The following is a 251776-nucleotide window of genomic DNA, read 5'->3' as shown; positions in this document are numbered from 1 at the left end:
AATTGTGGTCGTAATATAGATGCAAAATAAGGCCGATAAATGGTTGTATGAACCTAGACTTGAATTTTTTTTTACTTTGCTAAAGACATTGAGTCGTATCTTCATCGATCATGTTGGGAAAAAGCCTGTCGTTAAGAATCGTGGCTCCATTACAGAGCTGATCCACACTAAGTTGTATTTAACACTCATACATAGGCCCCTATTCATCAAGCAGATGACGCCAATTTTCAGGTTTTGCAATTTTGGGGGATTTTACGATGGCTCCTCCAACTTTTGGAAAAGTGGGTAGAGCTTTGCAAAAAGGGACGTAGCCATGTGCAGCCCATCTGAGTCAGCAAAAAGTACCCACGTCCCTGACTGGAGTACACTTCTTATACTGGTGCACACCAGCTGAACCTTGTAATTTGGCGCATCTTACTCATGCACGCTGTTCCTAAATCTGGCATGTAAAACTGTCAGGACTCTGAACATTTTTTATTACCTTTTGTGCATTACTGCCCTTTTCCAAAATGGTGTCTTTGGTCTCATGTGCACTGTGTCTTCCTGCTATAAAACTCCACCCCAGCCTTCAGTCTGTGCTAGAGTATTCTGCCTTGCATCCAGCTCCTGGCCTCTGGTGACTCCCTGGCTATATACCTGCTCCTGTGAACCTGTGGGGTTATCCTGCTACTCTGCTCTGAGTTCCTGCTGCATACACCAGTTCCAGTAATCCTCCTTCATCTGCTGCTCGTGTTTACTTCCATCTGCATTTGCTGGACATATAAGCTGTTTCTGCTCTGCAAGAACCTGAGACTATTACCCAGGCCTCCCTGGTTGAGCTAAGATATTATTTGAACTGCCTTATAAGCATATCTATCTGTGTTTTGGACTAAGTAAGGACTTATTCGTGTCAAGTGTCCTCAAGAATAATTGTGCTTCATAGACTTTCTGCGTGATTGCATTTTCCTCTGAATTTTCCTATAGACTGCTAAGCTGCTTTTTATATTTACACCAAGTGTTGTGGACTTGAGTTTCTCTCTGCACCTGTTTGAATCACCATGTGATAATATAGACTTTACCACTTATAAAACTGTGTCCTGTAGTTGTCCTGTTCCACGCAAAGAGTCTCCTGAGTTATCCTCTATAATTATTAAAGGATACTCTAGCCTAAAAAAAAAAAAAAAAGACTGCTGGAACAATGACTGCAGAAAGCAGACTAGAGCAGGTGTTTTCCATAATTAGATCACTGCAGAAAGATGTGGAAGGTCTGCAAAAGAAGTTTGGAAGTTTGAACTCAACAAGTGTTTGGACAGACTTTGCTGGACTTAAGCACCCGCATGGCAGCCCAGGAAAACAAACTTGCTGGCATAGAGTCCCAGAATGGAAGGGCTTTTCAGGACATAAGCACGCAAATAGCTGCACAAGCGACTTTTCCCTCTGGGCAACCGCCACCAGCAAGCCCACCTAAGTTGCCCCCATTCAGATTTAATGGTGATCGCGACAAATTTCGTGGCTTTGTGAATCAATGTATGCTATATTTTTTTGTGCATGCTGACCGTTTTCCTAATGATAGGTCTAAAGTATTGTGTGTAATAATGCTACTGACCTCACGAGCGCTTGCCTGGGCGAATCCGATGATTGAGTCTCATGAACCACGGTTAAATAACTTGGATGATTTGTTGGCCGCAATGGCATTAATGTTTGATGATCCTAATCGCCGTTCAACCGCTGAATCTGCTTTATTGTCTTTACGCCAGGCTAAACGTTCTGTTATTGAGTATGCTACTGAATTCAGGAGATTAGCGGTAGATACCAATTGGGACAGTTATGCACAATTGCCTATTTTTAAAAGGGGTCTGTCTAGTATTGTAAAAGATGAACTAGCCCGCTCTGAGTCACCACAAGAGCTAGAGACATTTATACAGCATTGTGTGCGCATTGACATTCGCCTTACTGAGCGTAGGCAGGAGAAGTTTGCTGCATATAACCGTATTTCTAACTTTTCCCTTCCGTCCAAAGAGTCTGCAGGTAAAACATCTCGGGAGGTGGAGGAGGTGCCCATGCAAATTGATTCCGTTCAGAGGCGCGAGATCAATGAGCGCTGGGAGCATCGCCTTCGTGAAAGTCTATGTTTCTACTGCGGCCAGTCTGACCACTTCTTTATCAATTGTCCTAAGTGTCCTAGACGGCCTAACAAGGTGCTAGCAGCAGTAGGGGAGTATGACAACTGTGATGATGAATCTGACATCTCTGAATGTAGCCTGCCTTTAAACGCTGTATTCCGTTCACTATGACTTCACCCCCAAGGAGCTTAAGGAAAAAAACTCTCACTGTTCTCTCCCTATTAAGATCCTGTGTTCAGGACAGTGGATTTCCAGTGCAGCTATGATTGACTCTGGTGCAGGTGGCAATTTCATGGATGTCGCATTTGCCAAGGAACATGGTATTGAAATTCAGCGAAGAGCCTCTCCAATTACCATGGAAACAGTGGATGGGTCACCTTTAATCTCTGGGCCTGTGGATCAGGAGACCGTACCCCTTGAAATTTTGTTGGAGCCTAATCATCAGGAGCAATTTTCTTTCTTGCTAATTTCTTCTCCTCATTTTCCTGTGATTTTAGGCATTCCTTGGTTGCGTTCTCAAAACCCAATTATCAACTGGGAGACTGTTATGATCTGGTGGTACCTGTACTGACCGCAGACCCTGAACTTAACACCGCAACTAGAAGTAGCCGTGGAATGTACCTTTCACTCCCTAGACATCTCGACACAGCCGGAGGACTAATTACCCCTAGAGATAGAAAAGGGAAAACTATCTTGCCTCAGAGAAAATCCCCAAAGGATAGACAGCCCCCCACAAATATTGACTGTGAGAGGAGAGGGAAAAAACATACACAGACTGAAATCAGAATTTAGCAAAGGAGGCCACTTCTAGCTAAATAGAAAGGATAGGACAGAGTACTATGCCGTCAGTATTAAAACACTAGAAAATATCCACCACAGAAAATACAAAAATCTCCACAGCTAACTAAAGATATGGAGGGTATATCTGCATCTCCAGAGATACCAGCTTGGCTAAACAAATCCTTATTCAGACCAAGCTGGACAAGACAAAAACATGGAAAAGAACTGAACAATAAGGCCCACAGCATGTGGACAGCAAAAATCAAGGCCAGAACTTATCTTTGTTGAAATGAACAGCAAAGCAGGAGAGACCAGGCAGAGATGTGAATCCTCCAGGAACAATGGACAACTGGCACTGACTAAAGGGTCAAGCAAGACTAAATAGCCCAGTCAGAATTGCAAAAAGTGGACACACCTGATGAATGCTGCGATCCAGAGACAGCAGCGCTACAACTTATAACCACCGGAGGGAGCCCAAGAGCAGAATTCACAACAGGAGACCAAGGAGATTATCTTTCCAACAAGGAGCAACCACATGTACAGCTATTTTCTTTACCTCCAGCAAATAAAGAGTTCTCTGACATCTGTGACAAGAAGAATGCAGATCAGCTTCCTCCACACAGGCATTATGACTGTCCTATTGAGTTGCTTTCTGGGGCAGCTATTCCTTTTGGTAACGTATACCCTTTGGCGGCACCTGAGCTTCAAGCCTTAAAGGAGTATATTGATGAAAATCTGGCCAAAGGCTTCATACGTCCATCTTCCTCACCAGCAGGGGCACCTATCTTTTTTGTAAAGAAGAAGGATGGGACCCTGAGACCCTGTGTTGACTATCGGGAACTCAATAAGGTAACCTTACAAAACCGTTACCCTTTGCCTCTGATTCCTGAATTACTGGAAAGAGTCCGTCATGCTAAGGTGTTCTCTAAACTGGATCTTTGTGGGGCTTATAATTTGGTGCGTATTCATCCAGGGGATGAGTGGAAGACAGCATTCAGATGCCGGTATGGACACTTTGAATCTCTTGTGATGCCCTTCGGGCTTTGTAACGCCCCTGCAACGTTTCAACACCTTGCTAATTACATTTTCAGAGATTTGTTGGACCAGTTTGTAGTGATCTATTTGGACGATATACTAATCTTTTCTGACTCTCTACAGGAACATGAAGAACATGTCAAAACTGTTTTAAGACGTCTGAAAGAGAACCATCTGTATATTAAGCCAGAGAAATGCGAGTTCCATCATTCTGAGATACAGTTCTTAGGTTATATCATCTCTCCCCAGGTGCTGAACATGGAATCTGGTAAGATTCAGGCTATCCTTGACTGGCCGGTACCCAAGAACGTTAAGGAGGTCCAACGTTTTATTGGTTTTGCAAATTTCTACAGACGCTTCATTCGAAATGTTTCTGATATTGTCCGTCCCATTACTTCCTTGACAAAGAAGAAAAAGCCCTTTAAGTGGTCATCACAGGCTCAAGAAGCTTTTGATCGGCTTAAGATCTGTTTCACATCAGCACCGCTGTTGATACACCCAGATCCAACACTTTCTTTCATTGTGGAGGTGGACGCTTCTGATAATGCTTTGGGGGCTATTCTCTCCCAAAGAACTGGAGAGAAGGGTCTGCTATAGCCTTGTGCTTTCTTTTCTCGTAGACTAACCTCAGCAGAGAAGAATTACGACGTGGGAGACAAGGAATTGCTGGCTATTATTGCGGCTTTCAAAGAATGGAGTCATCATCTGCAAGGAGCTGCACAACAGATCATAGTGCTAACCATCGCAATTTAGAGTTCCTTAGATCCGCTAGATGTCTTTCTCCTCGTCAGGCTCATTGGAACTTATTTTTAAATCAATTTAACCTTGTTATCTCGTACCGTCCAGGTTCTCGTAATGGGAAGGCTGATGCTTTATCCTGAATCCATGCTGCGGATTCCGTACCTGGAGCCCCGTCCAAGACCATTCTATCTGATGCCAATTTCATCGGAGTTATCCACGATCAGGACTTGTGGAAGGAGTGCAGGGAGGCCTATGACGGTGATGTATTTCTGGCCAACCCACCTGTGGATATTAATCTTGTCTTTAAGGGTGGCATGTGGTTCAGAGATCGACGTATCTACGTCCCTGAGGTCGTCCGTCTGCAGATCCTCAAGTTGGTACATGACTCCAAGTTGGCTGGTCACAGGGGGGTACAGAAGACACAAGAGTTCCTGAGCCGATTCTTCTAGTGGCCATCTTGCCTGAAGGATACCAAGGACTATGTTCTCTCTTGCGAGGTATGTGCTCGTTACAAGACTCCTCATGTGGCACCTACAGGTCTTCTACAACCATTACCTGTTCCGTCCCGCCCTTGAGGGTCTATATCAATGGACTTTATTGTGGAGCTGCCTACATTGGGGGGCATGAATACAATCATGGTGGTAGTTCACCGCCTGACTAAAGCTGCTCATTTTGTTCCGTGCACCGGCCTCCCCTCAGCTAAAGATACAGTGAACTTGGTTATACAGAATGTCTTTCGGTTGCATGGGGTTCCGGATGAGATCATCTCTGACCGTGGAGTGCAGTTCACTTCAAGATTCTGGAAGGGGTTTTGCTCTGCACTCAATATTAATGTCTGTCTCTCTTCCGCTTACCATCCCCAGACAAATGGTCAGACTGAGCGTACCAACCAGACGCTGGAACAATATCTAAGATGCTATGTCAGCCATCTCCAGGATGATTGGTTGGAGTTGCTGCCGTTAGCCGAATTTTCATATAACAATTCTCAGAGCGCCTCCACTAAATTTACACCTTTCTTTGCCAATCTGGGTTATCATCCGTGTATCTTACCTAGGTCTCCAATTAATTCTCCGGTTTCGGCAGTGGAGGAAAGGCTGACTGCGATGAGGCAAAATCTGGAGGTTCTGAAGGAATCCCTGACCACAGCTCAAGAACGTTATAAGAGATCGGCTGATAGATTCCATAAACCTGCACCCATGTTCAAGGTAGGAGATTCCGTGTGGTTAGCAACTAAGAATCTGAAGTTAAACGTTCCTTCACAAAAACTTGGACAGAAATTCATTGGCCCTTTCAAGATCAACGGTATTGTGAGCTCTATGGCCTGCCGGCTGAAGCTACCTAGGACAATGAAGGTACAACCAGTTTTTCATGTATCTTTACTAAAGCCTGTATCTCCTAATACCTTCCAGGGATGTGTTGTGCCACCTCCGCAGCCTGTGGTGATTGATGCGCAAGAACAATTTGTGGTGGAGGAAATTGTTGATTCCAGGATTCGCAGGAATTGGCTCCAATATCTGATAAGATGGCAGGGATATCCCCCTGAGGAAGACTCTTGGGAACCTGTGGAAAACATCAATGCCCAACAGAAGATTTCTCGTTTTCATCAGAGATTCCCTGAGAAACCAGGTCCAGGATCGTCCTGAGGCCGCTTCTAAGGAGGGAGTAATGTCTGGACTCTGCACATTTTTTATTACCTTTTGTGCATTACTGCCCTTTTCCAAGATGGCGTCTTTGGTCTCATGTGCACTGTGTCTTCCTGCTATAAAACTCCACCCCAGCCTTCAGTCTGTGCTAGAGTATTCTGCCTTGCATCCAGCTCCTGACCTCTGGTGACTCCCTGGCTATATACCTGCTCCTGTGAACCTGTGGGGTTATCCTGCTACTCTGCTCTGAGTTCCTGCTGCATACACCAGTTCCAGTAATCCTCCTTCATCTGCTGCTCGTGTTTACTTCCATCTGCATTTGCTGGACATGTAAGCTGTTTCTGCTCTGCAAGAACCTGAGACTATTACCCAGGCCTCCCTGGTTGAGCTAAGATATTATTTGAACTGCCTTATAAGCATATCTGTCTGTGTTGTGGACTAAGCAAGGACTTATTCGTGTCAAGTGTCCTCAAGAATAATTGTGCTTCATAGACTTTCTGCGTGATTGCATTTTCCTCTGAAGTTTCCTATAGACTGCTGAGCTGCATTTAATATTTACTCCAAGTGTTGTGGACTTGAGTTTCTCTCTGAACCTGTTTGAATCACCGTGTGATAATATAGACTTTACCACTTATAAAACTGTGTCCTGTAGTTGTCCTGTTCCACGCAAAGAGTCTCCTGAGTTATCCCCTATAATTATTACAAAAACATTAGTCTTGAAAGCGTTGGATTTTTCCCAGTAACGGCACCACTCTGCATCATGGCCTCTATCTGGTTTATGTGAGTGTCACCGTCTCTAGAATCATCGCATTGTAACACTTCATCTTAGAAATAAAATCCCAAGGAGCCAGAGAACCTCAAGATCGCCAGTAGACTAGAAATGTTTTCAAATATTATAATGGCGGCACTTTTCAATTGCTAATGGACGAGCTCCAAAAACCATTCAGTCTTCAGTCAAAGCGTTCATTGTTCTTGGTCCAGAAATATTTTCTTGGGAAATATGTAAAGGTCACGCAAAACTATTCACTGTTTTGTAAGCTGTTAAGTTTGTGTAGTAATTGATTTTTTTTTTTTTTGTCATGGGGTAAATTCCAGACATTACAAATCTTCCAATGTACACAACGCCCAGTATCTCCATGCAATCGCCAGCAATACGTTTCTCTTGCCGATCTGTCCTCAGATAATTCCTCTAGATGTATTGATTTAATAAGAGCAGCTCCTAGCAGTGAGAGTCTCCTTAGTGGGTAACTACAAGATATTTTCCTTTTATTTTCATTGGAATTGGTAAAAGTTAACACCAACTAAAAGAAAAATGGTGCCGGATGTAGAAAACAGAAATCCAGGAACCAAGGCACCACAAATCTTTCTTTAGATCACTTCATTATTGTACACAAAATTCTACATGAGATGTTTCGGCCACACAGGGGCTTTCTCAAGCCATAAAAGTAAGAAGTGTGCATGTGGATGTAGAAAATGACAGGCAAAGATAAATGGCTCTCACTGGGAGAAGAGATTTAAGGGTTCTTCCCAAGCCAGAAAATTACGGATAGAGGATAACTTAGTGATTGCTGAGAATCCGACCACTCGGACCCTCAGTGATCTCTTCTTGAATGGAGCAGAGGTGCTCATGCTTAACTTCCACTCCATTCATTGTTGATTGAAATGCTAGAGAAAGCTCAGCTACAAGTGTTTCTCACTAAATTAGAATCTCATCAAAAAGTTTATTTATTTCTTCTCTTCAATCCAAAAAGTGTAACTCGTCTATTACGGTATATAGAGTCATTACAAACGGAGTGATCTATTTCAAGTGTTTATTTCTGTTAATGTTGATGATTATGGCTTACAGACAATGAAAACCCAAAAGTCATTATCTCAGTAAATTAGAATACTATATAACACCAGCTTGAAAAATTATTTTAAAATCTGAAATGTTGGCCTACTGAAATGTATGTTCAGTAAATGCACTCAATACTTGGTAGGGGCTCCTTTTGCATCAATTACTGCATCAATGCGGCGTGGCCTGGAGGCGATCAGCCTGTGGCACTGCTGAGGGGTTATGGAAGCCCAGGTTGCTTTGATAGCAGCCTTCAGCTCGTCTGCATTGTTGGGTCTGGTGCCTCATCTTCCTCTTGACAATACCCCATAGATTCTCTATGGAGTTAAGGTCAGGCGCGTTTGCTGTCAATCATGCACAGTGATACTGTTGTTTGTAAACCAGGTATCGGTACTTTTGGCAGTGGGGACAGGGGCCAAATCCTGCTGGAGAATTAAATTTCCATCTCCAAGAAGCTTGTTGGCAGAGGGAAGCATGAAGTGCTCTAAAATTTCCTGGTAGACGGCTGCACTGACTTTGGTCTTGATAAAACACAGTGGACCTACACCAGCAGATGACATGGCTCCCCAAACCATCACTGATTGTGGAAACTTCACACTAGACCTCCAGCAGCTTGGATTGTGGCCTCTCCACTCTTCCTACAGACTCTGGGACCTTGATTTCTAAATGAAATGCAAAATTTACTTTCATCTGAAAACAACACCTTGGACCACTGAGCAACAGTCCAGTTCTTTTCCTCCTTGGCCCAGGTAAGACGCTTCTGGTGTTGTCTATTGCTTACGAGTGGCTTGACACAAGGAATGCGACACTTGTAGCCCATGTCCTGGATACGTCTGTATGTGGTGGCTCTTGAAGCAATGACTCCAGCAGCAGTCCACTCCTTGTGAATCTCCCCCAAATTTTTGAATGGCCTTTTCTTAGCAATCCTTTCAAGGCTGCAATTATCCCGGTTGCTTGTGCACCTTTTTCTACCACACTTTTTCTTTCCACTCATCTTTCCAATAATATGCTTGGATACAGTACTCTAAACAGCCAGCTTCTTTAGCAATGACCTTTTGTGGCTTACCCTCCTTGTGGAGTGTGTCAATTACTGCCTTCTGGACATCTGTCAAGTCAGCAGTCTTCCCCATGATTGTGGAGCTACTGAAACAGACTAAGGGACTTTTTAAACGCTTAGGAAGCCTTTGCAGGTGTTTTTTGTTAATTATTCTAATTTACTGAGCTAAAGACTTTTGGGTTTTCATTGGCTGTAAGCAATAATCATCAGCATTAACAGAAATAAACACATGAAATAGATCACTCTGTTTGTAATGACTCTATATGAGTTTCACTTTTTGTATTGAAGAACTGAAGTAAATTAACTTTTTGATAATATTCCAATTTAGTGAGAAGCCTTTGCATTTCCGGCAGTCTCGTAGACAGTAATTGAGCAAAGGTCAATCATACACACCTCTGCTCCATTCAAAACGGGCTGTAGATCTAGAGCACTCATTGTTCTCTAGATCGCAGGGGATCTGAGCGTTCTGGCCCCATGTGATCAGTAAGTTATCCCCTGTCTTATGGACAATGACCATCAACATCAGATCAGTGGAGGTCGCCCCACCGATCCACTCTATGAAGTGGTCACTGAGCTCTGTAAAGTGAGAGCTGCGCCCCGTTTGTTGTTTACCAGGCATGGCTCTCTCCATGGAAATACAATTACATATCCTGGCTTTTTATATCAAGTCAGGACGGGCGTGGGGACTTAGTGACTCTTGACCAGAACGGTAGAACCCAATTGACTCGAGGTATAATTGGCACATAGTGCACACGATTTTGTCTATGTAACGTGGGGTAATCGGTTTGTAGTTGTATACTGGTGGAAATCTTACATAAACTAACGTTTTGTGGAAAAAGTTAGTGGTTTTAACTCATCAGTTTGAGATCAAAAAGGTTAAATAACTAGGAGTGGATGTGACATTGAGGTTCCACGAAAGTGAGTTGAGTGATGGGTGTTTGGGCTTGCATGTCACACAGTGGGAGCACTGACTATAAGGCCCGAGTTAGCTCAGAGTGTGTACCGCACGGGAATATGAACCGAGTCATGTCCGTGAATAGTCGGACCCCGATTCTTCTCTGTCCCCTTTCACTTTGAGGTCGTCTGACACAAGTTGGGGTTTTAATACTAGCGGATAGGACCTTCCTGATTAGGGTACACCTTGTCGCGGTGGGATGACTTTTACACGTGTTTTTAATCACAGCGTTTGCTAAGCCCCCTACGTTATTTACATGCACACTAATTATTTACTGCAGGGTATTTGCTCCTTTTGTTTCTAGCTTAGATTTTGTCTGTTAAATAGCCACAGTGTGAACGCTCTCTTACGCTGCACGTATACCAACTTGGGCTCCGACTCATTTCTTTGGTTTCGCTGCTTGTTATTATCTGATGTCACGTCAACAGCGCTGCAGCCAATCAGTGAGCTCTGCCTGAGTTGGTGGGAAGAGCCGCTGAGCTCAGTGATCGGCTGCAGCGTTGTCGTTGTGATGTCAGACAGCTGTATAGCTCGGACTGAACTGTGCGCGACTGCTGCATAGCGGTGCGATCATTGTCCGTGTTATATGGCTGTTTGACTGAGCCCTATCAGGCACTGGGAATCGGCGCTGGACCCGGGGAGGAGGGTAAAGCACCATAATGGCTTTAGATTTTTTAACAAACTGCAGTCGCATAACTTGAAAAACCAGCGGAGCAGACGCCAGAAGCGATGTTGCTGTGACAAATTAAATTGCCCATAGCAACCAGATTTTATTCTCCCTAGCAACGATAAATGCTGTTGTGTATGGCTCCGGTTATCTTTTTATAAATCGCCCTCATTTATGTGTGAACATACACGAGGAAAGCAGGGTGAAGACAAGCAGGGAGCTGTAATGCCAGCCATTGCTGCAGTCCCCCTGCTTTACCACAGAGAGCTGTATAAGGAGGTGTATGTGACGTGTTTATAGCTTTATTACAGGAGTGCTTGTGTCTACGGCAGTGCTGGGCCGGGCCCCTCACACCCATCTCCTCACACCCATCTCCTCACACCCATCTCCTCACACCGGGCTCCTCACACCGGGCCCTTCACACCGGGCCCCTCACACCCATCTCCTCACACCGGGCTCCTCACACCCATCTCCTCACACCGGGCCCCTCACTCCGGGCCCTTCACACCGGGCCCCTCACACCCATCTCCTCACACCGGGCCCCTCACACCCATCTCCTCACACCGGGCTCCTCACACCGTGACCGGGCCCCTCACACCGGGCTCCTCACACCGGGCCCCTCACACCCATCTCCTCACACCGGGCTCCTCACACCGGGCCCCTCACACCCATCTCCTCACACCGGGCTCCTCACACCGGGCCCCTCACACCCATCTCCTCACACCGGGCTCCTCACACCGGGCCCCTCACACCCATCTCCTCACACCCGGCTCCTCACACCGGGCCCCTCACACCCATCTCCTCACACCCGGCTCCTCACACCGGGCCCCTCACACCCATCTCCTCACACCGGGCCCCTCACACCCATCTCCTCACACCGGGCCCCTCACACCCATCTCCTCACACCGGGCCCCTCACACCCATCTCCTCACACCGGGCCCCTCACACCCATCTCCTCACAGCTACTTGTTGTTATTGTTGTTATTTTGCTCTAATGCCGCTGTGATGACGTCACCCTTCAGCCGCTTAAGACGCGGCTTCCTATTGGCCGCCAGCAGCGCGCAGCTCACCCAATCCCATGGCTCGCCGGCCCCGGGTGCAGGGTGACGTCACGCAGTTCCCGTCTGCTTTATTTTGCTTCTTCGGTCTCCGGAGCCGCCATTACAGGAAGAAAAGAACCGGACCCAGTCGAGCTGGAGAACTCCGGAGCGGGACAGAGCTGGGGGGACCGGACAAGCGGAAACCAGGGGGAGTCCGGTCCCGGGGGAGATGAACGGGAGGAGGAAGCCGGCAACGGGATAAAGCCAGGTGAGCGCCCGATGCTGCCCAATCTGCTGCCCGCACTTCATTAGTCACTTCCAGACACCGGAATCGTCTTCTGTGTCGCCGGCGGCGGTTGTGGAGGCCACAGCCGCACTGCGCATGTCAGTGATTAGCGTGTGAGCTCTTCGGCCCAGCGCCTGTGGTGAGGTAGCTCCTCCCGGCAGCTGGGGGCGCTATAGCCCAGATTGTGTGGTCTTTCCCCTTTACAGTAATCCTCACAATGGTGGCACATAGAAGTCCTTGACTTGTCCTCTCCCGTCCTGGGAGTGTTGTATTCAGCCCCTTCTCTGTATTTGGGTGACCCCCATTATAGCAGCCATTACCTCACCTCCCCAGACTTGCAGGCTTACCCTTGGTCCTGTCCCTTTAAATAAGGATGGCTATAAGAGGGTTAATCTGAGCCCTCCCCTCTTTTGAACTTGTAGTGGGTTCCTGGCCCCCAACTGAAAAGGACATTTGTGAGGAGTCGCTTCCCCAGCCAATGGGAATGGAGGACTACGACACAATGATGCTGATTGGCTGAGAGCTGTTGAGTGACAGGTTGTGGCTCCGCCTCTTGATGTCACCCTCCTAGTGTCCGTTTCAGTTGGATGTCAGGCGTTGTGTGTGACTGGTCCTGTGAGCTGTATAGTGGCAGTAGTAACACTCGTTTGTGGCGCCTGTCACACTGCGGATCAGATAAATGCTTGGCGGCTGCTGTGTGTCACGTATACGCGAGGGGGCGGCTGCCGTGTCACGTATACGCGAGGGGGCGGCTGCCGTGTCACGTATACGCGAGGGGGCGGCTGCCGTGTCACGTATACGCGAGGGGGCGGCTGCCGTGTCACGTATACGCGAGGGGGCGGCTGCCGTGTCACGTATACGCGAGGGGGCGGCTGCCGTGTCACGTATACGCGAGGGGGCGGCTGCCGTGTCACGTATACGCGAGGGGGCGGCTGCCGTGTCACGTATACGCGAGGGGGCGGCTGCCGTGTCACGTATACGCGAGGGGGCGGCTGCCGTGTCACGTATACGCGAGGGGGCGGCGCTGCCGTGTCACGTATACGCGAGGGGGCGGCGCTGCCGCGTGTCACGTATACGCGGGGGGGGCTGCCGCGTGTCAGGCGGGGGCGGCTGCCGTAACCGTATCTGGGTGCCATTAACCTGACATTAGTGTCATTGGCAGCGGCTGAGGTCTTGGCCTGCAGTTTGGTATGAGGGCAGCACGATTAACATGCTGGGCACAGACGAGTTATGTGTGAAGTCCACCACTGTGGTAAGAGATGAGGTCTGTGACCACTGACACCAATCACTGTGTTCAACAGTGTTGTCTGGTAGGACCACCAAAGTAACTGTTGGGGGATTCATTGGATGAGTAATTATTTATTGGGCTATGAAATGGGGTAGACCCGCCTGGAAAAAAAAAAAGTTGTTGTTTTTTTTTTATTTTTTTTAAGGCGCATATCTGATTAGAAAAAAAACCCTGCCCTTCCACTGCAGATTGCTTTAAAAACAAAACAAAACCATGCTACTTACCCTCCCTGGGTTCCGGGCTCTGAAGCTGTTACCGATTTCTGTTATTATCTGTGGTGCCGAGGCACGGCACTGCAACCAATCGCTGAGCTCAGCGACTTTGCCCTAGTTGATGGCATGAGCTACTGAGCTGAATGATTGGCTGTAGCTCTGTCTTCGTGGCATTAGGGCTGCTGACATTAACAGACACTAGGAGTGGCGGCGGAGACTCCCTGCTGGACCCAGTGAGGGTGAGTATAGTTCAACTGGGGGACTTCTTTTTTTTTTTTTTTTTTTTTTTTTTTTTTTTTTTTTTTAAGCTGGCTAGCCATACACATTGCATAGCCGTTGGCTGACGGCTATCTCTTGGTTAGACCGAGCATTCCTGTGTTTGCCATGAGAGGGGCGCAGCCAGATGGGACGAGCATTCCTAGTTTGTGGTTTTGGGGATTCGGAAGAGAGATCTCAGACGAACAATAGCTTGTCTTTTCCAAACTAAAGGATCGGACTACGGAATTCCAACAAAAGATCCTTTTGTCCTTTAAGATAATTTGTTGGGATTCCGCCTCACACATCAGATGGTCAGCCGATCCTGCTGAAATTGGAGGGTTCTGCCAACTTTTCTCTAAGGTGTATGGCGGCTTTTAGAACAGTTTGTGTTAGAAATGACAGGGTGTGCCTTAAATGTGTGATGCATCACCTTTCTCGACAACATGTTGTTCCACCAGGAATGGAGAGCAAATGCGTGGTTCTCTAATTTTACTTGAATGGGTCTTTAAAACAACTGCCTATCCCTGATCTTGAGGTGGATGTTGGTCCGACATCAGTCAGGTGTTAATGGCATCTCCTATGGGGGTAGGTAGCGCATGCTAGAAAACTGGTGCAGCGCAAGAAAAGCTTTGGAGAAGAAAAATGGGACGTTGCAGACCTCTTATAGCAAATGTTGTCAGATGCTAACAAACTTGTATGAGCTGCGTCCCCTTATCTGTGGTGTAAGTCACTTATTATATTTATGGGGATGTGTCCATAGTGGTAAAAGCTGTAATTTTGGCAATAAGAGCCGACGGCTCCGTCTAAGTGTTCGTAGTGAAGTAACGTTTCCCTCGGTCAGCGCTTTATTGCCGGACACATGAAGGTTATGGCCGCTTTTGTGCCCCTTTATGAGGGTGTTAGCTTTGCTGACTAGTGAGATTCTTCTGCTTCATGCTCCTGTTTACTCCCTGTATGAGACGAGCGCTCGGCAATCCTCGGCATATGATGCAACCCAGGCTAAATAACAGCCAGCGTTCCCTCCGATAACACGGAAACACGGGAGGGTGAAGCAGAAGTTCCTCCTGGGGCAGATCTGCGGAATAGTCTCTTCCACCTAGGATAAAACGTATATTGTTTGGTATGGAGGAATGACGTGTAACCCTAGAGTACAATGCCGGGACACGGGAGCTGGCGCTCGGCTGTCACCGTGCCCTGTGTTGACAGCCCCGTGTACATGGGGGGATGGGGACGTTGTCAACAGTGTTTTCTGCAGTTTCCACCCAGTCTGACCATTGTACAAGTGAATGAGAGAATTAGCAGCACATTGTGTGACCCCTGCATCCGCCTCTGTTATGCCGTCCGATAATGGCCGGTAACACGCCACCTTTCTTGCGCCCGCGGAGGATGGAGCGCCGCTTTGTGATTATTTGGCTTTTTATACTCTCGACTCTGGTCCTGCTGAAGTTCCTGATGGCCCTGTTTTTGCAGCAGCGTCTGTTATGATTGTAGGGTGACTGTCTTGTGACTCAACCGTTACTGCAGTCGGATATTTGCATTGTGCCGTGGGCTCATTCTGGTGCATACGTTATTGGAGGTGACACACTACGATGCGGGGACGTGGCGGCTGATGCCTGTCTGACTATGTCTTTAGTAGGTGTCCTCATCAGTGCTTGTATATGACTCTTCGCCTGACACTTCTCCTCCTGGAAATCTTGGAAACCTGGGTGCCAACCATGATGCAGGTGGTAGTATCGTTGTCTTAAGCCGCGTCTTCTCTCCGGAGAGCCGCAGGTACAGACACCTGGCTGCAGCGGGGATCATACAGCGGCGTGGTGTTTCTACATGCCCCCACAGAGTCGGGATAGCTTCACGCTGTGTCTCCGCCTCTGTGGCTCCAAAATAAGGAATTCACCCTTATTCCAATCAGATCTAGAGCATGCGGATTCGGACACGGATGGTGCCTGGCTTCAAAGACCTGCACTGCTGGAGAATAATCTCAGCGCAAAGTTGCATGTTTGCTAATTGAAACGTATGGCTCCCAAAATTACTGAGCGAGCGGGTGCCTGAAATATTCCAACGCGATCCGGATTAATGGAGAGGGCCACAAACGCACTGCCTCGTCTCCGCTGGCTGTGAAAGGGGTCCCAGCCCCGACGTTGGTGTGAGATCCTCCGCTGGTGCCCACATCGATCTGTCATTAATGGATTATCCTATTGTGGATGCGTCATAAGTGTTCCAGATGATGACAACCCTTTAATTGCTTGGAAGGTGCGCTACGTTGTTACTATGGTTACCATCTCTCCTATAAAGACTTTAGACACTTCTTTTAGTACATCTGTAACACAGGTGTAATATACTCCAACACTATGGAAATGGCTCTTGTAAATTAGCCTGAGAAGATAAAGGATCAAAATCCATAAAAAAAAGAACTTGTAGAAGTGCAAAGGTTCTTTTGATATCAGCCACCTGTTTATCAAGAGGTCAGGTATGTTGGAGGGAAGTGAACGCTTTTGTGGAGACACTGTCCATCTAATGTATAGGAAGGGGAGAGAAGGATCGGACATGTTACATTTCAATATGCCCTATCCTCAGTTTTTATAAAGGTGTCTGGCATTAGCTTATTCCCCTTTCCCTGTATGTTTATGGGGTTATACAGAGGAATGGTGGCAGCTAGAGGAAACCATCAGCTGGATCCTCAGTGTCTCGGCGGCTGCTCTGTCCCAGTACACATCCACGCCTGGTGGTAGAGTCTTATGTCCACTGGGAACTAATGAATTGGACATTTCCACATGCCCAGTCCGTCTTCCCCTTTTATCAGTGTGCAGCACTTTGGGAGGGGTATTTGATGTTCCTCTCTTGAGCCTCCGCGTCCATGGCGGTCAGCGCCTTCATTCATTAGAGTTGCTGTTTACATGGCTATTCCTGGCAGCAGAGCTCAGGCGTGTTAGTTGACATCTTTAGAGTTGGTGAGCGCATTTCCAGCTCTCCCTTCCCTCGGCTGCGGCAGGGTGTGGATTCACATCGCCCTGCAACATGGTGGCTGAATTCCACCGAGCACGGCCGTCCCTTCACACTTCTATTGCTGTCTGTGGAATGTCTTCTGCGTGCTTCTAAACTGCAGATTCCTCCCTTGGACGTCCTTCAGTCCTGTACACATTCTTGTGTTATGGGAGGAAGTGATCTCGGCCGGATCTGGTGCCAAACGTCTCCTAAATGTTTTCCTTCCAGGTTTGGTTGTAATCTGTACATATGTAAATAAACACGGGGCCATGTGTGACTGTGTAGTGGTGGTGCGGCCATTGGGCCCCGCGTGTGACTGTGTAGTGGCGGTGCGCCCACTGGGCCCCACGTGTGACTGTAGTGGCGGTGCGGCCACTGGGCCCCGCGTGTGACTGGGCCCCGCGTGTGACTGTGTAGTGGCGGAGCGCCCACTGGGCCCCGCGTGTGACTGTGTAGTGGCGGTGCGGCCACTGGGCTTCGCACGTGACTGCATAGTGGCAGCGCGGCCACTGGGCCCCTCGTATGACTGTGTAGTGGCGGCGTGGGCACTGGGCCCTGAGTGTGACTGTGTAGTGGCAGCGTGGGCACTGGGCCCTGTGTTTACAGATCAGTATAGTGGAAGAAAATCATAGAAGAAGAAGAAAAAAAAAAAAAAAAAAGTAAAGTTTTGCAAATACCAAGGCAAAATACACGTGTGAAAGTGTTCTAAGGCCATATGGTGCCATGTGATATTTCCTGGTTAACGCATTTTATTTTCCTCTTATTTTTCATCCTGCAATCTGTCTACTTACAGAAAAGTTCCACATATCTCCCAAAGTATGATGTGCAGAAGTTTGGTGCATTTCTATGGAAGCTTTAGGCTTTGTTTAACCCTATAGGCTCTGTGCACTATACCTGTTGATCTCGCATGCATCCTGGGAAGTGCGAAGTGGAAGTGAACAGTGCGTTGCCTTTTTTTTTTCCCCCTGGCCCTTGATGGTACACTGGTGGCCATAGGTCAGCAGACTCTTAACATCAGAAAGAGCCATGTATTCTGGATCTGTCTATTGTAGACCATGCCTCTGCCCAATTTTGTTTCTTGAGACTATCCCCCACAGAATTTTGGGGGAACCTTCCCCTGTGCTAGATCAACTGCAAAATTTTCTGCTGCGGATTTCGCTTCTGAAATGTTGAGCGCCTTTTTCTTTGCCTGATATCAGCAGGAAGCTTTGACTTGCTGCGGTTTTAATATCTGCAGAACTGCAGATTATTGTTCATGAAATCCCATGTGCCACTGTAATGCAAAAATCTTCTGTGGGACCTTGCCCTTAAGTGAACACTGGGGAGAAAAATACTTGCCTATGCTGATATGAACAGTCTCCTTCCTGCTTAGGCTACTTTCACACTAGCGTTGTTGGCTGTACGTCGCAATGCGTCGTTTAGGAGAAAAAACGCATCCTGCAAAGTTGTCCGCAGGATGCGTTTTTTTTTCCCCATAGACTAACATTGGCGACGCATTGCGACGGATGGCCACACGTCGCAACCGTCGTGCGACGGTTGCGTCGTGTTTTGGCGGACCGTCGGCACAAAAAAAGTTACATGTAACTCATTTTTGCGCGTCGTGTCCGCCATTTTCGACCGTGCATGCGCGGCCGAAACTCCGCCCCCTCCTCCCCGGACCTTACAATGGGGCAGCAGAAGCGTTGTGAGACTGCTTCCGCTGTCCACGTCGGGCATTATTTTCACAACGCACGTCGGCCCGACGCATAGCGACAGCCCCGTGCCAATGCTAGTGGGAAAGCAGCCTTATGGGTTTTCCACCAATTGTACAAACTGGGCTTTAGTCACACTCCCCAGGTCCAGCACAGAGTCTACACATATTGCCTGGTCAGGTTGACAGCGATGCCACCAATAGTTGAGCTCAGCAGCTCTGTCCGAATTGGTGGCACAAGCCGCTCGGATCGCTGCTTATTATTGATGTCACATCGACAGCGCTGCACCCGGACATCGAGAGCAACAACAGAGACGCTGTTCTGGACCTGGGGAGGGTGAATAAAGGCCTATTTGTTTTTCATATAAGGGGTTTTCTTAAACCAGAAAACTTCAGAAACAGAGCACAAACAAATATGGCACTCATCAGTCCAAAATTGCTTTATTAAGTGCAAACACAAGACAAAGGAAACGTGGAGTAAACAGTCTTGGATTGGTGCGTTCCATATTTGTATTTTGCGTCTGAAGAAACTACCTGTCGCTATATATTATTTTTTTTTACATAACGTTCAGCATTTGGTCAGTATTTTACATCGGTATTTGTAGCCAAAACCAGGAGTGGGTGAAAGATGCAGAAGTGGTGATGTGTTTCTATTATACTTTTCCTCTGATTGTCCCACTCCTGGTTTTAGCTTACGAATACTGATGTAAAATACTGACTGAATACTGATCATGTGAACATAGCCTTATATTGAGCACCGACTAATACCACGTTATCGCAAACCATTCTGACTGCCATTGATGTCCCCATTAAGCTAGCGCCGACTACTCTTCCATATGGGATAAATAATCCCTCTGACCCCAGTTTGGGTTTGTATGATAAAATAAGCAGCGGACAACCACATTAATGCTATTATTTCTGCCATGTTTGTGCCCTTTCCTTTACTAATCTGTAATTGAGCAATATAAGATGGAGAATTAAACCTGAGAATTTTTTAATGATGGCTTCTATAAATGAAAACGATGACTACAGCTGAATGAATGTAGCACGCTGCAATTTTAAAGGAATCTGGGTTGGATCATAAGTCGTTTATATCCGTCTGGGATGCCATCTGTCTGTCTTCCTGGTCCATAGGGATAATATTGGGTTTATTGCCCTCTACGTGCGTTTTTGGTGTGAAGACGATGCTTATTTCATGGATGTGTGGGTAGAGACTTGGCAACCTTGGTATGGGGGGAACTTGTGCCCATCCTACGTGAGGTCGGAACAGACTGCTATTGTCTTTAGACACCGTCCGTCCAGTCTGTGGTCACTTACTGGTGACGCCGCACCTTGCCGCCATGTGCAGGATTATTAGTAGTGTTGCCCTATATGAGCCTCGTATACATGCTGCTGGCAGTGCTTTTCCTCTGCCCTCCTTGCGTTGAAGCGTTGGGGGCAGGGATTGCAGACATTACATAATCTCACATGATGGAGCCTGGGAGCTGAAATACGTTGTATTTTATGGATGATTTCTCTGATTAGGATCCACCGCGCGCGGCATAGATGACTGACGCATTAATCTGCTCATGAGGCGTCAGAGGAAATCCTTTATCCTGCAAGGCTTATACCCAGCCATCCAATGCACAGCCGGAGGCTTTGATGAATCCCCCCCCCCCCCCCCAAGACTCTTGACAATAAAATGCACTTTGGATGACTTTGAGACCTTAAGATTGGGATTGCGTCCGTCCGTCTGTCTGTCCCCTCCGCACATGTGATCACCAGGTGACAACTGCGGGGAGATGTCTGCCGCCAGCGCAGGAGTTCTGAGAAAAGAACTTGATCTTGGAATGACTGGTCACTGTCGGCTTGTGTTTCACCCATCCGGAGCCACTTTCTCATCCGTGCCCGTTACTGAGCTTTAATTATTTAGCACATGCCACTGTATCCCTTGTTCTGTATTCTACGTCCAGAAAGGAGATAAACATGGAAGTGTTAAAATATATATATATATATATATATATATATATATATATATATATATATATATATATATATATATATATATATATATATATTTTTTATAAACAACAAATTTACCTCCTTGAAATTTCTGCAAGAAATCTTGTGTGTACATATACCTCTGTCCTAGGCTGGCTGGATGCATTTCTGATGTCTGTTCGACGTCCGATATGATTTTGTCTGACTAATGGGGGGTCTAGATAAAGGCGTGTAGCCAGGTACCTACCGCCTGGATATCGCTGGCGTCTCATTTTGGATTTTTTCTGCTCTGCCATTAAATGGGGTCTCCATCTTATTAAATTAAAGACATTTAACTACAATCTTTGTAAGTTATTCAACCTACTGCAATCCAAGAAACTCTATTCCAGGTCTTTTTTGGGTTTGTGTGACACGAGACAGTTTCCTGTGTCATCAGTGATGTGGTGACTGCTCCTATCAATAACTGAGCCAGCCCCCTTCTGTCTATACATCGGCTGTGACTGGGAAGGGGGCTAGCTTGGCTTTGGAAATGAGTAGACTGCCAGTCCTCTTCACACCCTGCTTCGGTCCTGCGGGGAACTGTGACCAGGGCGTATAGCTGAAGATCAGGGGTAACTTTCAGAACTGAAGGAAATGACAAAGTTAATAACTTACTATTTTATAGACAGTTTTTACTATTATTCTTTTAGCTGGAAAACCAATTTATTATGTGTGTGTAAAATGTGTACACACACACACACACACACACACACACACACACACACACACACACACACACACACACACACACACACACACACACACACACACACACACACACACACACACACACCTTCCTCCTCTGAGCTGCGTAGAGGTGACTGCAGCCGATCTCCTTGATGCCAGCTGTCCACAGATGATCTGCCGGGCACGGCCGTCGTAGCTCGCTCGCGTTGGTTGACCGGACTCCTGCAGTGGTTTACAGTTCTGTGTATTACGAGAAGATGATGCGTTTCCTTACTACGTTCTCCATTTCTTGGTTTCCCTGTGAAGGTGATTAAAGGGAACCAGTCCGCAGGGTTTACCCCTGTATTCATATTGTTGCAATTGTCTTTTTTACAGTAATTCCTCTATTCTCTCAATAGTACCTTTTTTTTTTGCTGCATATTATAATTAGCTGGACGAGTACAAGAGGCGTGCATTTGTTTAAGCCAATTCTGGTGATATCGCAGCCACAGAGAAGTGATTGACGTCCCAATTCCTCTGCACCTCCTCGCTGTGCCGGGGCAGCTTGCTGGGAATTGCTGTCAGACCTGTGAAGTAAGAGCGATGTGGCACATGCATGGAATTTGTGGTGAAGGGAGGAGCGGGTCATGAGTCCGTCATCGCAGCAACTGCTGATTGTTCTAAGGACCACATGAACAGGTGTTCCCCATGGAACAGCACTCTTATTTAAAGGGTCTGTTTTCAGAAGCGTTCCACTCCTCTCCCTCTTGACCTCCTGCTTTCCAGGGTGCAGTGCACTCCTGAAGATTGAGAGTCCGGTCTAGCAGTTTTGTTGAGCTGCCAGAGGGAGCGTTACCTCTGCAACATGGGAATCAGCGCTTCTGCTCCTGGGGGTGACTGGACATTGGCTTCAGCGGTCTCACAGCATTCAGGGGCTGCAGATCGGGTGCAGGTCCTCAGTACTCCATTAGAGCGGACTTCTGATGTGGCACAGTAGTAAAGGCTACAGCTAGTTAATGGCCATTGATTGGCTGCAGCGTTCCCGTTATCCAACAGTGTCACATCTCTCCTGCCAAGAATGACATCGCTGGAATGGCGCCGGTGTGGGAAGGGAGTATCCACTGCTTCTATTTTCTATGGGCCCTGAATTGATTAAGCAGGGAATATCTTTCCTCCCCCCCCTTTGTGCTAAATGCTTATTTTTCTTGCATCAAAGCCATAAGCCTCAGTGAATTTACTTCTGAACGACACTAATAGACCTTTGGGGAGGATGCGAGATGCGAGTGCAGGTCTATGTACCCTATAAGCTTTGTGTCAGACACATATAAACCGTTGCAGTGGACCCAAGAGAGCATGGGGGTCTCTTTGTCCCCGTTTGATTACTTTTGTGCCCAATGTAGTAATTTGTGCTCCTTGTCATTTCTGTAGCGGGATGAAGCAAGTGAATGACCTACACAAAATATTCTGAGCCCGCGTACCCGGATTATGATGGTGACGTCTGTACAGTGGGGCTTTCCGCCTCTCCCTTCCAGATCGTCTCCATTACATTGAACCTAATACAAAGCCCATTATCTGCGGGAGCGTTTTTAATGGGCGACTATATTTGGCTGCAGTCTGGTCTGATGCATCATTGTGTGACTTTACTGGATTGTTTTATTAATGATATCGGCTCTTTGGCAGGAACAGTTTTCCTAACATGGCAAATAAGGAAGTTGTGTAATTGGATTTTACACGCACAAAACTTTTGCTTTTAAGAGTTGGATAAACATTGACAACGGGAACTACGATTACAGGAGAAAACCCACACTGCTTATTGCATAAAAGCAGAGCGCTGTAATTTCCATTAACGTTTATTATTCGCTTCTAGGTGGTAATCCTGAGCTTACGATTTAACCCTGCTTATAGGAAGGAAGAGGAGAAACAGTGGGGCATGGACATCATGGCGTCCATCCTGAGCTTATGATTTAACCCTGCTTATAGGAAGGAAGACGAGAAACCGTGGGGCATGGACATCAAGGCATCCAACCTGAGCTTATGATTTAACCCTGCCTATAGGAAGGAAGACGAGGAACAGTGGGGCATGGACATCATGGCGTCCGTCCTGAGCTTATGATTTAACCCTGCTTATAGGAAGGAAGATGAGGAACAGTGGGGCATGGACATCATGGCGTCCATCCTGAGCTTATGATTTAACCCTGCTTATAGGAAGGAAGACGAGAAACCGTGGGGCATGGACATCAAGGCATCCAACCTGAGCTTATGATTTAACCCTGCCTATAGGAAGGAAGACGAGGAACAGTGGGGCATGGACATCATGGCGTCCGTCCTGAGCTTATGATTTAACCCTGCTTATAGGAAGGAAGATGAGGAACAGTGGGGCATGGACATCATGGCGTCCAACCTGAGCTTATGATTTAACCCTGCTTATAGGAAGGAAGACGAGGAACAGTGGGGCATGGACATCATGGCGTCCATCCTGAGCTTATGATTTAACCCTGCCTATAGGAAGGAAGACTGGGAACAGTGGGGCATGGACATCATGGCGTCCATCACTTTTGTCATTTAGTATGATAGTAAGCAGAGCAATAAATGTTAGTGTAACCCTTCCACGTGCACGGATGGTTTATTTTTATTTTATACTCAGCATTTGACAGAATGGACATGGGACCGTCTGCAGCGCTGCGGGGATAAGAGGCTTTGCCGCATGTGAGGAGCCGTGGGTGGTGAGCACAGATGAGCCAGAACTGTGGCCGCGCTCCCTTTCCAAATCAGCGTCGCTCCACTTGCAGCACACTGGAGATGGCGCTTATTCTGAGGACGCTGCACTGATTATATAACAGTGATGTGATCCTATGTAACCCCTGCTGTCCCATCACAGAGCAGTAAAATCAAAATGTGACCCCAAACTGTATACCCCCTTAGTGGCACCAATATGTCTTACTGACCTGAGGTATGAGAATAGCCTCCCCCGCACAGTGTGGAGGTTCTCTCTTTTTAACCCCATTGGCACTGTGTAGTCCGAATGGTTGCCATTGCAATTCACAGCCAAGTAATGGCCTCTGCCGGGTATAGGGGCCTGTTCAGATGTCGGCAACATTTAGGTGGTAAAAATAAAATGTTCCATTCTTCTGAAGGGTTAATAAACTACGGTACCTGACAGCAGTTTTTTATGTATTGAGGGGCGCTGTTTTTTTACAATGGTATCACCTTTTACAATATATAGTTTCCCCCAAAGTCACTTCAAGACTAAATAGGATTGTGTAAAATAAATAAATAAAAATAAATTGCTGTTTTAAAAGAACATTTTGCCGATGGCGCTGATGTAAAGCCGACATAAGTGAAATGTTATTTATTAGCTCGATGTGGTGTAATGATCTCAAGTAAGGGGATAATCGTTCCAAGTTTGAAAATTGGTACGTTAATTAAAAAAAAAAAAAAAAAATTGTCAAATTTCTGATTTCATTTTTATAAATAAATGTAAAGTGTTTTGACCTAAGTTTACCATTGTCACAAAGTGTAATGTATGACAAAGAAAAAAGCCATCTTTGAGTCACTGGGATACGTCGAAGCGCTCCAGAGCTATTGCCGCATAAAGTGACACTGGTCGGAGACGAATAATTTGGCTTGGTCATTATGGACATACGGTTACGTGGTGTACAATGTCCTCCCCTATTGCCCTCTGCACTGTAAATTAAAGGGGTTGTCCAGGGAAGAGAAATTCAGAAGGGAATGTCCAGGATGTTTTTTGGCCATATATGCCTGCCTATGTTTTCTGTCCAGTGGAGTACTACAACTCCGTTACTTCACTGGAGCTGAGCTGCAATACCAGGCTCTATCAATGCACAGGGGTGGCGCTATGTCCTTTGTGTGTGTGTGTTTTTTTTTTTGTTGTGTTTTTTTAAATAATAATTTTGGTGCCTTTAGTTTTGAGAAGCCCCAAAGTGTTGTATGGTGTTTGTTTGTTTTTGTTTTTTCTTCCCTCTCTGCACTTTTAATCCTCCTTTTGAACCACGGGAGCAAAATGAACATAAGTGGACAATCTCCTCCAAGAGAAGCCAGCCCCCATTTTTGTCTGATTTTACAATTTTGGAGACCACTCCACCACTCAAGATTTTTTTTCTTCTGCTATTATGAAAGCCAGCTGTCACTTAGACCCCCAGGGACTTATCCTAATGATGGAGCGCTGATCTATGTCCCCCAAATTGTCATGCCTTCCAGTTCCATCATGATGTCATCACACGTAGCCATAGCAACCGTCGGTGACTGATGCGTCTCAGCAGTCCTACATGTGGGAGCTAGAGCCGCTCGCTCGGAGACTCGTTTCTGGGGCCGGGAGCTGTCACTGTCTGGATGCATAAAACAGAGATGTTTGGCCTTAAAAGAAAAACCAGATCCCCAGGCGCTGCATGGATAAGTGCAAGAACCATCTTAAAAGCGGAGGTTTTATAGTGCAGACCTAAATAGGAAGGGGGCGAGCGGGCGTCTCTTCGTCGTGGATACTGGTTGCATCAGGTTTTAGTCATCGCAGTCCCGATGTCTCCATACTGAGGGGAATGATCTGTGTGAAAGGTCGGAATTCTCCAAAAATTGGAATGTGCTGCAAGATTAGTGCTGTTTACATGAATACTTTTCTTGGAGGGAGCACCCCATTATCTATCTAGCTCTATCTCCATTTATTCAGTGGTAAGGCACATGCCGGACCACCGGTTCATTCAATCAGGGACTGTGCACCCCTTTTCTGGTGATCTGTGGCCCCTCAGTGATTTTGCATTCATCACCTCTCCTGTGGATGGGTAGAAACTTATTTTTAGTTTTCAAAGTCCTTTATAAAGATTACTAGGCGATCAACTGAGTAACCTGGATTGGCTTCAGAAACCTCGAGGAAGCCGTTGTCAAACCAGATGCTTCACCCGGAGTGGGTGCCGGAGCGAGGGGCACGCTGCTTAGTGGAAGGGGCTCCCGAGTCTGTCCACTGTAGTGGAGGAAGCCGCCTGCAGAATGAACAGGTCTCCTCCTCTTTTAAACGTTTCAACAGTTTCCGAACCCTGAAGAGGTTAAAAGAATGAGCAAAAGACAGAACCTGTGCACAGCAGGGTCCTTTTCACATTGTTGTGCACCAAAGTCATTTTTGACAGCACCAAAAGCAGATTCTGGGAGGAATCCATGTGAAGATGTCATGTGCACATACTCTCAATAGGGCAAGCGACAAATGGCCCGTACCCTTCCGCAGGAGAGAGTGCTAAGTTTCCAGCCACACAACGCACTGATATAACTGGTCCATGTGCAGGGTAGATGGTGGGACTTCATAGCAGACACTTTCGCCCTGATTTCATGATAGCGTTTATTATTAATAGAAATATTATTATTGTCTGCTTTGCACCATAGTCATCTTTCCATTTATGCTTATTTAACGTTTTGGGTTCTTGTACACCGTATTTTTATTTGTCTATATTTTATCCAGATATTTTTGCGTCATTGATCATTTGCAGCTTTTCAAAAAGTCATGTACTCCAGTCCCCCTCCATCTAGAAAGATTTAAGGTATACCTGAAACTTTGGTGCAACTCTGCGACACTTTCTTTTTTTTCTGTAATGTGACATTTAGCACTTGAAAGTTGCTAAACAAGTTGGTTTTGTTGGCTTTGTGTTTTTTGTTTTGTTTTGCAAAATGTATTTTCTGTCCCTTCCCTCCTTGGAGACTACTTGGCCCTGGTTACGATGACTCCATGGCTTCGGGGTAAAAGTGATCCCTGTTATTTGTGTACAGTCTCTATAGCTTCATCTGTGTGCAGTGTATATATGTACATTAGGTAACGCTCAGCTGAACCTGCTGGCGATCCTTTGCATATAGAGGCCCTCCCCTGACAGACAGAACCCTCAGGCATGTAATTTTTCTATATATCTATCTATCTCTAGCGCCATCTTTTTCTGCAGTGTGACAGTATGGATCCTTAAAGTAACGGTTGTTTTATTTTCTTTACTATCTATCTATCTATCTATCTATCTATCTATCTATCTATCTATCTATCTATCTATCTATATTCCATATGAAATGAGAAATTTTGCAATATATCCTTATTGGAAAAATCAATTTCTTTCTCCTACTGGACTAAGAAATCATTCTCCATATTCTGAATTTGCAGGTAAAACTTGTCTTTCCCATAATGGAGATAGATGATAGTTGGTGCTCATAAAGTTCTATGGAGAACGGTAACTCGTTTCATGAGAACTTGCAGCAGAATGTCTGTGTCGGCCTCTAGTTCCTTCCTTCACCATTGAATATTAAAAGCACCAACTTCCATCTCCTATCTCGGTAATGGAGAAATCTGTGTCCACGGAGGAGAAGATCACTCCAGAAAGAGAAGGAAGCAGATTTTTCTAAGATGTTACAAAGTTTATTTTAACTTATAATATTGATTTATGAAATAAGTTGCCATTATTTTCATAGTATTACTGTACTATCCCAAAAGGACCAAATTTAAGGAAACCAAATCTCAGCATGTTTTTAGGGTGTGAAAGGAAGCGGTAATGGTGGTCAGGTGTTGGTCTCTGCCGCCCCTTCGTGCTGCAGGGTGACCGGGTTAACCCCCGTGGTGCTGTGTATAGGAGCGCTAGTAACACCAGTGTGTTACGTTTTCCAATTCATAGTTTTCTTGTTGCTACTAAGGTTTGTTTCCTTTTCCCGCTTTGTGCGAGGAAAGTATTCCTGCTGATTTCCCGTCTCTATTTAGAGATCAGGGATTGAGATCGCTGCTCCGTCGCTCAGCACAAGCCGCCGCCGAGGTCTGGCAACCAGGATGTAGGGGGCCATAAGCCGAGCAGGGCGTATCTTGGGAAAGAAGGGCAAAGAATTTTCATGTGTGTGTGTGTGTGTAGGAGACAAGGCAGGATATTCTTAGGGCCTTGTCTGCCCGTCCCTACACATCCCTCCATGTATTCTGACTGCTGATCCATGTGTGACGCTTCCACGGCTCATATGAGGCTGTCGGTGCGAGTCACGAGACCTGCGGTCAGGATGCGGATGAGCAAATATGGCTGCCATACGGTCATGTCAACTTTCCGAAAGAGAGGCGTGCGCTTTTTGTTCCAGTCTGTGCAACAGTTGCAAAAATGTGTACAATATTCTTGTTATAAAGTATACATGGGACTTTATCTTAGATGTGATATACCTCGCTGACTGCACCACTGCTATATACAGACATGTCCACACTTGGCCACCCCCTTATATAAATGATCAGGAATATTCTTGATGTCAGGTAATGTTAATCATCTACAGCGATGCGCCCGATTCTTCAATTGCCCCATTGCGAGCATTAACTGTGAAGAACCCCGAACCTCGGCACCTGCGCTCCTTACATGGCAGGAGTGGGTAATATCGCCTTTTGTTTGCCAAAATATTATTTGTTGCTCCTTGGTGACTTTGATTTAATTTTTTTGTTTTTTTTTTTAAATGCCTGCACCTCTCAAACTAGTTCTGCTCACTAAAAAGAACATTTCAGCTTCTTTAAAAATGGTAACCTCCTCTTGGAATATCCCTCATAATCCTGTGCACTCAGTAAATGGAGCTGAGCTGTAATACCAGACATGACCTATGGACAAGAGTGGCACTGTGGAGATTATAAGGAAAGGATAGTCCTGCTGTTGTCTGGCAGGCTGGTACTGAGGCATCATGGTAACGGTAGCACATATAGATATATATAATTTTATGTTTACACGGCATTTGATCACAAGCAGCCAGGACCGTGGGTTGCAGGGTAGTAAGCTAAAATGCTACATTTAATAGACCAGCAAGTGAGGGAGACTTGATCAAAAGTTGTTTATGCTAGAAGTCCATATTGACATAGAGGAGCTGATACTGACAACAGTGGATTACTATTCATCCAGCTGTCCTAGTGGTCGCCTGCAGGAGTAATGTTGCAAGGTCCAGCTTCTCTAGTGGTCACCTACAGGGGGAATGTTACATGGTCCAGCTTCTTTAGTGGTCATGTGCAGGGGGGATGTTACATGGTCCAGTTTCTCTAGTGGTCGCCTGTAGGGGGATGTTACATGGTCCAGCTTCTCTAGTGGACGCCTGTAGGGGGGATGTTACATGGTCCAGCTTCTCTAGTGGTCATCTGCAGGGGGGATGTTACATGGTCCAGCTTCTCTAGTGGTCGCCTGTAGTGGGGATGTTACATGGTCCAGCTTCTCTAGTGGTCATCTGCAGGGGGGATGTTACATGGTCCAGCTTCTCTAGTGGACGCCTGTAGGGGGAATGTTACATGGTCCAGCTTCTCTAGTGGTCATCTGCAGGGGGGATGTTACATGGTCCAGCTTCTCTAGTGGTCGCCAGCAGGGGGAATGTGACATCCCAGGCTTTCACATGAATGGCTCCTTATAAAGTGACTGTCAGGTCTAGCATGTAGCGGGGGTCCTAAACATTGGCACACCCCCTGATAGTGTAGAAGTACAGGTGTTATTAGGCTTGGTGACTAATCCCTTTAAATAAATCTACTTCCACCCTGGGGAATAAATAGGATCGGGGCTAACCTGTGGTGAACTTCCCTTATATAACAGGTCATGGTGCTGTTTGCTGGGGCTGCTGTGTGCTGGCACATGACTCCTCGCTGTATATCTGAGCTCTGGAATTTGTGTTCTGCTTCAGCTCCCAAACAATGTAACCCGAGTAGCAGAAGCTTTATAGGAGCCTGGCTTGGCCAGCGGCAGCCGCAGGGTGCGCCCTTCCTTCTCAGGCCTCTGTAACAACATAAGGAGCTGTGCACAGTCTGCCCGCAGTGTGATCATTCTGTATGTGGTCACAGGACCGGTCCGATGTCTGCTGATCCCCCACTAATCTGACGTTCTGCAGTCAGATGCTGCCCCTCCGCTGCTTACTGGGACTGTGCAGACAGAGCGAGGATATTGGGGATTCAGAAGGAATCGCATTGTTTGCATGAAGTTAAAGGGGTTAATCCAATGACATGTACGTGGTAAATGTTTGATCAATGGAGGTCCGACCTTCGGGACACGCACCATTAATGAGACCAGAGGTCCTGAGTCCCCAGCATGTATCTATGATCACTTCTACACTGTGTTCCAAATTATTATGCACATAGAGTTTAGGAGTGATAAGGTTAGAATTTGTTTGTTTGTCATTTAAACTCATTGATGGTGATGTGTGTCAGGGCTCTTTATATCACTGAAAGCAATTGCAGATACCTGTGCACATTATTTTGGCAGGTGTGTCCAAATAAAGGCAAGACTACTTAAGAAGGCTGTTCCACATTATTAAGCAGCCTACATTTTTTGCCAAAATGGGAAAGAAAAAGGATGTGTCGGCTGCTGAGAAGCAACGGATTGTGGAGTATTTAGGTCAAGGCATGACTACAATCAACATTGCCAAGACACTTCATCGTGATCATCGCACAATCAAGAAGTATGTAGCTGATTCCCAGCACACACGTGTGCGTGCTGATAAGGAAAAATTAAGGACTCTTTCCAACAGGCAATTGCGTAAGGTTAAAAGAGCAGCTGCAAAAATGCCTGGTCATAGCAGCAGACAAGTTTTTGAAGCTGCTGGTGCCTCCAACGTCCCCAGAACAACAAGATGCAGGGTCCTTCAGAAGTTTGCAGCTGTGCGTAAGCCATCCTGTCGACCACCTCTATCCACTGCAACAAGCAGAAACGGCTCCAGTGGGCCAAACGATACATGAAGACTGACTTCCAAACTGTTTTGTTCACCGATGAGTGCTGTGCAATTCTCGATGGTCCAGATGGATGGAGTGGAGGATGGCTGGTTGATGGACACCCTATGAAATCACGGCTAAGGCACCAACAAGGAGGAGGTGGAGTAATGTTTTGGGCTGGAATCATGGGGAGAGAGATTGTCGGCCCCTTTATGATCCCTGAAGGGGTAAAGATGAACTCTATAATCTATGAGGAGTTTCTAAAACAACACTTCCTGCCATGGTTCAAGAGGAAGAACCATGCTTTCCACAGCAAGATCATTTTCATGCATGATAATGCACCGTCTCATGCTGCAAAAAACACATCTGCATTTCTGGCTGCAATGGGCATAAAAGAGGACAAACTTATGGTGTGGCCACCATCTTCCCCTGACCTCAACCCCATTGAGAACCTCTGGAGCATCATCAAAAGGAGTGTCTATGATGGCGGGAGGCAGTTCACATCTAAGCAACAGCTCTGGGAGGGTATTCTGTCCACATGCAAAACAATTGAAGCAGAAACCATCCAAAAACTGACACATTCAATGGACGAGAGAGTTCAGAAGCTTCTTTTGAACAAGGGGTCCTATGTGCAAATGTAACATCACCTAGAATAAAGTTTTCACTTGAAAACTGTTTGATTTCATTTTGTAATAAGCTGATAATGCTTATAACTTCACAATTGACCATTGTTTTGTTCAAAATAAAAAAAAAAGGTTGAAAACTCTGCTGTGCATAATAATTTGGAACATGCATTTTGAGTGTTTATTTTTTTAAAAAAAGATACTGTTTTCATAGGCAGTTTTTTCCAAAACATTGCAATTATACTAGAATAGTAGATGACTGGAAAATAACACTGACTGCAATTCAGATAGGTCATTTAGAGAAAATATGAGGAAATATTATTTGCATAATAATTTGGAACACCGTGTATAGGGCTAATGTAGGTTCCTGCTCTCCCATAGAAATGAATAGAGTGGTGGTCACAGATGCTCATTAAAACTTCATTCAAACAAGACCGCCGTTCTCGTGATTGGTGGCGGTCTGAGGGTGAGGGGGTTGGCGGGCACCGAATTTTGTGCCATTCAGACATTTGTGCCTCCGATCACTTCCTGCTGTATAAGAAAATCTCAAACAAGAGTGGAAATAATAATAATCTTTATTTTTTATATAGCGCCAACATATTCCGCAGCACTTTGCAGTTTGCACACATTATCATCGCTGTCCCCGATGGACGTCTCGGCCTGTTGGCTTCCCCTGTAAATATTCTCTGCTGCTTACACCACTATATATGGTGTAATGGAGGCCGCAGATCAGCTACTTAATGCAGGGAAGGAGGAGGCGAAAACCATGTAAAATCTGTGAGCCTGGCCGGAAACACTGGGATACTGAAGCAAGCGTGCCAGCGGTAATAGCGTGGTGGTTTCCCCCCCCCCCATAGGCATCACGAAGCCAGCTTTGTAATGAAACCTAATATATGTTATGGCATATGTTTTCTTTTAGCATTTAACGGCAATGAACTCCTCTTGCATTTTTAATTCATCCGTTGCAAAATTAAAGGGGTTGCCCACTGCATAAAATCTGGCTCATGGGGTTCTTTTAAAATAGAAAAAACACCCAGATACTTTCTTCCCTTAGTTTTCCAGTGGGTGATTCGGAAGGAAAGGTCTCCCTTCTGGCTCAGACTGAAGGCTATTGCTGCAGACTGGAGAATCGGGGGACACGGGCAGAGGAGCGGCGGGCTCTTGGTAGCTGAGTATCTGTTCTCCACTTTAATTTTTTTTTAAACCAGAATGGGCACACTTGTTTGTTTTAATGTGGTGGACGACGGCTCATTTTTTAGGCGATAAAAATGTCATACCATTTTACCGATGTACAGACTGTGCAACTCCTGTAGGTGACGGATTATCCTGCTGCATGTGACGTAGACCTGACAGCACCTGGATGTGTCGGCTCACTCACTACCCTCCCAGCTACTGCGCAGCCCAGAGAGATTGCAGGGGGATGGCAGACAGCAGATCAGTGTGAAGAGGACAATGGGGTGCAGCCAATGCCTCAGGGAGGGCAGATCGCACACTAAGGCCCTGATTCAACAAAAACAATTACACCAGAATTGCAAAATGTTTGCGTAATGCAGAGGTGCTCAAAAATGTAGCAACTTTTGGCAGTTTCATCCTGCTTCATCAAAATGGGCAAAACAGGGGTGTGATGCCACAGCTCCTTGCGGCAGAAATCTTACTCCAGTCCCTGAATTCAATAAATCGTATGTGCGTGGGTTTTCATATTCACTTTCGTTCACAATAATTGTGCTGCAGTGTAAGACTATGTTCACACATGGCTTTTTTTGCAGCTTTATTTTTCCTGTGGAAAAGAAGCTGTGATTTCTCATATCTCATAGCTTTTGCTATAGTACTGTAGTCTTGTGCGCACACAGCCCCCCAACCCCCGGCTGAGTTTGAGCACTGCAGTATTTCATTTTTCAGCGTTTTTTCACTCTGTGCAGAGTAACTGCAGCATTACATGTGTGCTGTGTTTTTAGTGAATAAATGTAACTTTTTATTCACATGTACTGTAGACAAATCACACATAATCTGCCTGCAAAACCCCCCCAAAAAACGCAGCCCAACCCCCACCACTGCTATTTTGGCTGTTAACACGTGTTTTTTTTTGTGCAAATTTTCAGCTGTGTTCTATGATACCAGCAAAGTCTGAAATATCAGAAATCTCATGCACACTTGGGTTTTTGTCTTCAGTATTTTGTGTAATACCTTTTTTTAGTTTTGCAGAATACAGCATGTCACTTCTTCCTTCAGCTTATTTTTTTTCTGCGTTTTCACCTATTGAAAGCAATGGGTGGTGCAAAAAACACTGCAAAAATCAGGTGTCAGTCTTTGGTACCCCCCCAAAAAATGCATGTTTTTTGCCGTGATATGACAGCAAATATGCAGATGATCTCTTACTGTGTGTATGTATAAACAGCTCTGGAAAAAATTAAGAGACCACTGCAAAATGTTCAGTTTGTCTAATTTTTTCCCTTTATAGGTATATTTTTGTGTAAAAAGTTAATTGTTCTTTTATTCTATAAACTACTGACATGTCTCCGAAGTTCCAAGCCAATACATTTTGTATTTATTTTCTGAAAATGAGAAATTGTCAAAATAACAAAAAAAAATGCATTTCTTGGAGACTTCAAATAATGCTAAAAAAAAAAAAAAAAAAAAAAGTTCATAATCATTTAGAAACCATGATTTTTAATCACCGCGGTCATGCATCTTGGCATGCTTTCCCCCAGTCTTTCACACTGCTTTTGGGTGACCTTATGCCCCTCCTGGTACAATAATGTAAGCAGTTCTTCTTTGTTTGATGGCTTGTGACTTTCCATCTTCCTCTTGATTACATTCCAGAGGTTTTCAATGGGGTTCAGGTCTGGAGATTGGTCTGACCATGACAGGGATGTGATGTGGTGGTCCTTCATACACACCTTGATTGACCTAGCTGTGTGGCATGGCGCATTGTCCTGCTGGAAAAACCAGTCCCCAGAGTAGGGGAACATTGCCTGAGCAGAAGGCATCAACTGTTTTTCTAGGATAACCTTGTATGCGGCTTGATTCATACATCCTTCACAAAGAACAACCTGCCCAATTCCAGCCTTACTGAAGCATCTCTAGATCATTACCGATCCTCCACCAATTTTCACAGTGCATAACACTGTGGCTTGTACGCCTCTCCAGGACTCCGTCTAACCATTAGATGACCAGGTGTTGGGCAAAGCTGAAAATTAGACTCATCAGAGAAGATTACCTTACTCCAGTCCTCTATGGTCCAAGCCTTATGGTCTTTGGCAAACTTCAGCCTGGCTCTCCTTTGCTTCTCATTGATGAAAGGCTTTTTTTCTAGCTTTACATGACTGGAGTCCTACCTCTAGGAGCCCGTTATGAACTGTTCTTGCCATGCACTTCACCCCAGCTGCCATTTGCCATTCCTTCTGTAGGTCACTTGATGTCATCCTGCTGTTACTGAGTGACATTTGAATAAGATGACGGTCAGTGGAGAGTCGTTTTCGCCCTCTGCCGGTCTGTAGCTTTGTTGTCCCTAATGTCTGCTCCTTGACCTCGTTGTAATGGACTGACGTCTTAGAAATTTTAAGGATGGAGGCAACATGACGCTCACTGTGTCCCTCTGCTAGTAAAGCCAGAATTGAGCCCTTCTTTTTTTTTTCACTCAAGACTTTTTTTCTTTTCAACTCCTTTGGCGTGGTTAAAAGTTATTTCTTCATTCCTTTTTACTTTTGGGATATTACTAGCACTTGTTTAGCCATCCAGATTGTCCTATTGCAAGAGGATTGTGAACAACACAGCAGGGTTTTTTTATACTTTCCTTCGTTAAATAAGATTTGGTTCAGGTGATCACCTAATCAGAAGCACATTAAGTAGAATGAGGTGTACTCTGGGTGGAATTCAGCTGACACTGGAATGGAATGGCTGTCGGACATGTAGAGAAGCTGATTTTTATAAAACTGTGCTGTGGTCTCTTAATTTTTGACAGAGCTGGATTATATATATATATATTTATTTATTTTTTCTTTAAAGGGGTATTCCCATCCCCAAGATGCTATCCCAATATGTAGTAGGTGTAGTAATGAAAAAACTAATACTATATTTATGATTGGAGGTATTTGCTAAAATTATTACACCTGCTACATACTGGGATAGAATCTTGGAGATGGGAATACCCCATTTAACTCGATAACATATGTACAAAATATAAATAAATAAAAAATGTCTCAGTCTCGGCATCTATAATGTTTAAAGGGAACTTGTCGTGTTGAAAATGTTGTTTGATCTGTATGCTGGAAGTTATATATTGATGCACATTTTTGTTTCCATAAGTCTTTTTTTTTTTTTTTTTTTTTTTTTTTTATTCATTGAAATCCCTTGTGTTTCTATGAATGAGTCTGTGAATGGGCGGTGATATGCAGAAATTGACAGTTTTCCCTGTATGACTGCATTCAGACTGTCATTCAGTATTAGGACCGCCCACTGGACTCTTATTTTATTCATTGAATTCCCTGGTGTTTATATAAAAGTCCAGTGTGAGGTCCTTTTAGTGATTGACAGTCTGCATGCATTCATACAGGGAAGATTGTCAGTCACTATTGGGACCGCCCACTGGACTCGTATACAGTCTGCATGCAGTCATACAGGGAAGATGGTCAGTGACTAGTGGGACCGCCCACTGGACTCGTATACAGTCTGCATGCAGTCATACAGGGAAGAGAGTCCCACTGGACTTGTATACAGTCTGCATGCAGTCACACAGGGAAGAGAGTCGTACTAGTGGGACCGCCCACTGGACTCGTATACAGTCTGCATGCAGTCACACAGGGAAGAGAGTCACACTAGTGGGACCGCCCACTGGACTTGTATACAGTATGCATGCAGTCACACAGGGAAGATGGTCAGTGACTAGTGGGACCGCCCACTGGACTCGTATACAGTCTGCATGCAGTCACACAGGGAAGAGGGTCAGTCACTAGTGGGACCGCCCACTGGACTCGTATACAGTCTGCATGCAGTCACACAGGGAAGAGGCTCAGTCACTAGTGGGACCACCCACTGGACTCGTATACAGTCTGCATGCAGTCACACAGGGAAGAGGGTCAGTCACTAGTGGGACCGCCCACTGGACTTGTATACGAACATCAGGGATTTTAATGAATACAATACAAGTTGTAGTGAATCTTTTCCAGGCCTCTGCTTCCATCTGCTCCGCTTTTCCTCTGCCGTGCTCTTCCCAGATCAGGCTGCATGTATGTGACAGGTTCCCTTTAAGGAAACTAGTGAACTATGGCTGTTGCCTCCAGTCTTGACTTCTATTCTTGTTCTCCTCATGTAATTGGACTGTTGTTTTTTTTTTATTCTCACCGCTCCTGTTTTACTGGAGGGTGCGGATTACGGCACGGACGCCTGTGTACAAGTACACGGTGACATACTACATCAGAATCCAATAATCTGTTCTCTGCCTGTCACTCTCGGCCTATTTCTGGCCAAAAATAAATCTTGAGCAGTGAGTTTTTCCACGGCTGGAGATTCCTTTGCTCTGGTTTACGATAATCCTACAGCTGGGGGCTGATGGTGATCATGTGCGGGTAGTGATGTGGAGGGAGGGTCTCAGGCTGCTCTGACCCATGCCCCCTTTTATGTCACAGTGAACGTTCCCCCTGGAGGACACTTGTAGTATTGCACCTCTCGTGTTCAGCTATGTAATACATGAATATGCAGAGTCCGCCAGAGCCGGTGGGATGTCACCTCTGTAGTTCATGCAGTGGGTGGGGGTCCTAATAATGACATTTCTCCAATTACTGGGGGTGGGCAGGGGGGATCCATATTACCCAAGTGATGATTTAAGATTATAAAAAGAATTCTCTTGAGTCCTCCTGTCTGTGCCCCCTCTGCCCTGTGCCCCAGTTGGCCGCCTAGATATTTATGTGCGCGGACTTTGTTCCATTCGCTGCCGGCGGAGCTGCGATCTGTGATGTTTGGGCTCGGTGCGGCCTCACAAACACGTTATTTAGTCTATTGTTCCGGAGTTTGGAATAGTTGTGGGAAATGCTTCTAAATAAAGTAAAGCTGGGCAGAGAAGGAATTCAAGAGTCTGAGATGGGAGTTCAGTATTTTTCGCTTTCTTTGTTTTCCAGCTGGAGGTGTAAAATGCATTAGAAATCAGATGTGCGTCATGCTGTGTCCATGGTCTTTATAGTCCTCTTCCTCTTGGTTTTTCAGGCCTGCAGTCGCTTGGTTTCAGAAGCGACAAATCCGTAATGTGTCCAGAGCAGTTGTCAGTTCTTGCCTGGCTTTATAAAGGGCATCGGTGCTAGGGGAGGGAAGAAAACGGGTAAGGATGCCGAAAAGCCTTCCATGGAAGTCGGTCTAAGACTGCATTCACTTGTTGCTCCATTGCTTCCTCCCCTGCCCAGGAGCTGTGCTATGATCAGACCATGTCACTGTACGGTCAGACACGGCCATTACACAGTACACAGCAGGGGCACATTTATAAGATTATCTCAGCACAGGAACATTTTATTTAAACACATCCAATTGTGGAAATCATTATTCCAATATCTAGTGCTTAAAATGAACTTAGTTCACAGTAAAATCTCTTTAATTTACAGGGTTTTTTTTTTAGTAATAAGGAATGAGAGAGCGCTCCCTGAGTATGTTGGGGGACACTTGCTTGGCAACGGGATTAAAGCACACAGGCACGGTTTCTCACATAAACAGTCTATTCCGGTTTATTTAGACTCCTAAACCGCTTAACGTAAAGTCCATTACATCACATTTTATACGACTTCAAGTCAGTCACAACATGCCGGACTTCTCACTTCGTTTAGTTACCATGGGTGACCACACAGTTCATAGACATCCATGGAACATCATAGGCACTAACAGTCTGTTCCACTGGCAGATACTTGTTTGCCCATAACCCCCTTTATCTGGAGTTACCTTACAGGAGCTGCTGCTCCACATGCTGACTCCTGTCAGCCCCCTCTCCTGGGGAAAGCTGCCTTACTGGGATCACCATCCTTGTGACCAGGGCACTCCCGACAGTCCAGACCTGCAGAAGGAATGGTAGCTTCCCCAACGCAATGCCGTCACTGACTCTGCACATACGGCCTCTCCGTGTGCTATTCAGGAAGTCCACTCCTTGGACCTTCCAACACACAGGCCTTCTGGTCCATGGCCTCACCATGTGCTTTCCAGGAATCCGATCCTACTCCCAGAATCTTCCAACACGGGCCATCCAGGACCATACACTCTGAACATGTGACCCAAACCATGGTCACATGTACCTGTAACCACCCCCATAGGTGGGAGGTGTGTGTGGTTAGTCACGCCCAGCTCTCCAACTAACCCTGTAAGCCCCCCTGATAACTAAACAAACACTTGTGGAACTACAAGTCCCAGAACAACATTTTGGGCTTACAGCGCAGAGGACAACCTCTGTCTCTGCGACACATATCAGCCATTCACAATGACGCCAGTCACTGTCTCACAGGAATTATACATGAAGGATCTGGGGTCTTTAGTACTTTTTTCATTTACCATAGAGTCCAACACCCCACTGAAGACCATGGATAGATTGGAGACGGACTCCTGAGCTCTAATCTGTGCCGTAATTGTAGAACAGGGGTGGGGAATCTTTTTTTCTGCGAAGGGCTATTTGGATATTTATACCATCCTTCGGGGGCCGAACAAACTCCTCCCACAATGTACATCCTGACTCTGGCACTGGTGTCAGGACGTAATCTTTCATTGCATGCCCTTCAGTGTTCAGTAGTGAATACTGTGTGTGTCTGTGTGTGCTAACAGAGCAAGAAGGAATTAATGAGCTTGTAGCAATCAAAATACACATCCCTGCCCAAGAATGAGGTCCCTGAGAATCCGCCCGGGGGCCTGATAAAAGGTCATCGAGGGCCGTAAATAGCCCTGAGGCCTGAGGTTCCTCACCCCTGTTGTAGATACTTGAAGAAATCAGAGTTACACAGATTAAAGGTCTGTTATTAAATACTCAAATGTGCAGAAATAACCCTGTAAGTATCTCAATCCCTTGCCTTTCATTCCCCCAAACCTTACAATTCCCTCCGACGGGTTATTCCAGATGGGGGTGTGCTTGGAATTTGCTCCCACTTATCTCATGCCCACCAGATTTAAGGACAAGATTTGAAGTCTGGAAACATCTGGGCCGGTACCTAAGGCTCCATGAATCTAGTAATTTTACCAAATTTCCTCCCTACCCAAGAAATGTTAGCACTGTACTAACCCCCCTCTAAAGCCCACTGTCATGGGGTTATCGTGACCGTGTGGAGCCAGAAGACCGCAGCGTCCGATTGCCCCTACTCTGGCGCTGAGAAGAATTATTCCCTGTTCCGCCAGGAGGAATAATCGTGGAAACATCTGTGCTCACAGCTGAGCTCGGTTAGCCACTCCTTTCCCCTTTATAATCTGGGCTCTGATGCAGATCCTTGTCAGAGCTAGCCTTTGCTGCATGGCCAAGGGAGGGAGAGGAGTTCTTATGAGAAGGAAAGTTGGAGGAGTTATTAGTGACTGTTGCTTGGTTTGTATGTGTGGTAATTCCCTATCCTTCTCTATTTTGGTTTATTCCCCTACCTCCACACCCCTGTGCATTCCTCTGTTATGTGAGTGGATATTTTGTATGCCCGGAGTATTGTTAACCCTTGTTTTGTGTTGCCTTGTTTGTCGGGATGTTGTACTACGGTGCACGGTAGCACCCCTCTTCCCTCGGTAGGGGAAGAGAACAGAAGGAAGGCTAACTCAGGAGATGAGGCAAGGGCGGAGGCCCCGGCATCTTCACCTTCAGAAGTATCCTGGGGAATAGGGTGAGCTACGGCGCCCCCTAGTGTTTGGAACAAGGAAGGGAATTTCCCCTCCATGCTTCAACTTTATTTCTGGATCTAGTTACCAATGGACAAGTTTAGGGGGGATATAATCTTTGGTCTCTTAGAATGTGTGTGTATTATATGTATATTTGCTGCGATATGTAGAATTGTTGACAAATCATGGCAAAAACAATGCATTTTTTTTTCATGCAATGGCAAAATATAGCCGCCTCCCCCTCTTCCTCCAACATCCAAACGAGTCGGATTTGAAGAAAAATATTTATTTTTTTTTTTTTGTTTTCTGTTTGTGCGACCAAAGTAACCAAACTGTTTATTTCGATTTTCTCCCTTTTTCTCCTGTTACTAACTCTCTTTGCCTTTCTCTCTTTCAGCTTCCTGACAGACACCATTGTCCAACCCTGGGAGTGTCACCATGACGGAGCATGGCATAAAGTGGGCTTGCGAATATTGTACCTACGAGAATTGGCCGTCTGCTATCAAGTGCACAATGTGTCGCGCCCAGAGACCCAGTGGTGCTATCATCACAGAAGAACCATTCAAAAGTAGCGCCCCTAATGTGGGTACTATAGAAAGGAGCGGGGGAAGTCCACTGATTTGCCCTGACTCCAGCGCCAGACCACGTGTGAAAACCTCATTTAGCATGGAGAACAGCAGTAAGTGGTCCTGCCACTTGTGCACCTACCTGAACTGGCCCAGGGCCATCCGATGCACGCAGTGTCTGTCCCAGCGCAGGACACGTAGCCCGACAGAATCTCCACAATCCTCAGGATCAGGCTTGCGATCCGTTCCCGGCCCCATTGACCCGTGTGAGGAATATAATGACCGCAATAAACTGAACATTAAAGGTCAGCACTGGACTTGTTCTGCTTGTACGTACGAGAACGGTGCCAAGGCCAAAAAGTGTGTTGTATGCGACCATCCTTCCCCCAACAACATAGACTCCATAGAGCTAGCAGACACGGACGAGGCTTCCTCTCTTATTAATGAGCAAGACCGGGCTCGCTGGAGAAGCGGCTGCAGCAGCGGCAACGGCCAGCGTCGCTCACCACCCATGTCCAAGAGGGATTCCGAGATGGATTTCCAAAGGATCGAGCTAGCTGGGGCGGTGGGCAGCAAGGATGAGCTGGAACTGGATCTCAAGAAGTTGAAGCAAATTAAAAACCGAATGAGGAAGACGGACTGGCTGTTCTTGAATGCATGTGTGGGTAAGTGAAGATGGTGGGATTTCACAGTAAACTGTGAACCATATCATTGACTCATGCCTAGAAAGGGTTACAGAGTACCCCATGGTTCTGCTTTTTTAACATAAGCCCCTTAAGGAATGCCTGTCTAATAGGTGGCCTTTTCTACAGTTCCGGGTCTTTATAGCCCTTTAGTGGTATCTCTTGCCCCCTCTATATAGAGACAGCCTAGCTCCTGCTCTGACAGTGTCCAATAGTGGGACCTCTGAGTCCACCTCCAACGTCAAGTGACATGATTCAAGAGTACTCCCCGTTTTTGATCCGGGAACTGGGAGGAAATGCTTGTCTGGCTGCAGCTCCCTACGGCAATACTGGCTTTATGCAACATGTGCCGAGAGCAGGACTGAGGGGCAATCGTTCGATTTCTTTTTTCCAGGGGCCTCAGTGTTATGGTTGATATTGCATTATAATCTCTATATACGGGGAGTGCCGCCTGTCTCTGCTGTACATGCAGTGTTCTATATACGGTGAGTGCCGCCTGTCTCTGCTGTACGTGCAGTGTTCTATATAAGGGGAGTGCCGCCTGTCTGTGCTGTACGTGCAGTGGTCTATATACGGGGAGTACCGCCTGTCTGCTGTACGTTCAGTGGTCTATATACGGGGAGTGCCGCCTGTCTCTGCTGTACGTGCAGTGTTCTATATACGGGGGGCGCCGCCTGTCTCTGCTGTACGTGCAGTGTTCTATATACGGGGAGTGCCGCCTGTCTCTGCTGTACGTGCAGTGTTCTATATACCGGGAGTGCTGCCTGTCTCTGCTGTACGTGCAGTGTTCTATATACGGGGAGTGCCGCCTGTCGCTGCTGTAGTGCAGTGATCTATATACAGGGGGGCGCCGCCTGTCTGTGCTGTACGTGCAGTGTTCTATATACGGGGAGTGCCGCCTGTCGCTGCTGTACGTGCAGTGTTCTATATACGGGGGGGCGCCGCCTGTCTGTGCTGTACGTGCAGTGTTCTATATACAGGGAGTACCTCCTGTCTGTGCTGTATGTGTAGTGTTCTATATACGGGGAGTGCCGCCTGTCTCTGCTGTACGTGCAGTGTTCTATATACAGGGAGTACCTCCTGTCTGTGCTGTATGTGTAGTGTTCTATATACGGGGAGTGCCGCCTGTCTCTGCTGTACGTGCAGTGGTCTATATACAGGGAGTACCTCCTGTCTGTGCTGTATGTGTAGTGTTCTATATACGGGGAGTGCCGCCTGTCTCTGCTGTACGTGCAGTGGTCTATATACGGGGAGTGCCGCCTGTCTGTGCTGTATGTGTAGTGTTCTATATACGGGGAGTGCCGCCTGTCTCTGCTGTACGTGCAGTGGTCTATATACGGGGAGTGCCGCCTGTCTCTGCTGTACGTGCAGTGTTCTATATACGGGGAGTGCCGCCTGTCTGTGCTGTATGTGCAGTGTTCTATATACGGGGAGCGCCGCCTGTCTCTGCTGTACGTGCAGTGGTCTATATACGGGCAGTGCTTCCTGTCTCTGCTGTACGTGCAGTGGTCTATATACGGGGAGTGCCGCCTGTCTCTGCTGTACGTGCAGTGTTCTATATACGGGGAGTGCCGCCTGTCGCTGCTGTAGTGCAGTGATCTATATACGGGGGGGCGCCGCCTGTCTGTGCTGTACGTGCAGTGTTCTATATACGGGGAGTGCCGCCTGTCGCTGCTGTAGTGCAGTGGTGTATATATATGGGGAGTGCCACCTGTCTCTGCTGTACGTGCAGTGTTCTATATACGGGGAGTGCCGCCTGTCTCTGCTGTACGTGCAGTGGGCTATATACGGGGAGTGCCGCCTGTCGCTGCTGTAGTGCAGTGGTGTGTATATATATATATGGGGAGTGCCACCTGTCTCTGCTGTACGTGCAGTGTTCTATATACGGGGAGTGCCGCCTGCCTCTGCTGTACGTGCAGTGGGCTATATACGGGAAGTGCTGCCTGTCTCTGCTGTACGTGCAGTGTTCTATATACGGGGAGTGCCGCCTGTCTCTGCTGTACGTGCAGTGGGCTATATACGGGGAGTGCCGCCTGTCGCTGCTGTAGTGCAGTGGTGTATATATATGGGGAGTGCCACCTGTCTCTGCTGTACGTGCAGTGTTCTATATACGGGGGGCACCGCCTGTGTCTGCTGTACGTGCAGTGTTCTATGTACGGGGAATGCCGCCTGTCTTTGCTGTACATGCAGTGGTATATAGTCGGGGGCGCCGCCTGTCTCTGCTGTACGTGCAGTGATCTACACTACAGACCAAAAGTTTGGACACATCTTCTCATTTAAATATTTTTCTGTATTTTCAGGACTATGAAAATTGTACATTCACACTGAAGGCATCAAAACTATGAATTAACACATGTGGAATTATATACTTAACAAAAAAGTGTGAAACCACTGAAAAAATGTTGTATATTCTAGGTTCTTCAAAGTAGCCACCTTTTGCTTTGATGACTGCGTTGCACACTCTTGGCATTCCCTTGATGAGCTTCAAGAGGTAGTCACCAGGAATGGTTTTCACTTCACAGGTGTGCCCTGTCAGGTTTAATAAATGGGATTTCTTGCCTTATAAATGGGGTTGGGATCATCAGTTGTGTTGTGCAGAAGTCTGGTGGATACACAGCTGATAGTCCTACTGAATAGACTGTTAGCTGCTTTTTTCTTGCCATAATACAAATTCTAAGTAAAGAAAAACGAGTGGTCATCATTACTTTAAGAAATGAAGATCGGTCAGTCCGAAAAATTGGGAAAACGTTGAAAGTGTCCCCAAGTGCAGTGGCAAAAACCATCAAGCGCTACAAAGAAACTGGCTCACATGAGGACCGCCCCAGGAAAGGAAGACCAAGAGTCACCTCTGCTTCTGAGGATAAGTTTATCCGAGTCACCAGCCTCAGAAATCGCAGGTTAACAGCAGCTCTGAGAGACCAGGTCAATGCCACACAGAGTTCTAGCAGCAGACACATCTCTACAACAACTGTTTAGAGGAGACTTTGTGCAGCAGGCCTTCATGGTAAAATAGCTGCTAGGAAACCACTGCTAAGGACAGGCAACAAGCAGAAGAGACTTCTTTGGGCTAAAGAACACAAGGATTGGACATTAGACCAGTGGAAATCTGTGCTTTGGTCTGATGAGTCCAAATTTGAGATCTTTGGTTCCAACCACCGTGTCCTGGTGCGACGCAGAAAAGGTGAACAGATGGACTCTACATGCCTGGTTCCCACCGTGAAGCATGGAGGAGGTGTGATGGTGTGGGGGTGCTTTGCTGGTGACACTGTTGGGGATTTATTCAAAATTGAAGGCATACTGAACCAGCATGGCTACCACAGCATCTTGCAGCGGCATGCTATTCCATCCGGTTTGTGCTTAGTTGGACCATCATTTATTTTTCTGGATAATGACCCCAAACACACCTCCAGGCTGTGTAAGGGCTATTTGACCAAGACGGAGAGTGATGGGGTGCTACGCCAGATGACCTGGCCTCCACAGTCACCAGACCTGAACCCAATCGAGATGGTTTGGGGTTAGCTGGACCGCAGAGTGAAGGCAAAAGGGCCAACAAGTGCTAAGCATCTCTGGGAACTCCTTCAAGATTGTTGAAAGACGATTCCCCGTGACTACCTCTTGAAGCTCATCAAGAGAATGCCAAGAGTGTGCAAAGAAGTCATCAAAGCAAAAGGTGGCTACTTTGAAGAACCTAGAATATAAGGCCATGTTCACACTCTGCGGCGTGCTCTGCAGGTTTATCCCGCAGCGGAATTGATAAATCTGCAGGGCAAAACCGCTGCGGTTATCCCTGCAGATTTATCGCGGTTTGTTCCGCGGTTTCCGCTGCGGGATTACTCCTATACTATTGATGCTGCATATGTAGCAATATGCAGCATCAATAGTAATGATAAAAATAATAAAAATTAGTTATACTCACCCTCCGATGTCCGGATCTCCTCGGCGCTGCACGCGGTGCTCCGATTCCAAAGATGCTGTGCCGAGAAGGACCTTCGTGACACGGTCATGTGACCGCGGCGTCATCACGGTCATGTGACCGCGACGTCACCACAGGTTCTGTTCGCACAGCAAACCTGAGACCGGCCGGCTGCGTGAAGCGCTGAGAGGTGAGTATAGCATTATTTTTTATTTTAATTCTTTTTTTTTTTTACACTATTTTTATGGTTCCCAGGGCCTGGAGGAGAGTCTCCTCTCCTCCACCCCGGGTACCACCTGCACATTATCTGCTTACTTCCCGCAACGTGGGCACAGCCCCATGCGGGAAGTAAGCGGAACAATGCATTTCTATGGGTGCAGAATCGCTGCGATTCTGCACAAAGAAGTGACATGCTGCGGGTTTTAAACCGCTGCGTTTCTGCGCGGTTTTTCCCGCAGCATGTGCACAGCGGTTTGCGGTTTCCATAGGGTTTACATGTTAATGTAAACGCTATGGAAACTGCTGCGGACCCGCAGCATCAAATTCGCCGCGGATCCGCGGTAAAAACCGCTAAGTGTGAACATGGCCTAAGACATAACAAAAAAGTGTGAAACAACTGAAATTAAGTATATAATTTCACATGTGTTAATTCATAGTTTTGATGCCTTCAGTGTGAATGTACAATTTTCATAGTCCTGAAAATACAGAAAAATCTATAAATGAGAAGGTGTGTCCAAACTTTTGGTCTGTAATGTATATACGGTGAGTGCCGCCTGTCTCTGCTGTACATGCAGTGGTTTATATATGTGGGGAGTGCCGCCTGTCTCTGCTGTACGTGCAGTGGGCTATATACGGGGAGTGCCGCCTGTCGCTGCTGTACATGCAGTGGTTTATATATGTGGGGAGTGCCGCCTGTCTCTGCTATACGTGCAGTGTTCTATATACGGGGAGTGCCGCCTGTCTCTGCTGTACATGCAGTGGTTTATATATGTGGGGAGTGCCGCCTGTGTCTGCTGTACGTGCAGTGTTCTATATACGGGGGGCGCCGCCTGTCTCTGCTGTACGTGCAGTGTTCTATATACGGGGGGCGCCGCCTGTCTCTGCTGTACGTGCAGTGTTCTATATACGGGGGGCGCCGCCTGTCTGTGCTGTACGTGCAGTGTTCTATATATGGGGAGTGCCGCCTGTCTCTGCTGTACGTGCAGTGTTCTATATATGGGGAGTGCCGCCTGTCTCTGCTGTACGTGCAGTGTTCTATATACGGGGAGTGCCGCCTGTCTCTGCTGTACGTGCAGTGTTCTATATACGGGGGGCGCCGCCTGCCTCTGCTGTATGTGCAGTGTTCTATATACGGGGGGCGCCGCCTGTCTCTGCTGTACGTGCAGTGTTCTATATACGGGGAGTGCCGCCTGTCTCTGCTGTACGTGCAGTGTTCTATATACGGGGGGCGCCGCCTGTCTGTGCTGTACGTGCAGTGTTCTATATATGGGGAGTGCCGCCTGTCTCTGCTGTACGTGCAGTGTTCTATATACGGGGGGCGCCGCCTGTCTCTGCTGTACGTGCAGTGTTCTATATATGGGGAGTGCCGCCTGTCTCTGCTGTACGTGCAGTGTTCTATATACGGGGAGTGCCGCCTGTCTCTGCTGTACGTGCAGTGTTCTATATATGGGGAGTGCCGCCTGTCTCTGCTGTACGTGCAGTGTTCTATATACGGGGAGTGCCGCCTGTCTCTGCTGTACGTGCAGTGGTGTATATACAGTATGCGGGGGGCACCGCCTGTCTCTGCTGTACGTGCGGTGACTGTATCCTCAGGGTTAACGCTCCCGGGTGTCTCTTACCTGACTGCTATGAGTGCAGGCAGATGTCGCTGAGTGTTTGGGCTTCGTGGAGTCGCTGGGATTCCTATACATAGTGCGGAGGAGTCGCGGCTCGGCCCGGGGCTGCGCTTTCCCCTGATCCGCCATCGGAGTGTGGAGGTTTTCTCCTACTTTTTCTGTCCGTTACCTGTGTCCAGTTGTCTTCTCCTTTTGTAGTCGTTGACACTCGTTAAGGCTACGTTCACATTTGCGTTGTGCGCCGCAGCGTCGGCGCCGCAGCGCACAACGCAAACAAAAACGCAGCAAAACGCATGCACAACGCTGCGTTTTGCGCCGCATGCGTCATTTTTTTCATTGAATTTGGACGCAGCAAAAATGCAACTTGCTGCGTCCTCTGCGCCCCGACGCGGGCGCCGCAGCGACGCATGCGGCGCAAAACGCAAGTGCGCCGCATGTCCATGCGCCCCCATGTTAAATATAGGGGCGCATGACGCATGCGGCGCCGCTGCGGCGCCCGACGCTGCGGCGCTGGCCGCAAATGTGAACGTAGCCTAAATTATCACTTATTGTCACTTATCCTGTATCTGTACTGGTGATATTATACATTTTCTCAGTTTATATGTAAAGTGTAATGTGTGAGCGTGACGTCTCTGTGCACGGATTCTTTTTATGTCAGGTGTCAGTGTGGGATGCAGGGAGAAGAGCGAAGGTGCAGTACCAGTCCGAGAGGCACATAGATTTTTAGGATTCTGCTGCACCCTGGAGCCCATAATAAGGGGTATTACCCCCAGTACTGGACATCCCCTTTAACACGATGTGCCATCAGTTATTGGATGGCACGGTCCCAGCAAATAGATACTGCGGGGATGAGTGATTCCCATAGTAATGGACATCGTAGCTTTATGGTGAGAATGTGGCCTGTACGGTAAAACAGGATTTTAGAGACCATATAATGGGGAGGGTCACGGGCCGTATGTACAGGGCACAATAGTGTGACTTTAGTGCCGCAGTCATACATCTGCGATTACTGCCTGCATGGTCTCCTCACCCCAGCTGGACAGCCGGATATATACGCCTATGTGCACATGATGCATTTTTGCAACTGTTTTTCCATGCGGAAATGGTCAAACGCTATGGATTCCTTATGCCAGCTAGTTCAGTAATAATCCTGAAGTGTTGTGCACATGATCAGTAATTTTCCTTTTAGTATTTTCAGTGCTTTTTTTTTTTTTTTTTTTTTCTGCAGCATGGTAAACTTTGTGCAGATTTTTAGCTTTTTTTTCACCAATTTATGGCGATTGGCTCCTTCTCAGAATATTACCATCAGCCCTAGCTGTAGGCTTTCCCTCTGCTGGCTATGAAAATTACATGAGAGCCCATGCAATTTTTATAATTTATTTTTTTTTTTGTAAAAGTTAACAGTTGCTGTATGGTTACAGCCTTTGTAGGTTCATTCTGTTAACGCTCCTACATAGGCTGGTGACAATGTGTGCGTGTGTTTATTCAACTCCTTACTTACCGGCTTAGTAATGAGGGTGTCTGGCTGACACCTCTTCATTACTAAACCCAGAGCTTTGGTGTCAGCGACAGCTGCCGATCTCAAGCCCGAATCCCATTACCCTGATGCCACTGCATCAGAAAGAAAAGTAAGGTGTTGAACGAAGAAATTACATCACAAAACATATATTTTTTTAAAATATCTTTAATTGTCTAAAAAAAAAAAAAACATACGTTGCTATTCAAAAAACGTGGCAAAACGTGCTTTTTTTGTTGGTGTTTTTCCTGCCAAGAGATGCAGAAGCCTTGCATAAATTTCTGCAAGCAAATGCTCACTGCCATTAACGAGGTTCTCATGGAGATGGTGGCAGTGATGTGGCCGGTTACAGGGGTTTGGAGTCTGGACTTTGGGTTTATTGCTGCCCCAATAGTCTGCACTGAACTTTGGCTTCAGGGAGTTCCTCTGCTTTATCTTTGTCTGCCACTTATGACGCATTGCACTACTACTATTTAAAAGGATGATCGCGTGAGTCCTCCTCGGGTATGGAAGGTGGAGGGGGCTCAAAATTAAAGAGCTTAGTAAAAGCTCTGTGTCGATAGTCTGTGTTCATTGGATTTCCATTTACTTTTCAACTGGCACATTTTTTACACTCGCCATGCGTAATGTTACAACCTTGGCTTGCTATACACTGTATATACAGATTGCACAACCTCCTCTACCACCTCGGAGCGTTTGTGCCCACAAAAGTCCAAATTCCCCTGCGGGAGCTCACAGTCACAGGTGGAATACCCCTTTTTTTTTTTTTTTTTTCTTTCCTCATTTGTGTTTAAAAAATAATAATAGTAATAATAATAATAAAAATAATAATAAAGCACCATATCTGTAAAATCCCAAAATATTTAAAATATTTTTCTCATTTAAAACTACCTGAATTGCTGGGTTTGGTCACCTTGTCTCTCCCTAAGAAATGCATTAAAGAGATTGAAAAGTATGTATGTACACCCCATTGTACCAAAGAAACTGCAGCTCCCCCACGTATTGAACACGCTTACTGAAATGTATTTACTACTTCGTACGAAAGCCTTTGTTGGTGATGACAAGTTCAAGATGCGTCCTGTATGGAGAAACTAGTCGCAGGCATTGCTGAGGTGTGATTTTTGGTCCATTCTTCCACACAAACACTTAAAATCCTGAAGGTCGCGTGGGCTCCTTCTATGGACTTAGTCCTAAATAATGCCATTTAAAAAAGAAAAATTGCCGGATGGAATAAATTGCTTTCTTTTGGTTTATGTAATGACTAGATGGTGGCCCAATTCTAACGCATCGGGAATTCTAGAATATGTATGTATGTATGTATATAGCAGCCACATAGTATATAGCACAGGCCATGTAGTATTTAGCAGACAAATACTACGTGGCCTGTGCTATATACTATGTGGCTGCTATATACATACATACTATACATACATACATACTGTAGAATACCCGATGCGTTAATACAGGCCACATAGTATATAACACAGCCCAAGCCGTATATAACACAGCCCAAGCCGTATATAACACAGCCCACGCAGTATATAACACAGGCGACGTAGTATATAACAGGCCAAACAGTATATAACACTGCCCACGTAATATATAGCACAGCCCAAACAGTATATAGCACAGCCCACGTAGTATATAAGGCTAGTGTCACATTGCATTGGGGCAGTCTGTTTAGCGCATAGCGCTACAGACTGCGCTAACGCAATGTCCCAAAAGGGATCGTGTTAGCCGATCCCGCTAGTGAGGAACGGACCGCGAACGCTGCAAGCAGGGTTCGTGGTCCGTCACTCAAATGACGGCACATCGCTAGCGCACGCCCAATGTGGGCGTGCGCTAGCGATGCGTTCACCATTACAGGCAATGGCGGCGTTAACGAACTACGTTACACCACGTTATGCCGCGGTGTAACCTAGTCCGTTAAACGCGGTCTCAGAACGCAATGTGACCCTAGGTTGTCACTGGCCACGTAATATATAGTACAGCCCACGCAGTATATAACACTGGTCACATAGTATATAGCAGCCACGCGGTATATAGCACAGCCCACGTAGTATATAGCAGTGTGGGCACCATATCCCTGTTAAAAAAAATATATATATATATATATATATATATATATATATATATATATATATATATATAATAAAAAAGTTATATACTCACCCGCCGGGATCCAGTGAAGCTGTGCCGAGACGCGCGCGGCTGCCGCCATCTTCCGTTCCCAGAATGCATTGCGAAATTACCCAGATGACTTAGCGGTCTCACGAAACCGCTAAGTCTTCTGGGTAATTCCGCAATGCATCTCTGGGAACGGAAGATGGCGGAAGCCACGCGCGTCTCGGCGGCCTACGGAAGGTGAGAATAGCAGGTTTTTAGTTTTTTAGTTATTTTTAACATTACATCTTTTTACTATTGATGCCGCATAGGCAGCATCAATAGTAAAAAGTTGGGGACACAGGGTTAATAGCAGCGTTAACGGAGTGTGTTACCCGCGGCATAACGCGGTCCATTACCGCTGGCATTAACCCTGTGTGAGCGGTGACTGGAGGGGAGTATGGAGCGGGCGCCGAGCACTGACTGCAGGGGAGTAGGGAGGGACTAATCGGACTGTGGCCATCGCTGATTGGTCGCGGCAGCCAGGACAGGCAGCTGGAGAGACCAATCAGCGACGCGGGATTTCCGGGACAGACAGACAGACGGAAGTACCCCTTAGACAATTATATAGTAGATTTGTATTTTTTTTTTTTTTTTTCTATGTGGCTCATATAAATGTTGTATGTTCTCTTTCAGGTGTTGTGGAAGGCGACCTGTCGGCTGTGGAGGCGTACAAGACGTCGGGAGGAGACATCGCTCGGCAGCTCTCTGCCGATGAAGTCCGTCTCTTGAACCGCCCGTCGGCCTTTGATGTGGGTTACACTCTGGTGCACCTATCTATTCGCTTCCAGAGGCAGGACATGCTGGCCATACTTCTAACAGAAGTGAGCAGCTCTTCTCGTCAGGATTGGCGCTCTGTTCCTTCCTGTACATGATGTCAGATCTGTGATCTCGCTCCGATGATTTGCATTTCTTGTTGTGAGACCTCGAGTGAACGGCAGAATATCCGCATGACGCTCAGACTGTAGTGCAGTGGAATAATCCTAGGGAATACTGTATTAATAAGAGTAATAATATTTATAATAATTATTATTATTATTTCATGGCTCTTTTCAGGCTGATGCTTTTCTCATTGATGAGTTGTTCTAGGTTTCTCATACGATCTGACTCCTGTGGGGCTTCTATGATTCCAGGTGTCTCAGCATGCAGCCAAATGTATCCCCGCCATGGTGTGTCCTGAGCTCACCGAGCAAATCCGGAGGGAAATCGCAGCTTCCATGCATCAGCGGAAAGGAGACTTCGCTTGCTACTTCCTAACAGACCTCGTAACTTTCACTTTACCCGCAGGTAGTACCTTCCGCTCATCTCGTATAGTGCCAACAAATTCTGTAGTGCAGTACGTAGACGGCTTCCATCATTCCAGGTCACTTATGAAGCTAAATTCAAACCTAGCATGTCTGGTGTGGATATTTCCACTGCGAATCTGCGCAGGTTTGGTGAAAAGCCTTTTTTTTTTCTTCCCTTGTACCAGACCAAGGAAAAAGTGGCAGAATGCCAGAGTTTGATCTGATATTCGGGTCACACTTAGCCATGCATATTGATGAGTTTGTGGAAAATATACGCCTGCACTCGGATGGTGTTTGACTGCAGTCCCATTTCCACTGACTGACAGAATGGAGAAGATGAATTTTTTTTTTTCTCCATCTTCTCCTCATCCGTGAGAATCTGATTACACTGGGAGTGACTGGTCTCCTCTCATAGAACAGCTGGTGTGGCACACATGAAGAACTTCTAGATGCCAGAACTAGAGCATCGCAGCTCGTTCTCAGATATTTGTCACCTATCGTTAGCTTTTTCTTATTTCTGCAGTGATAGTCTTCTGGTCTTATTGTTACTGGCTGAGTGTTTGCTCTCACTTCTGTCTGCAGATATAGAGGATCTTCCTCCTTCTGTTCAGGAGAAGCTGTTTGATGAAGTTCTGGACCGGGATGTTCAGAAAGGTAATTTTTCTGCTGATTTGTACAAACCTTCCCGCTGTCATCCATCATGAATTCACCCTCTGCATCCTGTATTCCAGAACTCGAGGAAGAATCTCCCATTATTAACTGGTCACTTGAGCTGGGGACCCGTCTGGACAGCAGACTTTATGCACTTTGGAACCGCACTGCAGGCGATTGCCTGCTGGACTCCGTACTACAAGCAACCTGGGGCATCTACGACAAGGACTCGGTGCTAAGGAAGGCCCTGCATGACAGCCTCCACGACTGCTCCCACTGGTGAGGGCGCTGGGGACCCGTTGCAGCTCCTATTTGTTGCTGCTCGCTTTAAAGTCCTCCTGTTAATTGCACTGCATGGTGTTTTGTTTCCTCTCTCAAATTTGATCTCAGAATTCTTCTTTTTAGGTTGATGATTTTCATGCGTTTCTTTTTTTTTTATTAACAATAATGGCTTTTATTTTTTTTTCTCTGTTTACTCATCGTCCCTTTTGTGTATTTAGGTTTTACAGCCGTTGGAAGGAGTGGGAGTCTTGGTACTCGCAGAGCTTTGGACTACACTTCTCTCTAAGAGAGGAACAATGGCAGGAAGACTGGGCGTTTATCCTTTCACTAGCTAGCCAGGTAAGCGGTAGGAATCACTGGTGGGATGTATGTAATGGGCACAGAAATCTCACATTATCCAATGAGTGAGACTTTAATTCACACGTTCAGCATGTATCTCTGCTCACATAACCCTGACATGTGCAGAAGAGCGTTCACACCTTTACAACACCAAATACTGGGTTATATAATAATATGGCTGCCTGTACGGGATTCCACAGAAAATCTTTGGTTTGTGTTTTAATATGTGCAGTGCAACATAAACCACATGAATCTGCACTCACAGTCCCTTACTCTCCTCTCTGGCTATATAGGCACGGTCTCTATAAACCACATGGATCGCCACTTGCAATCCCTTACTCGCTCTCGCCTCTGTCTATATAGGATCGGTCTCTATAAACCACATGGATCGCCACTTGCAATCCCTTACTCGCTCTCGCCTCTGTCTATATAGGCTCGGTCTCTATAAACCATATGGATCTCCACTGGCAGTCCCTTACTCACTCTCCTCTGAGTCTATATAGACACCGTCTCTATAACCCACATGGATCTGCACTCACAATCCCTTGCTCACTCTCACCTCTGTCTATATAGGCACGGTCTCTGTTACCATATGGATCTATACTCGCAGTCCCTTACTCACTCTCTTCTGAGTCTATATAGGCTCGATCTCTAAACCATATGGATCTCCACTCGCAGTCCCTTAGGCTAGGTTCACGTTGCGCTAGGGCAATCCGTTTAGCGCATACGCTAGCGGATTGCGCTAACGCAATGTCCCAAAAGGGATCGCGTTTGGCAATCCCGCTAGCGCAGATGCCCGATCTGCGCTAGCGAGGAACGGACCTCGGATGCTGCAAGCAGCGTTCGAGGTCTGTTCGAAAATAACGGGACATCGCTAGCGCGTGCCAAAAATGGCATGCGTCAGCGAGCCGTTAGCACATTGCGGTCAATGGGTGCGCTAACGGACCCGTTACATAGCGTTAATTGCGACAATTGCGCCATGTAACGGAGTCCGCTAGCGGACACCCATTAACGCAATGTGAACCTAGCCTTACTCTTGCCTGTGGCTATATAGGCACGGTCTCTATAAATCACATGGATCTCCACTGCCATCCCTTACTCACTCTCGCCTCTGGCTATATGGACACCGTCTGTATTGGGCCAATTTCACATGTCTGCCAATCGGCGTACAGACCGGCTGTAGCTCTCCTGATATTTACATTCTTCTTTGTATATATTTTATGCATCGTATAAGGCAGTTTATTGACAGTTTTTTTTTCTCCTTTTTTTTTTTTTCTTTTAGCCAGGGGCCAGCCTGGAGCAAACGCACATCTTTGTTCTTGCGCATATTCTCAGAAGACCAATCATAGTATATGGAGTGAAATATTACAAGAGCTTCCGTGGGGAGACGTTGGGATACACTCGTTTTCAAGGTATAACTAATGTCGGCTGCATCACATCAGTAAGATACAGACATGTAGGTACATGAGCCGGCTGCACACGGACTGAGCAGAGCATGGCTTACGTTTGCGTTTTGCCTTAGTTATAGTACTCTACTTGTGCTGCGGCTGATGAATTAAGTCTTCGTGGTCATGTGGCCAGCAGGCTTTGTTTTTTTCCCCCCTACACATACTATAGAGACAAAGCCGTCAGTCTGTGTCAGGTGGGCAGAGAACCAATAGCTCATAAAATAGAGCGGACTCCATAGTATGCGGACATTATGTATTTTAGACCTTTAATATATTAAGTATAGAAAGTGTTAAATACTTATAGATGCAACTGCTTTCTCTGACATTGTGTCGCCATCATGGGTGTCCTGCTACGACCCAACACAAAAACCCACGTTTACTGTAACTGCTGCTTCCCCAGTCCCTGAAGTTCGGGACCTCCGGAGAGAGGACGCGGCTCCTGCATTGTTCTTCTTTCTCCAGTCACTTATTAGGATCAATCCAGTGATAACAACAATGTAAATTAAAGCATGAAAATGTGAAAAGTACCCAAAAGTCCAATAACCGCTTGCCATGCTATGGCTTTCTTTTCCTCTTTTGTCAGGAGTGTACTTGCCACTTTTGTGGGAGCAGAGTTTTTGCTGGAAAAGCCCAATTGCTTTGGGCTACACGAGGGGACACTTCTCAGCTCTGGTAGCGATGGAGAACGATGGCTATGACAATCGAGGGGCCGGTGCAAATCTAAACACAGACGACGACGTAACGGTTACATTTCTGCCACTTGTGGACAGTGAACGGAAGCTCCTGCACATTCACTTCCTGTCGGCGCAAGAGGTAAGCGGAGGCGCGGGCCGTGCTGTTCTGCCTCTGTAAACTGTGCGCTGATTACATGGGGATCGGGAGGGTGGCTTTGATTATCCAGGGGTGGGGGAGTGGCACTGATTACATGGGAATGGGGGTAGCGCTGATTACAAGGGGATGGGGGCGGGGCGCTGATTACACGGGGATGGGGGCGGGGCGCTGATTACACGGGGATGGGGGCGGGGCGCTGATTACACAGGGATGGGGGCGGGGCGCTGATTACACAGGGATGGGGGTGGATCTGATTACATGGGGATGGGGGCGGGGTGCTGATTACACAGGGATGGGTGTGGGGCTCTGATTACACGGGGATGGTGCTGATTACACGGGGATGGTGCTGATTACACTGGGATGGAGGGGGTGGCGCTGATTAGACGGGGATGGGGGCGGGGCGCTGATTACACGTGGTTGGGGGTGGATCTGATTACATGGGGATGGGGGCGGGGTGCTGATTACACGGGGATGGAGGGGGTGGCGCTGATTACATGGGGGTGGGGCTCTGATTCCCCTCGGATGGTGCTGATTACACGGGGATGGGGGCGGGGCGCTGATTACACGGGGATGGGGGCGGGCTCTAATTACACGGGGATGTTGCTGATTACACGGGGATGGAGGGGGTTGCGCTGATTACACGGGGATGGGGGCGGGGTGCTGATTACACGGGGATGGATGGGGTGGTGCTGATTACACAGGGATGGGGGCGGGGCTCTGATTCCCCTCGGATGGTGCTGATTACACGGGGATGGGGCGGGGCGCTGATTACACGGGGATGGGGGCGGGGCTCTAATTACACGGGGATGTTGCTGACTACACAGGGATGGAGGGGGTGGCGCTGATTACACGGGGATGTTGCTGATTACACAGGGATGGAGGGGGTGGCGCTGATTACATGGGGATGGGGGTGGCGCTGATTACATGGGGATGGGGGCGGGGCCCTGATTACATGGGGATGGGGAGGGGCCCTGATTACATGGGGATGGGGAGGGGTGCTGATTACATGGGGGGATGGGGGCAGGGCGCTGATTATGGAGGGAGGGGCCCTGATTACACGGGGAGAGGGGGATGGGGGAGGGGTGCTGATTACACGGGGATGGGTGTGGTGCTGATTACACAGAGAGAGAGGGATGGGGTGGCGCTGATTACACGGGGGTGAGGCGCTGATTGAGCCCAGAAGCGACCCGAGGGTTCTTTGTAATTCCTGCATCTTCATTGCTTTATTATAAAAATGTTAATCCTTCTATACTCAGAACTTCCCGTGTAATATCAGTGGATGCAGTTTAGGTTACAATGCGTCGGACACGTCTGAATTCTGTCTTTTTGTGGAGGAATTGAATAGAAGCCCCAGTAAATGCTGAACCATTATTTTCCTGTTCCTGACTTGTATATATTTCTCTGCCCTTGTTCCCCTCGTTGACCCCAGCTCCTGTCAGCCCCGTTGGTGGGGGGTACATGTGGATTGGGTATGCCCGCTATGTTCCTTTCTGCATTTTTATGTTATACATAAATGCTTTTTGTCTCTTCAGCTCGGGAACGAGGACCAGCAGGAAAAGCTCCTGCGAGAATGGTTGGACTGTTGTGTGACTGAAGGCGGCGTGTTGGTGGCCATGCAGAAAAGCTCACGCCGTCGTAACCACCCACTAGTGACGCAGATGGTGGAAAAATGGCTAGATGGTTACCGTCAGATCCGCCCATGCACGGCCCTGTCTGACGGCGAGGAGGATGAAGACGACGAGGACGAGTGAGACGTAGGCTCCAGTGTTGAAGGCTTTAATGTCTGAACCGCACGTGATGTGGATCATGACTGGGACCTGAGGTAATGGGACCCTGCCTCAACCACTTGAGGCCGGACACAGGGAGGAATGCTCGAGCCCACCTAATCCCGAGGACATGGCACCTGTAGAAGACGACCTCCTTGGCATTGAGACTGGACACTGTTTTTCATTTTGCCTCTCCCTCTGGGTTGTAAATCTTGGCGTATAATGCATGTGTTGTGCAATGGTGGGGGGAGAGTAATTCGAAGGTGAAAAAAAAAAATATCCCGTGGTCAACCCATAAGTATAGTGGGCTGGTCACTTTTTTGCTTTCCCCTAGTTCCTGACTTTTTTTTTTTTTTTTTTAATTAGCAAAAGCTTCTGTTTCCCTCCTCACTTATTTTAATTTTGTCCCTCACTTGATTTTAACCCTGGCATTACTAGACAGGCCGAGCTTTGTATATTGCACAGTTACAGACAAATGGCTTGTGTCTGTCTTCAGCAATAAAGGGGTTAATCATTTACTTTTTAAGCTTCTGTACACACACGGTAAGAACACAGAATCGAGACCTCTGCCTTCCTGCACAAGGCTGATGCACAGGGACGCTCTCAGATGTCAGACACCAGCCGTATGGATTTTATTTTCCTTAAACTTTTTTTTTAGTGGTATTGAAGTAGTTAAGGATTGACTGGAGAAAAGTTGATGATTTTTTTTTGTTTGTTTGTTTTTTCTTTCCCCTTTTAAGTCGGCGTTTTGCTTCATATTTCCTCTGTCACCCAACTTATTTTTTTTGTCCTTTAATATATTTATTTGTCCCGCGTCACTCGTTGCCCCCGCTCACATGCAGGAATTAGGCTCTAAAGCGATTGTGTGCAGTTTTCCAGCTTGGACTTTATTGCGAATGTGGCACAAATACATCGTCTTGCTGTGAATATCTCGCACTGATTTCTGTGTCACTTTGTCCCTTTATTTGAGCTGCGAGGACATAACTTTGGATAAAAGCCACATGTCACTAGGGAAGGGGTCCTACTCGTCTATTGCATTACCAAGATGGCATAGCTTACTAAATATCTGCATGCGAGTCAATGACCACATCCTACAGGGCCCATCAACCAGCTCGTTCATGTCCCCCATCCTGCAGTAGACCCTGGAGAAAGGCCCCAAGACACGTTCCTCCTGACTTGAGAGCATCTGAAAGTTTCTATGAACGAAAACTAAACTTAATCAATATTTTCGTTAATCAAGAAGAGTTTGTCCTCGTTAGGCCTCATTTTACCTTGTGTTCTTGTCTTGTTTCTCCATGAATACCACTGACACATTAGGACCACTTTTTTTTATGGCAATGAAAAACCAAATGCTGAAACTAAGGTCCAGCAAAATTGATTTAAAAAAAATTCTCTATTATCAGAGGCTGTAGTAGAGAGATATACTCCAAAAACAAAACTTGTATTGCATATGAAACTCAACGAGGCAAAGGAGTAGGCAATAAAAAAAAAAATGCACAGATGTTATTGGATTATATAAAAAAAAAAAAAAGTGAGAAACCTAAAATTTCATGCAGGCATCCATGGAACATGTCCAGACTAGAGTTGTTCCAAATTATTATGCAAATTGGATTTAAGTGTCAATGATGTACAGTAATTTTTTTGGTTTTTCAAATAAATCCATGGATGGTTTGTGTATCGGGATCACAGATATCAATGTCAAACACCTTGATAATTAGTTTGCCAAGTAAGCCCAATTAAAGGAAAACTAAGGCTGAGGTCACACTTGTGAGTAACTCGCGCATCAATACTTGGCAATGCTGCCGGCACTTGGGACCGGAGTATGTGGCTGCATAGAAATAGTGCCGGTATTGATGCGAGAGACTTGCGCAAGTTTCTCACCTCACACTCGCAAGTGTTACCCTGGCCTAAGAAGGATGTTCCACATTATTAATCAACCTCCAGGTTTCAAGCAATTATATGAAAGAAAAAGGATCTCTGTTGTCAAAAACTGCATTATCTTGGACGAGGTATGAAAAGATTTAGATATTTCACAAACACTCAAATGTGATCATCATAGGGTGAAGAGATTTGTGACCAATACAGAGTACAGGTAGGTTAGTGCAGATAAAGGCATAATGAGGAAGGTTTCTTCTAGACAAATTCACCAGATTAAAAGAGCAGCAAACAGGTGGATGAAGCTGCTGGTGCCTGTAGGATCCTCTAGGTCTAGGGGCTTGCAGTTGTGCATAAACCTACTATTTAGCCACCTCTAAGCAGTGCTCACAAGTAAAAGTGTTTGCAGTGGGCCCAGACATACATGAAGACTTATTTTTAGAACAGTCTTGTTTACTGATGAGGAATGGATGGTCCAGACTGATGGAGCGGTGGATGGTCTTCATGTTGCAACAAGGCTGTGGCAGTCATGTTTAAGGCTGGAATCATGTGGCGAGAGCTGGTGGTCCTTAAAGGTGTGACATTGACCTCTGCAAAGTAAATAGAGTTTCTGACTACTTTCTTCCATACTACAAAGAATCCTTATAAGACTGACACTGGATTCTTAATTATTACACAAAGGCTATTTTTCTCAAATGGTTGATGCAAATGAGTCCGTATAATTTAAGTCGACTATTAAAGGATAAATCTCCCTATTCGTTTTGAAAAGAAAAGTTAATAAAGCTGAAAATGCACCAATGTTCCAAATTGTTATGTATAACAGATTTCACAAACATTTGATATATTATAAAGAAGCAAAAATGGTCATTTGTGTTTGCAGCATTAAGAGGTCACATTTACTGAAAGCATCATACCAGGTCTATTTCCGTGTTAACAGAGGACCTTTTCGTCGATATCCTCTCAATTCTTGTGTCCATTGAACTTGAGTTTTAGGGGTTTCTGCCTTCTTTAGAAATGTCACTCGCCTCCCAGAGCTGCTGTTCTGATGTGAGCGGCCTTCCACTTGAGGGTACAAAGGTTCTCAATTGGGGTTGAGGTCACACAATGAGTTTCTCTCCTTTTTATGCCAATAATTGTTATTCTTTACCGCAAGAGATGGGGCATTGTCCTCATGAAGATGATTTTGCTAGGGATTATTCAGCAATGAGAACAAGTCTACAGTTATTATAGTCCCAAGTCATCATTTGCCCCTTTTTTTTTGGTCTGAGTATTCACTGCAGTTTATTGCACCAAATTTATGAAAATGGAATACATGGTTCATGGATTTTGCATGCAGTTACTGACTGAGGATGGGAGGGGAACAATTTTTGCATTGGGCAAAAAGTTACATCTTTTTAAATATCACTCCAAGGGTGTACCGATTTGCACCACATTTTGCAGATTTTTTTAAAAATAGTTGCAGTGTATGAATCAGGTGAAAAGATCTGGACTTCCTAAACTGTGCCCACAATAACAAACAGAAAAGAAAGTGAATAAACAGGAAAAAAAACAAAAACAGGTGAAGATACAAAAAAACAAAAACAAAAACACCTTGACAAGACAGGCACAAATGCAATAAGAAAACATGGCCTAAGTGTGACCGCAGCCTTCCGAGTGGTGACCATGCAACGTGCACACGCTCGAGATTCCCAACATGCGTGATCCCATACATGAAGTCACGTGCTGATTAGATGCATTTCGCTTCTCTCAGTTCTTATTGAGAGACTTGTCAGGACATGACCACGAATATGGAAATGGTGTTCATGAGGTCATGTGACCGCTGGCTCGCACCACGGACATTGTATGTATTGCATGCAGTCATGATTGCAGGAGTTCAGACAGACTTATAGGGTCATGCAGAAAAGTCTGCGGTCACTCTTGCAGAGAACAGAAGGGGTTAATCACCCGATCAACTCCAGCTGGTGGCTAGAGCGCACACACACCCACACCCCTTAGTCTACTTTGGTTGCCCCTTCCTCAGAGGGAGAGGCTCCCGCTGCAGGTGGGGGAGAGGGAGAAGCTCCCGCTGCAGGCAGCTGTCTTACAACCATACAGGACAGGGACGATAATGGCTGATCTGTTGAGAAATATTAAGAAGCCTTCCCAAAAAGGAGAAAACTTTTTGCATTTTCAATGTTTTTTCCTGTGTGTAGTGTTCAGTTTTATTTGGAGACTATATAATTTTTTTTTTTGCTGTTCCTATAAAATAGAAGTTGGTTTCCTGTTCAACATAATGTTCGACAACTTTTTTTAGCGCAGTAGAAAATCCTCTAACACCCTTCTCCCACTTGCTTGGAGTTTTACTTCTAGAATTACCTTCGTTGCATAAAGGGGGCCATGAGCAAGAATAATCCGACCCGTACCAACCAAAATAGGGACAGACCCTAACATTTTTCCACTATGTTGCTACTTTTTCCAAGAGATGGGCAAGAACAATACTAAATCACTCATTTCATACAAGCTGCACCGCTGCCATACATCCACACCTGTAGACCCACCACTGCCATACCTACACAGCCCTACCTGTAGACCCACCACTGCCATACAGCCCTACCTGTAGACCCACCACTGCCATACCTACAGAGACAGGAGAACTGCTGCTGCCATACAGCCACACCTGTAGACCCACCACTGCCATACCTACACACCACAGACAGGAGAACCGCCACTGCCATACAGCACTACCTGTAGACCCGCCACTGCCATACAGCCCTACCTGTAGACCCACCACTGCCATACCTACAGAGACAGGAGAACCGCTGCTGCCATACAGCCCCACCTGTAGACCCCCCACTGCCATACCTACACACCACAGAGACAGGAGAACCGCTGCTGCCATACATCCACACCTGTAGATCCACCACTGCCATACCTACACATCACAGACAGGAGAACCGCCACTGCCATACAGCCCTACCTGTAGACCCACCACTGCCATACAGCCCTACCTGTAGACCCACCACTGCCATACCTACAAACCACAGAGACAGGAGAACCGCTGCTGCCATACATCCACACCTGTAGACCCACCACTGCCATAGGCTACGTTCACATTTGCGTTGTGCGCCGCAGCGTCGGTGACACAACGCACAACGCAAATGTGAACGCATGCACAACGCAGCGTTTTGTGACGCATGCGTCCTTTTTTTGCTTGATTTTGGACGCACAAAAAATGCAACTTGCTGCGTCCTGTGCGCCCTGACGCGTGCGTCACAAAACGCAAATGCAACGCATGTCCATGCGCCCCCATGTTAAATATAGGGGTGCATGCAGCGGCACCCGACGCTGCGTCGCACAACGCTAATGTGAACGTAGCCATACCTACACACCACAGAGACAGAAGAACCGTTGCTGCTATGTAGACCCACCACTGCCATACCTACACACCACAGAGACGGGAGAACCGCCACTGCCATATATCCACACCTGTATACCCACCACTGCCATACTTACAGACCAAAGACAGAACTGCCGCTGCGATACAGCGACCCCTTATATACCCACCACTGCTATACCTACACACCACAGACAGGAGAACTGCTGCTGCCATACAGCCCTACCTGTAGACCCACCACTGCCACGACCATAGAGACAGAACTGCTGCCATACAGTGACACCTGGCGGGTCCACTGCCATACCTACACACCACAGAGACAGGAGACCCCACATAGGAGAACCACTGGAACAACCACACATCTGATAAAACTTTATTTCACGTCATGGTGGTCGGGCTCGTCCTTCCGTCCCCTGAATTTAGTCCATTTTGAACTGAAAACCCAGAACACGCAGAGCATGAGAAGTGACATACTAGAGTTCCTGCTACCACAACCTAAAGGCGACATGGAAATAGAAAGAAAATAGTGGAATTCAGAATAACAAAATACAGATATTTTATGTGTAGACAATAGACTTAAGATTTCCTGAGCCAGTGGAGCGTAAGGACAAACGAGAGACAAACGTCACACTAATCCATCCCGGTGTCTGTCCGGCCGTGGAGACGGTCCTGTATAAAAGCCTCCATCCCTCCACAGGTTGCGCTGACGGTAGGTTATGGGTTGTGGTTCACATTACTTTGTTGCTTGGTAAGATGGGCGATGTGCTCGCTCCTGGACCCGGCAGTGTGACTACTTCCTGGTATGTCGTCGTGCCGGCTGCTGGTTCATTACCTTGTGACCATGTTGTTGGCTGCACCATTGTCCCGACTCACAACCTGGTCTGAAGCCATTTTGGATAGTCTGTGGCCAGAGCCGCTTCCTAGTGCTAAATGCAGTTCAGCCCCAGTCTGAGGCAGCTGGACGGTGTGGGCACGGAGGGATGAGGAGGGGACGGGATCCCTGGTCACGAGGTATTCCTTCTGACTGCAGGAGGGCTGGCTGGAGCAGAGAAAGGTCCTGGATAAAGAAAGAAGAAGGAAAAACATCCTTTTAGACAAAATTATGCCCACAGGAGATTTAGGATGAATTCATACACTGAGGACGGAGATCAGCGCAGCACTTACACACTAGACAGCTGCAGCGGTGGTCGGTTTCCTAGGCAACGAGCTGAAAACTTTAATCTCTCAAGAGTGGATGCAAGTTTTAATAAGCAATAAATTGCAAAAAGTGCTTGTTTTAGGAGCGCTATCCAACATATATATCCAGATGGGAAGAACGCTTTAGAATTAGAAATATTTGTAGGCTGGGTCTGCAAGTGGGAGGACAGCCCACAGCCGCTGTAGGGTCGGGTTATTAAGGCTAGATTCACACTTTTTTTTTCACAGATTTTAAAGCTCTACACCATCTATGCCTCTCAATCCTTTATTTCCATGAACACATGGCGGTAACGGTAGGGCGACACGACTGCACCATCACCAAAGTTATTTTATGATTTTACATGATTTTTATGAATCAGATTTTTATTCCCAATAGGCTTTGACTAATGAAAATCTTTAACAACCCTAAGAAAAAAAGGAAACTCACTCTGAAGAACACAGGTGACTGTATATTCACTTACCTCTGTGTGTATGTGACTGCGGTGACTAAACCTGCAGTAACACAAATGACCACATGGGGTCAGCAAAGTCTTAATAAATGGGATGATTGACATGGCTGTGGATATACAGGGAGGACATGGGGCAGTTACATCACATCATACAATCATTCTACAGCTTTTTTTTCCCCCAGACATCCAAGAACTAAAAAATTCAGGAGTAATGCATTAAAATCCCTGTCCTCCATGACATCACTTGCTGTCCCAGAGGACACAGGCTGGGTCTGGGTCTCCATGGACCGGCAGCTGTACATAATGCACCAGGCAGTGCTTCCATATTGGTTTTGTACAGAACTACTCCTGCCTTTTGGGAGAGAGGGCGAGGGGTTGTATTAATAGTGAGTAACCAGAGCGCTATTCAGCATTCTGGGGTTTTTCAGCAAATAGGTCTTGCATGAAGGAAAGAAAAACATGGCGTGCAGTGCTTCGTGCAGGAGAACCGGATGATGGATGAATGTTACCTACAGGAACACACTGTGCCACTATACAAATTGGAGGGGGAACAGTATGAAGGTCTATTATGTTAACTTTGCCCCCTTTATTTTCTAGTTAAAAAGGTTTATTCCCATCCCTATATGTAGTAGGTGTAATAATAATGGCAAATACCTCCAATTAGAAATTTAGTATAGTTCTTCTGATAAGCTATGTCGCTTACCCAAAGTGCAGGGCATTGCAGTAGCTTAGGCATCTATGGTTACGATCATTCAGTGACAGGTATCTATGGTTACGGCCTCTAACAACAGTCACTGAATGATCGTAACCATGGATACCAAAGTTCCTGCAATGCCCTGCACATGGAGTAATTGACTTAGCGAATCAGAACAACTATACTACATTTCTAATTGGATGTTTTTGCTATTATAATTATACCTACTACATATTGGGATAGGAATACCCCTTTAATAATTATAGCCTAACAAATGCTCTATGGGCACAGACACAAGCCGATCTTGTGGAAAGGCTTCACTGAAGAAAGATGTTACAGCCAGTGACCGTTAATCTAATGCCATATGAAAGAGGAAAGTGCAAGACTCAGTAAAAGGAGTAAAAAAAAATTATATATATTTTATTGGATATTTAATTTAAAAAACAAATTGTACCATACATAAAATGTGAGACACAAGATGGTCAGGAATGATGAGCAATAATTATATGATAAATAAGATATTTACACGGCATGATACAGACATTTGATTATACATTGTAAAATCTATTCTAAGTATACAGTTTCAATAACTGCATGTAATAAAGTACATGCACTGGTATAATAAGGTGTGCAAAATTGTGTCACAATATTGCCAACAGATACCACTACATGTAAGTAGCGTAAAACATATAGGGCTCAGTAAATTAGAATGGAGTGGAGAAAATATATATGTAATAAGTAGAAAATGTAAACGTGCACAGTGGCGTAAAGAGGACTCGCCAGTCAAGAAAAGAACTGCACCCGACGCGCGTCATCAAGGTGCTCGGAAGCGAAAAGCGCGTCGGGTGCAGTTCTTTTCTTGACTGGCGAGTCCTCTTTACGCAACTGTGCATGTTAATACTTTCAGCTTAGTAAATTAGAATGTAGCGTATCTCAGAGTGGAGAAAGTAGATATGTAATGAGCCCAATAGGTTTTACGATACTTATATGTAGTGGTATCTGTCTCCAATATTATGACTACACTTTGCACACCTTACCAAATCTTATTTACCATGTAGTTATTGCTCATCAGTCCTGACCATCTTGTGTCTTATATTTTATTGGATATTTTATAAAAAAAAAAAAAAAAAAAAAAAAAATTGTAGATAAAACATGTGCTTGTTGGCCTGTTACCCTATGCTCGCCATACATAAAGAGGTTTATGGAAAAAAAAAGAAAACATGAGAGGGACAAGTATGGAGCACGGAGAGATTCTCGGGGGAAATGACAAGGGAACCGTTTATTGCCAGGAAGTATTGTACGCATGTCCTGTTCTAATTCGTGGGACCCTTGCACAGACACCGGGTGCTCCACCCCTGCACAGACACCGGGTGCTCCACCCCTGCACAGACACCGGGTGCTCCACCCCTGCACAGACACCGGGTGCTCCACCCCTGCACAGACACCGGGTGCTCCACCCCTGCACAGACACCGGGTGCTCCACCCCTGCACAGACACCGGGTGCGCCATCCCTGCAGTATCAGTGCCGGACCAGGGATTCATATAAGGCAGTGCTCACTCTGTGCAAGCGAGTGCTGTCAATCAAGCCAAGGGGGCAGGAGGCTAATTGATGGGGCAGAAAAAGTATAAGTGTCCATTGTGTGAGAAGCACAAATTAGCTTGTGCGGAGAAGAGCGACCAGGCTTATGAAGAGAATGGGCAGATGGCAGCACCAAGATCTGTGATCGAACGTGGTCTACGGGCCTCTGCCATGATATTGTGGTGGTAAATTCATGGAGGGTCCAGATGCGGTTCTTGAAAAGTACATTAAAGGTTATGGGTATGAATCCGTGCGGTGGGTCTGGACCCGGTAAGGAGATATGTCCCCTAATATGGGGCAATCAGCATCTGCCTCATGGGGAGTTTGCCTTTATTCGGACTCCCATGACAGCACTACGAGAGGGGATCCGCCCTTAAGGAACAGGAAACCTACGGATACAAAAAGGGCGGCACCTCTCCTATGCATCAGTTGGTTTCCTGTTCCTAAAGGGACTGGATCCTACAAAAGAAGTTTTGGATTTCCAGGCCGGCCGGCCCCATTCAGGTAGCGAGGGGGTCTCCTACCTCGGCCGGTGCGGGGTACCTTAAGCGGTCACGGTGGTCCCGGCGGGGCTGCACGGCTGTGACTGAATCAGCATGGAGCAAGTCGCCAGGCGTGTCCTGTCTCCGGAGCATGGTAAGTATGATTGATCCCCTCCCTCGAGTGCTGTGGGGGCTCCGTCGGGGCGGCGCCACCCGGAGTCCTGCTGGCGATGTCTCGGTGTCCCACGCTGTCTGCAGCGCTGACAGGAAGCGCTGTGGACCGGGGGTGATGTCGGGGGCGGAGCCGGCGATGACTTCCGGGTCGCGGAGCTTCTGCGCATGCGCAGGAGCTCCAAGATGGCGGCGCCCACCGGAAAATGTGCGCTGATCACCCTCAGATGTCGGGCGATCCCCTGCAGCTGCGGAGGAGGGTGGATATCCAAGGGAGCGCTGTGCTATATTCGCTGACCGAAGGAGGGGCTATATAACCAGCTTCAGGTGCACGTTCCTTGCTTCTGGTCTCCATACTTGTAAGAATGGAGACTGACCAGGATCAGCAGCCTCTGCTGCTGGATGAAGCACCCCAGAAGCCTATACAGAAGGAGCGTGAGAAAAGGAGCGATGGATCTGGCCGCAGAAGCTCCTCCAGACAGGGGTCCGAAGCGTCAGCCAAGAAAAATCCCCCTCGTACTTCGGTAGCTTTCTGGGTATGGGCATCCACTGGTAAGTGATCTTCGAGAATGTTCACTCAGTGACTAGTCTCCCCTCGTGTTTGTTTTCACAGGGGAAGAAAAGCGCCAGTAAAGCAAAGCATAGGGAATGTGCCATCTGCGGGGTTCCCTTGCCCGACTCATACCCTAAAAAGCTATGTGACCCCTGTATCCAGCAGACGGTGAGGTCTGGGAGAGGGGGAGGGGGTTTTGGCATTAGATCTATGGACTAGTCTGCCTTACTTGCCCCCTCAGTTAGCGGAAGAATCCTCCTCTATTACGGCCAGTTTGAAGGAAATGGTTAGGATGGAAGTTAAGCAGTCCATCAAGAGCCTTTCACAGACAGGAGGCTCTAAGCAGAAAACGCAGTGGACATCCGATTCATCTGTGGATAAGGACAAGAGCGAAGAATCAGACGATTCAGCGGCATCATCCTCCTCGGAAGAAGAAGATGCTGCTCGTTTTTGTTTACCCTTAGAGAGAATAGACAGATTAATAAAGGCAGTCAGAGGCACAATGGGTATAACAGAACCCAAGCCTCAACTATCTAAAGATGTTCAGTGGGTTCGCCGTAACCCGACAGAAAACAAAAAACAGGATCAATGACTAACAGTTCCGGTGGGAGGGAGACTTTTGCATTTCTCGGCAGAATGGTCAAAAATCACAAACAGCGTTTGGATACAAGACACGGTTTCCCATGGTCTCAAACTTGAATTTACTCATACTCCACGGGATAAATTCAAGTTAACACCCTGGCGCTCATCTCCCACTGAACAATTTGCCTTAGAAGAGGAAGTGAGGACTCTGCTCTAAAAACGTTCTGGTAGAAGTGCCGTATACTCAGGCAGGGAAAGGGTTTTACTCTCCCCTATTCCTGATCCAGAAACCAGATAAGACTTATAAAACTATTATAAATCTTAAGGGTCTCAATAAATTTTTGGTCAAACATACGTTCAAAATGGAGTCCATCAATTCGACAATTAAAATGCTTTTCAACAATTGTTTTATGGTAGTAGTGGATTTGAAAGATGCCTACTATCATGTACCCATTCATGCAGATTTCCAACAATACCTGAGGGTAGCAGTGTTAATGGGGGGAAAGATTCAACATTTCCAGTTCAGAGCACTCCCCTTCGGGATAACTTCGGCTCCCAGAGTGTTCACTAAAATAATCGCTGAAGTCATGGCGCATTTTAAGGGAATCAAATATCCTTATAATCCCCTACTTGGAGGATTTCCTCATTGTAGGGAATTCGGTAGACCATTGTCTGTCCCAATGGGAGACTACTAGAGCTAAACTAGAACACCTGGGTTGGATCATAAACTTTGAAAAATCTAAGTTACAGCCCCTAAATATTCAAAAATTCCTGGGATTAATGTTGAATTCAGTAACACAACAGTGTCTTCTCCCTATTGAGAAAATAGAACTGATTCAGAGTTATGTATTAAAAGCAATTAATACGCCCTCCATGACACTTTGGCAAGCAATGTCCCTGCTTGGGTCACTTACATCTTGCATTCCAGCAGTTAAATGGGCTCAATTTCACACCAGATCCCTACAAAAAGAGGTCTTGTTCCAGGACAGGGCCTTAGGAGGCGCATTAAATGGGAAATTAACGTTGGGGTCAATAACATTGGATTCCCTTAGATGGTGGTTAGATAAACGAAATTTATCAACAGGGGTTCCCTGGATAGTAGACGTCACCCAGGTGATAACCACAGATGCCAGCTCTTCGGGGTGGGGAGCTTATATGGGGGACATGGTGGTTCAGGGACAATGGGAGCCCTTTACAACGTTCTCATTTAATCAAAGGGAGTTGTTGGCGGTTGAATTGGCTGTTAAAAAATTCCTCATATCTGCAGGGCCAGCAAGTCAGAATTCTGTCGGACAACAGAGTTGCAGTCGCCTATATAAACCAGCAAGGGTAACACGTTCCGAGACATTAATGCAGATCACGGATCGCTTGTTCCAGGTGGCAGAGCTCAATTTTCAATCTTTGACAGCTCTCCACATCAAAGGAAAAGAGAATATAACAGCAGATTTCCTAAGCCGAAACGTATTAAGGCAAGGAGAGTGGTCTCTCAACCAGGACATTTTCAACCATATCGTCCACAGATGGGGTCAGCCAGTGGTGGATCTGTTCGCCACCAGAAGCAACAGAAAAGTAAAAGTTTTCTGCTCTCTAAATCCCAGGGAGAATCCCCTGGCGGTGGACGCGTTTCTAATAAAATGGGATTTTCCGCTTGCTTATGCCTTCCCACCGCTGAACCTGATACCTCTAGTTGTGAGGTAAATCAGGGAAGATCGAGCAAAAATCATCCTTATTGCCCCCTTTTGGCCCAGAAGAACCTGGTTTGCCTGGCTCAGGACAATGTCTGTATAGGATCCCTGGGTACTGCCAGAAATCCCGAACTTGCTTTCTCAGGGACCAATCTCCCATCCACAAGTGGCAGCGCTCCATTTAACGGCGTGGAGTTTGAACGGTCACTGTTGGTAGATAAAGGCTTCTCTCCGAACTTAGTAGAAACACTCCTAAAGAGTAGGAAACAAATAACTACAAAAATCTACTCTAGGACTTGGTGGAAGTTTTTGACCTGTTCAAAATTTAATATCCATGAAGGGGTACCAATACAACAAATCTTAGAGTTTCTGCAGAAGGGGTTGGAGCTAAAACTCTCTGCTAGTACCCTTAGAGTACAGGTCTCAGCTCTGGGTGCCCTGTTTTCCTGTAATATAGCTAACAACTATTGGGTAGCGAGATTTATGAAGGCGGTCTGTAGAACTAGACCGGTATATAAAGACAGAACGGTTCCGTGGGATCTAAATTTAGTTCTGTCCTCTAATGAAACACCCCTTTGAACCTCTGCAAGATGCTTCGATCAAGATGTTGACACTTAAGACAGCCTTCTTGATTGTCATAACCTCAGCCCGCAGGATAGGGGATATCCAGGCACTTTCCAGACTTCCCCCATACACAGAAATCTTATCAGACAGGGTAGTCCTTAGGCCAGACCCAGCATATCTGCCGAAGGTAGCGACACGGTTTCATAGATCGCAGGAGATAGTTTTACCATCTTTTATTCCTAATCCCTCTAATCCTAAAGAGCAGGAGCTTCATACGTTAGACGTTGGGAGATCTCTTCTACAGTATATTTCATTCACCGATAATTGGAAGAAAGATGAGGCACTGCTTCTTTCCTTCCAAGGTCCAAAGAAAGGATGTAGAGTATCAAAATATTTACTGGCTAAATGGATTAGGGAAACTCTCTCTCTGGCTTATACAGCGGGTGGGGGGCCAGCTCCGCAGAATCTAAAGGCACATTCCACCCGGGCCAGGGCATCATCCTGGGCAGAAAGATCTGGAGTATCAGTGGAACAAATATGTAAGGCGGCCACTTGGTCATCCCCTTCCACGTTCTTTAAGCACTATCGGTTGGATTTGGGGTCCTCCTCTGATCTCACCTTCGGGTTAACGGTGCTGCAGGCTATAGTCCCTCCCTAAGGTAGCTTACATCTCTGTAATTCTCTCGTAGTGCTGTCATGGGAGTCCGAATAAAGCATTAAGCTACTTACGGGTAGCGGCATTTTTTGGAGGCCCATGACAGCTCCCTTAGTTCCCTCCCTATTCACGTGGGGGTTGCACTTCCTAAATATGTATATAGTGTGATATGTAGATCTCACGTATGGTGTCTAGTTACAATTTAATAGTATATTTTCGTTTTCAAAATGTATATAATGTATGTTTGTATGCCACTAACCGCGGTAGTCCTCTCGGCTCTGAAATACAACTGATGCATAGGAGAGGTGCCGCCTTTTTGTATCTGTAGGTTTCCTGTTCCTTAAGGGCGGATCCTCTCTCGTAGTGCTGTCATGGGCCTCCGAAAAATGCCGCTACTCGTAAGTAGCTTAATGCTTTCTCTAGATTAAATACTTAAAAGTATAGGATGGACATCCATGTCTCACAATGGCGCTGACCCCTATATAAAGTGACTACACATTGCGGCATGCGAGGTACTTACATACTGGGAGCCGTGGTCAACGCTTCTCTCCCTGGAGAGGCTGCACGCACACGGATCTAAGGAAAGAGAGACAGGACGCTGGTCACAGCAATCACTGATTATTACAGACATATATTTTTTAAATTCTGATATAATATTTCAATTCTAAAACCAATATAATTCTCCATTTTGCAGAATAATTCTACTTCCCACCTGTAGGGGGCGCCATTCAGATCCACGTTGGTCCCGGTTTGCTCTATTGTAGGCCACTGTGTTGTCGTCATCGCTAAAAATTCTTTGTTCACGCAGTTTCGGAGACTATCTGGGATGCGACCTTTTGGAGAAACAGAATCGGATCTTACAGAGAGATCGCGTCATTCACACTAACTGTACATTTTAGGAGCCTGGAAAAGAAAACAGTCCCCTACCAGTAAAGCAGGAATGGCTGAAAAGGAGTGGGGGGGGGGGGGAAACATTAAAACCTCCCATGGCCTCTTATGTTCTACTGCCACATGTCCTACCTATAGGCAATACTGGTGATGACTGCTAGTGCTCCGGGATGGGTCCGAGCACAATTTATATTAGCACTCTTGATGATCGAGCACTAAAATGCTTGTGTGCGCGCTGCTCGAAACTACCAATTCCTAATGCTCGAATGCTAGTTTTGAGTAATGACTACAATGGGAGTCAATGGTAAGGCATTTTTCCAGCAGACCCTACAAAGAGGTCTGGGGGGCAGTGAAAATGATCAACTGGATGGGAAAAGTGCTGAATGGAAGGAGAGCAGGATGGGGAATACCCCTGGAAGCATCTATGACTCCCAGATCGCTGCCGAGAACAATGGTGCCACACTTTTACTCCACTTTTAAGGACTGACTTTCCAAACTGCCGAGAAATTGCATTTTACAGGGGGAAAAAAAAAACGTTAAACAATCTTTCCCGTATAATGACTTGTATATAAGGCAACATTTTAAAAGTATTATTTTTTAAATAACTGAAGTAAACCAAAATTAAAATTTTTAGTAAAAAAAATAAAAATAAAATTGTACATTTCAGTATATCTAAGGAAGCAAGAGGAACTCAGGTACACCCTAGACAAAGGAGTGCCTCATACACATTCTAGTCACATTGTCATGCAGTGGTACTCCTAGACTCAAAGGCTACATACTAAGTGCAAAGCCTACCAAAAATGACAAGCAGGGTCATCCATACACCCTTGAAGGCACCAACTATAGTGCGTCATTCATATATTAAGAAAGCGTACACCAACGAAATTCCACACAAAGCAGGTTCTACAGCATATAATGACAATAGTAAATATTTTGACCAGAAATATTTTGTGAACTGTCCCAGGCCAAGCGGGTTTTGAAAATTTTAAAACACACAGCATGTTAAACTGTATGGATATGAATCATTGAATGCATAAAAAAAAGTTTTGGAAGGTTTGAGAGTTTAATAAAGCTGCGAAATGTAACAAGAACCATGCTACAGTGTATGATCAATCACCGAATCCATAAACATTTTTTCAATTTGGGGGGGAGGGGGGAGTGTATGTTTATATAAACCAAAATGCAATAGAAAGCACGCAAAACTGTATGGATGAGTAATTGAATCCAGACAAATTTCTCACCGCTTTTTTGTAGCGTTCTATAGACCACCGAAATGTACCCAAGAATACACAATGTATGGATGAGCAGTAGGATAGCGAAAAAAATGTGACAATTTGTTTTGAAGGTTATACATCACCGAAATCTACCCAAGAACATGGATGAGCAATATACCGTAATACCAAAACATTTTAACCAATTTTCTTGAAGGTTATATACACCGAAATGTACCCAAGAACATGCTATACTGTGTGGAAGAGCAATATAACTGTACTCCCACCATAAAAGAGCAATATAATAACTCCCACCATAGTGCAAAGCCAGGAAAACATAAGGTGGCTCATCCATAGACCCTTGAAGGTAACAACTGCAGGGCCTCTGTGAAATATTGAGCATTAAAAACACTTCATGTAACGCTGTCATCTGGGTTTGGAAAAGTGGGGCTAATCCAGGCTTTGTTCATGTTTATCAAAGTGAACCTGTCCGCACTTTCTGTTGACAACCGAAAGTGTCTGTCTGTTATGGCGCTCCCGGCAGCACTAAAAACCTGCTCGGACAAGACGACTATGGCAGGGCAGTACAACACCTCCAAGGCATAGAGGAACAGCTCTTGCCAGGTGTCCAGCGTTGATAATCAATAGTTGGTCGCAGTGTAATTAGGGAGTACACTGGTTTGCGGGGTGGGAAAGCATTTTCCATCAAGCACCGCCCAATGCTCGATGAACAAGCACATCTGAGCACCGTGATACTCGAGTGACAACAGTATCACCGAGCACGTTTGCTCATCCCCAATTAGCGCATATGGATTGGAGCCATAATCCCGTCTATTCCCAGCACCCACACTGCACAGCTCCTTTTACACAATTACTAAGGTTTCTCCTGCCATTGATTTGTTGAAATGAACTTTAGTTTGCACTTTAATCCCAAGCTTTTGAAACTTTTGCATTTTGCCACTTCCCAAAAGAAGCATGCACCTCACCTGTGACCGCTCTGCGCATCTCAGTGGCTGCAGCTTCTCTCATCTCCAGGGACGCCTGCTCGCTGTACCATGCTGTGTGTGGGGTGCAGATCAGATTGGGGACATCCTTTAGAGGACCCTGAGCATATCTGTAAAATGTAAAAAAAAAAAAAAAGCATTTTGTGAACACTTCTCAATACGGTTACCTAGTCCATTTAAAGATTAAAAAAAGTGGTTGCCCACAACATTAGTGGGGTCCTAAATTGATAAAACTGCAGTAGTGGACAACCCCTTTAATGCGAGATCAGTCGAGTGTCAGTGGGCGAGGTGGTCACAGTGGCTGGGCACACGCGGATCAGACCTTGAGGGAAATTTCTCTGTGACCCCTATAGACGTCTAGGATACACTTTTGATCCATCCTAAGGACATACACAATATATATGCAGCGCCCCAGAGTCCTGGTCGTTGCAGTAACGTCGCTCTGCCACTAAGGGGAGTGATGTTACGTCTGATTGCACTAAAGGAGTTCACCTGACCAGGTAACACACACTACACTTCACACTCCGGCCACCAGGGGGGGTGGTTCTATCTAGTAGGCCACTCCTCACACTGGTAAAACTGGGGGTTGGACAGGAAGGGAGTGAGAACTAACTGGGGAGAGCCAGAGAGAGGACCTGTCAGGGATGGGATCCTGGCAGACTCCTAGCAGCAGCACAAACCAGTGAGCAACGGGAATACAGAAAAGAGGCAATAGGACCAGAAGGAGTCATGCTGTAAGATCGAGGCAACATCCTTCTGAGGTGCAAGCAGTCGGTGGCCGGAACGCCGAGCAAGTAATAGACTCTAAGCATTACTGCAAACCACGGCCGGACAGCCAATTATAGGTTGGCTGTCTCACCCAAATCACCTAAGCAGACAACGGAGGCAGCTGTGGGAGAGGGGCGACTCTAGGGTCCCGGAAGAACTCCAGGCCTACCCCGTCATACGGGTGCGTCCTACCATATCACCTGGGGGACGGAGAGAACGATTATCGGAGACAGACAGAACCAGTTGTGAGGACTATCCCGGGAGCTCAGCAGGGAAGGACTACAACACATAGCGCTAGAAGGTAGACACCGATTCCCACCTGTTAAGGAAACTCCTGATGTGCCTTCGGACCGGCCGGTCTCAGGCAGCCCTGTTAACAGCGCTCTGGACTGAGGACCCTGAAACCTTCAGTAAAGAGGTAAAGAGACTACACCCCTGTGTCCTTGTGATTGATTGCGTCCTGCACCACACACCGAACTGTCATCCCTTTATTTGGGCGCCCCCTCAGCAGGGTCACGGATCGGGCCTAGCCACCGTGACAACCCCAGAGCAGAGACTCAGAGGCCCGGCTCCGGGTACCCCTCGGCCCTGCGGCGGTGGGGGCGCTGCAAAACTTGGCGTCACGAACAGGATCTACTTAAGCCTGAAGAATTAGGTCATGTGTGCCTTGGAACTGTGATTTACTGTGCTTGGACTGTGCTTTATTGCAAGAACTGTGTGTTGCCAATTGCCGCCAAGAGTTCCCGCCACGATTCGCATTGCCGTGCACGGAGGGAGGAGCCTTAGCTTCGTGGGCGGAACCGGCCCAAAGAAGCGCGGAACGAGAAAGCGCGGTAACGTGCCAATCCCGGAAGAGGAACTCCGACCTCTAGCAGGTTAGTGGAGGAGGGGCCAGCCATGTCAGAGTCGGGAGGAGGAGGCTGCAGCCGGGGACGCAGGGGCACCTCCGGGCCCCGCAGCGGGCGACGCCGCGGCCCTAGTACAACCACCGGTTGCCGCAGAACCCGCTGCCCCCCTCAGCCAGTCGGACGCTGCCGCTAACACAAAAGCTATAATGCCCTTCTCTATGCCGTACCTGCCCGGAGCGGCCTGGCTCCCACGATACTCTGGGGAGTCGCATACATTCACTGACTTTAAAGAAGGGATCTGCAGCCTGCTCGAGTTCTATCCCTTGACAGAGCCTCAGAAGGTCCATATGATAATCGGCCAACTCTTTGGGGCGGCTCTGAGAGAAGTGAAGTCCTGGCCCGCCGCGGATAAGGGAACGGCACAGCAGATTTTTACCAAGCTTAAAGCCACCTTCGATACCCGTACTGCTACAGAAATTAAACTGACTTTCTATGGATGCAAACAGAGACCGCAGGATAGCTTACGGGACTATGCCCTTAATCTCCAGGAGGCGCTGCGGGCCATTAAGCAGAGTGACCCCGGCAGTATGCAAGATGAGGATAAACTTCTGAAAAAGCGGTTCATTGAGGGGCTCCTGTGCAATCACCAAAGGAGCCAATTACACTTCCTGGCTATGCAGAATCCAGACTTGACTTTTGCGCAATTCAAAGATAAAGCTATCCAGGCATTGCAGGAGCGACAGCCCAGCCACGCAATACCACCCAGGCGCCCCGCTCTCACATACCACCAGGAGGTGGCGTCAGATGCTCCAGTTGCCGCCGAGGCCGACGCCCAGAGCCTAGAGGACGACTCCCCCGCAGGACTTCGCCTCCAAATGCAGGAGCTGACCAAGAGCGTTGCTTCCCTGACCCGGACGGTACAGTCCCTACAGGAGGCCCCCAAGGAGAAGATCCAGCTGGCCTCCAGACAAGAGGATGTCCCTTGGATGCGACAGAGGAGGACTCCGCCGACCCGAGGCCGGAACGACGATCGCTTCCATCAGGACGGACGACCCATTTGCCGCCGCTGCCATCAGGTGGGCCACCTTGCCAGGTACTGTCCTTTAAACGAGCAACCCCTGGGGCAAAGGGCCAACCCCCAGGAGTAGGACGGTCAGGCCCGTAGCATTGGAGAGCCAAATACGTTGGAGGGCGACCAGTTCTTCCTGTAGTGGTTGACGGTATCCCCCTGAACGCTTTGCTGGACACCGGTTCTCAGGTGACGACTATGCCTTACGTGCTCTATAAACGGTATTGGGAGGACACCGATATTACTCGTGGCCCTGATGACGATTTCACCATAATAGCCAGTAATGGTCAGCCGTTGCCACAGGTGGGGTATAAAGAGGCCACCATCAAGGTGGGGTGGGTGGAATTGAAAGCCCAAGGGATTGTGATTGTTGATATTGACCGCCGAGAATGTAATCCCATGATGACTATCGGTACTAATGTTATAGAAAATTGTCTTGCAGAAGTCATTGTTTTGTTGCAACAGGTAGCAGAAACCGCTGGTCACAGTGAACAACGCGCCCTGCATAAAGAAATCAGAGCTCTGATGCAGAGACAGCAGGTAGAGCTGACTGGTGGTGAGATTGGCCGTGTCACTGTGAGTGATTCAAACCCCATCGCGATACCCCCTAGGAGTGAGATGTTAATATGGTGTCGGGCAGCCATAGGCCTCAGGGGTAAGGACTACCAGGCCTTAGTGGAACCCGTATATTCAGACAATAGGCCTACTGTTCTGACCGCCCGGGGGGTGGTTGATGTCCGCCAGGGGAGGGTGCCCGTACGTGTCCTCAATTGTGGGGAGGAAGAGGTTCACCTCACCAAGTATACCACGCTCGCCAAACTGTTCACTGTCAATAATAGCGTGATACAGACACCTGAACCCTTGGTCCCGTCAAACGTGGCGGAGGACAACGGTTCTGCAGAGCACTCGAAAGACTGGTGTCGGGAATTGCATGTGGGCACTGACTCTACCCCATCCCATCAAAAACAGGGGGCCTACAGGGTGGTTCACGAGTACGAGCAGGTATTCAGCAAACACCCCTCAGATTTTGGGCAGGTGAAAGGGATCCAACATCATATCCCCACGGGAGATCACCGACCCATAAAAGAGAGATATCGCCCTGTACCCCCAGCTCATTATCAGTGTGCCAAGGACATGTTGCGGGAAATGAAGGAGGCTGGGGTGGTGAGAGACAGCTGTAGCCCCTGGGCAGCTCCCTTAGTCCTTGTTAAAAAGAAAGATGGTACAATGAGGATGTGTGTTGATTACAGGCAGTTGAACCGCATTACACATAAGGACGCATACCCACTGCCCAGGATAGAGGAGTCTCTGGCTGCCTTAAAATCTGCTAACTACTTCTCTACCTTAGGTCTCACCAGTGGGTACTGGCAGGTTCCTGTGGCGGAGGCGGACAAAGAGAAGACGGCCTTCACGACACCAATGGGTCTCTGCGAATTCAACTACATGCCCTTCGGATTGTGCAATGCTCCAGGGACGTTCCAGAGGATGATGGAGTGCTGCCTGGGGCACAAGAACTTTGAAACCGTACTGCTGTATTTGGATGATGTCATCGTCTTCTCTAAGACCTACGAAGACCATCTGAAGCACCTGGCTGAGGTGTTTGAAGCCCTGTCCAACTTTGGCTTAAAGGTGAAACCGTCCAAATGCCATCTGCTGAAACCAAAAGTGCAGTACCTGGGCCATGTGGTGAGCGCCGAGGGAGTGGCCCCAGACCCGGACAAGATCACGGTGATCCAGGACTGGCCAAAGCCCAGCAACCTTCACGAAGTCCGGCAGTTCCTCGGGCTGGTAGGCTATTACCGGAGGTTCATCAAGGACTTCACCAAGAAGGCTGTGCCCATGCAAAACCTGTTGGTGGGCCAACCAAAGAAGACCAAGGGGAGGAACACCCCGTTTGATTGGAACAAGGAGCTAGAGGAATCCTTCACTTGCTTAAAGTCGGCACTGATGGGAGAAGAGGTACTGGCCTACCCCGAATACGATCAACCGTTCGTGCTGTACACGGATGCCAGCAATGTAGGACTGGGAGCCGTGCTGTCCCAGGTCCAGAAAGGCAAAGAGAGGGTAATCGCTTACGCCAGCAGGAAACTTCGTCCCACGGAAAGGAATCCTGACAATTACAGCTCCTTTAAGCTTGAATTCCTTGCCATCGTCTGGGCAGTGACAGAGAGGTTCAAACACTACCTGGCCTCCGCGAAATTCACCGTCTTCACGGATAACAATCCGCTAACGCATCTAGATACCGCCAAACTCGGGGCCTTGGAGCAGCGGTGGATGGCCCGGCTGTCCAACTACGATTTCACCATCAAGTACCGGGCAGGACACAAGAATGCCAATGCCGATGCCTTGTCCCGAATGTCCAATTTGCCAGAAACGGGAGAAGACCCGGAGGCCCTTGAAGAGGTGGAGCTGCCTGCATTCCATCGCCCCAAAGCCACTCAGAACTCTCATCATGTGAAGAACAGGCACAAGAACCAACCGGATGCCACGCTGAATCCCCTGCCCCATCACGGATGGGCGGAAACCCAGGATGGTGACCCCGCGGTCCGTCGGGTGAAAGAGCTCTTGACGCAGGCAGGGTTGCATCCCGGCCCAGATGATCCACAGGAAACCCAACAGTTGTGGAAGGGGAGAAGCAAACTGTTTATCCATGATGGCAAGCTGTGCAGGAGGAGCATCGACCCACGCACTCATGAATTGGTGCGGCAGATAGTGGTGCCAAGGCGAGATGCGCCCATGGTTCTGGGAGCCTACCACGATGGAGCCGGACACTTCGGATGGAGGAAGCTAGAGAAGCTACTCCGAGGGAGGTTCTATTGGGTTGGCATGAAGAGAGCCATTGAGAAGTGGTGTCAGGAGTGCGGTCCATGTAGCCTACGCAGGAAGGACCGTGGCAGCCAACGGGCTCCCCTGCGGCCTATCATCACCAAACGGCCGCTCGAACTGGTCGCGCTGGATCATGTGAAGCTGACACCTAGCCAGTCAGGCTATACCTACGCTCTTACCATTGTAGACCACTACTCCAGATTTTTGGTGGTTGTACCTGTCAAGGATCTAACGGCCAGGACTGCCGCCAAGGCCTTCCAGCAGTACTTTTGTAGGCCCCACGGCTACCCGGAGAAGGTGCTGACCGATCAGGGACCGGCATTCGAAGCAGAAGTGTTCCAAGAGTTCTGCCAACTGTACGGGTGTAAGAAGATTAGAACTACTCCGTACCATCCTCAAACCAATGGGATGTGCGAAAAGATGAACCAAGTGGTGATCGACTTATTGAAGACCTTGCCCGTAGAGGAACGGAACCTGTGGCCGACAAAGCTGCCTGACTTGGTGGATATGTACAATCACATCCCAGTAAATTCTACCAACTGTACTCCAGCGTACCTGATGCGAGGAAGGTCTAGCCAGTTACCCGTTGATCTGGACATGGGGGTCCTAGTCCCCGAAGATACCTCGCCGGATGCAGATTGGGACGCAGAAAGGCAGCGAAGGTACCGCAGAGTACAGGAGTGCGTGGAAAGAAGTCTCGCCCAGGCTAGGCAAAAACAAGAAAGGGACTATAACCAGCACGCTCCCGCAATTCCCCTGGCACCTGGTGAGCAAGTACTCAAACGAAAGAGGAGACTACACAAGCTCGATGACCAATGGGAAGCGGAACCGTATACCATCCTGCCATCCGATTTCGACAACACGAAGGTCTGTCTCATCAGCAAGGACGGAGGGGAGACCTCGACAGCGATATCCAGGGATCACCTTAAGGTCTGCCCCGATAAGTTGAGAGAGAGGGACCCGGTCCCAGGAGTCTCCCCGCCTGTGGAAAAGGAGAAGATGATCCACACCGTCCTTGGAGACTTTCCCCAGTCCTGGACTCAGATAAACCAGGCCATCGTGGTCCCTGTTCTAACATTCCACCAGCCGGACCCACCAGAAACAATGGTGGTACCAGATCACCCGGCCCCGCAACCTCAACAAGCCCTATCTGAAGATACCGTGCCGACCGTTGAACTGGCAAATCCTCCCTCTGCTATCGGCGAGCCTGCCGTACCCACTGTTGCTGGCAGCCGCAGCCCTGAGAGCTTCAGCCTGCCAGTGCTACCCAGATTCACTAGAAGTGTAGCTAGCAGGCAGTACACTACACCAGGGGTAGCAAGTATAGTGGGCCCTGTTAGGCCGGTAGCAACCCCTGTGCTGCGAAGGTCCACACGCAGCACTCAGAATCAAACTGCCCTCCGCTACAAAACTTAGAGGTGTTAATGAGGGCTGTTATTTAGTTGAAAATGTTTGTGTATATATCTTCTGTTACCGATTTTAAAAATGGACAACGGAGTAATGGACAGTGAATTGCTCCAAAACTTCTAAATGGGGACCCCTTTGTTTACCCGGGGTCCCCGCTGTTTCAACCACTGAACTGAGAGTCATAAACTGTGCATGACCTAACCTTTGCAACGTTCAAGAGTCCTCACCTCCCATAAAGGGAAGCACTGTTAAATTTGACTGTTTATGATATTCCAAATTGTTGTGCGTTTCCTGTTAACATGCATTGTTGTTCTTGTTTTTTTCCCAGTCCGGGAGTACTGGATTTAACCGGGGGGGGGAGTGCAGCGCCCCAGAGTCCTGGTCGTTGCAGCAACGTCGCTCTGCCACCAAGGGGAGTGATGTTACGTCTGATTGCACTAAAGGAGTTCACCTGATCAGGTAACACACACTACACTTCACACTCCGGCCACCAGGGGGGGTGGTTCTATCTAGTAGGCCACTCCTCACACTCTGGTAAAACTGGGGGTTGGACAGGAAGGGAGTGAGAACTAACTGGGGAGAGCTAGAGAGAGGACCTGTCAGGGATGGGATCCTGGCAGACTCCTAGCAGCAGCACAAACCAGTGAGCAACGGGAATACAGAAAAGAGGCAATAGGACCAGAAAGAGTCGTGTTGTAAGATCGAGGCAACATCCTTCTGAGGTGCAAGCAGTCGGTGGCCGGAACGCCGAGCAAGTAATAGACTCTAAGCATTACTGCAAACCACGGCCGGACAGCCAATTATAGGTTGGCTGTCTCACCCAAATCACCTAAGCAGACAACGGAGGCAGTTGTGGGAGAGGGGCGACTCTAGGGTCCCGGAAGAACTCCAGGCCTACCCCGTCATACGGGTGCGTCCTACCATATCACCTGGGGGACGGAGAGAACGATTATCGGAGACAGACAGAACCAGTTGTGAGGACTATCCCGGGAGCTCAGCCTTGAAGGACTACAACACACAGGCGCTAGAAGGTAGACACCGATTCCCACCTGTTAAGGAAACTCCTGATGTGCCTTCGGACCGGCCGGTCTCAGGCAGCCCTGTTAACAGCGCTCTGGACTGAGGACCCTGAAACCTTCAGTAAAGAGGTAAAGAGACTGCACCCCTGTGTCCTTGTGATTGATTGCGTCCTGCACCACACACCGAACTGTCATCCCTTTATTTGGGCGCCCCCTCAGCAGGGTCACGGATCGGGCCTAGCCACCGTGACAACCCCAGAGCAGAGACTCAGAGGCCCGGCTCCGGGTACCCCTCGGCCCTGCGGCGGTGGGGGCGCTGCATATACACGTTCATCCAGTAATACTCACATGAAAGGTTCAGTCTCGTGAACATCTAGAGCTGCTCCTCTGATTCTGCCTTCCTTCAGTGCCTGAGCCAAAGCCTTTTCATCTACCAACCCTCCACGAGCCGTATTCACCAGGAAAGCACCCTGCCTCATCTGCAGACAAAGTGCAGCGGTTTAACGCTCAATTACAGCTTTAATATAAATCACATGGAAATAGGATAAAAGTTAAGTCACGGATATTCCCTGGTCACCATTCTATCCTTTATCCCAATGAATAAATTAATGCAATATTAGCGAGGCGAGTCTCCATCCTTTATTGGGTGCGCCATTTATTATAGTAGAGTTGAATGGGACTTTATAGACAGAAAAAAAACAAAAAACAAACACGGTCTCCATGAAATGATGAGAGTTGCAGCCACATCCCCTCCCACACCCAAACAGCTTAGCTTACTTTCCAGCTTTACCGTATAGACTGGGTCAGAATCAGCAGAGGATGGCAAGTCTACTCAAGTGCCAAAGGACTAAAAAAGACTAGATGTCACACCATACACAAAAATAAGGCTCTTCATGCTTCTCCTCTACCACTTTTGAGTCTTTGGGGAGAGAAGCTGTACTGTAGACTAAACTGTTGACAACAGTCCAAACGATACACAGCACTCACATCGTCTTAAAATAATTTCATTATAGATCCAGCAGTATAAAAAGGCACACAAAAAAAAAACAAAAAACACAAAAAGTGGTTGAACACAACAATATAAAAGGCAGAAAGTAAATATCCACTATCAAGGCTTGACAGAGAACCGTGTAGGTCTGAAACATGTTGCCTGGGAGCATAGAAAATATTTATTTTCTGTTTTTTTAAATTTTTGTGCGATTGTGTTCAACCATTTTTTGTGCCTTTTTATACTGCTGGAACAATAAAGAAATTCAGTATTTTTACTGTTTGGACTGTTGCATTACTGGAGTATTGTGCCCTTTTCATAAACTGTCCATAATCTCTCATTCATTTAATCTGCACACACAATAGAGGAAAGCAACACGCGTCTCTAATATCGCAGCCCCATAAAGTAATTTTAAAAAAGGATACGAGTAGAATTCGCTCTAGGTATAAATGTTAATTCTGGTCTCGAGTCCCCTTACATTTTTCACTACTATGATGCAAAATGTCACAGGAAGGAGGAGAAGTGCCCGCGCTGTTCTTTTCCATTGTGCAATGATTTTTGATACAGAGATTGGAGGAAATCTACGGGGACCGGCATTTCCTTCACCAGTATACAGAGCAACATTCACAAGCCTTGCTACATGTCTGGCCATCTATGCACTATAGAGTCAACATGTATGCAAGGTTCTAATTTAAAGCGAGTGAGCACAAAATGACTGTTCAAACCTAACACATGCACCCTTGTAGTGGCCACGCAGTTCACACCTACTAGTTTTCCCAATTCTCTCTACCCACCTGTTCCTTGATTGACAGCTCTGACACTACAGGAAACGGAGGATGACAGAAAAAAAAGAAAGTAAGTGGGAAGGTGCACTGAACTGCTCAGCCACACCTAGGGTGCACCGAGCACCTGTGCTTGGTTTGGACAGTCATTTTGTACTGACAAGAGTAACTTTAGGCAGCTAGGGAAATAGAAATAGGGGAAAGTAGCAGCTCCACTCGTTCCTTCCTGCGCAGTGGAGGATTATTCCAATGTTTTTGTGCAGATTGTGTAATGGAAATGTGTATGTAACCCCGTGTATAAAAGGGATGAAATGACTAAATCTGCAATGTCGAGGCCAATTACCTGTTTGATTGTGAAGTCGTTAATGAGGTGGTGGTTGTGTTCGTTCAGGTTACAGTGCAGAGACACGCAGTCGCTTTGGTAAAGCAAGTCCTGCAGTGTGTACACCCTCTGCACCCCCAGCGAGCGCTCCGTCCCGTCCTGCAGGTATGGGTCATAAAAGAGAACATTGAAGCCAAACACCTTGGCCCTGACGGCCACTGCCTGTCCTACACGACCTGTGAGAGAAAAACATCACCGGGAGAAGAGGTGTCAGCTGAACCAAACTCATCACATACAGCAGTCCCGTGCAAATGGCCGTACAATAACCACACACGTAATCGCCGAGCGCAGGAGAAACCCAACATGGCCGGGTAACAGATCAGACATCATTTAGGCCCCTATAGAGTGCAGAACTGAACCTCGCAAATTATTCGCAATGCCCAAGGGCAGCCCAATCTGGCGGCGACTCTTAGCTACATGTCAAGTGAGCGCTCCAGCTACATCGGTTTAGCCAATTAAATGCAGTGAGCGCTAAGATGATGGTAATCTGTGGAGTACTGGGGATTAGAGATTACGGATAGAAAGACAGATTGTGGCAGCTTACATCCACCAGTGCTAAGGAAATATCAAGATCTAGAATAAATAGTAGAGTACACAAAGCTTAGAACAAATGTAAACCCAATGTCTTACCAGCAGCAGAATAGGCAACAAGGAAAAGAAAGGAGAATCCCACAGGACACTAAAGTATAACGTCACCCCTTCACTTCCCTACCGTGAATATTACAGTGCACGGTGGGGTTCTCAGAGGGAAAATTAAGCTGAATGGCCATCAAGTAACATTAGTGTGTCTGGCTAAAAACCACTTTCCTGGTGATCGCCAAGGATAAGTCAGTCCCTGGGTGATCAGCTCATCTTTTACAAAAAGGTGGTAGTGCTCCCCTTAAAAAAAAAAAAAAATATATATATATATATATATATATATATATATATATATATATATATATATATATATATATATATATATATATATATATATATATATATATATATATATATATATATATATATATATATATATATACACATACATACATACACTCACTGGCCACTTTATTAGGTACACCTGTCCAACTTCTTGTTAACACTTAATTTCTAATCAGCCAATCACATGGCGGCAACTCAGTGCATTTAGGCATGTAGACATGGTCAAGACAATCTCCTGCAGTTCAAACCGAGCATCAGTATGGGGAAGAAAGGTGATTTGAGTGCCTTTGAACGTGGCATGGTTGTTGGTGCCAGAAGGGCTGGTCTGAGTATTTCAGAAACTGCTGATCTACTGGGATTTTCACGCACAACCATCTCTAGGGTTTACAGAGAATGGTCCGAAAAAGAAAAAAAATCCAGTGAGCGGCAGTTCTGTGGGCGGAAATGCCTTGTTGATGCCAGAGGTCAGAGGAGAATGGGCAGACTGGTTCGAGCTGATAGAAAGGCAACAGTGACTCAAATCGCCACCCGTTACAACCAAGGTAGGCCTAAGAGCATCTCTGAACGCACAGTGCGTCGAACTTTGAGGCAGATGGGCTACAGCAGCAGAAGACCACACCGGGTACCACTCCTTTCAGCTAAGAACAGGAAACTGAGGCTACAATTTGTACAAGCTCATCGAAATTGGACAGTAGAAGATTGGAAAAACGTTGCTTGGTCTGATGAGTCTCGATTTCTGCTGCGACATTCGGATGGTAGGGTCAGAATTTGGCGTAAACAACATGAAAGCATGGATCCATCCTGCCTTGTATGGAGCATCTTTGGGATGTGCAGCCGACAAATCTGCGGCAACTGTGTGATGCCATCATGTCAATATGGACCAAAATCTCTGAGGAATGCTTCCAGCACCTTGTTGAATCTATGCCACGAAGAATTGAGGCAGTTCTGAAGGCAAAAGGGGGTCCAACCCGTTACTAGCATGGTGTACCTAATAAAGTGGCCGGTGAGTATATATATATATATATACATACATACACGCACTATATATATATATATATTTTTTTTTTTTTCCTTCTTTGAAGGATTGTAATGGGAGCACTACCACTTTTGTTTTTTAAGAAGATGAGCTGATCACCCAGGGACTTACTTATCCTTGGCGATCATCAGGAAAGTGATATAGATATATATAGATATATATCACACCACCAGGGATGATGGTACATTTACACCCTGGATTACCAGGGATTTTGGAATTATCTTTTTTTCCTAGCATAAATTGAGGCTTTACAAATGCCTTCTTTATTATCCGACTTGTCTGGATACTGCATGACAATTTCTCTAGTCATTAATGCTAATTATTTGGGCAATATTTAGCCAATATAGTTACTTGGAAACCAGGGCAGTAGTCTCACTAACTGCCCCATTCTCTGGCTACAAAAGCCAAGGGGAAACATTGCCAGATTGTAAATCAATCAATATATCTATCTGCATCAGTAAGGCCATTCAGACAAATGTATAACTTACCAAATCCTATCAAACCCAGCGTCTCTCCCCGAACACGAGCGGCCCCAGATGCCACCTCTCGGATCTGCTCCACGCTGTGCACCCTCGTCCCCTCTCGCAGTGCTTGATACAGCCATGTGTTCCTCCGATATAGGTTCAGTATATGGCAGATTGAAGAATCCGCCGTCTCCTCCACAGCTGCTGAAGGGATATTACACACGGCCACCCCTGAAATACAGACCGGGTCAGCAGGGGGGGCACAACGCCGTACACAAAGCACATGATGGAAAAGACTAGAACAGTCATTAAGATCCAGCATCAAAAGGAAACTGATAAAATGTGTACTAATTGTCACAAAACATAATTCAGTGCCCCCTGCAAAGCAGAAAGAGTGGATATTTTTGAGCTACCAGCAAAGGAGAGGTGACATCAGAAAATGACATTTCAGTAAATGCAGGTTTGGTATTTTACCATACAGGTTATAATATATTATGAGATTATATATATACTAGATGGCAGCCCGATTCTAAAGAATCGGGAGTCTAGAATCCATATATACTTTATTTATTCAAATGTAAGAATAATTTGGTGGGCGGGGACCCTCAGCCTCCGATTTGGTTGGCGGGGCCCCATGGCCTCCGATTTGGTGGGCGGGGACCCCCGGCCTCCGATTTGGTGGGCGGGGCCCCTCGGCCTCCGATTTGGTGGGCGGGGCCCCTCGGCCTCCGATTTGGTGGGCGGGGACCCTCGGCCTCCGATTTGGTCGGCGGGGCCCCTCGGCCTCCTATTTGGTCGGCGGGGCCCCTCGGCCTCCTATTTGGTCGGCGGGGCCCCTCGGCCTCCGATTTGGTGGGCGGGGACCCTCGGCCTCCGATTTGGTGGGCGGGGACCCTCGGCCTCCGATTTGGTGGGCGGGGACCCTCGGCCTCCGATTTGGTGGGCGGGGCCCCTCGGCCTCCGATTTGGTGGGCGGGGACCCTCGGCCTCCGATTTGGTGGGCGGGGACCCTCGGCCTCCGATTTGGTGGGCGGGGACCCTCGGCCTCCGATTTGGTGGGCGGGGACCCTCGGCCTCCGATTTGGTGGGCGGGGACCCTCGGCCTCCGATTTGGTGGGCGGGGCCCCTCGGCCTCCGATGTGGTGGTCGGGGCCCCTCGGCCTCCGCTTTGGTGGGCGGGGCCGCTCGGCCTTCGATTTGGTGGGCAGGGCTCCTCGGCCTCCGATTTGGTTGGCGGGGCCCCTCGGCCTCCGATTTGGTTGGCGGGGCCTCTCGGCCTCTGATTTGGTGTGTGCTCTGCCTGGGGCCACTGTGCTCTGCCTGGGGCCCCATATGCTGCCTGGGGCCCCTGTGCTCTGCCTGGGGCCCCATATGCTGCCTGGGGCCCCTGTGCTCTGCCTGGGACCCCATATGCTGCCTGGGGCCCCTGTGCTCTGCCTGGGGCCCCTGTGCTCTGCCTGGGGCCCCATGTTCTGCCTGGGGCCCCTGTGCTCTGCCTGGGGCCACTGTGCTCTGCCTGGGGCCCCATGTTCTGCCTGGGGCCACTGTGCTCTGCCTGGGGCCCCATAAGCTGCCTGGGGCCCCTGTGCTCTGCCTGGTACCACTGTGCTCTGCCTGGGGCCCCATATGCTGCCTGGGGCCCCTGTGCTCTGCCTGGGGCCACTGTGCTCTGCCTGGGGCCCCATATGCTGCCTGGGGCCACTGTGCTCTGCCTGGGGCCCCATATGCTGCCTGGGGCCCCTGTGCTCTGCCTGGGGCCCCATATGCTGCCTGGGGCCCCTGTGCTCTGCCTGGGGCCCCTGTGCTCTGCCTGGGGCCCCATGTTCTGCCTGGGGCCCCTGTGCTCTGCCTGGGGCCACTGTGCTCTGCCTGGGGCCCCATATGCTGCCTGGGGCCCCTGTGCTCTGCCTGGGGCCCCATATGCTGCCTGGGGCCCCTGTGCTCTGCCTGGGGCCCCTGTGCTCTGCCTGGGGCCCCTGTGCTCTGCCTGGGGCCCCATATGCTGCCTGGGGCCCCTGTGCTCTGCCTGGGGCCCCTGTGCTCTGCCTGGGGCCCCATGTTCTGCCTGGGGCCCCTGTGCTCTGCCTGGGGCCACTGTGCTCTGCCTGGGGCCCCATATGCTGCCTGGGGCCCCTGTGCTCTGCCTGGGTGTAGGACACTGGTGACGTCACTTATCTCCGGACATTAGCTCCGGACATTAGCTCCGGACATTAGCTCCGGACAAAGCCACGGAAGTTGGCACAAATTGCAGGAAGTAGTATTCTAGGCAATTATATATTAGATATATATATATATATATATATATATATATATATATATATATATATATATATATATATATATATATATATATATATATATATATATATATATATATATATATATATATATATATATATATCTATATCTATATCTCTGAATGAATGTGTGTGTGTACGTATGCGTGTATGTCCGGGATTGTCATCTGAACCGTCGCAGCTACAGCCACAAAATTTTGCAGTCACACGTCTGGACCCCGAGAGCGTCATAGGCTATGTTGTGAGGTGAAATTTTAACCCCGCGCTTTCCAATTCACCAAACAATTTTGCCCCTATCTACATAATGGGGAAAAAGTGAAAGGAAAAGTGTTGGAGGCAAATTAACAGCTGCCAGATGTGAACAAGGGGGACTTAAAGAATGACAGCGATGGCGCCAAAGAGTATATACTGTACAGTTGCTAAGGTGGGGCCCCGACATGGGATAATCACCACACCACATCGGGGATATGAACACACACACAAAATGCGCCACACACTACCACATGCTTGAACACATATACCACCCTCAGCGCACATTTCACCACACATACACCAACCTCGCCACATAAGAGTCGAAACACAAAAGTCACCGCTCAAAACTCGCCAAGCGCAAAACTCTCCACATGCAAAACTCACCACACGTGCAAAACTCACCTCATGGAAAACTCGCCACACGCAAAACTTGCACACGCGGAAAAATTGCCACATGCACAAAAGTTGCAACACATGCAAAAGTTGCCTCACACAAAACTTGCACATACTCAAAAGGCACCACACATAAAACTCGCCACGCGCAAAACTCGCCATGCGCAAAACTTGCTGCACACAACTTGCTACACTAACCTGTCACATGCAACTCGACACACAAAAAGTTGCTACACGCATGTCGCCACACAAAACTCATCTCACAAAAGTCGCTACATGCATGTCGCCACACGCAACTCAACACACACAACTTCACACACGAAACTCGCCCTAAAACACACACAAGTCTGGTATTATCCTTCAAAAATAAAAATCTGTTTAATAAGCAGACAAACTACAAGAGCAACAAATGTACCATATAGGAATCCGGCAGCTGTCAGTCACATGACCAGTCTATTATGTGTATGTGTGAGCTAATATATACTGCCAGGGGGTGGGCTTACTGTTGGCTGGGGATTTATCAGGCTGCCAATTTAGCTTACAAATACTGAGGTAAAAATACTGACCAAATAACGTGTGAACGAGGTCTAATACAGGAGGAGATGACATACAGATATATACTATACTAGACTGTGGCCCGATTCTAATGCATCGGGTATTCTAGAATATGCATGTCCCGGTAGTATATGGACAATGATGATTCCACAATTCGCGGCAGACTGTGCCCGTCGCTGATTGGTCGAGGCAACCTTTATGACATCATCGTCGCCATGGCAACCATTATGACATCATCGTCGCCATGCTGTGCCCGTCGCTGATTGGTCGAGGCCTGGCCTTTATGACATCATCGTCGCCATGCTGTGCCCGTCGCGGGATTTCCAGGACAGACAGACAGACGGAAAAACCCTTAGACAATTATATATATAGATACAGGAGGAGATGACACACAGGTATATACTATTTACAGGGGAGATGACACACAGGTATATACTATATGCAGGAGGAGATGACACACAGATATACTATATGCAGGAGGAGATGACACACAGATATACTATATACAGGAGAGATGACACAGGTATATACTATATAGAGGAGGAGATGACATACAGGTATATACTACATACAGCAGGAGATGACATACAGGTATATACTATATACAGAAGGAGATGACACACAGGTATATACTATATACAGAAGGAGATGACACACAGGTATATACTATATACAGGAGCAGATTACCTACAGGTATATACTATATACAGGAGGAGATTACATACAGGTATATACTATATACTATATATAGGAGGAGATGACATACAGGTATATACTATATATAGGAGGAGATGACATACAGGTATATACTATATACAGGGGAGATGACATACAGGTATATACTATATATAGGAGGAGATGACATACAGGTATATACTATATACAGGGGAGATGACACACAGCAGGTATATACTATATACAGGAGATGACATACAGGTGTATACTATATATAAGGGAGATGACAAACATGTATATACTGAGGTGAAAATGAGAGGTGTGAGGTGAAAATGAAAAGGTGTGAGTGCAAAATGAGAGGAGTGAGGGAAAATAGTGGAGTGATCGGAAAATGACAGATGTGAGGTCGAAATGACAAGTGTTAGGGGGGAATGAGAGGAGTGAGGGGGAAAATGAGAGATGTGAGGGGGAAAATGAAAGATGTGATGGGGAAAATGAGAGGCGTGATGGGAAAATAAGAGAAGTGAGGTGCTATAACTAACCACAGATATTTACTATGCCCAGGCAACGCCGGGCTCTTCAGCTAGCTTAGATTTACAATCTCCATGCTTTTCTCATGGTCAACTTTATGTGGCCTGTTCAAGAGTTGGAACAGCCAAAAATCTGTTTGTCTTTGCACCTGAAGGAAAAACTAAGAATGTCGTTTATCAAAAGGCTCTCGAATAAGTAGTAGAAGATTACTTCACATTACTTGGCCAATTTAGTTAAATCTGTGTGGAATATCTCTGGTGTTGAAATATATGTTGTAAAATGCTTCTATTAGCTTAATTTTTGCCTTTTAATAATTACATTTCTATCTATTTGTTTTGTGGTTTTTTTGTGCAGAATAAATTTTTGTTAACCCATTCTATTTTGCTAACAGCAGTTATTACCCCGGGCGAAGCCGGGTAGTACAGCTAGTGTGTGTGTATGTATGTATGTATGTATGTATGTATGTATGTATGTATGTATGTATGTATGTATGTATGTATGTATGTATGTATGTATGTATGTATGTATACATACACACACACACGTGTATATATATGTGCGTGTGTGTATATATGTGCGTGTGTGTATATATGTGCGTGTGTGTATATATGTGCGAGCGAGCGAATAGTGTGTCCTCTTATGCTCAGCAGCTGCTATAGACATAAGCAGCTGCACCCTTCTAGGCACAGGTCAATGACTGATATGTGCAGGGAGGGAAAGCACATATTGTCAAAGGAAAAAAGGTTTTGGTGCCGCGTTTGCCAGTTATAAAAAGATTAATCTGTAAGAGAAACAAAATAATAATCTTATAAGATACCCAAAATAAATGATGTTACAAAGCGAACTCTTCAAGAGACATTATAGACATATAATTATAATAAATGTATTATCTAATACTAGCTGAAGAGCCCGGCGTTGCCCGAGCATAGTAACTGTGATTAGTTATAGCACACCTGTCATTTTCCCCTCAGTATATACCTGTGTGTCATCTCCTCCTGCATATAGTATATACCTGTGTCATCTGCTCCTGTATATAGTATATACCTGTATGTCATCTCCCCCTGTATATATTGTTAGTATATACCTGTAAGTCATCTCCCCTGTATATAGTATATACCTGTGTGTCATCTCCCCGTATATAGTATATATGCGTGTCATCTCCCCGTATATAGTATATATGCGTGTCATCGCTCATGTATATAGTATATACCTGTATGTCATCTCCCCCTGTATATATTGTTAGTATATACCTGTAAGTCATCTCCCCTGTATATAGTATATACCTGTGTGTCATCTCCCCGTATATAGTATATATGCGTGTCATCGCTCATGTATATAGTATATACCTGTGTGTCATCTCCCCTGTATATAGTATATATGTGTGTCATCGCTCCTGTATATAGTATACACCTGTATGTCATCTCCTCCTGTATACAGTATATACCAGTATGTCATCTCCCCCTGTATATAGTATATACCTGTGTGTCATCTCCTCCTGTATATAGTATATACCTGTGTGTCATCTGCTCCTGTATATAGTATATACATGTGTGTCATCTGCTCCTGTATATAGTATATACCTGTATGTCATCTCCCCTGTATTAGACCTCGTTCACACGTTATTTGGTCAGTATTTTTACTTCAGTATTTGTAAGCTAAAACTTGGGAGTAAAACAATCAGAGGAAAAGTTTATTAGAAACCTGTCACCACTTCTGTATTTTTCTCCCACTCGTGGTTTTGGCTTATAAATACGGAGGTAAAATACTGACCAAATACTGAATGTAGCCTTATACACAGCCTCCACCTGCAGCGCTTCACTTCTTTATACACAGCCTCATACTGCAGCAGCACCTCACTTCTCTCATTTTACCCCCACATCTCTATCTATGAGGCTCCTCTCTTTCCCTTGACGTCATGCCTCACAGGAGCAACTCCATTCTAGACACGATGGAGCAAGATATGGCCCGTGCCTGCTATGTGGAATGGGCGTGGCTCGAATAATATATATATATTTTTATTAGTAAAAAGGAACAGCATAAATCCTTTACTTATCTTCGGGTGCAAAGCCCTCCAACAGCCTGTCCACTTTAGTCCACATAATTCAATAAAAGCAGGCAGCTATATAATTGTCTAAGGGTCACTTTCGTCTGTCCTTCTGTCCCGGAAATCCCGCGTCACTGATTGGTCACGGCCAATCAGCGACGGGCACAGTCCGGCCGAGAATTAGTCCCTCCCTACTCCCCAGCCGTCAGCGCTCACACAGGGTTAATAGCAGCGTTAACGGACCGCGTGTGTGACCAACTTTTTACTATTGATGCTGCCTATGCAGCATCAATAGTAAAGAGATCTAATGTTAAAATAATAAAAAAAACAAAAAATAGTTATATACTACTTGGCTGTGCTATATACTACGTGGCTGGCCACGAACTATCAGCGACAGGCGCACTCTGGCCGCGAATTGGCGCGGGATTTGAACCACGCTTCGCTAATTGGTCGCGCCCGGCCGGCTGAATCCTGTGTATTCAATGTATTATTCTAAAATCTTCATAAATAAACTACATACATATTCTAGAATACCCGATGCATTAGAATCGGGCTACCATCTAGTAAATCTACTATATAATTGTCTAAGGGTCACTTCCGTCTGTCTGTCTGTCACAGATATTCATTGGTCGCAGCCTCTGTCTGTCATGGAATCCAAGTCGCTGATTGGTCTCGCCAGCTGCCTGTCATGGCTGCCATGACCAATCAGCGACGGCCACAGTCCAATTAGTCCCTCCCTACTCTCCTGCAGTCAGTGCCCGGCGCCCGCTCCATACTCCCCGCAGTCACCGCTCACACAGGGTTAATGCCCGCGGTAACGGACCGCGTTATGCCACGGGTAACTTACTCAGTTACCCCCGCTATTAACCCTGTGTGACCAAGTTTTTTACTATTGATGCTGCCTATGCAGCGTCAATAGTAAAAAACATCTAATGTTAAAAATAATTAAAAAAAAAAAAATAAATCATGATATACTCACCTTCCACAGCCTTTCCTGCTCCTCGCGACGCTCCGGTGACCGCTCCATGCAAGCGGCAGGTTCCGGTGGCAAGGATGGTATGCGAGAAGGACCTGCCATGACGTCACGGTCATGTGACCGCGACGTCACCACATGTCCTGCGCGCCTGCGCGAGAAGGACCTGCCATGACGTCATGGTCATGTGACCGCGACGTCATCACACCCTGGGACCAGAAGCTGCCGCCTGCACCACACACAGGCGACAGAACTACAAGGGGCCCTCGGAAGGTGAGTATATGTTTATTTTTTAAACCTGTGACATACGTGGCTGGGCAATTTACTACGTGGCTCTGGGCAATATACTACGTGGCTCTGGGCAATATACTACGTGGGCTGTGCAATATACTACGTGGGCTGTGCAATATACTACGTGGCTGTGCAATATACTACGTGGGCTGTGCAATATACTACGTGGGCTGTGCAATATACTACGTGGGCTGTGCAATATACTACGTGGACATGCATATTCTAGAATACCTGATGCGTTCGAATCGGGCCACCATCTAGTTATATATACACATATACACACACACACCCCCCTTTACATATATAGATGTATACATGCACACGTTTCTTCACATACCTAGTTATACCATGCCTAAAGAGATCCAAGACATCTTCAAACCTCGCATTGTAACATCATTTATAGTGATAAACGAGTGTACTCGCTTGGGTATTCCTGAGCACGCTCGGGTGACCTCCGAGTACTTGTTAGTGTTCAGAGATTAAGCTTTCATCGCCTCAGCTGAATGATTTACAGCTACTAGCCAGCCTGAGTACATGTGGGGATTCCCTAGCAACCAGGCAACCCCCACATGTACTCAGGCTGGGCAGTAGATGTAAATCATTCAGCTGCAGGCGATGAACACTTAATCACCGAATGCTAACGAATACTCGGAGGTCACCCGAGCGTGCTCGGGAGAACCAGAGCAACGAGTACACTCGCTCATCACTAATCATTTATTCTATTTTTGTTAGCCAATAAAAGGTATCAAGAGGTAACTATAAAGATCATCATTATTTTGTTTCCCCCCCCCTCCCCCAAGAGCAATTATTATTAACTACTGTATCTTGTGTTGTTATCTATTATATACAGAGGCATTATCAATCATTTTACAGGAGGGGGAGGAGGTGAGCTGTGACATTTATTGTGAATGGTGGATCCTGTGTTATCTACTGTATATAGAGGTGTTATCAGTCATCGTACAGGAGGAGGAGGTGAGCTGTGACATCACCTATTGTGAATGGTGGATCCTGTGTTATCTACTATATGTAAAAGTGTTATCAGTCATTGTACTGGAGGAGGAGGTGAGCTTTAACATCACCTATTGGGAAGGGTGGATCATGTGTTATCTACTGTATATAGAGGTGTCATCAACAGTGTTGCCAACCGCCCAGAAATTCCTGGGTAGTCCATAAAATTATGTTTGATGCATTTGTGATTTATTTTTTTAAGCTGGAGAAACTTTAAAGTTTTTTTTTTATATGACTGCAATTACTAGTAGTAAATGCAGCTGGTGTCTTCATGTCAAAATTATGGTCTGTATACATAGATCAGTTATAATCACAGTGATATTTTATGGTTTTACAATGTGTCCTTAAATATTGACTGATTATTAGCTGTCCAGAAAAAAAGTTAGCAAAAACAATGTTGATTACCTATCATTTACATGAAGGGGAGGAGGTGAGCTGTGACATCCTATTGTGAATAGTGGATCCTGTGCTATCTATTGTATATAGAGGAGTTCTTAATCATTGTATATGAGGAGGAGGAGGTGAGCTGGGTGATCCGCCATACAGTTCAGGAGATATGGGCTTTTTATTTACTGCAAATTTCTATGGTCATTGCCAAGGGGGTGTGGCTCAGATTCTCTGTATCTGTGCTGGTCTACATTATTATTACCAGTTGGTAAAGAAAAAAAAAGTAGCACTAAGGCCGGTTTCACATTAGCGTTTGCAGCAGCTGCGGAGGGCTGCAGACTTTCTCCGTGAAGCCCCGCCCTCGGCTGCTAGCTCCGCCTATTTCTGCATGCGGCCAGCATGCGGCCTGTGTATTTATCTTTAACATTAGGTACGCAGGTCGTGCCGCAGTATGCGGATGCTTCCGCATGCGTCGTTTTGACGATGCGGTGACCAGCGTAGAACGCAGCTTGTAGCAATTTTTTTTTTCCGCATCGTCAAAACGACGCATGCGGAAGCATCCGCATACTGCGGCACGACCTGCGTACCTAATGTTAAAAATAAGTACTCAGGCCGCATGCAGAAATAGGCGGCGCTAGCGGCGGAGGTGCGGCCGAGAGCGGGGCTTCACGGAGGAAGTCCGCAGCTGCTACAAACGCTAGTGTGAAAGTAGCCTAAATACAAAGGCTCACATCTCTTGAACTGACAGATTAAAAAAAAAGACGGAAAACTGAATACTCAGGGGAGCAGAATGGTTGAAATCTGCAGCAAAAACAAAAAAATTAACATGCTGCAAATCTAAATACGCAAGGTAAAAATAAGCAACGTGCATGAGACGTCAGGAGTTTAATTCACTTTGCTGGAACTTGGAAATCCTGTAGGTTGTGACAAAACTGGGCATTAAAAAAAAAAAAAAGAAAAAAAAAGCAGCGTCAAGATCGCAATGTGTGCACAGACCCATACATATAAAGACTGCAGGGTAATTCATAGTGGGTTTATCTAAGGCTATAACTTGTGACAAGATATAAAATGCTGATCTGACAGTTAATATTTTTTTAAAAGGAGTTAGATCCAGGTATGGGATGGCCCCTGATATTTGATACTTTAGCAGGCAGAAAAGGGGTTGGGTGGGGTGGGGGTGAAAGACTTAACGGCTTGCTGTACAGTATTATCCAACACACCATAGACTATACTACCATTATATAGTGCCCAGATTAAAGCTACATAAATACAAAACATATAAAACTATACAATAACAAGAAGCACAACAACAAGAAAAAGAACAAGAACAGCAACAAGAAAAAGAACAACAACAACAACAACAAGAACAACAACAACAAGAAGAAGAACAACAAGAAGAAGAACAACAAGAAGAAGAACAACAAGAAGAAGAACAACAAGAAAAAGAACAACAACAAAAATAATAATAAAAAGAAGAAAATTAGATAAATAAACCTAAACCAAGAGTACATTACTGTCCAGGGGGTCTCATGTCCTGCACATGTATTTACAGGTTGGTGTCTAACCCGACCCCTGGTCTTCGAACATTGCTTTATATTGACCGATATGGACAATGTAACAGGAGAGGGTATAAACTTACACCACCATTACTAAACAGCCCCCAGGACAATCTCTCCCCATCATGCATCAGTAATATTATATTCTTTAACATCCCGTGTTGCTTTGAAGCAGAACAGTGTCCAAAGGAAAACACTGCCAATTAAAATATCATAAAAGTAAAGTACTTACTGCTAAATTATTAACAATGTGTTAACCCAGCCAGAAGCACCAAGGTGAATCGTTAATGGTTCCAAATCCGAGAGGATTCTGAATACCAGGAGGATCATCGGGAAGGTGCAGGTTGTGCAATTATTCATGGAAGGATTATATATGTGCTGCAGGTTACACTAATACTTCACCGGTGAGAAAATTCTATAGAAGGCGGCTATGAAATATTCAGCATGTAGCCAATACATTCCTGCGTCCATCATCATCTACATAAAGACTATGAAGAAGAATCCGGAGTGACCAGTGCCAGAAAAAGGGATCTGTACAGTGAGGAAGCGGAGACAGTGCTCACATTCCGGCACCGCAACATTCTGCAAACTGCGAGAGCGAAATCTAGGGATAAGTCACACGGGACGGAATTGCTGAAGATTTTAAATTTGCAGGTTTGCATTGCTAAAATCTGTCAATATTTATAGTTTCATGGAAATAGAGGCGATGTCTACCCACGTGCCACATGTTTTCAAATCTACTGTGCGTCAATCGATTTCTATTGCAAATTGTCACCATAGATTTTAGAATGAAATGCAGATTTTGCAAACGCTCCTTTACAGGAAAGGCAAATCGAGAGATGGAGGCGAGTCACGCAGTCGCTGTTTAGTACCTACCCAGCTCTCCAGCTGCTTTGATGTCAATGTTGTCATATCCGCTGCCTATCCGCACTATGACACGAAGGGACTTAAACTTCTCCAGGTCTTCACGTGTCAGTGTGATCGTGTGATACATCATGGCACCCACCGCTTCATTCAATACCTACAACACAGGCATTTCCAGGAGTATGAGCAACATTCATTTTTTCTATGGTATCTTCATAGTGCTAACATATACCACAGCACTGTACATACAGTGCCGTGCAAAAGTATTCAGCTCCCTGGAACTTTTCAACCTTTTCCCACATATCATGCTTCAAACATAAAGATACCAAATGTAAATTTTTGGTGAAGAATCAACAACAAGTGGAGCACAATTGTGAAGTTGAACGAAATTTATTGGTTATTTTTAATTTTTGTGGAAATTCAAACACTAAAAAAAAAAAAAAAATATGCAACGGATTTATCACTGCTGCCCTTATTAAGGACTGTGATCAGAGAAACAGAAGTACAGCAAGACTTCACCCTTGTGTAAATGTAGAAGCATTGCAAGAAATGTAATCTGCATGATGATCATCATTAGAGACCAATAAGGAATGTAGACAGTCGATAACCGAGAAATGGCTCATAAAAACAGGTATACTTCTATAGTTTATAGTTATGGGTGAAAAATATTAACCAAAATGTCGAAAACTGTTGCCCGAGGTATAACACATCCTAGTCCCTCAAAGTCCCTTCTAAGCCCCTTGACTGCAGGATTGGATCATCTCAATATCATGCACAAGAAAAATTTATGGAACCACTGGTTTCATGATTATTTCACTGGAGCCAGGAGATTTTCGCACACTCTTCCAAAAGTCTGGGAAGTCTCCCCTTTTTCAGGAGCTTCAGAGACGTTCCGAGAAATTTGGCAAGTATGGCAAACATTAATTCTTAATCATTATGCATCATCATAAAGGGAAGATGTTGCTGGAGGCCGACTTTATCCACCAAGTACAAGGAATGAGCCCAGTCTGTATCTGGTGATGTACATGTAGAAAACCCATTACATCGCAACCCTAGGAAGACAGACAACACTGCAATTCATCCCACTACTCACATCCCAAGAATGGATTTCTCTTACCTTTTCATGGATCTCCTGTGTAGACTGGGCATCACAGAATGCCACAGTCGCCAAGTCTTTCAGGATTGGCATCTCCACTGTGCAGTCCCTTCCATCCAACAGAGCTATTAGCGGGCGAGGGTGCATTGGACCATTGACCGTCTGGGGCCTTATACCAGTCATACCTGGAAATTGTCAGACAGAACAGGAAGCTCAGAAGGACTTCATCATACGGTACATTCCAGCAAATGAAGAAGGGACTGGAGGAAATCCCACGGAAAATGGGGAGAATACACAAACTATGGTGGAGCGGATCGTTATATGGTCATCCATTGATCTGACCTCATGTAATACTACTTTCCCAGCAATGAATATACTTGGGATTAGGAAATAGGAGAAAACTACTATGGCTATACAGAGTTGTAAGGAGTGCAAAAAAGAAAGCGTTAGAAAACTAAAGCAAGAGGGTAGCGACAATGCAGAGGAAAAAATAAATAAAAACAAATCAAGGCAGCAAAAATTGAGACAGAAACTCTGTCAAAGAATGTATTAAAAAAAAAAAAAATCCAAAAATATTCTACAATAACAATGAGACAAATTATATAGCGTTGACTCTTCAAAAACAATCTGGGAGAAATGGTGGAAGAGCATGAAGGAAAGTCTAATGTACTAAGCTCCTTCACTACAGTATTTACACAATAAAATCCCATAACAGATGACATGATCAGAGATACCATAAGATCCCCATTAAAAATGTCACCTGCTTAACCCAGAAGGAAGGACGGCGGAGCCTCAAAATCTAATAGTAGACAATTCACCAGGCTTAGATGGCATATACCACCGAGTACTGCAGGAATGAAGTACCATTGTAGACATTATTTCTAATATTCAAGGATCCCAAAATAACAGGGTCTCTACCACAGGACTGGCACATAGCAAAAGTGGCGACTATATTCAAGATCGGTCCTATCAAAACTAATCCAATCAGTTTCTATGAGGAGGCAAGTTCCAGACCGGACCACGGTAAGGCCGTAGACGTTGTCTTTCTGTACTTTTCGAAGGTGTTTTGACTAAGTGCCACAACAGGTTGGTACATAAAATGAGATTAATGGGACTAGTGGAAAGTATGTAACTGGGTTAACAACTGACTCAGTGATAGGAAACAGATAATGGTTATTAATGCAACACATTTGCATTGGGTCACCGCTAACAGCGAGGTACATAGAGGTCAGTATTGGGTCCTCTTTTTTTCAAAATTTGCAGCTACTAAACTTTGCATGGTACTCAACACACAGGAAGAGGATCATTATTACAAAAGGGATTGATGAAAGCTGGAGGCTTGGGATGATAAATGGCAATTGAAGTTTAATGTTGATAAATGTAATGTCATTGCATGTGGGCCGTGGAAACAATGTGCTGTACTAAATGGTAAAACACTGGGTCACTGAAAAAAAAGACTTGGATGTGTGGACACAGCAATACAACTATTGTGACCAGCGTCAGGCAGCTGCTACCAAGGCAAGTAAAATCATGGGATGCATTAATGGAGGCACCGTAGGGATCCCTATGTGGGGCCCGTTATACCATAGGGAGCCCTTAAGTGGGGCCCGTTATACCGTAGTGAGCCCGTTATACTGTAGGGAGCCCTATGTGGGCCCATTTATACCGTAGGGAGCCCTATGTGGGGGCCGTTATACTGTAAGGAGTGCTATGTGGGGCCTGTAATACCATAGGGAGCTTTACGTGGGGCCAGTTATACCATAGGGAGCTCTATGTGGGGCCAGTTATACCATAGGGAGCCCTATGTGGGCCCATTTATACCGTAGGGAGCCCTATGTGGGGCCCGTTATACTGTAAGAAGCGCTATAGGGGGCCTGTTGTACCATAGGGAGCCCTACATGGGGCCCGTTATACCATAGAGAGCTCTATGTGGGGCCCGTTATACCATAGGGAGCCCTATGTGGGGCACGTTATACCGTAGGGCGCCCTATGTGGGGCACGTTATACCGTAGGGAGCCCTATGTGGGGCCCGTTATACCGTAGGGAGCCCTATGTGGGGCACGTTATACCGTAGGGAGCCCTATGTGGGGAGCACTTTGTGTCCATTATACTGTATGAAGTGCTGTGTGGGGATTACAGTTGCACAATCATACTGTGATGGGGTCACCATTCAGTGGAGGAATTCACTGTGGGGGTCTCATACTGTGTTTGGAGGCACTTTTGTTTGCATCATACTTTATTATTCAAGGTTTTTTTTTTATCTTTTGTAAGTACATATTTAAATTAGGCCATTGGGCCATATGCTTTTTACTGCTCTTATATATAAAAAAAAATTGGAATATTATAATATGTTAAGATCTATTAATTAAAACTTACTTTGTTTGCAGGACAAGCGCTTTAAGTTTGATTCCATATGAAAAAGTTCTCAGTTGTAGACATATTTTTTAATAAATATTAATATTAAGGTTGGCACGCGACTTTGGCCAAGCTTTTAGTTTTGGCCCCCTGTGTATTGGAGTTTGAGATTCCCTGCTCTGGAGGAAAGAAGGTTCACTCATAATGACAGACGGCGATTCTTTACAGTAAGAGCAGTGAGGCTATGAAGCTCTCTGCCAAATGATGATGTAATGGTTGATTCACTACAAACAGTTCAAGAAGGACCTGGATGTCTTCGTAAGATTTAAAATTTTCAACAAAACAAATTATGGATACTAAATTCTGTAATTGGACGTTGATCTAGGGAACTGCCACATCTGGAGTCGAGAAGAAATTTTAATGAAGATATGGTTGGCATGCCAATCTTCTTGTGTAGGATATGGGAACCACAAGTCATCAGGCGCACACAGGCAGGAAAGTCTGTGACCAGATGGTGGCGCCACACAGAATGTTATGGAGGGCCGCTGGTTGTGCACCTTGGTCTAGATTGGTGTTTCGCCAACTCCAGTCCTCAGGGCCACCAGCAGGTCATGTTTTCAGGATTTCCTTAGTATACTGCACATGAGACAGAACTGGTGGAAATTTCTGATGCCTCAATAGTAATTCCATCACCTGTGTAACACTAAGGAAATCCTCAAAACACGAGCTGTGGGGGCCCGTGAGGACTGGAGTTTGGAAACCGCTCATCTAGATCAACATGTTAGCCGGTCAGTTGAACTATATGGACTTTGGACAAGGTTTCATCGTGTGAGGTTGAAAGAAATCCAAAGTATAGACACAGGAGAGGACATCCATAGAGAGACGCTCTTTGCGACCATTCTTTACTCAGCTTAAGAAATGTGGATCCAGAACAGGAGACCCCTTCTAGTAACTCGAAATTCCCTATTGGGGTATAGCAGTATTGGATTTTTAGAACAGATGACCTCTTATTAAAGTAGTGTATTAGCTTCTGCTCCAAAGTAGACAGACCGAGATAGAAGACCACTATACGGAGCACTCTTTATGCCATTTCTTCATTTTTAGGTTTTCATTTCTTGTTCTCAGAAGTCAGTCCATTCCATCTACAGTAATACCCCAAAATAGCAGCTAATCTCACCAATTGTCACACTTCCGATCTCCACCATTCTCCATTCTGCTGACTGCGATTATCTCATCAACACCTTCACGAGCTATAAATTCCCACACGACGAGACGTTATTATTAACAGCGAGTGTGACATCACTAAATCTGCATACAACTCCCAGCAGTCGGACAATTGGCACCAGCCTACTGCCATCCACACCACCAAGGTACACCGGCCCCAGAAGATAAATATGGAGGTTACTGCTGAGGTGCACATCTGGGAGCTCAGCGACCTTCTACTAGACTTGGATGAACCATCAGTCATTGAAATTGTGAGATTGGGGTCTAGAGGGGTAAAGTTTCTCCATGTGAGAGTGAGGAGACTTATAAGCCATGCATGCTCCTCTGGGAAATTAAATAGGAAAACTGTCTCTTCAGAGAGGAAAAACATGGAGAGATTAAAATCAAAGACTACAAATTAGTATATAAAAAAAAAAAAAAATAGCTCCCGAGTAATGCCACTTTATCAGAACTGTGCCCAAAACCAGAGTAAAAACGCTCCTGGGTGGGGATGTGCTGCAGGGTGAACGGATCCAGATGGATATGGCGAGACTGCAGCGGCACCGTGATGTCCTGAAGTTGTAGATGTCCATGAAAAGTGACAGTGCTCATCTCTGCCATGAATTATTGGCCAAACAGATTTACGTTGCCTCGATCCAGCATCCATCCGGTCTGTGCCTCAGTGTCATCCAGTCCAGGGCAGTCTACGTTTTTGCAGCCGACATGCAGGATGCCTCCAGCGTTTATTGGGCCTCGTAAAGGCATTACAAGAGTTGCCCTGAACTGTAAGAGGCACCCAGTATGCCAGCCACAGAAGAGAAGACTGTCCTTGCCCAGCTACCACCAAGAATGAGATGTCGGAGCAGGCCAGCGCACATGCTTTGGCTTAAAAGGGGTATTCCCATCTCCTATCCCAATATGTTGTAGGTGTAATTACAATAGCAGCAAATACTTCCACTTAGAAATTTAGTATAGTTCTTCTGATTCACTATGCCGCTTACCCCATGTGCAGGGCATTGCAGCAGGTTAGGTATCCATGGTTACGACCACTCATATGGAGAGTTACTAGATAGCTAGCTGTTGTAACCATGGATACCCAAGCTAAAAAAATGCCCAGCATATGAGGAAAGACATAGCGAATCAGAAGAACTATACTACATTTTTAATTGGAGGTATTTGCTAATATTACACATTGATATATGATCTTGGAGATGGGAATAATCCATTAAGTCTACTACTTGAATACTAGAAAGAATCTGGTACTCTTAGGATAAAAAATGGTATTTGTGTCATCCAATCCACGGTGTAAAATGTGACGTTTAAGTCATCCAGACCTTCATCAGACGTACACGGATATTGGATAGGACAAAGGTGGTAGAAGAGAACATGTAAAGAGCGGCTGGAATAAATACGACTTTCTTCTAAGAGTGACAAGTTCTTTTAGTATAGAGTCTTAAGTGGTCAGACTGTATCTGAGCACCAGAAAATAACATCTCCGTATTTCCTAACTTACAGCTCTACCATATGTTTCACAATTGCCTTAAAGGGAGTGTTCAGTATCATAAGAAAATTCTGTAGTCACTATGACTGCAGATTGACGATTACCCACATGTAAGCGATTTAATTACCAACTAATCTCAGCAAGCTTCTCATAGTGATATCAGACTTTTGTGAGATCGGACAACCCCTTTAAAATGTAATACTACTTATATGAAGTTGCCCGCAACGATTGCTAGACATTAGGAACCAGGCGGGTGCAAACCGCAAATCCAAAAGGAGTGAAAATTGCATCAAATTGCCCAAGTGGTCACCAAATACTGCATTTATTAAAATCATTAAAGCAAAAGAAGGACAATGGAACCAGAAATGTCAGCTCTTATAAAAGGCTTATTTAGGTTTACAGCAGATTAAAAAAAAAAAAAAAAAAGCTTCCCCTTTTCAGGTCTATCATCTATTTTTCAGTCTGAAAAGCAGATGTAAAGCATGCCCCTCACCCTGGAGGACCCAGTGCGTCCATGTATTATACAGACCGTCCCCTGCTTTGTATGTGAACAGTGTAATATTTAATTTCACCTGTGGTGGCGCTGCAGGTAAACTGAACACTTCCTGTGGATAACTCTTAACAGTTAATTAACAATCCGCGAGTTTCATTTCACATTCCCTTACCCTTTATTTAAAGAGGTATTCCTATCTCCAAGATCTTATCCCAATATGTAGTAGGTGAAATAATAATATTAGCAAATACCTCCAATTAGAAATGTAGTATAGTTCTTCTGATTAGCCATGTCACTTACCCCATGTGAAGGGCATTGCAGTAGCTTAGGTATCTATGGTTACAGCCAGTAACTGTCACTATATACGAGTGTCTGTCACCATGGATAAACGGCACAGAGAATCAGGAGAACTAAACTACATTGCAGGTATTTGCTATTATTATACCTTCTACATATTGGGATAGGATCTTGGGAGATGGGAATATTCCTTAAAATCCTAAAATGACTAATGCTGGATTTTCCTTCTTTTCCCCCAAGAGTCTGAGTTACTACGTCCCGCAATAGAAAATAAAACATGTATAGGTTTTTATGGCATATAATATTATTTAAAGGCCTTCTGCTCGATCTCGAGCCATGGCGACTTGATGGATGAACGCTCTGTAGGAAGATCGATCTTGTGGAGGCCTAGATAAGATATGATATAAAGAACGCCTTTTTGTTTTCTCAGATTGTATTTATATTGGAAATCTTGGACATTCACCCTCAGATATATGACGTCAACTCAACATTGTTACCTACGGCCCAAGAGCCAAAAGGACAACCGCCACAGTGGAGAGACCACCCCAAAACTGCAACAATGCCAAGTCTGTAGGCCCCAACATGACACAATCCCTCCATACTTTCTTGAAAACAGGTCTGCTCGTCAAACATTGCCGCTATATGGGTTTGTGCTCCAAAGTAAACCATTGGGAAAATGTATCTGGTGCTGCCTTAGACCCTTCTTGCATATAGGCCTACAATGGTGGATAACAGTGGGTCCCTCCCCCACGTCAGCAGGCCTCAACCTCAGCTGGTGCACAGGACCCTGCAACCCAATGTATCCTACAAATCACATTCAAACTTGGGTCTACTCCAACAATCCTACTCTTTCCAGTCGTGTCCACCCTGATCGAAGAGATGGCGCACACCCTCCATATACATTTTACTACCCACTGCAATGGAAATGATCAGTGGCATGCATAACAGCAAAGAAAAGAGGAAAAAAGCCAGGATTGGGACACTTGATGGTTTAGGACCTTACATCTTTAGTCCCGGAACAAGAGGACCAAGACAACTTTCTCTCGTAGACCTTCGTAACTCTTGTACAGCGATTTAACTATGGCAGTCTCCCACTCTTGCACCCCACGAGGAAATAATCACTCAGTAAATTTTAGAAATTTTTTTTTTTTTTTTTTTTTAAACATTCAAGTGTGAAAATGACCCCTCTAGCAGATTTGAAACTGTCTCCCAAGTCCTATCAAGCAAAGTTGACTACCCTATTAAACGAGTCTGGCAACATGGATAAAAGCCAAGCCAGAAACTCGTCTACAGATTATTTCAGGGTGTTTGCCCCTCATCAGGGTAGTGCGGAGTCTGTTTAGCCGACATCCGAGTTATTTTTTCACCACGTACATGAAATTTTAATTTCCAAGTTGGGAAGTTTTTGCAGCAAATCTGCCACGCGTGAAGAGTGGCACTATAGAACTATAAAAATACAATTTTAGATACTACTAAAAAAAGTCACATAAAAGTATATCAAATTAGTTGGAAAGCATAAAAAAAATAAAATAAAATAGACTTACCGATATCTATTATACACACACAAACTAGACATAAGTGGTGGCCTCAATCACTTCAATTCACATTACTAAAATTGGACACAGGCTACATTTTAGAATGAAATAAATTAGAATTACTTGGCTCTGGAGACGCCATGGTGGAGACAATGACGGGTGGTCCAGTCCGTCGGGTTACTTTTTGGTAAGGTGAGTGGAGAGAGGGCTGACTGGCTATATTATGCGGTGCCAAGCTCATTGAGGTCTCCAGATGGATCCCCTGTTTGCGTAGTAGTTGTGGGCTGCAGTGTGGGCTGTGCACCGGAGAGACTGGTGGGAGGCGCTCTCTCTTCATCAGCTCCATGGGTACAGTGTAGCTTGTAGGGTAAGCCGTCTTTGGCCCAGTGTTGACATTGGTGTGCACAACAGTCATAGGAATGCCAGACTGGGATGGGTAGGCAGAGGCAGGTCGAGGCTGCGCAGGAACAGAGTATGCTGCAGTTTGCATGAACTGTGGATTTTGGACACCCATTCCACAAGTTGGGTAGCTGGCAGTTTCCAACAGGTGCTGGGATGGGGCACTAGATGGCCGCCGGTTCAGTTCAGCCATTCGTGGAGAAACTGGTTGCAAAGACAAGGAATGAGGTGGATTAGTAGCTCCGTCCATCATAGGACTGTTAAGAGGCTGCGCATTGAAATCGGTGCGCATCAGATCCCCGCGATGACTGAAGCTGTTGGAGCGAGCCCGGGATCTCATCGAGTTGCTCTTCTGTTGATCTTGTCTCAGCATCTGTAGATCTGTCCGGTAACTCTTGATGAGACCTGAAAGCAGTCTCGCCTGGCCAAGATTAGCAGCTACCGATTTAATGTCGTGTTCTTCCATGACAGCCAATGAACTGGGCGTGTCGAATCCTTGCTGCATTAATGCGCTAATTGTACCTTCAGAGAGGCCTTCGTTTCTCAGGACCGCGAGGAACTCCATGTCCACAGATCTCTTCAGTTCGGATCCAGAGAGAGACATAGGAATCCCGGTATGAGACGGAGTTATGGAGTTATCATAGGTGTCATAAGCCATCTTCGCACCGACGTTCTCCCTCACTGAACCATGATAACCACGGTTTGCTGAAATGGGTGAAGTCCCCAGTGTGCCATCCATAGCAGCCGCATCATTGGGCTCCACCACAAGGCAGGTAGGAGCCGTCTGCCTCCCTGTCGAGGGATCAATGGATCTTTCCATCATCTCATTATACAGCGGTCTATTGGGAAACGTGGATGCCTCGGAGCCGTACCTGGGGTTAGGCGTTTCTATGGTGTACCTGGCAGGGGAAGAATCACGACTCCTTGAACGCTGTCCATCACCGATGACTCTCCCTGCAGGATCTCTATACACGCGACCCACATCCTGCGGATGATAGGGACGTACAGGTGTCTGATCCCAGACTGTCCGGCCGGCGGGGGGCCCATACGCGTGTCCTACACGGTTGAGCATTGGTTCTCTATAATAACGCGGATCCTCCAGGGATCTTCCCGACAGAGAAGGCTCATTATAATAATCGTGAGTGTGCAAAGATCCACGCCCAGACATTGCCACCTGTCTCTCGTAAGGATAGCTGAAGTCTGGAACAGAGTTATTCCTCCCTGGTCTGCGATCTTGACGCACTAAGTGACCTTGCTGACCTCGGATATATGCGTCTGGGTAGGAACAGACGTCCGCCTTTATCTCCGAGCTGCCTGGCACGATAATATCGCGGGATCTGCCGCTTGGCAGCTTGTAAAAAGCTTCCTCTCCGTTGTAGGTCAGAGAATTGTTTATGCCGGCAGCTCGGTGGTATCCTGATGAGATGATGTCTCCCTCCCAGATGCCTTCATGCCAACCTGCAGCATCCCAGCTACGAGAACGGCTGATGTTCGTATGCTTGCTTGGAACCGGCATTGGAAGAAAAAAAAAAAAAACCTCTCCGCTTAGATACTGTGCTAGAGGAGGAGGCAAGGAATCGTCTCGGTTATAATCTTCTGTTACACGTATTAAAAAACACAAGAAAAAAAAAACGCACACAATAAAACAGACGTAGCTGCACCTGAGCTCTCCGGAGGCACAAACAGAAACAGGCGGCTTGTGTTACAAAAGTATCGGCTGAATTATTAATCCCAGGTAATAGAAGACGACACCGTACAACACCCCGCGGATTGTGGTTTCAGCAGGCTTCAGGCACAGACTGGGTGCTCGCTACTAATCCTCCCGGCTTTGCCTGGATGTGGAGGGGACATTTTATTTGTATGGATAACTGTGCGCAGATTAGAAAACCTGTAAAGCCCTAATCCTGCGTGACACAGAGTGGGCCCAGAAGAGACCCTCCCAGCGACACCGCAGACAGCCGAGCTCAGACACCCCGAGTGCCGCGTCGCTCACGTCTCATTCTCAAAAAATAGAATTGGGATGGAGGAAAAAAAAAATAAAAAATGAAGCGTCTCCTTTTTTGCAATACAATGGTGGGCAGCTTTCCGCTCTGAGATTTGGGGATTGAGGATTAACGCGTCATTGACAAGTTGAGTAAAATCTGCAGCAGAGGAGGTGCGGAGCTAAGGAAGGCAAAATATCCTCTACCTTCATTCTTCTGATCTGATTATCAGTTCCTCATTTTTCTTTGAAAAGACCACTCCTGTACATTACCACAATTCAATGCAAATTTTGATGGTTTACGTATAATTTGTAAAAATTGGAGCAGAAGTTTAAAAAAAAATAAAAATTGTAATGTATGAGCACACAGATCGGCTTTTCCAACCAACCGGTATATCCATTAAATTTCAGAGATAAAAATCCACACAATTCAGTGATAAATTTTTCCATTTTGCTACAGAATTTCTACAAAAATTTGCAGCATTTCTGATGTCCAACGCTCACATATCCAAAAAGTAAAATATAGACATTTCAGCCTGTTTGTAGATCCATCACTGTTTTACTCAGTGACCCTTTCACACAACAATCTGCTCTAAACTTGAAATACATAAAGTTGCACTCTGTAGCACTATAGCACATGAAATCTGAATTACATTACTGATCCAGAAAATAGGAAAAATTGAGGATACTTACTGCAAAAATTGGACAATTCATGTATACCCAGCAGCCGTGATAAGGAGATTCTCTTTGCTGGGAACCTGCCTAATGTGAAGATATATACATATATATGGGTACATAGCGCATAAATTGGCCAATTCAGCAGGATCCTATCTACCCATATAAATGTAGGCTTCAACCTAGAAGAGGATTCACATTAGGATAGGTTCCTAGCAAAGAGAATTGCCTCATCGCGGCTGCTGGGTATACGTGAATTGCCCAATTTATGTGCCAAGTGTTATGCTGCTACTTGTGCACACCAGTTTTCTGTTTGGAAGAGACGGTCAGTCTTTGGTTATTTGCTCTAAACCACAATCTGCTAATCTGATAACGGAGTGGGGAGAATGACCTGCCATACTGTGCTTTACAATAACCCCTGCTTACAGTAGGACGGCACATTCGCACGACTATGCGCTTGTAGGAGGCTCCATTAAAAATGGATCCTCTAATGCATTTCCCCAGACTGATTCACCAAAACGCGTTAGAATAGGACATGAACGGACACACAGATCAGTTAAGAAAAACGGGTGGGCGAATAGTTTCATTACATTTTATGGGCTCATGCGGTCAGTTTTTAAATGCTTGCAGTCGCCTTTACGCTTACAAATGCTACAGCATCTAGCAACCCGGAAACCACCTTTGGCCCTAACAAAATATGCGGCGATGAATAAGGAGCATGCATCACATTTCCTGCATCGTTCCCTCTGGGCATTTAGTGTTTCGCAGGCTGAAGGAAACCCAACCTGGAAGACACCTAAAGTCCTAAATCCATTTACACTTAACTGCATCCTTAGCGTAATGAATTTCCTGATCCTGCTTGTCACTACTCGAACCAGCGGCTTATTCCTGCCCATCACACTAACTCACACTGACCTTAATCCCTGCAGGATCACGCCGTAATTCCTAAATCTATATGCAGAGGACAAATACACAGCACACAGACATGAGGCCGTAATTTCTGCCATACAGAAAGTTCCTCTGCGCCTGGCGAAAACACTTGGCGCTGCAGAGACAAGAGAACTCCCCTATGTGTTAGACGATGCACCCTGGCCCCGACGTCCGTGCTGCACAGAACTTTAATATGATGATGGGGGGAGGGAGCAGATGGTCTCTCATTAGCTCGCCATATTGGGATTAGGCGGGCATTAACCCATTCACTGCCGTTTAACTTTTCCCAAATGGGTCACGGCAAATGCCCGTTATGTAAGAAACTCATGTGGAGACAGAGCTCCTTCATCAATGACCAACGGATTACAAATATTGCAAGTTGTATCTCCGCCTACATGGCGTCAGAAGGAAGGGAGCGGAACATTCTAGAAAGCTTGTGTGTTGGGTACATTTTATATTCAATTTATTTATTTTTTTTTAAACATTGAAGTCCAATACTGCCTATGCTCCGCAAGATACTCACCTTTTTAGCAGCCTAAACACTTATCTTCATGAAAGAGAAATATTTATAGGATTTGTTTTCCTTGTTAGAAGGAAGTGAAAAATAGATCTATATTTCTAAAAGGAATTTTCTGCTTTGGTCAATCCATACGTAATAGAAAAGTCCCATAGCTTATCATAAAGTGCCCTCTTGTTGGGACCCCCAGAGATCAGCTCTAATCTTTGCATAAACTTGGCAGTACGCGTTTACATTTCCTACAGTGCCACCACAGGAGAAATGAAGTATTACACAATCCCCCATTGGTTGTCTGTACAGCCAAGGCAGGATAAGTCCTCCATAGGGGTAAGGGAAGACATTCTTTGTAACCATTTAGGATATGAAGACCCCAAACAAGGAGAGGTCGTTCCAGGCCTATAAAGCGAGAGGACCCTTGGAGAAAATGCCAATTAGAGGGGTAGTCCCAATAAACAAACAGTTGGGACCTCCAGAGCATGTACAGTAAGTGCCACCTCTACAGCCTTATTGAGGTGTATAGGATACTTGGTCAAACAGTCGCCTTGGATATGTTCGGGCGAGGTTTGGACCACCCATTCAGACCAGGAGCGCGATCAAGTCATCACAGCGCTAAAGACCTAAGTTGTTTATCAAGGTCATGCACCAGCCACAGATGGAGGCGGGGAAACAAGAAACAGCTGGTTAAGAGACCAGGTAGGGTGGATCCATAAAGAGTGACTGGGGCAAGAATATCAGGTTATGCTGGATGTGGCAGGGGGCACTGTGGCTACCACTCTTGTAGAGGTAGGAGGCAGTGCCAGCACTGTGGCTACCTCTGTTGTGTAGTGGGTGGCAGGGCGCACGGAAGTGTGGAGGGAGTGGCGGTGGCACTGCGGCTGCCACTGTTGTGAAGAGAAGGGGCAGTACTGTGGCTGCCACTGTTGTGGAGGGACAGGGACAGCCACTGTTGTGGAGGGAAGGGGCAGTGGTGGGACTGCGGCTGCCACTGTTGGGAAGGGAAGGGGCAATGGCCATAAAGCGGCTGGCAGTGTTGTGGAGGGAAGGGGCAGTGGCGGTACTGTGGCTGCCACTGTTGTGAAGGGAAGGGGCAGTGGCAGTACTGTGGCTGCCACTGTTGTGAAGGGAAGGGGCAATGGCAGTACTGTGTCTGCCACTGTTGTGAAGGGGCAATGGCGGTACTGCGGTTGCCACTCTGTTGTGGAGGGAAGGGGCAGTGGTAGTACTGCAGCTGCCACTGTTATGGAGGGAAGGGGCAGAGGCGGTACTGTGGCTGCCACTGTTGTGAAAGGAAGGGGCAGTGGTGGTACTGTGGCTGCCACTGTTGTGGACGGAAGGGGCAGTGGCGGTACTGTGGCTGCCACGGTTGTGGAGGGAAGGGGCAGTGGTGGCACTGTGGCTGCCACTGTTGTGGAGGGAAGGGGCAGTGGCGGTACTGTGGCTGCCACTGTTGTGAAGGGAAGGGGCAGTGGCGGTACTGTGGCTGCCACTGTTGTGAAGGGAAGGGGCAATGGCAGTACTGTGGCTGCCACTGTTGTGAAGGGGCAATGGCGGTACTGCGGTTGCCACTCTGTTGTGGTGGGAAGGGGCAGTGGTAGTACTGCAGCTGCCACTGTTATGGAGGGAAGGGGCAGAGGCGGTACTGTGGCTGCCACTGTTGTGAAAGGAAGGGGCAGTGGTGGTACTGTGGATGCCACTGTTGTGGACGGAAGGGGCAGTGGCGGTACTGTGGCTGCCACAGTTGTGGAGGGAAGGGGCAGTGGTGGCACTGTGGCTGCCACTGTTGTGGAGGGAAGGGGCAGTGGCGGTACTGTGGCTGCCACTGTTGTGAAGGGAAGGGGCAGTGGCGGTACTGTGGCTGCCACTGTTGTGAAGGGAAGGGGCAATGGCAGTACTGTGGCTGCCACTGTTGTGAAGGGGCAATGGCGGTACTGCGGTTGCCACTCTGTTGTGGTGGGAAGGGGCAGTGGTAGTACTGCAGCTGCCACTGTTATGGTGGGAAGGGGCAGAGGCGGTACTGTGGCTGCCACTGTTGTGAAAGGAAGGGGCAGTGGTGGTACTGTGGATGCCACTGTTGTGGACGGAAGGGGCAGTGGCGGTACTGTGGCTGCCACAGTTGTGGAGGGAAGGGGCAGTGGTGGCACTGTGGCTGCCACTGTTGTGGAGGGAAGGGGCAGTGGCGGTACTGTGGCTGCCACTGTTGTGGAGGGAGGGGATGGTGGCGGTACAGTGGCTGCTACTGTTGCGGAAGGAGAGGCGGAACTGTTTCTGCCACTTACTATGGTGAAAAAGCATTTCTCAGCAAAAGAAGACAATTTCAATTAGAATCGTAGATGTAAAATAATGAATATTCAGAGGTATCGCTCGCTGCTTCAGGTCTTCTTTCAATCTGTCTGAAGACTGGCGGACTGTGTCACTGTTAAATAAAGTATCTATTTCTGCAGAAATGTAATCGCTCCCTGCGAACGTTCACGTCAGCACCGTTTCCAAAGCAGAGGCGTCTTCAAATACAGCGAAGAACAAACTGAAGGATCGGGGTACAAAAGCGAACAAAGCACCACAGAAGGGCACCGATCTCATAACAGCAGGTTAGAGGGCACCAGGATCTGTTACTGATCACCAGGGGCCCATAAATAAATTACAGGAAGATGATGAATGCAGCGGCGATAGTGTTTCAAAATGACTCGACAACAAAGTAACCAGGAACATCATGAAACACGGGTCTGGGCTACAAGAAATGTGCAATCCAATGCAAGTCACTAGTAGTGATGTTTTACGGCGGACACGTCTTTGGCTTACTGGAGGTGTTTGGTAACGATCATGTAGTTTGCTACGTTTCCCCATAAGTGATTATCAGGCCCAATTTATGGATACATTGCCTTGACATAATTACACAGCCTTGTACCTCGAAGCAAATTTTGTGCCAAACTTCATAAAGCTAATCTGTAGACGTAAATGTCTGTATTTATGGCCAACCGCTATTAATCGAGGCTTCTCCAAGTATCAGGACATCTCCTTCTCAGCCCAGAGTGGAGGAAACACAAAAGAAGGCAGACAAAAGGGTCAGGTCATAAGCAACTTTTCCAGCCTTGCAGATGTCTAGTATGGGGGGGCACTGTGACCGTCCCTGCTATGGGGGCATGAGGCACGATAACGATTTCTACCATAATGAACGCTCATTGTTTTTTTTGGGTGTTTTTTTTCAGCATTCAAGTCTGAGAAACAAGCAAAAAATGTTGTTTTTTTTGAAGATGGATCCATTTTCATATCAGCCTGTACCCCAGCAATCATACATTTATCATCTTGAAAGGGACAGATCTACATTACAAGGCAACGTGGCTACAAAATGTAGTGTGTGTTTCCAGTAAACCACATGTGGAAGTATTAATTCCAGATTTTGCCACACTTCTGTGCTGTGCAATGTATCCTCGGTGTTTATTCAGGTGGCACACACTGGCCCGGCAAGGCATGTGAACTCCGGTCACGTGACCCTGATGACATCACAGGTCCTTCTGCACTGGTATGTTGCTGCCAGCCTATGATTGGATGTCGTTATACAGGGAGAAGAAGGACACGCCTCTGTGAAAACAAATGCCCTTCTTCAGTTAACTAAAAGTTAAATGTTAAATATTTGATTGCCAATATCTCTGCAATGAAGAGGCGAAGTTAAAAAAAAATTAAAAAAAATCAGAAATGTTTTAAAAAAGTTTGGCAACAGGTACTCTTTAAATATGGGGGGAAAATTTATTGTGGTAAGCAAGTGGCAGTGTTGTAAAGGATAAATAGTGCATCAAATAATTACATCATGAATAAATATTAAAACAGTGAGCTACCACCAAGCTGAGACCGGATACCACAAATACCAAAGAAGCCAGACCATTGTTCCAACGTGTGCTACGTGATGCCTTATTGCATAGCAAGCGACTGTTATACGGTAGTGTGGCCCCGGGCTTAATGCGAGAGCGACATCATCATCGCCATACTGAATCCTGCCGGTACTGGACTGGGAATGTGAAAATGGTTTATCTAGATCACTATATCAGAGGCTGAAAATTGTGCACTGGTTTTGGTGCACATACCAGACTAATATGTCCAGGACCTGTCCCGATTCTCCTTCTCTTTACCCTATAATCCACCCCATTTGTGTACAGTAGGTGGTTCTCTCTCATTAGCATTCTGCCAGCACTATAGGTGCTAAAACTTCGTTTCTCAAACTCAGTGACTTGCCTTAGCACAGAGGTGATCTTTAAGTTCAGCCATGTCCATATGAAGTTTAACAGAAAAGAGAATTACCCACTTCTTGTAGACCCACTCTATGGAAAGATAAAGACCTACCCCCATACATGCCAGACAACTCGGCTAATTATGATGATGGATTTTATTAAACAACAGTGGACAGCAAGCTAGAAAAAACGTGAGACATTATTATGGCACAAAGTTAAAGGGGTTGTTCACTTTTTGGGGATTTTTATTTTTTTTTTTAACCTAAATGCACATATTTTGGGCTAAAACGTATTTTTGCTATTGGGCGGCATTAAAAATGATGCACAGTTTGCCTTTAATCTGTTTCACTGTCTTGCTGGATGCAGAAGGAGTTAACTGCGAGTTTGTCAGTGAGCCCAACAGGTTAATTTGTCAGTCAGTGAAAGAAAAACACTCCCCAAAAACTCATCGTGGGAATGTAGCTTTAAAAGGGATCTGATGCATTAGCTTTATCTGCAGTCCCATGTAAACCATTGATGAGGCATCTTGAGGATTGGTGCTTAGTGACAAACTCCGCTCTGCTACATCAGATCAGAATAATCTGCTACCTAGTGACATCTCCCCGCTCGAGGACAGCGCTCCGGCCTATTAATAGCGTTGTGCTGTATGGCAGCGATCAGCGGCTGCGCCACCTATTTATATACAATAAGCAGGTGCAGAGCCGGTAATATCCGGCGTGACGCGAGGACGCGCTCAGCACATCTGCGGCTTAGTCTGCTCCCTGGCTGCAGAGTGAGCGGCAGATGGTGCAGCAGGGAGGATTGGGAAGCAGGGTCTGGTGTGCCCCCTACTGAGATATAAAGAGATTATGGAGCCCGGCTAAGGACGTGGTAGTCACGGCACGGGAACAAACGTCAACGAGGAATATTTTAGGAGCCAGTGCAATAGGAAATGATATGGGGCAGCTTAAAGGGCTTGTATCTACAGAGAAGTGTCAGTCCTATTGTGCGATGCTAAAGGAAATCCGGAGAAGTCATTACAATTGTCGCCTCTAGATTCTCCAATTCAGATTTTGCCTTGGAAATAAAAGACAAAAATAGGGGTCATTCTATGCAAAAAGTTATAAAAAGTTTTGCCCACAATGAAAATCTACGGGGTATACTGACATTATTAAAAACACAAGGAATTACAGAAAGTACCTGTATCAAAATTTAAGTCCTAATAAATGTTAAGGTCGTAATGGCAGAGTGGATATAAGTGGTATTAAAAATCCACAGGAAGACCATGTGTGGTCAGTGACTGACGTCGGGTCCGCTCACCTTCACAGATCTGGTCCACCCGCATCCGCTTCACTTTCTGTTTCTCCAACATGTCCATCTTCTGCGGTGGGCAATGTGCTATACCCTGGCATATCTATCCCATGACACTGCTCGCCAGGCTGCAGAGATGCAAGAAGTGAAATAGAAAGAGCATCAGCTTGTATCCTGATCAGAGTATATAAATCCTCAGCAGTGCGGACCACTAGAGAGTAACTATCGGTCAGGTCCCCCCTTCATAAATAAATCGTGCACATAAAAATAAGCATCTTTGTCATATCAAAGAATTCTGCTTCTTTCTCCTCCTGGACTGATCAGGAAAAATCTGTATTCAGTGAATATAGACTTTCCCCATTACTAAGATAGGAGATGACAGTTGGTGCTCAGAAAGTTCTATGGAGAACTGTAATTTTCCAAGAACTTGCTTCAGGACGTCTGTGTGTTCCACTAGCTCCTCCCTCCTCCGTACAAGTTTATGAGCACCAACTGTCACCTCCTCTCTCAGTAATGAGAAAGTCTGTATTCACTGAAGACACATTTTACATGAATTGGAATGAAAGATCAGTCCAGGAGGAGAAAGAAGCAGATTTCTCTGATAAGACATATTACAAAGTTGCTTATTTTCATGAATATTATTGATTTATGGGAAAAAAAAAAAAAAAGGAAAATGACGGTCACCAACGAACCTGCCGAAATAATGAGAAGTCAGGAAGTCAGCACCCAATAACATTACATTGGACTTTTGTGTCCCAGCCTCACCCAGGACCATATTACATTGGGACCAGCACGTTGCTGAAGCCGATAACAAAAAACTGATATGGTTTCATTCAAGTGAATGGGAGCCAAGTTTTAATACGAGGGAAGGCGGCAAACACATGTGGGGCTACTACTAAGTGTCTTGGTTACCAGAAGAGAGACAGCAGAAGTCCTCACCAAACCCGTCTACTGCCGATTACAGTAACTTTGCCAATTATCAACACGCACTTTATCAAATCACTTATCAATAGTATTCCTGCTATTATTCTAAGGTGAGTATGTATTTATTCTATGCGGGGGGTCGTCACACTGTATGGAGAACTATGCGGGGGGTCGTCACACTATGGAGAACTATGCGGGGGGCCGTCACACTCTATGGAGAACTATGCGGGGGGCTGTCACACTCTATGGAGAACTACGCGGGGGGCCGTCACTGTATAAAGAACTTTGCGGGGGCCGTCACACTGTATGGAGAACTATGCGGGGGCCACCACTGTATGGAGAACTATGCGGGGGCAGTCACACTGTATGGAGAACTATACGGGGGCCGTCACACTGTATGGAGAACTATGCGGGGGCAGTCACACTGTATGGAGAACTATGCGGGGGCCGTTACACTGTATGGAGAACTATGCGGGGGCCGTCACACTGTATGGAGAACTATGCGGGGGGCCGTCACACTGTATGGAGAACTATGCGGGGGGCGTCACTGTATGAGAACTACAGTATGTGGGGGGCCGTCACACTGTATGGATAACTATGCGGGGGCCGTCAATGTATGAGAACTACAGTATGTGGGGGGCCGTCACTATATGGAGAACTATGTGGGGGCCGTTACACTGTATGGAGAACTATGTGGGGATCACAGTTGGGGAATCATAATTCGGGGGGGGGGGGTTCAGGAAAAGGGTACAGTAGGGTCATCATACCATGCATGTGGTCTTTTGTTCGTGGTACAACCCCTTTAAGTTTGTATCAATATGAAAAAGGTTCATCAATATATTTGGTGAGGAGGAAAAGTAGTAGTCCCATCAGCCGGCGCCTGCTCTCGCTGTTAGCAGAGGACAATGTTGAGAGTTCTATTCAACTGATAACGCTGATGGCATCACGACCATGGGAGAATGATGAGAGGGGTCTTCAGCACCAGTCACCGTAGAACAACGTTAACAGTACCGCTGCTTCCCAGGCGCCGATATCTGACACACTAATGACACATGGATGACACCTGTTATCTGTGTGCAGGACGTTTTGGGGCCCATGCTGCTGGTAAAAAAAACGGACATGTCAGCTATTTTGCCCGCGGACACACGATCCGTGGAAACACACTGACATGTGCACAGACCCCTTCATTTGAACTGGTCTACATGTGTAAGTGTCTCCGGTACGTGTGAAAACTGTCACCAAACGTACCGGAGACACGGACGTCTGAATGAGTACCGAGAGATTTGGCACATCCTGCCAGAAGTTAGAAACTTTCTCTTACTTACGCCAACTTATTTTTGGCTTTACTAGGACCTTTAATCTGCACCAAATACTGGTGTATACTGGTAGTAAGTTTAAAGAAAAAAAAATAAGGGGGGGGGTTTGGTACCAGGTTAAAAAATAAGCAATAGGTAATAAGTTTAGCACAAATTAATATTCCATTTTCGAGCTGAAACAATAGAAGTGTGCAGCACAGATGCCCAATGTTTTAAACACAAGGACATTAAAATTTGCAGAATTCTGGGGTAAATTAAACAGAAAACAGGTGCAACAATTTAGTGGGCTTTATGTTAAAACATCTTAAAAAAAAAAAAAAAAAAATTCTGTTGTTGCCACTAGAGGGCGACAAGTGTACATAACATTGATTACCCTTTGAATGACCATTTCCAGCCTCCAGTGCTAATAATCTCTAATGGGGGGGGAAACAAACAAAAAAAAACAAAGTGCTGCACTATAGAGTTTTGCAGGAGATCTCATGCAGTTTTATTATTTAAAATTTGCAATTTCTGTTTTTTTGATTTTTTTTATGGTTATTACTTGGTCACAACAAATTAGGGGGAGGCCTGTAAGGACTGTGTGATGATATATAGGGTCCATACACGAGGCAATGAGTTTTGCATGGACCTTAATAGTAATATTACATTGTCTCTGTAATTCCCGTTTGTTCATTCTCGTCAATATTTATGGGAATTTAAAAAAAAAAAAAAACACATACTACCTGCACTGCACAAATTCCTTTCTGGCTAAATATTCAGTCACAAAGCCGGAGCTACAAGGCTGCAACACCAGAATTTGCCAGGAGTCACTGCCACACACCGCATTAAGGGACAGCACCCCCAAAACTGCCTGAAAATTGAAATTTTGTTTTTTATCCCAAGTCATGTGACAAGGCTTGTTAGGGGGTCGATATTGACTTTTAGGATTGCTACTTCCAATATCTGAGTTCAAGTCCTCTTCTTCCTCTCTGAAGAGAAAATTTGCATACTTAAATTTGTCAGCGGAGCATTGCATGGCTTAAAAGTCTCCTCACCTTGGCATGTCACTCTCTGCAAGGAGAAACGTTGCCCCTTGGATACCTGTAAGAATTAAATATGGGTAATTTATTCAGGATCCAATTTTTTTATTTATTTTTTTTAGGGGGGGGGGGGGGGGGCGCACCTCATCCGAAATACAGAAGAGATTAGGGAATGCCGATGCTGCAGTAATCACAGGACTTGATAAGGCAGAAAATTCCTTAAAGCAAATAAATAGGCCAGCTTGTCATTCCCTGTTTGGAGGGAATACAGCCGAATTAATCCAATCAATGTCGCAATCTACCTACCTATCCCAAGGGGTGAACCACTGACAAATGCAGAACTTCAACCTATCACTAACAACTGGTGTTTTCCCCTCAAGCTTTAAACATGCCTCTATCACACCTATCCTCAAAAAGCCCTCACTTGACCCATCCTCTGTATCTAGCCATCGCCCTATATCACTTCTCCCCTATGCCTCAAAACTACTGGAACAACACATTTACCTTGAACTGTCCTCCCATCTATCTTCCTGCTCCCTCTTTGACCGCTTACAATAAGGCTTCCGGTCACACCATTCCACTGAAACTGCCCTAACTAAGGTCACCAACGACCTATTAACCGCCAAGAGCAAGCGACACTACTCTGTCCTCCTCCTCCTCGACCTGTCGGCTGCCTTTGACACAGTGGACCATTCCCTCTTACTACAGACCCTCTCATCCCTTGGCATCACGGACTTGGCCCTATCCTGGATCTCGTCATACCCAACAGACCGGACATTCAGCGTCTCCCACTCACACACCACCTCCTCACCTCGCCCCCTATCTGTCGGAGTCCCACAAGGTTCAGTCCTTGGGCCCCTGCTCTTCTCCCTTTACACCTTTGGCCTGGGACAGCTCATAGAATCTCATGGCTTTCAGTATCACCTCTATGCTGATGACACACAGATCTACATCTCTGGACCAGATATCACCTCCCTACTAATCAGAATCCCTCAATGTCTGTCCACTATTTCATCCTTCTTCTCTGCTAGATTTCTGAAACTTAACATGGACAAAACAGAATTCATCATCTTTCCCCATCTCACGAGACCCCCCCAACGAACCTTTCCATTACAGTGCACGACTGCCCACTCTCCCCAGTCCCACAAGCTCGCTGCCTCGGGGTAATCCTTGACGCTGATCTCTCCTTCAAACCACATATCCAAGCCCTTTCCACTTCCTGCCGACTTCAACTCAAAAATATTTCACGAATCCGTTCATTCCTCAACCAAGAATCTGCAAAAACCCTAGTCCGTGCCCTCATCATCTCTCGCCTTGACTACTGCAACCTCCTGCTCTGTGGCCTCCCCTCTAACACTCTCGCACCCCTCCAATCTATTCTAAACTCTGCTGCCCGACTAATCCACCTGCCCCCCCCCCCCCCCCCCGCTATTTCCTGGCCTCTCCCCTCTGTTAATCCCTTCACTGGCTCCCCATTGTCCAGAGACTCCAGTACAAAAGCCTAACCATAACATACAAAGCCATCCACAACCTGTCTCCTCCATACATCTGTGACCTCATCTCCCGGTACTTACCTACACGCAACCTCCGACCCTCACAAGATCTCCTTCTCTACTCCCCTCTTATCTCCTCTTCCCACATTCGCATACAAGATTTCTCTCGCGCATCACCCCTACTCTGGAACCCTCTACCACAACACATCAGACTCTCGCCTACCATCAAAAAGAACCTGAAGACCCACCTCTTCCGACAAGCCTACAACCTGCAGTAACCACCGATCGACCAAACCGCTGCACGACCAGCTCTATCCTCACCTACTGTATTCTCACCCATCTCTTGTAGATTGTGAGCCCTCGCGGGCAGGTTCCTCTCTCCTCCTGTACCAGCTGTGACTTGTATTGTTCAAGATTATTGTACTTTTTTTTATTATGTATACCCCTCCTCACATGTAAAGCGCCATGGAATAAATGGCCCTATAATAAATAATATTATTATTATTATTATTAACTGCACAAAGCCACCACCCAGATATTCTGTACACACAGATTTACATTAAAGGTCGCATTTAATGTTTTCTGACGATTCCGACTAATTAACCTCTCATAGAATTCCATCCATCTATAATGACAGGATGCCTTGTTGTTACCTGGGTCACACAGAAAGGCGAAACATTTCAGGCACCGAGTACACACAAGCCTACATTGCTGAAGAAGCGGGTTGCCTAGCAACATAATGGAGAATTACAAGTTATATATGCAATGGAAAGTGTGATTTTATTAGCCTTGACAGACATTTCTCCTCTTGCCATCGATCGTTTCCATTTCATGCAGTAAACTGGAATCAGATCTTGGGGCGACAAACTAACGGAGCGCAGACTAACCACAGAGAGACGTCGGCTCGTCAGGACCTGGGCCACCTCTCCCTTTCCTTAAAATATAGACGCGGGTCCATTTCTGAGAGTCGCACCCCATACGTTTATGGCCGAGATGGGAATCCTCCTTTAAGAGGGTCTGTCACTTATCCTAAATAGGTTAGCCTGTCATAAACGCCGCTCTTCTCCGGAATCTGGAGCAGTTTTCCTTCTGTTTCTAAGCCTCTCCATTCCCCAGATACGGCTCTCTAGTCCCGGTACATAAATCTAGTCTTATTTGGCCAATCAGGTGTGGTGTTCAAGGAAACACACACAGAAAAAAAGCGAGGACCAGGCCCACTTGTATAAAAAGATTAGATTTTCTTGCAGGGAAGAGGAAGCCATAACTCAGGAATGGTAAGGCGCAGGAACAAAAGAAGAAGGTCGCCGGTTTCAGGAGAACAGCGGCATTTACAACACGTAAAAAAGTATCATATTTACAGCAAGTGACAGGTCCCCTTTAAGGCTCTATAATGAGGTAAATGTTAACTTGCATTATAGCTACCTACAAGTTAATTTCAACAAACAGCTTTTCCCACCACACAGGACATCCTGGAATGTAAAACTGCTACGCAGCATGTAGCTGTTCTATACACGCAGCTGTTCTATACACGCAGCTGTTCTATACACGCAGCATGTAGCGGTTATATTTACATGCAGCGGTTATATATACACGCAGCGGTTATATACACACAGCATGCAGCGGTTCTATATATGCAGCGGTTCTATATACACACAGCATGCAGCGGTTATATATACACACAGCATGCAGCGGTTATATATACAAAGCATGCAGCAGATTATATATATATATATATATATATATATATATATATATATATATATATATATATATATATATATATATATATATATATATATACACATACATACACACACATGCAGCATGTAGCGGTTATATATACGCATGTAGCGGTAATATACACAGCACTGCTATATTTGGACCAATCACTGATACAATTACAGAGGAGAATTGGAAACAGACGATCCGGATTGCAGCCGCCCCGGTGTGATTGGATTATTGACACGCTATTGATCCCGAATGTTTTCTTGACCCATTACGAGAGGCTCATTAAATGACTCAATCTGACTGATAATTGACTCTGAAGGAGATCTCCACGTCCAGATGCCATTGATAGCCTCTGTTTAGAAGAACAAACACAATGATGTTACAGGAAAAAGACGTTCACGCGATTCCTCAGATAGTAATGATTCTGTACGACGAGCAGCTGTCACATTGTCTTAGCACTAATCTGTCGTCATTCGTGGCGCCCAAATTTGGAGACTTTTTTTTTTGGCAGATCTTATCCCAACATTAGCAAACAAGAAGGGGTCAAGACCCTTCACTGTATTGGTAACATTTATGAGGTGAGCTGGTTATCTGACTTATTTCAATGCCAAGCCAGCCCCCTTTGCTATCAATATTAATGATGTTACACAGAAGGGGGCTGGTTTAGTTAATGAACTGAGCCTGACAGCCAGATCGTTCAAGCAAGTCACTGGTCATATGATAGGTGAAGGGAATGAAAGGGTTAACTGCGCTGCCAGTATTAAAAGAGAACGATGTCCAGGGATGCGGTTTATTTGACAACGTGTTTCGAAGTTCTAAACTTCTTCATCAGGTCAAACCACAGTGTACCTTTGTCTCAATGAAGTCGAAATGCGGTCACAAATTAATCTTATTCCTGGACATCGTTCTCTTTTTTACCTTTATATAACAGTTAAAACTGTTTTTTGTTCACATACCAGTCCAATCTGTCCAGAAACGGTCACAATTCTAATGTTCTTTAGCTTGCCATACACAGTCTTTTCAATTGGCATCTTTTCTGTATCAGCACTCTGCCAGCACTATAGGTACTGGAGTTTCCTTTCCTTCACTTACAAGCATTCCCAAATGGCTGGTCTGCCCCGATTTTACACTTTGCCTTTCTACAATGCCTGTATGCAGTTGGACAGAAGAGCAGGGAGACAAGGCCCAGCCTCCACTGCCTGTAATAAGTCTTCATGGTCATTGCCGCTACAGATTCAGCGACACGACAAAACGTTTTGGATTTTTTTTTTTAAAGTGATTTGCAGATTGCATTTGATAGATAAACTCATAAATAGACAAGTTGACTGATGGTTCAGTGATCATTAAAAGTCAATTTCCCATCTCCAAGATCCCATCCCAATATGTAGTAGGTGTAAATAATAATATTAGCAGATACCTCCAATTAGAAATATAGCATAGTTCTTCTGATTCACTATGTCGCTACCCTGTGTGGAGGGCATAGCAGTAGCTTAAGTATCCATGGTTACGCCCACTAACAGCTAACTGTCAATCTATATGACTGGTCATAACCATGGATACCCAAGCTACTGAAATGCCCTGCATATGGGCTGAGCGACATAGTGAATCAGAAGAACTATATTATATTTCTAATTGGAGGTGTTTGCTAGTATTATTATTACTACATATTGGGATAAGATGTTGGAGATGAGAATACAACTTTAAGGCACTGCACTGTTATGAGTTACAAGTTCTTTAGGCAATTTTATGCAAGCAGTTATCTCTGTACCAAGGGGCCATAGTTATTCCTCAAAGAAATACTAAAAAGCGGTTGCTCAGGGTTTCGGTGCAAGTCTGTTGTCCATGACTGCAGACTTGCGAATCTTCACAGGATGCACTGTCAGGATTCTGCCGTGCTGGGATTTGGTTTGACTTGCAAACATGCGGTCACATGCCAACTAGACGTGTCTAGCTTCACTCAAGAGTCTTGTCGGAATGTGGCCGGAAGTAAGGGTACTGTCACACAGTGCAATTACGATCGCTACGACGGTACGATTCGTGACGTTCTAGCGATATCGTTACGATATCGCAGTGTCTGACACGCAGCAGCGATCAGGGACCCTGCTGAGAATCGTACGTCGTAGCAGATCGTTTGAAACTTTCTTTCGTCGCTGGATCTCCCGCTGTCATCACTGGATCGTTGTGTGTGACAGCGATCCAGCGATGCGTTCGCTGGTAACCAGGGTAAACATCGGGTTACTAAGCGCAGGGCCGCGCTTAGTAACCCGATGTTTACCGTGGTTACCAGCGTAAAAGTAAAAAAAAACAAACCGTACATACTCACCATGTGATGTCCGTCAGGTCCCTTGCAATCTGCTTCCCGCTCTGACTGTCTGCCGGCCGGAAAGTGAGAGCAGATCACAGCAGTGATCACCGCTGCGCTCTGCTCTCACTGTACGGCTGCACTCAGTCAGAGCAGGAAGCAGACTGCAAGGGACCTGACGGACATCACATGGTGAGTATGTACGGTTTTTTTCTTTTACTTTTACGCTGGTAACCACGGTAAACATCGGGTTACTAAGCGCGGCCCTGCGCTTAGTAACCCGATGTTTACCCTGGTTACCAGCGAACCTCGGCATCGCTCCAGCGCCGTGATTGCAAAGTGTGACCGCAGTCTACGACGCTGGAGCGATACTCATACGACGCTGCGACGTCACGGATCGTGCCGTCGTAGCGACGAAAATTGCACGGTGTGACAGTACCCTAAGCAAACCACATACCTGCCACTCCCGGCACTGTAGAATCCTGACAGCGCACAGTGTGAGGATTCGCAAGTCACATAGTGACTCCAGACTTGTAACCCAAGCATCTAGAACCCCTTTAAAAGTGAAAAAAAAGTAGTTCAGGGATTTCCAAAATAAATATAATTGAAGATTCAACAAAATCCTGAAACTCAAAAGGAGCTGGTTGTTAAGCCACTTCTGGATCCAACTAAACACCTCTTAGTGGCTTATCAAGAAGAGATTTCTTAAACTCAAGACGCTTTTGGGTGCTAGTACAATATGATTAGACACAATGGTCACCCGGCTCCTGGAATTCTGCAGTTTCCAAACCTTCATTTAAAAACAGCTACCATAATGGTTTTAAAGCTTTAAAAATTTTTTTTTTTTTTAAATCACCACCTATACTCACCCTCCCCAGGTCCAGTCCAGAACCTCTCAACTGCTCCCAATCTCTGTTATTGTCCATAGCACTGCAGCCAATATCTGAGCTCTGTGGTGCTGCCCGGGTTCAATGACTGGCTGCAGCATTTTCAATGTCACAATAACAGACACCAGGGAGCAGCGGTGGAGACCCGGCACTAGATCCTGGGGATGGGATAGGCGGGTGTCCGGGCGCCCCAATGTAAGGATAGGTCATCAATATTTTATGACTGGACAACCCCTATAAGTGTTCTTGCTCCCCAATATATAGGACATATATACCCCACACAGCGCGTCTCTCCCGTGTATACCCCAGCTCCCACACCATAGTCCAAGTCATCAACATATTCTAATTATGGAGACAGAGCTCTCCAGGGGCAGCACAGCCATCCATTACCGGTGCTCTGGCCGCTAATTGGCAGCTAATGTCCATTGAATGCCAGGCAATGTGAACGCTAATGACCCGACTCCAGATGTTCCAGCTTCTCCCAGTGACCAACACCCTCCATGTCCTGCAGACCTCATCGGTAGGAAGGATTGTCTGGGAGAGAATAAGCGGTCAGGCATCACACACCGTCAGCGAGATGTGGTCAACCACAGCCGGCAGATTTACATCAGACATCGGGGGGAAAAGTGATACCAATAATCTACGCATGGATAGCCCAAGATCTTCCGGCATTATTTTATTCCTGCTGCTTCCCTAAGAAATGTGCCATCCAGTTCCATCAATATGGGCCTACATATGGTCTGCACCGAGGAGGCATGACTCAAAGGATCCTCGGGGGCGTGTCTTTAGGATGTTCCGCCCAACTACCCCATGAGCCACGCCCCCTCGGTAAAAAAGACAATTAGGCTCTAATCTTATGATGAGCATTTGATGCTGCGTATTTTCACTAAAAAATTTCAGAACAATGGATGGGATTTATAGAAAACTCGTGCCCACTGCACTTTTTTGCTCAGCGTAAACTGTCCCACGGTGTGCGTTTCAAATCCGCAACTTGTTAATTTCTCCTGCGGGTATGCGGAGTTTTACGTACGGATTTTACCCATAGACTTGCACTGGATGTGGAAAATCTGGTACATCTGGTAAAAAAGCGCAAAGCAGCTTTATTTGAAACATGACTTACCAAACAAAAAGCATTAAAAAGAGAAAAAGCAAGTAACCTTATAGGTGCAGAAAATCTGCAACATCAAAAGCTCGTTATAGGATCGTAATCTAAAAGTCAGAACAAAATGAAAAGCCCATCATCCTAAAACTGTATGGCGGATTCAAAAAATAGTGACACGATCGACCTTCTGATGGATCCTCTTTAACCCCTTCATGACCTTGGGATTTTCTGTTTTTCTGTGTTCGTTTTTCGCTCCCCTCCTTCCCAGAGCCATAACTTTTATTTTTCCATCAATATGGCCATGTGACGGCTTATTTTTTGCAGGATGAGTTGTACTTTTGAACGACATCATTGGTTTTACCATGTCGTGCACTAGAAAACAGGAAAAATAATCCAAATGCGGGGAAATTGCAAAAAAATTGCATTCCCACACTTGTTTGTTTGGCTTTTTTTTTTTTACTAGGTTCACTAAATGCTAAAACTGACCTGCCATTATGATTCTCCAAGTCATTACGAGTTCATAGACACCAAACATGTCTATGGTTCTCTTTTATCTAAGGCTATGTGCACACATTGCGGATTAGCTCAATCCTCAAAAATCCTCAGGAATTTTTTGTGCGGATTCTGCATATCTTGGCAGAAAACGCAGGTGCGGATTTGACGCGTTTGTGAGGATTTACAGCGTTTTTTACCCTTGCGGATTTCTATAATGGAATGGGTACAAAAACGCTTCAGATCTGCACAAAAGAAGTGACATGCTACTTCTTTGTTTCCGCGCTGAATTTTCCGCACCATTAGCACAGCATTTTTTTTTCCTATTGATTTACATTGTACTGTAAATCACTTGCGGATCTGCAGCGTTTCTTCACGGCAAAAAACGCTGCAGATCCGCAGGAAATCCGCAATGTGTGCACATAAAAAAAAAAAAAGTCCAAACTTTGCTAAAAAAAATAATAATAAATAAATTTAAAAAAATTGCGCCATTTTCCGATACCCGCAGCGTCTCCATTTTTCGTGATCTGGGGTCGGGTGAGGGCTTATTTTTTGCGTGTAGATACGTTTGCGGGGTTTTACACACAGGAGCACAATTGCATTAGCAAAGCTCCTGGGTGTAAAATGATTTAACCCCTTCAGATGGATTTACATCGTGGGACGTGACTGATCATCGGAAGGTATGGGATATTGTTTATTTTTTATTTTTACTTTGTTACAGAACGAGGGTCTTCAGCTGGATTAAGAGAATAATAAAATATTACAACACCCTGTGTCTTTATTTCATTAAAGGACTTTGTAATAATGTGTGTGTGTTTTATTAACCATTTCGTACTATTGGATTACTAATGGATACGTGTCATAATTGACGCCTCTCCATTATTAATCTGGCTTAATGTCACCTTACAATAGCAAGGTGGCATTAACCCTTCATTACCCCATATCCCACCGCTACACGGGAGTGGGAAGAGAGTGGCCAAGTGCCAGAATAGGCGCATCTTCCAGATGTGCCTTTTCTGGGGTGGCTGGGGGCAGATGTTTTTAGCCAGGGGGGGCAATAACCATGGACCCTCTCCTGGCTATTAATATCTGCCCTCAGTCACTGGCTTTACCACTCTGGCGGAGAAAATTGCGCGGGAGCCCACGCCAATTTTTTCTGCGATTTAACCCTTTAATTTCATAGCTAGAGCCCCCAAATTTGACACACAGACACTTCTTACATTAGTGAAGAGGAATATGTAATAAAAGAAGGGATATGAGATGGTTTACTGTATGTAAACCATGTCTCATATCCTGTCGGGTTTGTGAAGGAGAAAGCAAAAGCCGGCAAATGAATTAGCGGCTTTTATGCTATCTAGCGCTGCATTAAATATAAATATACATATATAGGTGTCTCACTGACATATATATATGTATATATACACATTCTATGTGTATATATCTACTCTATTCTAACCTGTCAGTGTGATTTTACTGTACACCGCGCTGAATTACCGGCTTTTCAAAGGACATCGGTGCGTAAAAATCGGACAGAACTCGCATGGTGCGAGTGCTGTGCGATTTTTTTTCTCGCACCCATTGACTTGCATTGGCGAGTCTCGTCCGAGAATCGCAGCAATACGCAGCATGCTGCGATTTTTTTCTCAGCCGAGCGAGTTTTTTCTCAGTCCGATTTCGGCTGAGAAAAAAATCGCAAATGAAAAGACACCTATTGAATAACATTGGTCCGAGTGCAATCCGATTTTTTATCGGATCGCACTAGTCTGTTTTCCTCCCAAGTGGAAAGAGGCCCTTAGTGTGTGTGCACACGTTGCAGATTTTGAGAAACCTGAAGTGTCATGCACACCCTGAGCATTTTTGACTTGCAGATTTGGTGCAGGAAATAATCTGCAGCGTGTCAGATCTCTGTGTGTTTTTCACCCATTGAAAAAAATGCACACATTGTTTTAATTCCAAATTTTCCTGCCAATAGACGCAGAAGTGGTGCAGAAATTTCTGCAATCAAATACTCAATGTGTGCACATAGCCTAATAAGTCTGGGTGAAATCTACAGCAAAAACGCTGAAAGAATCGACATAAAGCTGCTGCAAATCTGCAAGCCACAAATAAGCAATGTGTGCATGAGACATTAGGACTTTTAGGATTTTTTTTGCTGGCATCAGGAAACCCTTCAGGTTCTGTGACAAATCTGCACACAAAAATACAGCAAAAACACCACATGTGCACACATCCTTAGGCTATGTTCACACGTTGAGTTTTTGCAGCTTTTTTTCATGCAAATTTTCAGCTGCGTTTCACAGTACCAGCAAAGTCTGAGATTTCAGAAATCTCATGCACACAGCTTGGCTTTTTTTCCTGACTTTTTGTCAAAGAGCTTGGTTTTTCCAAAATGCAGCATGTCACTTCTTTTTTCACCCATTGAAAGCAATGGATGGTGTGAAAAACGCAGGTATCAGGTTTTGCTGTGTTTTGGGGGCCAAATCTGATTAAGTTCAATCAGATTTTTTTTTTTATGCAATAGATTTTATCAGCATGCATAAGAGACAAATGTACCCTGACAAAAACGCAGCAATAAAAACGCAGCAATAAAAATGCAGTAAAAAAAAACAAAAAACCCTGCTTTATAAGCAGCTTAAACATAGCCTTACAGTAGGTACTTTGCCATAGTGTTTGGCTTTTAAAAAATCACTGTAGAAATACTGCTAAAAACTGATTGAATCTGGCAGCATACATATTTACGGTTTTCTTTTGGAACGGTTTTGTAGTAAAGGCAAAAAGTAATCTTATGAATGATAATGCACACATGAAGGATGAGAAAAAGATCTGGATCTCGCCCATAGCCAATCATGTAACACGAGAGTCAGGACTCCAGTCTCCTGGACAGACTCAAAAACTAATGACTACCATCAAGAAAAACAAACAATCTGAATAGCCAAACAAAGGGAACTTGTATTATCACCATATTTATAACTGATATATAACTTTTCTACTAATAATACTGAGAACAGACAGCGCCTTACTCACCAACACAAGTTCACAATACCAAAGCAGTATAGGGTTCAGCAGACCCCATGATAAAGGCGGAGAAAGCACAGGTGCAAAATACTGATGAAACAACCAGTCACACACCTACTATACATGGAGGGGGAGGTCATCTAGTATAAGGCCAGTCTCACACGTCCAGATATTTCGGGTCCCAGAGCTATCCGTGTCCGTGTGTGCACGTAGGCCATCCGTGTATTGAAACAATTTATTTCAATTTTAACCCTATGACTTTAAAAAAGCATACGGACAGCATCCGTGTGCGGTATGTGTTTACACGCACCCATTGACTTTAATGGGTCCGTGTGATCCGTGCGCTCCCACGAACACTGACATGTCTCCGTGTTTTGCACACGGACACACGGTCTATGAAAACACGCTGACATCTGCAGAGACACATTTTTATTTTAACCCCTTCACCCCGAAGCCTGTTTTCACCTAAGTGACAGGGCCAATTTTTACAATTCTGACCACTGTCACTTTATGAGGTCATAACTCTGAAACGCTTCAACGGATCCTGGTGATTCTGACATTGTATTCTCGCGACATATTGTACTTCATGATAGTGGTAAAACTTCTTCGATATGACTTGCATTTATTTGTGAAAAAAACAAAAATTTGTCGAAAATTATGAAAATTTAGCAATTTTCAAACTTTAAGTTTTTATGCCCTTAAACTAGAGAGTTATATCACATAATATAGTTAATAAACAACATTTCCCACATGTCTGCTTTACATCAGCACAATTCTGGAAACATAATTTTTTTTTCTTAGGGAGTTATAAGGGTTAAAAGTTGACCAGCGATTTCTCATTTTTGCAACAAAATTTGCAAAACCATTTTTTTTACGGACCACCTCACACTTGAAGTGACTTTGAGGGGTCTATATGACAGAAAATGCCCAAAAGTGACACCATTCTAAAAACTGCACCCCTCAAGGTACTCAAAACCACATTCAAAAAGTTTATTAACCCTTCAGGTGCTTCACAGGAATGTTTGGAATGTTTAAAAAAAATTGAACATTTAACTTTTTTTTCACAAAATTTTTACTTCAGATCCAATTTGTTTTATTTTACCAAGGGTAACAGGATAAATTGGACCACAAAAGTCGTTGTACAATTTGTCCTGAGTACGCTGATACCCCACATGTTGGGGTAAACCATTGATTGGGCACATGGCAGAGCTCGGAAGGGAAGGAGCGCCATTTGACTTTTCAATGCAAGATTTGCTGGAATTGAGATCGGAACCCATGTCGCGATTGGAGAGCCCCTGACGTGCCTAAACAGTGGAAACCCCCACAAGTGACACCATTTTGGAAAGTAGACCCTCTAAGGAACTAATCTAGATGTGTGGTGAGCACTTTGAACCTCCAAGTGCTTCACAGAAGTTTATAATGTAGAGCCGTAAAAAAAATTTCATATTAATTTTCACAAAAAATGATCTTTTTGCCCCCAATTTTTTATTTTCCCAAGGGTAACAGGGTAAATTGGACCCCTAAAGTTGTTGTGCAATTTGTCCTGAGTACGCTGATACTTCATATATGGGGATAAACCACTGTTTGGGTGCATGGAAGAGCTCGGAAGGGAAGGAGCGCCGTTTGACTTTTCAATGCAAAATTGGCTGGAATTGAGATCGGAACCCATGTCGCGTTTGGAGAGCCCCTGACGTGCCTAAACAGTGGAAACCCCCCACAAGTGACCCCATTTTGGAAAGAAGACCCCCTAAGGAACTTATCTAGATGTGTGGTGAGCACTTTTATCCCCCAATTGTTTCACTAAAGTTTAGAATGTAGCGCTGTGAAAATTAAAAAATCATTTTTTCTTTCCACAAAATGATGTTTTAGCCCGCAATTTTTTTTCCCCAAGGGTAACAGGAGAAATTGGACCACAAAAGTTATTGTCCAATTTGTGCTGAGTACGCTGATACCCCATACATGGGGGGAACCACTGTTTGGGCGCACGGCAGAGCTCGGAAGGGAAGGAGCGCCGTTTGAAATGCAGACTTAGATGGATTGGTCTGCAGGTGTCATGTTGCATTTGCAGAGCCCCTGATGTACCTAAACAGTAGAAACCCCCCACAAGTGACCCCATATTGGAAACTAGACCCCCATGGAACTTATCTAGATATGTTGTGAGAACTTTGAACCAACAAGTGTTTCACTACAGTTTATAACGCAGAGCCGTGAAAATAAAAAAAAAAATTTTTTCCACGAAAATGATATTTTAGCCCCCACGTTTTTATTTTCCCAAGGGTAACAGGACAAATTGGACACCAAAAGTTGTTGTCCAACTTGTCCTGAGAACGCTGATACCCCATATGTTGGGGGGAACCACTGTTTGGGGGCACAGGAGAACTCGGAAGGGAAGGAGCACTGTTTTAGTTTTTCAAAGCAGAATTGGCTGGAATTGAGATCGGACGCCGTGTTGCGTTTGGAGAGCCCCTGATGTGCCTAAACAGTGGAAACTCCCCAATTCTAACTGAAACCCTAACCCCAACCCTAACCCCAGCCCTAACCCTAGCCCTAACCCCAGCCCTAACCCTAGCCCTAACCCCAACCCTAGCCCTAACCCTAACGGGAAAATGGAAATAAATACATTTTTTTAAATTTTATTATTTTTCCCTAACTAAGGGGGTGATGAAGGGGAGTTTGATTTACTTTTATAGCGTTTTTTTGGTGGATTTTTATGGTTGGCAGCCATCACACACTAAAAGACGCTTTTTATTGCAAAAAATAGTTTTTGCATCACCACATTTTGAGAGCTATAATTTATCCATATTTTGGTCCACAGAGTCATGTGAGATTTTGTTTTTTGCGGGACGAGTTGACGTTTTTATTGGTACCATTTTCGGGCACATGACATTTTTTGATCGCTTTTTATTCCGATTTTTGGGAGGCGGAATGAACAAAAACCAGCAATTCCTGAAATTATTTTAGGGGGGCGTTTATACCGTTTCACGTGTGGTAAAATTGACAAAGCAGCTTTATTCTTCAGGTCAGTACGATTACAGCGATACCTCATTTATGTAATTTTTTTATGTTTTGGCGCTTTTACACAATAAAAACTATTTTATATAAAAAATTAATTGTTTTTGCATCGCTTTATTCTGAGAGCTATAACTTTTTTATTTTTCTGCTGATGATGCTGTATGGCGGCTTTTTTTTTGCGGGACCAGATGACGTTTTCAGCAGTACCATGGTTATTTATATCCGTCTTTTTGATCGCGTGTTATTCCACTTTTTGTTCGCCTGTATGATAATAAAGCGTTGTTTTGTGCCTTGTTTTTTATTTTATTTTTTGCGGTGTTCACTGAAGGGGTTAACTAGTGGGATAGTTTTATAGAGCGGGTCGTTACGGACGCAGCAATACCAAATATGTGTACTTTTATTGTTTTTTTTTAATTTACATAAATAAATGGATTTATTGGGAAATGTTTTTTTTTTTCTTTATTTGGGGATTTTTTTATTTTTTTTTTATACATTCTATTTTTTTTTTTTTTTTATTTCTACCATTGTCCCAGGGTGGGACATCACTGTATTAGATCAGATCATTGATCTGACAGTGTGCATAGCACTCTGTCAGATCAGCGATCTGACAGGCAAGTTTAGGTGGCTTTCCGGCGCCTGCTCTCAGCAACTCTCAGCAGGCGCCGGCTAGCCAGGTCATTTCATGACCCGGAAGGAGTCCCGCGGCCATCTTGGATCCGGGGACTCCTTCCGGATCACCGGAGCAACGCGATCTCATCGCGTTCCTCCGGTGGGAGAGCGCAGGGAGCCCCCGTCCCTGCGCGATCCCCCTCTATGCCGCTGTCACTACTGACAGCGGCATCAGAGGGGTTAAATGCCCGCGATCGGCGCTAGCGCCGATCGTGGGCATTGCTGCAGGGTGTCAGCTGTCATATACAGCTGACACCCGCACCCGATCACCGCGGCGCTCAGCGTGAGACCGCGGTGATCGGTGCGCCGTACTAGTACTGCGGCTGGCACAAATGCAGTGCCGGCAGCGCAGTACTAGTACGGCGCATGTAGCGAAGGGGTTAATGTGTCTACGTGTGTCAGTGTCTCCAGGGCGTGAGGAAACTGTCACCACACGTACCAGAGCCACTGACGTGTGAAACCGGCCTTACACTGTGTAATACTACGTACCTGTGTGACCGACACTATACAAGCCTCATCACAGTGTAATTCCAAGGCCACGTTCACACATTCAGTATTTGTTCAGTTTTTTACCTCAGTATTTGTAAGCCAAAACCAAGAGTGGAACAATGAGAGGAAAAGTATAATAGAATAGAAACACGTCACCGCTAGTGATGAGCGAGTATACTCATTGCTCGGGTTTTCCAGAGCACACTCAGGTGGTCTCCGAGTATTTGCGACTACTCGGAGACTAAGGGTATGTGCATACGCTGCGGATTTTGCTGCGGATCCGCAGCAGTTTTCCCAAAGTTTACAGTACCATGTAAACCTATGGGAAAAAAAACCCGCTGTGCACACGCAGCGGATTATTTTCATGTCAATTCTTTGTGTGGATTCCGCAGCGGTTTTCAACCAGCACCAATAGGAAAGTGCAGTTGAAAAACCGCAGAGGAATCCGCAGAAGAAACCGCGAGAAAATCCACAGTGAAAACCGCAGTGGTTTTGCACTGCGGATTTTCCAAATCCGCTGCGGAAAAATCCGCAGCAGAATCCGCAACGTGTGCACATACCCTTAGTTTTTGCTGACGCAGCTGCATGATTTACGGCTGCTAGCCAGCCTGAGTACATGTGAGGGTTGCCTGGGAACTCATCTCTAGTCACCACTTCTGTATTTTTCACCTACTTCTTGTTTTGACTTACAAAGGCCGGCGTCACACTAGCGAGTTTTACGGACGTATGAGCGCAGAAAATACATCCGTAAAATACGCATAACACACAGCCCAATGATTCTCTATGTCCCAGCTCCTATCAGCCATATTTTACGGATCCGTATTATACGGTCTTCTACGGCCGTAGAAAATCGCAGCATGCTGAGTTTGTCACCGTATTGCGCAAAAAAATCGCCAATGAAAGTCTATGGGGGCGAGAAAAATACGGATTACACACGGACCAGCAGTGTGACTTGCGAGAAATACGCAGCAGTGTTCTATAGAAAAGCCGGTAATTCAATTGCCGGCTTTTCATTTCTCCTTCACAAACCCGACAGGATATGAGACATGGTTTACATACAGTAAACCATCTCATATCCCTTTTTTTTTGCATATTCCACACTAATAATGTTAGTAGTGTGTATGTGCAAAATGTGGGCGCTGTAGCTTGTAAAATAAAGGGTTAAATCGCGGAAAAAATTGGCGTGGGCTCCCGCGCAATTTTCTCCACCAGAGTGGTAAAGCCAGTGACTGAGGGCAGATATTAATAGCCAGGAGAGGGTCCATGGTTATTGGCCCCGCCTGGCTACAAACATCTGCCCCCAGCCACCCCAGAAAAGGCACATCTGGAAGATGCGCCTATTCTGGCACTTGGCCTCTCTCTTCCCACTCCCGTGTAGCTGTGGGATATGGGGTAAGAAAGGGTTAATGTCACCTTGCTATTGTAAGGTGACATTAAGCCAGATTAATAATGGAGAGGCGTCAATTATGACACCTATCCATTATTAATCCAATAGTACGAAATGGTTAATAAAACACACACACATTATTTAAAAGTATTTTAATGAAATAAAGACACAGGGTGTTGTAATATTTTATTATACTGGTAATCCACCTGAAGACCCTCGTTCTGTAACAAAGGAAAAATAAAAAAACAACAATATCTCATACCTTCCATCGCTCAGATCAAGTCCCACGAAGTAAATCCATCTGAAGGGGTTAAATCATTTTACAGCCAGGAGCTCTGCTAAAGCAGTGCTCGTGCCTGTAAGGCTATGTGCACACGTCAGGATTTCTTGCAGAAATTTTCCTGACAAATATCCGGACATTTCTGCCAGAAATCCGCGTGCGTTTTTTTGCGCGGATTTTACGCGGATTTTGGGCGGAATTATTGCGGATTTCTCCTGTCACTCCAAAATCATGGGAAATCCGCAAAAAATCCGCAAAAAGAATGAACATGCTGCGTTTTTTTCCGGATTGCGTTTTTTTATGCGGAAAAAAACGCAACATTTGCACAAAAAATGCGGAATGCATTCTAAATGATAGAATGCATCATGTATGCGGATTTTGTGCAGAATTATAGCGTTTTTATCGGGGAATTCCACAAAAAAAATGCAAGAAATCCTGACGTGTGCACATAGCCTTAAACCCCCGGGAATTACTGGATTGCATTGGAATGACCTGTAGTTAGCTTGAGTTGCGGTGATGCGCCCTCTGCTGGATGTCCTCATGAACTTGAGCCCCTCATGAACTGGAGCCTTGGAAAAGTTCCCACGCTCGAGTTCATATGAGGACATCCAGCAGAGGGCGCCTCACCGTGACTCAAGGTAACTACAGGTCACCCCGCTTTCCATTCATTCCCCGGGGGTTTTACAGGCACGAGCACTGCTTTAGCAGAGCTCCTGGCTGTAAAATGATTTAACCCCTTCAGATGGATTTACTTCGTGGGACTTGATCTGAGCGACGGAAGGTATGAGATATTGTTTTTTTATTTTTCCTTTGTTACAGAACGAGGGTCTTCAGGTGGATTACCTGTATAATAAAATATTACAACACCCTGTGTCTTTATTTCATTAAAATACTTTTAAATAATGTGTGTGTGTTTTATTAACCATTTCGTACTATTGGATTAATAATGGATAGGTGTCATAATTGACGCATCTCCATTATTAATCTGGCTTAATGTCACCTTACAATAGCAAGGTGACATTAACCCTTCATTACCCCATATCCCACCGCTACACGGGAGTGGGAAGAGAGTGGCCAAGTGCCAGAATAGGCGCATCTTCCAGATGTGCCTTTTCTGGGGTGGCTGGGGGCAGATGTTTGTAGCCAGGGGGGGCCAATAACCATAGACCCTCTCTAGGCTATTAATATCTGTCCTCAGTCACTGGCTTTACCACTCTGGCGGAGAAAATTGCGCGGGAGCCCACGCCAATTTTTCCCGCCATTTAACCCTTTATTTTACAAGCTAAAGCGCCCAAATTTTGCACATACACACTACTAACATTAGTAGTGTGGAATATGCAAAAAAAAAGGGATATGAGATGGTTTACTGTATGTAAACCATGTCTCATATCCTGTCAGGTTTGGGAAGGAGAAAGAAAAAGCCGGCAATTGAATTACCGGCTTTTCACATATCTCGCGCTGAATTAAATACCGATACAGTATATATATATATATATATGTGTGTCTCAATGACATATATATATATATATATATATATATATATATATATATACTGTATATATGTTTTAACGAACATTCGGTTTTGCAAGCCTGCGAGAAAATATCGCAGTACGGATGCCATACGGATTACATACGGAGGATGCCATGCGCAAAATACGCTGACACACCCTGCCTACGGATGACATACGGATCACTATTTTGGGAACATTTCTGCGTATTACGGCCGTAATAAACGGACCGTATTTACATACGCTGAGTGTGACGCCGGCCAAATACTGAGGTAAAATACTGACCAAATACTGAACGTGTGACCATGGCCTAATACTAGACAACCTCCCCTCCATGAGTGGTCGGTGTGTGACTGGTTGTTTCATCAGTATTTTGCACCTGTGCTGCCCCCCGCCTTTATCATGGTGGTCTGCTTGCTGAAACCTGGTGTTGGTGAGTACATCTGCCTTTTCTCTGTGATGTATTTTAGAATTTAGCTCCATTCTCAGTCAATTATATTATTGTTAGATAAGATTTAGTGTTTCCTTGTCGAAAACTATGAAGTTGAAAAAAATTCTATATATTTGTCTTAGGCCTCTCTCACATTTCCGTCGGCCCGACGTACCGACGGACGTTGTGCAAAATTGTGCACAACGTGGGCAGTGGATGCAGTTTTCCGACGCATTCGCTGCCCATTATGAAGTCCGGGGAGGAGGGGGCGGAGCTCCGGCCGTGCATGCGCGGTCGGAAATGGCGGATCCGACGGACGAAAAAACATTCCCTTGAACGTTTTTTCGTCACGACGGACCGCAAAAACAAGACGCATCCGTTGCACAACGGATGAGACGTGTGGCCATCCATCGCAATCCATCGTCAATAAAAGTCTATGGCAAAAAAACGCATCCTGCGGGCACATTTGCAGGATCCATTTTTTTACTAAAACGACGGGTTGCGACGGATGGCAAAAAACGGAAGTGTGAAAGAGGCCTTAGGCTACGTTCACATTTGCGTTCAGCAGCCCTGCGTACCTATTTTTAACATTGGGTACGCAGGGACATGCGATGTATGCAGATGTGGCATTTTGACATGTCCGCCAACCGCACCGGAATGCAACTTGTTGATCACCCCTCCTAATCCGTCTATATGGGAACGCAGGTCATAGGATAATGAATAAAATAATACCTTGATATCCGAGATAGATCCGATGTCTTATTCCTGAGAAATCCACGTTTTTCATAATATGTAAATGAGCTGTTAAGATCTATGGGCCGGACATAGATTTCCCAGAGAATCTGGAAACGTGGATTTCTCTATGTTCACACGCTGTGGATTTTGCTGCGGATCCGCAGCGTTTCTGCAGGTGCAAGTCCACAGCAGTTTCTCATGAGTTTACAGTACAATGTAAACCTATGGGAAACGCAATCCGCAGTGCACATGCTGCGGAAAAAAACATGTGGAAACGCAGCGGTTTACATTCCGCAGCATGTCAATTCTTTGTGCGGAATCCGCAGCGGTTTTACACCTGCTCCATAATCGAAAACCGCAGTGGAATCCGCACAAAAACCGCGGTAAATCCGCGGTAATTCTTGCGGAAATACGTAGGTAAAACGCAGTGCCTTTTACATGCGGTTTTCACAAATCCGCTGCGGAAAAATCCGCAGACCTCAAGAATACGTGTGCACATACCCTAAGATATTCAATTTCCCATGACCTACATGCCCATATAGACGGCTTAGGAGGGTTTATCCTACTGACAGATTCCCTTTAACCAGAGACTAAAAAAAATCCAAATAACTGGCTGTCGGCCGTATGCAGGAATATGCTGTATTGCACTAGTATTTTTTTTAGAAATCCTATTCTTTGTATTACTACTATAAATGAGCCGTATAAGCAGAAACCTCCCAATATTCTAAATCATAAAATCATCTTTCTGTTGAAAATTCAAGTGAACTAAAAGCCTAAAATAACTAAGCACGGCACAGCAAGACGTGAACAATGTGATCTTAAACATATGGGGGACGGCTATATTAAGAAATTGGCTCTTCGCACCAGACTTTGTCTTTGTTACAGTAAGTAAAGAACAGGCTCAATAATTAGAGCAGAAAACTACACATGTAGCAGTGAGCATTTGCCATTTAGGCTCTGTTCACAAGTAGCGCAAATACTCTGCTGCGGAATCGTGTGCAAAGAATCCACATCGTATTGTAGCACCAGTAAAACAGGTGAGATTTTACCAATCTCCTCCACACACTGCACCTAAAATCCGCAGCAGGTCAATATATTCTGCAAGATTTTCAGTGGATTTGTACTTAAAGGTGTATTCCCATGTCCAAGACCCTATCCCAATATGCAGTAGGTGTTATAATAATAATATTAGCAAATACCTCCAATTAGAAATGTAGTATAGTTCTTCTGATTCGCTATGTCTCTTTCCTCAAGTACAGGCATTGCAGGACCATAGGTATCCATGGTTACAACCACTGATATAGTGACAGCTAGTTGCTAGTGGTTGATATCTAAGGTCCTGCAATTCCTGCACATGAGGAAAGAGACTTTAGGAAAACTATACTATATTTATAATAATTGGAGGTACTTAATAATAATAATAATCTTTATTTATATAGTGCCAACATATTCCGCAGCACTTTACAATTAAGCGGGGACATATACAGACAAATTCAATACAAGTTAAGACAATTTAAACAGTGACATTAGGAGTGAGGTCCCTGCTCGCAAGCTTACAATCTATAAGGAAATGGGGGGACACAATAGGTGAGAAGTGCTTGTTATTTCAGGTCTGGCAATTATAATAAATAGGGATTTTCATATAAAGCTGCATGATCCGGTCATCAGCCCGTGTGTTTAAGTGCAATAGTCAAGTATCAAGTGCAGTTATCGTGTGCATGGAGGGTGTGGAGACAGATGAATAGTAGGGGGCAGATTCAGAGTAATATTTGGAAGGAGGGAACAGGGCAAAGTTAGTTTACTGAGTAGTTGATGTGGTAGGCTTGTTTGAAGAGATAGGTTTTTAGAGCACGCTTGAATAGGTCGGGGCTAGGTATCAGTCTGATCGTCTGGGGAAGTGCATTCCAGAGAGCTGGCACAGCACGAGAGAAGTCTTGTAGACGGAGGTGTGAGGTTCGGAATACGGGGGATGTTAGCCTTAGGTCGTTTGTAGAACGGAGGGCACGTGTAGGGCGATAGACAGAGATGAGAGAGGAGACATAAGGCGGTGCAGAACTGTGGAGAGCTTTGTGGGTGAGAGAGAGGAGTTTATACTGGACCCTGTAGCGAATGGGTAGCCAGTGTAATGACTGGCACAAGATGGAGGCATCGGTGAAGCGGTTGGACAGAAATATGACCCTGGCTGCAGCATTCAATATGGATTGGAGAGGAGAAAGTATGTTAAGAGGGAGACCGATCAGAAGAGAGTTGCAGTAGTCCAGACGAGAATGAATAAGAGCGACAGTAAGAGTCTTAGCAGTTTCAAATGTGAGAAAAGGTCGGATTCTGGAGATGTTTTTAAGATGCAGGTGACAAGAGCGAGTGAGTGATCGGATATAGGGAGTAAAAGAAAGATCGGTGTCGAATATGACCCCAAGACAGCTGGCATGCTGCTTGGGAGTAATGGTTGAACCCTCCAGGGTAATTTCGATGTTGGGAAGAGTGAGGTTAGTAGAAGGGAGAAACACAAGAAGTTCCGTTTTGGAGAGATTTAGTTTCAGATAGAGGGAGGACATGATGTTAGAGACAGCAGACAGACAATCCTTGGTATTTTGAATTAGGGTAGGGGTGATGACAGGGGAAGAGGTGTATAATTGGGTGTCATCAGCATAGAGATTATACTGGAACCCAAATCTGCTGATTGTTTGTCCAATAGGGGCCGTGTATAGAGAGAAGAGGAGGGGGCCTAGGACTGAGCCTTGCGGAACCCCGATAGTAAGGGGACGAGGAGAGGAAGAGGAGCCGGCAAAGGATACAGTGAAGGAGCGGTCAGAGAGGTAGGAGGAGAACCAGGAGAGGGCTGTGTCCTTGAGGCCTATGGAGCGGAGCTGTTATGGACCTGGTGGTTAGGAGCACCCGAAATGACCTGATGGTTAAAATGGAAAAACCTGGGACAAGCTCTGAGGAAGTGGTAACTCTACTGACCGCAATCCCTAATCCTATCACACACACTAGAAATAGCCGTGGAGTGTACCTAACTCTCCCTAGACGCCTCTTCACAGCCTAAGAGCTAACTATCCCTAAAGATAGAAATAGCAGCCTACCTTGCCTCAGAGAAATTCCCCAAAGTAAAGGTAGCCCCCCACAAATATTGACTGTGAGTTAAGAGGAAGTAACAAATACAGGAATGAAACAGATTTTAGCAAAGGAGGCCGAATCTTCTCTAGACAGACAGAGGATAGGAAAGGGAACTATGCGGTCAGTATTAAAAACTACAAAAACCACGCAGAGTGTGCAAAAAGACCTCCACACCGACTCACGGTGTGGGGGTGCAGCTCTGCACCCCCAGAGCTTCCAGCTAGCAAGGAAATATCATAATAGCAAGCTGGACTAGAAACATAGCATGTACTGAGAAATATATTCAAAAACCAATGAACAGCAAATGGACTAGCGAGGACTTAGCTTCTGCTGGAGTAGACAGGTCATCTGAGAAATCCAGAGAGATCTGAACCAGTACTGAGACATTGACAGCTGGCATGAACTAACGACCTGGGCAGAGTTAAATAGGGAAGCCAGCAGCAGCAATAAACGAGGGCAGCTGAGAAAGCCAACCTCAAAGATCAGCAGTTCCACTTAAAGCCACCAGAGGGTGTCCAAGGACAGAACTCACCAAAGTACCATTCACGACCACAGGAGGGAGCCCGAGAACGGAATTCACAACAGGAGCATAGTGAGAAGGAGCTGGTGATCCACAGTGTCAAATGCGGCAGAGAGATCCAGGAGAATCAGCAGAGAGCAATGATCTTTGGAGTTAGCTGTTAGTAGGTCATTAGAGACTTTAGTGAGGGCAGTTTCAGTGGAGTGTAAAGAGCGGAAACCAGATTGTAAGGGGTCAAGAAGAGAGTTATCCAAGAGATAGCGGATTAGACCGGAGTGGACCAAGCATTCCAGGAGTTTAGAGATGAAGGAAAGGTTAGAGACAGGTCTGTAGTTAGCAGTGCAGTTCTGGTCCAGGGATGGCTTTTTAAGTAAAGGGGTTATGATGGCATGTTTAAATGAGTAGGGAAAGATACCTGAAGAAAGAGAGAGGTTAAATATTTTAGTCAGGTGAGTGGTGACCACTTGTGAGAGAGACTGCAGGAGATGTGAAGGAATGGGGTCACTGTTGCAGGTTGTAGGCCAAGCAGAAGCGAGGAGCTTGGAAACTTCTTCTTTTGAGACAGGCTCAAAGATGTCTAGTGAGCTTGAGGTGTGGCAGGGAAGGGGATCCAGGCACTGAGGAGATTGGGCTGAGATATCCTTATGGATGTGGTTGATTTTTTCTAGGAAGTAAGTGGCCAGATCCTCACCACTGAGATTGGTGATGGGGGCCTGTACTTTAGGTTTCAGGAGGGAGTTTAAAGTTTCAAAAAGTCGTTTTGGGTTGTTGGATAGTGAGGTGATGAGGGTGATGAAGTAGGATTGTTTGGCCAGATAAAGGGCAGAGTTATAGGTTTTGAGCATGAACTTATAGTGGATGAAGTCTTCTGCTAAGAGAGACTTTCTCCACTGCCGCTCTGCACACCTTGAACAACACTGAAGAAAGCGTGTTTACATAGTGTGCCAGGGCTGCCGTTGTCTGTGTCGGGTCTTTCTGCGTGTAGAAGGTGCTGCTTCATCTAGGGCATTCTTCAGTGTATTACTGAAGTGTGACAATGCTAAGTCTGGACAGGAGAGGGAGGAGATGGGGGCTAACGAAGTGTGGAGATTGTCCATAAGCTGCTGGGTATTAATGGAACGTGTATTCCGATAAGTGTGGTAAGTGGGGGTGTCCCGGGTGAGGAGACAATTCTTGACAGAGAAGGCAAGACGGTTGTGGTTCGAAAGCGGGAGAGGGGAGTTAGTAAAGTCGTGCAGCGATCCGGGACGGGAGAAAACCAGGTCCAGAGTATTCCCGTCCTCATGCGTAGGAGAATTAGTAAACTGTGAGAGGCCGAATGAAGAAGTTAGAGAAAGAAGATGAGAGGCAGATTGGGAGAGGGGATCATTGATGGGGATGTTAAAGTCTCCCATGATGAGGGTGGGGATGTCACAGGATAGAAAGTGAGTAAGCCAGGTGGCAAAGTGGTCTAGAAACAGGCGGGAGGAGCCTGGAGGGCGATAAACAACCGCCACCCGCAAGGAGAAGGGCTTAAAGAGTCTGACGGTGTGGACTTCACAGGAAGGAAATGTAAGTGAGGGAACCGGGGGGATGACCTGCAAAGCACATTGTGATGAAAGGAGCAAACCAACACCCCCACCCTGTCTGTACTTGTCAATAATAATTGATAATAAATAATAATAGGTACTTGTCAATAATAATAATATTATTACACCGACTACATATTGGGATAGGATCTTGGAGATGGGAATAATCCTTTAAGCTGTAGATATCATTGACTATAGTCGCGGTGTTGCACAAAGCCATGATTGGCTCGCTATTGTTTTTTTTTTGTTCCATTCAGGGGGTCCAATTGCAGCTTATTTTACATACTGAAGGGGCACAGTGGTTGCTTAATTTCTATACTGAGGTGCTTAGACCTTTTTTTTTCCAGGGGTACAATGCTGACTTAAAGGGATGATGTCAGCAGGATTTTGCTACCTCAATTGAGAGCAGAATGAATATAGAGAAAGCTACCCTGAATCTAACGATGTGTCACTTAGCTTACTGGGTGCAGCCGTTCTGACACAGTTATTAAATTTAACAATGCAGCAGAGCTGAGAAAGCCCACACCAGACTTTGTATGTACATAGTCTATAAAGAGTGAGCAGGGTGGAGTCAGACTAGCATGCACTACTGTTGTAGTCCAGTGATGATAATCACCAGGTGATGAAACCTTCATTGTAAGTAAACAGCACACAGCCTGACATGTGACACATGGTTGAACCCCTACCTCCTGCTGTCCTTAGATAACATAGCAACCTGCTGACTGATTCCCTTTAAGAGGAACCTGAAAGCAGGATTTACTCTCCTAAACTGTTGCTGTGTCCACCTCCTAATGACATTTGTAACAATAATGTCCTTATTATAAATGTGTTTCTGGCAAAATTGAAACTTAATCACTGCGATTCTCTTCCCGGACTAGTCCAGGAGTGCCATCACTCATCTCTGCCCTTCGCTGGCATCTTGTCCCCCCCTCCACAGCGTGATTGATAAACCAGTGTGTGCTGAGAGAACGGGGAGGAGGAGCAGAGGGATGACTTGTTGTCCTCCTCCCTGTTCACACCGGTTTATCAATCACGCTGAGGGAGGGGGGCGAGATGCCAGCGAAGGGCAGAGATGAGTGACGATGATCCAGGACTAGTCCAGAGACCGAAGCACTGAGATGCAGCAAATACAAAAACCTATGTACAGGTCCTTCTCAAAAAATTAGCATATAGTGTTAAATTTCATTATTTACCATAATGTAATGATTACAATTAAACTTTCATATATTATAGATTCATTATCCACCAACTGAAATTTGTCAGGTCTTTTATTGTTTTAATACTGATGATTTTGGCCTACAACTCCTGATAACCCAAAAAACCTGTCTCAATAAATTAGCATATCAAGAAAAGGTTCTCTAAACGACCTATTACCCTAATCTTCTGAATCAACTAATTAACTCTAAACACATGCAAAAGATACCTGAGGCTTTTAAAAACTCCCTGCCTGGTTCATTACTCAAAACCCCCATCATGGGTAAGACTAGCGACCTGACAGATGTCAAGAAGGCCATCATTGACACCCTCAAGCAAGAGGGTAAGACCCAGAAAGAAATTTCTCAACAAATAGGCTGTTCCCAGAGTGCTGTATCAAGGCACCTCAATGGTAAGTCTGTTGGAAGGAAACAATGTGGCAGAAAACGCTGTACAACGAGAAGAGGTGACCGGACCCTGAGGAAGATTGTGGAGAAGGACCGATTCCAGACCTTGGGGAACCTGAGGAAGCAGTGGACTGAGTCTGGTGTGGAAACATCCAGAGCCACCGTGCACAGGCGTGTGCAGGAAATGGGCTACAGGTGCCGCATTCCCCAGGTAAACAGCGGCAGAAGCGCCTGACCTGGGCTACAGAGAAGCAGCACTGGACTGTTGCTAAGTGGTCCCAAGTACTTTTTTCTGATGAAAGCAAATTTTGCATGTCATTCGGAAATCAAGGTGCCAGAGTCTGGAGGAAGACTGGGGAGAAGGAAATGCCAAAATGCCTGAAGTCCAGTGTCAAGTACCCAGTCAGTGATGGTGTGGGGTGCCATGTCAGCTGCTGGTGTTGGTCCACTGTGTTTCATCAAGGGCAGGGTCAATGCAGCTAGCTATCAGGAGATTTTGGAGCACTTCATGCTTCCTGGCACCTGCTCACAGTGCCAAAACCACTAGTAAATGGTTTACTGACCATGGTATTACTGTGCTCAATGGGCCTGCCAACTCTCCTGACCTGAACCCCATAGAGAATCTGTGGGATATTGTGAAGAGAAAGTTGAGAGACGCAAGACCCAACACTCTGGATGAGCTTAAGGCCGCTATTGAAGCATCCTGTGCCTCCATAACATCTCAGCAGTGTCACAGGCTGATTGCCTCCATGCCACGCCGCATTGAAGCAGTCATTTCTGCCAAAGGATTCCCGACAAAGTATTGAGTACATAACTGAACATTATAATTTGATGGTTTTTTTGTTTGTTATTAAAAAACACTTTTATTTGATTGGACGGTTGAAATATGCTAATTTATTGAGACAGGTTTTTTGGGTTATCAGGAGTTGTAGGCCAAAATCATCAGTATTAAAACAATAAAAGACCTGACAAATTTCAGTTGGTGGATAATGAATCTATAATATATGAAAGTTTAATTGTAATCATTACATTATGGTAAATAATGAAATTTAACACTATATGCTAATTTTTTGAGAAGGACCTGTATAGTAAGGACATTGCTACAAACGTCATCAGGAGGCTGATGCAGCACTTTATGGGGGTAAATCCTGCCGTCAGGTTCCCTTTAACTGAATATGAGCTGATCTGCAATATCAGAGAGCAGACACTAAAATATGACGCCACTTTGGTCCACCACTCTTTACTCTGTTCAGGACACTACACTACTGCTTTATTACAGTATACAGCGTCTCATGTGTTAGGGGTCGAGTTCCCGCCTCTGCACAGGGGGAATCTTGAACCATCTCCACTGCGGTCTCTCATTCTTCTCCTGCCACAGTGGAGTCTGCTCAGTGGAGACGTCGGTCCCTATGTCTTGCTCAGTCTCACTCTGTGCATAGGGTTACTGCTGCTTTTTCAGCTTCTGCCATTGAAGCCAGTGCTGGACAGCGGCGAGCAGACACTTTTGGGACTGCTTTTCCCCTTCTGAGCATGCCCAGCGCAAGATCTCCCGTTGGTGATCGAGGGTCACATGCTCAGATACTACATCAGATCCCATTGGTCCTCCAGGAAGGTCCTGAAGGTGCTCAACTTCTGTGGCAGCCTCCCATTGGTCCTTCTGGGAAGGTCCTGTACAAGCTGCAGCTATAAAAGGTTCGCATGACCGCACGGCCATGCGCTAGTGTAAACTTGGAAACGTGTGTGTGTTGATGTGTGAAAGTCGCTCATTAATTATCCCCTCCCTTGTGTATGACTGCTCGTGTAAGGTGGATGATTGCTATCTAGCGCCCGACTTAGCCATCAGCACATAACACACAGCGCCGTGCGCTTTCACATCGCTTTCCTGACCCAAGCCTGGGTGGTTAGTGGCGTCCGCCAGTGCGGCACCGCATGCACTCTCGTGCATCTTTATTAATATTATGTCTTTCTCTCTGACGCCCCAGTTGCGGTGTCGAGCGCAAGAGGTCTATATGAACTCAAATCTTGTGTCTTGGGATAGAGTCCAGAGACTCCTTGCTTGCGCTCTTGGTGCGGTACCGCGGCCCTGTGACGCAACAGGGTTCGCTTCCTTCACACAGGGTGAAGTTAACCCGTGTGTGTATCCACATTGCACCGCCATATAGTCCGTCATTACTCAGCAGCAGGTTCCATCTCTGCACGGTGGACCCCGGGCTGCGAACGCACCTTACTCTATCTCTTTAATTATTTGGTGCGTTCCGCTAGCCCTAACATCATGTCTTTGTGTCTGGTTTATTTGTTTAGGGGGTCTGTATTCATTTTAGGGTATGATGAATGGGGTCATAATTACTGTTTGTGAATGACATGCCTTAGTTTGTACAGTTGTCTTCACCTGATGGCAGAATTATTTCAATGTACCCTTCCAGAGGAGCATGCAAGGCATTTAAGTCTCCTCGCTCTGACATGCCAGACCTGGCTTGTCACTCCTCACAAGGAGAAACGTTACCCCTTAGACCCCAATGTCCCCTCTCTAATTTATTATTCATAGGCAGTTTGTATATATATTGCCAAACACACCTATTCTCCATAACTACCACCCTCACTAATGTGTAGCATTGCGGTATTCTGTAAGATAATGCAGAATAGCTTTGCTGTAGATTTTTGGGGAGATTCATGGTAGAAGAATCTCGCCACGTGCGTCCTGTCCTTGCGACGAGTCGTAGAGGTCTGTGATCATTACCAAGATTTTTATCACCTGCAATAAACACTGAAGATCCTTCTGAACAGCCGCAATCGGAGATCTTGCAAATTCTTATAAATTAGTACATAAATTAGATTGGAAAATTCATATAGCTTTATAAAGATCTGATGGCATCCGTAACATAAGACCACATCTGCCACCTCTTTGTCTTGCCGGGAGCTAAACTTTCCACCGTCTCCCACAAGGACGCCGAGGCAAGACGTGTAATTTATATGCAACCGTAATCCATTACTAAGTTGACTGGGAGAGCAGAATATAAATGGTTTCCATAAATTGGATGGACAGTAAATGTGAAATGTATCCTTAATCTCGGGGAGATAAACAGGTTTTCCTGGAGCCTATCACCTTATTAAACCGAATACTCATGCATACAAATTAGCAACAAGCAGTGACATTTCCAAGATGAAACCTTCTCATTTACGAACTATTCTGGAGCGGTTTAAAGCTGTCACATTCATTTCCCTCTACAGATCTTGTAAATGTCACACATCCTAGAAGAGGGATGGCGGTATTGTTTTTTTAAATGTGCGGTTTTATTTGGTCCATGGTGAATCATCAATTGGTCACAGAGTGCGTCTGACATCTGCACTGATTATGTCTTCTACTTTCTCCTTTTCCATGGAGAGCTGATGAATCGTGTGTCTCAGAAGATGAGAAGGCCGAACCGAAGGCGCTTGGTGATGTGGGCCGATTGAATTAGCTCACATACACACCCAACACACCAACAGCCTGTTATCTTGCACCCAAAATGTTATGCACCAGTGCTACAATCAGATCATGTAAGTATTCTGCACCAGCACAGCCTGCTCGCCCCTTGCAGCCTGGCCACCCTCACAGCCTGCTCACCCTAGTCTTTCGCAGCCTGGCCACCTCTCGCAGCCTCCTCACCCTTGCCTCAGGCAGCCTGGCCATTCCGCGCAGCCTGCTCACCCTCGCAGCCTGGCCACCGCTCGCAGCCTGGCCGCCTCTTGCAGCCTGGCCGCCTCTTGCAGCCTGCTCACCCTCGCCCCTCACAGCCTGGCCGCCCCTCGCAGCCTGCTCACCCTCGCAGCCTGGCCACCTCTCGCAGCCTGCTCACCCTTGCCTCAGGCAGCCTGGCCATCCCTCGCAGCCTGGCCGCCTCTCGCAGCCTGGCCGCCTCTCGCAGCCTGCTCACCCTCGCCCCTCGCTGCCTGGCCACCCCTCGCAGCCTGGCCGCCTCTCGCAGCCTGCTCACCCTCACCGCTCGCAGCCTGGCCGCCTCTCGCAGCCTGCTCACCCTCGCCCCTCGCAGCCTGGTCGCCCCTCGCAGCCAGCTCACCCTCGCCCCTTGCAGCCTGGCCGCCTCTCGCAGCCTGCTCACCCTCGCATCAGGCAGCCTGGCCACCTCTCGCAGCCTGCTCACTGTTGCACCTCGCAGCCTGGCCGCCCCTCGCAGCCTGCTCACCCTCGCCTCTCACAGCCTGGCCGCCCCTCGCAGTCTTTACTAGTAGTTCTCTGTTGCAGTCATCAGTGTCCGATCATTGAAGATCAGACCACTGAGAACCCCGACGACTGCTAGATCAAAATCGAAGCACACTAGGAAAGTTGATAAGCAAGTTTAAGAGGAATTCCATGTAAGGAGAAACCTCCAGCTCCCACTGTCATTAGTTTATTAAACCTTTTCTTATGGAAGTATATGGACCAGCCACCATTACACTTCCAACTTGATTTGCATATGATTTCTATCCTATATTTCTCATGACCGGTGCATTGGACCTCTACAACGAAAGCTTTCACTTTGATTCGTAGGACAAACATACAACTACTTCCATACATAAAAACGTGCTGACCGGTTCCCTCTACATGACCAGGTTTTTGCTACTCCATCTGAGATCAGCATGATGTAGGGGCAGAGACCCTGATTTCAGCAATGTGTCACTTACTGGACTGCTTGTTGCAATTTTGATAAAATCCTTGTTTTCTCTGCAGCAGATCTAGCAGTTCTCTGAATGCTGAACCTTGCATAACCCCGCCCACACCACTGATTGACAGCTTTCTGCCTATGAACAATGTGCATAGAAAGGTGCCAATCAGTGGAGGGGGCGGAGTTATACAGGGCTTATAAATATGGAGGACTACATGTCAGCAGGATTACTAGCCTTGTAGTTATAAGCTCCTGTTGGAAAAATAGGGATTTTATCAAAACTGCAGCAAGCAGAACAGTAAAGTGATCTGTCCTTACGTTATGCTGTTACCAGAGTAGATTGTAAAAATCAACAACCTGGCAACAGATTCCCTTTAAATAATTAAATTACTAATCTTTTACTGACAGTTATCAGTATCTTAGTAGTTTCCTTTGTGATATACAGTGCCTTGCAAAAGTATTCGGCTCCCTGGAACTTTTAAACCTTTTCCCACATATCATGCTTCAAACATAAAGATACCAAATGTAAATTGTTGGTGAAGAATCAACAACAAGTGGAACACAATTGTGAAGTTGAATGAAATTTATTGATTATTTAAAATTTTTGTGGAAATTCAAAAACTGAAAAGTGGGGCGTGCAATATTGTTCGGCCCCTTTACTTTCAGTGCAGCAAACTCACTCCAGAAGTTAATTGTGGATCTCTGAGTGATCCAATGTTGTCCTAAATGCCTAATGATGATAAATATAATCCACCTGTGTGTAATCAAGTCTCCGTATAAATGCACCTGCTCTGTGATAGTCTCAGGGTTCTGTTTGAAGCACAGAGAGCATCATGAAGACCAAGGAACACAACAGGCAGGTCTGTGATACTGTTGTGGAGAAGGTTAAAGCTGGATTTGGATACAAAATGATTTCCAAAACTTTAAACATCCCAAGGAGCCCTGTGCAAGCGATCATATTGAAATGGAAGGAGTATCATACCACTGCAAATCTACCAAGACCCGGCCGTCCCTCTAAACTTTCATCTCAAACAAGGAGAAGACTGATCAGAGATGCAGCCTAGAGGCCCATGATCACTCTGGATGAACTGCAGAGATCTACAGCTGAGGTGGGACAGTCTGTCCATAGGACAACAATCAGTTGTACACTGCACAAATCTGGCCTTTATGGAAGAGTGGCAAGAAGAAAGCCATTTCTCAAAGATATCCATAAAAAGTGCCATTTAAAGTTTGCAACAAGCCACCTAGGAGACACACCAAACATGTGGAAGAAGGCGCTCTGGTCAGATGAAACCAAAATCAAACTTTTTGCCAAACGATATGTTTGGCGTAAAGGCAAGACAGCTCATCACCCTGAACACACCATCCCCACTGTCAAACATGGTGGTGGCAGCATCATGGTTTGGGTCTGCTTTTCCTCAGCAGGGACAGGGAAGATGGTTAAAATTGATGGGAAGATGGATGGAGCCAAATACAGGACCATTCTTGAAGAAAACCTGTTGGAGTCTGCAAAAGACCTGAGACTGGGACGGAGATTTGTCTTTCAACAAGACAATGATCCCAAACATAAAGCTAAATCTACAATGGAATGGTTCACAAATAAATGTATCCAGGTGTTAGGCTAGGTTCCCATTGCGTTTTAGTGTGAGCGCTAACGGACAGCGTTGCACGGCGAAATTAGCGCCGTGCAACGTGTCCGTTAGCGCTCCCATTGCCAGCAATGTTAAAGCGCATTGCTAGCGCGTGTCATTTTCGGCACGCGCTAGCGATGTGCCGGTCTTTTGTAGAGCGCCTCGGACGCTGCTTGCAGCGTCCGCGGAGCGCCCGAGGTCCGTTCCCCGCTCTCGCAGATCGGGGATCTGCGCTAGCGGAGACGTTTAACGCGACCCCGAAAAAGACATTGCGTTAGCGCAATCCGCTAGCGCTTAGCGCTAAATGGATTGCCCTAACGCAATCTGAACCTAGCCTTAGAATGGCCAAGTCAGAGTCCAGACCTCAATCCAATCGAGAATCTGTGGAAAGAGCTGAAAACTGCTGTTCACAAACGATATCCATCAAGCCTCATTGAGCTCGAGCTGTTTGCCAAGGAAGAATGGGCAAGAATTTCAGTCTCTCAATGTACAAAACTGATAGAGACATACCCCAAGCGACTTGCAGCTGTAATCGCAGCAAAAGGTGGTGCAACAAAGTATTACGTTAAAGGGGCCGAATAATATTGCACAACCCACTTTTTCAGTTTTTGAATTTCGACAAAAATTTAAAATAACCAATAAATTTCGTTCAACTTCACAATTGTGTTCTACTTGTTGTTGATTCTTCACCAAAAATGTAAATTTGGTATCTTTATGTTTGAAGCATGATATGTGGGAAAAGGTTGAAAAGTTCCAGGGAGCCGAATACTTTCACAAGGCACTGTAAAACTAAAGTTTATTTTTAATAGCTTTGTCCAGCATGGTAAGTTTTAACACTTTTCAAATCATTTTATTAGGGGACTTATCTTCATTTCTTGTAATAATAAAAAAACCTCAATGAAAGCGACTTCCAAGACCCTGTATTTCCCCAATCTATTTGCCTGCCTTTAGCTGCACTGATATCAGAACGTACTTATTTGGAGGACTGATGATGGCAGTGATGGGTCAGCTCAGCCCCTGTGTCTCCTGTGTGTCACTAAGGGTACCGTTACACTAAACGATTTACCAGCGATCACGACCAGCGATACGACCTGGCCGTGATCGTTGGTAAGTCGTTGTGTGGTCGCTGGGGAGCTGTCACACAGACAGCTCTCCAGCGACCAACGATGCCGAAGTCCCCGGGTAACCAGGGTAAACATCGGGTTACTAAGCGCAGGGCCGTGCTTAGTAACCCGATGTTTACCCTGGTTACCACTGTAAATGTAAAAAAAAAAAAACACTACATACTCACATTCCGGTGTCCGTCAGGTCCCTTGCCGTCTGCTTCCCGCACTGACTGTGTCAGTGGCGGCCGTAAAGCACAGCACAGTGGTGACGTCACCGCTGTGCTCTGCTTTTACTTTACGGCCGGCGCTCACAGTCAGTGCGGGAAGCCGCCGGCGAGGGACCTGACGGACACCGGAATGTAAGTATGTAGTGTTTTTTTTTTTTTACATTTACAATGGTAACCAGGGTAAACATCAGGTTACTAAGCGCGGCCCTGCGCTTAGTAACCCGATGTTTACCCTGGTTACAAGTGAACACATCGCTGGATCGGTGTCACACACACCGATCCAGCGATGACAGCGGGTGATCCAGCGACGAAAGAAAGTTTCAAACGATCTGCTACGACGTACGATTCTCAGCAGGGTCCCTGATCGCAGTAGCGTGTCAGACACAGCGAGATCGTATGTATATCGCTGGAACGTCACGGATCGTACCGTCGTAGCGACCAAAGTGCCACTGTGAGACGGTACCCTAATTTTAACTCTTGGGATAAGCTACTGCAGGAGATTGTTCTGATAGGCAAAACACTCAGGAGGAGGAGACAGGCGCTGACCCATCACTGCCATCATCTGTACTCCAAGTGAGAATGTTCTGATATCAATGTAGCTGAAGACAGGAAGTAGACTGGGGAAAAGCTGATTTTTGGAAGCCACTTACATGCAGTTATTTTACAGGAATGAATACAAATAAACTTATTTGCAAAACTTTCCATACTGAACATACCGTAATTATAAAAAAGGGAAGTTACTTTTTAAAGGGGACAATTCAGGTTAAATAAAAATAAGGTGGCTGTGAAATCTGCTTGCTTTTCTTTAATACCAGCTCATATGGTTGTCTATGCTTTGACTGTGACAGAAGGGATTTGGCTTAGCTATTAAAATTAGCCAGTCAGGCAGCCTCCTCCACACACATTACTGCTGCCTTGCTGACACAGGAAACGTTCTGCTGTGTCGAGCACAGGAGAGGAAATGAAGGGGTCGGGAACTGATGGGGACACTTTGGCAGAAAAAAACATATAAAGTTCAACATATCTATATTACAAACATATCATTTTCTAAAGGACATACCTGTAAATAACTTGGTTTATTTTGGGAAAAAGTGGTATTGCAGCATTTGTCATGATGTGTATCACACAGAGATCGAATAATACCATATACACTGAACAAATACCGCCACACCATGACCAGACCACATATTACCACCACATAGCGACTGAATAAAACCACATACAAGGAACAAATACCGCCACACCATGAACCGACCACATATTATTACCACACAGTCAAGACTGGCATTAGGGGCAGGCAGACATCTGCCTAGGGCCCCAACTACCTCAGGGGCCCCGAGCCCCAGTGGCATGTCGCTAATAGTGGCAGACCATGCGGCAGCTATGGTGCCAGTGACTCAGGAGGGCCCGTGCCAGCACCCCCTTCCCCTGCATTCAATTGTATTGGCATCATAGATGCTGATACAGTTGAAAGCAATGATGGAGCGCACAGCAGGCGCGCGATGACAGTGGAGCTACTGAGGTGAGGAGACACGCTGCAGCAGGGAACGAGGAGCGGTGAGTATTGTATTTATTTAAGGGGGTTGCATTGCACTATATGGGGCTGCACTGTACTATATGGAGGGCTATGGGGTGTGTATTGTACTGTGGTAGTGGTATTGCAGATTTTGTAATGGCCTGTATAAGTCTATTTCATTATTTATCCCGCAGGGTACCCATAAAATATATAAAATATACCTCAGTATTTGTAAGCCAAAACTAGGAGTGGAACAACCAGAGGAAAAATAAGGGTACGTTCCCATGGTCAGTTTACGGCAGCACTTTGGAGGCAGCACATGTCCGCTGAGTCCAAAGTGCTGCCGGCTATTGAACGCAGGCGATTCCGGATGTGTTCACTGAACCGTGCAGAATCACCGAACCCAATACATTGTATGGGTGAGATTTATCTTGCGGAGACTGAGCGTCTCTGCAAGATAAATTGACATGCTGCGGTCTAGAAAGATGCGCCGCATGTCCATCTCCGCAGGAAGCAGCGGGTGCCAGTGCACACATAGTGGACATGGGATTTCTTGAAATCCCATCCACTAATCTGTACATCTGGCCACTGCGGGTTGGACGCTGCACAAGTACACAATGTCCAACCAGCGGCGTTTACTGACCGTGGGAACGTACCCTAACACGTCGCCACTTCTGTATTTTTATTGTTATCTACTCCTGGTTTTGGCTTACAAATACTGATGTAAAATACTGAACGTGGCCTCATTTAATCAGCTTGTTTCTCTAACAGCAGCAAGCAGAGCCAGCTCTAATTGCTGCTGTTAAACCATTTAGATACCTCTGACAGCAGACGCATTAGCATGGCAACCTGGGGACCATCTGGTATCACTACTAGGAAAGTAGTCAATGGCCAGATAACGAGGGAGAAAAAGGCTATTCTTCCAAGGTGGTCTTCTCTTCTTCTTCGTGCCCCCCCATCCCGCAGTACCCCAGACAAATCAGGAATCTCAACAAAAACTTTAAGGTTGGCTTCCCATTTGGCATGTTGCTGGAGTTCCGTGTTTATTCATTGAACGTTCTGTAGTTACAAGACTTCATGAAACAGAATTCACGCTACATCTAAAGGTTGCCTTTTTTTAGGGATAGGATTTTCTTTCTCAAACCGCCAAAGACCCAATTCATTGCAGTAGTGTAATATAGTTTTTCATTGTAGCAGTTTAAGGACTAGTTTTCCGAACAACTTTTTGTAAGGTGTCGATTCTCCCTGCAGAGGTCCATCTGGCATCGGGAGTCTTACAAAAATAATGCAGAACAGCTCTCATCCAAAAGGAAGAAAACCAGCTATCGGTTGCTACCCTGAAAGTCATTGCTTGATCCATAAAACCTAACGTAAAGTTTTCGCTTCTCAGTAGCATTTGGTTTTGGGTGAGTTTGTGGGATGACCCTGAAACGGCTCTTGTAAGGTGTTGATCCTCCATGCAAAGCTCAAACTGCAAGAAGTGAAGGTAACGATTGTGGTATACTCTACAATAAGCGAGCCCGACCTAAAGGTTCATTATCAAAAAATAAAGCCTTTGGGGCTTTAGTGGAAGCAGAACACAGCGACAGATTATCTCTGATGTACAACATGCAAAAATTAGAAAAACAGCAGCTGATGGAGACATCTGTGTCAGAACTGATCGTGAAGATATAAAGCGACGCCCAGACCAATTGTGTGTGCACCGTCCTTGAATAAAATGGCTTTTCCCATAAGGCTGCGTCCACATGTGCCATTTTTTGCTGCATTTTTTTTTAAATGGAAAGCATTCAAATGACTTTTTTTTTTCCATTGACCCATTTATTCGATTGGGCGATCCCATTAAAACACCCTATAATACGTAAGCGTGTACAGGTGATATTACTAGTTAAAGTGACCCAACCACGAAACTCGCTGGGTGCCGGACAGAGGACAGTGGTAGCGTATGCCCGCTCCACCCTGCTACACGCGCGGACTCCGGGCTCCATAAATCCCTACATTCTACTTTGGCAAATAATACCGTAATATTGAAAAACAAAAATATCACAAATCCAAATATATCAAATATTAGGTTCTAACTATATAAAAAGCCCACTCCATGGGAGCGCAGTCCATACCCTCTGCAGGGTGAGCCCTATACTGGGCACAGACTAATTATTATAGAGCTGCTCAGATGTGAGGCTGATGTTTATGCTCCTGCCAGGATGCAGTAAAATATCTATTTTGCTAAATTTTCAAGGAAATTTCCCTTAATAAGACTGATCTAAGACCATCTCGCAGAATTCTTAAAAAGCTGCGGCACAGTTGGGGGGGGGGCTGATAAAAAAAAAATAAAATTAAATGAAACTTTGGTAAATTCATGGATTGGTCACAGTTACCGTCATGTCTCGGACGGTGTTGTGCCTGTACAGGGTATATCACAGTATGATGGCTTCATATACAAATATGGCACCAGATGTGGGGGGTAGATGGATCACTGTGACTCTGGGGGACAGTTTGACTTTTTTTTGTGTGGCCTGGCAAAAAAATGCAATAGACAACAATCAACCTAAAAAGTTAGTGTGTTTTTTTTCTCTATCTTATCTATCTTTGCATTTGCCGCCTGCCTCCACCCCATCTATAACCTTATATTCCATCATTGGGAGAAGCAACACAACTCATTACATTGCACATATACAATAATACGCATCTCAATAAATCACATATATTTCACGTATCGGACATCGGCACCTATATACTAATAAGCACCATCCAATAATATATGACATTTATACTGTGCACATCACATTATACCTACATACTTATGGCACTGCAGACATTATACACTATTATATCGTATACAATACATTGCAAACCTCATACATTAAATGACAGATAAGGACTATTATATTGCACACCTCATACATTATATTGCACACATCATACAGCATTATACTGCATGTCATACATTACATTGTACACACCATACAGTAATAATAATTTAAGCAATACAGTACTGAAATCATACATTATACTACACATATACTTGTATTGCAAATATCATACATTATTACATTGCACACATCACACATTATCCTGCATGCCACATACATATTACACCTATCTAGTAATATATTGCACACATCCAGCATTATTACACTGCACACACCATACATTACTATATTGCATACATTATACATTGCACACAGGATTATTACCTACCTTCCCTGGGGGATCAATCTCACCTTTCCTACAATTAGCCCCCTGATCACTGACACAAAGGCTTTCATTCAAAGTTCCTGCCTCACTCACTCCCTGCACCTCTGGGGGGGATCACTGCAGCCATCACATAACCCACCATCACTCATGTTCTCCATGCATTGCACAGTCCCAGGGTTAAGGAGGGGACAAAACAATGCCCAATGTGCAGGACAGCAGTAAATCTGTCCCCCTGTCCCTTCCAGCTTGATGCCATTGTTACTGTGGCTGTGCCAAGTGTGTAAGCAGCAGCCCCAGCAGACAATGAGCTGCTACAGTCAGCAAACACATGTCCTCAAAGTGCAAAGATGGAGAGAAGAGGCTGGTACCTTGCTCCATCCTGGGGGTGAGTGCTGCACAGAGTCTCCTCCAACTCATCTGCTGCTCCAGCACAATCCCTGCACACACTGTGCTCCTCTGCTGCTCCAGCACAATCCCTGCACACACTGTGCTCCTCTGCTGCTCCAGCACAATCCCTGCACACACTGTGCTGCTCTGCAGCTCCAGCACAATCCCTGCACACACTGTGCTGCTCCTCTGCTGCAGTGAGATGGACACAGAGCTGCAGGGGGGCTCCTTCCTCCCCTGCCCACCTCCCCTCACTTTTGGTTAGGCGTGGTCTGGGAGTGCAGACCAACAAGGCTGGGAACTGGGACTCCTGAGCTGTCATCACCCAGCAGAAGCAGCAGCAATCCATGCTGTGTGTGTGTGTGTGGGAGAGAAGAAATCCAGGGAGCAGGCACAGCACATGGCACAGGGACCTTGGGTGGGATGTGCTGCTGCCCCTCACCACACTGACCCCTCTGAGCTCACAGCCTGCACTGCACTTACTGCAAACTTCATGGATTCCTATAATTCTGCTGGAGGAAATTCTGCCTCTCCACATTCAGATACCTGAAAATATGGCAGGAGCCTTCCAGAATTTATACAAATTTTAAGAAAAAAAATAAACAACAAATAAGTAAGGCTGGGGCTATATGGTGACTTTGGCCGTGACACGCGTCGTGCAGTCCAAGATGCTGGAGATGGGAGAAGAGAGGGCATGGGGGAGCAAAGACAATCTGGTGGAGTGATGATCTGAGAAATGTTCTACTGGAGAACCTTGGGAACCAGCATCAATGTACATAAGGCACGTACCACCTGCCTAAACATAGTACCCCTCTCCAAGTCAGTGATAGTCACCACTAATGGCAGTGGTCTCTATCTGCAGGATAATGCCACACTGTCCAGGAATGGTGCGAGGAAGGAGACGAAAGATCAAGGCGATGACTCGTCTCCATATTGCCCAGATCTCATCTGTGGGATGTGCTGGAAAAACAAATCTGATCCATGAAGGTCTCACCGCGAACTTGTCATCAGGAGTTTATACCCCAAAGTTACGACATGTATGTAAATGTAATGCAGGTGACCAGATTAGCAAAGGAAGTTCTTCACTATGCAATACTGAGGTCGTCTGCGCGAAGGTGGTACGCCCATTCATGGTATTCACGTAGTTGCTCTCGCTCTCTCTGGATTTCTGGCCCTAGCGGGGGTCACCGGGTTTTCCCGTTGGGCTGCAAGTCTCTCTCTGACGTAGTCTGTTAACGTGTTGCGCCTCCTGTGCCTCAAATGGCCCCCTCCAAAGCGGTCATCCTAACCCCGACCAACCGGGTACCGTATGTCCAGGCTGGAAGTGACGGCCCTGCTCGCTCATGCTGCCTCACTGCAGTCGTACCTCCTATGATGTCGCCTCCTCGCAGCTTGACTGTCGGCAAATAGCTTCTGCGCCTGGAACCAGGAGGACTGAGACTCTGCTCTTGACTGGCGAAGGCTGGCCTCTGGGGCTTCTCAAATATGGTCTGACCCTTAACAGGTGGTGTCCATCATTCCGGTGGTGTAGATTTCCCGCTGAGGTCAATCACAGTGGCCTCAGCGTCATACCGGCTCCACGCCTTCCCTCTCGCTCTTGGCACCAAATCCCGCCATTTTTTGGAGTACAAGGTTTTTATACCCCAGGGCTCCACCCCATGAGTCACCTGACCTGAACCAGCATATGAAGCTGCCCCCCCAACCCTTCCTGCACAAATTAGTTCCACCAGATTACACCCTGCCAGTAGATGGCGGTCCTTCCTCGCTATGGTTGCATCCCGCTAGGAATCTTCAGGGGTATCCCCTATTCCTCTTACATAAAGGCACTTTAATGCTAATTGCTGACAAGCATTTTGCTAATTCGTCAGGTGATTGGCAGCTTGTTTTTCGTTCACAATAGAATAGGAAGGTGCCCTTAAATGTTTAGCCACAGTATGGTGCACCGAGCGCCTGTGCTTGGTTTGAACAGTCATTCTCTGCTGAGCGTGTCCCTTTTTAAGGGCCGGAGTCAGACGAGCGTATGGTCTCTTATGCCAGAGAAGCGGCGCGATAATGCCAATGACAATCTGCTCAAACTGTCAAAATATGTACTTCATACAGACACTCAGTGACACCTCTTTTAGACAACCATACATTATAACTAGCCTCTAAAGGGATTTTCCAGGCTAGGGAAAATTGCCGGCCAGAGCATGCAGTCCTAATTAGAGTTAAGTGAAGTTTTCAAAATTCGGCTCTGATTATGATTGGCGACGAATGTTGTTTTTGCATTAGTCGCTGAACACAGCCGAATGTCATTGGAGTCAATGGGAGTAGAAATGACTGAATATGTTCAGAGCCGATCATCAAACATAAATTCGTCACGAATAGGGTACCAATATGGCACAAAAATGGCAAATTCAGATTCCGAACATATTTGCTCAACTCTATGGCTCACTCAAATGTCAGTTTTTCACTTTTATGAATTCTATCCTTGATTCCTCGTGACATAGTGAGTTTCTAAAGAAGTTTGGAGGTCGAAATCCGCCGTATAAACCGTGTATTCTGTCCTTGGTGAATAAGCTGGACTATTACTGGATAGGCATGATGGAGGACTTTTCCTTTGGAAGTCGGGTGTACGGCAAGAGGCCACAAATATTACAGGTGCTCCGAGAGAGCACGGAGCGAGAAGTTCAGGCTATGACCCCAGACATCACGTGGAATTAATTCAACAATATGGAAAGGAGCGTGCTTGGATGCAAATGGTGAACATTTTCAACACCTGCTTTAACCCCTTAATCCCATATGACGTACTATCCCGTCGAGGTGGGGTGGGCCTTAATTCCCACCGACGGGATAGTACGTCATATGCGATCGGCTGGGCTCACGGGGGGATCGCGGCCGGGTGTCAGCTGACTATCGCAGCTGACATCCGGCACTATGTGCCAGGAGCGGTCACGGACCGCCCCCGGCACATTAACCCCCGGCACACTGCGATCAAACATGATCGCAGTGTTCTGGCGGTATAGGGAAGCATCGCGCAGGGAGGGGGCTCTGTTATGGTTACCCCAATGACCAGGGGAATAAAAATACAAAACGGACTAGCTCTCGGGTGATGGAAACTAAGGTCGACCGTGACCTGAACCTGACCCAACACTTACAGTAGCCGGGGAATGTACCTACGATGCCCTAGACATCACGCGCCAGCCGGAGATCTAACTACCCCTATAAGAGGAATATACAGACCTGCCTTACCTCCAGATGAACCCCAAAAGGTGATAGTAGCCCCCCACAGATATTGACGGTGAGTTCAGAGGAAATGACATACGTAGGATGAACAGCAGATTTAGCACAGTGAGGTCCGCTTACTAGATAGCAGAAGGACAGGAAAGTGTTACTTCACGGTCAACCTAAAAACACTATTCAAAAACACCATCCAGAAACTACTTTAAACTCCAGTGACAACTCATGCCACTGGAGTAGTAATTTTCTGTCCACAAGAGCTTCCAGCACTGAAAGGACACATTGCAGATAGCTGGACAAAAATAGCAAAACAAGAAACAAAATTCAACTTAGCTGAACTGGGACTTGAAGCAGGTGAATGCAACAGAATGCTACTAGCACATTGTTGGCCGGCATAAGACTAACAGCCAAGCAGCCTTAAATAGGAAACTCCCCTAGAGGGTGGCGACAGGTAATCAGAGATGGAAGAAGGCACATAAGAGACACTACCATAACAAACCACCGGGGGAGCCCACAAACCGAATTCACAACAGTACCCCCCCCTTAAGGAGGGGGCACCGAACCCTCACCAGAACCACCAGGGCGATCTGGATGAGCACTATGAAATGCACGAACCAAATCGGGAGCATGAACATCGGATGCTGTCACCCAAGAATTATCCTCCTGGCCATAACCTTTCCACTTAACCAGATACTGAAGTTTCCGTCTGGAAACACGGGAGTCCAAGATCTTTTCCACCACATACTCCAATTCACCCTCAACCAACACAGGAGCAGGTGGATCAGCAGAAGGAACAACCGGTACCTCATACCTCCGCAACAATGACCGATGGAAAACATTATGGATATTAAAAGATGCTGGGAGGTCCAAACGAAAGGACACAGGATTAAGAACCTCCAGAATCCTATAAGGGCCGATAAACCGAGGCTTAAACTTAGGAGACGAGACCTTCATAGGAACAAATCGAGAAGACAGCCACACCAGGTCCCCAACACAAAGACGAGGACCAATACGCCGATGACGATTAGTGAACTGTTGAGTCTTCTCCTGGGACAACTTCAGATTGTCCACAACCTGTCCCCAAATCCGATGCATCCTATCAACCACAGCATCCACTCCAGGACAATCCGAAGACTCCAATTGACCGGACGAAAACCGAGGGTGAAACCCTGAATTACAAAAAAATGGAGAAACCAAAGTGGCAGAACTGGCCCGATTGTTAAGGGCAAACTCTGCCAACGGCAAAAAGTCAAGCCAATCATCCTGATCAGCGGACACAAAACACCTCAAGTAAGTCTCCAAGGTCTGATTAGTACGCTCAGTCTGGCCATTAGTCTGAGGATGGAATGCAGACGAAAAAGACAAATCGATACCCATCCTGGCACAGAACGTCCGCCAAAATCTAGACACAAACTGAGTACCCCTGTCAGACACTATATTCTCAGGAATACCATGCAAACGCACCACATTCTGAAAAAATAGAGGAACCAACTCAGAGGAGGAGGGCAATTTGGGTAAAGGTACCAAATGAACCATCTTAGAAAAACGGTCACAAATCACCCAGATGACAGACATCCTACGAGAAACCGGAAGGTCAGAAATAAAGTCCATAGAGATGTGCGTCCAAGGCCTCTTAGGAATAGGCAAGGGCAACAACAACCCACTGGCCCTAGAACAGCAGGGCTTGGCCCGAACACAAACATCACAAGACTGCACAAACATGCGCACATCTCGAGACAAAGAAGGCCACCAGAAGGACCTAGACACCAAATCCCTGGTGCCAAAAATTCCAGGATGACCTGTCAACGCGGAAGAATGAACCTCCGAGATAACTCTACTGGTCCAATCATCAGGGACAAACAGTCTACCAGGCGGACAGCGATCAGGCCTATCCACCTGAAACTCCTGCAAAGAACGCCGCAGGTCTGGGGAGACAGCTGACAATATCACCCCATCCTTCAGGATGCCGGTAGGTTCGGAATCACCAGGCGAGTCAGGCTCAAAACTCCTAGAGAGGGCATCCGCCTTCACATTCTTGGACCCAGGCAGATATGACACCACAAAGTTAAATCGGGAGAAAAACAACGACCAGCGCGCCTGTCTAGGATTCAGACGCCTGGCCGACTCAAGATAAATTAGATTCTTGTGGTCAGTGAGGACCACCACCTGGTGTCTAGCACCCTCAAGCCAATGACGCCACTCCTCAAACGCCCACTTCATGGCCAGAAGTTCCCGATTTCCCACATCATAATTTCGCTCAGCGGGCGAAAACTTTCGGGAGAAAAACGCACATGGTCTCATTACTGAGTAGTCAGGATCTTTCTGCGACAAAACTGCACCTGCTCCGATCTCCGAAGCATCCACCTCAACCTGGAACGGAAGTAACACATCAGGTTGGCGCAACACAGGAGCGGAAGAAAAGCGGCGCTTAAGCTCTTGAAAGGCCTCCACAGCCGCAGAGGACCAATTAGCAACATCAGCACCCTTTTTGGTCAAATCAGTCAAAGGTTTAGCAATGGCAGAAAAACCCGCTATAAATCGGCGATAGAAATTAGCAAAACCCAAGAACTTTTGCAGACTCTTCAAAGAAGTAGGTTGCATCCAATCACAAATAGCCTGGACCTTGACAGGGTCCATCTCCATAGATGAAGGGGAAAAAATATATCCCAAAAAGGAAATTCTCTGAACTCCAAAACTACACTTTGAGCCCTTTACAAAAAGAGAATTAGCTCGCAAAACCTGAAAAACTCTCCTGACCTGTTGAACGTGAGATTCCCAGTCCTCCGAAAAAACAAGAATATCATCCAAATACACAATCATAAACTTATCCAGATATTCACGGAAAATATCGTGCATAAAGGACTGAAAAACGGAAGGGGCATTTGCGAGACCGAAAGGCATCACCAAATACTCAAAATGGCCTTCAGGCGTATTAAATGCGGTCTTCCACTCATCCCCCTGCTTAATCCGCACCAAATTATACGCACCACGTAGATCGATCTTAGTGAACCACTTAGCCCCCTTTATGCGAGCAAACAGATCAGTCAGTAAAGGTAACGGGTACTGGTATTTAACTGTAATCTTATTCAAAAGTCGATAGTCGATACAAGGTCTCAATGAACCATCCTTTTTACCTACAAAGAAAAATCCTGCCCCTAGTGGAGACAACGAGGGGCGAATATGACCCTTTTCCAAGGATTCTCTGATATACTCCCGCATAGCAGTATGTTCGGGCACAGACAAATTAAACAAGCGACCCTTAGGAAACTTACTACCGGGGATCAATTCAATAGCGCAGTCACACTCTCTGTGGGGAGGGAGAGAATCAACTTTAGGCTCTTGAAAGACATCATAAAAATCTGACAGAAATGCTGGGATCTCAGAGGGAGTAGATGAAGAAATAGGAACCAAAGGTGCATCCCCATGAATACCCCGACATCCCCAGCTCAACACAGACATAGATTTCCAGTCCAAGACGGGATTATGAATCTGTAACCATGGTAATCCAAGCACTAAGACATCATGTAGGTTATATAATACAAGGAAACGAATAATCTCCTGATGGTCTGGGGTAAGACGCATAGTCACTTGTGTCCAATATTGTGGTTTATTGCTAGCCAAAGGTGTAGAATCAATACCCTTCAGGGGAATAGAAACTTCCAACGGCTCCAAATCAAACCCACAACGCTTGGCAAAGGACCAATCCATGAGACTCAGAGCGGCGCCAGAATCCACATAAGCATTCACAGTAACAGATGATAAGGTACAAATCAATGTCACGGACAAAAGAAATTTTGACTGCAAGGTACCTGTAGAAAAAGATTTATCAACCTTTTTATCAACCTTATTTATACGTTTAGAGCATGCTGATATAACATGAGCTGGATCACCACAGTAGAAGCACAATCCATTTTTGCGCCTGTAATTTTGACGTTCGCCTCTAGACAAAACACGATCGCATTGCATATGCTCTAATGCCTTTTCAGAGGTCACCGCCAAATGGTGCACAGGTCTTTGCTCAGAAGACACCGCCATATGGTGCACAGGTTTTTGCTCAGAAGATACCGCCATATGGTGCACAGATTTTTCCTCAGAAGACCCCGCCATATGGTGCACAGATTTGCGCTCCCGCAAACGCCGATCAATCTGGATAGCCAATTTCATGGCATCATTCAGACCTGTAGGCACAGGGAACCCCACCATGACATCCTTCACGGCATCAGAGAGACCTTCTCTGAAATTAGCTGCTAAGGCGCACTCATTCCATCTAGTAAGCACCGACCATTTACGGAATTTCTGGCAGTATATCTCAGCTTCATCTTGCCCTTGGGAAAGAGCTATCAAGGCTTTCTCAGCCAAAATCTCCAAATTAGGTTCTTCATAAAGCAACCCCAAAGCCTGAAAAAACGCATCTACATTTAACAACGCAGGATCCCCTGGCGATAATGCAAATGCCCAACTTTGTGGGTCGCCGCGCAGTAGAGAGATAACAATTTTAACTTGTTGAGTCTGATCACCAGCAGAGTGAGATCTCAGAGACAAAAACAATTTGCAATTTTCCCTGAAACTCAAAAACCGGGATCTGTCTCCGGTAAAGTATTCAGGTAGAGGAATCTTAGGTTCAGACATTGGAGCACGTATAACAAAATCTTGTAGGTTCTGTACTTTTATCGCAAGGTTATTCAAACCTGCAACTAAACTCTGTGAATCCATGATTCAAATGGGTGTAACCCAAGCATTCAGAGGTTAAGAGGAGAGGAGAGAAAAAAAAAAGGCTGAAGACTGCAGTTTAAGCAAGGAATACAAATGAGCAAACTAAGGTGCACTTTCAAACACAGAAAAAAAAAAACCTTTTCTTCTCCTTCCTACTTTAGTGCATATTTTAACACATAGATTTTTTACTGGCCGGCCAAACTGTTATGGTTACCCCAATGACCAGGGGAATAAAAATACAAAACGGACTAGCTCTCGGGTGATGGAAACTAAGGTCGACCGTGACCTGAACCTGACCCAACACTTACAGTAGCCGGGGAATGTACCTACGATGCCCTAGACATCACGCGCCAGCCGGAGATCTAACTACCCCTATAAGAGGAATATACAGACCTGCCTTACCTCCAGATGAACCCCAAAAGGTGATAGTAGCCCCCCACAGATATTGACGGTGAGTTCAGAGGAAATGACATACGTAGGATGAACAGCAGATTTAGCACAGTGAGGTCCGCTTACTAGATAGCAGAAGGACAGGAAAGTGTTACTTCACGGTCAACCTAAAAACACTATTCAAAAACACCATCCAGAAACTACTTTAAACTCCAGTGACAACTCATGCCACTGGAGTAGTAATTTTCTGTCCACAAGAGCTTCCAGCACTGAAAGGACACATTGCAGATAGCTGGACAAAAATAGCAAAACAAGAAACAAAATTCAACTTAGCTGAACTGGGACTTGAAGCAGGTGAATGCAACAGAATGCTACTAGCACATTGTTGGCCGGCATAAGACTAACAGCCAAGCAGCCTTAAATAGGAAACTCCCCTAGAGGGTGGCGACAGGTAATCAGAGATGGAAGAAGGCACATAAGAGACACTACCATAACAAACCACCGGGGGAGCCCACAAACCGAATTCACAACAGGGCTCCCTGCGGGATTCCCTGAGACCCCCGGAGCAACGCAATCTAATCATGTTGCTCCGAGGGTCTCTTACCTCCTCCCTGCAGCAGGCCCGGATCCAAGATGGCCGTGGCATCCGGGTCCTGCAGGGAGGTAGCTTCTCCAGGAGCTGTGCACGTCAGATCGCCGATCTGACACAGTGCACAGCAAAGTGTCAGATCGGCGATCTTACACTATAACATCATGCCCCCCCCCCCGGGGCAATATTATAGTGTAAAATAATATAAATAAATATTGTTCCTATAAATACATTTCTTTATCTAAATAATAAAAAAAAATCAATAAAAGTACACATATTTAGTATCGCCGCGTCCGTAGCGACCCAACCTATAAAACTGTCCCACTAGTTAACCCCTTCAGTGAACACCATAAAAAAAAAACGAGGCAAAAAACAATGCTTTATTATCATACCGCCAAATAAAAAGTGGAATAACACGCGATCAAAAAGACGTTTATAAATAACAATGGTACCGCTGAAAACATTATCTTGTCCCGCAACAAACGAGCCGCCATACAGCATCATCAAAGAAAAAATAAAAAAGTTATAGTCCTCAGAATAAAGCGATGCAAAAATAATTATTTTTTCTATAAAATAGTTTTTATCGTATAAAAGCACCAAAACATAAAAAATTATATAAATGAGGTATCGCTGCAATCATACTGACCCGAAGAATAAAACTGCTTTATCCATTTTACTAAACGCGGAACGGTATAAACGCCTCCCCCAAAAGAAATTCATGAATAGCTGGTTTTTGGACATTCTGCCTCACAAAAATCGGAATAAAAAGCGATCAAAAAATGTCACGTGCCCGAAAATGTTACAAACAAAAACGTCAACTCGTCCCACAAAAAACAAGACCTCACATGACTCTGTGGACCAAAATATGGAAAAATTATAGCTCTCAAAATGTGGTAACGCAAAAAATATTTTTTGCAATAAAAAGCGTCTTTCAGTGTGTGACGGCTGCCAATCATAAAAATCCGCTAAAAAAACCACTATAAAAGTAAATCAAACCCCCCTTCATCACCCCCTTAGTTAGCAAAAAATTAAAAAATAAAAAAAATGTATTTATTTCCATTTTCCCGTTAGGGTTAGGGCTAGGGTTAGGGTTGGGGCTAGGGTTGGAGCTAAAGTTAGGGTTAGGGTTGGGGCTAAAGTTAGGGTTGGGGCTAAAGTTAGGCTTAGGGTTGGGGCTAAAGTTAGGGTTGGGGCTAAAGTTAGGGTTAGGGTTTGGATTACATTTACGGTTGGGATTTGGGTTGGAATTAGAGTTAGGGGTGTGTCAGGGTTAGGGGTGTGGTTAGGGTTACCGTTGGGATTAGGGTTAGGGGTGTGTTTGGATTAGGGTTTCAGGTAGAATTGGGGAGTTTCCACTGTTCAGGCACATCAGGGGCTCTCCAAACCCGACATGGCGTCCCATCTCAATTCCAGCCAATTCTGTGTTGAAAAAGTAAAACAGTGCTCCTTCCCTTCCGAGCTCTGCCATGCGCCCAAACATCGTTTACTTCCACATATGGGGTATCAGCGTACTCAGGACAAATTGCACAACAATTTTGGGGTCCAATTTCTTCTCTTACCCTTGGGAAAATAAAAAATTGGGGGCGAAAAGATCATTTTTGTGAAAAAATATGATTTTTTATTTTTACGGCTCTGCATTATAAACTTCTGTGAAGCACTTGGTGGGTCAAAGTGCTCACCACACATCTAGATAAGTTCCTTAGGGGGTCTACTTTCCAAAATGGTGTCACTTGTGGGGGGTTTCAATGTTTACGCACATCAGGGGCTCTCCAAACGCAACATGGCGTCCCATCTCAATTCCAGTCAATTTTGCATTGAAAAGTAAAATGGCGCTCCTTTCCTTCCGAGCTCTGCCATGCGCCCAAACAGTGATTTACCCCCACATATAGGGTATCAGCGTACTCAGGACAAATTGTACAACAACTTTTGGGGTCCATTTTCTCCTGTTACCCTTGGTAAAATTAAAACAAATTGGAGCTGAAATAAATTTTGTGTGAAAAAAAGTTAAATGTTCATTTTTATTTAAACATTCCCAAAATTCCTGTGAAACACCTGAAGGGTTAATAAACTTCTTGAATGTGGTTTTGAGCACCTTGAGGGGTGCGGTTTTTAGAATGGTGTCACACTTGAGTATTTTCTATTATATAGACCCCTCTAAATGACTTCAAATGTGATGTGGTCCCTAAAAAAAATTGGTGTTGTAAAAATGAGAAATTTCTGGTCAACTTTTAACCCTTATAACTCCCTAACAAAAAAAAATTTTTGTTCCAAAATTGTGCTGATGTAAAGTAGACATGTGGGAAATGTTACTTATTAAGTATTTTGCGTGACATATCTCTGTGATTTAAGGGCATAAAAATTCAAAGTTGGAAAATTGCTAAATATTCAAAATTTTTGCCAAATTTCCGTTTTTTTCACAAATAAACGCAAGTTATATCGAATAAATTTTACCACTATCATGAAGTACAATATGTCACGAGAAAACAATGTCAGAATCGCTAAGATCTGTTGAAGCGTTCCAGAGTTATAACCTCATAAAGGGACAGTGGTCAGAATTGTAAAAATTGGCCTGGTCATTAACGTGCAAACCACCCTAGGGGCTTAAGGGGTTAAAACATTAGTTTCTCATGATCCAAAGGATGTAGAGTCAAAATCAAAGTTTTAGTACGATACATTGAATTTTAGAAGTTATAGCAATTTTTACAGGTAAAAGTAGCGAGTAAATCACCCTGTAGATTAATTGACAAAAATTAGCCCAACCGTGAAAACCCCTGTAAGTGAACTGAAAATCCATTCAAGATCACGGTGGTCTTTTCAAGAGGAGGTGTTCTGGAGAGATGTCGCTGTATGAGCAGAATATATAAACATTCTAGAAAACATCATTCATGGTTTTAGTAGCACATTCTGCTTTCTTTTTCCCTATAAACTAATGTGCTCCACCAATGTCCAGATCCTGCACCCTGCCTACAGCCCTTCGCACCCAGGCACATTTCATTACATCTGCAGAAGGAGCATGCTCTGTTTTTTGCCTTGGCCTGAGGCTGTTTTTGTCACTGTATATTTGACATTGTGCGCGGTGACCCATGGGCAGAGAGCGTTGACTCCTCCAGCTGAACTAATAAATAAGCTGGAGCAGGAACATGTAAAAAGACTTGTTCAATCTGTTACAGGAAAGATATATATCTTGGTACCGTGTTAGCCAGTAGATAGAAAAATATTTAGAATTGAGAGTCCTCAGTAGTGTTGAGCGATACCTTCCGATACTTGAAAGTATCGGTATCTGATTGTATCGGCCAATATCCGAAAGATATCGGATATCGCCGATACCGATACCCGATACCAATGCAAGTCAATGGGACACAAGTATCGGAAGGTATCCTGGATGGTTCCCAGGGTCTGAAGGAGAGGAAACTCTCCTTCAGGCCCTGGGATCCATATTCATGTATAAAATTTAGAATAAAAATAAAAAATATGGCTATACTCACCCCTCTGATGGCCCCGGCTCTCACCGGTCCAAGCGTCTGCCTCCGTTCATAAGAATGCTGGGAGTGAAGGACCTGCGATGACGTCAGGGCTTGTGATTGGTCGCGTGAGCGGTCACGTGACCGCTCACGCGACCAATCACAAGCCGCGACGTCATCGAAGGTCTTTCACTCGCTCATTCTTAGGAACGGAGGCTGCCGGTTGCAGCGGTTACAACCAGGGCGCGTCAGAGGGTGAGTATATCCCTATTTTTTATTTTTTTTATTTATTTTTTACATGAATATGGATCCCAGGGCCTGAAGGAGAGTCTCCTCTCCTCCAGACCCTGGGAACCATACACTGGGAACTTCTGATTCCGATTTCCGATATCACAAAAATATCGGAACTCGGTATCGGAATTCCGATACCGCAAGTATCGGCCGATACCCGATACTTGCGGTATCGGAATGCTCAACACTAGTCCTCAGAGGTTGATGCCTTTTAATGGCTAACTGAAAAGATGGTAACAAATTGCAAGCTTTCGAGACTACTCAGGTCTCTTTATCAGGCAAAGACTAAAAGAAATTCTGAAGAATCACAACTATTATGCACAACAGAACCAGACCCCAATCAGAAGACAATAAAACATTCCTTATCTAAGAACTGGTCCAATATTTATGGACATAACTGTTTATCACTCATGGTAATTCTGCTTCATGTCACCTGTCTTTTTTTTTTTCTGTGCTATGTTGTGCATAAATATGTGATTCTTCAGAATTTCTTTTAGTCTTTGCCTGATGAAGAAACCTGTGTAGTCTCGAAAGCTTGCGATTTGTTACCATCTTTTCAGTTAGCCATTAAAAGGTATCAACCACTGAGGACTCTCAATTCTAAATATTGTTCAATCTGTGACACTTTAGAAGTGGAAAATCAGCCGCAGTATCTCTTGATCAATGCGGAGGCTTCTGGAGTGGCCTGCTCTCGATTTGCAAGAAGGCTGGAAGGTGAGTATGTATCTGTTTTAGAGACTAGCAAATTTATTAATAAAGTCTTTTGGGTTTTTTGTTTTTTTTTGCAATCTTCTCCATGTGAATTCAGCAATATGGCCTGCCGCGATTGCCATTTTGCTGGTCCATAGATGGCCAGATAAAAGATTTAAATTTTTTTTTTCCTGTCCTCCGCGCTTCTTTTCCCCTCCTTTCATTGTACGTATTCTCTTCAGAATCTTCATTGCAGGCCATGGCTTCCAGTTTCACAATACCTTGAACGTCACCGTGTTCCACTTCGTTACGATGTGATGGCTTGTCACATCAGTCAGGAGCCTTTGTCAAATTTCCCAAAAGAATTTGTGCGATTTGGGAAAAGGAAAAGTAGAGATGCCGAGAACCTGGTGGTGAGCTGCAGGGCATAATAAGGTACATTAAATTCACGAAAAATAACTTCATTGTGAACAAATTTTTCTGTAAAATCCGTGTGGTTTTCAGAATTGTAATCTCATCTCTGCTCCATTTATTAATTTTTAATCAATCCATGCCTCAGAAAACAATTATTATTTTTACTGCCGGACAAAGCCCCGTAATACACCTTGGAGCATCTGATCTAACCACAGCCCCTAAAATAAAGGTGAAAAATGCAACTGTCCAACCTGATGCAACAATGATGCAGTTCTCTGCGGCTCAGCCATCGCCTCTGCTCCTGTTTGTGCCAATGAGCAACCTGCAAACATTTCAGACCTCGGCAGCAACACGCCGACAATAAAGCTGTTATTATGCTGTTTCCATGGTCACCACATTACTATTATTGAATTGTAATGATGGAGACTTTGTGTTACATGAAAAGTGCAGGAATTGCTACATTGTGTGAGCAATGAAGTCAGGCTGAGAACAACAAACCGTCCTGGGAAACATTATCAATACATGAACGAGGGGAGCCTGGAACCATAAAAATGCTGTTTATAGAGCTGAGCAGATTGATGTAAAGATTTGTGGGACAAGATTCTGCTTATTCTGTAGGAGTCCAGTGGGTGGAGTCTACAGATGGCGTCAGTCAATAAATAGGACCTCCCATTGCGCACATAGACCCAAAATAAGAGGAGATATTTGATCCTTTTCAAATAGTTTGATTTTACATGAGAGTCCAAACTCCATCTTAGTCACAGCACAGTACGATGTTACATTCACGTTTCTTTCAGCCTGAGTTATTGATAAGTTGTTCATATTACACCACTCATATAACCAACATAAAGTTGTTCACGTTGGTGCCCGTGATATTCTATGCGCTTGAAATACATTTTCAATACACTAAAAACGCAGAGAGGAAAAAGAGCACGATTGTGCCTGACATACTCTTACATATCTAAACTGGAACGGTAGCAGAGGTGGAATAACGATGATGGCAGAGGCTCAATGTAGCAGAGCCAGCACAGTGAAGTAGCAGTACTAGAAGCGTGAAGGAATGAGAAGGTTCCCAGTAAGGTATCGCAGGAAGATGCCAACCACTTGAATACTCAGGTTTGACATCAATGGAGTGCATCAGGTTTCCGTCTTGCAGAGGTGCGGAGAATGGAGGCTGTAGCACTCAGCCCAGGAGCCAGAAGAGTCCTTCTCTATAACGTGCTACTGGTAGATTACTTTCCCTGTTCAAAGTGACAGCTTTCCTTTAAAACTCATGCAAGCAAAGTGGATGAAAATTGGAAGAAGATCAAGCCTGCATTGGCCACTGATTATTAGTCCTCTGCTTGCCAGTAAGGTTGGCCGTGCCACACTCTCACTTTACTGCCAACACATCACAGTAAGTTTTGGGTTCCAAGGAAATTCAGTTTATTCACTGTGGCTTATGTTGTAAAAATATCCTAAAGCGTCATAGTTATACAGTAGCAAAAAGAAGGAAGAATAACAATGACCGGACCAGGCTGCTCCTACTGTCCCTGCCATGAAAAATGTGTTATCAATTCTAGTGTCTCATTATTTTATCAGTGCAGAAATTACAAGATCATAGTGTACATGTATATAGAGAACATACATTTACATATATATCATACATGTACATCATTCACTTACAAATACATTGTGTGTGTGTGTATATATATATATATGTACACTCACTGGCCACTTTATTAGGTACACCTGTCCAACTTCTTGTTAACACTTAATTTCTAATCAGCCAATCACATGGCGGCAACTCAGTGCATTTAGGCATGTAGACATGGTCAAGACAATCTCCTGCAGTTCAAACCGAGCATCAGTATGGGGAAGAAAGGTGATTTGAGTGCCTTTGAACGTGGCATGGTTGTTGGTGCCAGAAGGGCTGGTCTGAGTATTTCAGAAACTGCTGATCTACTGGGATTTTCACGCACAACCATCTCTAGGGTTTACAGAGAATGGTCCGAAAAAGAAAAAAAATCCAGTGAGCGGCAGTTCTGTGGGCGGAAATGCCTTGTTGATGCCAGAGGTCAGAGGAGAATGGGCAGACTGGTTCGAGCTGATAGAAAGGCAACAGTGACTCAAATCGCCACCCGTTACAACCAAGGTAGGCCTAAGAGCATCTCTGAACGCACAGTGCGTCGAACTTTGAGGCAGATGAGCTACAGCAGCAGAAGACCACACCGGGTACCACTCCTTTCAGCTAAGAACAGGAAACTGAGGCTACAATTTGTACAAGCTCATCGAAATTGGACAGTAGAAGATTGGAAAAACGTTGCTTGGTCTGATGAGTCTCGATTTCTGCTGCGACATTCGGATGGTAGGGTCAGAATTTGGCGTAAACAACATGAAAGCATGGATCCATCCTGCCTTGTATGGAGCATCTTTGGGATGTGCAGCCGACAAATCTGCGGCAACTGTGTGATGCCATCATGTCAATATGGACCAAAATCTCTGAGGAATGCTTCCAGCACCTTGTTGAATCTATGCCACGAAGAATTGAGGCAGTTCTGAAGGCAAAAGGGGGTCCAACCCGTTACTAGCATGGTGTACCTAATAAAGTGGCCGGTGAGTGTATATATATATATATATATATATATATATATATATATATATAATGTGTGTCATAACGCCTATAAGAACATTATAAAGAATATCATATTCTTGACTAATGTAAATGTTTTCACAGATACTGTTTAATGGCTCATCTAATTTTTTTTCTCTTTATTGTACTTGTTAATTAATATTATGTATTGATTAGATTTTTATTAACCCAATTATGCCAAATAAGCTTAATTATTTAATCTTTATATTATTATTTTTTTTACTTTTTCTGGTCCCCATAGAGGACTTGATTTTGCTCTACATACTGCCGTATTGCAGTATATTGTGAAAATGATGGTCTCCTGTGAAGCTGAGCCTGTGGTTGGCTTCACTAAAGTACCAATATGGTGGCACTAGGGGCCTTGAGCAGGCCTACAGCTGTTATGGCAACCCGCTTGGTCATGTCACAGGAGTGGGCAGATGGGATCCTGGAACAATGATCCACCATTGGTTCCAGAGATTTGAGCTTTTTTATTCAGTGCTAATATTTATGATCATTAAATAGTGGGTGTGGCTCACAGGATCCTCTAGGGCGTGACTTTAGGCTGCTCTGCATATTTATACTGGGAACCACGCCCTCTTGCAAAGACAATAAAATTTCGTATTAAATAAAAAAAAGGCCTATATCTCCAGAACACTATGGCGGATTTAAAAAAAAAACAAAGAGCGAAATACGCAAGGCAGAAGTGGGAATAAAATGTAACAATTGGCCAGTTTTGATCTGTGACAGATCCTCTTTAAGTGCTTAATCAGCATCAGCTTGGCACTGGTCACTGTTGTTAGATGCAGATGTCAGCTGTTTAACACAGCCAGCATCTACTCTTTATGGAGTGGGATGAGCTCCTGAGCCATCTTCATACACCCTCAGATGTAATGGGTTGGGTGCTAATCCCTACTAGTTGCCCAATATATAAGAATGGCATTATACTGTATGTTGCTCTATCAATATCCTCGAAAATGGCAGTAATTTGCAGGTATAGTTCTTTTATAAATGCAAAATCGATAAAGCGGGAACTGCAGTTTTTCGGTCCGGCTGACTTGAAGCATATGTCCGTGTATGAAATGAGAGGCGCAGAGGTACGGTGAGGTGTATGGGCACAGGATTACCGCCATTACTCTCTGCGTGCGCCCTCGGGTAAGCAGCATCTTTCATGAGCCGCAGCTCTTGCATCACACTTACACAGAAAGGTCCATTTGTTCCCTTCTAATATATTTTGACAGGACATCTTCCTTGGTTGCCATGGAAGCAGAATGGAGAACATTAAGCAGGTGTTAACAGAATTGCAATCAATATGAATCAGTTCATGGCCCATCATCCTAAGGAATGTGCGGGGATAAATCAAATTAGATTTGCCTAAAGATTCGCTGTGCAGTTTATGTCAAAATAAAGCGGGATATATCGAGCAGCCGCTAACTGAAGCTCCATTTTTCTTGGTTGTTTGTTACATCGGGGGAAGAAGGTTTTGTGGGACAGAAATTAACAATAAATCTATTTTGACTCTGCATCAGCACGTGAGATGCAATGGATCAGGAATCTGATATCGTAAACAGGCTTTCCCCTTTTAGAAAATTACAGGCCATGGATGTAGTTTGTTAAAAGAAAAAAAAGCATTACTCACCCTCCTCGGGTCCAGCGCTCAGTCTCCGCTGCTGCTCTCAGTGTCAGTTATTGGCTATAGCACTGCAGCCAATCACTTAGCTCAGTGCCTCTACCTGTGTAGACAGAATGCCCTACTCTGAGCCGCTAAAATCGCTGATTGGTTGCAGCACTGTACATGTGATGGCAGCACTGCAGCCAATCTGCAAGCTCAGCGGCTCTGAGTGGGGCACTCCATCTACACTGTGAGATGGTACTGTATGATACCAATCTAAATTTATGTCCTACCAGATAGTACCGTAATATGTCCACCACCCACTTTATGACCAAGCACTACTTCTCTACGTCCAAATAATTCCTCTCACATGAGGATAGCTTCCTACTCAAGTAGAGAACAGGGTGCTCCTCACCGTGTATCTCCTGGGAAAGGACTGCTCCTAAACCAACTTCTGAGGCATGCGTTTGGCATATAAACTCTTAAAGTTGGGGGCCACCAGAACCGGTTGCTTACACAGATTCCCTATCATTTTTTGAAAGGCTGTCTCTGCCTCTTCAGTCCATTAAGGAGGTCAATCAGGGGTGGGGCCTTCATGGCGAAGTTCGGGATGAACCTCCTGTAGCATCCCCTGATCCCCAGGAAGGCTCTAACTTTGTTTTTTTTTACAGCTGTCTCGGCTTTACTGATTTGAGGTTTGATCTCCCCTCTACCCACTACATATCCTAGGTATTTGGCTTCTTCTTTCCTCAAGTCACATTTCTTTGGGTTTATTGAAAACCCCGCCTTCCATAGAGCATCAAACACCGCCTGGATCTTTTTCAGATGACTCTCCCAGTCCGGGTTGAAGATAATATCATCCAGGTATGCAGCAGCGTATTGCTTATTGGGTGCAAGGATTCTAATCCATAGCTCTCTGGAAGGTCGCCAGGACCCCCTGCAGTCCAAACCGCATCCAGACATACTGGAACTATCCGTCCGGCATAGAAAATGCAGTCTTCTTCTTTGCTTCCTGTGCCATGGGGATCTGCCAGTATCTCTTCGTTATATCCAAGATGATTATGTACCTTGCGGGCCCAAGTCTCTTGATTAACTCAGCGACGCGTGGCATGAGTTATGCGTCAAACTTGGCGACCTCATTCACCTTTCGATAGTCGTTGCAGAACCTCAATTCACCATCAGGTTTTGAGACCAGGACAATCGGGCTTGATCAACAACTCTTGGATTCCTCAATGACCCCGAGTTTTAACATACGCTCCACCTCCTTGGAGATCACTTCTTGACGGACCTCCGAAATTCGATAGGGCTTTAAGTTTATGCGCACATGTGGCTCCATCTGAACTTAATGTCCTACCACCCTTGTGCACCCTGGTAATTCCGAGAACAGGTCCCCATTCTTCTGGAGCAACTTCCGGCACTGCTGTTTCTGGGACTTAAACAGCATATCCGCTATGGCAACACCTCCAACCTCACCTTCTGACTTGCCCAGCAAGCACCGGGTTTTAGCCGGGCCTCTGTCTTGCTATGGCTTGAGGAAGTTGACATGGTAGATCTGATATGGTTTCTGTCTTCCTGGTTGATGAATCTTATAATTGACATCACCAAACTTCTCCACCACAACATACGGCCCTTGCCATTTGCCCAAGAACTTGCTCTCCACAGTAGGAATTAGCACAAGAACTCGGTCTCCCAGATTGAACTGCCTCACTCTGGCTGACCGGTTATAGACCCTGGCCTGAGCTTCTTGTACCTGGAGGAGATGTCCTTTTACGATGGGCATCACCTTCGCAATCCTCTGCTCCATCAGTGCCACGTGCTCAAGGACACTTCTGTGGGGCATGTCTTCAGCTTCCTTAGCTATATCTAGGAGACCTCACGGATGTCGGCCATACAAAAGTTCGAATGGTGAGAACCCCGTAGAGGCCTCTGGAAACTCATGGATGGAGAACAACAGATATGGTAAAAGACAGTCCCAGTCGCTACTGTCCTTTTCTATGGCTTTCCTCAGCATGCTCTTCAGTGTTTTACTAAACCTTTCAACAAGGCCATCTGTCTAAGGATGGTACACTGAAGTCCTTAACTGGGAGATTTGCAGGACCTTGCATAACTTCCTCATCACCTTACTCATAAAAGGTGTTCCCTGGTCAGTCAGATCTCCTTTGGTAAACCTGTCCGGGAAAAGACATGGACCAATTCGCTGGCTATACTCTTTGCGGGGAATTTTCTCAGGGAAAAACATCAACTCGCCCTTTTTGTTCCGAACAGTGAGAATAGCACTCGGCCCAATATTATACTATGAGGCAGTGCAGATCTGCAATTTATTTTCTTATGCTGATTCGACATGAGAAAACAATGACAGCATGCTGAGAGTGACTCCGGTATTTGGATCACACGCACCCATACAAGTCTTTTTATATTGTTAATCTATTAAAAATCCTGGTGATCAGGATGAAGAACATTTGGCATTCAAAACGCATATCTTTCACAAACATCTCCTCCTTCATTTATTTTATTTTTGCATTGTGTATATCTGTTTATGGATTAACACTAAAATCACAATTTTATCTGTAATTGGATCTGGACCTTTTTGTTTTTTCCCTTGCATCTATAAACGCTGCGCAATGTTATGGCCTCGTGCTTCCTCACTGTTCAGAACAGAAAGGGTGAGTTGGTGTTTTTTTTCTTTATATTTTCACATCATTGTGACCCTTTACATATTATATATTGCTTTGGTCTTTAAGTTCTCAAGTGTATGTATTTTTATGTTTAAAGGCATTTAGCACATTTGACGTGGAAGAAATGATTTTTACATATGTTTAATGGTTAGTTAGTAAACTTGTACTAAGTTTGTGTCTCTTCTTTAATTTTCAGATCCCATATATTCAATTTGCGGCCTGAACCAAGTCTCATATTTTTTTTCTCTTGTAGGTTTTATGTTACCAGAGGCTGCTGTCTTCAGTTACTTTCATGTCTCAGCACAGCTCCTATCTTCCACTTATTTTTTTTCCTCCTTTTCGATAGCTGGTTTTCTCTACCCTCCCTGAGACTTTACATACTTTCTCCCCTTTCTATACTGTGGAGATCTCTGTACACCACCCACTCTTGGGATACTTTTAAGGGCGCAGTCAGGCGGCCATATCAGTGGGACCGAGATCGGAATGCAGTGCACAGACTGGTGACTCTCCCGATCCGAGCATGTCAGCCGCATAAAAATACATTAAACTGTTACGCTCTGTTTGGTAGAGCTGCAGGCCAGTCTGGGCATTGTGTTCTGATGTCGGTTGTGTACAGAGCGCACAAACCATAGGGCCGGGGCTAATCGGCGTTTCAGGTCTTGCTTTGCCTCCTCTCGTTGCAATCGCCGTTCTCCTCCTTGCTTCATGTGGATGACATGTCCTACGTCCCCTATCGGGCTCCTGTGAATGCACACTTGCTGAGGTCAGAGCAATACTCGCTTGTGCATGCCCTAATCATCTCCCGCCTCGACTACTGCAACATCCTACTCTGTGGCCTACCTTCTAAAGGTACCTTCACACTAAACGATATCGCTAGCGATCCGTGACGCTGCAGCGTCCTGGCTAGCGATATCGTTGTGTTTGACAGGCAGCAGCGATCAGGATCCTGCTGTGCCATCGTTGGTCGGAGAAGAAAGTCCAGAATTTTATTTCGTCGCTGGATCTCCCGTAGACATCGCTGGATCGGTGTGTGTGACACCGATCCAGCGATGTCTTCACTGGTAACCAGGGTAAACATCGGGTTACTAAGCGCAGGGCCGCGCTTAGTAACCCGATGTTTACCCTGGTTACCAGCGTAAATGTAAAAAAAAAAAACACATACTCACATTCCGGTGCCCGGCGTCCGCTTCCCTGCACTCCTCCTGCATCCTGTGTAAGTGCCGGCCGTAAAGCAGAGCGGTGACGTCACCGCTCTGCTCTGTGGGAGATGCCGGAGATGTTCGGCGCTGACACAAGGATGCAGGAGGAGTGCAGGGAAGCGGACGCCGGGCACCGGAATGTGAGTACTTCGGCATCGTTGGTCGCTGGAGAGCCGTCTGTGTGACAGCTCTCCAGCGACCACACAACGACTAAACAGCGACGCTGCAGCGATCGGCATCGTTGTCTGTATCACTGCAGCGTCGCTTAGTGTGAAGGTACCTTAACACTCTCGTACCCCTCCAGTCCATCCTTAACTCTGCTGCCCGACTAATTAATCTCTCTCCTCGCTACACTCCTGCTTCCCCTCTTTGCAAATCCCTTCACTGGCTCCAAATTTCCCAGCGTATCCAGTTTAAACTACTAACACTGATCTACAAAGCCATCCATAACCTTTCTCCTCCGTATATTTCCAAACTAATCTCTCAATATCTTCCCTCGCATAATCTCCGATCCTCCCAAGACCTCCTTCTTTCCTCCACGCTTATTCGCTCCTCACCCAAGCGCCTCCAAGACTTCTCCCGAATATCCCCCATCCTCTGGAATTCTGTGCCCCAACACGTCCGGTTATCCACCACATTTGGATCCTTCAAAAGAAACCTGAAAACCCATCACTTCAAAGAAGCTTACAACCTGTAATGATCACAGGGCCACTTCACCACCATCAGATCTACTGCAACCCTCGACCTACTGTCTCCTTCCCCACCATCCTGTAGAATGTAAGCCCACAAGGGCAGGGTCCTCTCCCCTCTGTACCAGTCTGTCATTGTTAGTTTTGTTTACTGTAAGTGATATTTGTATTTTGATGTAACTGACACGCCCACAGGGCAGTGGGGTACTCGGTACCGGGTCCGGTCACAGAGGGGGGATGCCACGGTGGCGACCCAGTCCGTGGCCCTGGGCATCAACGTTAAAAGGGAAAGGTCTTTAAAGGGAATAAAGTTTATGTTCGTGACGCCACCTGTGGTATTCGGTCAGTGGGGACCGACGCTGCTTTGAGGGGTCCTCTGGGGTGATGTTATGGCAGCTAGATGGTATAACGTCCCACAGGTGAAGTGCAGCGCCCCAGAGTCCTGGTCGTTGCAGTACTGATGCTCCGCCACTAAGGGGGGCTATGGTACGTCTGATGGCACTGAAGGAGTTCACCTGACCAGGTATCACAGACACCAATACACTTCACAGTCTGGCCTCCAGGGGGAGCTAAGGGTGCTATGTATTAGGCCCCTCCTCACAATCTGGTAAAACTGGGGGTTGGATAGGAAGTTAGACAGAAGCTGACTGGGAATCGAACAGGCAACGCCCTGTGGCAGAGGGTGTTGCGGGGAGAGACTCGGGGGTCCCTGTCAGGGGTGGGATCCTGACAGAGGCCTAGCGAACAGAGAGAACGTTACGGGACCGCGCCTGCACTTGATCGCGGCGGTACCCTAAGAAAGGACAAGAAGCGAGGTATATTGTGCTGAGTGAGAAACGAGATCAACGCAACAAGGAGAAACACCAGTAGGAGTCGTGCTGTAAGACGAGGCAACATCCTACTGAGGCGCGCAGCCGGTGGCCGGAACGCCGAGGAAGTATAGAGCTCCAGGCCTAACTTCAAACCTACGGCAGGACAGTCAGTTATAGGCGGGCTGTCTCACCCAAATCACCTAAGAAGACATAGGGGGCAACAACAGGAGAGGGGCGACTCTAGGGTCCCGAAAGAACTCCGAGCCTACCCGTCATACGGGTGCGTCCTAGCCATATCATCTGGGGGACGAAGAAGAACATCATAATCGAGTTGTGAGGGAACTTCAGAAACAGACACAACAGTTGTGGGGACTATCCCGTAAGCACAGCAGGGGAGGACCACAACACACAAGCGCTAGAAGGTAGGCACAGATTTCCACCTGCAAAGGGAACTCTGGAGGTGCCATCGGACCGGCCGGACTTGCGCAGCCCGGTTAACCGTATTCCGGACTGAGGATCCTGGGACCTTCAGTAAAGAGGTAAAGAGACTGCAACCTGGTGTCCTCGTTATTTACTGCGACCTGCACCGCACCACCACAACATCATCACCATACCTCCACCTTCATTGTACGCCCCTCAGCAGGGTCACGGACCGGGTCTAGCCACCGTGACAACCCCAGAACAGAGACTCAGAGGTCCGGTACCGGGTACCCCTTGGCCCTGCGGCAGTGGGGGCGCTACAGAAGTATATCCCCAGGGCTCCCAGTGAGTAGCTGGAAGAGAAGATGGTGAATGGCGAAGTAAAGAACGAGGACACTGGTTTGCAGTCTCTTTACCTTGTTTACTGAAGACTTCAGGCAGCCACAGTCCAGGGCACCAGATTACAGGGCAGGCAGGGTCCGGCCGGCTTGGAGGCAAGTTAGGAGTCCCCTTGTCCAGGTGGAAATCAAAGCCTTCCTCTAGCGCCGTGGTGTTGTAGTCCCTTACTGCCTATGGCTTCAGATAAGGTCCTCACAGATGTTCTCTCTCTCTCTGTCCCTTGTATAGGATAGGACATTAGAGCACATTAGGACAAACTGCTGCCATTAGAGCACCATGTGGCATGCAGGAGGAGTGGGGCGTGTTGTCGTGGGCGGAGCTTGGAAAAACGGCACGAAAGTAGTAGCCACCCCCCACAGATACTATTATGCCTGAAGGATATGCCCATCAACAAAAGAGATCCGCCTCCTAGTCTGGGATGGAAGGGAAGGAGGAGAGACCGCCCAGAACAGGAAGACGCCGAAGAGAACCTGGTTGGCAAGATGGCGAGAGGAGGTCACCCGGAGGAGGGGGAGGAAGCCCGCAGCTGTCCCAGCCAGTTGGACGAGGCGGAGGCCCCGTCGTCACCGATGGACCCGGAGGTTCTCGGCGCAGAGCTGGAGGAGCTATATCGTCAGCTCCAGCGATCATGGTACCGCATAGTCGCAAACGTCCGGGAGCAGCAGCGCAACCAACCCCTGGAGCCTAAGCTTGCAGCAGAGGAGACCGGCATCGGAGGGACCGCATCTGAAGCAGGTATGAAGAACAACCCTGCCCCAGTGACCGACCCCGCTCCAGCGACTGCTCCTGCCCCAGCTACTGACCCCGCTCCAGTGACTGACCTTACCGCAGCCACCGACTGTGCCACGCTGCAGACCGACGAATCACTGGTAGGCCCGCTCCCAGCACCATCAGGTCCTCAACCTGGTTGGGGCCGTTACAATGTTCCCTGGGATCAGGGATCCAGGATGGGGATGCACATGAGAGCACTGCTAAAACTCACAGGCACACCACTGGAGGTGAGCACAGAGGAGGACATGATCATGCTCCAAGGGGAAATCCCCATGATAACCTGGCAGGAGCGCTGTAAATGTCAGGAGAAGCAGGGAAGGCAACCATCCCTGGCCAGACAAGCATAAGAGAAAGTAAAGAGTTAAATAACTGTTGCTGAGAATTTAAAATGACTGTGAATAGTTAAAAGTTGTAAGTTAACCCATCGTTGCTGAAAGTTTAAAAATGACTTCTACCATTTAAAAGTTTGCTAAACCTGATCAGGTTCCATTTAAAGGGGTCCCTCATTTAAAGGGATCCTCTGTTTACAGAGTTCTTTCGTTCAAAGAACATTTGGATCATGGATGGTGAATGTTTCACAAACTGTCTTGTAAATAGTTTGCACCTTCTTAAAGGTGCTTCCTACTGGTTTTACAAAGAAGCTTTAAAAAGACTGCTTCTAATCGTGCTGTGAAAGTTGCTTTGTTTTACAGAGACCAGAAGAAAAACCCATTGGTGCGGCAGGATTCCGGGTTTGGATACATGCCTTGTAGCCCGCTCAAGACCAACGTTAGGGGTTAATGATGGGTCTCTCGCATTGTTGCTGCTGTTATAAAATTATTGATTGACTTGAGTATTAAATTGCACTACCTCCATATTAGAAGACTTGAATATTGTTTGCACCCTTAAAGGGAATGTGGATTTGATGCACTTTGCTAAACTGATATCCAAAGTTAGTTAGAATTGTACTCTATATGCCAGCTAGTTAGTATATTAGTGAGTTAATATATTGAATAAGAATAAAATTGAAACTTGAACTTAGATAGTGTTGTATGCGGAAAGCAATAAAAATGTCAGATGTTGCACTTTTGAATCAGATGGACTTGATGTAGTATACCCGTAGGGGTAGTCTCCGTTGCTAGGAAAGTTCTGCACTATGAATAAAGATAAAGTTTGCCTTGCACTTGAAGCCATAAGAGACAGTATACCCGTAGCGGGTAATAGCTTTTCATAGTTACGTAATTATTGTACTGTTCTATTAAATTGCTCTATTATAAAAAATGGGCCCACCATGTAAATATGTTATTGTGACGTTCAAGTGTCCGCACCTCCCATAAAGGGAAGCTCCAGTTTCATTATTATGTTGTATTAACTTGTTTTATAGCATTTAAAAAAAATTGTATGTCTTTTTGCTAAAATATTGTTGTACTTCTTTTCCCAGTCCGAGAGTACTGGATTTAACGGGGGGGGGGGGTAGGTGGTTATGGAGTGTGGCGCCCCAGGGTTCTGGTCGCAAAAGTAGCATTGCTTTCCTCACGGGGAGAGTGATGTTACGTTTGGAGGCAAGAAGGGATAACAGATACCAAGAGGAATGAGGGGAGACACGAGAGGTGGATGGTAACAACACATACTGTTGTGTTAGAGTTAGCAGCGGAGTAACGCAGCGGGAAGAGCGGTCAACATTGACTTGTAGAATTGCTACCTTTCAATAGGTGGCACTAGAGTTCTAGCTCTCTTCCTCTCTGAAGAGACAATTTGCATAATTAGCATATTTCTCAGAGGAGCATTGCGGCTTTAAGTCTCCTCATCTCGGCATGCTTAGCATGTCGATCTTCGCAAGGAGAAATGATACTTCTTGGATCCCGGTCAGACGCATCTCACACAGCCAAATCACATCTCCGCTTTGCACTAATGAGGGGCAGTACCCGAAATACTGTGTCTGCAAATTGAGATTTTGGTTTGGCTTTAATCCTAAGTCATATGACAAGGCTCGTTAAAGGGTCAACATTGACTTGTAGGATTGCTTCCTTCCAATAGGTTGCACTAGAGTTCTAGCTCTCTTCCTCTCTGAAGAGACATTTTGCATAATTAGCATATTGTTATGCTGTAATGTATATTGTCTGTACAAGTCCCCTCTATAATGTAAAGTGCTGCAGAATATGTTGGTGCTATATAAATAAAAATTATTATTATTATTATTGTGTCAAGTGTACCGGTTATTGACAAGGAAATTTGGCATAAAAAAAAAATAGATGGTGTTAGAACAATTCCTTTGACTTAGTAAAATGATCATTGTCATCTGCACAGAATTCAGCAGGCGACCTCTGCACAAGGAGACACTTTTACTAATGGGACATTGCAATGCTCAGTTCTGTAGAATCCATGCGGAATGCAATATATATAGTATTTCATGTAGTAGCCTTTATTAGGCGTCAATGCACCACAAGTCTCAGAAATGATCCAAATGGACGTGTCCCTGTGTATGGCTGAAGCAGGAAAATCCTTTCATGTAAAGAATCTATTCACTTTCCGATTCACAGGATACAGTCATTATAGTCATTATTCCGTACAACTAATAGGGGAACTGCAGGCGGCCGCACAGGGGGTACATGGCGGCACACAGTGACCATTTCATAGAATGGGGGACCATGAAATACATTAGTCCTGAGTTATTATTATTTATTATTATTATTATTATTATACATTTTTATGGCGCCATTTATTGTTCTTTGTAGCAGCATTTTGCTACAGCTCAGAATGGGAAAGCATCTTACAGGAAACTCACACAAATCATTTACAAATAAACCTACATTACATGTATATAAAGCCGAGTATTCTGCTTTTCTCGCATTGTTAGTGCTGAGGAGCAGAGGACAGAAAAGTCACCAACACTCAGCTAACTACATAACTGCAAAGTCCATACTAATATGAGTACAAAAACTTTGCTTCCGCTGGGAGCTTCACAGCCAAGCAGTTTCATGAAGCCTTATATCACCAAGCACAATGCAGAACGTCGGATGGAGTGGTGTAAAGCCGCCACCACTGTTGTCTGGAGCATTGGAAACATGTTCTGTTCAGTGAAGCTTCTTTATCTGTCATCTGATGGAGGAGTCTGGGTTTGGTGACAGCCAGGAGAACGTTATCCACATCACTCCATTGTGCCAGGTGGAAAGTTTGGTGGAGGAGGGATAACATTATGGGCTTGTTTTTCAGGGCTCAGTCTTTGCCCCTTTGGTCCAATGAAGATAAATCTTGATGCAAGGCAATCCCAGAGAATCTGCCCACGGGTTGGAGAAAAGATCATCTAATAAGTTACTCACTCCTGTTCTAAAGGAACACAAACTAGGCATTGACACTACACAGCACCCTACGGAAGAAATCAAAATAAAGCAATTGCATATATTGCAAAAATACTTGTGCAATGCCTGGACAATAATTACATTATAAAAAAAACATGTTTAAACTTGTCTAAGAATATATTAGATTAATCTGAAGATGGCATTGGTAAAAGAGCGCCGTACACCATACGTCATGCGAACTTCTTCATTTATTCTTTATGCTACAGTGACAGATTGAAAGCTGGATCAGCCGTTAAATCAGTACAACTAGTGCCATGCTCGAATACATTCCTATAAGTCATCATCCGGACAATCAGTCAGAATAATATGTATTTATTGGGAGACTAAAATTACTTATTACACTTTCTTTCGCCTAATTTTTTTTTTACTGTATAATTGTGGTTGGTTCCAAAGTCTAATCAATATCCTTTACATAAAAAAGCTGCCAGCAACAATGTCTGACCCTCGTAAACCTCATCCCATGCGACCCAGCACCTCTTCCACGTCCTAGTGCCATGTGTTTATCATCAAGGCTATGCAGAAGTTAAGTGAGCAAGTAAATCAGTTATTGATTGCTTGTGCCTTGAGGCATTTACCCTTTTATAGGCTCATCATGAAAGCAGCGAGGTCTGCAGGAAAACTAATCTAAATATGAACAGGTCTAACCATTTCTGTGCTGGGCCACGCGCCCCTTTCTGGGCCATACACCCGCTCTCTTCTGCCGCGCTCAATAACTACAAAAACATAAAGATTCACAAACACAAGTTGTTTCAGTGGCGGATAAATAAGGAAACCTTAATGCACTTTCTACACATACTGAGTCTTGCCCACATGACGACATGAATGGAGCCTTTCATTCAGGAACAGAATGCCATTTTCCTAGAGCGGCTCTCATCTGCACTTAATGGATAGCAAGTTATTTCCATGATTCTTTACCTTTTAATGTGAATGACCATAAATTAACCCTTTGCTAATCCCTTCCAAAGGATTTGTATCGTCATAAATGTACATTCTACATAAATCAGATTTTTATTAAACACTTTTTTTTTTGCTGTTTTGTTTTATATAGAATTATCCAAGTGACCATTCCAAAGGGTAAGGTGAAAGGTTTGGTACAGTGACATAACACAGAGGAGGGAGCCACAGGGTCAGTTGCATCAGACGCCGTATGCTTTAGGGGCATGCAAAATTTAGGGCCCCCTTCCTTTATTCTGAAATACTTTTTTCTAACAATAATTGTGGTTAGGGCTAGAGCTAGGTTTAGGCTTAAGGTTAGGGCTATAGCTAGGCTTATGATTAGGGCTAGAGCTAGGCTTAGGGTTAAGGTTAGGGCTAGGCTTATGGTTAAGGTTAGGGTTAGAGCTAGGATTAGGTTAAAGTTTAGGGCTAGAGCTTGGCTTAGGATTAAAGTTGGCTACAGCTAGGCTTATGGTTAGGGCTAGAGTTAGGCTTATGGTTAAGGTTAGGGCTAGACTTAGGCTTAAGGTTAGGGCTAGAGCTTGGCTTAGTCTTAAGGTTAGGGCTAGCACTCAGCTTATGGTTAGGGCTAGCGTTAGTCTTAGGGTTAAGCTGAGGGCTAGGATTAAAGTTAAGGCTAGAGGTAGGCTTAGGTTAAGGTTAGTGCTAGAGTTAGAGCAAAGGTAATAAGATAGTTACATGGGGAAAAAAAACACATAAAGGTAATAAAATAATCAAGCAAAATTTTTTAAAAAAAGTTGAAGTATAATTATATCAGTATTTTTTTTTTATAAGATGTGCTAGCACAAAAAAACTTGCACCGCGCCACGTGCTGGCAATCCACTGGTTCTGTGCTAACCATGTTCCAAGAAATCTGGTACAGCAAGGACTAGGAGATGACACTGGGGCTTCTAAAAACATAGGAAAGTTTGCAGCAAATGGGGTATAAATAAATATTGAGTAATGCAGTCCACATAACAGGACACATGAATTGGGGAACACAAGATCAGCGATTTAAGCTCTGGATGAGGCACTTCTCTTGAATAATCTCTTTGGAAATAAGACCGTCTCTAGTGACGGGTGCAACTTCAGAGATGGATGACGGCTTAGCACTTTACCGACCCTTTAAACAAAAAATCTAACATAGCTGTCATAGCGCTCCTAAAGGGAACCTGTTGGGTCTATTTTACTACTAAAACTAGTAGTATGGCTGAATAGGTCCCAGTACAATAATAAAAATGGTACCTGTCCTATATTAATCTGATGTGTCAGCACTGAGAAATCAAGCCTGGAAGCCACATGCAAATTAGCCCAGAAGTGCACTGGGGGCTTATTTGCATGTGGCATCAAAGCTCAATTTCTCAGCGCTGGCTCATCAGATTAGTACAGGACAAGTTTCATTTCTATTGTTGTACAAGGACCTTTACAGTCATATAATTTGTTTCAATGGTAAAATTGTGCTGACGGGTTCCCTTTAAAACAGAACCTATTAAATTGGTCTGAACAGAGGCTTAAAGATGTCTTCCAGGAATGTAACATTGATGACCCAATCTATTAATGTTTGAACAAATAAATCGGAGAACAAAGTGCACGCATTGTTTACCCGCTGGTGTGTCCATAAGGGTCGCTGTGCCTTGTGCCAGGCCGTTTCATCAGACATAGATGTAACTTGTATCACCGCTGAGAGACGCTTTATGGAAAGAAACAAGATCTTACTTTTTCATGGCTCATTCACGCCTGACGAAAATACTGATCATATAAATATGTGCAATGTAGATTTTGCAAGTTTAATAATTTTCTGTTTTTGCATTGCATTCATTTCTGTTCCAAAATGTGTTTTGAGCTTTTTTGTGTGTGTGTGTGTGTGTGTGTGTGTATGTGTGTGTGTGTGCGCACGCGCGTATGCGGCGCTTTTGAGATGTTGCAGAAATTATAAGAAACAAAAAAAAAAATACACATGTGATCTATGCAAAGCCAGAATATGCCTGACCACAATGTCAGCTTAGCTTTGATCACAGAAGTCAAGGATCTCAGAAAAGGAAGAAAAAATGAGCTCGCTGATGGATTCTCAGTCACATCGTTCTGCAGCCAGCAATAAACTGGAATCCATCATTAGATGGAAAAACTTGATCTGTGAGTAGCATAATGTAGAGACAGACCCTGATTCTAGCGATGTGCCACTTACTAGCTTGCATGATGTAGTTTTTACAATCTGATGCTAAAACAGTGATTTTTATTTTTTCACTAGAAGACTAATAAACTTGCAGCCAAGTAGTCCAACCACACCCCCACCACTGATTGACAGCTTTCTGCCTATGCACAGTGTACACAGCTGCCAATCAGTGGTGTGGGCGGGGTTATACAGAGCTCAGCATTCAGAGAAGTGGTAGATCTGCAGCAGATAAAACAGCCAGCAACCCAGTAAGTGACACATCGCTGGAATCGTGGTTTCTGCCCCTTCATCATGCTGCTCTCAGGTGGGGTATCAAAAACCTGATGACAGATTCTCCTTAATGTTAAGTGTGATTTTGTGTACAGTGAAATGCTGTTTTTCCATAAGAAGGTTGCTATTCGCACACGCTCCACAGTGGACGCCCTTATTCTCTTCATTACTATCAGCAGAGTTTCTACCCAACCTATTGTGTCCATGACACATACACTACAGTACCAGGGGAGAACCAGGCGCAAAGTGCATTCTTGTGTGTTGTGGATCCATTTTCCAGCGTAACATCCTTTTATATTATTCCTGCTCTTTGTTGAGTGAAAGCAGAGTACTTGTCCTTGCAGCAGAGGGACATTATCAAAGGACGGTGACGGATGCCATCTGCTTTCTTTGTCATGGAGTCACCGTTGCACTTTGGAAGGCCGCAGCCGGCCAGACTTGCTATCTCCTCCACACACTTCAGATTCCCGGCCATCTGTTAGAATAGAGAGCACAAGAACAAGTTCATCATCTGCAGCAGAATGTTCACAGCTTCTGCCATCGCTTGCCACCATCTGCCACAGTCACATCATCTCCTCTATGATGTCTGTTTTCTTCCTGTACATTACATTTCCAAACTCCCCCCCCCCCCCCACACCTAAAAAGCTAAACACAGTTGATAGCCTATCTCTGTACCAGTCCACCCTTGTACGGGACAGTGGAGTCACAAATGAATATATACTGTACTTAAAAATAACAGTGTGGTTTAAAAAACCCATTTTCAAACACCCTATTAGTAAATGAACCCCTCAAGGACCAAGCCACTTTGTAGGCCAATGAGCCAGGCCTAAATTTTGAAATCTGACCAGTGTCATTTTTATGAGGTAATAATTCTGGAAAGCTTCAACTTATTCCACTGATTCTGAGAATGTTTTTTCGTGATATGTTGTACTTCATGATAGTGGTAAAATTTATTCGATATGACTTGTGTTTATTTGTGAAAAAAATCGTAAATTTGGCAAAAATTTTGAAAATTTCACAATTTTCAAAATCAATTTTTGTGCCCTTAAGTCATAGAGTTATGTCACACAAAATAGTTCATAAATAAAATATCCCACATGTCTACGTTACATCAGCACAATTTTTGAAACCTTTTTTTTTTTTGGTTAGGAAGTTATAAGGGCTAAAAGTGGACAAGTGATTTCTCATTTTTTTCATCAGAATTTACAAAACCAGCTTTTTAGGGACCACCTCATATTTGAAGTGACTTCCAGGCATATATGCCTATATGCCAGAAAATAACCAAACGTGACACCATTCTAAAAACTGCAGCCCTCAAGGTGCTCAAAGCCACATTCAAGAAGTTTATTAACCCTTCAGGTGCATCACAGGAACAGAAGCAATGTGGAAGGAAAAATTAACATTTTACCTTTTTTTCCACAATAATTATTTAGGACCGATTTTTTATTTTATTTTCACAAGCGTAACAGGAGAAAATGGACTCCAAAAATTGTTGTGCAATTTCTCCTGAGCATGCCAATACCCCACGTGTGGAGGAAAACCACTGTTTGGGCTCATGGAAGGGAAGGAGCATCATTTCAGTTTTTGAATGCAAAATTGTCTGGAATCGAGCGCAAACGCCATGTCACGTTTGGAGAGCCCCTGATGTGCCTAAACAGTGGAAACCACTTACAAGCTGAGATACAATTTTTCTTTTAGCCCCAAATTTTTTATTTTGTCAAAGGTAACAGGAGAAAATGAACCCTAAAATTTGTTGTGCAATTTCTCATGAGTACGCCAATACTCCATTGTGTGGGTGAAAACTACTTTTGAGGCACAGTGCAAAACTCAGAAAGGAAGAAGCGCCATATTGGATTTCAGATTTTGCTGGAATGGTTTGAGGGTGCCATGTCACATCAGCAGAGCCCCTGAGGTGCCAGAACAGCAGAAACCCCCCATAAGTGATGTCATTTTACAAACTACACCTCTCAATTAATTTATCTAAGGGTGCAGTGATCATATTGACACCACAGGTGTGTCACAGAATTTATACCATTGGGCAGTGAAGAAAAAATAATTACATTTTTACCAAAAAATGTTGATTTTACATTCTCACACAGGAAAATTGGTAAAAATAGCACCAAAATTTGTCCCATAATTTCTGATGAATGTAGAAATACCTCATACTGTATGTGGCTGTATAGTACTGTTCAGCCATACGGAGAGACTTGGGTGGGACAAAATGCTATTTGTCTCCTGGAGAGCAGATTTTAATTGAATAATTTGCGGACTCCATATACAGAGCCCCTAAGTGCTAGAAAAGCAGAATCCCCCTCCGGTGATCCCATTTTGGAAATTATATCCCTGACAAACATGAGGACACTCTATGTAGTTTAGGCACACTGTGTGGCTCAGAAGGGTGGGGAGCATTTGCATTTGGGAGCACAGAATTTGCTGAATTTCTTTTGGGGGTGAGGAGCCATTTTGCTTTTCTAGAGCCTTTGTGCTACCAGTAAGGTAGAAGCCCCGTATATTTCCGCTAACATATGATGGACCTGAGTGGGGGCTTTTTTTGTGGTTTGAGTTGAAGCTTTTATTGGCAACATTTTACATAATATTTGGGATCACATTTATCTGGCACTCTACGCTGAGCACTTACTTTGGGGTTTCCATTTAAATCTCTGAGTGATGTGACAGATGAAACACCCTAGTGATCCAATCACTATAATGAGGCAGCAGGGTTACTCCGGACTCTGTCCGGCCTCTGTTCAGCGGAGTCCTCCTTTTCAAAAGTTCACAAAACTATGGTTGACCGCGCTTTTATGCACTTCTAAAAAGATGGACACCTCTGGATCACAGGCCATACGGCGTTCACCGTGCCCCCATCTGCCTCATTATAGGTAATCTTCCTCCAGAGGTTCCGTCTGAATCACGTATTTTAGAGATTTACATGCAAACACCAGTGTAAGCGCTCAATGCAGTGCACAGGATAAATGTGAGCCGAGCTTTACTGCAGTCTTTGGGAGGCAGAATTAACAAATTAACAGCACGTGGAGAATTTGTTTTTTTTTTTTTTTTTTTTTTTTTACTGTTCCTCATGTGATATAAGTGATTAGGCGACTATTGATCAGGTCGGTGTGATTACAGCGATACCGGATCTGTATCGGGTTTTTATGTTTGGCTGCTGTCACACACTAAAAGACAATCTTTATTGCAAAAACTCATCCCTATATTTTGAGAGCAATAATTTTTTCATATTTTGACTGACTGGCATGTGAGGGCTTGTTTTTTGCAGGATGATTTGACGTTTATTGGTACCATTTTCAGTCACATGACATTTTTTGATCGCTTTCTATTCCGATTTTTGAGGAGGCAGAATGAACAAAAACCAGCATTTCAGGATTTTTTTTTCTTTTCCCTTCTGTGTGTGGTAAAATTGATGAGGCACCTTTATTCTTTGGGTCTGTATGATTACAGCTATACCTCAATTATTTTTAGTTTTTTTAATGTTTTGGTGCTTTTACATAATTCAAAACTTTTATAGAAAAATTATTTTGGCATCGCTTTAACTCTGAGAGCTATAACTTTTTTTTATTTTTCTGCTGCTGGAGCTGTACGGTGGTTTGTTTTTTGTGGGACAAGATGACGTTTTCAGTGGTACCATGTTTATTTAAATTCGTCTTTTTGATGGCGTTTTTTTTCCAGTGGAATGATGATAAAGCATAGTTTGCTACTTTTTTCGTGTGTGTGTTTTTCTTATGGCGTTCACTGAAGGGGTTAAGTCAGTAGTGTGACACTTTTCTAGATTGTGTTGTTCCAGACACGGCAATACCAAACTTACTTTTTTGTTTGTTTTTTTTTGTTTTTTTTTTTACATAAAAATGTGTACTTATTAGTGTAATAATGTTTTATTTTTATTTTGTAATTTTTTTCAACATTTTTTTTACTAAGGCTACTTTCACACTAGCGTTAACTGCATTACGTCGCAAATCCGTTTTTTGCCGAAAAAACGGATGCGTCAAAAAAAGTGAAAAACGTATGCAACGCATACAGCATTTCGACGGATCCGTCGCAAATCCGATAAACGTTTCCGTCGAAAATACTGGATGCATTGCATACGTTGCATCCGTTTTTACCATCCGTTGCATCCGTTTTTACGACGGATCCGTTTTTAAAATGGGAGGCTCCCAAATTTGATTGGCTACTGGAAAATATGGAAAACTATATAGTTACTGTTTTTATAGCCCATCTTTGAGGGTTTTAGTTTTGTGGCAGCGATGGAAGGTGTTCTTGGGAGGATTGCTAGTTTGGTTACCGACGTTATCTTTGAGACGAATCGCCTGGATATCATAGTGCGGGAGAAGGAGGCAGCAGCGGAAAGGCGTAGGATGCTTCTGCAGCAACGGAGACGACTGTGGATTCATCCGATTAATGAACTACGGATGATGATAAAGGGATCCAAACCCTAACCCTACCCCTAACCTCACACCTAACCGTTTAATGAACATTTTCTGACAGTCATAGTGCCACGTATTTCAGTGCCACGTACTATAAATACTATAACTACGTGGTTATACGTGGCACTGAAATATCGTGGCACTTAAATACGTGGCACTTAAATACATGGCACTTAAATACGTGGCACTTAAATACGTGCCACTTAAATACGTGGCACTTATATACGTGGCACTTATATACGTGGCACTTAAATACGTGGCACTTATATAAGTGCCACGTATATAAGTGCCACGTATATACGTGGCCATATATGTGGGGTTGAAGGCCCAGGCCAGGTTTATATAGATTTGGGGGTGTCTGGCCAATTGGCAACAAAATCCTGCTTCTGAGCATGCTCAGTGTAAAAAAACGTATTGCAGCGCTGCATTGCGTCGTACGACGTGTCCCGACGCATCCGTCGCTCATAGGCTTCCATTGTAGCCAACGACGCATGCCGCAGGATGCGTCGCGACACGTTTTTTAGGCGGAGACAAAAAACGCTACAAGCAACGTTTTTTGCCGACGACGTATCGCCAAATTTCGACGCATCCGTCGTAAAACGTACACGACGTATGTCAATCCGTCGCAATACGTCGCCAATACAATGTTATGGGGAAAAAAAACGCATCCAGCAAAAACTTTTGCTGGATGCGTTTTTTCGAAAAAAAGACGTTTTGAGACGTAATGCAGTTAACGCTAGTGTGAAAGTAGCCTAAGCCCTGTATGTGACTTTCACTTTTTTTTTTTTTTAAATATAAATAAGACATTTGGATGGCATATGGGTAACAAAACGGATGAAAAATTAGTCCATTTTTTTTTTTCTGGATGAGAAAGTGACACATTTTTCAGCAGCCAACTGAGCCAGACTTTCAGGGGATACATATTATGATTGTGGGGTTCCGGCCTCTGCTAGTTTAGCAAAGTGTTCCATTCGGGAGGGGGGAGTTAGGTTTCTGCAGGATATTACTAGGATAGAGGGGGTTTGCGTAGTTTATGGATACGGACTTGCTTCCTGGTTTCAGGCGACTGTTTTAAGGATGTTTATTTAGATGGTCCATTTCATGTGGAGAAGCTGCCATTTGTAAAGTTTGTCCTCCCATCAGGTTACAGATAGGCCTGGACCAGAGGAGATGCATTTGTAGCTGCTGCTTGTGAACCTTAGTTAGTATTAGACTGCCATCTAGTGGTACACATAAAAGTGATTAAAAAAAAATCAAAATTACATTTTTCTTCAAGATCTACTGTTCCTACAGGGCTGAAGTGCATTTCCTCTAAAATGTAGATGACGGTCTGATGCACCGTCTTTTATTCACTTAGTATGCTCCTGCCCCAAACTGATTATTTTCTGGCTAGAAGTCCTTCCTATATGAGCACTTTGATTTTTCTAAATTATTTCCCCCGCAGGTAAAGTTTTGGGCTTATAACCAGTGTATTACAAGGAGCCATCGGGTCCCCGCTTCACCTCTGTGCACGTGGTGCCATGACATCACTACATCGCACCTCCTGCGCCAGGAACATACACAATGAGAGGGGAACGTGGCTAGTCTCATTGTCTAAATGGGGCTCGGTGAGTATTTTTAATTTCTTTTTTTGTATGTTTGCTGGTGAAGTGAAGTGGCACCATAGTGTGTGTGTGTGTGTGTGTGGATGGTGTGGGGTATCCTACTGTGCTTGGGGGCATCAAACTGTGCGGGGCTCTTACAATGTGGGGAGCACCATTCTGTGTGTGGAGCACAGTGGGAGTGGACTGGGGGTGTTATAATGTGGAGGGGCGCACTAGTGCCGTAATAATGTATGTAGGGGGCATCACATTGTGTGGGGGCACTGCTGAGACATCTTGATGTCTATGAGGCCATTATACTGTCTGTGTAATGGAGAAATGTGTGAGCAGAATTTTTGGGGCATCATTCTATCTGGAGGCCACAAAAAGGTATTAAACTGTGTGGTAACACTAAGGGGGCTTCATGAGAGGTGGAGCGCCCCCACACCGCCGCAGGGCCGAGGGATACCCGGAGCCGGGCCTCTGAGAGTCTCTGTTCAGTTCTGGGGTTGTCACGGTGGCTAGACCCGGTCCGTGGCCCTGTCTGTCAGTGGGGGACGTCCGGTGTAATAAGAGGTGTTGTAACGGTGCAGTTGTGGGGTGCAGGTCGCGGTAAATAACGAGGACACCAGGTTGCAGTCTCTTTACTCTTTACTGAAGATCTCTGAGTCCTCAGTCCAGAATACGGTTTACCAGGCTGCGCAAGTCCAGCCGGTCCAATGGCACTTCCAGAGTTCTCTTCACAGGTGGAGATCTGTGCCTTCCTGCTTGCGCTATGTGTTGTGGTCCTTCCCTGCTGTGCTTACTGAAAGTCCCCACAACTGTTGTGTCTGTTTCTTAAGTTCCCTCACAACTCGACTAGATGATGTTCTGCTAATCCTCCGTCCCTCCCTGAGGTTCGGGTAGGAACGGCACCCGTTTGACGGGTAGGCTCGGAGCTCTTCCGGGACCCTAGAGACGCCCCTCTCCACAAGTTGCCCCCCAAGACTTCATAGGTGATTTGAGTTAGACAGCCCGCCTGAGACTGACTGTCCTGCCGCTGTTTAGAGTATTGCTTGAAGCTGGATATTATGATACTCTCTCGGCGTTCCGGCCACCGGTTGTGCGCCTCAGTAGGATGTTGCCTCGGTCTTACAGCACGACTCCTACTGGTATTCTCCTATCGCTTTGATCTCGTTTCTCACTCAGCACAATCTATCTCTCCTCTAATCCCTTCTTGGGCACCGCCGCTACCCGGAGCAGGCACGGTCCCGTTACGTTCGTTCTCGTTGCCAAGCCTCTGTCAGGATCCCACCCCTGACAGAGACCCTACTGTATCTTCCCCCCACAACACCCTCTGCCACAAGGTGTTGCCTGGTTCCAACCCAGTCAGCTTCTGTCTAACTTCCTGCCTGACCCCCAGTTTTACCAGTGTTGTGGAGAGTGGCCTAGTAAATAGAACCCTTAGCTCCCCCTGGAGGCCCGGCGGTGAAATGTATTGGTGTCTGTGATACCTGATCAGATGAACTCCTTCAGTGCCATCAGACGTACCATAGCTCCCCTTAGTGGCGGAGCCACAGTACTGCAACGACCAGGACTCTGGGGCGCTGCAGAGGCACTATTTTGTGTGAGTGCACAAAAAGGACTTGGTGGTGTTAAGGGGTGTCCCCATTACTGTCCTTCCATGATGAAGCTTGGTTTATGTAAATGCAGTCCTTTCTGGTTTGGGGGAGGTCAGACCCTGGGGAGTAACTTGAACATTCTTGTTTATAGCGCCAATGATGCTGGTAAGTATGGACTCTTTTTGTGCAGCTATCGTCTCACTTTTTACAGAGGGCCGCAAACTACACATGGGAATAAGCCTCATCGCTCCCTGTACTTTGGCAATCCTTCTACATTTGTAGGGATGTGGACTGTCTTACCCCTGAAGATACAGACGCACTGTGTGAATACCGTTGCGCTGTTTTATATGTGACGTAACTTGTGTCTAATGTAATGTATTGTGTGAAGTACTCAGGGGCTGGCTGGCATTTTTCAGCCTGGGGGGCAATCACAAGGCAGTGGCCCTTCAGTTGCGGTGGCCCTCCTTTTCCCTAATAATCTCTGGCCACTGCATAAAAGTAGCAGAGATAACAGGCTTTAAATACAGGCTGGTTCATAGATATGGGAACAAAATGGAGCTTGCTGCATAGATATGGGAGCAGAACCGAGCTTACTACTGAGATATGGGAGCAGAACCGAGCTTACTCCAGAGTTATGGGAGCAGAACCGAGCTCAATACAGAGATATGGGAGCAGAACCGAGCTTACTCCGGATATATGGGAGCAGAGCGGAGGTTACTGCAGAGATATGGTAGCAGAACCAAGCTTACTCCAGAGATATGGGAGCAGAACAGAGCTTACTACGGAAATATGGGAGCAGAATGGAGCTTACTACAGAGATATGGGAGCAGAACAGAGCTTGCTGCAGAGATATGGGAGCAGAACAGAGCTTACTGCACAGATATGGGAGCAGAACAGAGCTTACTACAGAGATATGGGAGCAAAACAGAGCTTACTACAGAAATATGGGAGCAGAACGGAGCTTACTGCAGAGATATGGGAGCAAAACAGAGCTTACTACAGACATATGGGAGCAGAACTAAGCTTACTACAGACATATGGGAGCAGAGCGGAGCTTACTGCAGAGATAAGGGAGCAGAACCGAGCTTACTACAGAGATATGGGAGCAGAACGGAGCTTACTACAGAGATAAGGGAGCAGAACCGAGCTTACTACAGAGATATGGGAGCAGGACCGAGCTTACCACAGAGATATCGGAGCAAAACAGAGCTTACTACAGAGATATGGGAGCAGAACGGAGCTTACTACAGAGATAAGGGAGCAGAACCGAGCTTACTACAGAGATATTGGAGCAAAACAGCTTACCACAGAGATATGGGAGCAGAACGGAGCTTACTACAGAGATAAGGGAGCAGAACCGAGCTTACTACAGAGATATGGGAGCAGGACCGAGCTTACCACAGAGATATCGGAGCAAAACAGAGCTTACTACAGAGATATGGGAGCAGAACAGAGCTTACTACAGAGATAAGGGAGCAGAACCTAGCTTACTACAGAGATATGGGAGCAGGACCGAGCTTACCACAGAGATATGGGAGCAGAACGGAGCTTACTACAGAGATATGGGACAGAACAGAGCTTTCTACAGAGATAAGGGAACAGAACCGAGCTTAATAAGTCTACTACATGGAACCAAGCCTGCTACAAAGAAACTGGAGCAGAACTGAGATTACGGCATACATACGGTACCATAATCTAGATTACTACATTGATACAGTACTAGAACCAAGTTTACTGCTTAGATATGGTGCCATAACAGAGCTTACTTACAAACATACATACAATACGGCTACACAGTGCCTAGTACTATCACCACTACACAGCGAATACATAATATTATAATATCACCATTACCTCTATATGAAACTACATTCTATACAAAGACCAATGATACCACCATACACCCTTTACTATGACTGAATTACATTTAGCTGCTACTAAATTAAAAAAAATGTTACCTACAAAGAGCAATATTACAACCTAACAGTAACCGTATATTGGTAGATACCAGTTCCGCAGAACAAGTGATTACAGTACAGTTATATATAGTAACTTACACACGACGTTCTTTCTGATTCGGATCGTTCACATTTCTATCTGGCCCAGACCGACATGACAACTTCTCCAGCCAGGACTCGTCTGCACAGATTACAACAAAGGCACATTTGACTTCTCACATTTCTAGCGCCGTCCCCATCTATTCCCAACCTACAAAAACTCCCTACTCTGTGTGCACCTGCAGTGTGGACCACTGACCCCAATATTTAATCAATTGTGTCATTACTAGGATTACTCCCACCCCCCTAAAATTAAAGTATCCCACAGAAAGTAGTAATGCCCCTACTGTGCAACGACATGTATGGGCCTTTGAAGGATATAATATCCCAAGTGCCCCCTTCCAGCAACAAATAGCCTTGAGTGCTCACTTAAAGTAACACTGTCCACCCCCTAAAAAAGGATCCCGAGTGCCCCTATCAAAACTAATAATGTGCCCATTCATAATAAATAATGTCCTCTGAGCACCCACACAGCTCTGTATATACAGAATGATGGTCCTACAGCCCCCAATACCCCTTTATTATACATTGAGGACCCCAAAACTCCCTATATATAGTAAAATGGCTACATAGCCCCCTATATAAAATATGATGTCCCAACTGCCTCCTATATATAGTATGAGGCTTTACAGTTTCCTATATATACTATAGCTCCCCACAAATAGTATGTCACCAAAACCCCCTATATATAGTATGATGGTCCCCTACAGCTCTCTAATTGCGATATTATGTACCTCACAGCTTATATATATAGTATGATGATCCCGCATCCCCTCTATATATAGTATCATGTCCCTACAGCCCCCTATATGGAATATGGTGGCCCCACAGCCCCATATGATGTATGATGATATATACAGTATGAAGGTATCCCAGTGCCCCACATATATAGTATGATGGTCCCCACAGCCCCACATATATAGTATATGTAGTGCGATGGCCCCAGTTCCCACCATAAATATAGGACGATGGCACAAGTTGCATGTGTGTGTGTGTGTGTGTGTGTGTGTGTATGTATGTGTGTATGTGTGTGTGTTCTCCCCAAATATCTAGAATGATGACCCCAGTTCTCCCCTTATATATAGTAGGATGGCCCCAGTTCTCCCCCATATTTTTCTCTTCCGGTCCGCAGAGAGGCATGAGGCAATAATGTCATCGCCCCGCCTGCGTCAGCACACTGAAGTCTCAGGAAGCTGCGGTCTGCAGCTTTTGAGACAGACCAGGGTTTCCACTAGGAATTTCGGGGCCCCATACTGGCAACATTTTCGGGTTCCCTTGAGACTCCGCCCAGGCTCCACCCCAGCTTCACCTCCACCTCCACCTCCACTGTCCCACTGCTCATTCTTGGAAAAACTCAACTTCTCCACCGCATCCTCACCAATCAGATATTACCAGTTCCCATCAAACAGCAGATCACATTAATAACCAGCAGCTTTTGTTCTGGCCAGAAGAACTTTTAAGTTGACACTACGACACGGTAGACTCTTTCGGCCGGGCCCTACTCTACTCTAAACTATTAAAAATAAATATATTTTTATGGATTTTTCTTTAAGGGAATGAGTGACATACATTTACATTTTGTTTTAAACAACCATAAATACCACATTACAGTACAAGGGACAAATATCGTCACACCATGACCAGACCACATATTACCAGCACATAGTGACTGAATAATACCACTTACAAGGAACAAATATAGTGATGAGCGAGCATACTCGTTACTCAAGATTTCCCAAGCACGCCCGGGTGTCCTCCGAGTATTTGTTAGTGCTCGGAGATCACTTTTCAGCGCCGCAGCTGAATGATTTAGATGTTAGCCAGCATAAGTACATGTGGGGATTCCCTACAAACCAGGCAACCCCCACATGTACTTATGCTGGCTAAGAGATATAAATCATTCAGCTGCAGCGCTGAAAACTAAATCTCCGAGCACTAAAAAATACTCGGAGGACACCTGTTATGACCTGGTGGTTAGGAGCATCCGAAGTGACCTGATGGTTAAAACAGAAAACCTGGGACAAGCTCTGAGGATGTGGTAACTCTACTGACCGCAATCCCTAATCCTATCACAACACTAGAAATAGCCATGGAGCGTACCTAACTCTCCCTAGACGCCTCTTCACAGCCTAAGAGCTAACTACCCCTAAAGATAGAAATAGCACCCTACCTAGCCTCAGAGAAATTCCCCAAAGTAAGGTAGCCCCCCACAAATATTAACTGTGAGTTAAGAGGGAAGTGACAAACACAGGAATGAAACAGATTTTAGCAAAGGAGGCCGAATCTTCTCTAGAAAGACAGAGGATAGGAAAGGGAACTATGCGGTCAGTATAAAAAACTACAAAAACCACGCAGAGTGTGCAAAAAGACCTCCACACCGACACACGGTGTGGAGGTGCAGCTCTGCACCCCCAGAGCTTCCAGCTAGCAAGGAAATATCATAATAGCAGGCTGGACTGAAACATAGCATGTACTGAAAAATATATTCAAAAACCAATGAACAGCAAAATGACTAGCAAGGGCTTAGCTTCTGCTGGAGTAGTCAGGTCAGCTGAGAATTCCAAGAGAGATCTGAACCAATACTGAGACATTGACAGCTGGCATGGACTAATGACCTGGGCAGAGTTAAATAGGGAAGCCAGCAGCAGAAATAAACGAGGGCAGCTGAGAAAGCCAACCTCAAAGATCAGCAGTTCCACTCAAAGCCACCAGAGGGTGTCCAAGGACAGAACTCACCAAAGTACCATTCACGACCACAGGAGGGAGCCCGAGAACGGAATTCACAACAGACACCCGAGCGTGCTCGGGAAATCTCGAGTAACGAGTATGCTCGCTCATCACTAAACAAATACCAACGCACCATGTTCAGACCACATATTACCACCACATGATGACCAATAATACCACATACAAGGAACAAATACCGCCACACCATGACCAGACCACATATTAACACCACATAGTGACTGAATACTGCAATACTGATCATTAATTTTTAAAAAAACAACACAATACTAAGTGCTATTGTATACAGGAACTCTGTATTTACTGTCAGTGTACAGGTAATACAGTGATCACAGGTGACATTATACACAGGAGCTCTGTATATAGTGTCAGTGTTCAGATAATACAGTGATCACCAGTGTTATTATACATAGGACTAGATGGCAGCCCGATTCTAAAGAATCGGGAGTCTAGAATCCATATATACTTTATTTATTCAAATGTAAGAATAATACAATTAATAAATAATAGTAAGAAAGAACAAAAAATGGCTGCACTCACCAGCTCTTGACAATTCTTGTTATTTAAGGTACAGTTACACAGGATCCATGAACATGCTTATGAGGGGAGTGATGAAAGACATCAGACAACAACTTTGCGTGTTGTGGCAAATGCCACAACAACGGTTCTTTGCTTAAGAACAATAATGTAAATAATAAATAATATGTATCAATAACTATGTATATTGGTATGTTCTTTCTTGGCACAAATTGCAGGAAGTAGTATTCTAGGCAATTATATATTAGATTAGATTATATATTAGATTTCCTGAAGGAAATACATGGTGCTTGAACAGCGCTACCAGCTTTACAGCAGCACTTTTCACACACGGGACTGGGGGGCGCGCTTACTTTTGCACCCGGGGCCGGGGGCGCGCTTACTTTTGCACCCGGGGGCGCACTTACTTTTGCACCCGGGGGCGCACTTACTTTTGCACCCGGGGGCGCACTTACTTTTGCACCCGGGGGCGCACTTACTTTTGCACCCGGGGGCGCACTTACTTTTGCACCCGGGGGCGCACTTACTTTTGGGGCCGCACTTACTTTTGGTGGGCGGGGCTCCTCGGCCTCCGATTTGGTTGGTGGGGCCCCTCGTCCTCTGATTTGGTGGGTGGGGCCCCTCGGCCTCCGACTTGGTGGGCGGGGACCCTCGGCCTCCGATTTGGTGGGCGGGGACCCTCGACCTCCGATTTGGTGGGCGGGGACCCTCGGCCTCCGCTTTGGTGGGCGGGGCCCCTCGGCCTCCGATTTGGTGGGCGGGGTCCCTCTGCCTCCGATTTGGTGGGCGGGGTCCCTCTGCCTCCGATTTGGTGGGCGGGGACCCTCGGCCTCCGCTTTGGTTGGCGGGGCCCCACGGCCTCCGATTTGGTGGGCGGGGTCCCTCTGCCTCCACTTTGGTGGGCGGGGCCGCTCGGCCTTCGATTTGGTGGGCGGGGCTCCTCGGCCTCCAATTTGGTTGGTGGGGCCCCTCGGCCTCCGATTTGGTGGGCGGGGCCCCTTATCCTCCGATTTGGTGGGCGGGGACCCTCGGCCTCTGATTTGGTGGGCGGGGCCCCTCGGCCTCTGATTTGGTGGGCGGGGCCCCTCGCCTCCGATTTGGTTGGCGGGGCCCCTCGGCCTCCGATTTGGTGGGCGGGGACCCTCGGCCTCCGATTTGGTGGGCGGGGCCCCTCGGCCTCCGATTTGGTGGGTGGGGACCCTCGGCCTCCGATTTGGTTGGTGGGGCCCCTCGGCCTCCGATTTGGTGGGCGGGGACCCTCGGCCTCCGATTTGGTGGGCGGGGACCCTCGGCCTCCAATTTGGTGGGCGGGGACCCTCGGCCTCCGATTTGGTGGGCGGGGACCCTCGGCCTCCGATTTGGTGGGCGGGGACCCTCGGCCTCCGCTTTGGTGGGCGGGGCCCCTCGGCCTCCGATTTGGTGGGCGGGGTCCCTCTGCCTCCGATTTGGTGTGCGGGGACCCTCGGCCTCCGCTTTCGTGGGCGGGGCCCCTCGACCTTCGATTTGGTGGGCGGGGCTCCTCGGCCTCCGATTTGGTTGGTGGGGCCCCTCGGCCTCCAATTTGGTGGGCGGGGACCCTCGGCCTCCGATTTGGTGGGCGGGGACCCTCGGCCTCCGATTTGGTGGGCGGGGCCCGTCGGCCTCCGCTTTGGTGGGCGGGGCCCGTCGGCCTCCGCTTTGGTGGGCGGGGCCCCTCGGCCTCCGATTTGGATGGTGTGGACCCTCGGCCTCCGATTTGGTGGGCGGGGCCCCTCGGCCTCCGATTTGGTTGGCGGGGCCCCTCGGCCTCCGATTTGGTGGGCGGGGACTCTCGGCCTCCGATTTGGTGGGCGGGGACCCTCGGCCTCCGATTTGGTGGGCGGGGACCCTCGGCCTCCGATTTGGTGGGCGGGGCCCCTCGGCCTCCGATGTGGTGGGCGGGGCCCCTCGGCCTCCGCTTTGGTGGGCGGGGCCAGGCCCCTCGGCCTCCGCTTTGGTGGGCGGGGCCGCTCGGCCTTCGATTTGGTGGGCGGGGCTCCTCGGCCTCCGATTTGGTTGGTGGGGCCCCTCGGCCTCCAATTTGGTGGGCGGGGACCCTCGGCCTCCGATTTGGTGGGCGGGGACCCTCGGCCTCCGCTTTGGTGGGTGGGGCCCGTCGGCCTCCGATTTGGTGGGCGGGGCCCCTCGGCCTCCGATTTGGATGGTGTGGACCCTCGGCCTCCGATTTGGTGGGCGGGAACCCTCGGCCTCCGATTTGGTGGGCGGGGACCCTCGGCCTCCGATTTGGTGGGCGGGGCCCCTCGGCCTCCGATTTGGTGGGCGGGGCCCCTCGGCCTCCGATTTGGTGGGCGGGGCCCCTCGGCCTCCGATGTGGTGGGCGGGGCCCCTCGGCCTCCGATTTGGAGGGCGGGGACCCCCGGCCTCCGATTTGGTGGGCGGGGCCCCTCGGCCTCCGATTTAGTGGGCGGGGACCCTCGGCCTCCGATTTGGTGGGCGGGGACCCTCGGCCTCCGATTTGGTAGGCGGGGCCCCTCGGCCTCCGATTTGGTGGGCGGGGACCCACGGCCTCCAATTTGGTGGGCGGGGACCCTCGGCCTCCGATTTGGTGGGCGGGGACCCTCGGCCTCCGATTTGGTGGGCGGGGACCCTCGGCCTCCGATTTGGTGGGCGGGGACCCTCGGCCTCCGATTTGGTGGGCGGGGACCCTCGGCCTCCGATTTGGTGGGCGGGGCCCCTCGGCCTCCGCTTTGGTGGGCGGGGCCGCTCGGCCTTCGATTTGGTGGGCGGGGCTCCTCGGCCTCCGATTTGGTTGGCGGGGCCCCTCGGCCTCCGATTTGGTTGGCGGGGCCCCTCGGCCTCCGATTTGGTGTGTGCTCTGCCTGGGGCCACTGTGCTCTGCCTGGGGCCCCATATGCTGCCTGGGGCCCCTGTGCTCTGCCTGGGGCCCCTGTGCTCTGCCTGGGGCCCCTGTGCTCTGCCTGGGGCCCCATGTTCTGCCTGGGGCCCCTGTGCTCTGCCTGGGGCCACTGTGCTTGCCTGGGGCCCCATAAGCTGCCTGGGGCCACTGTGCTCTGCCTGGGGCCCCATAAGCTGCCTGGGGCCCCTGTGCTCTGCCTGGGACCACTGTGCTCTGCCTGGGGCCCCATATGCTGCCTGGGGCCCCTGTGCTCTGCCTGGGGCCACTGTGCTCTGCCTGGGGCCCCATATGCTGCCTGGGGCCACTGTGCTCTGCCTGGGGCCCCATATGCTGCCTGGGGCCCCTGTGCTCTGCCTGGGACCACTGTGCTCTGCCTGGGGCCCCATATGCTGCCTGGGGCCCCTGTGCTCTGCCTGGGGCCACTGTGCTCTGCCTGGGGCCCCATATGCTGCCTGGGGCCCCTGTGCTCTGCCTGGGGCCCCATATGCTGCCTGGGGCCCCTGTGCTCTGCCTGGGGCCCCATGTTCTGCCTGGGGCCCCTGTGCTCTGCCTGGGGCCACTGTGCTCTGCCTGGGGCCCCATATGCTGCCTGGGGCCCCTGTGCTCTGCCTGGGGCCCCATATGCTGCCTGGGGCCCCTGTGCTCTGCCTGGGGCCACTGTGCTCTGCCTGGGGCCCCATAGGCTGCCTGGGGCCCCTGTGCTCTGCCTGGGACCACTGTGCTCTGCCTGGGGCCCCATATGCTGCCTGGGGCCCCTGTGCTCTGCCTGGGGCCACTGTGCTCTGCCTGGGGCCCCGTATGCTGCCTGGGGCCCCTGTGCTCTGCCTGGGTGTAGGACACTGGTGACGTCACTTATCTCCGGACATTAGCTCCGGACATTAGCTCCGGACATTAGCTCCGGACATTAGCTCCGGACATTATCTCAGGACATTAGCTCCGGACAAAGCCACGGAAGTTGGCACAAATTGCAGGAAGTAGTATTCTAGGCAATTATATATTAGATATCTGTATATAGTGTCAGTGTACAGGTAATACAGGGATCACCAGTGACATTATACACAGGAGCTCTGTAAAAAGTGCCAGTGTACAGCTAATACAGTGATCACCACTGCCAGTGACATTATACACAGGAGCTCTGTATGTAGTATACAGTGTATAGTGTCAGTGTACAGGTAATACACTGACTCACCAGTGACGTCTGTAGCTGAAGTCCTTCATCTTTGCTTTTCTCATTCATGCAGCACAGACCGCCGTCATTTCTTCCAGCCAGGACTCGCCTCTGCATAAAATAACACAGTTAGAGCACCGCTTCCAGAACACATTCCCCACTTTTTCCCTTTCTTCTACACTACACATCTGAATACAGAGGTCCACCCACAATCAATATATAATTGGTTATTATGCAACCTCATAGATTGCAAGCTTACGAGTCCCCCGTCATGTGCAGTCCCCCTTACCTCCCACTTCATGTGCAGTCCCCCTTACCCCCACTTCATCATGTGCAGCCCAACTCCCCCACTTCATCATGTGCAGCCCAACTCCTCCTTCATCATGTGCAGTCTCCTTAACCCCCAAACTCCATCATGTGCGGCCCCATTCCCCCTTCATCATGTGCAGCCTCCTTTAACCCTCAAACTCCATCATGTGCGGCCCCACTCCCCTTCATCATGTGCAGCCTCCTTAACCCCCAAATTCCATCATGCCATCATGTTTGGCCCCAATTCCCTTCATCATTTGCAGTCTTCTTAACCCCCAAATTCCATCATGTGCGGTCCCAATCCCCTCATGTGCAGCCTCCTTTAACCCCCAAATTCCATCATGTGCGGCCCCACTCACCTTCATCATATGCTGTCTCCATAACCCCCAAATTCCATCATGTGCAGCCTCCTTTAACCCCCAAATTCCATCATATGCAGCCTCCTTTACCTCCCAAATTCCATCATGTGCAGCCTCCTTTAACCCCCCAAATTCCATCATGTGCAGCCTCCTGTAACTCCCCAAAATCCATCATGTGCAGCCTCCTCTAACCCCCCAAATACCATCATGTGCAGCCTCGTTTAACCCCCCAAATTCCATCATGTGCAGTCCTCCTTTCACCCCTCAAATTCCATCATGTGCAGCCTCTTTTAACCCCCCAAATTCCATCATGTGCAGCCTCCTGTAACTCCCCAAAATCCATCATGTGCAGCCTCCTCTAACCCCCCAAATACCATCATGTGCAGCCTCGTTTAACCCCCCAAATTCCATCATGTGCAGTCCTCCTTTCACCCCCCAAATTCCATCATGTGCAGCCTCCTTTAACCCCCCAAATTCCATCATGTGCAGCCTCCTTTAACCCTACAAATTCCATCATGTGCAGCCTCCTTTAACCCCCCAAATTCCATCATGTGCGGCCTCCTTTAACCCCCCAAATTCCATCATGTGCGGCCTCCTTTAACCCACCAAATTCCATCATGTGCAGCCTCCTTTAACCCCCCCAAATTCCATCATGTGCAGCCCCACTCACCTTCATCATATGCTGTCTCCATAACCCCCAAATTCCATCATGTGCAGCCTCCTTTAACCCCCAAATTCCATCATATGCAGCCTCCTTTACCTCCCAAATTCCATCATGTGCAGCCTCCTTTAACCCCCCAAATTCCATCATGTGCAGCCTCCTGTAACTCCCCAAAATCCATCATGTGCAGCCTCCTTTAACCCCCCAAATTCCATCATGTGCAGCCTCCTTTAACCCCCAAATTCCATCATATGCAGCCTCCTTTACCTCCCAAATTCCATCATGTGCAGCCTCCTTTAACCCCCCAAATTCCATCATGTGCAGCCTCCTGTAACTCCCCAAAATCCATCATGTGCAGCCTCCTTTAACCCCCCAAATTCCATCATGTGCAGCCTCCTTTAACCCTACAAATTCCATCATGTGCAGCCTCCTTTAACCCCCCAAATTCCATCATGTGCGGCCTCCTTTAACCCCCCAAATTCCATCATGTGCGGCCTCCTTTAACCCACCAAATTCCATCATGTGCAGCCTCCTTTAACCCCCCAAATTCCATCATGTGCAGCCTCCTTTCACCCCCCAAATTCCATCATGTGTAGTCCTCCTTTCACCCCCCAAATTCCATCATGTGCAGCCTCCTTTAACCCCACAAATTCCATAATGTGCAGCCTCCTCTACCCCCCAAATTCCATCATGTGCAGCCTCCTTTAACCCCCCAAATTCCATCATGTGCAGCCTCCTTTACCCCCCAAAATCCATCATGTGCAGCCTCCTTTAACCCCCCAAATTCCATCATGTGCAGCCTCCTTTAACCCCCCCAAATTCCATCATGTGCAGTCCTCCTTTCACCCCCCAAATTCCATCATGTGCAGCCTCCTTTAACCCCCCAAATTCCATCATGTGCAGCCTCCTTTCACCCCCCCAAATTCCATCATGTGCAACCTTCTTTAACCCCCCAAATTCCATCATGTGCAGTCCTCCTTTCACCCCCCAAATTCCATCACGTGCGGCCTCCTTTAACCCCCCAAATTCCATCATCTGCGGCCTCCTTTAACCCCCAAATTCCATCATGTGCAGCCTCCTTTAACCCCCCAAATTCCATCATGTGCAGCCTCCTTTAACCCCCCAAATTCCATCATGTGCAGTCCTCCTTTAACCCCCCCAAATTCCATCATGTGCAGTCCTCCTTTCACCCCTCCCCACTTTTTCATTTGCAGTAACCCACCATTTAATTTAAAAAAAAAAAAAAAAGGTTTTTTTATACTTACATCACCACTCGCTCCCCTGCAGCGCCTCTCTGCTTCTAGCGTCCTGGTCGGGACATGTCGGCGCGTGCGCAATGGCATCATCGCGCAAGCCCGACATCTGACCCGGAAGCACACAGTAGAGAGATCATGGAGGGAGCAGGAGCTGTGCAGCCCTCAAGGTGACAGCCGCACACAGCTCCCGGCCCCGGCGTGGACGTGTGCGCTGACTGTGACTGCTGCCGACCGCGTCACAGTGCAGCGCACACGGCCGCGCACAATTTGATGTGCGGCTGCACAGCCACCACCAGGCGGCTGGCCCTGAGCAGCTGCTGGGGGAGCGGCCCGGGGGGTATTTGCATCTTTGCCACCCGGCCCAGCCCGCCCCTGGAAGTACTGTATATACAGTGTTAGCGCATAGTGTGAGTATAGCATTAGGATAAATTTAGGACAACATAGGGTATAGAACAACTTAACATGTGCATATGTAACACCCCAGGTAACTGGTTGTTACAGTGATGATGCCTTCCTTTCGGGGAGGGTGATATCACGCTTGGAGGCAAGGGGAATTATCTCTATCAGGTAAGGCACTCACATTCATCACAATCTGAATCCAGGCCAGGAGGGGGAGCTCAGGACCCAGATTCAGGGGAGCTTCCTTAGACTTTATGTATCCTGGTCTGGAGGAGGAGTCAGTCAGTCTTAGTTAGTCTCCAGGAGGGAGAGATAGAGGAAGGACGTCTGGAACAGACAGAGAGGCCTAGCAGCCACGTGGGAGCTGCAGCCTTTGGAAAGAGTGAGAATTTGAAGTAGTTGAATAGTGGAGGAGCTTAAAGGAAAGGAGCACAGAGGAGAAAGAGGCTCAAGAGGGGAACAGTGGAGGGACACCCTAGGAGCCAGAGCGCAGAAACTGGGTACCGGGAGCCCAAGGTCGTGTTGTTCTCCAGGACGCGCAACAGAACCGGAGGGCATTGGACTGTATGTCAATTGCCTGCATCAAGTCTGAGGTGAAGCAGTAACCTGAGAGCCTGGGTCATGATAGAGACCCTATAAACCGGCTTGCATTGCCTATCGTATAGACATCTGTCTTAGGACAGAAGAGAGGGGACTTTGCAACCAAGCTTCAAGCGGCAGGGACCTTGCCAACTAAAGTAGCACATGTAGGAAAGGCTTATGGACCTCACCTGGGAGAGGAATCCCCTATTGCCTCCAAGCCGGCCAGACCACAGCTACCCTGCACTTGGTACCCTGGACTGAGGACTGCTATCATCAGTAAACCAGGTTAAGACTGCAAACCTGTGTCCTCGTTCTTTGCCATACCATCCACCACACTATCGGTGCCCTACACCTGGGAAGTCCTGGGAACCCCGCTTCACCTGTGGGAAGCATCACCATCTTGCTGCATACCATCACTCCAGAGGACCCCTTTAAGCAGCATCGGTCCCTACTGGCTGCAAACCACAGGTGGCGACATGAACATAGACATTACAAATCATATTAAAGACCGTTCCCCTTTAATTGGGCGCCCAGTGCCACGGACTGGGTCACAGCCACCATGACATCCCCTTTAAGTACCGGACCCGGTACCTTGTACCCCATGGCCCTGGCGGGCGTTCCACATAGAAAGTGGTTAATGATAAGAAGAGCCCAGTGAGAGTGCACCAGGGCTGATAATAAGGGGGGCACATCCTTGTTAGAGTGCGTTCAGTCAGTAGTGATGGGCAGACCACTCTTTTTGATGATCTGGCTCCGCTCACTAAAAAGAGCCGGCTCTTATGGATCCCTATTAAAAATGTGTTCACAATAGGAGAACACATATTTAAGCTGACATTATTACTGCCGAAACCTCCCCACACACGGCCGAAACTCTGCCTACTTGATGTTAAACTATTAAATTGTTGAGTTGGTGGAGTTTGGTTTGGGTAGCCGGAGTTGTGCCCGCCGATCATCGGAATTTTATGCCAAGTGAGAGCTATTCAGAGAATTTAGTGGCTCTCATCGGGGCACCGGCTCCCATTGTACACAGCAGGGAGACTGATCTTCTGTACCGGATCATTCGCAAAAGAACCATCAGTAGGTCTGTGTCAACCAGTGAAGTGTTGAGAAGAGTTCAGGTGGGGTGGGTTGCTAGGTGTGGCATGGGCCAAACATTCACGGCAGTGGGCAGCCAAATAGAGTTCCATGATGGACAATCCAATGGAGTCTGAAGCCTAGGGCTCAGGCCAGGTACTATGGAGCAGGCCTCATCTTCCGACATCATGAGGTTGGTGGACATAGAGTCACATGGGGGCAGGTGGCTGGTACTGTTTACATTGCTGAAGAGGGTACCAAATCCATACCTCTGTTGTGAATTCTGCTTTTGGGCTCCCTCCGGTGGTTGTAGGTGGTAATGCAGTTGCCCCTGAGTTGCAGTCCTGGTCAGGTGTATCTGCTGATTGCAGTTCTGACTGGGGTATTTAGGCGTGCAGGATTCATTAGTCCTTGCCAGTTGTCAATTGTTGTTGGGAGGTGTTGGACCTCTGCTTGGTTCCTCCTGCCTTTCTGCCAAATCAGCAAAGATAAGTGTCTGGTTTTTTTTCCTGTGGCACACATGCTATGTGCTTCACAATTCAGTGCTATTCTTTGTGTTTTCTTGTCCAGCTTAGATTGTGTCAGTATTTTCTCAGTCTTGTTGGATTCTCTGGAGTGGCAGATATACATTCCATGTCTTTAGTTAGATTGTGGAACTTTTTGTATTATCTGCTGTGGATATTTTTGGAAGGGTTTTAATACTGACCACCTAGTAATCTGTCCTATCCTTTCCTATTTAGCTAGAGTGGCCTCTTTTGCTAAATCCTGTTTTCTACCTGCGTGTGTCTATTCATCTCCTACTCACAGTCATTATTCGTGGGGGGCTGCCTATCCTTTAGGGGTCTGCTCTGAGGCAAGGTAGCATTCCTATTTCCATCTATAGGGGTATTTAGTCCTCCGGCTGTGTCGAGGTGTTTAGGGTATGTTAGGCACACCCCACGGCTACTTCTAGTTGCGGTGTTAGTTCAGGATTTGCGGTCAGTACAGGTTCCACCGACTCCAGAGAAAGTTTCATGCGGCTCCAAGGTCACCAGATCATAACATACCTCCCAACTTTCGAGGACGGGAAAGAGGGACAAAGTCAGCGGCGCGTGGAGTGCCCCCACGGCCACAGGGCCGAGGGGTACCCGGTACCGGGCCTCTGAGTCTCTGCTCTGGGGTTGTCATGGTGGCTAGACCCGGTCCGTGACCCTGCTGAGGGGCACCCAATGAAAGGTGTGGGTGGTGATGCTGTATTGATGCGGGTCGCAGTAAATAACGAGGACACCAGGTTGCAGTCTCTTTACCTCTTTACTGAAGGCCCCTGGATCCTCAGTCCAGAATACGGTTAACCGGGCTGTGCAAGTCCGGCCGGTCCTTTGGCACCTCCAGAGTTCCCTTTGCAGGTGGAAATCTGTGCCTACCTTCTAGCGCTTGTGTGTTGTGGTCCTCCCCTGCTGTGCTTACGGGATAGTCCCCACAACTGTCATGTCTGTTTCTGAAGTTCCCTCACAACTCGATTATGATGTTCTTCTTCGTCCCCCAGATGATATGGCTAGGACGCACCCGTATGACGGGTAGGCTCGGAGCTCTTCCTGGACCCTAGTGTCGCCCCTCTCCTGTTGTTGCCCCCTATGTCTTCTTAGGTGAATTGGGTGAGACAGCCCGCCTATAACTGACTGTCCTGCCGTAGGTTTGAAGTTAGGCCTGGAGCTCTATACTTCCTCGGCGTTCCGGCCACCGGCTGCGCGCCTCAGTAGGATGTTGCCTCGTCTTACAGCACGACTCCTACTGGTGTTTCTCCTTGTTGCGTTGATCTCGTTTCTCACTCAGCACAATAAACCTCGCTTCTTGTCCTTTCTTGGGGTACCGCCGCGATCAAGTGCAGGCGCGGTCCCGTAACGTTCTCTCTGTTCGCTAGGCCTCTGTCAGGATCCCACCCCTGACAGGGACCCCCCTGAGTCTCTCCCCGCAACACCCTCTGCACCAGGATGTTGCCTGTTCGATTCCCAGTCAGCTTCTGTCTAACTTCCTCTCTAACCCCCAGTTTTACCAGATTGTGAGGAGTGGCCTAATACATAGCACCCTTAGCTCCCCCTGGAGGCCAGACTGTGAAGTGTATTGGTGTCTGTGATACCTGGTCAGGTGGACTCCTTCAGTGCCATCAGACGTACCATAGCCCCCCTTAGCGGCGGAGCATCAGTACTGCAACGACCAGGACTCTGGGGCGCTGCACGCGCACAGTGCGCCGCGGCAAATTTTAGGCCACACCTCTGACCACACCCATTTCACAACTAGTCACGCCCCATCCACACCCATTTAGCACTTCTGATCACAATGTTTCATAAACAATAATTATAAACAAAAAAAATATGGCCACACAGTGCTCCATGCTGTATAATGGCCACATATGACGCTCCATACTGTATAATGGCCACACATGACGCTCCATAATGTAGAATGGCCACACATGACGCTCCATACTGTATAATGGCCACACATGACGCTCCATACTGTATAATGGCCACACATGACGCTCCATACTGTATAATGGCCACACATGATGCTGCGTACAGTATACTTGCCCCACGTGATGGTCCATACAGTATAATGGCCCCACATGATGCTTTGTACAGTATAATGGCCCAACACAATGCTGGGTACAGTATAATGGCCACACATAATGCTGGGTACAGTATAATGGCCCCTCACGATGCTCCTTACAGTATAATGGCCCCACACAATGCTGGGTGCAGTATAATGGCAACACATGGTTACCCCACCCCCATCATTGCCTTCTCCATCACTACACACACACACCTTTCACCGCGCTCCCTCGCAGCAGCCGGCAGCTTCCACTCCCACGGCGCTGAATGGTGTCATCCAGCTGCGCCGCTGACTGCTCACGTCGCCACTGATAAACACCTCCGTGTCTGCTCCATACACCTCATTCACACACGGCTCCTCTCCATACATCTCGTACACACACTGCTCCACTCTGTACACCTCGTACACACACGGCTCCGCTCAGCACACATTGTACACGATGCTCCGCTCCGTATACCTTGCACACACGGCTCCGCTCCGTACACCTCATACACACATGGCTCCGCTCCATACATCTCGTACACACACGGCACCACTCCGTACACCTCGTACACTCACGGCTCCGCTTCATACACATTGCACACGCTGCTCCGCTCCGTATACCTTTCACACACACGGCTCTGCTCCGTACACCTAATACACACACGGCTCCTCTTCATACATCTCGTACACACACTGCTCCACTCCGTACACCTCGTACACACACAGCTCCGCTCCATACACCTCATACACACACGGCTCCACTCCGTACACCTCATACACACACGGCTCCACTCCGTACACCTCGTACACACACAGCTCCGCTCCATACACATTGCAGACGCTGCTCCGCTCCGTATACCTTGCACACACACGGCTCCGCTCCATACACCTCATACACACACGGCTCCTCCCCATACATCTCGTACACACACGGCTCCACTCCGTGCACTTCGTACACACACGGCTCCGCTCCATACACCTTATACACACACGGCTCCTCTCCGTACACCTCATACACCTCGTACACACACGGCTCCGCTCCATACACCTCGTTCACACACGGCTCTGCTCCATACACCTCGTTCACACACGGCTCTGCTCCATACACCTCGTACACACACTGTTCTGCTCCATACACCTCGTACACACATGGCTCCGCTCCATACACATTGCACACGCTGCTCCACTCTGTATACCTTGTACAATCATGGCTCTGCTCCGCACACCTCGTACACACGTGGCTCCGCTCCATACATCTTGTACACACACGGCACCACTCCATACACCTCGTACACACACGGCTCTGCTCCATACACCTCATACACACACGGCTCCACTCCGTACACCTCGTACACACACAGCTCCGCTCCATACACATTGCAGACGCTGCTCCGCTCTGTATACCTTGCACACACACGGCTCCGCTCCGTACACCTCATACACACACGGCTCCGCTCCATACACCTTATATACACACGACTCCGCTCCATACACCTCATACACCTCGTACACACACGGCTCCGCTCCATACACCTCGATCACACACGGCTCTGCTCCATACACATTGCACACGCTGCTCCAGTCCGTATACCTTGTACACACATGGCTCTGCTCTGTACACCTTGTACACACGTGGCTCCGCTCCGTACACGTCTTACACACACGACTCTGCTCCATACACCTTTCACACGCTGCTCCGCTCCGTACACCTCGTACACACACGGCTATGATACATCCACACTGTAAACACCTCCTGACCTCACACATACGCTTACCCTCCTCCAGCGCCATGATAACCAGCAGAGTCCTGTAAAGAGGGGGGCCCCCGTCTTGTGCTTCTGTTCACCGGGCAACAGGGTATAATGAAGCATTGTGTGCCGGCATGCCACCATCGGCACAGGGAGCCTTTCTGGTGGTTCACAGGTAGGTAGTAGTTGCGGGGAGGTCCTGCAGTTCCTTCATTACCTGGCACCCCATAAATAAAAGATAATGTCCTGTCTGTCATGTGGTTTGTGCATAGTGTACAACACTCACATTTGGGGTTGAAGATTCCTCTGATCCTGCGATCCCGGATCCGAATCCTACCACACATTCAACAACAGACTCTGTTTCCTTTTACAATATCTCAACTTAACATCAGATGATTAATTGCAGACACAGCACAGTATGTGTCCATTCATTCATCCTGAGCTTTCTTACACCACTGGCCCCGGAGCAGCTCCCATACTTTAGTTTCCACTCTTCTAACATGGTTTCCCATCCAGCTTCCCCTTATGAAAAAGGCATCTGCTTTCCTGCCTGATTGGGGTCGTAGGCCCTGGATATCCTTGGAAGATCCACTGAAGTTCTTAGCGACCGCCCACGTGCTGCTTCCTTTGGAGTCCCGTACTCTTCAGTACTATCCAGCACCTTGGCGTAATCTGCTTTCCTTACCATATCACTATCTCTCCAACTAAATATCTGCCAGGATGTGTGTTAAGGTACCGTCACATTAAGCGACGCTGCAGCGATATAGACAACGATGCCGATCGCTGCAGCGTCGCTGTTTCGTCGTTGTGTGGTCGCTGGAGAGCTGTCACACAGACATCTCTCCAGCGACCAACGATGCCGAAGTCCCCGGGTAACCAGGGTAAACATCGGGTTACTAAGCGCAGGGACGTGCTTAGTAACCCGATGCTTACCCTGGTTACCATTGTAAATGTGAAAAAAAAAAAAAACACATACTCACATTCCGGTGCCTGTCACGTCCCCCGGCGTCCGCTTCCCTGCACTCCTCCTGCATCCTGTGTAAGCGCCGCCGGAAAGCAGAGCGGTGACGTCACCGCTGTGCTCTGCTTTACGGCCGGCGCTGACACAGTGCAGGAAAGCGGACGCCGGGGGACGCGACAGACACCGGAATGTAAGTATGTAGTGTTTGGGTTTTTTTACATTTACAATGGTAACCAGGGTAAATATCGGGTTACTAAGCGCGGCCCTGCGCTTAGTAACCCGTTGTTTACCCTGGTTACCAGTGAAGACATCGCTGAATCCGCGTCACCCACGCCGACTCAGCGATGACAGCGGGTGATCCAGCGACAAAATAAGGTGCTGGCCTTCTAGCTCCGACCAACGATGTCACAGCAGGATCCTGATCGCTGCTGCGTGTCAAACACAACGATATCGCTATCCAGGACGCTGCAACGTCACGGATCGCTAGCGATATCGTTGTTAAGTTGTTCAGTGTGAAGGTACCTTTACTCTTTTACTGCTCCTACCCCTTCCTAACTGGGATATTCCCTACACTGGGGCTGTTCTCTTCTCTGCTTAAGCCTTACCTAATTGTATAAAACTACTTGCTAACCTACAGTGCACTCCATTGTACTAAACCCAATCCTAGCTATAGCTACTTCCTCATCTTATCTTTTACATATAAATCCTAATTCCTTACCCTAACACATTACTATCTTATCACAATATCATAACATGCAAAGTAGTTGCAAAACCTAGTCACAATATAATAATCACATTATTATAAGCAAGGTATACATAAGCCACATTTACATTAATTATGCACACGACCGATCTTGTAACACCCTTACATGGCTCCAAGGGAGTCCCTCCGCCTCTTTTTTGATGTGCTGGTTATGGCGCATAAGTGATGACATAATCACTTACAAGCACCACTAGCCAGGATACCACAAGTAAAGCTGCACGGGATCGTATGAGAGGTAAGTATGAATTTTTTTTTAATTAATAAAATGAATTAAATGGGCTTGGGGGACCATGATGATGAATTGAGATTGTGGGACAGGGACAGTGAATGATGATGTATTGAGGTGGAGAGCGCAAATAATGATGAATTAGGGGTGGGGGACAGCAAATAATAATGAATTAAGGGTTGGGGTGTGAGAGAGAGGACATGACAATGAATTGGGGTGGAGGAGGGTATGTAAATATAATGGATCAGGAGAGCAGGAGGTACAGAGTGGGGAGTGTTAAGGATGCAGGGGTGTGACTTGTAAGGAATTGGGGGAATGCGTACAGGTTTTAATTAATTTATATATTTATTGGTTGGGGAAAGTGGTTACTTATAGTTAATGGGGGAATATAGTGGATTACAATTTATATTTGGAATGGTGGATTGCATAATAAAACTAATCATATATTAATGGTGGGTGCATGTCTGTATTCAGCTGTGTAGTGTAGAAGTTGGGAAAAAGTGGGGACTGTGCTCTGGAAGCGGGGGCTCTAGGTAACTGTGTTATTTTCTGCAGAGACGAGTCCTGGCTGGAAAAAGTGATGGTGGTCTGTGCTGGATGAAGAAGAAAAGCAAAGACGAAGGACTTCAACTATAGACATCACTTTTGAGTTAGTGTGTTACCTGTACACTGACACTATACTGTCACTACTGTTATGACCCCAGTGGACAGGGTCTCAGAGGAACGTGTAAGTCTGCAAGATACAAAAATCCAGCTCATAGGGCTGTGGTAACTGGGTTGACCAAATAGCTACTCCTAACGCCAACACTAGAAGTAGCCGGGGATCATGCCTACGGTGATCGCTAGATGACTCGCGCCAGCCGGAGAATCTAACTACCCCTAGGAGAAGAAAACAAAGACCTCTCTTGCCTCCAGAGAAAGGGACCCCAAAGCAAGAAACAAGCCCCCCACAAATAATAACGGTGAGGTAAGAGGAAATGACAAACACAGAAATGAACCAGGTTCAGCAAAGAGAGGCCAGCTTACTAATAGCAGAATATAGCAAGATAACTTATCTGGTCAACAAAAACCCTATAAAAATCCACGCTGGAGACTCAAGAACCCCCGAACCGTCTAACGGTCCGGGGGGAGAACACCAGCCCCCTAGAGCTTCCAGCAAAGGTCAGGATACAGATAGGAACAAGCTGGACAAAATACCAAACAAAACAAAAGCAAAAAACAAAGAAGCAGACTTAGCTTGAAAAACAGGAACCAGGATCAGAGGACAAGAGCACAACAGATTAGCTCTGATTTCAACGATGCCAGGCATTGAACTGAAGGTCCAGGGAGCTTATATAGCAACGCCCCTGAACTAACGGCCCAGGTGAGGATATAGGAAAAGACAGACGCTCCAGAGTCAAATCACTAATGACCACTAGAGGGAGCAAAAAGCAAAATCACAACAGTACCCCCCCCTTAGTGAGGGGTCACCGAACCCTCACCACGACCACCAGGGCGATCAGGATGAGCGGCATGAAAGGCACGAACTAAATCGGCCGCATGAACATCAGAGGCGACCACCCAGGAATTATCTTCCTGACCATAGCCCTTCCACTTGACCAGGTACTGAAGCCTCCGCCTGGAGAGACGAGAATCCAAGATCTTCTCCACCACGTACTCCAACTCGCCCTCAACCAACACCGGAGCAGGAGGCTCAGCAGAAGGAACCACAGGCACAACGTACCGCCGCAACAAGGACCTATGAAACACGTTGTGGATAGCAAACGACACAGGTAGATCCAGGCGAAAGGATACAGGATTAAGAATTTCCAATATCTTGTAAGGACCAATAAAACGAGGTTTAAATTTGGGAGAGGAAACCTTCATAGGAACAAAGCGGGAAGAAAGCCACACCAAATCCCCAACACGTAGTCGGGGACCCACACCGCGGCGGCGGTTGGCAAAGCGCTGAGCCCTCTCCTGTGACAACTTCAAGTTGTCCACCACAAGATTCCAGATCCGCTGCAACCTATCCACCACAGAATCCACCCCAGGGCAGTCAGAAGGTTCCACATGACCCGAAGAAAAACGAGGGTGGAAACCAGAGTTGCAGAAAAACGGCGAAACCAAGGTGGCGGAACTAGCCCGATTATTAAGGGCAAACTCAGCTAACGGCAAGAAGGTCACCCAATCGTCCTGATCAGCAGAGACAAAACACCTCAAATAAGCCTCCAAAGTCTGATTAGTTCGCTCCGTCTGTCCATTAGTCTGAGGATGGAAAGCAGACGAAAACGACAAGTCAATGCCCATCCTACTACAAAAGGATCGCCAGAATCTGGAAACGAACTGGGATCCTCTGTCTGACACAATATTCTCAGGGATGCCGTGTGTTATGACCCCAGTGGACAGGGTCTCAGAGGAACGTGTAAGTCTGCGAGATTCAAAAATCCAGCTCATAGGGCTGTGGTAACTGGGTTGACCAAATAGCTACTCCTAACGCCAACACTAGAAGTAGCCGGGGATCATGCCTACGGCGATCGCTAGATGACTCGCGCCAGCCGGAGAATCTAACTACCCCTAGGAGAAGAAAACAAAGACCTCTCTTGCCTCCAGAGAAAGGGACCCCAAAGCAAGATACAAGCCCCCCACAAATAATAACGGTGAGGTAAGAGGAAATGACAAACACAGAAATGAACCAGGTTCAGCAAAGAGAGGCCAGCTTACTAATAGCAGAATATAGCAAGATAACTTATCTGGTCAACAAAAACCCTATAAAAATCCACGCTGGAGATTCAAGAACCCCCGAACCGTCTAACGGTCCGGGGGGAGAACACCAGCCCCCTAGAGCTTCCAGCAAAGGTCAGGATACAGATTGGAACAAGCTGGACAAAAATACCAAACAAAACAAAAGCAAAAAGCAAGGAAGAAGACTTAGCTTGAAATACAGGAACCAGGATCATAGGACAAGAGCACAACAGATTAGCTCTGATTTCAACGATGCCAGGCATTGAACTGAAGGTCCAGGGAGCTTATATAGCAACGCCCCTGAACTAACGGCCCAGGTGAGGATATAGGAAAAGACAGAAGCTCCAGAGTCAAATCACTAATGACCACTAGAGGGAGCAAAAAGCAAAATCACAACAGCCGTGCAAACGAACCACGTTCTGGAAAAACACAGGAACCAGATCGGAAGAGGAAGGCAGTTTAGGCAAAGGAACCAAATGGACCATCTTGGAGAAGCGATCACATATCACCCAGATAACAGACATGCCCTGAGACACCGGAAGATCAGAAATGAAATCCATGGAGATATGTGTCCAAGGTCTCTTAGGGACAGGCAAGGGCAAGAGCAACCCGCTGGCACGAGAACAGCAAGGCTTAGCTCGAGCACAAGTCCCACAGGACTGTACAAATGACCGCACATCCCTAGACAAGGAAGGCCACCAAAAGGATCTGGCCACCAGATCTCTGGTGCCAAAAATTCCTGGGTGACCTGCCAACACCGAGGAATGAACCTCGGAAATGACTCTGCTGGTCCACTTATCAGGCACAAACAGTCTGTCAGGTGGACAAGAATCAGGCCTATCAGCCTGAAATCTCTGCAACACACGTCGCAGATCAGGAGAAATAGCTGACAAGATAATACCATCCTTAAGAATACCAATAGGTTCAGCGACTCCAGGAGCATCAGGCACAAAGCTCCTGGAAAGAGCATCGGCCTTCACATTCTTTGAACCTGGTAAATACGAGACAACAAAGTCAAAACGGGAGAAAAACAATGACCAGCGGGCCTGTCTAGGATTCAGGCGTTTAGCAGACTCGAGATACATCAGATTTTTGTGATCAGTCAAGACCACCACACGATGCTTAGCACCCTCGAGCCAATGACGCCACTCCTCAAATGCCCATTTCATGGCCAACAACTCCCAATTGCCCACATCATAATTTCGCTCCGCAGGCGAAAACTTCCTAGAGAAAAAGGCGCAAGGTCTCATAACAGAGCAACCAGGGCCTCTCTGCGACAAAACGGCCCCTGCTCCAATCTCTGAAGCATCCACCTCAACTTGAAAGGGAAGCGAGACATCAGGCTGGCACAAAACAGGCGCCGAAGTAAACCGACGTTTCAACTCCTGGAAAGCCTCCACGGCAGCAGGAGCCCAATTAACCACATCGGAGCCCTTCTTGGTCATATCCGTCAAAGGTTTCACAATGCTAGAAAAGTTAGCGATAAAACGACGGTAGAAGTTAGCGAAACCCAAGAACTTCTGAAGACTCTTAACTGACGAGGGCTGAGTCCAATCAAGAATAGCTCGGACCTTGACTGGGTCCATCTCCACAGCAGAAGGGGAAAAAATGAACCCCAAAAAGGGAACCTTCTGTACACCAAAAAGACACTTTGAGCCCTTGACAAACAAAGAATTTTCACGCAAAATTTTAAAGACCATCCTGACCTGCTCCACATGCGAGTCCCAATTATCAGAAAAAAACAGAATATCATCCAGATAAACGATCAGAAATTTATCCAGATAGTTCCGGAAAATGTCATGCATAAAGGACTGAAAAACTGAAGGGGCATTAGAGAGCCCAAAAGGCATCACCAAGTACTCAAAATGACCTTCGGGCGTATTGAATGCGGTTTTCCATTCATCCCCTTGCTTAATGCGCACAAGGTTGTACGCACCACGAAGGTCTATCTTGGTAAACCACTTGGCACCTTTAATCCGGGCAAACAAGTCAGACAACAGCGGCAAAGGATACTGAAATTTGACAGTGATCTTATTTAAAAGCCGATAGTCAATACAAGGCCTCAAAGATCCGTCCTTTTTAGCCACAAAAAAGAATCCCGCACCAAGAGGGGAAGAAGACGGACGGATGTGTCCTTTCTCCAGAGACTCCTTGATATATGAACGCATAGCGGTATGTTCAGGTATCGACAGATTAAACAGTCTTCCCTTAGGAAATTTACTGCCTGGAATCAAATCTATTGCACAGTCACATTCCCTATGAGGAGGCAATGCACTGGACCTGGACTCGCTAAAGACATCCTGATAATCAGACAAGTACTCCGGAACTTCCGAAGGCGTAGAAGAAGCAATAGACACAGGCAGGGAATCCTCATGAATACCACGACAGCCCCAACTAGACACTGACATAGCCTTCCAGTCAAGGACTGGATTATGGGTCTGTAACCATGGCAGCCCCAAAACAACCAAATCATGCATTTTATGTAGAACGAGAAAACGTATCACCTCGCGGTGTTCAGGAGTCATGCACATGGTAACCTGTGTCCAATACTGCGGCTTATTTTCTGCCAATGGCGTAGCATCAATACCCCTAAGAGGGATAGGATTTTCTAATGGTTCAAGAATAAAACCACAGCGCTTAGCAAATGAGAGATCCATAAGACTCAGGGCAGCACCTGAATCTACAAACGCCATGACAGGATAAGATGACAGTGAGCAAATCAAAGTTACAGACAGAATAAACTTAGGATGCAAATTACCAACGGTGACAGGACTAACAACCTTAGATATACGTTTAGAGCATGCTGAGATAACATGTGTAGAATCACCACAGTAGTAGCACAAGCCATTCCGGCGTCTATGAATTTTCCTCTCATTTCTAGTCAGGATTCTATCACATTGCATCAAATCAGGTGTCCGTTCAGACAACACCATGAGGGAATTTGCGGTTTTTCTATCACATTGCATCACATCAGGTGTCTGTTCAGACAACAACATGAGGGAATTTGCGGTTTTGCGCTCCCGCAACCGCCGGTCAATTTGAATAGCCAGGGACATGGTATCATTCAGACCTGTGGGAATGGGAAAACCCACCATAACATTCTTAATGGCCTCAGAAAGGCCATTTCTAAAATTAGCGGCCAGTGCACACTCGTTCCAATGTGTCAGCACGGACCATTTCCGAAATTTTTGGCAATACACCTCAGCCTCGTCCTGGCCCTGAGACATAGCCAGCAAGGCTTTCTCTGCCTGAATCTCAAGATTGGGTTCCTCATAAAGTAAACCGAGCGCCAGAAAAAACGCATCAATATCAGCCAATGCCGGATCTCCTGGCGCCAACGAAAAAGCCCAATCCTGAGGGTCACCCCGTAAGAATGAAATAACAATTTTTACTTGTTGAGCAGAGTCTCCAGACGAACAAGGTTTCAGGGACAAAAATAATTTACAATTATTCCTGAAATTCCTAAACTTAAATCGGTCTCCTGAAAACAGTTCAGGAATCGGAATCTTGGGTTCAGACCTAGGATTTCTGGTAACATAATCTTGTATACCCTGCACACGAGCGGCAAGCTGGTCCACACTTGTAATCAAGGTCTGGACATTCATGTCTGCAGCAAGCTTAAGCCACTCTGAGGTAAAGGGGAAAAGAAAAAAAAAAATGAGAGAGGGAAAAAAAAAACTCAAAATTTTCTTTCTTATAATCCCACTTCTGCAATGCATTAAACATTTAATACTGGCCTGGCATACTGTTATGACCCCAGTGGACAGGGTCTCAGAGGAACGTGTAAGTCTGCAAGATACAAAAATCCAGCTCATAGGGCTGTGGTAACTGGGTTGACCAAATAGCTACTCCTAACGCCAACACTAGAAGTAGCCGGGGATCATGCCTACGGTGATCGCTAGATCACTCGCGCCAGCCGGAGAATCTAACTACCCCTAGGAGAAGAAAACAAAGACCTCTCTTGCCTCCAGAGAAAGGGACCCCAAAGCAAGAAACAAGCCCCCCACAAATAATAACGGTGAGGTAAGAGGAAATGACAAACACAGAAATGAACCAGGTTCAGCAAAGAGAGGCCAGCTTACTAATAGCAGAATATAGCAAGATAACTTATCTGGTCAACAAAAACCCTATAAAAATCCACGCTGGAGATTCAAGAACCCCCGAACCGTCTAACGGTCCGGGGGGAGAACACCAGCCCCCTAGAGCTTCCAGCAAAGGTCAGGATACAGATAGGAACAAGCTGGACAAAATACCAAACAAAACAAAAGCAAAAAGCAAAGAAGCAGACTTAGCTTGAAAAACAGGAACCAGGATCAGAGGACAAGAGCACAACAGATTAGCTCTGATTTCAACGATGCCAGGCATTGAACTGAAGGTCCAGGGAGCTTATATAGCAACGCCCCTGAACTAACGGCCCAGGTGAGGATATAGGAAAAGACAGACGCTCCAGAGTCAAATCACTAATGACCACTAGAGGGAGCAAAAAGCAAAATCACAACACACTACTCTGTTGCCGGATGTCCCGGGACCAGGGGCTCCTTCCCTGTCCTTAACGCTAGGGTCGCCCTAGCTTGCCCTGTTCCCAGGATTACTTCTGATGGTAAAATGCCTTGCCTTAGCTCCTGAATCCGCCCTCAGTCTTTACCCTTCCTCCACTCATGGAAGAGGGGAGTAGTAGTGTACCCTAATACACCAACCAGACTCACAAGGTAATACGAACAGGGGTACGAAAAATACCAAACATACAAATATACTCACATATAGCACAGTAATGAATCGGGGAGTGGACGATGGGGTTAAACCAAAGTAGGAGAAGAAAGGGAATTATCACACACTCAAAATCTATCAATAGTCTCCGATAAACCCACCAAACTCCTTCTATATTAACCAACAACAACCTCCAGCCATGCTGCATAAGCTACTCTGACAATGAGTGCTAGCCAGGGCATATTTTATATAGATGGGAGTGGCAAACAGTGCACAGCTGAGAGCCTTAGCTCCAGGAGATTTCAAGTGAGCAGATTAACCCCTGCATTTCCAAAATAAATTTACACAGTTTAATAAGAAGGTGAAGTGCTTCTAATTGGTGCTGGAGTAGAAGAAATCAGACGCTGCGGTCTTCTGGCTCCTCTCTGTCATGGTAAACCCATGACATATACAAATGAATTCTGCTCAATATTAATATCTATACATTATAATTATTATAGTATTGATAATAATAATATTAATTCTATCACTTAAAATTGAGCATAATTAACCCCTTTCTGACCTCGGACGGGATAGTACGTCCGAGGTCAGATCCCCTCTTTGGTGCGGGCTCCGGCGGTGAGCCCGCATCAAAGCTGGGACATGTCAGCTGTTTTGATCAGCTGACATGTGCCCGCAATAGTGGCGGGTGAAATCGCGATTCACCCGCCGCTATTAACTAGTTAAATGCCGCTGTCAAATGCAGACAGCGGCATTTAACCGGCGCTTCCGGCCGGGCGGCCAGAAATTAGCGCATCGCTGACCCCCGTCACATGATTGGGGGTCAGCGATGCTTCTGTATAGTAACCATAGAGGTCCTTGAGACCTCTATGGTTACTGATCGCCGGTAGCTGTGAGCGCCACCCTGTGGTCGGCGCTCACAGCACACCTGCATTTCTGCTGCATAGCAGTGATCTGATGATCGTTGCTATGTAGCAGAGCCGATCGCGTTGTGCCAGCTTCTAGCCTCCCATGGAGGCTATTGAAGCATAGCAAAAGTAAAAAAAAAAAAAAAAAGTTAAAAAAAATGTGAAAAAAATTAAAAAAATATAAAAGTTTAAATCACCCCCCTTTCGCCCCATTCAAAATAAATCAATAAAAAAAATCAAACCTACACATATTTGGTATTGCCGCGTTCAGAATTGCCCGATCTATCAATAAAAAAAAGGATTAACCTGATCGCTAAACAGCGTAGAGAGAAAAAAATTTGAAACGCCAGAATTACGTTTTTTTTGGTTGCTGCGACATTGCATTAAAATGCAATAACGGGAGATCAAAATAACCTATCTGCACCAAAATGGTATCATTAAAAACGCCAGCTCAGCACGCAAAAAATAAGCCCTCACCTGACCCCAGATCATGAAAAATGGAGATGCTACGGGTATCAGAAAATGGCACAATTTTTTTTTTTTAAGCAAAGTTTGGAATTTTTTTTCACCACTTAGATAAAAAAATAACCTAGACATGTTAGGTGTCTATGAACTCGTAATGACCTGGAGAATTATAGTGGCAGGTCAGTTTTAGCATTTAGTTAACCTAGCAAAAAAGCCAAGCAAAAAACAAGTGTGGGATTGCACTTTTTTTGCAATTTCACCGCACTTGGAATTTTGTTCCCGTCTTCTAGTACACGACATGCTAAAACCAATGATGTTGTTAAAAAGTACAACTCGTCCCGCAAAAAAATAAGCCCTCACACGGCCATATTAACAGAAAAATAAAAAAGTTATGGCTCTGGGAAGGAGGGGAGCGAAAAACGAATACGGAAAAACGGAAAATCCCAAGGTCATGAAGGGGTTAAGTATGCTGATGTTCCCCTATATATCATTTGAACCTGAGTACTGCGCCTTCTGTATATCGTATGAGCCCCCAACAGCCCCTTATATGCAGCATGAGCCCCACACAGCCTCCCCATATACTGCATGAGCCCCACACAGCCTCCCTATATACACTGCATGAGCCTCACACAGCCTCCCCGTATGCACTGCATGAGCCCCACACAGCCTTCCCATATATGGCATGAGCCCCACACAGCCTCCCTATACACACTGCATGTCGCCCCATAGCCTCCCCATGTGCAGTATGTCACCCCCATATGCAGCACCATGTGCAGCATGTCACCCCAATGTGCAGCATGATGTGCAGCATGTCACTCCCATGTGCAGTACCATATGCAGCATGTCACCCCATATGCAGTATGTCATCCCCATATGCAACTCCATGTGCAGCATGTCACCCCCATGTGCAGCATCATGTAACCCCCCGATGTGCAGCACTATGTCACCTCCCATGTGCAGCACCATGTCACCCCCATGTGCAGCATCTGCAGCATCATGTCACCCCCATGTTCAGCAGCATGTCACCCCCATGTGCATCATGACACCCCCATAGCCTCCCCATGCCCACCCAAACATCCCATACACATGGAAAAAAAGAACACCACATACTCATCTCGGTCCCGTTCCCTGGCACTCTGCTTCTCTCTCTGCCTCCGGTGCACTGACTCTCCGCAGTACACAGCTGACACGATGAAATTACGTCATCATGTCAGCTGTATCAAACGCTGATTGGTAGAGGAAGTGGCCGGAGGCCCATCCTCCACCGATGCCATCAGCGCCATTGGAGACAATGGAGACAGCGAGTGGGCAGGCACGGTGCGGCCCGTGGACCTCTGGTTTCCAGCCCCACGGCTGTCTTGGTTCGCGGGCCGGACTGAGACAGCCAGAGGGCTGGATGTGTCCTGCGGGCCACACTTTGCCCAGGTCTAATATACACTGCATACAGAGCTCCTGTGTATAATGTCACTGGTGATCCCTGTATTACCTGTACACTGACACAATATTGTTATGACCCCAATGGCAGAGGGTCTCAGGAATAATGCTAAGTCAGTAAATACAGAAAACCAGCTCATAGGGCAGTGGTAACTGGGCTGACCATATAACTAATCCTAGCACCACAAATACCAGCAGCCGGGGAACGTTCCTACGTTGATCCTAGACGTCTCGCGCCAGCCGGAGAGCTAACTACCCCTAGAAGGGAAAAGAAAGACCTTTCTTGCCTCCAGAGGAAATACCCCAAAAAGTAGGATAGAAGCCCCCACAAATAATAACGGTGAGGTAAGAGGAAAAGACAAACATAAGAATGAGCTAGGAATTTAGCAAAGAGAGGCCCACTAGCTAATAGCAGAATATAGAAAGATAACTTATATGGTCAGCAAAAAATCCTATCAAAAATATCCACACTGGAAATTCAAGAACCCCCGAACCGTCTAACGGCCCGGGGGGAGAACACCAGCCCCCTAGAGCTTCCAGCAAGGTCAGGAATCACATTTAGTACAAGCTGGACAAAAATGATAGCAAACAAATAACCCAAAAAACAAAGAAGCAAGACTTAGCTTAATTTAACACGAACCAGGACCAGCAAACAGGAGCAAACAGAATGTGTCTGATAACACCGATGCCAGGCACTGGACTAAGGTTCCAGGAGGTTTATATAGCAACACCCCTGAAGTAACGACCCAGCTGGGTGCAGACAGAGGGAAGGAAATCCCAGAGTCATATCACTAGTAACCACTAGAGGGAGCCAAAAAAGTCTAATTCACAACAGTACCCCCCCCTTAAGGAGGGGTCACCGAACCCTCACCAAGACCACCAGGGCGATCAGGATGAGCAGCGTGAAAGGCACGAACCAAATCGGCCGCATGCACATCAGAGGCAACCACCCAGGAATTATCCTCCTGACCATAACCCTTCCACTTGACCAAATACTGAAGCCTCCGCCTGGAGAGACGAGAATCCAAGATCTTCTCCACCACGTACTCCAACTCGCCCTCAACCAACACCGGAGCAGGAGGCTCAGCAGAAGGAACCACAGGCACAACGTAGCGTCGTAACAAAGACCTATGGAACACGTTGTGAATGGCAAACGAAACCGGAAGATCCAAGCGAAAGGACACAGGATTAAGGATTTCCAATATCTTGTAAGGACCGATGAAGCAAGGCTTAAATTTAGGAGAGGAGACCTTCATAGGAACAAATCGAGAAGACAGCCACACCAAATCCCCAACACGAAGTCGGGGACCCACACCGCGGCGGCGGTTGGCAAAACGCTGAGCCTTCTCCTGTGACAACTTCAAGTTGTCCACCACATGATTCCAGATCCGCTGCAACCTATCCACCACAGAATCTACTCCAGGACAGTCAGAAGGCTCCACATGTCCCGAGGAAAAACGAGGATGGAAACCAGAGTTGCAGAAAAATGGCGAAACCAAAGTAGCGGAACTAGCCCGATTATTTAGGGCAAACTCAGCCAACGGCAAGAAGGTCACCCAATCATCCTGATCTGCCGAAACAAAACACCTCAAGTAAGCTTGCAGAATCTGATTAGTTCGCTCAGTTTGTCCATTAGTCTGAGGATGAAAGGCAGACGAGAACGATAAATCAATGCCCATCCTAGCAAAAAAGGATCGCCAGAACCTGGAAACAAACTGGGATCCTCTGTCAGACACAATATTCTCAGGAATGCCGTGTAAACGAACCACATTCTGAAGGAACACAGGAACCAGATCGGAAGAGGAAGGCAGCTTAGGCAAAGGCACCAAATGGACCATTTTTGAAAAGCGATCACATACCACCCAGATGACAGACATACCCCGAGACACCGGGAGATCAGAAATGAAATCCATGGAAATATGTGTCCAAGGCCTCTTCGGGACAGGCAAGGGCAAGAGCAACCCGCTGGCATGGGAACAGCAAGGCTTAGCTCGAGCACAAGTCCCACAGGACTGCGCAAATGACCGTACATCCCGTGACAAGGAAGGCCACCAAAATGACCTAGCCACCAGATCTCTGGTGCCAAAAATTCCCGGATGACCTGCCAACACCGAGGAATGAACCTCGGAAATGACTCTGCTGGTCCACTTATCAGGAACAAACAGTCTGTCAGGTGGACAAGAGTCAGGTCTACCAGCTTGAAATCTCTGCAACACACGTCGCAAATCAGGAGAAATGGCTGACAAAATAACTCCTTCTTTAAGAATACCAACAGGTTCTGTGACTCCAGGAGAGTCAGGCACAAAGCTCCTTGAAAGAGCATCAGCTTTCACATTCTTTGAACCTGGTAAATACGAGACCACAAAGTCAAAACGGGAGAAAAACAATGACCAGCGGGCCTGTCTAGGATTCAAGCGTTTAGCAGACTCGAGATACATCAAATTTTTGTGATCAGTCAAGACCACCACACGATGCTTAGCACCCTCGAGCCAATGACGCCACTCCTCAAATGCCCACTTCATGGCCAGTAATTCCCGATTGCCCACATCATAATTCCGCTCAGCAGGCGAAAACTTCCTAGAGAAGAAAGCACATGGTCTCATTACTGAGCAACCAGGGCCTCTCTGTGACAAAACGGCCCCTGCCCCAATCTCAGAAGCATCCACCTCGACCTGAAAGGGAAGCGAGACATCAGGCTGGCACAAAACAGGCGCCGAAGTAAACCGGCGCTTCAACTCCTGGAACGCCTCCACGGCTGCAGGAGCCCAGTTAGCAACATCAGAACCTTTCTTGGTCATATCCGTCAAAGGTTTAACAACGCTAGAAAAATTAGCGATAAAACGACGGTAGAAGTTAGCAAAACCCAAGAACTTCTGAAGACTCTTAACTGACGTGGGTTGAGTCCACTCATGAATAGCTCGGACCTTGACTGGGTCCATCTCCACAGCAGAAGGGGAAAAAATAAACCCCAAAAAGGGAACTTTCTGTACTCCAAAGAGACACTTTGAGCCTTTAACAAACAAGGCATTCTCACGCAAAACCTGAAACACCATCCTGACCTGCTCCACATGTGAGTCCCAATCTTCAGAGAAAACCAGAATATCGTCCAGATAAACAATCATAAATTTATCCAGATACTTCCGGAAAATATCATGCATAAAGGACTGAAATACTGAGGGAGCATTAGAGAGCCCAAAAGGCATTACCAAGTACTCAAAATGACCTTCGGGCGTATTAAATGCAGTCTTCCATTCATCACCTTGCTTAATGCGCACAAGGTTGTATGCACCACGAAGATCTATCTTGGTGAACCACTTGGCACCCTTAATCCGGGCAAACAAGTCCGACAAGAGAGGCAAAGGATACTGAAATTTTACAGTGATTTTATTCAGTAGCCGATAGTCAATACAAGGTCTCAAAGATCCGTCCTTCTTAGCCACAAAAAAGAATCCCGCACCAAGAGGGGAAGAGGATGGACGGATATGCCCCTTCTCCAGAGACTCCTTGATATATGAACGCATTGCGGCATGCTCAGGTACTGACAGATTAAATAATCTTCCCTTAGGAAATTTACTACCTGGAATCAAATCTATGGCGCAGTCACAGTCCCTATGAGGAGGCAGAGCACTGGATCTGGACTCACTGAATACATCCTGATAATCAGACAAATACTCAGGAACTTCCGAAGGAGTAGAGGAAGCAATAGACACCGGCGGGGAATCAGCATGAATTCCCTGACAGCCTCAACTTGACACAGACATTGCCCTCCAATCCAGGACTGGATTGTGGGTCTGTAACCATGGCAGACCCAAAACGACCAAATCATGCATTTTATGCAGAACAAGAAAACGAATCACCTCCCGATGTTCAGGAGTCATGCACATGGTCACCTGCGTCCAAAACTGCGGTTTATTTTCCGCCAATGGCGTAGCATCAATACCTCTAAGAGGAATAGGATTTACTAACGGTTCAAGAACAAAACCACAGCGCTTGGCAAATGACAGATCCATAAGACTCAGGGCGGCACCTGAATCCACAAACGCCATAACAGGGTAAGAAGACAAAGAGCAAATTAAAGTCACAGACAAAATAAATTTAGGTTGCAAATTACCAATGGCGACAGGACTAACAACCCTTGTTAGGCGTTTAGAGCATGCTGATATAACATGTGTAGAATCACCACAGTAAAAACACAACCCATTCTGACGTCTATGATTTTTCCGTTCATTTCTAGTCTGAATTCTATCACATTGCATTAAATCAGGTGTTTGTTCAGACAACACCACCAGAGGATTAGCGGTTTTGCGCTCCCGCAAACGCCGGTCAATTTGAATAGCAAGCGCCATAGAATCATTCAGACTTGTAGGAATGGGGAAACCCACCATCACATTCTTAATGGCTTCAGAAAGGCCATTTCTGAAATTTGCGGCCAGAGCACACTCATTCCACTGAGTAAGCATGGACCATTTCTGAAATTTTTGGCAATACACTTCAGCTTCATCCTGACCCTGAGAAATAGCCAGCAAGGCTTTTTCTGCCTGAATTTCAAGATTGGGTTCCTCGTAAAGCAATCCGAGCGCCAGAAAAAACGCATCAATATTCGCCAATGCCGGATCTCCTGGCGCTAGCGAGAAAGCCCAATCCTGAGGGTCGCCCCGTAAAAAAGAAATAACAATTTTAACTTGCTGAGCAGAATCTCCAGATGAACGGGGTCTCAGAGAAAGAAACAATTTACAATTATTCTTGAAATTCCTAAACCTAATTCGATCTCCAGAAAACAATTCCGGAATAGGTATTTTAGGTTCAGACATAGGACTACTGGTAACAAAATCTTGTATACCCTGCACACGAGCTGCCAGCTGGTCAACACTTGTAATCAAGGTCTGCACATTCATGTCTGCAGCAAGCACACGCCACTCAAAGGTAAAGGGGAGGAAGAGAAGGAAGGAAAAAAAAAAACTCAGAATTTCCTTTCTTATTATCCCACTTCTGCAATGCTTTAAACATTCAATGTTGGCCTGGCATACTGTTATGACCCCAATGGCAGAGGGTCTCAGGAATAATGCTAAGTCAGTAAATACAGAAAACCAGCTCATAGGGCAGTGGTAACTGGGCTGACCATATAACTAATCCTAGCACCACAAATACCAGCAGCCGGGGAACGTTCCTACGTTGATCCTAGACGTCTCGCGCCAGCCGGAGAGCTAACTACCCCTAGAAGGGAAAAGAAAGACCTTTCTTGCCTCCAGAGGAAATACCACAAAAAGGAGGATAGAAGCCCCCACAAAAAATAACGGTGAGGTAAGAGGAAAAGACAAACATAAGAATGAGCTAGGAATTTAGCAAAGAGAGGCCCACTAGCTAATAGCAGAATATAGAAAGATAACTTATATGGTCAGCAAAAAATCCTATCAAAAATATCCACACTGGAAATTCAAGAACCCCCGAACCGTCTAACGGCCCGGGGGGAGAACACCAGCCCCCTAGAGCTTCCAGCAAGGTCAGGAATCACATTTAGTACAAGCTGGACAAAAATGATAGCAAACAAATAACCCAAAAAACAAAGAAGCAAGACTTAGCTTAATTTAACACGAACCAGGACCAGCAAACAGGAGCAAACAGAATGTGTCTGATAACACCGATGCCAGGCACTGGACTAAGGTTCCAGGAGGTTTATATAGCAACACCCCTGAAGTAACGACCCAGCTGGGTGCAGACAGAGGGAAGGAAATCCCAGAGTCATATCACTAGTAACCACTAGAGGGAGCCAAAAAAGTCTAATTCACAACACAATATACAGAGCTCCTGTGTATAATGTCACTGTTGATCTCTGTACCACCTGTACAATTTCACTATATATACAGAGCTCCTGTGTATAATGTTACTGGTTATCACTGTGTTATCTGTACACTATAGACTATACACAAAGCTCAAGTGTATAATCTCACTGGTGATCCCTGTATTACCTGTACACTGACACTATATACAGAGCTCCTATGTATAATGTCACTGGTGATCCCTATTACCTGTACACTGACAATATACAGTGAAGGAAATAATTATTTGATCCCTTGCTGATTTTGTAAGTTTACCCACTGACAGAGACATGAACAGTCTATAATTTTAAGGGTAGGTTAATTTTAACATTGAGAGATAGAATATCAAAAATAAAATTCAGAAAATCACATTGTGTAAATTATATAAATTTAGTTGCATTTTGCAGTGAGAAATAAGTATTTGATCCCCCTGGCAAACAAGACTTAATACTTGGTGGCAAAACCCTTGTTGGCAAGCACTGCAGTCTGATGTTTTTTTGTGGTTGATTATGAGGTTTGCGCACATGTCAGGAAGAATTTTGGTCCACTCCTCTGCAGATCATCTCTAAATCATTAAGATTTTTAGGCTGTTGCTTGGCAACTTGGTGCTTCAACTCCCTCCATAAGTTTTCTATGGGATTAAGGTCTGGAGACTGACTAGGCGACTCCATGACCTTAATGTGCTTCTTTTTGAGCCACTCCTTTATTGCCTTGGCTGTATGTTTTGCGTCATTTTCTTGCTGGAAGACCCAGCCACTACCCATATTTAATGTCCTGGCGGAGGGAAGGTGGTTGTCACTCAGGATTTTATAGTACATGGCTCCATCCATTCTCCCATTGATGCAGTGAAGTAGTCCTGTACCCTTAGCAGAGAAACATCCCCAAAACATAATGTCTCCACCTCCATGCTTGACAGTGGGGATGGTGTTCTTTGGATCATAGGCAGCATTTCTCTTCCTCCAAACACGGAGTTGAGTTAATGCCAAAGAGCTAAATTTTTGTCTCATCTGACCACAGCACCTTCTCCCAATCGCTCACTGAATCATCCAGGTGTTCATTGGCAAACTTCAGACAGGCCTGCAAATGTGCCTTCTTGAGCAGGGGAAATAGATACAGAGAAGACAGGCTAACGGAGCGCCAGGCTGGCGGTCAGGGGAGATGTTGATTGAGAAAGGTCCGATGCAGCTCCTGCCAGGTGCCTCAGGAGAGGAATAAACAGTGAGTTGCTGGATACTCCGGTCACATGGGAGCGCACAGGACACAGATGAAAGGATTAAAAGTTTCTTTGTTTATTGAAATCCACAACGCGTTTCGACGGAACAGCTCCGTCTTCATCAGGTGGCAGTATACAGAGAGTGGGCCAGAGTAAGTATATAAAGGAGCACCAACCAATGAGATTTAAGGAGCAATTATTCAGAACACATGATTAGATGGGATCACATGGTTAATTAAGATACAAGTCGCAAACGCAGTTTAAAAACATATACAGTCATATGAAAAAGTTTGGGCACCCCTTTTAATCTTAAGCTTAATGTTCTATAAAAATTGTTTTTTTTGCAACAGCTATTTCAGTTTCATATATCTAATAACTGTTGGACACAGTAATGTTTCTGCCTTGAAATGAGGTTTATTGTGCTAACAGAAAATGTGCAATCAGCATTCAAACAAAATTTGACAGGTGCATAAGTATGGGCACCCTTATCATTTTCTTGTTTAAAATACTCCTACCTACTTTTTACTGACTTACTAAAGCACTTTTTTTGGTTTTGTAACCTCATTGAGCTTTGAACTTCATAGCCAGGTGTATGCAATCATGAGAAAAGCTACTTAAAGTGGCCACTTGCAAGTTGTTCTCCTGTTTGAATCTCTTCTGAAGAGTGACATCATGGGCTCCTCAAAACAACTGTCAAATGATCTGAAAACAAAGATTATTCAACATAGTTGTTCAGGGGAAGGATACAAAAAGCTGTCTAAGAGATTTAACCTGTCAATTTCCACTGTGAGGAACATAGTAAGGAAATGGAAGAACACAGGTACAGTTCTTGTTAAGGCCAGAAGTGGCAGGCCAAGAAAAACATCAGAAAGGCAGAGAAGAAGAATGGTGAGATCAGTCAAGGACAATCCTCAGACCACCTCCAGAGAGCTGCAGCATCAACTTGCTGCAGATGGTGTCACTGTGCATCGGTCAACTATACAACGCACTTTGCACAAGGAGAAGCTGTATGGGAGAGTGATGCGAAAGAAGCCGTTTCTGCAAGCACGCCACAAACAGAGTCGGCTGAGGTATGCAAAAGCACATTTGGAGAAGCCAATTTCTTTTTGGAAGAAGGTCCTGTGGACTGATGAAACCAAGATTGAGTTGTTTGGTCATACAAAAAGGCGATATGCATGGCGGCAAAAAAAATAAATGCGTTGTATAGTTGACAGATGCACAGTGACACCATCTGCAGCAAGTTGATGCTGCAGCTCTCTGGAGGTGGTCTGAGGATTGTCCTTGACTGATCTCACCATTCTTCTTCTCTGCCTTTCTGATGTTTTTCTTGGCCTGCCACTTCTGGCCTTAACAAGAACTGTACCTTTGTTCTTCCATTTCCTTACTATGTTCCTCACAGTGGAAATTGACAGGTTAAATCTCTGAGACAGCTTTTTGTATCCTTCCCCTGAACAAATATGTTGAATAATCTTTGTTTTCAGATCATTTGACAGTTGTTTTGAGGAGCCCATGATGCCACTCGTCAGAGGAGATTCAAACAGGAGAACAACTTGCAAGTGGCCACTTTAAGTAGCTTTTCTCATGATTGCATACACCTGGCTATGAAGTTCAAAGCTCAATGAGGTTACAGAACCAAAAAAAGTGCTTTAGTAAGTCAGTAAAAAGTAGGTAGGAGTATTTAAAACAAGGAAATGATAAGGGTGCCCATACTTATGCACCTGTCAACTTTTGTTTGAATGCAGATTGCACATTTTTTGTTAGTACAATAAACCTCATTTCAAGGCAGAAACATTACTGTGTCCAACAGTTATTAGATATATGAAACTGAAATAGCTGTTGCAAAAAAAAAACAATTTTTATAAAACATTAAGCTTAAGATTAATAGGGGTGCCCAAACTTTTTCATATGACTGTATATCAAAAAAGGTAAAAAAAGACAGGATATAGCATAATAATATGAAATCAAATAGAATAAAAACAATAAAATGCATAAAAATAATAAGAGAACGGGGCAAAAGTGCAGCCATTATGTGACTTTTTCAATGATGAGATTTAACCCCTCAGGTGCCAGTGTGCCGAGTTTAAAAATCCAATAACTTTATTTTTTTACTAAATTGGTAAAACGATCAGGCATATCATTTGGTATCTGATCTATGATGGTAAGCTTTAGTGAACTTAGGTTCCTATTATGCACTGCGAGAAAGTGTTTTGACAGAATATGCAATAATAAAAAGATCATCAATAAAACAGCGGTAGAGGGCAATTTTGCCCACCGCCAGTGGGGACTGCGCGATGAAGACAGACTCAAATGCCCCCCATGAACAAATTAGCGTAACTGGGGGCAAATCTCGCAATGGGGAGATAAAAAAAAAAAAAAATTTTACTGTGAAATTCTGTTATATTTTTTCTAAAGAATATTTTCTAAAATTCCTATGTGTATGATTTAATTGACCTGAATACAGCATATATAACTTATTAGAAAAGAAAACTCACTATTTACTTAATTCAATAAAATAATATTCTCTATTGAATTAATTTATACCACTTCTTTACTAGAGTGTACCGTGTCTTGTCTCATCATGTATTACCTCATAACCCTTATGTTATTTTTAAGAAACTGTTATTGTAGTTAATAAAGATTTTTGTATTGCCATTTTAAACAGAGTTCTCCATTTTTGATAGGATGAGTTAGTAATAGGACAGGAGATACTATACACTTTTGGCCCAACTATCAGATATTTACGCTATATACTTTATACAGAGCTCATGTGTATAGTGTCACTGGTGATCACTGTATTACCTGTGCACTGACACTATATATAGATCTCCTGTGTATAATGTCACTGGTGATCACTGTATTACCTGTGCACTGACACTATATATACAGAAGTCCTGTGTATAATGTCACTGGTGATCACTATATTATCTGTCCACAGTATACAGAGCTCCTGTGTATAATATCACTGGTGATTCATGCATTACCTGTACAGTATATTCAGAACTCCTGTGTATAATGTCGCTGGTTATCACTGTATTATCTGTATACTATATACAGAGCTCCTGTGTATAATGTCACTAGTGATCACTGCATTACCTGTACACTGTATACAGAGCTCCTGTGTATAATGTCACTGGTTATCACTGTACTCCCTGTGCACTACATACAGAGCTCCTGTGTGTAATGTGGTGATCCCTGTGTTACATATACACTGACACAATATATATACAGAGCACATGTGTGTAATGTCACTGGTAATCACTGTATTATCTGTACACTGAGTGTATATTTGCTCCTTATATATGGTATTATTCAGTCACTATGTCGTGTTGTGTGTTGTGCTCATGGTGTGGCTGAATTTGTTCCTTATATGTGGTATTATTTAGTCATTGTGTTGTGGAAATATGTAGTCTGGTTATGGTGTGACAGGGCTCCTGTGTATAAAAGTCACTGATGATCCATGTATTACCTGTACACTATATGCTATATACAGAGCTCCTGTGTATAATGTCACTGGTGATCACTGTATTATATGGTACACTGACACTAAAGTATATACAGAGCTCTTGTGTATAATGTCACCAGTGATCACTGTATTATCTGTACACTGACACTATATACAGAGCTCCTGTGTATAATATCACCAGTGATCACTGTATTATCTGTACACTGACTACATACAGAGCTCCTATGTCTAATGTCACTGGTGATCACTGTATTACCTGTACACTATATACAGAGCTCCGGTGTATAAAGTCACTGGTGATCCCTGTATTACCTGCACACTATATGTTATATACAGAGGTACTGTGTATAGTGTCATTATTTATCACTGTATTACCTGTACACTGACACTACAGAGCTCCTGTGTATAATGTCACTGGTGATCACTGTATTACCTGTACACTATACACTATATACAGATCTCCTGTGTATAATGTCCCTGGTGGTTACTGTATTATCTGTACACTGACACTATATACAGAGCTCCTGTGTATAATATCACTGGTGATCACTGTATGGGGCAGGATCATGGGACAGATGGGGCAGGATGGAGACAGATGGTGTAGGATGGAGACAGATGGGGCAGGATCATGGGACAGATGGGGCAGGATCATGGGACAGATGGGGCAGGATCATGGGGTGGGATGGGGAGATCATATGGGGCAGGATGGGACATCACATGGGGGCAGGATAGGAGAACATATGGCTGGAGCCAGGAATGAGACACACAGGGGCCAGGATGGGGAATATTGTTACCATAGGGGCTAATTAAGGGATATTATTACTGCAGTAATGTATTTATTTTATTTTTTGAGGATACTGTTTTAAATGGGGGTGGGGCGGTCCTCTTACTGTGCAGACCAACACTGTCGCTTTTTTTCTTCATCTGTTGTAGTTTAGAATTTGGGAAAAAAATAAGTAATGTGTTCTGCAAGCGGTGCTCTAGATAACTGTTATTTCCTGCAGAGACGAGCCCTGCCTGGATGAAGTGACGGCGGTCTGTGCTGGATGAAGATTGAAAGCAAAGATGAAGGACTTCATCTAGAGACGTCACTGGTCAGTGTGTTAGCTGTACACTGATGCTATACACTGAATACTATATACAGTGGTCATGTGTACAATGTCACCAGTGATCACTGAATTACCTTTACATTATACACTATATACAGAGCACCAGTGTATAATGTCACTGGTGATCACTGTATTACCTGTACACAGACACTGCATACTAAGTACAGATCTCCTGTGAATACTGGCACTTATGGCGATATTAGTATTGTTTTTTTATTACTGACCAGTATTGTAGTATTCAGTCACTATGTGGTAGTAATATGTTGTCCGGCCATGGTGTGGCGGTATTTGTTCCTTACATGTGCTATTATTTGGTCACTATGTGGTGGTAATATATGGTGGTAATATGTGGTCTGGTCATGGTGCGGTGGTATTTGTCCCCTGTATGTGGTATTGGTCATTTTAAAAATTGAAAAATAAATAAAAATATACCTAAATTGTATTGGATACTTTAACAAATGTTTAATAGGTTAGAGTAGGGTAGGGCCCAACCCTGTTGTGGTGGCGGCTTTAAAAATCTTTTGACTGTGCACAGTTCAAGGGGTGGAGTCTCAAGGGGGCCCCGAAAATGTTGCCAGTATGGGGCCTCGAAATTCCTAGTGGCAGCCCTGCTGGCATACTTCATTTAATTGAAGGAAGGATGAATGAACACATGTACAGAGATGTAACGTAGTAACCATGGGCGAGGTACTTGTCTCTTGCGCGCCGGCACGTTATATGAAAGTGAGGGTACTGACTGGGTATGTGGACTTGTGCTGTGAGAACGCTACGCCCGTGCAGGCCATATGTAACTCATGACACTGGTTTGCCAGAACCAGATGTTATCAAGTTCATGAAAGGAGACCACCATTTCAATGCTTTACTAACAGCCATTGCATGGCAACTATGTACACAGGATAGCGGGTGCACAACTTTTTGCACATTTCTTCATTGATATAGAGCATCTCAATACACAGATTCATTACTTCCTCAGGCTCACATATTCCTGTCTCTATAGTCTGCCTATAGGGTTGCTGCCTTATTTTACAGGGTCTGCCTATAGGGTGCTGCCTTATACTACAGGGTCTGCCTATGGGGTGCTACCTTATACTACAGGGTCTGCCTATGGGGGTGTTGTCTTATACTACAGGGTCTGCCTATGGAGGTGCTGCCTTATACTACAGGGTCTGCCTATGGGGGTGTTGCCTTATACTACAGGATCTGCTATGGGGTGCTGCCTTATACTACAGAGTCTGCCTATGGGTGCTGCCTTGTGCTATAGAGTCTGCCTATGGGTGCTGCCTTGTGCTATAGAGTCTGCCTATGGGGGTGCATTATACAATATAGAGTAGGCCTATGGGGAGTGCATTATACTACATGGAGGCTTATGGGGAGTGCATTATACTACATTTAGGACGATCTGGTGCATTATACTATACAGTTGTGGCCAAAAGTATTGACACCCCTGCAATTCTGTCAGATAATACTCAGTTTCTTCCTGAAAATGATTGCAATCACAAATTCTTTGGTATTATTATCTTCATTTAATTTGTCTTAAATGAAAAAACACAAAAGAGAATGAAGCAAAAAGCAAAACATTGATCATTTCACACAAAACTCCAAAAATGGGCCAGACAAAATTGGCACCCTCAGCCTAATACTTGGTTGCACAACCTTTAGCCAAAATAATTCCGACCAACCGCTTCCGGTAACCATCAATGAGTTTCTTACAATGCTCTGCTGGAATTTTAGACCATTCTTCTTTGGCAAACTGCTCCAGGTCCCTGATATTTGAAGGGTGCCTTCTCCAAACTGCCATTTTTAGATCTCTCCACAGGTGTTCTATGGGATTCAGGTCTGGACTCATTGCTGGCCACCTTAGAAGTCTCCAGTGCTTTCTCTCAAACCATTTTCTAGTGCTTTTTGAAGTGTGTTTTGGGTCATTGTCCTGCTGGAAGACCCATGACCTCTGAGGGAGACCCAGCTTTCTCACACTGGGCCCTACATTATGCTGCAAAATTTGTTGGTAGTCTTCAGACTTCATAATAACATGCACACGGTCAAGCAGTCCAGTGCCAGAGGCAGCTAAGCAACCCCAAAACATCAGGGAACCTCCGCCATGTTTGACTGTATGGACCTTGTTCTTTTCTTTGAATGCCTCTTTTTTTCTCCTGTAAACTCTATGTTGATGCCTTTGCCCAAAAAGCTCTACTTTTGTCTCATCTGACCAGAGAACATTCTTCCAGAACGTTTTGGGCTTTTTCAGGTAAGTTTTGGCAAACTCCAGCCTGGCTTTTTTATGTCTCGGGGTAAGAAGTGGGGTCTTCCTGGGTCTCCTACCATACAGTCCCTTTTCATTCAGACACCGACGGATAGTACGGGTTGACACTGTTGTACCCTCGGACTGCAGGGCAGCTTGAACTTGTTTGGCTGTTAGTCGAGGTTCTTTATCCAACATCTGCACAATCTTGCGTTGAAATCTCTTGTCAATTTTTCTTTTCCGTCCACATCTAGGGAGGTTAGCCGCAGAGCCATGGGCTTTAAACTTCTTGATGACACTGCGCACGGTAGACACAGGAACATTCAGGTCTTTGGAGATGGACTTGTAGCCTTGAGATTGCTCATGCTTCCTCACAATTTGGTTTCTCAAGTCCTCAGACAGTTCTCTGGTCTTCTTTCTTTTCTCCATGCTCAATGTGGTACACACAAGGACACAGGACAGAGGTTGAGTCAACTTTAATCCATGTCAACTGGCTGCAAGTGTGAATTAGTTATTGCCAACACCTGTTGGTGCCACAGGTAAGTTACAGGAGCTGTTAATTACACAAATTAGAGAAGCATCACATGATTTTTCGAACAGTGCCAATACTTTTGTTCACCCCCTTTTTATGTTTGGTGTGGAATTATATCCAATTTGGCTTTAGGACAATTCTTTTTGTGTTTTTTCATTTAAGACAAATTAAATGAAGATAATAATACCAAAGAATTTGTGTTTGCAATAATTTTCAGGAAGAAACTGAGTATTATCTGACAGAATTGCAGGGGTGTCAATACTTTTGGCCACAACTGTATGGAGGCTATCTGTGGAGATTACAGTGAGGGGGCCATCGTACAGTGTGGGGATTACAATGAAGGGGCCATCATACAGTGTTGGAGCCATCAAACAGTTTGGAGGCTACTAAGGGGTCAGTATACTGTGTGGGTGGTACTATACAGCAAGGGGGCATTATACTGTGTACAGGTCCTTCTCAAAAAATTAGCATATAGTGTTAAATTTCATTATTTACCATAATGTAATGATTACAATTAAACTTTCATATATTATAGATTCATTATCAACCAACTGAAATTTGTCAGGTCTTTTATTGTTTTAATACTGATGATTTTGGCCTACAACTCCTGATAACCCAAAAAACCTGTCTCAATAAATTAGCATATCAAGAAAAGGTTCTCTAAACGACCTATTACCCTAATCTTCTGAATCAACTAATTAACTCTAAACACATGCAAAAGATACCTGAGGCTTTTAAAAACTCCCTGCCTGGTTCATTACTCAAAACCCCCATCATGGGTAAGACTAGCGACCTGACAGATGTCAAGAAGGCCATCATTGACACCCTCAAGCAAGAGGGTAAGACCCAGAAAGAAATTTCTCAACAAATAGGCTGTTCCCAGAGTGCTGTATCAAGGCACCTCAATGGTAAGTCTGTTGGAAGGAAACAATGTGGCAGAAAACGCTGTACAACGAGAAGAGGTGACCGGACCCTGAGGAAGATTGTGGAGAAGGACCGATTCCAGACCTTGGGGAACCTGAGGAAGCAGTGGACTGAGTCTGGTGTGGAAACATCCAGAGCCACCGTGCACAGGCGTGTGCAGGAAATGGGCTACAGGTGCCGCATTCCCCAGGTAAAGCCACTTTTGAACCATAAACAGCGGCAGAAGCGCCTGACCTGGGCTACAGAGAAGCAGCACTGGACTGTTGCTAAGTGGTCCCAAGTACTTTTTTCTGATGAAAGCAAATTTTGCATGTCATTCGGAAATCAAGGTGCCAGAGTCTGGAGGAAGACTGGGGAGAAGGAAATGCCAAAATGCCTGAAGTCCAGTGTCAAGTACCCACAGTCAGTGGTGTGGGGTGCCATGTCAGCTGCTGGTGTTGGTCCACTGTGTTTCATCAAGGGCAGGGTCAATGCAGCTAGCTATCAGGAGATTTTGGAGCACTTCATGCTTCCTGGCACCTGCTCACAGTGCCAAAACCACTGGTAAATGGTTTACTGACCATGGTATTACTGTGCTCAATTGGCCTGCCAACTCTCCTGACCTGAACCCCATAGAGAATCTGTGGGATATTGTGAAGAGAAAGTTGAGAGACGCAAGACCCAACACTCTGGATGAGCTTAAGGCCGCTATTGAAGCATCCTGGGCCTCCATAACATCTCAGCAGTGTCACAGGCTGATTGCCTCCATGCCACGCCGCATTGAAGCAGTCATTTCTGCCAAAGGATTCCCGACCAAGTATTGAGTGCATAACTGAACATTATTATTTGATTGTTTTTTTGTTTGTTATTAAAAAACACTTTTATTTGATTGGACGGGTGAAATATGCTAATTTATTGAGACAGGTTTTTTGGGTTATCAGGAGTTGTATGCCAAAATCATCAGTATTAAAACAATAAAAGACCTGACAAATTTCAGTTGGTGGATAATGAATCTATAATATATGAAAGTTTAATTGTAATCATTACATTATGGTAAATAATGAAATTTAACACTATATGCTAATTTTTTGAGAAGGACCTGTATAAGAGAGCATCATACTGTGTATAGGGGAGCTGTACAGGGGGCAGACTCGGGACAGTATTAAATGTAAAGTGGGCACTTATTGTTATAGGGGAACTCAGGTTACTGTGACTGTCAAAGGGGCACAATAATAGAAAAAACTTGGCACTCAAGTGCCAAGTTTTTTCTATTATTGTTCTATGGGTTGGAGACCCTACTTGAGCACCTACAAAAAACTTTTTTCTATTGAGTGCCATGTTTTCTTCTACTATGTCAAAGGGGCACACACAGGGCATTATTACTTTCTAGGGGGCAAAATGTGGGCGCTGTTTTCTAGGGCACTTGCACCCGGCATTACTATACTATAGAGGGGTGCTTTAGAATTTAGAGGGTACAGAGAACCACACAGCAGGGGCAGTAATAGGGACACATACGGCAGCAGCGGCTCAGTATTGGGGTATCAGGTGCAGTAATAGGGACACATACGGCAGGAGCGGGTCAGTATTGGGGTATCAGGTGCAGTAATAGGGTCACATTCGGCAGCAGCGGCTCAGTATTGGGGTATCAGGGGCAGTAATAGGGACACATACGGCAGGAGCGGGTCAGTATTGGGGTATCAGGTGCAGTAATAGGGTCACATACGGCAGCAGCGGCTCAGTATTGGGGTATCAGGGGCAGTAATAGGGACACATACGGCAGCAGTGGCTCAGTATTGGGGTATCAGGGGCAGTAATAGGGACACAAACGGCAGCAGCGGCTCAGTATTGGGGTATCAGGTGCAGTAATAGGGACACATACGGCAGGAGCGGGTCAGTATTGGGGTATCAGGTGCAGTAATAGGGTCACATACGGCAGCAGCGGGTCAGTATTGGGGTATCAGGGGCAGTAATAGGGACACATACGGCAGCAGCGGCTCAGTATTGGGGTATCAGAAGCAGTAATAGGGACACATACGGCAGCAGCGGCTCAGTATTGGGGTATCAGGTGCAGTAATAGGGTCACATACGGCAGCAGCGGCTCAGTATTGGGGTATCAGGGGCAGTAATAGGGTCACATACGGCAGCAGCGGCTCAGTATCGGGGTATCAGGAACAGTAATAGGGACACATACGGCAGCAGCGGCTCAGTATTGGGGTATCAGGTGCAGTAATAGGGTCACATACGGCAGCAGCGGCTCAGTATCGGGGTATCAGGAACAGTAATAGGGACACATACGGCAGCAGCGGCTCAGTATTGGGGTATCAGGTGCAGTAATAGGGTCACATACGGCAGCAGCGGCTCAGTATCGGGGTATCAGGAACAGTAATAGGGACACATACAGCAGCAGCGGCTCAGTATTGGGGTATCAGGTGCAGTAATAGGGACACATACGGCAGGAGCGGGTCAGTATTGGGGTATCAGGTGCAGTAATAGGGTCACATACGGCAGCAGCGGCTCAGTATTGGGGTATCAGGGGCAGTAATAGGGACACATACGGCAGCAGTGGCTCAGTATTGGGGTATCAGGGGCAGTAATAGGGACACAAACGGCAGCAGCGGCTCAGTATTGGGGTATCAGGGGCAGTAATAGGGACACATACGGCAGCAGCGGCTCAGTATTGGGGTATCAGGTGCAGTAATAGAGACACATACGGCAGCAGCGGCTCAGTATTGGGGTATCAGGTGCAGTAATAGGGACACATATGGCAGCAGCGGCTCAGTATTGGGGTATCAGGAACAGTAATAGGGACACATACGGCAGCAGCGGCTCAGTATTGGGGTATCAGGAACAGTAATAGGGACACATACGGCAGCAGCGGGTCAGTATTGGGGTATCAGGGGCAGTAATAGGGACACATACGGCAGCAGCGGCTCAGTATTGGGGTATCAGGTGCAGTAATAGGGACACATACGGCAGCAGCGGCTCAGTATTGGGGTATCAGGGGCAGTAATAGAGACACATACGGCAGCAGCGGTTCAGTATTGGGGTATCAGGGGCAGTAATAGGGACACATACGGCAGCAGCGGCTCAGTATTGGGGTATCAGGAACAGTAATAGGGACACATACGGCAGCAGCGGCTCAGTATTGGGGTATCAGGAACAGTAATAGGGACACATACGGCAGCAGCGGGTCAGTATTGGGGTATCAGGGGCAGTAATAGGGACACATACGGCAGCAGCGGCTCAGTATTGGGGTATCAGGTGCAGTAATAGGGACACATACGGCAGCAGCGGCTCAGTATTGGGGTATCAGGGGCAGTAATAGAGACACATATGGCAGCAGCGGTTCAGTATTGGGGTATCAGGGGCAGTAATAGGGACACATACGGCAGCAGCGGCTCAGTATTGGGGTATCAGCAGGATGAGGGGTTTGTGCAGGTTGGGAATAGATGGTGATTCCTGGAATATGAGACATGAAACGTGTCTTTGTTGTATTTGCTGCAGACGAGTCCTGGCTGGAAGAAGTTGTCATGTTGGTCTGGGCCAGATGGAAAATTCGGGAAAAGTGAACGATTCCATCAGAAAGAACTTCAGCAGTAAGACACTACCTGTAACTGTACTGTGATCTCTTATATGTTCTGTAGGACTGACCAAATGGCAGTAATATCCATGTTGGTCTTTATATAGAGATTATCTTCAGTAACAACGCTGTCATCTGCTGAGGTTCTCCTCCTCTATTAAGGTGCGTCGCCCAGTTGTAATCAAGGTTACCTGGTTAGGGGCCCACTCAGAAGTTTCGCTAACCCCCCCCCCCCCAACGAAAACCCTAACTACACCGTAGCAAAACATTACAATACACCACATCACAATAACGCATTACATTACACACACTACACTTTACATTGTACACAGCACTGATGTCTTCAAGGGTGAACAGGGCAATATGTCCATCTCCTTACAGTGACCTTCTTGATAAACATCTGCTGCCATCTATCAGGATGATGAAGATGAAACAAGTGTGGACATTTCAGCAAGACAATGATCCCAAACATGCAGCCAAGGAAGCTCTCAATTGGTTTCCTAGAAAGAAAATAAAGCTGTTAGATTGGCAGAACCAAACACCTGACCTGAATCCAATAGAAAATGTATGAAAGGAGCTGAAGCTCAGAGTTCATAGAAAGAGCCCACAGAAACTTCAGGATTTGGAAAGTGTTTGTGTGGATAAAATGGGCCAAAATCACACCTGAGCAATGCCTGCGACTACTTTCTCCAAACGGGGGGGTGTCTTGAAGCTGTCATCACCAAAGGCTTTTGTAAAGTATTAATTACATTTTTCGGTGTGGATTGGATGGGTTGCTACCAACATCTCGTGAGAATTTTATGTCAATTGCACCTTTAGAAATATATTTATTTAGAAAATTGGTGACGTGTTTAATACTTATTTTATCTGTACATGCGCTAGTGTTAAATGTACCTAGGAGGTGGGTAGCTAAGTGGCCACCAGGTGTTCACTGGAGCTCCTGATGAAGGAGTCAGACTTAACTGCAGGTAGAAGCGAGGTACCACTCCTAGGCAGTCACTGGTACTGCAGCTGACCCTAGGGGTCAGGTACGCAGACGCAGTTATGGACCTAGACTCTGTTCAGTCTAATAGGTTCTGGATCCTTGGGCAGAACTGTTACTGTAGAGGGACAGGACTGATTTAGGTGCCGCCGAAGCGACTTTAGGATTCAGGTGCTGCCGATGCGGATTCAGTGTTAAGAGACTTGTTTTAGCAGTTTTTATATATGGGGTTGGAGCGCCCCCAAGGGCTAGGGGTACTCGGTACCGGGTCCTTCGGTTCTCAGGGGGGATGTCACGGTGGCTGACCCGGTCCGTGACCCTAGGGACGTCCGTTGTAAATCGGGGAAAGGTCTTTAAAGGGGAAATGTTCGTGACGCCACCTGTGGTATTCGGTCAGTGTGACCGACGCTGCTTAGGGGTCCATTAGGGTGATGTTATGGCAGCTAGATGGTATATCTTCCCACAGGTGAAGTGTGTCCCCAGAGCTTCCCAGTGTGAAGATGGTGGATGGTGTGAGGCGCAGTGAAGAACGAGGACATAAGGTTGCAGTCTCTTTACCTTTACTGAAGGCTTCAGCATCCACAGTCCAGAGCACCAGATCACAGGGCAGGCAGAGTCCGGCCAGTTTGGAGGCAAATCCAGAGTCCCCTTATCCAGGTGGAAATCAGTAGCCTTCCTCTAGCGCCTGGGTGTTGTAGTACCTTACTGCTGAGCCTCTCATAAGGTCCCCACAACTGTTGTAGATGTTCTAAATGTTATGTCTCTTTCTCTGTCCCCCTGATGGATAGGACAAACCTGTATGACTGGTGGCCTGAGGCATTTTCCAGGGACTCTAGCACGCCCCGGCCCCCACAAGTTTCCACCGTGCCTCCAGGGTATAGGGTGGATCAGTAACTTGAAATTAGCTGTCCTGCCGATCTCTGGAGCAAGGCATAAAGGACTGTTGCTCCCTCGGTGTTCCGGCTACCGGATCCTGCGCCTCAGAAGGAGGCAGCCTATGCAGGGCAAAACTCCTTCTGGTTTCCTCTCCTTTAGCTATGACTTCTCCTCACGCTTTACAATACAGTCCCCTATTCATGTCTCTTTCTGGAAGCTGCCGCACGTGGGACAGGCGCAGCTCCGTGGCCTTCTGTCTAGGCCTCTGACAGGATCCCACCCCTGTCAGGGACCAACTACCTGAGCAGAGCTCAGATAGCAACTGCCTGAGCAAAGCTCAGTCAGCGTCTGCCTCCCTTTCTATCCAGACCACCAGTTTTACCTAATTGTAAAGAGTGCCCTAATAAATAGGAGCATAGCTCCCCCTGGTGGACTGGAGTATGAAGTGTGTTGTGTGTTGGTGTTACCTGGTTGTGCGATCTCCTTTATTGTCTCCAAACGTAACATCACTCCCCCCTAGAGGACAATGATATTTCTGGACCAGGACCTTGGGGCGCTGCAGGGTACTCGGATAGGCAAAAGTTCAGACACACACGTCTCAGATATTGTTTCAAGGACTGACCACACTAGGACCAGGGACTTTGAGTTCAGGACTGACCACACTAGGACCAGGGACTTTGAGTTCAGGACTGGCCACACCAGGACCAGGGACTTTGGGTTTGGGACTGGCCACACAAGGACCAGTGATTCAGATTCAGGACACTGGCCACAAATATTGAGAGAAAGATTGTGGCATGTTCCACCGCATTCCATATTATGCTTGATTGCCATATATTCGGCTGTTTTTCTCCCCTCCGGTGAGGTAGTAAAACTCTGGAGGGAACATGGTGGCAGAACGTACACCAGTGTTATGACTGACAAAGCACATTCACATGGGTAACATACAAACCAGGAATACAAATACCTGAACCTGAAAGGTCTCTGTTCAGACTATGACAAGCCGTTCTCTGACCCAGGTCTGTTCCTGCCTGACTCCGGAGGTTGGCACCCTAAGATAATGTATTGACACCCCCACTCAATGGCGGCTTACCCTGAATGTCCTCAGCAGCTCCTAGGATCCCTAGAGTAGCAGTTCCCTAAGAAGAAAAGGACTCACACACAAAACAACTGCAACCAACGCAAACTACAGCGAAGTGACTGAATCCAACAAAGTCTATCACCAGCAGGAAACACCAGTAGAAGGAAGATTTTAAAGATGCACCTGAAAGGTGATAGGACAGACAGACAGAGTCAATGAAAAACACCTGTTACCAAAACTGACAAAAGCAAACATAACAGAACTAAAACATCGAAAGAAAAGGTTTTATCAGTTGTGGCTCAGCAGAAAGAGACGCAGAACACAGAATCATGGGTTCGAGTCCAGAAGCATGACAGCCAGTTTTATTTAGGATCATTCCTATCACCCTGGAGCATCAAATGTTGGCTTGAAGAAGGTCCTATGTGGCT

General features: G+C 46.1%; 2 protein-coding genes across 10 annotated transcripts; one reads left to right on the top strand and one right to left on the bottom strand.

Moving 5' to 3' along the window:
- Positions 1-11867: 11867 nt before the first annotated feature.
- On the top strand, positions 11868-59304 carry ZRANB1 (zinc finger RANBP2-type containing 1). 2 transcript variants are annotated; one of them, XM_077258459.1, is made up of 10 exons: positions 11868-12122; positions 40748-41581; positions 51663-51850; positions 52160-52313; positions 52895-52966; positions 53044-53242; positions 53464-53584; positions 54867-54996; positions 55616-55845; positions 57396-59304. In XM_077258459.1, exons 2-10 carry the CDS (start codon positions 40789-40791, stop codon positions 57612-57614), a joined length of 2106 nt encoding a protein of 701 aa, XP_077114574.1. In that variant the 5' UTR covers positions 11868-12122; positions 40748-40788; the 3' UTR covers positions 57615-59304. The 2 variants fall into 2 exon arrangements, with proteins under 2 accessions (XP_077114574.1, XP_077114575.1); XM_077258460.1 differs by having other exon boundaries at positions 11871-12122; positions 51663-51778.
- A 3932-nt stretch (positions 59305-63236) lies between these two features.
- On the bottom strand, positions 63237-159995 carry CTBP2 (C-terminal binding protein 2). 8 transcript variants are annotated; one of them, XM_077258456.1, is made up of 12 exons: positions 159899-159995; positions 159703-159824; positions 117432-117550; positions 100048-100211; positions 98943-99087; positions 87129-87335; positions 84642-84856; positions 82877-83007; positions 74574-74701; positions 72201-72321; positions 72009-72064; positions 63237-63934 (listed from the first exon to the last, which is right to left on the bottom strand). In XM_077258456.1, exons 3-11 carry the CDS (start codon positions 117487-117489, stop codon positions 72025-72027), a joined length of 1209 nt encoding a protein of 402 aa, XP_077114571.1. In that variant the 5' UTR covers positions 117490-117550; positions 159703-159824; positions 159899-159995; the 3' UTR covers positions 63237-63934; positions 72009-72024. The 8 variants fall into 8 exon arrangements, 6 of the variants coding, with proteins under 6 accessions (XP_077114571.1, XP_077114572.1, XP_077114569.1 ...); XM_077258457.1 differs by lacking the exons at positions 159703-159824; positions 159899-159995 and adding exons at positions 120697-120742; positions 131710-131729; XR_013214457.1 differs by lacking the exons at positions 159703-159824; positions 159899-159995 and adding an exon at positions 131710-131804 and having other exon boundaries at positions 72009-72086.
- Positions 159996-251776: the final 91781 nt, after the last annotated feature.

The sequence above is a fragment of the Ranitomeya variabilis genome, chromosome 4 (genome assembly GCF_051348905.1).
Source record: "Ranitomeya variabilis isolate aRanVar5 chromosome 4, aRanVar5.hap1, whole genome shotgun sequence".
NCBI lineage: Eukaryota > Metazoa > Chordata > Amphibia > Anura > Dendrobatidae > Ranitomeya > Ranitomeya variabilis.
Note: the sequence above shows the minus strand (reverse complement) of the source record. Positions and strands in the feature narration are given on the sequence as shown.

Excerpts from the sequence above, each read along its gene's own strand:
- ZRANB1 (XM_077258459.1), top strand. The coding sequence starts at position 40,789 with ATGACGGAGCATGGCATAAAGTGGGCTTGCGAATATTGTACCTACGAG. Across the intron at positions 52,967-53,043 it reads GGACCGGGATGTTCAGAAAG|AACTCGAGGAAGAATCTCCC; the intron begins GTAATTTTTCTG and ends CCTGTATTCCAG. Across the intron at positions 53,585-54,866 it reads TCCTTTCACTAGCTAGCCAG|CCAGGGGCCAGCCTGGAGCA; the intron begins GTAAGCGGTAGG and ends TTTTTCTTTTAG.
- CTBP2 (XM_077258453.1), bottom strand. The coding sequence starts at position 109,325 with ATGCCGGTTCCAAGCAAGCATACGAACATCAGCCGTTCTCGTAGCTGG. Across the intron at positions 74,702-82,876 it reads CACGAGACTGAACCTTTCAT|ATATGCTCAGGGTCCTCTAA; the intron begins GTGAGTATTACT and ends TACATTTTACAG. Across the intron at positions 72,322-74,573 it reads GATGCGCAGAGCGGTCACAG|GTCGCATCCCAGATAGTCTC; the intron begins GTGAGGTGCATG and ends TTTCTCCAAAAG.